This window comes from Leptinotarsa decemlineata, unplaced genomic scaffold (assembly GCF_025532065.1).
Source record: "Leptinotarsa decemlineata unplaced genomic scaffold, Ldec_3_MD MMD2_tig00000008_RagTag_RagTag, whole genome shotgun sequence".
NCBI lineage: Eukaryota > Metazoa > Arthropoda > Insecta > Coleoptera > Chrysomelidae > Leptinotarsa > Leptinotarsa decemlineata.
In genome coordinates, this window is record NW_027412537.1 from 11925397 (window position 1) to 12213754 (window position 288358).

Here is a 288358-nt window from a genome sequence, read left to right on the forward strand (position 1 = left end):
CGCTTAATATTTCTAAGGCCTTGACTATGTATGGCATGAGAGTTCGCTGGCCAAACTTCAATGCTATGGCTTGTCGGATCATTTTTGTGTATGGCTCTCCAGCTCCCTGAAAAAAAACGTTCCCTTCAAATGGCCGTCGATGGATATCTCTCCAATAATTTTACCATCATCGCTGATGTTCCCTAGTAATCCATATTGACTTCAACCCTCTCTTGATTGTTATTGCTTTGCTCACGACAGCACACTTGTCTCGACAACGCAATACCAAGTGTGAGGTTGTAGTTGATCTATTCTTCTAAAGAGAACCTGAAGAGGGAAAAAAAGAACAAGCTGCCAAAGAGGTTGTTGCAGCAGTTGTTAAACCCACTGAAATTGCTGCTTCTCTGGATCCACCAGATATTGACTGGAATACCACTGGAACTGCTGACTGGGCAGCTGAGGTCCCACCAGTTGCTACTGTAGTAGCTGGTGCAACCCTTACGTATACAGCTAGCGACACGGACGACTGGGCAGCAGAAGTTCAAGAACAGTGGACAGCTTCAAATACTACACAGCAACCCGCTGTTGCTACCAACTGGGAAAGTTCCAGTAATTGGCAATAACATATGTTTTCAAATAATGACGTGTGATACATGATTTTGGCAGGAGGTTTCATACTTTGATGGGGATCTAGAGGTGATTTCAGTAAACAGATTCAATTCAGTGCCACGAGAACGTAGGCATCGGTTTTCTCGAAAAAGATAAATGTCTCTGAACCAGATATAATAATGTCAGGATATAATAATGATGTCTCTGTTTAGATAACTTTGATGTGGGACACCAGTATGTCTTGGGACAATCATGTCACTGGAATTGCAAAAGAAGCTTCTCAAAAGCTTGGAACATTGGTCTGAACCAAAAAACTATACACACCTCAGCAACTTTTGATGCTTCATTCTTCTTTGAAATATTGTTCTCATGTATGGAGCTCCGCCCCTAAGCATTCCCTGAAGCTGCTGAAGTCCACCCAGAAAAGAGCCATCCGCCTGATTGGAGACACGAATATCACTTGCAACTTTGATAATCTGTAACAACGAAGAAAAATTAGATACTTTCACGGGAGATGTTCAAGTGACTTGGCACATTTGATTCTACCAAGAGCGGTACATATCAGAAATATGCGACAGACTGTGGCTGCTTATCGTTTCGAGGTTCAACTCAGTACACCTCGAACTTCACTGTTTAAGAACTATTTCATTGGGATAGCTGCGTTTGTGTGAAAAAACTTCCTGAGAACTTCCTTGAGGTTTTTCCTGTAGTAATTGTGTTTTGTCCTCAAAAAAGTGTGAGATTTTCACCAAATAGTTTTACAAAAACGAAACACGTGTTTCGCTATACAATAGCTTCTTCAGGCGTGACTATACACGTGTATGGATACGTGTAAATCTCACAATAAAGTGATTCTTGAACATCTTATAGATTTTCAACAAGTATAAGCCGAATTCATCACATATAAAAAAATTATAAAGTTGATACTTGCCTAAATATCAGTTCGGTATATCCCGAAGATCATGTAGTGATACTCATTTTTGAAAAAACTTGTTTTTTATGAACCAATTGAAAATATAGAGTTCAGAACGTAAAAAAAATGAATGAAGTCGATAAGTATATTCCATTATTTTTTTTTGAGAATTGGCACTAAGAATTAACAAAAAAGAATGAAGCTACGATAAAATCTTGTATTTGATTATCATCTTGTTTGAAAAATTTGGTGATAGATTTTTAACATCAAATAACTGCCTCCTAAAATTAACCCTCAGAAGTCTTCAAGAGCCCTGTACCAACTGATGGAAAACGAGGGTCCACAGATTTTTCATAGAACTTGTCTCTGTGATTAATAATAATAATAATAATAATGAATCGACTTCATTGATCAAAAATAAATTAGATGAACAGGCGGATTATCAGCATAAGCTGTTTTTCAAATCAACCTTACAAAAGTATACAATAAAAAACTATAATAATCAACAAATATAGAATAGAAAATAAACTGACCAATACAATAATAAACACAATAATAAAAGCTTGATTAAAATGAATAATAATAAGGGTTATGCAAAAATCGACATACAGAGCACCAATTACCAGGATTTAAGAACAAGTTTCAAGCGTTTTTTAAATGTTATTATCGTGTAAAGTCTGAAGTCACTGGGCAACTTATTATACAATTTAGCGAAAATATAGGAAAAACTACGAGTAAAAAGTGCCGAGATGTGTTTGGAAATGAGCAAGACAGAGCCATTTCGAGTATAACAGTTGTAAGTCTGGGAAAAACTAACAAGTCTTATTATATAAATAATCAGGATTATTTGTTAATAGTAATTTATGTGTATTTGTGAGGATATGTAGAGTGCGTAGTTTTTCAAGTCTTAACCATCCAGTGTCATCAAACTTACTACTGATGTGATCAAATTTACGTATATCGAAGGAAAATCTCAAACAAGAGTTTTGAATTCTTTGGAGGCGAAGAGAGTCGTATTGAGCTTAAGTTTCAGTTGTGTAGAAAGAATATCTCTATTGGAAAAAATTAGTTTGTCTGAGAATGTTATGAGATGTTTTACAAAGATGACTGCCATGTTTAGAAAATCTCAAATCGGTGTCAATCCACAAACCCAAATTTTTGCATTCAGAAGTGAAAGGCAAGGCAATATCATTTATGTGGATCTTGATGAGGTTGCCGACAAACTATTTCAGGTTTGTATCACTATACAACATATATTATTGTCTTTCTTTTAGGTTTCTTGCTCTTTCGGAAAACATGAGAATATAAAATTTTTGTTTGATTATTTGGACCGTTTGCAATTTTCAAAACACATTTGCCTTGGTTCAAGAATAACTGAATCTTCTTTCAAATATCACTGTGTGAAATACACACTAATGTCATATTTTTCTCAAAATTGACCTAACTTCATAGGTAATGATAATAATTATAATAATACAAATCATGAATAATAATACAACGATAATTAATTGGTGCTCCGGGGCGACTTCATTGATTCCAGTGGCGCATTTGTTTTTTCAGCTGCAGGAAAACCCGGAAAAACCTGCAGCACCACATCATCTGAAGATCTTGATCTGCCAATGTCTTCTCTTACATAAAATAAAATGTAGGGGCTCCAATAAATTCAAGATATTGCCTGAATATTTAGTGACACGACTATCGTCAAACTTAAACCAGTCCGTTTCCTCTTTCACCAATGCGTAATAATGACCAGATTCAATGCCAGAACCACAGTGAACAATGACTGTGAAGATTATAATAGTGGTCTGATATTTAGTGTTTATCTATTTCGAACCTTCAAAAGAGTGGTGCTTCCGTCAGATAACACGTATGGAAAAGGAAGTATTATTTAGTTATTTTGAACTCATTTTTTTCAGACAGGAAAAATTATTGAATACGAATTCACTGAAAACATTGAAATATATTTTCAAGATAGGTACCGATAACTTATCGAGACAAAAACCACGTCAAGATGTGTTGGGAGTATTTCGTGTATAAAATTCGTGTTTTCATGGCACATTCGAGAGAATTCTTGGCCTATTAACACTTTCATGTGCCATTAAAAAACACTCAGTTTACGCACTTACAAAAATAACAATGTTTTTAGTGTTTTTCATTTTCCTTTCTGAATATTTATGTTAGTCTACCAGACAAGCAGGCTGAAGTGGTCAATAACTTCTTGTTTTTCTTTGTGAAGAAATTGAAAAACTATTTCCAGTCATCATCCAAATTTTGTTTACATGAAACACTGACATCCTCACTGGTTAACATCCATGTTAGTAACTTTTACCTTTTTTATTCACTTTTTGTGTGGCGATCCTGTGACTAATATCTGATTACATTCCAAACGAATGTTTGGAATACAAACTGAGTGGAGAAAAGTGCTTTCTTCCTTTCTTTGCATGAAGATGAAGAAGTAGAAAACCAGAACCATTCTTTTCCAAAAATTAATCTCTCCTAAAAATATCCCCCTTTCGATTCAATCAAAAAACTGTTGCGTTACTAACGATATCAACGTATTTCAAATATGATAGAGTGGATTTGCGATACGTGAACATTATTGAAAGGAAATATTGACACTTTCAAATGTTTTTTAAACTCATTATTCCGTTTTTCATCTGTTGTTGTTTTCATATTCCTTCATTCATTGTGCTATTGAATTTTCATCCTTGATAGTCCCCCTGTCTATACGACATAACCTTCTACAGAAGAATTCGATAACGTTTGCGTAGCTGACAAATGACAACAATTTTGTACGCGTAAAATTAATAATAGGTATGCCTACCCCGAAAACCAATATTCTCAACCCTCTTCGGTTTGATTAATGAACGACCCGAACAAACTCCAAAACAGTACTCGAGTACAAACCAACAAAAAACTCAATCCCTTAAGATTTGTCAACTCATCTCTGCCATAATTAATCCCAAAACTCACTACGGCCGATTTGATGCATTCTCAACGCCTGTTGAGAATGCATCAATCTGATGGTAATCTGATTCAAACATGTCTGATGTAACAAATGAACATGAATGAACATTCACGAGAATTTGGAGGGAAATTTTATTCATGGCCACCTGTGTAGGTAGAAGAAAAACATCATAAGAGGGTGTTTTCAGGTTAAAAGGGTCTAGCTGACCAGGCCAGACTTTTGGTCTCTTTCGCCGGGGGTTTAGCAGACTGCTTGGCACCGACATTACCTTTCTAGTAATTGTTGAGGGATGCCCTGTAACAAAGGAGACGAGGATTAGGTGTCAGATATTCAGGGATTTGAATTATTAGGTACAACGGAGGCTGTAAACTAATTAAGAGTTCTTTGGAAGTCCCCGAAATGAGAGGTTCATTGACGATTTTCACAGACAGATTATAAATGAACAAAAGGGTTTGTCAAAGTAGAGTTAACAAACATAACTTCTATAAATAATCATAGAAATTATTTTATTTTTCAAATTCACTCTGTCTGCGAGATATTAATAAACGCAAATAAAGTATCACTCAAAAAAATAAATTGTTTGTGAATAAATGAAATTAATGAAATCACTTTTGTCTAATTTCCACTAGTTATTTTATTTTTACGACCGGTCTCGGGTTTCAAGTAAAAAAAATTAATAATAATAATAATACCAGTTTATTTCAATCAATAAGGGTGTACACAATGATATAAATGGGGGAACTGTACACTGTGACAAAATTATTGTGAAAGACGTCAATGGGTCCATTACATAATATGATATATATATATATATATATAAATCGATTCAATTCGTGAGGTTGCAGTCAATAGCTGGGCTGTTACAAAGAAAACTCTTTGTTATATGTCAAGCTTTCGGTATATTTCACACCTTCGTCAGGACAACTACAATAATAAGATTATATATCTTGTAAAAAATATATAAATATGGAGAACTTACTAACGTGAGAATAAAATATAAAATGGTTCAAAAACAGATAGAAAAACATTAATAAATGACAGTTAATAAAAATTTTGATAGTCTCAGCAAAATTTACACGTACCTACTGAAATATGATAAAGAAAATAAAAAATCTAGTAATTCGAGTATCATTCAGAATTTTCCCACTTGACATTGTCAGCCAAAATTTTTATTAACTGTCATTTATTAATGTTTTTCTATCTGTTTTTGAACCATTTTATATTTTATTCTCACGTTAGTAAGTTCTCCATATTTATATATTTTTTACAAGATATATAATCTTATTATTGTAGTTGTCCTGACGAAGGTGTGAAATATACCGAAAGCTTGACATATAACAAAGAGTTTTCTTTGTAACAGCCCAGCTATTGACTGCAACCTCACGAATTGAATCGATTTATAGTTAATCCAGTCACTAATTATTCTGTTATATATATATATATATATATATATATATATATATATATATATATATATATATATATATATATATATATATATATATATATATATAGCTATATACAGGGTGTTCCATCTCAGACGAGCCACCCCGTATATTTCTTATCCCATAGTGAGTGACACACGTCGAATGATTTTGTTTGGGGGACTTTTTTTGTCACATATTTTAGGCTTAAACGAGCAACCTCCTAATAGGGGGCTCTTCAACCCCTCAAACTTGAACAGGGGAGATGGGTTCGGTGGTACTTTATTTGGAAGGTCTTGAAAGCCTCTTTACAACGGTGTATGAAAAACGTAAATTTGATAAACCGTTTTCGCCAAAAATCAATTTTGCAGCTCGAATGAGCTACCTTGAATAATTTGGTTATTTTTACAACCTACAAGCAAATTTTCATTAAGCCCTTTTCACAAATTCAAAAAATCGTCAAAAAATTACATTCTTGAAAAATTTAATTGTGTTATCATCATGCTTACAATCAAAAAACTCAAATCTGCGTGTTTAAATCCAATGTTCAAATTGTCCTCCATTGACTTCCATACAATAATACTTTCTCTCAAACTAATAAATAAAAAAACAGCAAAACATTTCCTTATCTTTCCTTAGTTTTTTTTATGCTTAGAAGGTGATTATCTGGTTGTAACCTTTCTTCGATGACTTCAGAATTTAATTCAATCTGTTTGAGTTACTACTTTGCTGATTTGTTTAAAATTTAAAGAAAATATGGTGTACACATTGCAAGAACGTGTTGGTTGAGCTGGTTAACTTTCATTACCAAAAACAAAATTGTGCCCGAGCGGCTGCAGGGATATTTAACCAAAACCATCCTGAACGTAGCGTTCGCCATAAGTACGAACTGGAATTGGGTTTAACTCGCAATGGTAAGGAGGAAGTATCCAAATGGTGATGCCTTCAGCACGAGTTATTGTATGCACCACATGCTGGCGATATCTGTCACGATGCTGTTTAATGACACTCATAAGCTCGGCCTTAACCATGTCCTCAGAAAATGGAATTTCTTTTGGTCCTAACCAACTCTGCATGTCTGCTTTTCTGGTGGTCATAGTTGGCAGCTCTTTTACTAATCGGCTGTGATAAGAAGCGTTATCCATTACTATTACCGAATTAGGCTCGACTCGTGAAAGAAGGGATTCAAACCATCCTTCAAACCGTTGGGCGTCCATGTCTTCGTGATAATCCCCCGTTTTTTCGGATAAAAAAATTAGTGCACTATCGTCTAAAAAGCCACTCTCACTATCTATATGGGCGAAAATTAGTCGTTGCCTTCACCTGTTGGTTCGCGTAAACCTGTTGATAAACCGTCCACAAATGCTTGACGATAACTAGTTGCAGTAGTATCTTGCCAAATCTTAGATACTGTGTGACCAGCATTCATCCACGTTTCGTTCAGATACTAAATCTTTTTGTGATCAGAACGCATTTCTCTACAAGAGCGAAGATATCTCCGTCGCCATGAGACTATATCTTCTCTTTCTATTAAGACAGATTTACGGGATCGTTTTATTATTTTCCTTAACTTCTCTTTGCTCATTTTTGAAATGAATTCATTATCCATTACCTTTGTCCTAATGGATTCGAGGGTTGGCGCTTTATTCTCAAAAAAGAAAGAATGAATGGTATAGCGTACAAAATTTTTCTGGTACTCGTCCAATTAAATTTTTTTCTATCACGACTATGTACTTTTGGAGCTTGCACAATCCCAGTCACCTTTTTTTCACGTACAATGCGTTCAATTGTCGACACGGATATTCCCGTGTATTTTTTAAATTTTCGTACAGTCTACAGACCATCTGTTTTTCTTCAAACGACATAAACTTTAACTTTCTTTGTACATTACTTGGACTTGCTACGGCATCCATCTCAATACTATAAAAATAATAAAATTCAATCACATTATTCAGCTACTTGTCAGTTGTTTACTTACCTCAAAAACTATTTTGAAGTTGACGTATTTTGAAAAACATTTTATCGTGAGATTTTCACTAGAACAGATTAACAAATCCGCAACACGTGTTTCGCTGTACAGTAGCTTTTTCAAGCGTGTTCACTAACAAACTGAATTCTACATACATTGTGATTTATATATACTTTTTGAAATATTTCTGTCTACCTAGAAACTAATAGTATTCTAGGAACTAATTAATGACAGTTATATCTGATTTTAACGAACATTTATACCTGAGTTTAATGACTAGGTCAACTAATTATCTCACTATAAAGTGTGAATGTGATGAAAATCTATAATAATGTATCTATCTTATTTTTAAAGTTTATAAATATAACAGTCTATTTAATATATTTAATAAATACAAAACAAAGTCACCTTCTCAAGAAACAGAACACACTACGCCCATGCAGATGAGGACGCTTGATAATGAAGAAACCGAATGAATAGTTATGGCATTATAAGGACGCAAATATAATAGACCTGCGAAGTGTTGATCAGTTTACCGATGTTTCAAAGTATTTAACGAACTGGTTCACCTATTCGCTCGTACATCCTATCGATATGCAGCAGCTATCTTGTTACGCAGGACAAATTTTATGGAATCATCTTATTTTTCAATTATTTACAATGGCGATGCATGTACAATAAAAATGACCTGGGTAAGAATTTAGTTCTAACATTTAACATTGTTGCCGTTAGCTCTCAGTTCGATTTGTATATGAGTTACCTTCAATTGAAAATTGTTATAGTATAGATGGGGAATTGATATACTTTCTATGAATACAGTGGAATTGAGAAAATGGTGTAAAATATTTGAAACAAAATTATTTGTTTCTTTTGATATTTATAGCTTTCATACACTATAGATCCGTTGACAGTTATTTTATTTTATTCACATTCGCTCATGCAATTTCGTCCGTTACAAATCCAGTAAATTGTTTCACAGTAACCTCCAGCTGAATGTTTCTGAAAAGATCTCAGTGCAAACTAGATCAAACCCATAGAGGATGATATATTTGGAAACGTAACGTCCCATTTAACTCCTTTGATAACGAGCACCTAACATCTCAATTCTGCCATTAACACCACATTCTGGATCTTACTTTCTGTCCACAATAGGAAATAAATCGTTCATCAAAAATGTACGCCCAGGAGAGGAAAAAAACGCCATGAATGTGAAAACCTTTGTCGAGAAACGTCGATATGGAGACATAAACTTCAAAGGGTGCAACACAAAAGAACATCAGAAAGGATCGCGGACCAATTTGAAATTCATTTGGGGCAACCAACCCCATGGGTTCGTTCTCATAAACGGCCTTGTAACAAATCTGAAATTACCATAACAGTGATCAATAACCGATCAGACCGTTTCGAACATAAAAAATAGTCCTAGGGGCGTGCGCTCACTATTTCGTAATTCGATTTAAATGTGACTTCTGCTAAATCTTTTATTCATGCTTGCTGATATGGGACACATGCCGAATCAATCCTCATTCAGCAAATTCATCTTTGGCCGTGCTACAAAGTATCAATTACGTTTAATAAAAAAGCAAACATTTTTGAATGGCAATTTGCATGGAGTTCGCATTATACATGGTGGAACAGATGCTGGAGGTATGTTTCAATTTTATTTTTATGTACTTTCATCCCGTCGATTGTGCATAAAATAAATGTGGAGTTGAATCATGATTTCGATCTTTAACGGAAAACGGTGAGTCTTCGGTTGAACTGTCTATGATTCAAACGTACTGAATATTATTATAGTACCGGATATAAAGTAATTTTCGTGCAACTGCCAAAACCGTCAAAAAGTAGCGATCATTTCTTTTTCTTGGACAAAGAAATTAGAATTTGATTTCGGTTTCAATGCAAGAATTTAATTCCGTATCATTACGAAAACTAAGGTATACGGAAATGTTACGACTACCCTAAATGTTACGACTACCCTAAATGTTACGACTACCCTAGCGATCTTCTTTATTCAGAATCTGGAATATTTGAGCTCAGACAGTTTTTTTTAATGAAAATTACTGCTATACAGCATAAAAACAAAAAAGAATTAACTACTTATCACCATAAATATCATAGTATCGTTATACCATTAATGCTCAAATCAGTTAGGTAGAAATCCTACCGGTATTTAGGAACAAAACTCTACAGTTTTCATCCTGAAAATTTATGATACGAATCAAATCCCAAAAAATGTATGACAAAGATTAAATTATGTGTCAAGAATATACTACGAGCAGAGATACATAGACAAATATGAATTTTAATACTCACTTCCACGATTGTGTATTAATTTGCTTGTAGTCTGGAACCCTTATGATTAAAATCTCTATATCCATTGATTATTTAATTTATTTATATTATGTCCAAATGTGTCCAGTTCAAAATTATGTTTTTATCTATACTTATAGTACCTATTCAATACATTAGATGTTTATTTTTAATTCTTCATATTCTGTTCAAATATGTCCAGTTTAAACTTATATTCTTATCTATATCTAGTACTTATTCCAAAAGATTGATTGATTTTATTTAATTATATTCCGTTCAAATGTATGTATTTCAAATTTATATCTTAGTACTTAATTCAATACATGAATATCATTCAATGACAGATTCAGTATTCTCATTCCCCACACACAGGCAGATCATTTTGCCTCGAAAGATGTATTTTATTTGTTCACTGTTCAATTCAAGATGTACATGTATATCAACTGTAAACAATCTTAAGGAAGCGAATAAATATATATTATTATCATTATTATTTTTTCACCGTAGTGTGCGCTGGTCAGGCCCTATCCCCCGAAACCCCGATACATTCGGGAGGGCGCGCCAGCATTATCAACTAATGACCACTCCCCACACCGTGGGGTAAGTGATCATTGGGTTTGAGAATCATGAGCCCTGAGGAAGCGCAGTGAGCCAAGAATGACAGCCTTCTGCATCTGTGCGGCTAAGATTTCTGCCTTAGTGCGGCAAGCCGGTATGATTTCAAGGTTTGAGAGTAGAGATGACATAATTTCACCATTCCCCCATTTTTTTTCACCGCAGTGTGCGCTGGTCAGGCCCTATCCCCGAAGCCCCGATTATAATAATAATAATAATAATAATAATAATAATAATAATAATAATAACAACTTTATTCGTCTTTTCGATCATATACATGATATAAGAAATGTCATAAATAAAAATATGAAAATTATATAAAACAATAATTACGGTCCACAGTATAACATAGATCGGACAATTGAAACAGGTACTTAACTATATACATATATAAAAAATAACACAAACACGCATACACATACATAAATATACATAAAAGTAAATTTATCTTTAACTAGAATGAAAGAAAGGCAGTGAAAGCAATAATCATGATAACAGTGTATCCCGTTCTAAGAATTCTTCTACGCTATAATATCCCTTATTAGTTAATAGCTCCTTTATTTGTTTTTTAAATGGTATAATATGCAAATCTTCAATATCTTGAGGCAACGTATTGAATAATGTTATGCCATTATATGCAAGTGATTCCTTGAATGTCGATGTTTTATGTTTTGGGATAGTTACTAAATGTCTATTTCGTGTTGCATAGTTATGAACTATTGATTCATCTCTCAGATTGGGTACATAATTTTTCATATGGAGCAGAGCTTTATATATAGCTATAGATACACGGTTACGTTAGCATCTTGTTCTTGCAGAAAGGTCTACAGCTATCCCTGGGTGCAATATTAAAGATAGTTCTGATTATTCTTTTTTGAACAATGAAAACACGTTTTGCCCCCACAGAAGATCCCCACATTGATACATTTAAAGCCATATGTGAGTACGCCAATGAATAGTAAACAGTCCTGATACCATCTAAACTAAGCAGGTCTTTGATCTGTCGTATTGCTAATAACGCTTGATTCAATTTTTTGCAGACATAATCGATATGGGGTCCCAAGACAAGGTTTTATCTATAAACATACCAAGGAGTTTGGCTGTTTCCGAGAGTTGGATGCTGTTGAGTTTCACTGTTTTCCTTAACGCGAAGCTTAAATGTACTGTTTTACTTTCGTTCAGTTTTAGTTGATTTCTATCACACCAAAAAATCATGTCATCCATGACTGACTTATTGTATGGTATCGTATTATTATAACAGTATTTCATAAAGACAATTGTAACTAAAACTTCAATTGTGATTATTTTATATATTGGCTCTGGGGAGAGACCTGGATCCATAATTGCTATAGCTATAAAAATTATCATAATAATTTTGAAAAATTGTATTTCATGTGAGTATTAGTTGGGTTAGGTTAGGTCCCTAAGTGAGTGGGTCTATTCGACCTTCCACTGCAAACCGCAAGGGTTTATTGTGACTCAACACTGTTCACAATAGACCAAATAAACAGAGCTTCTCAACGAAGCCAATTAGTTTGTATGGTGAGTGCTCTTTTTGGTCAGATGGTAAGGGTACGGCTCTGCCGAACTCTAAAAACCTAATTCGGTCCCCAGCGATGCAGGCACAAAGTATGTACTCTACTGTTTCATCATTTTCCAAACAAAGGCGACACACACTGTCTTCAGACAGTCCCAGTCTCTGCATATGATGATTCAAATGACAGTGACCTGTAAGAAGGTCTGTTAGACATCGTAGTTCATCCCTACTGTAGGTCCAGAAGTCCATAAATCTTCTTGCCATCCAGGTGTTCAGTGTTTATTTGGCAAAGCCCAAAGCGATACTAATGACAGGGTCTGGTCCGATGAAGCTGCTTGTAGCACCCTCCTTCGCAAAGGGGTCAGCAGCCCCATTGCCTCCAGGCCAGTATGGCCAGGGATCCAGACCAGAGACAATCTGCTGAATCTTCCTATCGAGGAGAGTCGTTTTTGGCAATTTGCCAATTTAGACGTTGCTTGGTAGGAGCCAAGAGCTTCCAACGCCGCTTGACTGTCCGAGAATATTTTTATTGACTTGTGTGTGAGGTTGGTTTCTTCCAATCTCTCAACACACAATTCAGTAGCGTAAATTTCCGCTGGAAATACGGTCGCATAGGTTCCTAGGCAGGTTGATATCTCTGTCCTGGGTCTGCGACTGAAAACACCTTCTCCAGAATCGGAAGGTGTTTTTGATCCATCTGGGAATCAACAACTATCTGCCCTTAATGTTTCCTTCTCCCGGAGAATACCGTCCTCTCTACTGGGGAACAGTACCTACTTTGTAAGGCATAAGCATAAGGCATAAGGCAGAAGTCATTTCCAGAATGCTGTGACTTCCAGTGTCAACCAACAGTGTATTGCACACTGCATTAAATTGATGTGTGCAATTCGCAATGTGCACAAGTCTATATGCAGTCCATCTAGCGTCTCTCTCCAAAATAAATGTTGAGACGAGTTAGATCTGTAGGGATCTCAATAGCCGCTGACGGTGTGGTACTGATGGCACCACTAATGGCCAGGTAAGCCTGTCTCTGTAAGCCAGAGAGCTTCACCTGGGCCGTTTTCTCAAAGCTTCGGCCACCAGACAATTGCACCATAAGTGATCATTGGTCTGACAATTATCACATAAATCCAATGGATTTGTTTAGGACCTGAATCCCAAGTTTTACCACAAATCTTTCGACATGTCCATAGGGACAGTCTGGCTTTGTGTAAAACTTTTTTCAAGTGAGCGTTCCAGGTGAGTGTTTTATCACGGACAATGCCAAGATATTTCAACTCCGTTCCAAATGGAATGACCTCACCATTGAGGGAAAGTGTAAGATTGTCCAATTTTCTTCTCTTGGTGAAGAGGGTTATCACAGTTTTGCTGGGGTTGACAGACATATGCTCCCTCATGCACCAACTGTGAACAACGTCCATCGTGGTTTGGAGGATATTACAAGCTACCCTTTCCGACGTGGACCTTGCCAAGATGACAAGGTCATTTGCATAAACTTACAGATCTACTTTTCTTCTGTTGAGGGCATCATATGCGTGTTGTATATTTTCATGTTGAATTTTAAATGCGTTTTTTCTTATACTTTGAATATTTCACTTCACTTATGTGCATTGAATTTACTGCATTATACATTTTTATTGCACTTTCGGTTATATCTGTATATGTACGAGGTCTGTCAAAAAACAAGGTGAACTTTTAATTTTTCTTGCGAAATATATATTTATTCATCCATTTCTATTTTGTCCCCGTCGAAATACACTTATGCAAGCATTTTTTTTAAATTTTCGAGGCAGTTATGATATTCGGTTTGTATCTCCCGAATTTTCGTGAAATGCCATCTTGTTATGAGTCTCGTCAATCTTGGGAACAGGAAAAAGTCGCAGTGGTCCAAATTTGGTAATTAAGGTGGCTGAGGTATGATTCACATCTTCTCGCCTTTCTGTGAAAAGCTTATACCACTTGTAAACATGTTTATGACTTCGAGTACAATCAACGTATGCCACTGTCAACATTTCAAGTATTTTTGAGCACTTCATTTCATGTTTTACACAAAATTTGATGCAATTCTTTGTTTTTTTTGACACTTGCAACTTTCATACTTGTCACCACCAACCTAACCATCCTAAACAGTTGAAACTGTGAACATATGTTGAAGACGAGTCTACCAACATAAAAAATTCAAAAAATCGTTAATCGAAAATATTTAGTCCGCGAAATATGAAAATTCACCTCGTATGTTTTATTCAAGCTTCGGAACAGATCAAGAACTATTCCATAACAAAGGTTTTTTCGAAAAATTCTTTAATAATGATACACAATCCAAGGTGCAATTGACATATTGACGATTAGTGAAAAATATGAAGTCCTTTCCTGCTTACTACAATATTTTTCCGTTAAGTAATATTCATTTTACCCAGATCTATGCAATATGAATTTGAAAAATGTGATATAATTTAATATTTTTCAACAATAGTTGTTCCGAGATTGGTTCTTTCTACTTTTCCCTTGATTTTTTTCATTCCAGTTATTGCATTGTCCTAACAATGTTTTGTTGATCCTCCTCTGAATTTCACTGCAAGGCAGCTAGATGAATTTGTGATCCAACATTACTGATGATACCTAGTGAGTCGAAACAGCGCCATGGATTGCCATCTTTTTATACAATAAGCTCACCATAAGTGGAAATGATGACAGGTCCTTTTGACCAGAACAAAAATATTGTTATAGATTTAATCCCAGCCATTCCATCATTTTTTACAAAACTGTAAATTATCAGAAGGAAACATCGCTCTGTTTGGTAGAATTTACAGGGATGTACTTGCATATTTGTAATCGTAGTATACTCTCACCAGTAAAAATGAACATTTGCATTCTATATTTTGAAATCTATGATAGGATAAGACAAACTAATGATATTATGAGATATCTGTTATTTTCATTACATGTGAATTATGTCACAGCTTTTTTTCTTTACTCTCCGGTGCTCATTTACATTACTCACTTTCAACTCATCATTTCCCGTTCTGATAATAAATTCAATTCATTACCAATATCACTAGAGATAACAATCTTCCATAAATGGAATGTCTAATGTGCTTCTGTGTATTTTTTTCATTTATTTTTGCAGCAGATGGAAAATTAAAATTTGCATCTTTTGTTCATCCTTTATGGAGATAAAATCGTAACTCCTGGCATTTACTACTTTCTAATGGCCGTGTGGGTTGTGTTATTCATGCTTTGAAGCATTTTATGCATTTTATTTCGTGGTTTTCAGAGGTGAGTTGCAAATTTTGTTGAATAGATTTTGTATACTCGACCATAAAATGTTGAGTGTTACAATAATTGATTTATAATCCCCTGTTGTTAATTCACAAAAAATTAACACCAGACAACCAGAAATTGGTTTCATTTCAGTTCCTCAAATTCCTATTAATATTATAAATGCGAATGTAAGTTTGTTTGTTACGGTTTCACCCGAAAACTACTCAACTGATCATCATGAAATTTTGTACACATGTTCTTGTAGTCATTATAAGTAACATAGGAAGGATACTTTTTATATAAAAAAATTATGTAAGATAAAAAAATCGTTTGTCAAAAAAATCTCAAAATCTAGCTACTTTGTTGGTTAGGTTAGGTTACATTAGGTTAGGTTAGGATATGTTAGGATAGGTTAGGATAGGTTAAGATACGTTAGGATAGGCTAGAGTAGATAGGTTAGAGTAGAGTAGAGTAAAGTAGTTTAGGTTAGGTTAGATTAGGTTGACTTAGGTTAGGTAAGGTTTACAACGGAATATGCTATTAAGAGTGACTTGTGCTTATAGAACTGTTTCAGTTGAAGCACTCTGCGTAATTGCAGGAGTGACGCCGATTGACCTCCAAATCGAAGAGAGGGATGAACAGTATGGCCGAAAATAGGAACAGGGAAATGAACGCAGAACTGAAAAGGAACACACTCGGGAAGTGGCAGGATAGATGGAGTGCAAATACAGCGGTGGCACAAAGGACGAAAGTACTGATATAAGCGTGTGGACGGAATGTAGACACAAAAGGGTGGACTACCACATGATACAGTTCCTAACCGGACACGGTTCTTACAGGACATACACCCACCATATCGGGAAAGCGGAAAACGCCTTATGCATCTATTGCGGAGAGGAAGACGACCCAAACCATAATAATTTCTATTGTAGGAGATGGGAGCACTTCAGGAAAGACGTGGAGGTAAATGAGGAAAACGTAATCATATACATGCTAGGAAGCTGCACAAAGTGGAACAGATTGCACCATATGATAAGTACCATTATGTCACATAATGAGAACGAGGAAAGGAGAAGTCAGCAGTAGTCCTTTGCTGATATAGAAAAAGAACGACGAGACACTTTCACGTGGCTGATGTAATATCCTAAGGGATTCTCCCGGTTACGTGAAGCAGTTCAGGGGGGTTTTAGTCGGTAGGAGTTCGACACTACCATTCGTGATAGACCATAAGCGGCGGTGCCCATGAGCTGGGTTTCCCCCCGACCAAAACGAAGAATTAGGTTAGGTTAGGTATTTATTTTTAAAAATTGATAATCCCAGCCAAGCATTGAAATACTTCTAACATTGATTCATTTCTATTGTACTGGCACTTATTTAATGGCATAAATTCGAGCGAAGCCGCGGGTGAAAGCTAGTATAATATAAAAGACAGGTATGATTTGAAAAAGTCATTTTCAAAATTGCATAGCAGAGCAAAAGAAGAAGAAACGTATTTTAAGTATATGATAACCAATTTGATGTTGAATTCAACATAGACTCACGTGTGAGTATCCCAAATTTCAAAAATATGGTGAACTGCTACTATTACCAAATTTCAAAATTTCCAAAATATAATGAACTGCTACTATTATATTTTTAAGTAAACGAGAAATATCTAATTTCTTTTCGAATATACGTTGAATTTGGGGTGGCAAGTCAAAATTTTTGACGATGTACGAGTATAAACATAACCTAACCTGGATTATATCAGAAAGTACATACAAAATGAGATGAAAATTTTGAATATGGTGTCATCATAAAATGATCAAGAATATTCATATAGTTATTTATTATACAAGGGAAAAAGTATTAGATTTCAGCTCGAGGTTGTGTTGTCTCCCGACGCGAATCGGAGGGAGACAAAAAACCGATAGCTAAAATCTAATATTTTTCTCGTGTAGTTTCCCGAATAGTTCAAGAAACATATCATTCATCCAATGCACATTCAATAATTGTACTTTTGATAAAAAGGAAATGTAACTTTTGTATAAGAAAATATTCTAAAATTGTATTTCTACCTATCCGTGAAAAAAGTACTCACTTTTTTTCCGGGGAAAAAAGTAATTTCATGAAAAGTGACATTTTGTTACCTGTTATCAGAGATAAAATGTCAAACTTTTTTCCCGTCACAGAAAAAAAAGTTATATACTACACGCAAATCAATCAGCACTACTCAATTATATTATACACATTCTTGCATTGGATCATATCTAAAAAAAATAAACTCCATTGCGACTTGAACCTAAGATATATCAATTACGGGGGAACACTAAACGACCTTATAGAGAACAGAATTTCATAACAGATGAATGGGAAAATTCTTTGCCTATTGAATAATGTGAAAATGTTTTAAAAAGAAAGTTTTCAGTATTCTACTTCTCTATCTTGTTAAAAAAAACTGTGGCAATATTCCAAAGAAATGAAGAAAGCAATCTATTTCAACAATTAACTCTATACATAGATGTGTAGATTATGCAATATAGTCACTTTGAGACACACACTGGAAAAAAAGCCCTCCCGGAACAGCTATTTTCATCGAATCAGATATCATTCACAGGATTCCTACACAATATGGTTTATGAAAAAAGTTAAATTTCACTTACATGGAACACTGTCATCCTCACTGCTTGACATCGAATGTTTCACCGTGAGACACCACCAAAACTTGGCTATATTAAAACCTACACAAAAATATTCACATTGTGAAATTTTATTTAGAAAGTTTACAAATTGAAGAATTTTTCTTTTTTCACATGTTGATCAACAAGGACTTTGTTGAAATTGATATTTATATCACTTCAAAGCTTTGACCCTCAATAAATATTAGTTCAAGTTCTATTATTATGAAAAAATTAAATTTCTTATAGTGGAAAAGTGCGTATTTTCATCAATTCACAGGAAATAGTCTTATATTAGGTGTGCTTATTAGTAAATGTTTGAAGCATGAAAATAATATAATATATGTACCATAATACATAAATAGTTTCATAAAGAATCGGAATGAGTGGTAGATTTTAGATTACCAATAACTTTCATATTCAAAAATTCGTTCATTTTATGTTGGTGATAATACGAAAAGCTGTCGCTAGCGTTTTGAATACATTCGAAAAAGACCAGACTTTTTACTGATTGAAAAACATACTCATATTCATCAGCTGAAAGAAAACCATAAGATATGGCATAAATTCATGATGTTTTGTTGTCCTACCAAAAATTTCAAGTATTAATACATTATATATAAAACAATCCAAAACAAACTTTTCTTAGATGGCGTTCATATACACATAATTTACTCATAACTCATGATTTATTGATCTATTTTGGGTTCTTGAAAGGGTGTTATTTTGGATTACTAATAACTTTCATAAACATCATTAATAAATTATTTCGGTGATCATCTCAATACGAACGTAATTGATGTTAACTATTTTGGTCTCTCTACAAACGTCTTACTCAAACCAACTTTTTGCAAATGATCCGATATCTGAAAAATCAACAAGAAGCGAAATGCCTTTCTGAAATATCTGATGATTGGTTTTTAGAGAGTGAATCAACCAAATTTTCTTGATTTTTACAAATGGTTCTTCCTCTTGACTGAAATTTCTATAATGTCCACTGTAAATTTTTCAATGGACTGAAGTGTCCGCAAAGTAAAGATATATTATTGGATAATTTCTGTTACTTTCAGTTCCTTTGTAACCATTCAGCTAAAATCAAGTAACCAAAGAAGCGGAAATTAAAAGCAGCTATCAAGTAGCCCAACTGAATGCAACAAAAGAGCATCGATAAAGACAGCCTCCTTGAAGTGAGCACGAAAAATGTTAAAACTTGAAGAATCAGTATCAGTGTGAATGAAAGATTCATACTAGTGACAAAAATAGTGAATGAGTCTATTCTATGCCATTGAATTCCTTTGAAAAAGAACATTCTGTATCAATGGCAACTCCCGATGGAATGCTACGAGGCAGGTAGAAAAGATATATTTTGTTTTCTCTGAAAAGTGACCACACCTTTTGTATCTCCTCGAATGGTTCTCTCACACATTTTAAGGGTTTCCGGTTTATTGTCAGAGCCATTCTTCTTCGACAACATTGTTACTCGCGATTGTTTAGCTTATAAATACCGGTGTTGAATAGTATTTTTTCGTGGGTGATAGCTTGTGATTCAGCATATATGAACTATTCAGGGTTGTAAATTAGTTGAGATGAGTTTTTGTTAATTTCGTAATCGAATTTCAACGCTGATATTAGGTTGTTTCAAAACTTTTGTCCGTTTCAATATTATGTGTTAGTTGCTGCATCGCTGATGTTCCAATGTTTTGACAGAATCAGAATTAACGAACTTAGGCTTGCGCAGAACAGTGTTTTCAAAAAATTGTTCTTCAGCTCCATCTAGTGCGAGTTAACCCAGATATGCCTGAATTATTTTTTTTTTGTTTTTTTCAACATTACTGCTTCAATGTTAACAATTTACCTTCCTTAGGTCAAGAAAAACACATCGTTTATTTTTTAGTATTTACAATCTGTCTCTTAGGATGTCCTTAAAAAAGGACAATCGGCATATAGGTAGTAGTGTTATATAAGAAACCTAAATACTAGTTCTGAAGTAACTGATTAGCAAACTAATTTTCAGACCTATGATAGCTCACAAAACACTCCATATGCAAAGCCACGTTACATTTTTCACATCTTTTCTGAACTTTTTTGTGGCATACACGACATCGAGTCTGTTTGGGTTGGGATACAAGAAAGTGATCTGGGTTATCTAATCTTGATTCAACGTTCTCCAACGCGAAAGGTCTTCCCCTTTTTTTCGCACATCGATTGGTTTCCAAGAGCGTCAAAGTAATTTGTCGTCTAGTCGATAGATTGTCAAGTGAACCTCCTTGTAGTCTATGGAGTTGCCATGCGTTCTGTTCGCAAATGTCTAGACCATACGCAATTAGACAAAAATACCATTTTTTTCCTCTTACTGACGTTCTCTAGAGGCTTACATTCTGGTCGCAACGATCTACTCCTCCCATGAACTTATTATAAATATATAACGGGTGTGGCTGATCCTTTTCTTATCTTTTTGGGAAAACCGTGATACTTGGTGTAATGGCTCCACCGATAAAGTATTGGAAGCAACATTTACCGCATTGTTATCATGCCATTTGACAATAACTACTTTGTTCTGAGTAGATCTAAAATCATATTATCCTCTATTCTTTTTCTTTATTTCGTTTTTTGATAAAATTGGACACTTTGACATCCTGTTTTCCCGGATAGTTCCTGTAGCTCTTACATTGTCCTTTTGCAGTTGATCCAAGAGTGGGAGCGTTGTAAAAAAATGATCAAAAAATATATGGTAGGGAAAACTTCCAAGCATCTTGAATATGTCGGCATATTCTAGAATAACGGATAGACCTAAACCAAACGATTTGTATCGTTCATGTTTCCCAAAATAGGGAACCATGGATTCATCCACACTGTGAGTTTCAGAATAAGGCGCGAATCTTTGGAAATTTTAATTCAGTCTATCAAAAAATGGCCTAACTTTGTCATTTATATCCAAATTGTCATTATCGCAGCAATGAAGATTTGACATGATAAACTCAAACCTATCTCTAGCTAATGCATTTGCTACTACTTCGTTCCTTGTATCGCCACTTTTTTATCAAAACATACGCCTCCTTGGAAGAGGCACATATCCACTTAGCAACAATACTCAAAAAATGCTTTCATTTCAGAGTGTGTTATATTTCCGGGTTCATTTTTCTTTGCAGCATACATATTGCTATAGGTTACAAACATATTTATGATATCTTCATCAAACATTTGAAAAAATAGTTTCGTTGGAGAAAAATTTGCATTGGTTGCCACTCTATTGCAGATGATTGAAGATTCTTTTTCTTCCTTATATATTTTTTACTAGAGGATGTTTGTTAAAGGCTAAGCAGGATGTTGTCTTCTTCATCCCATAAGTCTGCATCTTCTTCATTTTCCTCATTTTGAACCAATTCAACTTCCGCTCTTAGTTGGGTACCAGGTAAGTTACTTACAGTCATAAATTCCTCATCTCCCGAGTCTTCATCTGTTAAATCATTGCAACAGTTGGTAGGTGGCATGAGGGCAATTTGTATGTCATTTCTATTGGATGTATCGTCTTCCTCCAAGCTTTCTAGTAACTCGTGTAGCGTCAAGCCGCTGAAACCTAAAATTCATTATGGTGACAATCGGTATATCTGGGCTAAAGGAAAATTGATAGCCTAAAAACCTTCTTTATGAAAGATTACTTATACATGTCAAGTTTCACGATTGGTTGAGCGATGTAGAAGTTTATCACTTACGAACCAACCAACAAATATCAATTTTTATGTATATGATTGTAGCTCCATATCTCAATAAATTTTCATTCCACTATGTCGTGGTCTATACTGATCAATAGCGAATTTAGTACCCTATTCAGCCTTTCATCCATATGCTGCGCTTGATAAAACGGAAAAATCCATACCTTGGATTACTGAAGGACTTGAAATTTCTTCGGAAAATCTAAGCTGCCTACATACCATTAGAAAATTCCACAGTGATAATATATTTTTTACGTCATACATTAATAATTTTTGTCGTGTCTACAGACAAACTATTAAACTAGCCAAAGATCACTATTATAATAATAGACTGAATGAAGCAGAAAATAAACAAAAGGAATTGTGGGCAATAGTAAATGACTAGAGAGGAAATAAGAAACAGAACCATCCGGAAATGATTATTATTGTTCAGTAGCCGCAAAATTAACCAACGATATCTCCTATGAATTCCTTTTTTTATATGACACAAATTTGAGTGAGCTGAAGTTAGTATTGAAAGAAATAAAAAAAATCTGCTGGTGTAGACAACTTATCAGCACAGTTGTTCATACAATTGTCTGATGGAGCTCTTCAAGTTTTAGTAATAGCTACAAACTGGTCGTTTACTACCGATGCCTTTCCTTTTAGTTTGAAATCACCAAAAGTGATACCGCTTTACAAAGGAGGTGCCATTGATGACCCCAGCAATTTCTGAAAGATCCAATTTTATCAACGTTATCAAAAATCATTGAAAAACTAGTCAAAGTAGGATTGTGGGTTTCTTGGACAAACATAAAATTATAGCTCTCGTTCAGTTTGGGTTCCGATACAAAAAAACACGAATGACGTCATTTTTCATTTCCTAGAAAACGTCTAAATGACCCTAAATGATAAAGAAGTGGCGGAAGCAGTATTTCTGGACTTTTCAAAGGCATTTGATTGCGTGAAACATGAAATCCTGCTGCAAAAACTCTTTCATTATGGAATCCAGGGAACAAACAGCCTTAGAGTGGTTCAGATCTTACATTACTGGTAGAAGTCAAAAAATAACATTGAGCCAGAAATAGTGCGTGAAGTTCCTCAGGGGTCAGTCCTAGGCCCAGTTTTATTCTTGCTATATATTAAAAATATGGAAAAACTATTTTCTTATTAGTCAGTGGGCTATCCTTGAAGACAGGCAGTAAACAAATCTAAAGAAATAAAATTTAAATGTTCAAGCCCGTCTCGGATATACCTACACAGTAAGTTGAATGGACTGACGCCTATCAGAAAACATCTACTCCACTGGCTAATACCTCGAACGGCGTTGGATTATATATCCGACAGGCGTCAGTGCAGGAATCTTCACAGAAAATTTCCTGCATATACAATTGGCAATACAACTGAAAGAATCGACCTTCAATTTTGGAAAGGGCACACTTGCAGACCGGTTTTGGGCTTCTTGTCAGTGCAAGATAGTGACCATCACCGACCTAAAGTCGATGATTTTGCATAATTTAAAATCTAAATTATTTCAGAGTATTTCATTCCTCGTCTTAAGTTGGAGCGAACATCAAAAAAAGAAAATGTCACTCCATCTTGTGGACAAGATACTAACCAGCTGCATTTCCGAAATTTGCCCGATTCCTCTGAGTAAGGAAGAAAAAATGTCTTATTTGTCGGTTGTATTGCTAATTTCATATGCAGGAAATTTTCTGTGAAGATTCCTGAACTGACGCCTGTCAGATATAATCCAACGCCATTCGTGGTAATAGCCAGGGAAGTAGTTGTTTTCTGATAGGCGTCAGTCCATTCAACCTACAGTGTAGATATATCAGAGACGGGCTTGAATATTTAAAGTTCATTTCTTTAAAAAACTTAATATATCTGGAGCATTTACCTTCTTTTCGGTACTTTGGCGAAATAAAGATCCTGCTACTTTGACTCTGTCTGTCCACTCAGATTTAGAGCAACAACACTATTGTTACGCGGAGTTCCTCAGGGGTCAGTCCTAGACCCAATTTAATTCTTGTTATATGTTAACGATATGGCAAAACTTAATATATCTGGAGAATTTACCTTGTTTGCGGATGACACTACGGTACTTTGGCGCAATAAAGATCCTGGTACTTTGACTCTTGTCTGTCCACTCAGATTTAGAAAAAGTAAAAAAATGGCGTCGAATATGCTATCGCTAAATGTGTCTGAAACATGTCTGATAACATTCAAATGGGACTTAGAACAAGTAATACTAGGTGAACACATGATTGAAAGTAAGACTATAACTAAATTTCTTGGTATATTCATTGTCAGTAATTTAAAATTTGATATGCAAATTACTGCTTTGAGAAGGAAATTATCTTCTGGTTGCTTTGCCATGAGTGTCATATCCCCTGAACTCAGATTTTCAGCAACAATAAATGCATACTCTTCACTTATGGAGAGTCATCTCCGATATGGAATTCCTTTCTGGGGTTCAGGCAGCCAGATTTTGATACAGAGTATATTCGTTATCCAGAAAAGAGGTTTGAGAACAATATTCAAATTGAAGATGCGTGACTCGTGTAAGCCACTTTTATGCAGAAATAAAATGATAACAATATTTGAAATACTCATTCTAGAGAGTGTCTGCTTACTTCACAAACATAAAGATAAGTTTGAAAGCCTTACAGAAAGGTCTACGCGACCTTGCAATAAAGAACTTGCCTTTCCACTGCCCACATTACCTTCAACCAGGCAGTCTCAAGTCTATAGAAGTAGACAAATATATAATCATCAACCAAAACCTATTACATCAATTAATGAACTTACATCAGTAAGGAACCTTGTTTTGGAAAAGTGCCCCAGCAGTTTGGAAGAGTATTTTGCATACAAGTTCTAGTCTTTCGGTATTCCACGATGTATATTACAATTTATGTCAAGTAATTTTAAAATTGTATTGTTTTATTGATAACATATTCTTACATTTTTACGTATCTTTGATATTTTTTGATTGTTAATCTTCACTGTATTTTTGTGAATACTATATAGTCTTTAAAAGAACATTTTATATGAATTGAAGGGGTTATATTTTTAGGAGTGATTAATTTTTGGGAAAGAAAGTTTTTGGCTTTCTACTACTCCATCTAGATACAAAGAAAAAGGATGAGGATGACATAAGCAGATCTAGTTCATTCCGTGACATTAAAAAATCCTAATTTATGAATGAATTGTGTGTATTTTCTATAATGTTATCCAATTTGGTACTGAAGAGCCTTGGGGCAAGTGTCTCAACGCGAAACATTGGTGTATACCAGTGAGGGTGACAATGTTCCATGTAAGTGCAATTTATTACCATTCATTCAAAGTAGAACTCATGCGAATGATATCTTGTTTTTATTCCACAACGAATGTTTGAAATACAAACTGAGTAGAGAAAAGTATCTTCTGTGTTTTCGTGTAATTCAATGTTTATATGAAAGTAGCTGTTTCAGGAGGACTTTCTTTCAGTTTGTGTCTGAAAGTTACTTCTTTGCATGATCTACACATCCATGTATAGAGGTACTCATGTTCCAATTGATTACTTCCTTCCTTTCTTTGGAAGATTCCCTAATCCTTTTTTTTTTGTATCAAGATGGAGTAGTAGAAAGCCAAAAACTTTCTTTCCCAAACATCTTATATATTTTCAACGTTTTATGTATTTATAAACATGACACCCTTTATCGACAAATTTTATTACATTTTTGACAATGAATATATATTATCTATCTATCTATGAAGGATTTGATGACCTGGGTGGATACTGGATCATCGCGCAAACAATGAATGGGATAGTGGAAGAACTGGGCATCAGCATGTAGTTATCGATGGTTTGAAACGTATTGGAAAGGTCGAAAAAGTCGAAAAGCTCGAAAAGTGGTTGCCCCACGATCTGAAAGATCGACAGAAATTATCACATTTCGAGGTCAGTCCTACTTTGCTTTTAACCAATCAAAACAATTCATTTTTGGATCGGATCATCACATGTGAAAAGTTGATCCTCTGAGGTTTTTTCCCATGAATGAACTACTTTGATATTTCGATTTTCAAATTGTGAGATGGTATATAACGGGCGATTTTTTAAGAGGTATACGATTTGATTTTCAAAACAACACAACAAATTTGAAAACATTGATGAAATCTTTATTGGAATCGATAGAACGATCAATATAATTTAATTTTTGAAGATGATTTCATGCAAATGTAGTCCGCGGCTCCGCTTTAGATGGCCCATACGCAAGGTCCAATTTTGACACTCTCTCTAACATATAGACCGGTATTTCACGTATAAATGCTTCAATATTGGCTTCCAGAGCGTCAGTCGTTGCTGATTTATCCCTGTAGACATGAGCCTTAGCATTACCCCACAAAAAATAATCCAAAGGCGTTAAATCACACGATCTAGACGTGAGATAAACTGTTCACCGAAGGCGGCTCTTAATTGGGTCATGGTTTCGCATACCGTGTAGCATGTGGCACCATCTTGTTGAAACCACATATCAGACATGTCCAATTCTTCCATTTTGGGCAACAAAAAGTCGTCAATCATCACACGGTGGCGCTTGCCATTCATAGTAACGCTCCGGTCATTGTCGTCTTTGAAAAAGATGATGCCACCGACCCATAATCCACACCAAACAGTGACTTTTTCGGAATGCATCGGTAGCTCTTGCAATGTTTGTGGCTGGTCTTAACTCCAGATGCGACAATTTTGCTTGTTAACGTATCCATTCAACCAGAAATGAGCCTCGTCGCTGAACACAATTTTTCGATAAAAATGTGGATCTTCCTCCAACTTTGCCAGCGCCTATTCACCAAATCTTAGACGTTGTGGGAGGTCGTGTGGCTTCAATTCTTGCACCAGCTGTATCTTATAAGGTTTTACGCCCAAATCCTTTCGCAAAATTTTCCACGTAGTGGAGGAACAGAGGCTCAATTTCTGCGAACGGTGGCGAATCGGCATTTCACGGTCATCACAATCACTGGCGGATACAGCCGCAAAACATAGAAGAAATCAAAAATATTCTGGAATAGCAAATGGTTGATCTGCCATTGAAATTAAATAATATGTATTTGTATTTTTGAGTTTCCAAAGTTGTTGGTTGTTAATAATGGTAATTTATGAAATAGAAAGCATCCCAATAATATCATTAGAACATTTAAAGTGAAAAGAAGGTGTAATAATAAATTATTCTAGATTAAATCGATTAATTGAAACCTAAACTTAATAAATTTTTACTCCAGCATTTTCAAATTTGTCACATGGTGAAAGGTGAGACTCGTTAGTCCTTAGCTCCCACAAGTTTTTCAACTTCTGAGAGTTGTCCTTCATATGGGAGCAACAGTTGATTAACGGAAAAACAGATTTTAAACATAAATGCATTTTCTGTAGACATTCAACAGCTCCAGTTTATTCAAACTCTAAAATGAATATTTTCTATCACCCCGTACATGAACACCCAAATATCCGTGAAATTGTCATTCAAGGCTGGTTCTTCGAACTTGGATCTCATTGTGCTACTTTATTAAAAGCCTACATACAATATTCTATTAACATCCACCACCTCTGTCTTCGGGTTTAATCTACCATCTCCAACAAAATTCGAGTCTTTGTTGGCCCACCTGGTCTTTCTTGGTTAATTTCATACAAAATTTACTCTCTTGAATGAAATTCCCTGCCATGAATGGGAGTAATATGAGAATGGATGTTATTCAAAAATATGTTATTGCTTTAGATTGTTGATGAAATAGTCCCGACTTTCGTCTATTTTTTTACCGAGTCATGTTCAGATAATTTTTAAAAATAATTGCTTGAAAACTAATCTGATTTACGAAGTGTATATGAGAAAAAGATATTAAGTAAATATACTCAATTCTTGGTACATATCTTAGGTATGCAGATGCACTATGTAGATGATTTGTATTAGCCATATTCAACAATCCGGTGTCTCGTAATGTATGTGACTTTCTCTGATGTCTACAAAATCCAAAAATAAGTCTTAAAAAATAATGTTTTGCCTTTTGAATTATATTTAGAGATTGACTTGTTGAGCAAAGACCATAAAAAGAATTACCATAATTTAACAATGACCACACCAATGTTTCAAAAAAATCGCTTTCACATACGGTGTTGAAGCTTTTCGACTCTCACAAATCGTTTTCAAAATAGAACAGGCTCATTTTAATAGATCATTGATATACTTCTCGAATGTTGAGTTTGTATATAACAAAATACCGAGGATTTCAGCTTTATTAACCAATGCCAGCAGTTCATTGTTGATATTGATGTCCATGTAGAAACATGAGTCATGGTGGTTTTTTGGTCCCAATACAATAATAATAGATTTACTTATCTTTATCTCCAAACCGCTGTAATAGATTTGTGTGTCAGCATATAGACGAGAAGAACATTTTTCAATGGAATCTGTGAGACCTAAAGTATATATGATGAACAATAACGGCCCTAGAATAGATCTCTGGGGTATACCATAGGTGTTTCTTCAACTAGAATATCCAAGGTTGATGGAGCGAACTAGAAGCAATTCTGTCACATGTAAATTTTTGTAATCTTGATATACTTCTCAAAACTACTTCGCCACCTAGTTCATCTGTTTCTCAAAAACCCTTCAGATATTCGATTGTTTTTGATAGGTGAACATTTGGTCGAAAGATTCTAAATTCTCACCATTTCGCACCTTGAATTTTTCATTTTTTTCATGAATTTCTGTTAAATAACAACACTCAAACTGGGCTGCGGAATCGATAAGATTTCGAACTGTTTTGTTTGTCATTTGACTATCATATACGTAGGGATAACCATAGCTGAAACAATAGCTCGCACCAACTTGCTTGGTTTGTGAATCTTTGGCAGACCGTACATTTCTGCAAACTTCTACCCAAAGTCGAGGTGATCAAGGTTTTACAATTCCTGAAACCATTTCAAGTTTATTGTATTAGTTTGAGAATGCCCGTTACCGAGCTTGAAACCACAGAAGCGGTAAAATCTCTAAAAGATTCAAACTGCCTAGATGCCCAAGATTTAAATAGTTCTATTATCAAGAAAACACTCGACATCATACTATACCGGTTAACCATGTTAGTAAATCTTATTTTTGAAACAGGCATATTTCCGGATGCTTTTAAGTTCTCCAAAGTGATCCCAATATTTAAAAAAGGAGATATTTCTTCCTTGGATAATTTCCGTCCTATTTCCATTATCTCAATTTCTGGTAAAATTGTTGAAATAATTTTAAAAAGACGCCTATATTCCTATTTTAAAACAAATAATTTTTTCTCAAACTCCCAATATGGTTTCCGCAAAGAAAGATCCACCTCGCAAGCTGTTTTAGATATAGTTGGATATGTCATTGATGGCCTCGAAGATGGAATGCATACTGCCATTACACTTTTTGATTTATCTAAGGCTTTTGACTGCGTGTCACACACGCTGTTACTTGAAAAATTACAATATTATGTGGTGAGAGGAGTTTCGTTAACACTTATCAAATCGTACCTCACAAAAAGATATCAAGCTGTTTCTTGCAATAATACCATTTCTAGCTTCAAACCTGTAGTACATGGAGTCCCTCAAGTATCTATCCTTGGGCCCTTACTTTTTATCATCTACGTAAATGATTTCTGCAACTTTATGGCGCCAAATAAAACAATTCTCTATGCTGATGATACCACCTTAATCTACAGTGGAAATAGTATTAACAAACTAACAGAAATATCGAAAGACATTGAAAATAAAGCTAATACTTGGTTTCTAACAAATAATTTGAAATTAAATACCAATAAGACACAACGTCTTGAATTCTCCACTGTAGGCCCCTCAAATGATAGCGTGAAATTGCTTGGCATAACACTTGACAATACTTTATCTTGGCATCAACATACAAATCAGCTTAGGAGCAAGTTATCCAGCACTATTTATGTTCTACGACAACTTCAAAATATTACCAGCTTCGATATATTAAAAATTACTTATTATTCGCTTTTTCATTCTCACATTGGTTATGGGATTGTTCTCTGGGGAAACTCACCTGGTTCTCTCAATATCTTTAGGTTACAAAAACGATCCATTCGAATATTGGCAGATGTAGGTTTTCGGGAACCGTGTCAGCCAATTTTCGTATCATGCCTGTACCAAAGTTATTCATTTTTCATGTTTTGCTAGAAATCCACAGAATTGCGAGTACCTTACCTAAACGTTCTAATATTCATCAGTACCGATTTAGCCTAGCTAAATCACAAAAAAATTCTTTGGATTACAACTTATATAACTGTTTACCAGTCAAGCTGAAAGATCTTAGTATGAATAAATTTAAACAATCCATTAAACAACTACTATTGAAGGGCTGCTTTTACTCTGTCTCTGATTACCTGGGGTATTTTAAAAATCGCTCCTAAGTCTCAACATACAAGCAACATACTCATCTGACTACCGTAAATATGCTATATCATGTTGTTCTTTCATGTTTTTAATGTTAATCTTTATGTTGCTCTACTTTTTATCTTAAATTATATTTTATACTCATCCGATCTGAAATTACTTTTGCTGTGGGTAAGCATATGTAACAAATTTGTCATGACTTGCTACAAACATGTGAAGTGTAATGTGGTTAAATAAACTTCTATTCTATTCTATTCATGTTAAACCCAACTACAGAGCAAGAATATAAGTCAAATCACAATACAATACAATTACAATAAGTTATAAGGTAAATACAATACATATACACCTAATACAAATACAATACACCTAATCTTAGAGATAGAACAGTAAAAAATGTCGAGCTGACAACTTGCTGAATTGTATTTGACACGCATGTTATGCAGAGGTGAACATTACATTTACTCGCGTTCAAAGGATTATTATTGCAAACACATCATTGCTCAACACGTTTCAGATTGAGGGAGAGTTGAAGACAGTCCAATATAATTTCAGGTCATCCGCGTATATCAAACAGTTGATGTCAATGATCTCATCTATGTCGTTTATGAAGGCGTTAAAGAGAAGTGGACCTAGGTTGTTTCCTTGTGGAACACCCGAGGTAGCTGAATATTCCACAGACTTGAAGCCATACTTCACTGACGCCTGTCATACAAAAAGTTGGATCAGGGTCAGAGAAAACCCGTAGCTGTACAATTTCGATAGCAGTAATCCCTGATCAAGTCTGTAAAACGCCTTAGAGAAGTCCGTATATATGATTTGTAGGTTCGTCCGAGACGGTAATTTCACTTGTGTTCAGAGGGAAGGATACCTAGACTTCTTTTCGTGGTTCCAATACAGACCAAGGAATCCGGTATAACCCAGGTGTTGCTGACGGTTTTCTGGGGTTAGCTAACCTTAGACTTGGTCTGATAGCCTAAATATTTTCTCACCTGGGTCGTATGGTCCACTCGAGTTCTCCTTAGCTGTACCCTTTTCTTTCGAAGGTATTTTTAGGTAATTGAGTTTCTCAGGAAGACTCTCAGGTTCACAACGTTTTAATTACAATCATAATAATCAGATTTGGCAAGGATCACAGCCTTATTGCTTTCGTCTGCTCCTGGATTCAAAACATCTTTCAACTTTAATCTCTTGATAATTTTCAATTCTTTGGAAAACGTTATCAATTTGTTTTTCATTTCAGTATCAATTTGGATTTTGTAGGTTTCAAAAGCAAACCCTTTTGATTCGTCTGGCAGGTGTTGAATTCTTTTGGAAAGGCCAAACCAAATTTATCTCAATATCTTGTTCAGGAGATCGGGTTTTTCATTATCAAAGGACTGACTCGAAAGATTCTCCACAATGTTGATAAGTTTCTTTGATTTATCATTCGTTCAAGCAACAACCCCCACAAAGGACCGTTCAATTCAAAATCTTCAATTGTCCATCAAGGAGATTTCGAAAATTGTGAATATAGGTCCAAACAGAATCGAAACCGCAGATCAAATCGCATTAGTAGATAGGTCCTTGCATCTCTCGGAATTCAACATTCTAACAACATGTTGACCCTTCACTAAGCACCAGCCTGCTTTTGACAATTTTATAATAGCGTGTTATTCATCGAGAAAAATGCTCATAATGGCGTGGATTCCCGAGTCCGGTTGTGCTTCGACAACAACTGCTCATTCTTATGAGGGTGGCTTATAGGGAGGAAATCGGATTTTTCAAGCCCACTTCCACACGAATAATGCCCTTTTGGTACCGAATACGACACACAATGTTGGATTTTCAAAGAGCTTTATTCCGAGAATAGAAAACCTCTTGTTATTGATATTGTTATTTGTAATGCCCTGGTAATATTGTGCAAAGTTAGGGTTATTTGGAAAGCGAATCAATAAGAACTATGTGGGATTTTGGGATATTGTACCGGCGTTATAATACAGGAAATGATGTGCGTCGTGATGTTTATTTTATAGATCTACTTTTATGTTCTCGACAGAATTCAGGGTATAGAAAGCCATAAAGGTGTTCTATGTGGTTGCTTACTTCTCCTTGAAAAATGGGACTGAGGTCGCAAATGGACAAAAAACTAGCATCGAATGAGAGAAGCAACATGGAGAACTGACTTTAATACCTCAAGCAAAACAAATGAAAAATGTTGCATGTAGTTTCTGAATAATAAATGAGAAAGAGATGTTACTTGTTTCATGATCTATCTGCTAAAAATGTTTGCTTCATTACTATTGCAGTCGACTTCGATATTCAATTTGAACTGATTCGGCGTGAGATATAGGCGCTTCCTATTTTTAACTTTAAATAAAAGAAAATGTGTGAGATACTATCGAAAGTTTTCATTGATAATAATAATAGTAATAATAATAATAGTCTTTATTGTTTCTCAGCTGTAGTTACATACAAATATTTAGATAAATTACACAGCTAGTTGCTCATATAACAATAAGTGAAGTTCAACGCAGTACAAGTGCTACTGAGTTGTTCTTCCACTCAACCTCAAAAAAAATCTACCTAAGCTAAGACAAAAAGGAAGTAATTCATGAAAAAAAATTGGGATTGTTCAAATATCTATTAAGACGTCCATTACTGAGACTTATTCTGGTCTCATAATGATGAAAAATGTATAGGATAGAGCATTCTATACTTAAAATTGGCTTTCGAACAGAAGGAGTTTAAATATTTTCCGTAAAACAGAAAGTTCTGAATTTCTTATTTCTTTCAGTAACAGATTGATCACTTGGCATATATTATAGCTGAAAGATCGCTTGAAAAATTCAGTTTTGAAAGTAAGTGGGATAAGAGTTCCCTTAAATCTGATGTTCAGATTGTGAATATCAGTACGCCGCCTTTTCTGTACAGATAAGGCGACGTTTTGGTTTGTATACTTTTGTTATAAAAATTAGCAGCATTTTATATCCGTCTATTTTCCATTGTGATCCACCCCTGTATCCTGTAACTTATGGGATAATCTTTGATATTTCCCAATTCCGTGAATGAGCCGTAGACACGAGTTTTGTATTTTCTGTACTTTCTGATAAGTTAAACGTGGACCATATAAAGTATCCGAGTAGTTGAAGCGCGATAAAACCAGTGCATCACAGATAATTGTTTTCGTCTGTTTCGTGAGTACATTTCTGTGTCCAAAAATGAGTTTCAACGAAGAATATGCCAGTTGTATTTATTTGTTTATATGTTTCTGAAACCGCAAGTCAGAGTCGATTATAACTCCAAGATTTTTGCATTCATTTGTGGGTTGTACAGGAACATTATCAATCGTGATTGTAATAGATTCACTTGTTTTCTGGAGATTTTTTTTTATCCAAAAAGGATGATATTCGATTTAGTAGCATATAGTAGTAGACAATGATCTCTTGCCAACTCAACAAATGACTCGAGATCATTGTTAATAAGTGTTCATGCCTTTTCTACACCTTGAGAGAGAAAGCTGTAATAGAGTTGAGTGACATCAGCATAAAGGTGAAATTTACAGTGCTCTAGGCTATGCAAAAAGTGTGCCACCCTGGCACACTTTTTGTTTGTATTCTTTCGAAAGGATTATTGATGACATTATAGGTGGAGAATAACATCGTTCAAATGTCCGCCACAGCTTTTTTGGGTTGGGCGCATCCGAAACATCCAGTTTTCCCTGACTCTGGCACATAGATCATGCTGAATTTGTCCGATGCCATGTATTGTATTGGCTTTGAGGAACGCTGTGGTTTATGGCTCATTCGCATACACCTGCGACTTAAGAAATCCCCACAAGAAAAAGTCTAACGGGGTCAAATCGCACGATCTCGGTGGCCAGTTCATATCATCTCCATGTGAGGTAGCCATGCCTTCAAATTGCATGTGTAGAATATACAATGTGGTATGAGCTGTGTGGCATGTAGTGCCGTCCTGTTGAAACCACATGTCATTGCTGTTCAGACAATCCAATTCAGGTCAATAGAAGCAAGTAATCATCAAACTATAGTGCTCCCCATTGACAGTGATAGCCTAGCCAACGTTGTTCTCAAAGAAATATGAACCGATGACGTGGCCAGCCAAAAGTCCACATCAAACAGTGACTTTCTGGCAAGCATTGGACGCTCTTGGATCTCATGTGGATTGGTATCATCCCATATTCAATAATTCCGTTTGTTCATATAGCCATTCATCTAGAAATGTGCCTCATCGCTGAAGATGATTTTTATATGAAAATTGGGGTCAGCTACCAACTGCTCCAGAGCCAATTCAGCGAAAACACCTCCCTGTATATGATCATTTACCATCAGTTCTTGGGTCAATTGAATTTTGTACAGGTGCAAGCCCAATTCTTGTGTTTCGTCGACGTACAGGTGTTGGTTGATCGTTAACTGAACCAGTGGACTCAAATGTATCCACCACATTCGTGGTAGGACCCACTATCGAGGACTATTTCATTAATCACACCAATTTACAGAGCATCTATGAGATGAAAGATCTCGGGATCATTTTCACTGGTGTGTTCAATTTCTCTCGGCACGTTGAATAACTAAGTATCTGAATGACAAAATGGTTTAGACTGAGGTTTTTCGGTGTCACTGATTTTTGAGTTTGAAAGCCGTGGATTTTTGGAATTCCTTTCTGACGTTCCGCTAGCGCGAGTGGCTAGCTTCTTCAGAGGTTTAACCATCATGGCTTGCTATCCGATGACTCTGAATGTTATAGAACGTTATAGAAAAAATGAGCTTCATCTTAAAATCTAGCCTTGAATTCAATCACGATACGTGTTTGTTACTCTTCAACTCCATTGTTCGTTTAAATTCAAATTTATTGCATCCATATACTATTAACAATAAATAGATCGGATTAGTCCAAGTGACAAACATAAATGAAGGTTAAACATCGAGTTAGAATGAAACATGGAGTCAGAAACCGAATTTGAAGGGCAGAATGTCGAATAGACGTTGTCCAGTAAACACTGATCCTTTTTGGGTGCATGGAGTGACACATTTTTCTTTTGTTTCTGGTGTCATACATGTGAATATCGCAATGCCTTCTAAAGCTGTTTAGGTTCTTGAAAATGTGAGTCAACAGTTTTGATATAGAAATGGAGAATTTTATTACTTTTGAAAGTGTCTCTATACGATAGGCAGAAAATACGTCTAATAATATGTTTTTGTTACACAAACAACGTAGTGGTTGTTCAGACGTTTGACCCCACAAAACGATACTAGTAAGTAAGTAAGTAAGTAATTTTATTCAATTTTCATGTCAATCAATTATTCAGTTACATGATTTGTTTTTCGTGCGATTTACAATTCAATTCAATTACGATTTACAATTCAAATGTCTTTTCATATAACCATATATTACACAATCTGTAGCCACCTAAGCTAGGCTTGTGTCGTGGCTACAGACTGATATAAGGTGTGTTATATAAAGTATAATAAAATAAATACAAAAAAAGAAAAAACTAAAATAGGTCGTTTGGTTACATAATACTATCCACCTCACTAGGTTAAAAACCGCAGTTGGAGAATGATGGGTATAGTGAGGAAATAAGAAGAGAGAAAGAGAGAGCAGGTAATTTAGCTTAAACATTTTCAAAGATATCCTGCAATTGATCATAATGATTTCTGATGAAAACTCTCAGTTCCTTCTTCAATTTATGATAATTATTAATATTCTTCAAATTGTATAATTTCGGGCCAAAATATGTCACAAATTTCTGGTTATGACTCAATCTACAGCGTGGTATGGTAATTGCTTGGTTGGAGGTCATTCGCGTATTATATTTATGTGAAATGCTGTTAATGGGGTTCCTACAAATCCATAATAAACATTGATGAGCGTATAATTTTCTGACTTTGAACAAACCACTTTGTTCATAAAGTAACTCTGTAGAATATCTCCTATCCTTTTTCAATGCGATTTTGATCAATGTATTTTGTATAACATCAAGATTATGTAGTGATGTTTTGAATAAGCCACCCCATACTAAGATGCAGTATCTAATCATCGACTCCACCAAGGCACCGTACACCGTCAGTATGACATCTCTACTTAGGATACTTCTTAGTTGGTAAAATTTCCAAATCAGTTTGCGGAGTTTTTTCACTATGTGATCTATGTGATCATTCCAGCGTAGAAATTGGTCGATCATGACACCTAAATATCTGATAGAATTTGTTTTATATATTCGGGAACATCCACAGTTTTGGTTTTCTGTACACGTAAATTTGTGAATCTTAATGAAGTTTTCGTCAGGTTGATCTTTTCTTGTTGAAGTGAAAGTTATAAATTTAGTTTCATCTATGTAAAGACTCAATAGATTATTACTTAGCCAATTATATATCGATTTCATTCCTTTGTTTGCGTTTTCATATGTTTCATTCCAAGTTCGTCCCACAAATACTACCGCAGTATCATCGGCGTAGGATAATAGTTTTCCTTCAAAATTGCTGATATTAAAAATATTGTTTACATAAAGCAAAAATAAAATAGGACCTAATACTGTTCCCTGAGGTACGCCCATGCTGACGGGTAGCGGATTACTATATGAATCATTAATTTTAACTATCTGAATTCTGTTAGATAAGTAATCTTTGAAAATTTCGAGAGGCATTCCTCTAACTCCAATGTCCTGTAACCGCTGAAAGAGGATATCATGATTGACGGTGTCGAATGCCTTGGCTAAGTCTAAAAATACAGTGATGCATTTTGCCTGATCCTGAAAACTATTGAAAACATAATTTGCCAATTCAAAAACTGCTCCTTCAGTCGATAAATTTTCTCTGAATCCATATTGAGATTTGGAGAGGATCCCATTTATGTTACAATAATCAACTAGTCTATTTTTTAAGATATTTTCAAATATTTTAGCAAAGTTATTAATAACTGTTATTGGTCTGTAGTTATTTGTTTTATCTTTATCCCCAGATTTATAAATCGGAGTTGTGATACATACAGTACTATATGTACTGTATGATCAGCATGTTTCTGAACTGGAATATGGTTGTGCCATTTTAAATCCAAAAAACTTTCTATATTCTAATACTATAGAAGTCCAGAAACGATTATTAAGAACAGTCTTCTTCAGAAAACGTATTCAAAAAAAACTTAATTGTGTGATTTTCATTAAATGATTTTACAAAAACGCAACACGTGTTTCGCTTCTTCGGGCGTGTCTTTACTACTGGAAGAATGACACGCCCGAACAAGCCATGGGAATGAGTCAATTGAGGCTGAGCCTATGGCGAGGAGCGCTAACTGCGCAACCTCTGTTGCAGGCAACCAGTGATGCAATTAAACCCAGGTTTGTGTTTTAAAACCCTACAAAATACAAATGAAACAGATCATAGAGTCAGATGCTACAAATGCAATACGCATATTTACAGACGGCTCAAAAACCAAAAAAGGCTCGTCGTGGAGTGTGCTCCAGATCACTAAGCCTAAGGATTAAGTGGGGAATGGGAAAAAATAACCGCGTGGTTCAAACAGAACTGGTGAAAAATAACCAGGAAAGGAATTTCTGGCAAGAACATAACAATCTGCACTGACAGCAGACAAACCTTTATTAGCCTTGAACAGACAACCTCTTACCTCAAGTCTAGTACTAGAGTGCCACCAAGATTTAGCTAAAGCTTCGGTAGATGATAAAATTATCCTGAGGTGGGTTGAAGAACAGATTGAGTAAAGGTAATCACATTACCGACTCTTTAGCCAAGGAAGCGGCTGGACTAAGAATTTTAGGACCCAGTGACACCCACGGCCTGATGACTTCCACAATGGCGGAACTAGCCAAATGTTACACCCATGCTCAATCCCTAAAGAAATGGGATGGAATCAAAGGATGCAATCTTGCTAGGATCCAACAAAGCACCAGGAATTGATGGAATCAAATCAGAAACACTGAAGGAAATCAAAAATTAAATCGCAAGTCCGCTGACACAACTGATAAATAAGTATTAATGGAGGGTCATTTTCCATCAATTTTCAAAGGAGGCATTGCCCAGCCTCTCTTTAAAAAAGGCTGTAAAAAGAACTCAGGTAACTATCGCCCAATTTCTCTTATTAGTAATTCAGCAAAAATACTAGAAAAAGTCATAAAAATAAGAATGATGAAGTATATAAAAAAATACAATTTGATTTCAAATAGACAATTTGGGTTCCGAGATGGTAAATCTACGGAAGATGCAATCCACTTAGTTACAACCAAAATCTATGAAGATTTGGATAAAGGCCATCCATCCCTATGTGTTTTTTTAGATCTTGCAGAAGCCTTCGACACGGTCAATCATACGCAGTTGTTAGAAGTGTTGCAAGATCTAGGATTTAGCGGAAAACCTTTTGAATTGCTGAAAACTTACCTTCTAAATAGAAAACAATGTGTTAGAATAGACGAAACATTGAGCAAAAAATTAAAAATAAGATGTGGAGTACCTCAAGGAACCGTACTCGGTCCAATACTTTTTATAATTCATATAAACTCTATACTTACCTTCAATAGCATAGGTACGGTTTCCAGTTTCGCAGACGATACTGTCGTTATGTATGAGGATGATACTTGGGACGGGTTGAAAGAAAAAGCAGAGAAAGATATGGCAAATTTAATTAAATGTTTTGGACAAAAAGTACTTTCAATAAACTATGAAAAAACCTGTTTCGTTCCATTTTCTTGTTACGTCAGTGGCCTCTCGGACTACGACAAGTTACAAATTAATATAAGCTCGGATGAAACTGTTACGATTAAATGAGCCAATAATGCGAAATATCTGGGCATAATAGTGGATAATATGAATTAGGGTGGATGAACACCTGGTGCAAGTCTGTAAAACTCTACGTTCTCTCCTATATAGGTTCAAATACTTTCAGCAAATACTGGATTTCAAGTATCTCAAAATTCTTTATCAATCATTAGTGGAAACACGACTTACTTACGGTATTTTAGCTTGGGGGGCAGCAACAAAAGCTCACTTGCAGAATCTTGAAGTAATACAAAAAAGATTTTTGAAAATTATATCTTTCAAACCAATTAGGTATTCCTCCGACCTACTATTTGCAGAAACGAAAGTCTTTGATTTGCGTCAGCACTATTACTATAAAATTGTGATGAAACAATTCAAAAACAGATTTAATCTCCCACTCATCAGCCACAACTACCAAACTCGTCTGAAGGAGAATAATTCTCTGAAAACGAAACCAGCCAGAAAGAGAATAGGACAGAGAAATCATACTTTTTTATCAAGTAAATTTTATAACTTTTGCCGACGGAAAACAAAGAAGTCTCAAACATATATTCCTTTAAAAAAAAGACCAACCATTAAATTCTTTCTTTAGAACGTAAGGCTTTTCATTCATTGTTTGAATATTAGAATATTGAATATATTTCATTCTTGTTGATTATTTTTGTTCGTTACCTATGTTATGATATTTATGTTTCAATAATTGTATGTAAGGCTCGTTAGCCTAATTTTATTACATTTACTACAATTTTATTATGTTACAACATTTTAGTGAGTTATACATAATTTTATACATATAATTCTTATATAGAAATGCATCTGAACCCGATTTTAAAGTGTACTAATTATTGTCAATATTTGGAATAAGTAAATCACCCACGCACAGGCACTGCCTTAGTGGATACTTGTTTATTCGAAATATCTCTGAATGAAAGTGCACAATGTGCAGGATGTGTGAAGAAGAAGATGAAACTGTCAGGCATGTCCTTTGCGAGTGTCCGGAGTTATCATCTATAAGAGACAAGACAAGACAAGACTAGAAACGACAAGAAGGACGATGACCTAGGTGGACAACTCCTCGGGAGAATGTACGATGGGTCACATGTGGCCTAAGTGCTGTGGCCCTACACTCACCCTCCCTACTTTACAGATACAGATAGCTTTCACACAACCATAAACTCATCAACCTATTTGAATTTTTTTTTATCGAATAGACATCACAGAAGTATACTAGAATACCAATTTTCACATCTGAGTATTCATTTGTAGGGCTAACTTTTATTAATTTTCAATGTCGATAGAAAATATGCACACCAAATTAATTTGTTTTTTGATAATTTACTCTACGTTTTCCTTGAAATATATATAACAAACGATATTCCTTATCAATTGTGATCATGAATTGATCCTTACTCAAACAGAGATTTGAATTACTTCCTCCATTCAAACAAAGCAAACGCCTGAAAAATCCCCTGAACTTACACGGACAAAAGCGAAATCTCACTCCACTAAACGCAAACAGTTCATAACCAGCCGCTATAATCAAAATCACAAACAGAGAATGAAGCACAACAACAAACAAAATCCCACCCCTGCACTACACATAATCTCTTTACTAACACATCATCAGCAAGCAGCAAGTATGAAGACAACAGACGTACATCACATCCTCCCCATTCAAATAAATCCACTTTCCGCTTGCAGACACTCGTAAAAATCCCCATTATGCCGAAGTATGTAAATACGCGGTGCAAGTGACGCCCTGTATGCACGGTCATTAGCACGAGACACCCCGTAGAGAAGAAACCACATTGCAGTGACATGTTCTATTGCCGGTGTTCAACGTGTTATTTGTTGATTTCGAAATAAGCTGCTTCGTGAGCGAGTTGCATAACTTCGCCTGGATGCTGCACGGAGGTTTTTTGAGGCTGGAAAGATAAACGACTTGGGTGGGTTGGTTCTCGAAATTTTTCAAACAACCTGGTTTGGAGAAACCAGCTGACCATTAATCCACAATAAGGCAGAAAGTTACTTGACAAACACGAATCAAAAAAACTTCTCTACGCAAATACAGAAATAAAACAATAACGGAAAGGTGGTAAGGTTAGGTTAAGTCAAAAGTGAGTGGGTCTATTCGATCCTCCAACGCAATCCGCAAGGGTTTATTGTGGCTCACACATATTCATACTTGACCAAATAAACCTAGCTTCTTAACGAAGACGCTTATTTTATATGGTGGGTTATCTTTCAGGTCAAATAGTATGATGTGTACAAAACGAAATCAAATTAAGTTGAATTGAAGGTAAATTCGTATGATTTCTCCTGATACAGTGTTAAATAAATGTATTCATATACAATACGATACAATGTATACATCTTTATACAATATTAATCTTGCTTTTTCCAAAGTGGGGTAGAATACACCTGGGCGTATGTCGCCTGTTTTGTGCTTTTTCTACACCTCTTGAAGAAGTATCCAACTTCTGTAATAACATTATTATATGCATATAACAACAGTGGTAGAGAATAAAAAACAAAAAATACAAAGAATAATATAAATTTTGAAAATAGAATGTATAATAAAAAAACTGGTAAGCATAATGACGGTGATAAGGCAGAGAAAGGGGTAGCGATCGGCGATGTAAGATTTTATGAGGTGAGTCTTCAAATATTTTGATTTTTTTTTAATATCTTGAATGTCACCGGGTTCTCTTGACTGTGTTGCTTAAGGGTCGGTTTAAATTTACTTCATTTTTAAATCTTTCTCTGGTGTGTTGGAAGAAGGTTGTATAGTTTGGGTAAGAAAAAGAAAACGAATCTTTGTGAATAGATGAACACTTCAATCTAGCAGACCACTATTATAATCTTCATGCAGTCATTGTTCAGCGTGGTTCTAGCGTTGAATCTGGTCATTATTACGCATTGGTCAAAGACGAAACGGACTGGTTTAAGTTTGACGATAGTCGTGTCACTAAGTGTTCTGACGATACCTTGAATTTATTGGAGCCTCTGGAAAGGACATTGGACATTGGCAGATTAGGATCTTCAGATGATGTGGTGCTGAAGGTTTTTCGGGGTTTTTCTGCAGCGGAAAAAGCAAATGCGCCACGGGAATCAATGAAGTCGCCCTGGAGCACAAATTAATTTTTGTTGTTTCATAATTTCATGACTTGTATTACTTTCTTCTTTGATTATAATTAAAATATTTAAATAATAATTAATAATAGTTGAAATAATATATTAAAAAAGTTGACATACATTGTTATTATTAACAATATAGTTTGTTAAATCTATGAAGAAACAAAGAGAGGGTTTGCCTCGTTTCTAAAGATTTGTGTATCAGTTCTGTTAATGCGAGTGTTGCCTTTTCTGTAGATGTTTTCCTTGAATCCCATTTGTCTAGCTGAAATGAGATTATATTTATTCACGAAAGAACTGAGCCTATTTTTCGAAGACTTTAGAAAGATATGTGATGAGGGAAATAATAGGTCTATAGTTATTTATTTGTGTTTTGGCACCTTTTTTATAGATTGGAGTTACGATTGTCGTTTCAAACGCGTCAGGCTAGATACCCAGTGATAAACATTTATTTGTAATAAACACCAATTGTTGAAGTATAAAATGTAAAATTGATTTTAAGTTCTTTCCCTCTGATTTTATGGATTTATAATTTTTTAGCGAGTTGCCAAGAATATCACTAACTGGTGAAAAGCTATCGTTTGCTTCTATTTTGTTCACGAGTTTTCTTCCAATGCTTATACATTTATTGTTGAATTCATTAGCTGTTTGTACTTAATTTCTTAATAGTTCTCCGTGGTCGTTTTCAATTGATAATATTTGTTTTGATTTACTTTCACCCCTGTAAGTTCTTTCACTATTTTCCATAATAAGTCAGTGTTTTGTTTGTGGTTTTCTATCTCCTTTTTGTAATAGTTTTGTTTAGCTTGACGTATTGCATTTGTAACTATATTTTTGTATGGTACAGGATTTTAAAGTATGTGTTAACACACAGATAGATAGACAGATTTATTTATACACTGTTCTACAGGTCACACCCAACTACAAAACAGGAGTACAAGTCAAATCACAATACAATACAATTACCATAAGTTATAAGATGAAAACAATACATATAGAATTAGCTGAAGTAAAAAGACCAAATCTCAGAGATGGAGCAGCAAAAAATGTCAAGCTGACAACTTGCACAATTGCATTTGACACACATGTTATGTAGAGGTGAACGTTTCAGAATATTTGTACGTGGTGTTGGCAGATAAAAAGGATTAACCACTCTAGATGTTGGTCTAGATACATTGAAATTAAGTTTTTGCAGAATGTGTGGGTCAATATTTGAATTATTAATCATTTAAAGAAAAATTGTGGAGTGACAATCACGACGGCAACTGAAAATGCATCATGGGGAAATCCAATTGGTGGATAGATATTGTCTGATCTATAGAAGAGAAGTTTTAGGAAACGACGTTGTACTGATTCAATTTTCTCTATATACAACTGATGAGATGGATTTCAGATTATGGATGCATATTCTAATTCGATGTAGATAGATAGAGTGGCTTCAATGTGTGGTTCGAAGGAAAGTTTTGTGTCTAAGGTATAACACATAGATCGTTGAATTGGAATCTCGTTTATTAAATATTGATATGGAAATGGACGATTTTTTAGTAGTGTGTACGTCATTACATTACATTTACTCGCGTTTATAGATTGAGGGAGAGTTGAAGACAGTCCTCGATGCCATTGATCTCACAATATAATTTCAGGTCATCCGCGTATATCAAACAGTTGATGTGAATGACATCAACTATGTCGTTTATGAGAAGTGGACCTAGATTGCTTCCTTGTGAAACACCCGAGGTAGCTACATATTCCACAGACTTGAAGCCATTTCATATTTCATATTTGTGTGATAACATGACTGTTATCACATAACTATGAAATATTTATTTATCTATCTATCTCTTTTTCTACATGTCACAAAAAGACTGATGAAATGCGAAAGCATAACAACAATTTCATTAACTCCTTCTGGTGCAACTTCTCCCCAATGAAACAACTCTTAATTCCAAATTAGGAAGAAAAAAACTACCGGAACCATCCGGAAGATTTCACATTTACCTGAAGCGACACAATAGCGAAATTATTGGACCATAGTTCATCCCCTTTTCCTCTCAATCGTAACGAATTATGTTTCTGGGTCCCTGCAGGTCCAGCGGCAGAAATCGCTATGAACGGGGTTGATCGAAGGTGGCTTTGAACAAATATCTCACAGCATGACATCGGAGTGACAAGCTGTGCTGTTTTTTGCGCCTGCCCTGACTTTTATTTTCGACAACTACTCGATTGTGACGTTCAGGAATTAATGTATTCTTTTGAAAATAATCAGTGTGTGAATTATTTGTATTTATTTCGGGGGGTTGAATGGACCAAAAATGTCTCAGGCAGGTAGACAGTTTGTTTCAGATAAGTCTTGAATGGAGGGAAGTACAATTATTTTGTGAGAGGAGATTTGGGTTGAACATTTCTTACAATTTTTTATACCTTTTCAGTTTACTACTATTCTGTTCTGGAACGGACATTCTCATCTAACTGACTCTCTTAATTTTTAATTTATTTGATTCTCATTATTCAGGTAATGGAAGGGGTGGTGAGAAGGTACATGTTAACACTAGTATAAATAAGTTATTCCAAATGTTGTTTTTGCCACTGTGGTACAAGGAAACATGAATTTAGTGCTCTTTTGAGAGTGAAATTAATCTTTGGGGTACTGAATATGAATTTTTATTTTATTAGCTAGTTCTCAAAATTCACAAATTCTCCACACATACAATAAAGGATGCGAGATGGATTTGTTGGAGGCACTGTAAATGACGGGTCCAGAGGAAAAAAAATTTATGTCTATTTGTATGTATGTTATAGAAATAGAAAAATAAAATTTACCATCGAAAAGCTAGTGAAATTTGGGAAGTAAAATTTGCTAAAAATAACAACCATGTTCAAAAACTCTTTATTGCATAGAATATCATGAGAAAAATGAGAAAACAAAATAATGTTTATTAGAAGTGAATTTCCAGAAATCCTCCAGACAACAACATATTTTCCGTAGTAGCTTGGTTCATCAGCGTCTATTGTCGGGCCCTCTATGTATTATCCTGCTCATCTAGGTTAGGTTAAGTCTGAAGTGAGTGGGTCTATTCGACCCTTCACCGCAACCCGCAAGGGTTTATTGTGGCTCACATCTATTCACACTCGATCAAATATAGGTACTCAGCTTCTTAACGAAGCTGATCAGTTTGTATGGTCTTTCAGGTCAGATGGTAGAGTACGGATCTGCCGTACTTCTTACCTTCTGATCATCACCAGCTTTGTATCAGAAATTATAAGAAATTTGAAACCAGTATCAGTAATAATGAGAAATAGTGAATAGTGATACCCACCAAATTGATGTCGATTTCTCTTTTCCAATTGAGATCGTCCAGGATACCAGCATTATTGATAAGTATATCAATGCTTCCAAATTTCTCCAAAGTAGATTCGAAAGCACCTGAAAATGAATTATTCATGATCTGGAGCTAGTTGAAGTTTTCAGTACTCACTTTGTATTTCCTCCATTTTCGTCACATCACACTGGATGAAGATCGCTTTTCCTTCCCCGAATTCATTTTCTATTTCTTCCAAGGCTTTTTTTCCATTGGTTTCATTTATATCGGTCAAAGTAACACCCTTCACAAAAGAAATAATCAAATATATTCTGATTGGATTGAAGAATTTCATTAATATGTATATTATCAAATCCTAGGTATGTTTGAAAACTCTTTTGATACATTATACTTCCAAAGAAATTATTTTTCTAATATTGAATGATATTCGTGGTTTGAGTCAAATCTAAATCATCTATATGACGTCTTTTGTGTAGATAACTTGTACTCAAGTTTTTCTCTCAAGCAATTTGACTCCAAAAATACATTCGTGTTTCAACTTAACGGTTCAACTGCCGAATGGTCCCCAGCGGGGCAGGCACAAAGTATATGCTCTGCAGTTTCATCATTTTCCAAACAGAAGCGACACACACTGTCTTCCGACAGTCCGAGTCTCTGCATATGATGATTCAAATTACAGTGACCTGTAAGAAGGTCTGTTAGACATCGTAGTTCATCCCTACTGTAGTCCAACAACTGTTTGGTATCAATCTTCGAAGGGTGAATGAACGCCTTGGAGTGAGCCAATCCTGGAAGATTCTACCAGAAGTCCGTAAATCTTTTTGCCATCCAGGTATTCAATGTTTGTTTGGCAAAGCCTAAAGCGATGCCAATGACAGGTTCTGGTCCTATGAAGCTGCTTGCAGCACCCTCTTTTGCAAACGAGTCAACAGCTTTATTGCCTTCCAGCCCAGTATGGCCAGGAATCCAGATCAAAGACAATCTGTTAAGTCTTCCTATGAAGGAGAATCGTTTTTGGTAATTTGCTACCAATTTAGACGTTGATCGATAGGAGCCAAGAGCAACGCCGCTGGACTGCCCAAGAATATTTTTATTGACTTGTGTGTGACGTTGGATTTATCCAATCTCTCCGTATACAATCCAATAGCGTAAATTTCCGCTTGAAATACAGTCGCATAAGTTCCTAGACAGGCAGATATCTCTGTCCTACGTCTGCGACTGAAAAGACCTACACCAGAACCGGAAGGTGGTTTTGATCCATCTGTGAACCAACAACTATCTGCTCTTAATATTTCCTTCTTCTGGAGAATCCAGTCCTCTCTACTCGGGAATAATACTTTATAAGACAGTCCTTAGTTAACAGTTGGAAGCATAAAGTTAGAGGTCATTTCCAGAATTAAGTGATTTCCAGTGTCAACGAACATTTTGTTGCACTCGGCATTAAATTGATTTGTGTCTATTTGTATGTATTTTCACAAACTACACCTAAACGATTTGATCTCCACAAACTTTATTGAAAAAATATATCACAACATGTTTCGCTGAACATGTGATATATTTTTTCACTAAAGTTTGTGGAGATCAAATCGTTCAGGTGTAGTTTGTGAAATTACTATGAATCTTCATCAAGAAACGGCCGAATCCATCAGAAAAATATTTGTATGTATGTTATAGAAACAGAAAAATAAAGTTAACCATCGAGAAGCTAGTAAAATTTGCTTAAAATAAAAACCATGTTCAGAAACTGTTTATTACATAGACTGTTATGAGAAAAATTGAAATTCTCACAAAATAATGTTTATAAAAAGTGAATTTCCAGAAATCCTCCGGACAACAACATATCCTCCCTAGTAGCTTGGTTTATCAGCGTATGTTGTCAAGTCATCCATGTATTATCCTACTCATCTATCTCTGCTTGTAAGCTAGAGTAGAAATTTCTTGTATCCGCTTTTGTAAAATCAGCTTTAGGTGTTGCAGATATCTGTATTAATCCAACAAGAAACTTCATATGAACATTATCTTCTGACTGAAAGTGTTTCAAAATTCAAGATACTAAAATTAATAATTTTTTTTCATCTAGAAAACACTGTTTGAACAATTTCAGTTTCGAAGATTTCAAGAAGAAAAAATGATACTCCCCCTTCAAAAAGGCAATGTATCTATCCGAACCTGCAGTTTGTCTTTGTTTATAATTGATCCTTCTCTACTTGAGACTCATCAAATATCTCTAAATTATGTTCACTTAACCAAAAGTTGTGACTTTGACGAACTAGGCATTGGAGTTGTACATTGTATAGATGAACAACTGTCAAAACTGTTTACAATTGTAAAACAATACCTGCGAAGATTTTTGCTATGTTTGAATATTGTATTTGGGTTATATTTTTTTCTAACACACCACATCTACGTAGTAAACCAAAATGTTGAATGAATTATTGTAGCGGGCGATTCGACGTGATTGCTTTGTTCGCTCTTTCAATCGACCGATGTGTAGGTCGGTGGTTCAAGCCGCAGAGTGAACGATCGATTTTCACTTGCTATTGTCCAACCCATGTTAGGAATCACACGTTTAAAGGTAAGACTTCGTTAGTCCTTAGCTCGCACACGTTTCGACTTCTGAGGGTTGTTGTTCGTGGGGATGCGACGGCTGATTAACGGAAAAGAAATATTTTTCAAACATATTAAAAAAAATTAACAATTGATAACGACTATCTTGTTGAAGCCACATTTGTCAATATAGTTGTCATTCATTCAGTATGTTTTACCAAATCACAATGGACGACTATAGCATTCAACAACACGTGCATTCGTACACTTCGCCAATTTTACGGTTACCATACATAATCGTCCTACAGAGAGGACTATTTGCAATGTGGTGGATTAATTTGAGTCCACTGTCTAGGAGAGTGTGCAGGCCATTCGTAGACCATAACTTGGAGAATCTTGCGTCGTGATTTGGGTCTTCACCCGTACAATTTTCAACTGAAGATAAACGACCATAGACAACGACATATTTTCGCTGAATGGGATAACAGACAAAAAAAACAATAAAAAAATATCAAAAATGTACAAATATGTTATCAATAAAACAACACAATTTCAAAATAACTTGACATATATCGCAATATACATCGTAGTATATCAAAAGACTAGAATTTGTATGCAAAATACTCCGTAGTAGCACTTTTCCAAAACAAGGTTCTTTACTGATTTTCTAACTTTTTTGAGTTCATTGATTGATGTAATGTGTTTTTTGGTAGATAATTATATATTTGTCTACTTCTATAGAATTGAGACTGCGTGGACAAAGATGATGTGGGCAGTGGAAGGGCAAGTTTTTTATAGCTACGCGTAGACCTTTCTGTATGGCTTTCAAACTTTTCTTCATGTTTGTGAAGTAAACAGACAGTCTCTAAAATGAATATTTCAAATATTGTTAATATTTTGTTTCTGCAGAAAAATGGCCTACACGAGTCACGCATCTTCCATTCGAAAATTATTCTCAAAGCTCTTTTCTGGATATAGAATATACTCTGCAACAAACTCTGACTGCCTGAGCCCCAGAAAGGAATTCCATATCGGAGATGACTCTCCATAAGTGAACAGTATGCCTTTATTGCTGCTGAAAATCCGAGTTCACGAGATATGACATTTATGGCAAAGCAACCAGAAGATACTTTCCTTTTTAAAGCAGTAATTTGCGTAACAAATTTTAAAATACTGTCAATGAATATACCAAGAAATTTAGTTACAGGCTTACTTTCAATCATGTGTTCACCTAGTATTACTTGTTCTAAGTCTCAGTTGAATATTATCAGATTTGTTTTAGAAACATTTAGCGATAGCATATTCGATTCACATCACTTTTTCATTTTTTCGGACAGACCAAGTAAAAGTATCAGGATCTTTATAACGCTAAAGTACCGTAGTGTCATCCGCAAACAAGGTAAATGCTTCATATATATCAAGTTTTGCCATATCGTTAATATATAGCAAAACTAAAATTGGGTCTAGGACTGACCCCTGAAGAACTTCGCGTACAATTTTTCCACTATCAGAAGTATTGTTGCTCAATATTATTTTCCGGCTTCTACCAGTAATATAAGATCTGAACCATTCTGTGGCTGTTCCCAGATTCCATAATGGAAGAGTTTTTGCAGCAAGATTTCATGTTCCACGCAATCAAATGCCTTATTTAGTTTGGTATTAATGAGTTACCAACAAAATGTAAGTACACAGCAAACAATGTTTTCGTAATCAATGAAAATACCAAAATAATTATTGAATTTGACTATATTTCACAACACGGATATAATTTTCAAACAATATATGAATAACCTACACCTCATACATTTCGTATTCGTGGTAGGACCACCCCGAGCTCTTAAAACGCATCGATGATGTGCTTTATAGTTTTTTCGGGTGTTACAGACGGTTCATGGCCACACGGAGGTATTTTTCTTACCGGTTAGACTCTCAGCGGGGTGCTAGGGACATTCTCAGGTGTTTCTTGTAGGAGCAGATTCCTTCTCAGTCGCCACTGTGTCTGTAGTGGATGATAGCCACTTGACCGTACCTTTTTCAAGGTTTTTAAGTCCCATTCATCCGTTCTAAACGCGTCTCAATCACTAAATAGTTAGCATACAGGGGGTGTTACAACAAAAAACTATAGTTTTCTTCGATTTGCATTGAAAGTTAATTTTAGTGACATGCTTAGGCATCAAAACTGATTTTTTAATACAAGACGTTGAAAAATAATGCTTAGGCGTTAGAAATAACTTTTTTCGAAACCTTCTCTGCACAAACACTCGACCAAAAAATTCTAATAAATTCACTACAGAACAAAGTTACTGTTAGTATATTTTTGTGGAAAATATAATTAAAGGCAGACACTCATAAGAAGACGAAAAAATTCACAATTTTGTCAATTCAAGTCAAATACCAGAAAATAACAAAAATATGAGTAGATGAAATTCTATAACATTATTGATTGTTGTGGATATTTATACTGATGTGCGAACAATTTTCCAACATTACTTCAGTTGCTTGTTAATCCGTTTGGCACTTGGTGGTCATGGTAGCATTTTTTTTAATTCATATGTGCAGTACTGCTGTAATAAACGATATTTTGTTTTTGCAATGATACAGTCTTCAAAATAACCTTCGGCTATTGTTGATGATCTCCAACCCCCAGGCCTTTTCAACGTGGTTATATCTGCTCTAGACTCCACTAATAATGTAATAGAACTTCTGAGGAAACAATGCCCAGTAGATTCTTGTTGGTTTGGTAATTTTGTAAATTTTGCAATTTCCAGTATTTTTCCAAATATATGGATATCAATATATGTTTGTATGCCTTTCTATTAGCTTGCTTGAGAAAAATTGCCTGATGGTTTATATTTTTCATATTTTCTGTATGAGTTCAAATATTCCACTATCATAATTGAGCGTAATTTTTTCACTTCGTATCCGGATTTCAGGAATCATCAAACTGTATTTCCCACACATTTTCAGTGGTGAAAACGTTCAGCCTACGGAAGTTGCTTTGAGCTCTTTGCTGCAAGTAATAACAATGTGTTTTCATTAATTTAATTGGACCTATTTCATAAATACCTTTCAGGGAAAGTTGGATTTCAATAAGATTCAGATTTAGACAAATCTTTCATTTTCAGATACCTATGTTAATGTTTGAATTTGAAGTTCAACTGCTCACCATCAAATATCTGTCACTTAACTTGTCTTTTTTAATTGAAATTTACACTGTTCTAGGTTTTTTGTAGGACCTGGTATAAATATACTCGTACATAACAACACTCTTTCTTTTGAGAAAAAATATTGCTCCGAAGGACATCAGATATCCTACCTTGGGTAATAACTTTTCTACTTTTTCTGAATAATATATTTACTGGCTGATTGCTTGCACCAAGTTTGAAGATATTGTTTCTTCTCATGTCACGTTTTTTTGTGGTACCTACAGGAATCTAAAGCAATACTATAGGTTCAGAAGAAGTAAGTTAAGAAAAACAACCCTTTGATATTCTCTGAAACTGTAGCTACAGAAACAAACTGTGAAAATTGGGATAGTAGGTGAAGGCTGAAATGGAGCAATCACTCAGAATAAAAATAATAATCGAACAAATACCTATGATGTCCAAGCAATTAGACGAGCTTTAAGGAAGCTTCCATCTGCCAAACAAAACGAAATCCTTTTTCATTTCCACAATTGTTCCAATAACAAAACGAATGAATCAGTTCATTCATGTGTCTGTAGATGACTGAATGGTGTCACTTATTATTCACTCAAGAAATCATACCGAAAATTCGTAAAAAAGCCATCAATAACCAGCTTCTGCTCTTTATGCAAAAGATAAAAGTCTTTAACGTGACTATGTGAATCAGATCCATTCCATTCCAAGTAATAGGTGGCGGAAAGAGGAGGTCATAGGTGACTTCAGCAAGAGCTTGAGTAGTGTGCAGCAAAAAGGAAGTTTTTGTTACCTGGAAAGAAAAGTAGGTTCTACAAATGGGAACACATAGAAAATAGCAATACCCTCATCAAGTACCAGTAAATATATTAATATCATTTCCCATGAGAATAATTACAGCTAATCTGAAGGTAGCAATGGATTTATAGAGTACCTGAGATTATTTTCTACAGGCGAAAGCACAGGTTTTTCGAGATGGGAATTTATCCTAAGCCGCAAAAAATAAGAAGATGACTATGTTTGGTGATCAATATAAACACTTTTTCTTAAGGACAAATCACAAGCACTACAGGAAAATCCTTAAGGCGCTCTCAAAGCGGTGCATGTGCGAAAGTAGCGATTCACATTGGATTTGAATCGCTGGAGATTAAATCCATTTGGAAAAACGTTCTCAAGAGGTTTATTCAACATAAACGCAGTTCTCCAGATGAAAGAGACCTTGGACAGTGAAGTTCGAGGTGTACTGAGTTGAACCTCGAAACGATGAGCAGTCACAGTCCGTCGGGTATTTCTGATATGTACCGCTCTTGGTGGAATTAAATGTGCCAAGTCACTTAAACACCACAAGTGAAAGTATCCATAGAAGAGAGACAAATCTCCATCTTTTCTTCGATGTTCCAGGCTATCATCGTCGCACGTAATGTTTGCGTCTCCAATCAGGCGGATGGCTCTTCTGTATCTCTGTATCTGTAGAGTAGAGAGGGTGAGTGTAGGCACACATGTGCCTACACACATTAGGCCACATGTGACCCATTGTACATCCTCCCGAGGAGTTGTCCTCCTAGGTCATCGTCCATCCTGTCCTTTCCAGAAAGGTGGACAGGTCACTGGGAGACATCTCCTTTATATCGGCAGGTGTAGGCCAAGACTCGCCGAACACACACTCTCTTATTGACGATAACTCCGGGCACTCGCACAGGATATGCCTGACAGTCTCATCTTCCTGTTCACACATCCTGCATAGAGGTGTGTCCACTAGCCCCATATTATGGAGGTGTTTCCTTAGTTGACAGTGGCCAGTCAGAAATCCTACTGCTAAGGGTAAATTTTTCCTGGTCATCGCCAGATATTTCTTCGGCGCCAGCTTCCCAAGGTCGCCCAGGGTGATCCTGGCAAGACTGCATTCTTTGATTTCATCCCATCTCTTTAGGGATTGAGCATGGGTGTGACATTTGGCTAGTTCCGCAATTATAGTCATCAAGCTGTAGGTGTCACTGAGTCCTAAAATTCTTAGTCCAGCCGCTTCCTTGGCTGAAGAGTCGGCAATGCGATTACCGTCACCCCTGTCGTGACCTTTAACCCACCACAGGATACTGTTATTATCTACCGAGGCTTTGGCTAAATCTTGGGGCACTCTAGTACTAGCCCTGAGGTAACAGGTTATCTGTTCAAGACTCTTTTCTGGATGAAATCTCCAAAGAGCAAACCAGAACCCAAAAATAAGGCATCTGTGATCAACCCTCAGCTGTGCAGGGTAAGACAAAGATAGAATATCGTCTGATGATTGGTGTCAAAGTTTGGATTTGCAACAGATCGTCTTCAGAAGCCTCGTTCATTATTGGCGTTCATTGGTTCTAGTCCTTTGTCAATCCAATAAATGGTGTCTCCGTAAGGAGACATGTTATGGCAATGGGGAATGTTCCTCCTGACGAAAATCAAGTAGTTTTCATAAAAGAGCTTTAAAACCTTATTCTTTAAAAAATTATTTGAATACTTAGAAAAGAGGAATGAAATAATGCATTCAACATTTAAAAGGATTCGTTTCTATGTCACCATTTGGCAACATCCGTTACAGCTAATAAAGGACAATAAATCTGTTACCTGTATTAGACAAACAAAGATGACATATTTCAGAGGCGTGCTGTTCTGTTTACTTATGTTCCGAGTTCTGAGACATTCTGTGACATATGACATTTCGTGCACGTAACCTATCTTCCTCTATATAAAAATAACAAAACAACTGTTGTTTATGTGGCTTGTGGAGGTGGTATTGAACTATAATTTATATTTTGTTTCAATTGTTGATTTATGAAGATAATTTTCATTTTTCAAAGTAGAATATCTAGGTACGTATAAATTATTTCAACTTGGTATAGGTGCTGTTGCCAATATGTGAATAAGAAACAAATCCCTTTGAAAATTAAAACCCAACATTTGAAGCATCAATTTGAATACTTTTCGAAGTGAATTTGAAAAACTCATGAATTAAACTCAAATTTATTTTGTTCAAACTTGCATTTGCTGTAATAACCCAAATTGAGGAACATTCCCCATTTTTTACTTGGGCTTGTTCTTTGAGGACAGCTCAGTCCAACAATGACATGACGGAATATCGATATTAAGTGATGGATCCAGACTTGTCGTGGTGAAAAAAATAGCTTATACGAATTCAGACCCTCGGTGGGAAAAAATATCATTGGAGGATTCGAAAGTGAAACATATTGTGACCTGTTGATGGATGGAATTGAATAGCTTCAGTCGAAATCTACAAGTATCGTCCATAACACATAAACCCCCACTGAAGTGAGCAAATGAAATTGATGGACAAATTGAAATTTTTCTGGTACTACCTTGCAGAACGAACAGAATTGCGCTGGAAATTCCTCCCCTCCCCCAATTTGGGTATGTTTCAAAACATCCTCCCAACATTTCGTAAATATATAAATCATACAAATTTAATGCACACCCCGAGTGAAATTCTCCATCAACTGTTTGTGGAAATGTCCATTCACGTGAAAAGGGTCGGGGTAATAGATTCAGTCTAGCGTACTGATAATAGGATCCTTTCAAATTGATCGGAGATACGAAATAAATCATTTTCCGAATTGGAAAAGGTAAAAAATTTACGAACGCTTCACGGACAGATATCAAAGCAGAACACATTAGTGATTAATTGTGATAAGCAAGCGAGGCGGTTGTATTTTTCGAAGTTGATATATTTCAATCAAATCGAGCCGTCGCAAACAATGATTCGTAGAAAAAAACACTCTCAATCGTCCACCGATGGTCAATAATGGCTTCATTGGCTGCCATTCACTACTCGCTAATGCATTTCGTTTACACCGTTCTCGTCTGTGAGAGCGATGCACCTGCTCTTCGATGGACGGAACTTCACTTTGAAACCATCATTTTTGACGATCTATGAATATGAAATGTATCTGATACAGGTTGGTTAAGTGAGGGCATCGGATGGAATCAATAAGACCACTGATGTTATTGCAGCTCGTAATGAATTGAAGAATTCATACTGTTCCGATGTATAGGCCCTAAATAATAATAATAATAATTGGTATATTGGTATAAATTATAATTAGTGTAATAATAATTGCATCTCAATAGGAGTTTACATCCCAAATCGTCCGTTCCACGGTTGTACTTCCCCCGACAACAGGGAGGCCGTGGACTTTTGAGTTTGGAGTGTCTACATGACAGAATGGTACTAGATACAGCCTGTAAAGTCGTCAGGAGTTCAGATCCCCTTCTCTGCATGGTCCGTGACCATGAGAGAGCAGGAATTGAAGCATTTCTCTTTAGGGCAGCTGCCCGAGCAGCTGATGAACTCGGTATAGTTTTCTACACTGAACGAGGTGACTATAACTCTGTCACCGAGTTGGAACCTGTTCAGCAAAAAGCTCAGATAAAAGCCGCAGAGATCACCTTACTTCTGCGGAAAAACAAGGATAAGCCAATGCATGGGGGTCTTCTTCAATAACATTGGAGACCTTGGCTCATCAAAGCGCCTGACGTTCGCTTTTCTCAGGTCGAGTGGGCTGAAGTCGGAAGCTGAGGGGTTCATCATGGCTTGCCAGGATGGTGTCTTCAGCATCTTAGTCTACCGCAGTCGCGTGATGGGTATAGAGGTTCCTGACACAAGGTGAAGGGCCTGCCGCAAGGCGCCCGAGACCCTAATGCACTTGCTATCAGCATGTCCAGCATATGCGGTCTCGGCCTATATCCATCGATATAACGCGGCCCTAAGAGTGCTATATTATCATCTACGGCACTCTTATGGTATTGACGAGACACCGGTGTTGCTATTACGCTTCGGGATATATTGAATCCGTTGTGGGGAACGAGAAGTGCTGAATTTATTGGAAATATTCATTCCCCACCCTCAGGCTCATACAAGCTGATAAGCCTGATGTAGTCCTTCTCGACCACCAGAGCAAGACGATATTTGTCGTGTAGTTTTCAGCTCCTGGCGAGATGAATATCGTCAGAAAAGAGGAGGAAAAACTGATAAAATATCGAGATTTTCTCTTCGAACTCCGCAGACTCTATCCAGATCACTCTGTCAAGATGGTTGTTCTGATTAATGGAGTCCTTGGTGGAATGATGTCTTCTCTACTCTCGAATCTTAAAATCATACCGGCTTGCCGCACTAAGGCAGAACTCTTAGCCGCACAGATGCAGAAGGCTGTCATTCTTGGCTCACTGCGCTTGCTCAGGGCACATGATTCTCGGACCCAATGATCATTTACCCCACGGTGTGGGGAGTGGTCATTGGTTGTAAATGCTGGAGCGCCCTCCCGAATGTATCGGGACTTCGGGGGATAGGGCCTGACCAGCGCACACTACGGTGAAAAAAAATAATTGGTTTTATTGATAAGTTCCTATATAAGTAATCAGAACATACATAGCTCTTATCAAATGGCAGGATTCATTTTTCGCCCATGTTCACACATGAACAAAACTTGCTCTTCCATCCAACCTTATTCCTATTTACAATTTAATTTCAAAAATAATAATTATGCATAAATACAAATGAAGATTATAATTATTGAGTGAAAATTAATAAATGACAATTGAAAACTGTATTGTATATAAGATATGATATAGATATTAAATTGCCTACTTGACAGGCCTCAAGATATAGTGAAAATATTTCGTCAGTTCGGACTTTCATTTTCTAACATAATATAAACTGATTTGATAACTCTGAAAAAAATCAAAAAGGATAACCGAAAATAACAATTTTATTAAACAAAAAACTGAAATTACAATAGAAGCAACAACCAAACAAATAAAAATTGAAATATTAATATAAGCTGAAAAAATTGAACAATTGAAAATATTATTAACAAAAAAAGAAAAAATTTAAATTAAAAGATTTGAAACCAAGTTATGTCACAACGTTTCGATTGTTAGTATCCACAATCGTCTTCGGGTGATAACTGGACTCACTCCTCCGAGATCTGACTATTTTTAGGTCATTCGAGTGCTTTCACCTATCCCCTCTTCCCTCTTTTCGCTTCATTGATTTTGGCGGGAGATGACCGTTTGGCGGGAATTGGTCGTTTTTCGCTTGATTAGAGGTTTCCATATGTTACGTATCTCTACGCTAGCTTGACTAAATGCGTTGTTGGACAACATATACGCGGCTTCTTTGAATTTTCTCCTAAACCAGTGTTCCTCTTTGTGGATGATTTCAGCTTGAGCCCACTTGATGAGTCCAAACATGCTCTGCTATTCCGGATTTGCTGGTTTCTCCTCACTGTGCGTGTTTCTTGTGCTCAGCAATGCGAACTTTCAATGGCCTCTTAGTTTCACCGATGTATGATTCTCCTCACTCGCAGGGTATCCGGTAAATGCAATTCTTGGAATCGCAGTCCGCATTTGGTGGCCTGGTTTTCGTGAGGCTGCTACGGATAGTATTTCCAGATCCGAAGCAGGCCCTGATGTTATACTTGGACCCAATCCGACTTATCCTTTCGGATAATCCTCTGATGTAGGGAAGTAGAAGTACAGGTTGTGGCGGCTTCTCTTCCTTGTGGAGCTCTTGCTGTCTTCTAGATAAGGCCTGTTCTACCATCACTTTGGACTAACCATTCCGTTGAAGGTCATTTTGATGCCTAGTTCCTTTTTGAGACCTTCCTTTGTATTACAGAGCCCAAAAGCACGGTCCAATAGAGTCTTGATGATTCCTCTCTCAGTCGATTGATGGTGGTTGGACTTCTGGTTCAGATACTGTCCTGTGTGAGTGGGTTTTCCATATACAGATGTTTCCCATTTAGTGTCGGTCCTCTTCACCAAAACATCTGAGAAAGGCAATTCGTTGTGGATTTCCTTTCCCATTGTGAAAGTGATGGAAGGCCTTACGTTGTTGATGTGCTTCAGGAAAGTGTCTAGTTCTAAATTCCCATGGTTCCATATTATGGTGTCGTCTACGTATCTCAACCAGAATCGGGGCTTTTTGTGGGCTTCTTCAATGGCCAAAGTTTCAAACTACTCCATATATAAATTGGCTGTAACAGGTGAAAGTGGCGATCTCATTGGCAGTCCCTCATCTTGCGTAAATAATTCGTCCTTCAGTTGAAAGTAGCAGTTTTGTACACAGCATCCTACTAATTACATGATTGCTTGTATCGATAAGTTTGTTCTATCTTTCAGGTCCTCATCTTCGGATAGCTTCTTCTTTTAATTTTTCAATTTTTTCAGCTTTTATTGATATTTCAATTTTTATTTGTTTGGTTGTTGCTTCTATGTTATTCCTTTGTAATTTCAGTTTTTTCTTTAATAAAATTGTTATTTTCGATTACCTTTTTTGATTTTTTTCCGGGTTATCAAATCAATTTATATTATATTAGACAATGGAAGTCCGAAATGATGAAATACACCACGAAACATTGGAAACCACCTTCAAATAAAGTGAAAATATACAGTAAAATATCTCTCTTAAGTTTCTTTTTCAGCGTACCAGAAGAAATGAGCAGCCAGGGTGTAAAAAATGAAAAAGAGTCTCTGAATAGGAAGGTTTTATGTTTTGGTGTGGTAAGCTGATTTCGGAATCGAAGATTGAGCTTGTGTACGTCCGTCCTGTAACTGATTTTTCTATAAAGATAGCTTGGTTTCTTGTCATTGATTATTTTATGACATATTTTTAAAATGGTGTGATATACGGTCGCGTCTTTCCAGTTATCAGCCTCACATATGAATTCTGTAGCTTTTGTAATATATTCTCCAATTCCACCATTGCAGTTCAATTCCAGAGATCCAAAACAGAAAAACTTTCCACAGAACAACTAAACATTAATAATCAGACAATAATATTTCAAGAAAGTTGCAAATTTCTTGGTACAATTATTGATAGCAATCTCAGATGGAAGAAATGCATCACTATGATCTGCTCTAAATTGAATAAACACTACTTCGCAATAAAAAATCTGATAAGTTGCCTTGATGCGGAGGGTATAATTTGTGTACTATGCATTGGTTTACTCGACTATAAGTTATAACATTGTAGCTTATGGTTTGGCCACCGATAGTACCAGAGTCTATTTGGCACAAAAAAGGATAATTCGCCCGATGTTCCATTTGGATTATGGAGAATCCTACAGAAATATATTCAAAAAGAAAAACTTCTAACTTTCACGAGTATTTATTAATAATAACTTCTGATTCACATCTACATTCACAAAAACAGTCTCATGCAAAATTCAAAATTTCACAACTACCAAACTCGCAAAAAAAACGAATTTAGACTAGAACTAGCCACATGAAACAATTACAAAAAATCACCAAAATATGCAGGTGCGAATTCCTACAATTTATTACCTCATGAATTGAAAAACCAATCGAACCTGTTCAGATTCAAGTCTAAACTGAAATCTTTTCTGCTCCTGAATGCATTCTCTGATATAAAGGAATTCACGATGTGGTGTCAGAGTCCTATTGACGATTTTAATTCTATTGGATAGTCTTATACAAGTATTCTTATATTTTATGGACATTAATCGTTTTTATTTTATTTTAACAAGAAGCAAAATGGAACTATGGTATTTTGACTTGTCAGTCCAATGTTTAATTGGTGTCTGATCAATAAACTTCTATCTATCTATCTATTCTTGTCAGCTTGAAGGAAATTGGGACCATATACTACGTCCGCAAAATTGGCATGTGACAACAGTAAAGATTCGCACAAGGTCATTTTGTTTTTTTTTGTTCAACAGTGTTCTGTTAGAATATATCATTTTGAGAATGCTGTACCCTCGTTTCAGAATTTGCGATACGTATCGTGTGAATCTTAAAGAACTGTCGAGGTATAGTTTTTAAAAATATTCTTAAGAGGTAACTCAACTCCGTTTGCAGTTATAGAAACCTTGTCTAGATTGGGTTTACGTGACAATGTCCTTCCAAAAAGCATAACTACTGACTTAGAGGGATTGACAGCTAAGCAATATTTGGTTGAAAATTTCATCAGAGAACAAAAGTCATCATTAAGTTTTTCCTGTGTTATCTCAAAAGTATCTTCATCGCATTCTATGTAGATTTGAGTATCATCGGCGTAGCAGATGACAGAAGAATATTGAAGACAATCTGGAAATTGTGATGTATATAATACAAATTGTAGTGGGCCCTATATGGACCCTTGAGGAACACCGTTATAGATATTGATGAGATTCGACGTAGAGTTTTTGAAGATGACTCATTGTGATCGGTTCTGTAAGTAATTTCCAATCAACACAGTTGCACTCGGTGCGAATCCAAGGTAATTCAGAAGAGATATAAGAAGTACATGGTTGATGCGGTTGAACGCCTTTGAGTAATCGAGCAGAACTAGAAGGCAAAGTTTATTATCATCTATTGACCTTTGGATGTCATCAACTACTTTTAGTAATGCAGTTGTGCAGCTAAAATTTGTTCGGAAACCAGATTGACTAGGTGGTAGAATATTGAATTCATCTAGATAATTTTTTATTTGTTTACTTGTTATTTTTTCAAAAACCTTTGCACAAAGTATACTGATCTTTCGCTCAAATTATCTGGGAAAGGTACTTTAGCTAAAGGCAGAATATGTGATTGTTTCCAGAAAGTCGGATATTCATTATGTTCTAGACAATAATTGAAAATATGAGTAATATGAGAAATAATGTTAGGGCAACACTGTAATAGCATCGTGATACTCAGTAGGTTGGAACCTACGGATTTAATGCGGACAGAGTTAATGCTTAAAATCGCTTCATGTACTTCATTATTATTAATGACATGGAAATCAAATGTGTGTTAATGTTTTTTTATTTTGGTTAAAAAAAGAAATACATTCCTCATCAAGAATCAAGTTGTTATTGTTGATACCGCAGAAGTATTAATTAATTTTGTTAACATTAGACAAGTGATCTGGAAACGTCATGTTTGATTTCTTACTGTATATGTCAAGGTCCTAGTCCTTTCCAAGCAAAAGGAATATTGACAATTACATCTGGACCTTCGGTTATATTAACGAATCGAAGTTATTCCAAGGAAGGTTTCTCTGATTGAGGGTATGAATAAAATATCATAAAGGGAATCCTAAAGGACAAAGAAAGTAGCCGATCCATATATCCATATATAGCTAATCCATTAATGATAGTTGAAGTCAGCAATTAACAAGAACTTTTTGACATTTTTTTCATCCCCGGCAATCAATTTCTGTCGCAGCACGACACCTCTGAGACTGGATTAATCGCATCTTTGCAAACATTCTTTTTTCCCAATCACGAGTTTCAATTCAAACACGAAAACAACGAATGGCCCACATAAATAATAAACGTTACAGCTTGAATAATAAAAAGTCAGCTTACCGGTGGCCAGTTGTTCGAGATAAGTTCTGTCCATTATGAGCGCTGTCAAAAAACATTCGGACGAATGAAAATCCAGAAATTATGATACCCCATAAATTGTTTTCGTAAAGAGTAGATCGTTGAGCAAATAAAAACTTGAAAACGGAGGTCAAGAAAATAAATAACATCAGAAATTAATTGAAATGTAGCTAATTATTAATTAGAAAGGTGAAACATTTTTGTTATTCACGGAAGACTGAATCATAATACTAATGAAGCTATAGTTGTCATTCAGTTGGTCTTGTAAACATAACATACATCTTTTGAGATTGGTAGCCGTGGTCTGTAGGTTTTCATGCTTGACGTTTCATCTACAAATATCAAAGGCAATTTAACAGTAACAGTGCTCTATAGTATAACAATTTTCAATTGAAGGTAACTCATATACAAATTGAACTGAGAGCTAACGGCAACAATGTTAAACGTTAGAACTAAATTCTTACCGGGGTCATTTTTATTGTCTATGCATCGCCATTGTGAATAATTGAAAAGTAAGATGATTTCATAAAATTTGCCCCCCGTAACAAGATAGCTTCTGCATATCGATAGGATGTACGAGCGAATAGGTGAACTAGTTCGTTAAATTCTTTGAAACATCGGTAAACTGATCAACACTTCGCAGGTATATTATATTTGCGTCCTTAAAATGACATAACTAGTCATTCGGTTGCTTCATTATCAAGAGTCCTTATCTGCATAGGCGTAGTGTGTTCTGTTTCTTGTGAAGGTGACTTTGTTTTGTATTTATTGGATATATTTTATTATATTCATCAAATAGACTGTTATATTTATTAACTTTAAAATATAAGATAAAGTTGGCCGATACTTGTTTTTCAAAATACATTATCATAGATTTTCATCACATTCACACTTTATTGCGAGATAATTAGTTGACCTAGTCATAAACTCAGGTATAAATGTTGGTTAAACTCAGGTATATAACTGTCATCAATTAGTTCCTAGAATATTATTAGTTTCTAGGTAAATAGTAATATTTCAAAAAGTATATATAAATCACAATGTATGTAGAATTCAGTTTGTTAGTGAACACGCTTGAAAAAGCTACTGTGCAGCGAAACACGTGTTGCGGATTTGTTAATCTGTTCTACCATTGACGGACAAAATTCGTGTTTTTATTGTTCTAAAATTCTGGAAACGAAGATATTATTCAAATGCTTGACATGGGTTTTGTCTTCTCCTAAATCCGTTTCTATATGATCTTAACTTTTAATAAATTTTCTAATGAAAATGTCACATATTTCTATCTCCTTCAGTGACATATATTTCCTACACTACGTGATTTTCATATCTAGATATCACGCTGTTTTGAAACATTTCCTAATTTTTTGGTCACTTAGAATAAGCAGTTCTATATTTTGCTTGAAAATATCTATGATCTCTTCGCTGTTAAGAAATTGTTCATATTCAATCTTGTCCCTGCAATTATTGTGCTTCTATTATAAAAATTATCTTCTTGATGTTGAAATGAATTGTGAAGGAAATTAAGGGTAATGCCTTGACAACTTTGTTGTTCCACCCTATAGATGCCATTCAATCCTTTTAATTAAAGTGTCTGCAATTGATTGAATCCTCGTAAAACGACACCATTAGACACCCCTGCAGTGTATATACACACACCCTCACTCTTGAGAATTGTGGGGCGATCTCATCAGACTGGGTTAGGTTCAACAACAGTAAAAATTGAAGTGGAATTTAATATGCAGAACACCCCGAACTGACTCTCTTTTAATTCTCAGAACGAGGTTATGACTACAACAGGTTCGAAAGAAATATAGAGTAATTATTCAGAGAACAAATATTTTCTTTCAACTAGTTTTAATATGAACCATATAAAATTTTATTGCAAGAAGTATGTGAATTGAAAAAGGGAATTTCTCAAGAGCGATACGGGCATTGAGGCCCATTTCTGGTTGAATGGGTTGAATTGAAAATCGAGTATCATTCCTTGAACTAGGCTGAAGCGGACAACAATCAACAGGCAGATGTGGCGATGACAAACCTTCAGTGCAGTTCGGTTAGATACTACTTTGCACTGACGAGTTGCCAAACAGCCCGAAATCGGTCTGCTGGTATAATCCAACACCCTTCGTGGTATTAGCCAGGAGAGTAATTGTTATCTGATAGGCGTCAGTCTATTGACCGACAGTTGAGGAGTTGAGACTGGTCTGGACAAATTGTTCCTTTAGTTTAGTCTTTCTCAAAGTGGGTGATAACGCCCCCTTGTTGACGCTGGAGGCCTATGGGGGGCAGTAAAGGGCACAGAGAAGATTGGGGGGCGTTGAAGCGGTTTAGGGGGCGATGACCAATTTAAAAATGCTCTTTTGCTTTTAACACAAACTTTACCTCCTTTACGCTTAACGCGCGTTTTCTCGTGTAACGCCATCTAGCGGACTGAACAGTAACTATTTCTTATCCGATAGTTGTCAAACTGTAAAATAGATGGCGGTAAGCTTTAATGCGAAGCGAGAAGTTTCTGGTCTCCATTCTCGAAAGTACTAGGCCCGCCCGCTGCCTCATATGAAAGCGCGCGCGCCATCCAGCCAGTAATGTCATTCCACGATATTACGAAAACAAGTAAATTCAGTTAGCGACTAGCTAGGTAAAGTACTTTGAATACTGTGAGTGGTGTCATTAGTAAGTTTTCAATACTGGATTTTTCATTTTGGCATTTTTGAAGACGAAATTATGTCGGAAGGGAAAAAGAAGAAACGGCAGTCTAGCGCGGAATATATAAAATATGGATTTATTGAAGATCGTCTATGTGCCTTTTTTGTCAAAAAACATTTTCGAATAAACCGATGAAACCCTCGAGGCTACAAGATCAATTGAATGAAACACAGAAAAAAATGACAAAAGTGTGACTTATTTTCAAGAACTGGAAAAGGAACACTCAGCTCAAGAAACTATGTCAAAACTTTTTTCAGCAGCTTCTAAGCAAGACGAAGACGGACTCCAAGCTTCCTACAATATCTCCTTGCTGATTGCTCAAACAGGTAAACCTCACACAGTAATAACTCCTGTGCTCCATAAACCAGCGGCAGATATTATCCGAAAAATTCCTTTGAGCAGTAGTTCCGTGCAAAGACGAATTGATGAGATGACTGAAAACATTGAAGAGTCATTGTGCAATCAACTAAGACTTCTAATTCCAATTCAGTTAGATGAGTCCACTTTATCAACCAATGAAGCATTGTTGTTGTCATACGTGAGGTTTATTAAAAAAGAGAAAATATATAAAGAACTACTTTTTGCCAAAAATTTAGAGACGGATACAAAAGGAGAAACCACATCTAATACACTGAAAAAATTTTGTGATGAGAAAGAAATTCCACTGAAGAATGTTATATCAGTTGCTACGGATGGCGCTCCGGCTATGACGTCACAAAGGCTTCATAGCTTACTTATAAAATATAATTTCAGATGTGCTTGCTGTACATTGCGTCATTCATAGGCAACATTTGGTTGCGAAAAATTTGAGTGAGCGTCTCTTTCAATCACTGCAATATATCATCAAAGTGGTCAATAAAATCCGAAACACCTCTTTAAATGACACATTATTTAATCAGCTTTGTGTTGCTAATGATGAAGATTTCAACCAATTGCTATTTCATACAGAAGAGCGTTGGTTATCAAGAGGTAACTGTCTGATTCGATTTTACAATCTATTTGACTCTGTAATAGAGTTCTTGGGAAACAAAGACAAAGAATTGCACGACAACCTCATCACTTCAAAGAATGATATTGTGTACTTGACAGACCTGTATAAATTATTTAATGATGATTTCAATCTCCAACTTCCAGGTGACGACTTGAATATGATTACAACAAAAAATGTCGTTGCTGCTTTTGTAGCCAAATTGCTCCTATACAAGAAAAGTATCGGCAGACGTGAGTTCAACAACGACGACTTGCTTGTTTACTGCCACATTCGCCGAACGATTCCAGGATATTTTAAAATTGGAAATACCGAACTGGGTGTTGGATCCTTTTTCAAATGTCAACACAGCAGGATCACCCCAGCTGGAAGAAGAACTCATAGAACTGATAACAAATGAGGACATAAAAATAAAATTCAAAAATGGATACCACGACTTTTGGCTACAAAAACCAATTCCGCAATTGTACCCTGGATTGTGGTCCATCGTTCAACGATTTTTGATAGTATTCCCACCATCGTATTTGTGTGAACGTGGATTCAGTGCTGTGGCAACGTTGCTAACTAAAAAGAGGAATCGGTTGCAGATTACCGAACGCGGTGACTTACGGCTGTTTTTGAGTAAATTCTAGCCTGATATTAACAATCTTGTTGAAAATCATCAAATTAAATGTTAAATTGAAATGTTTGTTTTAATAACATGAATAAAAATTTTCCTAATATTACAAAATGGTGTTTCACATTACCCTATCAGAAAATTTTATTTTCACATGACACACATTATTTAATTATTAAAATAATGACTGCGATTTTGAAACTTAACATTCAGTAAAGTAAAAAAAATCGGGAGGCGCTAAAAAATAATTAATTCTCGAATTGAGCGGTAGACAAAATAAGTTTGAGAACCTCTGCTTCAGATGATTTAAAAAAAGATAGGGTCGTCAAGTTTTCTATAATAAAAAATGTGAGGTACGTAAATATCTCGACGGTTTTTTTAAACACCAAATTAAAGCACTATAATCCAATGAATAAGCTACATCATTATCAATCAAGAGAATAGCTAAAAGCTGATATGTCATTCCTTGTTGGGTAATAAATAAATTGAAATTGGAAAATGTAAATTAGTGCGTATATTCTAGTCAAGCGATATGTGATGTGATATAATAATAATAATAATAATAAGTGGGATGGCCACTAACACCCTTGGCCTTTGGTGAGTTGCGACACCACTTACCCGAGCAACTGGTGCAAAACCGGACCGGCAGCCCAGGCGCACCCGGGAAGGAGAACTCTATTCTCCCTCCGAAGCCGGCCGTGGGTCCACAGGGCTAACCACCCGGTGGACTCAACACTTGGTTCCCAATAATCAAGGAAGAGGCCCCCACAATCGACCCGCTCGGAGGGGTCAGAGGCAAGGTGGTGGGGCCCATAACGATGATTTGCCTACCGACGACAACCCTGGCAACGACAACGGACGCTTTGAGTGGACGCATGAGCTGAAAGATAGCCTTATGCATTGCTACGAGAGTAGTGAGCCCGCGCGAAGAGGGTACATGGCGAGATTGCATGCTCTGTGGTGTGAAACACATCCGGAGCATGCCGCCTTTTTCGCCCAAAATCTTAAGGACTACGTATCCTATCTTCGGCGGCAGGGCTATATAGCTCCTCCCCAGCCAGCTAATGAAGTGGTAGATGTGACAGTTCTACCACCCGTTGGCACGGCTGGAGAGGAGACTTGCACCATACCACCAATGAAGACGACAATCAGAACACGCAGGGAGCTCCACAGAATTAGGCCCCTGAAGCCACAAGAACTGGCTTGTTTGAATGCGGAGGTTCATAGTGTTCTAACAGAAGAGGCTGACATCTGGCAAATCAACACCGCCGTGTATAACGTCGTCCAATCGCTTTCCGAATCGGAAGGACAAAATCCCGGCCTTGCGGTTCGGAAGATTGGACGGCATGTACACAAGATGGAGGCTAAGATCACGTCGGCGAGACAACACGCGTCTCGTATCCAATGTGTGATGGATTACAGGGCGGCCAACAGGCCTTTTACGCCCGCAGTGCGGCGAATAGCCGCCAATTTACGACGTATCCATCACACTCTAAGCCAAGGCGTGCTGTTGACCACCAAACAGCATTGCCTTGATAGGATACGAATGCTAGTGGCTGCTAAGAAGTCACTAGTGAGGCGAGCGAGAAGTATCGCGGAAAATCTTAGGTTCCGCGAGAAACCTTCTCGCATATTCCAAGAGCCTCCACGTGTTGTGGATAATCCGCCGACTGCTGATCAGGTGGAATCCTTCTGGAAGGATATCTATGAACACCCGCAGCCACTCAACTTGGACACTCCAGCCCTAGCGCAGTTCGAAGCTTTCAACAGAGAGCTTCGACAGCCTGAGCTCAATGAACTGCGCAACCCGATAACCCCGGATGACGTTCGAAGAGCCCTTGTTGGTTCCAAGAACTTTGCTGCTCCAGGCCCAGATGGGCTGAACACTTATTGGTGGAAAAAACTATCAAGTACCCACCGCCATCTGGCCAGAGTTTTCAACTTATGGCTGGACGGAGAGCAGCCGATTCCGGATTGGTTTGTCGAGGGGCGGACCGTTCTTATCCCCAAAAGCGGAGATTTGTCGATTCCTAAGAATTACAGACCGATAACATGCTTGAATTCGTGTTATAAGTTGTTTAGAAGCATCTTATACACACAAATACTCACCACAGTTGACCGAGTGTTCGAACGGATATATGAGCAGAGAGGGTCGAAGAGAGGAGTCGCTGAATGTAAAGAGAACCTGCTCATCGATAGATGTGTAACGCAGGACTCGATACAATATAAGCGTAACCTCTCTATGGCCTGGATCGATTACCGTAAGGCATTTGATACAATTTCGCATGAGCTCATCTTGTATTTGCTCAGATGCCTTGCGGTACCCAATAACATAGTGAGATGCATTGAACAACTGATACCACTTTGGCGAACTCGCTTCACCATAACATCTGGTCGAGCAAGAGTCCAAACAGGGTGGGTCACTTCCAAAAGGGGTGTATTTCAGGGTAATTCCCTCAGTCTTCTCTCTTCTGTATCTCACTATTGCCATTATCCGTTGCGCTCAGAAACACTCGAGGGTATAGCTGTGGCACCCCCGGAAACCGGAGGCACAAGGTCACCCATCTGTTTTATATGGATGATCTTAAACTTTATGCCTCTAGAGAGAAGGATCTCCATCAGTCCTTGAGGGTGGTGGAAGAGTACACGCATGCTATCGGTATAAAATTCGGGATAGACAAATGTGCAATGGTTCATCTCAAAAGAGGACGATGCGGGGACTACGGAAGGATGTGCAGCTCGTAGATGGAAGCATCTTACACCATCTGGATGCCGGAGAGACGTATACTTATTTCGGGGTGGAACAACGCCACTCACAAGAGGTAACTGCAGTGAAAAACTCTCTCCGCGGCAAGTATCAGCACAAACTTCGACAGATCTAGTCATCGAAACTGTCGGGGAAGAACAAAGTAGCTGCAACAAATATGCTTGCCGTTCCAATCTTACTCTACTCGTTTGGAGTAGTGAAGTGGACTCGGGAGGAGCTGTATCAACTCGACGTAAGGACCCGAAAAATGATGCATCTCTATAGGAGTTTGCATCCCAAATCGTCCGTTCCTCGGTTGTACTTCCCCCGACAACAGGTAGGTCATGGACTTTTGAGTTTGGAGTGTCTACATGACAGAATGGTACTGGATACAGCCTGTAAAATCGTCAGGAGTTCGGATCCCCTTCTCTGCATGGTCCGTGACCATGAGAGAGCAGGAATTGGAACATTTCTCATTAGGGCAGCTGCTCGAGCAGCTGATGAACTCGGTATAGTTTTCGACTCTGAACGAGGTGACTACAACTCTGTCACCGAGTTGGAACCCGTTCAGCAAAAAGCTCAGATAAAAGCCGCAGAGATCACCTTACTTCTGCGGAGAAACAGGGATAAGCCAATGCATGGGGTCTTCTTCAATAATATTGAAGACCTTGGCTTATCAAAGCGCCTGACGTTCGCTTTTCTCAGGTCGAGTGGGCTGAAGTCGGAAACTGAGGAGTTCATCATGGCTTGCCAGGCTGGTGTCTTCAACACCTTAGTCTACCGCAGTCGCGTGATGGGTATAGAGGTTCCTGACACAAGGTGCAGGGCCTGCCGCGAGGCGCCCGAGACCCTAATGCACTTGCTATCAGCATGTCCAGCATATGCGGTCTCGGCCTATATCCATCGACATAACGCGGCCCTAAAAGTGCTATATTACCATCTACGGCACTCTTACGGTATTGACGAGACACCGGTGTTGCCCTACGCTCCGGGGGATATTGAATCCGTTGTGGGGAACGAGAAGTGCCGAATTTATTGGAACTATTCGTTCCCCACCTTCAGGCTCATACAAGCTAATAAGCCTGATGTAGTCCTTCTCGACCACCAGACCAAAACAATATTTGTCGTGGAGTTTTCAGCTCCTGGCGAGACGAATATCGTCAGGAAAGAGGAGGAAAAACGGATAAAATATCGAGATTTTCTCTTCGAACTCCGCAGACTCTATCCAGATCACTCTGTCAAGATGGTCGTTATGATTATTGAAGTCCTTGGTGGAATGATGTCTTCTCTGCTCTCGAATCTCAAAATCATACCGGCTTGCCGCACTAAGGCAGAAATCTTAGCCGCACATATGCAGAAGGCTGTCATTCTTGGCTCACTGCGTTTGCTCAGGGCACATGATTCTCGGACCTAATGATCACTTACCCCACGGTGTGGGGAGTGGTCATTGGTTGATTATGCTGGCGCGCCCTCCCGAATGTATCGGGGCTTCGGGGGATAGGGCCTAACCAGCGCACACTACGGTGAAAATAATAATAATAATAATAATAATAATAATAATCGGCTTTTTTCATCGAATAATTACAAATCACACACACAGTGTAACAATCGATGAAAGGCGAAGTTCAGCTTGTGCTGTTCTTCAACTTAACCCAGGTATTTTTGAAAATAAAAAGAAACCTATAAAATAGCAAATAATATTAACAACTAACCATCAAATAATGAGCAAATCCAATAAACATACACATAACCATATACACATAATCTAGAACACATATATATAGATACACAATAAGTACTCATATACATACATGTACACACAAATATACATATACATGACACATATGTATAAACAAAAGAATCACCAAGAAGATAAACAGCGGTATGAGTTTCACATTAGATCAATCTGAATCAGTGAAAATAAGATTTGATTTTTTTCTTAAAATTATACAGAGAGTAATGCTTAAATTCACAAGGTAGAGCATTATAAAGAATGATGGAATTGTAAATGAAACTTCGAGTGAAACAGGCTGAAATGTGTTTAGGGATGATGAATGTATCCCGATTTCACGTTCTTGATTGACGGCACCCAAATGAGCTGTACCTTTTGAAAATATACGATGGTTTTCTCTCGGATAGGAATTTATGCGTAGCAATAAGGATATGAAGTTGCCAGATTTTATCGAGTTTAAGCCAACCTGATTCTTCGAATTTCAGTGAAATATGGTCGAATTTCCTCACCCCATATGACAATCGTACACAGTTATTTTGAATTTTCTGCAGGCGTTTCGCGTCAGATAGAATCAGTGCTAGTCCGTAAATGATGTCACAGTAGGAGACTTTAAATAGAATAAGAGTTTCACAAAGTTTTAGTTTTAGTTCAGGAGTCATAATATCCCGGTTGCGATACAGATGCCGTAATATGGAGTAGGAGCTTTGACATAGACTACTAACATGTTTATTGAATCTAAGGTCTGAGTCTAACCACAGACCAAGATTTTTACATTCATTAACAATAATAAGTTTGTCACATCCAATTCTAACATCTATTTTGTTCACTAATTCAGCCCTTTTACGTTTAGTATACCTATCAGTACCAGATGAGATTTTTTAGAGTTAAATTTTAAGTTGTGCACGATAGAGAAGCTCGACAGATTTTCAAGATCTTCGTTAACCAATGCAACAGCATCATGCCAGTTGTTCTTGGCAAAACAATAATACAATTGTGTATCATCAGCATAATGATGAATACTAGAGTTCTTAATTATACGGTGAAAATCTGAAATATACAGTGAAAAGAGGAGAGGGCCCAGAATAGAGCCTTGAGGGACTCCGAACCTTATAGGTAATGTATCTGATGGCTTCCGATTTACATCCGAAAAAATTTTTTTCATAAGAGGGTATATTGAAATTTCGCGTTTCTCCCGGTATTTCTCACCCCATCCGATATTATTTTGCCAATCCTCATTTTTTGCGATATCAGTCTCATTTCCAGCTGAAATCCCTTCCAAAGAAAACGTTTGTTATTTCCTTCCGAGTTCATTCCCCCGCCATTGAAACTGCCCAATAAGTGTAAAATCCCATCAGAATTAGACAAATCGAACGAAAATTCCAATATAAGCAATTACGGGAATTATCGATCTGGTATTTATTTTCGATTAGACTTCAAAGCACCCTCGAGGTTTCAGAGATTATTCCGCCTTTATTTCCCCGATCTGATAAAGAATTCAAAAGATCAAGGATCCGATTCCCTTGTATAAAAAATGCCACATTGTTGATTTTACATTTCCTGGATCGAGATGGGACTATGAAAAGTGACCCATGTCTGATTTGTACCGTCGATAAAGGCATCAGTCAGAACAATGCGGTTATCTCGAGTTCTGTTTTTGTATTTGAAAGGTAAAACGATATTGGACAAGTTTTGATTTGTTTGTCGTGTAACGGTTTTCCTTGTCGGGATGGTTTCATTCGTCCTCGTGACATTCTCATACGAGATTAACTCGAGTTACCTGTCTTTGGCATGTGATTCACTTCGAATACATTGAAAAATTTCGTGAGAATCTCAATGAGAGATTTGCAAAAAATAAGGATATGATCAGATATTTTTTCAAGTTGCCTTATCATCAAATGTTTTATTGAAACCTTTCAGTATATTTAATTCATCATTGTGGCACTAGTCTTCTCATTATTTTCTTCAGTGTTGTTGTAGCGTTTATAAAAACCTACTGTACTTTTCTTTTAATTTTTATTTCACCGAAAGTAATCCTAATTGATTTCATAGAAAATTTCTGAGGAGTAGGCAATCCAATTTACACCTTTTGTCTCGCTAAGATTTTCACTTCTCATTACACATATGATAATTAGTTTCTGGTACAGATTGATAAGTTTATTTTTCCAATAGGACCGATTCATTCGGATTCCTTCGAGGTAGATTTTCTATTTCCGTTAAACCGAAAGTCAAGAATGAGGTGTTGCCAAAATTATTTGTGTGAATTCCTCAGAATAGACTTGCGCTGTAGGTGATCCTTGATCATGAGAACGGCAAGAAGTGGTGCCATTTTTTGGAAAGGAGAGTGATGAACGAGAATCTCGAGAGGGGATTTGTTTAGTGGTGAGCCGTGTGGTCCATTTTCAAGAATTTGAACGATATCTTTTCGGATATAGTTTCATGTATAGATTTTGAGAGTTCCATAAAAGGTTGCACTTCCTGAGGATTCTACTGGGTCACAACCACTTTTCCAGAACGAGCGACGCCATTTCCTTGAATACGTTATTCGTGATTTTTTTGGTTAACGGAATCCTTCGTTTACGAAGGGTTTTGGTATTGGAGACTTTTTACAATAGTTTTTTTGCTGAAGAGCTTCTACAGAATTCATTTGGAATCATTGAAGAGGGAAAAACAAGAACTTCTATCTCTGATTGCCTTACGGAATAGATTTTCAGTTAATTTACCGAATGGTGGGTCAGTTCGATAAATGTTATTGTCTACGTCCACAAGATAGTCTAAGTCCATTTTAAAAATTAGAAATCTACGTGCTCCAAGTCTGTCCCGTTCCTGGTCGAAGAAAACAACTCGACGAGAAACTGACAGGCAAATATTACTTACACTTGACTCATTTTTCCGAAAATAACTACTTTTTGCATTAGAAATACTGTTTTATTAACATGATACAATTATGGAATTTTGAATCAATCCATTCATAATGTAATCCTGAACTGAGTATACTCTGGTGAGGTAATTTTTAATACCATTCCTAATAATTATTTTTTTATGACATGAATCTTATAAGTGATACTTTTCCTGATATTTTCACCTGGACTATCCTTAGGTAAATGAAAGCGTACTTTTACCCACAATCATTATTGATTTATTACAATTTGTTTTACACATGATTAAATGGCAAATTTGGAGCACATTCAGATTTGGTTTCACAGTCGACCAGATCATGTATCATTCATTTTATTGACTGTGTGGCGCTCAACTTAGATCTTTATAAAACAAAATATTCAATTGCTGAAATTTCAAGATACAGAAAAGTCTCTTTGAACGAAACCCATAGTGCATACCGACGAAGAGCTGCCGTACGCGTTGTGCCTATCAATCAATCAATCAATCAATCAAACATTTATTGAATCAGTTTTCATTTACAATCACATTAGGCAAACATCATCATAAAATACTGGCTGATACAACAGGTCAAACTATTATAGAAAAACAAATACAAAGCATAATATTTATTTTTAAAATTAAAACTGGTGATGTTCCTGTATATCTACGTGACAAATTAAAGTATAACTTTGAATATCATGAATACAATACAAGAAATCGCAATAACTTTCATATACGTCAGACTAGTAATGTCAATTCAAATAATACAGTTTTCATTAAAGGAGTTCAAGCATTCAACGAACTACCGGAGGATATTAAGAATGCTACCTCTCTAAATATATTTAAAATAAAATTAAAAGTGCACCTTTCAGACCTACAAAGTGTTTAGTATAGGAACCTGCTAATACAGTTTTTTTTCTCCTTTTTATTATATTTATTGTGCTGTTTTTATTTATATGTTTCAATGTACATGATTTTAAATTTAAAATTTTAATTGTGACATTTAAATTTTTAAATTAGATTAAGACTAATATTGTAACTGCATTAGCTTGTGCTAAATAAACAATACATATATATAACTTAAATAAAAATAAAATTACTAAGCTACCATCAAATTATGATTATGACTCAAGGAGAAACTCATCCACAAAGTAGTATGCTTTCTGCAATAGAAAAACCTTAAGCTTCCTTTTAAAGACATTGATGTTTGATCTTTCGAGTATATCTATTATAAATTTTGTATTACATGAAAGATAGGGTCACATTGTTTTGAAAACATGAGGCAATCATAATATGTTATTTTAAAATTTTCTTCATGCTTAACTAACTATCCCAGAATATTCTGCAAATGTCGCTGGGTATGACAAACCGAGGACTATTGCATATATACTAGGGACAAAGCTTTGCAAGCCAGAGGATATCCTGTACCTGTCTAAGAGGTAAAACACGATAACTTGATTTTTGCACATGATATCCCGTGGATATATACGAGTGTTTCCCATAAGGAAAACATGAACAGTATCGCACAACGTCTAGAAGTATAGTTATTAGGTTTTTTCCAAATTTTTGACCGTTTAAATGTAACATAGTTTTCTTGCTCCATCTATCTATACTATTATAAATGTGAAAGTTTGTGAGGACATCTGCAGGACCAACATCTTTCAAATATTCGCTACGGCTTCTTTGAGTGGAGCATATCGGAAACGTCCAATTTTTCATGACTCTGGCGCATGAATTAGGCTGAATTTGACCGATGGTATAGGTTAATGTTGGCTTTGAGGACCGCTGTCTTTTGTGGCTAATTCGCAAACACCTGCGACTTGAGAGAACCCCACAAAAAAAAGTCTAACAGGGTCAAATCGATTGCTCTCGGGGGCCAGTTTACAGCATCTCCACGTGAGATGATGCCCTCAAATCGCTCATGCAAAATATCCAATGTGGCATAAGTTGGGTGGCAGGTAGCATCGTGGCTTTCAAAATAAACCGTCTTATACAGGATGCTGATATCGTTTTAGCAATTATTTTCGTAGTGCCTATTCAAAAACATGGGTAAAAAAATAAAACTCCACTTAGATGGCCATGACTTCAAATCTGGATGTATTTTTCAATACTGAACAACTTTTTCAAATAACATTTTCCGAGATTTTTCAGAATAAAAGTACCTTACTCCTGACTCCAAATCAAATATTTGAAGGTTCCTCGTATATTACGTGTGTTTTACTGTATTTTGTTGGTGCATGTTTAGTTTTAGGGGATGCACAGACTTTTATCAAGAATAACATTTTGTTGAAAAACCCTTAATACCCATATGGTGCATACTTTGGGGATGACTCTGTATAATTATAATATAATCACAGATCAGCTAACTATATGTTCCATTTATTATTACGAGGAAATAAATATTTCCAAACAAAATTTCGAAATATTCATCTTTTCCAACTACCTACACCGCCCCCTATGCCCCCTCCCGGGTTGAGTGCCCCTAGACGAAATCTTCCCCACACGGTTACTGTATGCAGAACATCTCATCCCTTCCATCTACCTCCTTCTCTTACGAGTGGACCTCAACCTACTGATTGGCACTTCAGCAAGATTGACATCCGACCTACTGCGGGCAAAAGCAAGCCTTTAGGTGCTTTCACTTTCTAATCTACTATTTCATCAAATCATAACTTTACTTGAATGTAATATAATGCATGGGGCCTCCAAGAACTAACCGGATGTAGGCTGGCTCTTGCCAGCTCTAATTTCTGCCGTACGTGGACCCTGAACGTTAGTCTTCTGTCGAGAGTGAATCCCAGGTATTTCGCTTTGTTGGTCCACGGAATCTCTTGTCCTTTGAAGGTGACGTTTCCTTCCGGGTGTACCATACTCCGTGTGAACAGTATTGCTTGACTCTTGTCAGGGTCTATGCTGATCTTCCAAAGGTTGGCCCATTCCTCTATAATTTGTCCTCCTGCTGTTGCAAGTATCTGGTAACTTGCGCATGGCTAGTTGACTTCGCCAGTAGATCTGTTTCGTTCGCGTAGAGTGCCAACTTGTCAAAGTTGTTCTTAGGCTTGGGAACGTCTGCTGTGTATACCAAGAAGAGGTGTGGCGAAAGGACCGCACCTTGTGGGACCTCTGCTTCCAGTTATCGCATACCTACACCGTAGGTTTCTGTGGTTAATGCCTGCCGAAAAACAACTACACGGTGTTCCAACTGGAGACTTCCGAACTTTGACAATTGATAACGGACATCTTGTTGAAGCTATATGTCTCAAAATAGTTGTGATTCATTCAGTCTGTTTTGCCAAATCACCATGGACGGATATAGCATTCAACTACACCTGGAAATAATAAAATTCTTTTATCAAAATGTGTGTTCGGTTCTGGCAACGTACCGCGCGCTTCGCCCATTTTAAGGTCACCATAATCGTCCTATCGAGAGGACTGTTCGCAATGGTGTGCATAAATTTGAGTTTACTGGTTCAGTAAACGCTCGACCAACACCCGCACGTCAACAAAACGTAAAATCTGCTGAAAACATCGCCGCTGTCTGTGAGAGAGTGCAGAAAAATCCGAGGCAGTCGATTTCGCGTCGTTCACAATAACTCGGCCTTTCGCAGACCACAACTTGGCGAATTTTGCGTCGAAATTTAGGCCTGGACTAGTACAAAATTCAACTGACCCAGGAACTGAAGGTGAACGACCATAGACAACGACTTATGTTAGCTGAATAAGCTCTGGAACAGTTGGCAACTGACCCTAATTTTCATCGAAATATCATCTTCAGCGATGAGGTTGATTTCTGAATTGAGGGGTACGTGAAAAAACAAAATTTTCAAATTTGGAACGATACCAATACACATGAGATCCAAGAGCGTCTAATGCATCCCGAAAAAGTCACTGTTTGGTGTGGAATTTGGGCTGGCGACGTCATCGGTCCATATTTCTTTGAGAATGACGTTGACCAGGCCATCACTGACAACGGCGAGCAATGATTACCAACTTCTTTTGGACTGAATTGAAGGATCTGGTCACCAACGACATGTGGTTTCAAAAGGACGATGCTACCTGCCACCCAGCTTATGCCACATTCATGAGCGATTTGAGGGCATCATTTCACGTGGAGATGCTTTAAACTGGCCCCCGAGATCAATCGATTTGACCCCGTTAGACTTTTTTTGTGAGGTTCTCTCAAGTCGCAGGAGTTTTATTTTTTTACCCATTTTTTGAATAGGCACTACGAAAAAAATTGCTAAAACGATATCAGTATCCTGTATAAGACGGTTAATTTTGAAAGCCTGAAATATTACGAATTACACAACGATGGTGTTAACCACGGTCAATTTTTTTGAAGAGTAAAATAATTTTCAAAGTTCTTGGTGCAAAGTTATTTTTATTTTTCGTTAACACCGAAAATTACTCAAAATTATACAGTACTGTAATAAAAACTTGATATTCAATTATATTAAATCACAAAACATCAAAATAAAATAGGTATTTCTAAAAAAACTCGTTGATTTTCTGAAGATTTTCTTGTCCAAAATAATTCTCCAAAGTAATCTCCAGAAAATCAATGAGTTTGTTCCAAAATACCTATTTTATTTTGATGTTTTGTGATTTGATATTATTGAATATTGGGTTCTTGTTACAATACTGTATAATTTTGAGTAATTGTCGGTGTTAACAAAAAAAAAAAAAATTTGCACCAAAATTATTATTTTACTCTTCAAAAAAAATTGACCGTGGTTAACACCATGGTTGTGTAATTTGTAATAGAGCAGGCTTCTAAAATAAAATGTCGTATACAGGATGCTGTCTACTTATCGTTTCAGCAAATTTTTCTTTTCGTAGTCCCCGTTTAAAAAAAAGGGTAAAAAAGAAAACGTCACTTAGATGGCCGTGACTTCAAATCTGGATGTATTTTTCAATGCTGAACAACTTTTTTAAATAACATTTCTCCAGACTTTTCAAAATAAGAGTAATTTACTCTTGTCTCAAAATCAAATATTTGAAGGATCCTCGTATATTACGTGTGTTTTACTATATTTTGTTGATGCGTGTTTAGTTTCAGGGGATGCACAAACTTTTATCAGGAATAACTTTTTGTCGAGAAACCCTTAATAAAGAAGTTTCCCATATGGTGCATACTTTGGGGGTGACACTGTATGACTTTGACTGTCGTTATTATTAACTAAGCTTTGTATATGTATAGAAGCAATCAATAACTTCAACAAAGCAACAAGACAATGTAACTCCTGAAACACCTTGATCCTAGAAAAGAGATGAACGGTCATAATGATAAATACACGATTCTAATTTCCAGACATGGATGGCCAGAGAGTTTGATTCCAATCGGTTGAATTTACTTGTCTTTGTAGCAAAAAAACCACCCCCGCTATAATATCTGAGAATACGCCCCTGGCTGGCAAAGACTACTCTATCGCAGGTACGGAACAAAGACAAACGAATATTTGGCGACACGTTGTCTACCCAAGCACGGCCGGTATTCCCCAAAATTCTCTGTTTTATTGCCGTTGTGTACCAGGTGCTATTGATTGGACACCTGCACGAGAACAATTGACTGCCGTTGCTAGGTTACCGATGATTGCACGCTAAATCTGAGGATTTGAAAATCTGCATGCGTCGCAAGAGTGCGGCTTTGAAGCTTTCAGTTGGAAGTTTAAGCCCTTTTGTCGCATTATCAATTGGTGAAATTTCGTTTCAAAGAAAACGATTATCCGGTTAAAGCACGAAATGACAAATATAATATGACAGAATCCGCATTATGGTGAGGTTTGGTATAATGTGGATATTGGTTGGTTGTTTGAAGTTTTGAAAAGGAAATTGTACTAATGACATAAAACAAATCTGAAGTGGTTTGAGGATGTCTCATAAAATATAAATCCCCATCATATAAGTAATGAAATATATGTAAGATTACCCACATATATAGACAATTTATTCAAGCTACTGCACAGAAGCGTTTAAAAGTAGGTGTACGTCACATAATAGTATATTATGCAACGATCATGTAATGATGGTTATTAAGACACGAGCATTAACCGGGATACGAAACGAGCCGAAGGCGAGTTTTGTATGGTATATGCGAGTGTATTAATAACCATTACATGAAAGTTGCATACGCCTTTTTGTTCTAAACCCGATAAATAATGAAAAACTATAAATATTATATTTGTATTGAACACATTTACAGTAATTAACTCATATTTAAAAAAAAAACACAAACTTAATGGTATTATCATGGATATATGAAAACTATAAAGATTCTAATTATATTTATATTGAATATAACAACTGTAATATTAATCTGATCTTTTAAAAATATTGGAGTCGATGGTATTCCTTCTATATCGCTGTTTTCAGACATTTTGATAATATAGGTAGGTAATATGACAACTGATTTTGACAAATAAAGCAATTAGTTACTTAGGTTAGAATCTAGGACAAACAAAGGAACAGGATTCTTGATTGAAAAATTATGGGTTTCTATTGGTTGATAATCTGTATCGTTATGAAAAATCTGTATCATAATGGATATCATTATGAAACGGATTATGGTCATATAAGTGTATTGTTAGAGTACGGGTGTAGAAAAAGTTATATACGAGAATAAAAAATCACATTCTTCAATTTTATGTTAGGTTAAAAAAATGCCCCTTTTTTTGTCGTGTGTTTTTGTAGCTCCATATATCAATGATTATTAATTCTCATATGTCGTGGCAATGATGCTGGTCATTTTTTTTAAATCTCAATATTTGTCTCTTTTAAGCATATTACTATGTGACATCGTTGAGTGATTTTAGGCCAATTTTTCTCTACGAATTCAAATTGAACCCAAAGAGCGCAAAAAATCAACCAGGCATTTAACAAAGATATCGTTAAGGCCGGCCACTCACGTACAGTTTTAAGTGACAGTTATAACTGTTATAACTGTACAGCAGTGTTTCTCAAACTTTTTGAATTCACGGCTCCGTTATGTTTTTTGAAGGTTATCGCTGCGCCCCAAACGTAAAGGCCACACTAGATATTTAATTAATAAAAGTAGGTAGGTGGCTGTCTGAACGGATTGCATTTTGCAATTACCGATATTATCATATTATCAGGGGATTTTTATTAATAGATACTGACGTATTACCTTTACTATCAGTTATATATATTGTTAAACGTTGTACCTTGAGACTCAGCCGTGGCCTACGGTGCCCCAGTAAAGGGCACATACTTTGGAAAACACTACTGTACAGTTAAAGCTGACAGATAACACTGTACGTGTGTGGCTATTTTGGTCACAGTTCGACTCCAATTTTTCAACTGTACATTTTAACTGAGGGAAATGGAATTATCCATATTTTTTACAGAAATGACAAACTGAACTGAGTGTATGTGACAGTTTGAACTAGCATTCTCCATACTTCTCAGTTCAGTTTGTGTCATGTTACAGTGACGAATAGAAATCGGGGAGTGTTATCGTCGTCGTTTTCAGTACAGGAACTAATCGCGATTTGAGTATTGAAATTCGGTTCACACAAAACTTTGTGTGAAGGAATGAGTGGATACTTTTTGAAATTGCTCAAATAAAAGTTTTCTGAAACCGCTGAAATACTCGCCCCTGAGTCCAGTTGAAAACAATGTTCTTTCTCGCCAATCATAACTTCGATATAATAAGGTTCATTACTCACCGAACATGACTTGATCGAAAAACATGCATCATCGTTTAATTCTAGAAAATTTTGGAAAATCTCTCGAATTGTTCTTCCTACCGTGTTTATTTGAACATACTGGTGTCAGATGTCCCTTAATTTCACACAAGTTACACGAAAATTCGCGATAACGACACTTGCTCGATGGGTGGTTTGCCCTTCCACAAACTACACATGTGACTCGCACTTCCACTTGCACTTGTTGATGGTCGACTCGTTGCAGGATACGTAGTATGACGTTTCTCTCTGAGTGACACGTGATGAATATCTGGTTCCAATTTGATCACAGGTTCCTCCAACAAGGTATTCTGCTTGGCAGCCATTTTGCATGAAGCTATACAAATAGCTTCATTGAATGTACAGTCTTTCTTCTCTTCGAAAAGTCTATCCTGTACTGCACCATTTTGGAAACCAATAACGAAACGATCTCTTAAGAGCATATCTAGTACATTTGCTTCGAATTCACAACATGAAGCAAGACTTCTCACCCTTGCGGCCCTTTCCTGCGGTGATTTTGTGGCATTGTAGAATTTATAACGATAGGCAAACACTGACTCGCTGCCTTTAAAATCAGGTTTATATATATATATATATATATATATATATATATATATATATATATATATATATATATATATATATATATATATATATATATATTATAATATTAGATATTTCGGAAACGAAATACACTACAATTACTTGAAATTTTTGTTATCGTTTCAAAATGTGGCGTCTTTGGACAAGTACTAATAGTAATAACGCGTGTGGTAACTATGCAGGCTTTTTTCCAGTGTAGTGATTCAAATAGCGATGGTGAACAATGCGAAAAAGATATACCAGTGAAGAAGATCAGGATGCTAACGTATTCTAAAAACACCTTATTGTGTGATTTTCACTAGACGGTTTTACAAAAACGCAACACGTGTTTCGCCATACAATGGCTTCCTCGAGCGTGGATTAAGACACGCCCGAGGAGTGTGTTAAGAGTGAAATATTCTATATAACATAGGGAATATTCATTTATTCATTTATTCAAAACATCCAGCATGCCAAAAAGCCCATTTACAGGTGTATACAATTAGAAATATGATAATTATACATATAGTAAGGTTAATTTTGAATAAAACGAAGAATCACTTTTTTGAATTGTTTGAAAGTTAGAAAAAATATATCTAGAGGAACATTATCAACACTTCTAGATATAGTAGTCATGAGAGAATGAAAATGATGCAGTGTATTGGCAACTGGAATATGAAATGTGCTACAGAATCTAGATGAAATACGCAGTATACTGACTAGCATTTGAGACAATAGAGGTGAGCAATCTATGTCTCCATGTATTATTTTATATGTAAATCACATATCTCGGCTTTGCCTAAATTTTTTTAGAGATATCATTTGTTACTCGTCCAACAATTAGTAATATCTATAACCCCTCTCGAGATAAGCACCATATTATTTGAAATATGCATATTTCAAAAACATTTTTTAACATTTTCTAAACTAGATATACCTATGTGTATAGTTGGTTTGCATTAAAGTTTCACCTTCTAGTACATAGTTGAATGTTACCGATAATATTTTACGTGTGAATGTCATTATTTTACATTCATTTGTGTTTAAGTACAATTTATTATGAATACCTACACCAATTAGTTAAAGAATTTATGTCCTCCTGCAATGTGGAACAGTCTGTTTCATCTTGGATTTCACGATATATTTTCATGCGTCATCTGCAAACAACAATTTATGAGAAGTGATATCATGGGCAATGCCATTTAAAATAGTATGAATAATAATGGTTCAAGATTAGACCCTTGTAGGACACCCGAACTCGCTACAAAGCAGGAGGCTTTTATACCATCACATTCAACGTAACTACGTCGGTCGGATAAATATGATTTCAGGAGCAACTGAATATTAGATGATATGCCAAAATTTCACATTTTTTTAGCAGCGTCAGATGACGTCAGCTTGGCACTTATTATCAAATTGAGTGAAAATACAGAGATTAGTTTCAGTACTACGAGCCTTGATAAAGCCATGTTGAAAAGTTGACAGCGAGGAACGGACAAGGTTATAAATCATGTCTGATAGTATATTTTCCAGTATTTTGGAAAAAACTGATAATTATGTAATTTGCCTGTAATTTTCAACATTTGTTACCTTTCCAGATTTGAATACAGCGCAAACTTTTGAAAATTTCCATATTTTAGGAAAAAGGCGATTTTTCATAATGGAGTTATATATATATATATAATCTCTGGCGGTAACGAAATTCTACTTATTAATGATTTAACTGTCTTTGCTGGAATTCCATCAGGACCACATATAACTTATTTTTTTATTTTTTGGTAGCTTCAATGATTTGTTGAATTGTAATTGTTGTTAAGTTTAAGTACGGATGATTTATCTGACTTGGCAGGTACGTATCATAGTTGGTGTCATTGTCATCTTGACTATATACACCACTGAAGTGTGTTGCAAATGCATTCACAATAGAGTGTGCTGATCCATGTGATTGATTATTATAAGCCATTTGACCCGGAATACGAGACCTTTTTTTAATTAATGTAATTCCAAAAGTCACGTGCATTATTCTTTAGTGTTTCTTCAGATCTACTAATATATAACCTATAATCAGTTGTTTATTCTGGATTTCATAACTGTTCTCACTTGTATATAAGAATCTACATCTCAAGTTTGGTTTCGAGGGAAACAAACTATTACAAGCAACATCAGATTTGACCGAAATTACTTTCTCAACTGTACGTAAAATAGTCATAAACAAACCTTATGAACGCAAGGCGCGATGTGATACGGGATTACCTAAACCTTTAGATGTTAATCTAATAAAATCATTGAAAAAAAACAATATACGACTGTTACAAAAGCAATGAGATTCCCACAACTGATATCATAAGAAATAAATTAAATACTTCGGGCCATAACGTGCTTCTTATAGATATAATCAGAAATTATTATTGAATAACGAAATAAGTTAGCTCCCTAACTATATTATTAAAGGAGCTTTTGGAAGGTAGGTTGCACTATATCATTTTCTTGAACTATACCAAAATATTCACACCAAATTCAGTTTGTTTTATGACAATTTACTTTAAGCAACTCTTGACGTATTTCTGAAATTCCCCACTGAAGAGTTGAAAAGAAAATCATGATATGTTCGCATTGTTCTACGAATTAATGTTGTGACAGTAGTTGTTCACATTTGCTCAAACGCGCTTTCAATCAGCCGATTCATCTCTTCTCAAAACACCATTACTATATATCTATTCATCCCTCATATAGAGTAAACACAATAATCAAATTAGCAAAACGAATTCGAGCCACGCGCTCGTTATAGCCGCCTCATTTACTACCACGTCCCATTGGACAGAAAGCTGATGTTTCTTTCCATCTCATCCCACCCATTATCTGTCAACTTGCCAAAGCGTTTCGAAATATACACTGACATATGCATCACATCAGTGCAGGAGGACCAAAGCGTGGCTCCGCTATTACCATTATGCAATGTTGCCATTGTCGATGCATTACCATCACAATGGGCATTATAGGGTAATTATGAAATCTTGTCCGTGCTAATATTAATATTTCACCCTCTCGTGAGTGTATACTCCGGTGGATTATTGCACTTTTATTGTACGTTTTTTGTTGTTCGGCCATTATGCTCTTGTAGAGATGGATTTGAATACGTTAGTGAGGAGGTTTTGAATAAGTATGAGCGGTTTTATAAGTTTTTGATTTATTGCAAGTGTGGTAACGTTGAGGACAATTTCAATTGTGCCATCGGGGTGTTTGGGACCAATTACGAACAAAATGAATTAGTCACGAGCGTTCATTTGAATTTTCCGATAGGAACAACATTGAAGACGACACTTTTGGTGAAATTTGAATTTGAATTTCCGGCGGCATACCTAGAGCTATGTAAATTGTTGCCCAGCACAATAATAAACATTCTCACCAGTCTAAATAACCTGCATCTGGAAATGAATTAAACTTAATCAACCATATTTCATCATCGGCAACGTGTAATTTTTCGATTTTGTAAGAGCATAATCGACAGAAACAACATTTTTAGGTCTTCATATTGATGAATGTCTGAATTGGCAGAATTATTGCAGAATTTTAGTAAAAAAAAGTAATTCTATTTCATACTAATTTTGGAACCATCAAATAAGTATATACTGGATGTTGATCATCAGATGGACTGATGTAGGTATTCTTTTCACAGAAAAAAGTTATACGCTTAATTTGTATTTTGAATGCTTGTGATTATTGTTAAAATGCTTTCAAATGTTTAAAAATTTTCACTGTTAGTTAAGGTTAGGTCAAAATAAACCCAACTTCTTAACGAAGACGATTGGTTTATCTGGTGATTGATATTTCAGTATGTGATCTGCTGTTTAATTATTTTCCATACAGAGGCGACACACACTGTCTTTCGACAGTCCAAATCTCTGCATATGATGATTCAAATGACAGTGACATGAAAGAAGGCCTGTTAGACATCGTAGTTCATCTCTATATACTGTAGTCTAGCAACTCTTTAGTATCAAGTTTCGAAGGGTGAATACAGGCCTTGGAGTGAGCCAATCCTGGAAGATTCTCCCTAAAGCGATGCCAATGACAGGTTCTGGTCCGATGAAGCTACTTGCAGCACCCTCCTTTGCAAGGGAGTTAGCAGTCTCATTGCCATCCAGGTCAATATGACCAAGAATCCAGACCAGAGACAATTTGTTAAGTCTTCCTATTGGGGAGCATCGTTTTTGGCAATTTGCTACTAATTTAGACGTGTCTTGTTAGGAGCCAAGAGTTTCCAATGCCGTTTGACTGTCCGAGAATATTTTCAATGACTTTTGTATGAGGTTGGATTCTACCAATCTTTCCGCACACGAGTCAATAGCGTAAATTTCCGCTTAAAATGCAGTCGCACAGGTCCCTAGGCAGGTTGATATCTCAGTCTTGGGTCTACGGTTGGAAACACCTGCATCGGAACCTGAAGATGTTTTTGATCCATTAGTGAATCAACAACTATCTGCTCTTAATATTTCCTTCCCGCGAGATCCAGTCCTTCCTACTTGGGAACAGTACTGGTAAGGCAGTTCGTAGTTGGAGGCATAATGTCAGAGGTTATTCCCAGAGTGACTTCCAGTGTCAATCAGCAGTCTCAATGCAGTCCATCTAGCCTCTATCTACTGTACTTTGGCCTATTACTGAGTATTTTGACTTTCAATTTCACTAATCCTTATATGTTTTCAAGAAAGACTCCTCGCATATTTAACTTTTTGCCTCATGTCATTAAAAGTTCTGACACTTCATTTAATTTTGAGCGCAACCTCAGGAAGAATGTTTTTATAGTCTTCATGAATGTATTATTATTATTATTATTATTATTTGTTCTAACGTGGTAAAAAACAAAGAAAGTTTCATTTCCCTTTTTTTCATTGATTAATCAATTGATTACAAAAAAATTAAATTTTTTGAGCAATTTTTTTAATTTTTTTTTTATAAATACAAGTATTCTATTTGAAAAACATACACTTATTTATTTGGATGCTATTTCTTGAGATTTTCAATTAATTAAGTTCAATGATTAAAAAAACATTTGAAAAAATATTTTTTTGTCAGATTGGGCGAATCCTTCTAGAAAATCTTCAGATTATGAGACAGCACGTCTAAAACATACATACATCTTCCCCATACATCTAGGTACATGTTTTTTTACTTGACGTTTCCTATATCATTGTAAAATGACCATTTCAAAGGAATAACAACATTATTATTATTATTATTAATGAAGATGTATAAAATATTCGAAACGTCACCAGATAAGTACCTATACAAATAGAATAGGTTTTCGCGGTTAGAAAATTGAACATCTGAATTTCTGGTTATGGTATAATTTTTTGTTTCAAATTAAATTTTTGTTACATATATTGGTATTTAATATATCGACATGCTGTTTCGAAAATATATTAAAACGTGGAATTCGAATTGCTTCTTTAAGCCACATTAATAAATAATTATTTATTCATAAACAAATATGCATAAATAAATAATAATTTATTCATGGTACTTTTTGAAACTAACGTGATATGTTTTTTTAAATGTTATTCAATTAAAATAACACCGTAATTTTTTTCTTAACCTCACGTAGGCGTTTTGGTAGATTGGTATCCTTGAGGGGGAGCACCAAAACGAAACCCTACCCCCTAATCTTAATCCTAGGTCCGGCTCTGGGATATATCTATGCACAATTATAAGAAACAAAACACTCAATATAAAGAAAACTTGAAAAATCTCCATACAGTAGTAAAAGTAGGAAGATTAATTTGTTGGAATCAATGATAATGAATAATGTGAATTTCGACAACTAGTTTAGGACCCGTTGGTATATTTGGAGTAATCAAGTAGCGTTCTTGGATCAATATCCAGTAATTTTGATATATGGAAGTTGAATAATTGTTGTTTTGGTATCTCATATAAGGTATTGATGATTCAGGTAACATTTTTGTTATCCCAAGTACAGGTTTAATTAACCTACGTAAATGGCATCAACTATATTAATGTATATTTGAGAATTAATCGAAACCGGTCATAAGAAATGAAATAATTAGTAGAAATTTGATAGAAGTTATTTTTTCCTATATTCAATATGAATTTATACAAACTAAACATATCATCAATCGAACAAAAAAAATATACTTGTTGAAATCGAAGCATTTCATAACTGATCATATGTGTGTTTCCTATTGGAGGAAAGGATTGTACTCTATATTATAGATAACACTGCAATACCCAGTAGTAAATTTCCAGCATTCAAACAACAATGTCCAACAAACTATCATATTATTATACATTGAATCCATCCGCAATCCCTCTTTCGACACAAGCTTCCATTGAAACTCGAGAAGAGAGCCTATTTCCTCCCGAATACTTTTCTTAATAACAAAAAAAAACTCCTGTATATCCACACAATTCAGAAACACCTGTACAATGGAATAAGAGACAAAAAAATCAACATAACAATAGGTGGGCGGATCCCATTCAGTTTTTGAAGCATAACGTGGAGAGATAAAGACCTCCGTCGACGCCCTTCGCTCTGATTGGTCGCTGCTTTCAGACGTTCACCGCGCACGCTCAATGCAGTCTTACCTTTACTAGCGCTACAGTCTGCAGCATAGAGTGCCGCGACTTGTAAAGAAATACACGTATTTACTGTAAGTGAATCGTAACCCAATAAAAGACAATTGTGCAAGTGATTGTGATTGTTTGAAGTGAATAGTCGAAAACCGTCTCAAAATTGATCTGAATCTTCAAAGGCAGGCCTCTAATGGCCATTTCATAAGGTAGGTGTCATGTTTGCATTGTAAACAAACCGTAAATCTCAGTATGGGACCTGTCAGTGTCCATTATGGTAATTAGCATATTTGTAGTCGATGTTTATTGACTGGGTAGTCGGGTCGGTGGAATGCATATGCATATTGATATGACTATTATTAATGAGATTGTTCACACCTTGGCTATGGAGAATTCCATGGTGTCTTAGAATTTTTTTCAGACAAAACCTTCTTTGAGTGCCATGGAAGAAAAGTAGAAATGTTCTTTATTCTGCTGAAACGTTTCTGTTTATAAGTTTTGTTTATTATTATTTGAATATACGAATTGAATTATAGCGCCATCATATTCAATTAGTGGACAAGTAACCTAGAATAAAGAAGACTCACCTATACTATAGCTAATTCCAAAATAGTAGGCACTAAGTTCTTAGAAATGACTGACGTTTTCGCCTTAATCTCTTGCAGTGGCGTACAGAAATTACAGATACTAAACAGATGGATGAAAAATGATGATGAAGTAGGTATATAGAATCACAACCAATACAATAATATTTCTGAGAATTTAGTGCCTACTATTGTGGAATTGTACTATAGTATGAAACTAATTCATAAGGCGGCAGACTATAGCATTTGTGTTTCATCTCCTACTACTTAAAATGCGTTTTAGTGTAGATAATTCAGCCTAAGGGTGAATATTTTGTTTACTTCGATTGAAAATGTTTACCATTGAAATATATATCAAATGTGCACATTCTACGGTTCCTTGTCAATTTTTTTAGTTAATAAAATAGGTATACCTACCTACCTACGATGTCACGTCATTTGTAAATGACTAACAACATGGACAACTCGTTTTGTTAGATTCTTTACTTTTTAGTCAACGAGTCTAATAGAACAAGTCAGAATTTCTACAGTACCTATTTGGTGTATCAAAATAAGATTTGGTATAAGTAAACGGTAGAAGACGACAGTTTTCGCATATTTTTCACTTTTCGGTGATTACAAATTTCACATTTCACAGGAAATGATTTCGGTTTCGAACTTTTAAACATAACACCTTGTAGATTTTCACATTTTAAGATTTAGATTGTAACATTTTCATACGTTTTTGCTTCTTCCAAATTCTATATGAAGTCGAAAAATTACCATAGCAAATTTTTAATGACTACTGTCTTTTTACTAATAGTAAAAACTAATTAATGCTCATTATTAATGCAAAAAGCTAACAGAGTGCTCAAAAAAATTTCGTCATTGCGTTTAGATTCACCACATCTTTTATAGGCGGCTTTGTGATACTTTACCGGGTCCACCCTGTATCGCAAACGGGTCACAAACAAAAGATTTTATGAACGTTCGGGTAGTTTCATTACCTGCAGTGGCGTGCCTTTGGTTATTCAATTAAAACACTTATTAAAACTGATAAATATGTTTATTTATTTACATTAAATTATTATTGTTACCTATAGCAATTCAATTTAAAATTGTGAATCAATAATAAACGAGTAAAGGTAGGCTTGTTTGACAAGATATTAGGTACCTTTAAGCGAAAATTGTGTTTGTGTCGTCACGAGATAAATGAGATGAATCTTCGTCAAATGTTATGATTAGGTGAACGCTGTGATTTGTGGCTAATTCGCATACACTTGCGACTTGAGAAAACCCCACAAGAAAATGTCTAACGGAGTCCATGGGCTGTGTGGCACATAGCGCCGTACTGTTGAAGCCACATATCGTTGGTGTTCAGATTATCCAATTCAGGCCAAAATAAGTTGGTGATCATGGACCTATTGTGCTCGTCGATGACAGTGATGGCCTGGCCAACGTCGTTCTCAAAGACATATGGACCAATGTTGCCGCTAGCTGAAAATCCACATCAAAGAGTGAGTTTTTCGGGGTCCATTGGACACTCTTGGATCTCATGTGGATTGGTATCGTTTATCGTCCCAAATTCGACAATTTTGTTTGTTTTCGTAGGTAACCATTTATACAGAAATGGGCCTCATCTCTGAAGATGATTTTTCGATGAAAATTAGGATCAGTTGCCAAAAACTCCAGAGCCCATTTAGCGAACACACGTCGTTGTCTATGGTCGTTTACCTTCCATTCCTGGGTTAGTTAAATTTTGTATGGGTGCAGGCCCAAGTCACGACGTAAAATTCGTCAAGTTGTGGTCTGCGAAAAGCCGAGTTCTTGTGAGAGACGTGAAATGGACTGCCTCGGATTATCTTGCACACTCTCACAGACAGCGGCGATGTTTTCGGCAGATCTTGCGTTTCTTCGATGTGCGGGTGTTGGTCGATCTTTTACTGAACGAGCGGACTCGAATGTATCCACCACATTGAGAATAGTCCTCTCGGTAAGACGATTATGGCGACGGTAAAACAGGCGAAGCGCGCGGTACGTTGCCCGAAGAGAACACCCATATTGATAAAACAATTCCATTACTTGCACGTGTTGTTGAATGCTATATCCGTCCATGGTGATTTGGCAAAACAGACTGAACAAATGACAACTAATTTGACAGACTATCTACGCTATGGACGATAGTTTTTTTTTCAACCATACTTTCATTAAATGATTTAACGTTTGTTCAAAATAATCTTCGAACTGATCGCTGTTCATATCTTCATGCCAATTGCCAGAATGCTTCGATTTAACATCAGTAAACTGCCCCCAGCAAAACTGTCAAGAATTCCAATGTGGTTCTTCAGAAAATAATTTTGTCATCTTCAATTATGAGCGATTTTCGGATCACACATATCACTGGAAGTGACAAAAACAGATAATATAGTTTCGAGCGGATTTGTTTTTAAAAAATACCTCATTTGGAGACCTTGGTTTTATTCTTCTCCGTTCCGAGACCTGAAGAAGAATTTAATTAAATTCAAAACGTCGGCAAGAAAATATTTTTTTTTATTTTTTATGTTACTCAACCAACCTTTTTTTCAGGGATATATAAAACGTTGGGATCGATTGACTGCAATTTTACATTTTATTGGTTTGAGTACTTCTGCTTATTCTTTTCTCAAGTCATATTCATCAAACGGAACTCGGTTCGTTAAAATAAAAAACGAAATATCAAATAGCATAGTGGTTCACCAAGGGGTTCCACAAGGTAGTGTATTGGGGCCGCTTTTATATACATTGTATACCTCCAATTTTCATAATCATCTGACATATTGCAATTACCACATGGTTGCCGATGACATGCAAACTTATTGTGCATTTGAATTGGAAAATATGAGGGAAGTCAAATCAATCGTAATTTAGAAATTCTCTTTAATCTTTCTAATGATCAACTTTTATCTTTGAATTGTAATAAATCTTCTGCTGTATTATTTGGTAGCGATACTTAGAAACATGAAGCTTTGAGTGAAATGCAGATAATAATATTAGGGGCTGATATGCTGACTTTCAGAGACAGCTGTAAAAATTTAGGTGCACTCATAGATTCTAAATTACGTTTTGAAGCACATGTTACGGAAAAACTTCGAAAGACCTACGCGTCGTTGAAGTTGGTATATCAACAGAGAATGTAAGTATTTAAGTTTGGAAGTGAAGAATATGTTGAGCGATACTATGATATTGTCCCATTTCAATCACTGTGACATTGTGTATGGTTCATGTATAGATTGTAGTGACATACTTTGAATCCAAAAAGTTCAAAATTATTGTCTTCGAATGATGTATCACATTAGGAGGAGAGAAAGAATTTCCCATAAGCTAAAAGACGCGGGATGGTTGAGTATATATAACAGACGCAAATTACATGCTCTCACTTTTTACTATAAAATGCTGAAATTAAAAAATCCTGAATATTTATATAGAAAAATTATATATAAGACCGATGTGCATAACGTCAATCTTCGGAAAAAAATATGATCCACATTCCTGCACACAATAAAGCAAATTCATGAAAGTCATTTACCTATCAGAAATCTCTTCACGGCAATGTCCTGGATGTTCCCGATTTCTCTACATCAATTCACACTATCAAAAAAAAGCCAGAAAACATTTGTTTGAGAAGCAATGAAACAAGATTTTTTTTAGAATACCTCCTTAATTATAGGTATTTGAGTTCTATTCATATCCTGGTGTAACTATAGCTAGAATGTTTATTTATAATTTTCGTTGTGGTTTATGTAGAAGAATTGGTTTTAAGACCTAGCATAATCCATTTATTTACCTCGTTATGTGATTTGAAGAATATTTTATGTTATTATTTAAAGAAGGGCCATGTAATACAAACAATATAAACACAATTATGTGTAGTATATTCTTTTTCTCCTAGAGGGACCAGTTCTTGTCACTGGTCCCTTCACGTCGTTGCGTATAAGAGCGCTATTCTGTCGTTTTCATAACGTAGAAATAAAAATATTTATTATTATTATTATTATCACCATTATTATATCTTCGTGGAGAGGGTTTAGATTGATTTGGCCTGCTTGATTCTCCCGAGATATAAATAGGTACGTTAAAAACTAATTTTAGGAAAAAACTTCATACAATTCTCACTATAATCAAAATCATTGACTGTAACACACTGATAAATTAATAATTATATCTTTCTGCCTCACACATATAATCAACTACAAATATTTCAAACAGCCTTAACATAAAATTCAAAATCAAAAATATTGAATGAGACTTTGAAAACAATGTGACAGTTTCAAAATGATCATTCTAATTCGGCTGAGAAACGATAAACAATTGTTTTTCTTTTTATAGTTTGTTAATTCTTAAATTTGTTGCATGTGTTCGGTGAGCTTTCCGTCGGAAAGTAATTCAACAGTAATTCAACAGTAATATACCAATAACCAATTTATTCACGTTATTCACAAATTTACTTTTATTTTTCAAGGTCTTCGGTCGTTACTACACGAATATTCAATTTTTTTCCATGATTTCAACCTCAAAATCTTGAAAAGTAAAATTTTCTCTTAAACCAAAACTGTATATAATATTCCAACTGCTGAGAATCAGTGTTAGTGGAAAGGAAAAAAGCGAATAAAATTGATTTCACAACAAAGTTGATTTCCCACATGCTTTTCATACAAAATTTCCAAGAAATATAACTTTAATCCTTAAAGCTGATTTAAGAAGGATGATAAAAGTGTTTGATGAATGCAATATGTAACTAAAGTTTAAATATATTGTTAAGGTTGAATTTGAATTGAATTTGGAAAGTAAATCATTATATTTATTTATAATAAAATGTAAGTCTTTAGGAAGATCTGACTGATATAAATTGAAAATAGTCAATTCAAACAAATTAAAAAAGTCCAGTACCACTATCCAACAATTATCTGTTTAAAACTCTGTTCACAAACATGAATGAAATTGTTGCTTTCATATTATTAATTTATTGAAAATATTAGCTCGAGTGTTATCAAAAAAAATTCTAATATTCTTACTGTTTTTTACATGCTATGCGTTTAATGAAATTAATCCCAATTTCATTATGCTATATCGACATAAATTAGCAAATATTTTCGGGTAAATAATTATGCTTATAGATTGCTCATCCGTTCCTGAAGACCCGGAGTAATATTGTTAATATCATGAAGGAATAAAGTATTATCCATATATAGAATTAAACTAATCAAACTGATGCAAACCAGCAATAAAAACCACACCAAAGGCAACATTGAAGATGCTCCTGAATGTAATTGGGAAGACAAGAATAGGCCTATCAAGACTGAAAAATTCAACGATCTACAAGAAATAGAGTGAAACAGACATTTCGGATTAAGAGGTCTGTTACAAAAATAGGGTTAATATTCATTTTTCTCAAATAATATTTATTCATTCATCAATGTTCCATTTAAAGCAGTCTCGTCTCCTGAATCGTCACGAAACGCCGTCCTTTCATGGGTCTTTTCAATCTTGGAAACAGAAAAAAGTAGCAGAGGATCAAATCTGGTGAATACGGTGGCTGAGACATGATTACGATGTTGTCATTGGCTAAAAAATTACGAGCAATTGAACGAGTGAGCAGGTGCATTATCGTGATGCAAAATATATGAATACCACACATATTCTTCGCATTGCTTCCCGCAAGCGGCGCATAACTCCAATATATCATTCCTTGTTGACCATACAACCATGTAGCAAAGACTCCTGATACACTACGCCACGGTAATCAAAGCAAAATCTATATATTTGATCAAACTTAACGTGCTTTTTTTGATAGCCTTGGTTCTCCTGGGCTTTTCCATGTTGGAAAGCCCACTGCAACTGTAAGATAGTTTATAGTTTAACAAAATTACTCTGAAGTTCATCCGAATTCGCATTATTTACTGAGCTGTAAGCCTGAAAAGTTGAAAAAACCCGAGGAAATCGTTAATTTTTATCAACAAATGCCCGAAACAACAAATTGACAATAACTGAAAAATATATGCAAGATGACATCTGAAAGATAATTTAAATATCTACAAAAATGACCTGAATGTTTATTGTCGTATCTTTAATAGTTGAAAAATTATATAAGCATTAAACTTTTGCGGCAAGTGTATTTTCAAAATTGTATGAGTATTGGAAAAAAAAGTTTTCAGTATCTTTATGCTCGTGGTTGTTTTTGTAATTTTTATAACTTTCAAGAAAAAAATAAAGCTAAGTTGAGAATTTGTTTATAACAAATTGTTAAGTAAATAAACAATGCAATTGTTGATAATTTTTTTTGTTATTCTGTAGAGAACTGTTAATTATGATTTCAGAAAAGAAAAAAATGTCTTGACTAATAATTTTAACAGTAGATATATAAAAAACTGATTATAAACAATTAAATATTATTATTAAGAATTTTTCATCAGAATTGACAGTTCTCTATGAAGTTGTGAAAATTTTTTCAAATATTGAAATATTCCATTTGTTAATCAAAATTTTATAGACAAATGGAGATAAAAATTATTTGTTTAAGTTTATAAATGTCTTTTATTGACATAAAAACGATAAAATGATGACAAATAAAAAAAAAATGTTTGTGTTTTTTCTTTTTTTGTTTACTTTAAAAAATTATTATAAACAAAGTATTAAAATTTTCAGAACTTTTATCTTTTTTTTTGTATGTATCTAAGAAGGGATCCACGAATCGAAAACATTTCACAGTAATTATTGAAATATTTATTTTACTTTGAACGATAAAGGACGTTTAAGAAAATTTTGTTAATTAACAGTTGTCTAGGTTATTGAAAAAATAACTTTAATGAAAAATTCCAACGGGAATCAGTTCTCTATGGTATTTAGATTATATAATAAATTCTTTAAATTTTTCCATTTACTTTAAGTACCTTAAAAAATTATTTTCAAGTTACGTACTCGCTTAAAGGCCGTGCGCGCAACCTAAAAATGGCGCGCGGACGGCTATTTTCAGCGTTAAATTAAAATTATAAATAATGGAAATACCGTTTCGGGAGCCACAACTTTTTTTAGTAAATTTCCTTTTCTTCAAAGCTCTTTTTTTGAAAATTCAAAAATATTTCTAGTTTACGAACTATAAACAACAAAACCGAGCACTGCTTTTTGGGTCTTTAATTGTTTATCGGAATTGGAATTGGCCGCGGTGGTAGTGCGCCCGACTCACGATCGAAAGGCCGTGTGTTCGATTCCCGCCTCGACCAGATATTTTTCTCGAGAGAATTTATCTGGTTGAAGCTGGAATGATTCTACAACCGTGTTAAGAATCACACGTTAAAAGGTAAGACCTCGTTAGTCCTTAGCTCGCACAAGTTTCTCAACTTCTGAGAGTTGTCGTTCGTATGGGGGCGACAGCTGATTAACGGAAAAATGGATTTCGAACAGATTTTTTTTTATAACTTTTAGAATTTTTTATGAACTAATTAACTTTTTTTTCACAATGATCTAGACAATATTCCGGATCGTATGAGCCTAAAGTCTTACTTTTACTAAAAGTATGTTCATTTAACATGAATCTAAATTTATAGCCCAGACTATGATAGTGATATAACAACGTTTGACGTGGAATTTGAGTCATTCATTCCACCAAAAAATTTTAATAGGTTCTTAAAAAAATCAGTGAGACACAGAACACACACGATTTTCCAAATGGTTCATTAGTATGTGAGAATGACTCTTTCACACAACGCAAATTAGTTCTGTCCGAACCAACACATTAGGTAAAATAAAGTAATTGAACTGTCAGTAACATGCAAAACAAAGCGTGACGTATTATTTATGAATAAAAACAATGGCGTAGTATAATTATATTACACCGTCAATAACCTGTAAGCAATGAAATGAGACGAAAAGCCAATATAATGGGAAAGCATAAACCCGAGGCAAATAAAGTTTTCCGCAGCCAAGCTAACGTTAAAGTTATATTGGCTTTTTGTATTACCAATTCAAATGAATGCCTGTGGTTTTAATAACAAAAATTATAGACGGGGAATTAACTGCGAAAACGGCGTTTTGAATTTTAATGAATGGTGTTTAGGTGCTGTCTTTTATGTGGGTATATTACGCAACTTTTGGCGTCAACGCATTAATGAATACGACAAAATTACTCAACTTTGAATCCTATGGAAAATTCAGGAAAAAGATTCACTGAGAGATAATCAATATGACATGTGGATTTTCATACTTATTGTGAAAAGATCATTTTATAAGTGTTTCTATGCGATTTTTGGTTCAAAAAGTAATGTGCTGGCACATGTAGGGGAGATTGGGTACATTTGTAAAAAAAATTCTTCAATTTCCCACAGCACAGCTGATACAGCTGCAAACAGCGATCAAATACTTGTGGGATAGAAGCATAGTGATTTATATTTGAATTTATATCAAAATCAGTCTCTCGTGTAAAACAGTTTGACAGGAATATGCCATTATAACTACTGGTATGGGGTCGGTACAAACGACCCCAAACCAGTGAAGTTGTGACTGAAAACCTTATAATGGGTGATCAGTTTTTCCTGTCCATATTTGTTGAGTTTTTCTTCTTTAAATTATCTGTGGAACTAATAGGAATCTTAAATTTGAAACATCATTCGAATAAGCTCTAAAATGGGCAACTTCCCTTTTTCACCAGATAGTGACTTTTTCCCTCATCAGAAAGGTTTCAATTTGTCTTCAAAAAATGAAAAGAACTGTTAGTCGGTAACAAGTCCAATAAAAATTAATAATGGGGCTTTAGAATTCTTCGAATTGTACCCTAGTTATAACCTGCAATTGTCCAGTTATAAAAAATAGATTGATTTCACTCAATAAACTAGATGTCTGGAGGCACTAGATCAAATAAATCTGAAATAAATAACCACCGAACTTTACAAGGCTAACGGCACAGTCAACAGGTCAATTCGACTAGGACCAATAAATCCCGACCCGAAATCCTTTGACCAGTTTTCGCATCCTCAGCTGCCCCGTGGTTTCAGATCCCTGAACAATTGCCATCGTAACCCGACAGCGTGTGATGTCGAGTATCCCGCTGGTCCGATAGAGTCCAGTAAGGGTTGTTTGTCTTTTGTTCGGCCTCTGCAACATTCTCGCTGACCGGGAGATTTCTCTCGCTTTGCACCGCCAGACTATTCCAGAGTTAATTTGTCCTAATTTGGTGTCGACTTAATATAGCGATTTAATGGATAATCGTTCAACAACGAAATTTTCATTTCATTATCGTATATGTACAAAGGCTCTGAAGGGGCCACATCATTTTATTTTATAATCGACAGTTCAAACTGTCGACAGTTCAAACTGTCGATTAATCATAATCAACAGTTTGAACTGTAACCGACAGTACAAACTGTCAATTATGTCTAAGCGATCAGCTATAACGACGGTTCAAATTATAGATTATTGACACTTGAAACTGCCGATTATATATAATCGACAGTTTGAACTGTCGATTATATATAATCGACAGTTTGAACTGTCGATTAGCCATATTCGATTGAACAGACGATCGATAAGTCATACTCGATATAGTTCAAACTATCGATTATCTATAATGAACAATGAAAACTATCCAGAATAGACACTTCAAAGTGTCGATTATGTATAATTGACACTTTGAACTGTCAGTTGGCCATAATCGATGGTTGAAACTATTGATTACCTATAATCGACACTACAAACTGTCGATTATGTATGATCGATCAGCTAAACGATGGTTCAAACTGTAGAATAAACTGCCGATTATACATAATCGACAGTTTAAACTGTCGATTAGTTATAATCGATGAAACAAACTGTTGATTAGCTATACTCGATCGAACAGATGGTCGATTAGCCATAATCGACAGTTTAAACTATAGATTATCTATAATGAACAATCCACACTATCGATCATAGACACTTCAAAGTGTCGACTATATATAATTGACAGTTTAAACTGTCAATTGACCATAATCGACGGTTGAAACTATTGATTACGTATAATCGATCAGCTGTAATCGACGGTTCAAACTATAGATTATCGACACTTTAAACTGCTAATTGTTTATAATAGACAGTTTAATCTGTCGATTAGCCATAATCGACGGTTGAAACCATCGATTATCTATAATAGACAGAAAAGACAGTCGATTATAGACACTTTAAAGTATCGATTATGTATAATTGGCAGTTGAAACTGTCGATTAACTGTTCAAACTGTCGAAACTATCGATTATCTATAATTGACAGTGCAGACGGTCGATTATCTATAATGAACAATACAAACTGTCGATCATAGACACTTTAAAGTGTCTATTATGTAAATTCAACAGTTCAAACTGCCGATTTGCCATATTCGACAGTCAAACTATATAATCGCATTTCAAACTATCGACTTTCTATGAATCAACAATGAAAACTGTCGATTATCGATATTTTAAAGTGGTGATTATGAAAAATTGACAGTTCAAATTCTTCATCGCCATAATCCAATGTTCAAACTATTCTCTACTGAAACTGTCGATTATATTATCAAGCCTAGCACTGTCAATTATATACAGAAGGAACTTCCTCCAGCAGTACTGGATGCATTTCTTTTAAAAATTGAACGTATGCTTCACCATTTAATCGAGGAGGTAGAAAATGAGGCCCAATCAAATCATCCCCAATAATTCCGAGCCACACGTTAAGAGAAAACTGTTCTTGATGGTTAGTTTCGACAATAACGTGAGGATTTTCATATGTGGTAATTATGAAAATTAATAATCTTGTCCCTAGAAAAACTACATTCGTCTGTGAATTCTATCGTCTTCAGAAAATCACAATTTCTTCTAATCATTTCCAGCATCCAATTGCAAAATTCAAGACGGTTCGGAAAGTCTCGCGGCAACAGGGTCTGTACTCGTTGCAGATGGTAAGGGTATAAGAGTTGTTCCTTCAAAATTCAAAATACCGTCATATGATCAACATATAGCTGGAAAGCAATCTTTCTAGTACTGGTAGTAGGTTGTTCTTCAATCAAATTAAGTACTACTTCCTCGATGGCGTCCTGCGTTCTTTTGTCGAATGAACCATATTCTCGTAATCGTTGATGAAGTCGAGCAAATGTTCTATATGAAGGATGCTGTCGTTGAGGATACATTTCAGCATATCTTCTAGAAGATATGCTGAACCCTGCGACAGACCGTAAACGTAATATCAGCCATTTCCTCATTTGTGTATGCCATTTTAATAACAAGTGAATTATTAAAGTAACAAATTCAGAACAACACACAATTAGTATTGATTCATACCAATTTAATTGTCACTATCGCTAATAGCGACCTACTAGATAGATTAGTTTCGTATTTTCGCATTTATGACGATGTATCTCTGTAGTTGTTCGTAAAATATTTTTTTGCTGCGAACTGGTTTATTTTGGGCAAAAAACCCAAGAGACATTTTTTGTTTAGAATGAAAAAGGCTATGGGAAATAAATTTTCAAATGGTAAACAAATAATAAGACAAAAAGTTACATTGAAAATAAATTTTAGGGGTTGCGTTTTCCACCCCTTACAACCATGGGGTGAACCAAATAAATTACTGGCTAAGTGTCTCTTTAGTAATACAAAACGTCAGGTTGATTTCAATATTGTAACTTTTTCAGTGCTTGTGAAAAAAATTGTTATACAAATTTTATGTACCCCCTTTAAGGGGCTGTATCTTAACAAGGGATGCTTCAAAGAAGTTTCTTTATATGAAAGATCCTATCTTTTTTTCGATAAGAAATCACCTTCCTGAAAGTTTTTTATTTATTCAGTTACACCCTGTATGGTATGAGTGTTTTAAAGGCCAAGTTGAATTGGATTGAAATTCATCATTCTCAGAACTTTCACATCTCTCCATATAATCAATAATCTGATGTTATTTTTTTTTCTAGGTCTGTGGGCCAGATGTGCGATGGGAGTTTCAGTGCAGCAGAGGGACTCTCAAGAATGGCCTCTATCGGGGGGCCTGCTATGGGAGTCCCGCAAGGACTCCAAAGTAGTCAGACCATCAAGAAACAAGAAGACCACATCAAAAGGCCGATGAACGCCTTCATGGTGTGGTCGCGACTGCAAAGGCGGAAAATCGCTCAAGAAAATCCCAAGATGCACAACTCGGAAATCTCAAAAAGGCTGGGTAAGTTCCGAAAATGTTACAAATATTTTTAAATATGTTTAAAATATGTTGTTTCGTTGACCAGTTATCGGTTCTGTAGTATGAACAACAACCATTCAAAGTAGGAACTTATGCAAGCTAGGGATTAACGAGGTCTTACTTTTTGGAGTGTGATTCATACCACGGGAGTAAATCTTTGGACCATTTCTAGTAAGACAGAGAAAATAATTTATCCGGTCAACTTTGACTAAAAAATAAGAGTGAAGGTACATACATTTACAACAAGATGCAAACGCGTGTAATCGTTCAAAACATAGTCAATAATAAGATTTTCAAATTCTGAATGATTGCGAAGCCTGGAAAAAAATTTATTCGAAGTCAAAGGTCAAAAATCTCAAAAAAAAATGGTAACGGTAAGTTTTATCATCGCCACCGTTTTTGAGATACGACGAGTCAAAAAGTTGTGAAAGTTGTAATCGTCATTATATGCATAAGTATGCTATCTCTCAAGTTGTAATTTAATTAAAAATATTTTTCTGTTTGAAAAACAAGATTCAGTTCAAATGTGCTGAAGTTTTCAAAAAAGGTAATTCGACTCAACAAGAAATTATCACAAAATTTAAAAAAACACCTGCTTCGATAAGTATCGATATGCATGTTTCGTAAAAAACACTAAAAATAAGAAACAGGTGCAATCAGCTTGTCTTCCTCCAACCTCAGTTGCTGCTCATCAACATATTTTCCGGGTATATTACCAAGTTCAAGTGTGGCTTGGTTTTGGTTATCAGCTAGACCCAAAAGACTGGGGTTGGAAGTTGGTCGACAATGCATTAGAACCTATTCAGACTTTACTCCCACATGTGCCGGAAAAACTGCTGAACACAATTTTTTGCAACTGTTAAAAGGGATGCAGAGCTAAATGTGTTTGTAAAAAAGTTGGACTGTTGTGTTCTCTGGCATGTACACATTGTCAAGGCTAGTCATGTTCTAATGCTGAATCACCAATAGTGGATGATTCATTTGATACCAACGAGGAAACATGCGATATATCACTCTTGACGCAGATTATTGGATGAGAGCATTTTTTTGTTGCACTTAACACCCCCTTAGAAAATCTGACGCGCTCGATTACATTTTTTTTCTTTTCACTTTTAACCCTTACGTACAACCACCCGCGTCATGCAAACGATCAGATTGACATACGAACATTATTAAAAATACGTGTTGGACATTGATGCTATTAATATGAAAATGTACATATTATATATTATTTTCTTCTTCTTATCATCTAAGCTTTGCAACCTAATATGTTTCTATGACCCTTGAGTAAATCCCCATTTTGCATCGTGGGCCCCCCTGCTATAATGCAGAAATTCTTTATTCACTCCCAAATATCATTTACATATCCTGATATTTCATTCACCTGCTGTTTTCGGACTAATTCGATCAAATAAACTTTTTGACTTTTCCAATATCGTCGATTCTCGAGACACAATTAAAATTATGACTCACCAAATGTGACATCCGCAAACTTGCACCTTGGAAACATCTGTTACAACACTTATATTATTTCAGAGTTTTTGGTTGTACAAAAGAGCTTTCGGTTGAATTTAAAAAAATAATATACAGTAGTGAGACAGGAGAAGTGCATATGAAAACACTCCAAAGTCCGCATAGCCGTGAAACGGCAGCTGTAGACTGTCACTTGTCGATCAGGGCCGCCGTAGATGATCTGAATATGATATGAATAATGCATGGACCCCCACTTACACAAACAGAGTAACACAATGTGTTATGATATGCCTTTATATTGCCATTTAGGGTGGAAAACCCATTTGAAATTTGACGTTTACAGGATATATAATACGCATTCATATGCAAAGTTCGGTTTTTATATTTTCGAAACCTTGCAGCAAGTTCATATGAATGGTCTATTCATTCTGGGTTCGGACGGGCTTTTGTACGACTTCTTCCTAACTAAATATTTGCTTACGGTCCATCCTTCTTTATTACTAATTCTTTTCAGTTCGGGACATTAATTTCGATGGACAATACTGGAAGCGATACTGTTCAAACAGAACTATTGTGGAATTTTGTTTTCGTCAACGGTGTCTCTCCAGCCAATTAATAGGTGTAGGGTGGGACTTTGTTGTGTTTGGGAATATTCGTTTGTATTGTCGATATCGACAATTCGCTGCAGCTGGTGCTACTTTCTGTGAAAAGAGTGTTCTGAAAGGGGAGAACTAGGAACGTTGTCAAAATCTACCCTGAAGGCGGATTTAATGAGAGAGGAACGGTGAGAAAATCGTCAAAACTATAAAGTACATCGATTGATACCTGAGTTTTTCAAGTGTTCCAGAATTGACGCAAGATTCGATTTGAATAAAAAACACAGTTTTTGGAATTTTTTTGTTATTTTTTTATTGAATGTATAAGTAAATATCAAGTTGTTCCAGAAGATTTTACCGTTTTTATGAGTCTGTAATATACCAGTGATTACTCATTCAATTAAATCGAAATAAGCTTCATTTGAATCTGTTCACAAAAGTCGATTAAATCCGTCAGCGTAAAAAATAGGTTTTCGAGAACGACCATCGACGACTTCATCGAATTCCAAGCTTTTAAACCTTACCAATACGTTTTAAATCATCAAAAACCGGGGTTCATCTTCGAGGCTAAAATCTCCGGAACAATTAACAGTCCAGTCCGTTCATATATTAATATGCTAAAAAGATGCAAAAATTTAAAATTTGGAAAAAATTAATAGCATCAATGTATAGAGTACAAAATTCTCTATTGCTCAGCGATATATACAGTGTCTTAACAACATTTATCGGGTTGTTGGAATTAACATAGGGCACATAAAAATGAATATTTCTAGAAATACCCATATTAATGACAACTTCATTAAAACAACGATAAAAATAAAATGAAAACAACAATAAAAATCAATTGGCGCTCCGGGGCGACTTCATTGATTCCAGTGGCGCATTTGCTTTTTCAGCTGCAGGAAAACCCGGAAAAACCTGCAGCACCACATCATCTGAAGATCTTGATCTAACAATGTCCTCTCTCTTATAAAACAAAATGTAGGGTGTCTCCAGAGGCTCCAATAAATTCAATGCATCGCCAGAACACTTCGTGACACGACTATCGTCAAACTTGAACCAGTCCGTTTCGTCTTTGACCAAGGCGTAATAATGACCAAATTCAACGCCAGAACCACAGTGAATAATGAATGCATGAATTTTATAATAGTGGTCTCTGCTAGGTTGAAATGTTCATCTATTTCGAACCTTCCAAAGAGTTTCTTGCTTCCGTTAGAGGTTGAGTCTTGTTTGAAAATCATCAGTGCTATGACTGACTGGTGCCTCAACTATACTTGTTTCCTTACAACAGTCAGTTAGTTTGGCGCATGTTTGACAATACAGTCGATCATCACCTGTTAAAAATTCTATTTTCAGATGATTTAACAATAAGCTTTGCACGGACTGGTTATTAGTCATATTAGGAAAAGCTAGATGAAGTTCCAGAAATTCACATAAGTTTTCGGTACTTCTTGAACATTTACCACAAAGTAAACAAGTGAGGATTTTTCCAGCAAAAGATTTACAAACACAAGACGAGATGGGCTGTACGGAATCATTCAGTCCAGAGCGGTCAGGAAGAGTATTCAACAAGAACCCCAAGAATTCGGAACAATCCTCTTGTTGTCCTAACGAGTATCTAGTGGACTTCAAAGACTCCAGGAAATCGGTTGGAGGGAAAGATGATACCTTCTTACGAAACTGCAGCTGCATGAACAGTTGTTTGAGTTTGATGAATTAGTAGGAAACATTCCCGTTCTCGTTCATCATTAAAACTTCGTTCTTGAAATTCTTCGTCATGAAGCGCTATTCATGTAGCAAGTGTTTCCTAAATTATCCAATCCAATTTTCAGGAAAACTATCTACTGATTCGTAAGGAAGAACATGTTTCACAGAATCTCCGTAAGAACCATTTCTCAAGCTGCGATCGATCCTTTCAAGTGAAGAAGGGTTTCGTAGAGGGATCGATTCGGCTCTTGCTTCATGAAGCTCTTCCACTGTAAGGGAACCAGAACTACGAGGACTGCAACTCATATTTGGGGGGCAAGAATGACCTGAGTCCACTGACCGCACTGAAAAAGAAGAAGGTGATTCAATCACTTGTGAATTAACCTTGATATGCGACTGATGAATATCCACATGTATTTGTCTGCTGGAAATCATTTAATGTTTCGCCATTTTGTCGCAGGTGAAGATATTGACTTCATATTCTAGGGTTGTGAAGAATTCATCAGGAGCTTGTGATGTGTCACAAGACCCCCCTTTTCATTTAATTTTTTTTCCAGTCGCCGCGCCGTCTTGAAAGTTTCATCTACCAATTTCACTTCAAAATAAAGTATTCATGCATTAATTTCATTATCTCAAATTTCAATTTTTTGAGTTGACCTGATACAGTAGAATGAATCTTTATTGAGAAATGGAGAAGACACATGACATTATAACGGACAAAAGTTTCGAAATAACCTAATATGATATTGTTATTTACGGAATAACACAGCGGGCAAATGTCCTCCACGACTTTGCTGGTACATACGCACTGTTTTATCGAAATTTTCCATGACCATTATGTATACATATGGCTAAATTTCATTGATGCAGCGTTGAATGGCCTCTTGTAATGCACGGCTGGATTTGGGCACGTTAAAATACATCTTTGAAAAACACCATCTAAAGGTATTGAATCAAACGACCTAGGGGGCCAATTCTGATCAACGAAACGAGACCTAGAAATGTCTCATGTAGTATTTGAATTATTTCACGGATTATATGACATGTGGTACTATCTTGTTGAAACCACATATAGGTCACATCAATATTATCCAGTTTAGGTAAAGAAAACTTGTATTATCATCCAGTACCACTGCTTGCCCTTGCCTTGGAGTTAATGTTTGGCTTGGTATGCTAGACACCAAGATTCTGATACATCGGAGGAATTATATTTGGAATTCTTGTCGATGACTCTAGTTGATTCATTGGAAGATTTGCCTTTGAACATTCTGAGAAAATAATACGGAGAGTTTTCTCTCAATATGAAGATGAATAGAAAACAATGGTCCTATTAAATGGCCACCACGTTCATCTGACCTGACCCTTCTGGACTTTTCATTGTGGGCCTTCATTGAAAACAAGGTATTCGGTTCTATTTTTGGCAATATTGACGATTTGAAAGAAACAATAAGGACGCCTTTATGGCTTCAACCCCACAAATGCTTGAAAATTGACATAAAAATACTATTGTGAGAGCGAATATGTGTATAAGGAACGATGGACGATAATTTTGACATATAATGAGATATCGTAGGTGCGACGTAGATGGTTAGGATAAGCTTGACTTTTTTTCTGTCAATTACTTAGTTCCTTATATGTTCTCCTGATATGTGGATTTTATGTATCGTGTTGAGTTGTAGACTCAAAAATTATGGGTCCCTACTTCTTCGAGGGAGCTCTGACCGGAAATTCTATGACCATACAGTGATGAGAAAAGCGTCGGGAAACATATAACAACACATGGCTGAATAAGTTATTACAAAAATCGATAAAAAAACTGGAGGTCCGTATTTAAAAAAATTAAGTTCATGATGAAATATAATGAAAGAAACGTCGCATTGCAAATTTCTTTATGTCATGTTATAACAACTATGAAACAGTGTTCAGTGAAACAGTTCCTCTGCCTTTTTGTATTCATTTGAAAAACAATTTCAATTACTCTAGTTTTTGGCGAATATTTCAAAAACCTGAAAAATATTATTATAGTTTCCCAAAATAGGAATCTCTTGTCCAATTTAATCGACCTTGTAGGACGAGATAGCGATAGTCGTATCAGCTATACGGCCTGTATATGAGAGTCTGTTATCATAGATTATGATACTAATTTGACATAGAATTCTTAAAAGATCATTGATTCAACAAGGATTGGACATAAAGAACATCATATTCAATAATATTTTCTACACCTAGCTTTCTATAGCCGAAGTAGTTTCTTATTAATCTCAGTGATAGGTCACTGATTACAAATTTTCGAAATAAACGTATTTAAAGTGAGCCTCTTTGCATATTATTTTTACTATCGGTGAAAAAGGACCTATAAACCTGCTACATATTGCAAATCTGTAACTTCATCTTCGTTTACCCAACATACTGTCCTGACAAAAACCGTAATTGTCACTTCAGATTGGGATCTGTTCTCTTTTCTTCTCTAATCGGCCAAGTATCTCCATTTTCCACAGAATTTCTCTCGATCAAGATACGAAAGAAAAATGAACTCAACAAACCATGTCAGATCGAAAGAGGATAAAAAAACTCAGTATTGTCATTTTATCGAGATGCCTGTCCGCACAACAGTCACTGTAGTCCGCACTAAGATAAAGCAATCAGAGACAATCTCTTAGAAATGATGTAACTTGAAGTATCTATTCTGCGAACAATATGCCCCAACAAAGCCAACTAAAGAGACATCGCTGCGATCCTTTGTCTCATTCGAACTGTTTGTTTCGTATAAAAGGACGGTTTGAACTGCGAATCTATAGGAAAATATAACTGCTTTAGATGTCATTTTCTATTGAAGCGTGTGCTGAAATTCGTCTTTTGTTGGAAAGAACAATGTCCCGATAGTGGACATAAACTTCTTTTGGCTGAGGTGACAATGGAATTAGGATTGTACTTTTGTTGTGAATCGATGCGGTGAATGGTCAACCAGGTGTTTGCCAAAAAATATCGGGAAAGGTGCAGAAGACTGTTCGATGAATTACCGAATGGTAGGAAATCGATCGATCTTTGAGAATGAAGGCATTGCCTTTATCATTTTCAGTTAGTTATGATTTAAGGTTCTAAAATAATCCAGTCATTTTAGGTTTTTTAAAGCTCAATAAGTGGAAAAATTCCCACTGAGCTGAATTTTGGTATACACATTCATTGTGGCGTTTTAATGAAGATGTGAAAAATCGACATTGATATCGTGCCGTGTCAAAAGGTCACGAAAATCACTTTTTCGCGACCTATGGCTCGGAGGTCAATAAAGGTCATCATAAAAATTATTCCTCATACGATTATCTACAAAAAATGTCTTTTGCATTTTTCTGTAAAGTCAACCGTTTTCGGACTAGAGCGCTGTAGAATGCACTCACATAGGGTATTGTATACCATATACATATAAGGCGTTCTATTGCTTTTTATCAATACCAGTAAAAATTTCAAAGCGATGGCACAAATAAGACGAACCGCAGCCGTTTCTACATCTTGTGAAGGGCACTTCAATGAATCGATGAAAGTTTCTATCAGCCAAAAAAAATTTTTATCTAATCGATTTAACAAAAGAAAATTAATTGAAATGCTCATTGAGAATTTCGAAAAGTTGGTATTTCTACAAGACAATTACGTAATGATGCTGACGTCTTAATAGTTGAAACAGCAATTCAAACATCAATAAATAATACCACAATTATGATTGGCGAAGATATATATCTGTTGGTACTTCTCATAGCACGCACATAAATACTTGATCAACCTACATCCATTTTTTAAGAAACCAGGGAAAAAAAATGTTGAAACAAAAATATACTCGACCTTTTTGGGAAAGGAAAAATTAAAGTCATGAAGATGTTTGAAAAAAGACCCGATTTACACAGTTCTGCAGAAATATTCCAACAAGAAAAATGCGTTCGAGATGCCCTTGTCAATGCTGGAATACATTTTCCACTAGCAATGTACGGTGTTCCAAAATCAGAAAATTCAATTGACAATTACAGATACTGCAGCTTTGCTAAACTAACAAGACAAAGCACAGCTGTGAAATTTCAACTATTGCCACCCACTTCTTCAGCAGCTCAACATCATATTTATCGAGTCTATTATCAAATACAAACCTGGCTGGAAAAAAAATTAATACAGAACAGTGGGGTTGGGAGTTGAAAAATAATATATTACAACCAATAACAAGTTTATTGCCATCAGCACCCGATCTACTAAACACAATCTTTTGTAACTGTACAAAAGTTTGTGGCGGCAAATGTGGATGTAAAAAAATTGGAATTCTAATGCTTGTGTACATTGTCGTGGTCAGTCATGCTTAAACGCAGAGTCCACTAGTGAAGAAAATGATAAAGATGTTGATTTGAATACAGCAATAAGTCCACTCGATGATTTATCAGCAACTTTTGATGAAATTGAATTTGAGGATAAATATAAAAGAAAATTATATAAAATTTTCTTTTTCTCTATTTTTCAATGTACAAATGAAAAATTATTGAGCATAAAATAAAAAAAAACCTTTTATTACAATTCTTGGATTATGCCTAAGGGGGAAGCCATGTAAAAAAAAACACCTTGTATTCTACCTTAAAGGTGGTGCGGAAACGAGTACATCATCATAATAAAGTCGCTTTCTCAGCGCAATAGTCCGAAAACGGTTGTATTTACAGAAAAATGTAAGGGACATTTTTGGGACATAATTTTTATAATGACCTTTATTGCCACAGGTCGCGAGATATTCCCGAAAAACTATTTTCCTGACTATTGACCCTTATAACTTTTTTAGCCGGCACAATATCAATGTTGATTTTTCACATCTTCATTAAAACGCCATAATGAAGTTGTATCCCAAAATTCAGCCCAGTAGGAATTTTTCCGCAGATAAAACCTTAAATGAATGGACTAAAATTTCCATCCTTAACGAACATTCATCGTGCTGGCACTGAAATTGTTTACAATATTCTGTATATTGGTAGGTATACACAAATTTTTGGTAAGCTGAAGAAACTCACAATCGATAGAAAGCACATTAAAAACTGAAATTAACCACAACTTGGGGAAGTTGGAAAAGACATGTATATTTCAAGTGAGCCTTTTGAGATATTTTTTCGCCATCGTTGAAAAATAACCTATAAACCTGTTGCAAGATGGTACAAATTACAAATCTGCAATTTCATCTTCCTTTATCCACCGCATTGTTGTGACAAAAGCTGTTACTCTAAAAGGGGCCTTCCTTTTATTTTTTATGGAAAAAAAATAAATGGAAAGGGGGGTCTTGTGATACATCTTTTTGAAGCTCCTGACAAAGGCTCCACAACACTAGAATATAATGTCAATATCTTCACCTACTACAAAATGGCGGAAAATTCAATAATTGCCTACATACATTGACATTTAACTACATAATATGAGGTAATGAGCTGGAGGTCAGTTCAGAAGATGCTTGAAATAGTATACTTGAACTTCTTGACATATGGACAGCCTGTCGGATATTTCACGTCGATCATTTTCGAACACAGCAACGTCAATATCTCTACAAATATTCATTATTCGCTGCCGTATATCCAATATTGAAGTAGGTTTAGTTTCGTACACCTTTTTCTTCAAATAGCCCCATTAAAAAAGTCCAAAGGTGTCAAATCTGGCGAATGTGCTGGCCATTCTGTAGGACCTAATTCAACGACATGATTTCGCAGAATTCTGTTATTCGATCAGTTAATTGGTGTACCATTTTAATTTTGTATGGATGATACCTATTCCTCTTCAAAAGTCTCCAGTAGAAGGAAACACCTCACAAACATTCGCGACGGAATAAGTAGACTGTTCAGGATTTACTACCGTCTCATCAATTATTTGCACTTGCTGTTCTTCCGGAATGGACGGATGATCTGGGGGCTTTTTGTTATGTACACTACCAGTAGGTACTTGTGAATTTGGATACCTACAAGTTCCATCAAATATTTTCTACAGATAGGACGATTCTGAAAACGTTAATTGGAAATTCTTTCGGTCTCGTGAAAGTTACGCGTAGCACCATAAATAAAAATCGCTTCAATTGTCCTTCCAATGGACGAGAATTGACCATTTTATAGATTGTTGACTTGGTACCTTTCTACTAGTGAGACCGAAAACTAAATGAATATTCTAGAAAATATTCTAACTGAACAATAATGTTCATTGTCGTATTGACATTTTTTGTCGTTTTTATAAACAAAAAATAACTTAACAAACCTTATCGGGTTGTTGGAATTGCCATATGTCAAATAAGAAGGAATATTTCTATAAATATCGATATTCAGTTTGTGTTTGTCTTCAGGAAATTATTAAATGTTCCGCCATTTTGTAGTAGGTGAAGACATTGACTTCATATTCTAGGGTTGTGAAGTATTTGTCAGGAGCTTCAAAATGATGTGTCACAAGACCACCCTTTCCTTTTATGTTTTTTCCAGATGGCGCCTATTCGCCAATTTAGATTCTCGCCTACGTTATGGAATACCTTTTTGGGGAATGGATAACTTAACACTTTTCAACGAATTGCTCATTTTACAAAAAAATGCCATTGGGTTCTTATATAAAAATCAGACCCCGTGAGTCATGCAGGGAAATTTTCACAAGTAACAAAATACTTACGGTCATAGCATTATTGATTCTGGAGTCGGTCTGTCTGGTAAATGAACATAATCAAAATTGCCTCCATTCTCAATCATTACGCTACATTACGCATATACTGAAACTGCCATTATCTACTAAAAATCTCACCAGAGACTCTCTTTTGTACATTGCTGCCATCTTTAGAATTATGCATTGGATTTTGATGTGGGTTTTTTAATAGATAGGGTGATTCGAGAGGAAATTTATATGTATACAACGTGCATAATATAGTAGAGATACACTTATAATTGTAGAGGTTTCTGATGTGATGTTACATACATTGAAAACGCTGGCTGAATCCGACGAGATAGATCAAAAATTGTACTACAGTACTGTACACCTTGTAAATGTCCATCTTTCGGGGATAACCCACAGTGACCAATTTTTATCTCCAAGAAAGAATGCCTCATATAAGAAGTGGTTTTAAGCCAAAAAGCATTAATCCTCATCCAATTCATTGGATTGATTGATTAGACATGAAGTCTGATGAATTAATTTGTTTATTTATTTATTTATTTGTAATACAATACTCTACAGGACATAGCCCAATTACAGAGCAGGAAGTAACAGAGTATTTTTTTTCTATATATAATATGTGTTCATTGTAAAGTATGTTATTTCTGTTATTTTATTATACTTTGTAGTTAGTTATAGTCACTAATTATAAGCATTCATTGTTTCTTGGAACAATAAACCGAATTGAATTGAATATTCCTGAGAATCGACTGACATGCCAACTTGACATCTCTTTTGAAAAGGGTGCCAAATGCAATTACCTATCAACTGTTAACACCTGGTATGTCATATCATACCACAAACTATAAGAGTTTTTATGATGATTATCCTGTATTTTCTAAAGATAATTATCGGGGTTTCACCTGCTAAGTCTTAAGAAGTATGAAACGTGACCGAGTCGTAATGATGAAATTATCAAACCTCCACTAATTGGACCGAGCACCCCGTGTTTGGAAACAGGGTTTCTGAACATATTTACCCTTCAAATAACCAAGCGCTGTCTAAAATATTTGTTTGTCCAAAGGCGCCACACGTTTTGTTTGGTTTCCAGTAGTAAGTTGCGTTTACAAACTTGGACAGTAGAAAAATAGATCATGTAAAAAAAGTGGATGTTGTTGAAGTGATCCTGATGATTTCACTAATTCAATATTGTTTTATTTCGTTTCACCATGTTATAAAATGAGTTTGGATTTCTTTTATGCAAAAACATTGCGCACCAATTGCTATGGAAGATACTAAAGTTTGAATAGGCATAAAATGAAATCGTGTTATTTTGGTCAATGTCCATCAATCCAGTGTAAATGTAGATCTTGATTCGGCAAGAAAAATAAACGTGTTTCGGGAATGATGCAGAATATCATAGCTCGCGCTATCATTTATCATGTCACTAGTTTCAATATCAAGAAATAAAATTAAGGTGTACAAATTGGCCAATCCAGTCGTATAGTCAGTCATAACTCTCTCAGAACAACAACAGAAACTAAAACTGAGACAGAGACTTCAGACAAAGGCTATGAAGTTTAAATTGACTCTTAGATACTGACTAGAAAGATAGTAGAACCGAAAATCACCAACATTTCCTACAACTTTTTTGGTATACTGAGTAAGATTCTTATAGAAGATTCATAAGCATCAATAAGATTAAACAATTAATGATAATGATGAAGAAATGAGAATTGAAACTTTCAATGTTTTTACCACTTTTATTTTTAACTAACGCTACTGCACTTTCGTCCTATAAGGACATTTTCAAACTTATGCAGTGGTTCAGTACATTAGCCCTTATTTACCACCCTTGTAGGTACTAATAGATGTACTTGGCTTGATTGAGTACCTGAATGTACAGTTTACAATGCGGATGTGCCAATTTGAAAACCGGTGATTGAACTAAATCGATTCGATCATTTAACAGGTTGCACCCGCAATGTTTATGCTTGTGAATTTCCAAGGATTCCAAATAATTGAGTTTGTAATCCTTCCTTGCATAGTGGAAAATTTCCGTATCGTTTAGATTCGGAAACTTGTGCTTGCCATAGAATGGTTTGAAAACGTCGAATTTTTCCTAGTCTGAAGGATCTTTCATGTTCAGCATACCGTTTTTGTAAATTTCGACCACATTGTCCCACGTGAACACTATTACACATAATTACAACATTTAGCTTATAAACTCCAGATTTCTCCAACTTGTCCACCTTATCTTTGGCATTGAAAAGAAAATCAGATAACCTGGCGTGTGATCTGAATGCCACTTCCACATTGTTTTCTCTGAAGAAACCTGCAATTATCTCTGTTCTCTTTCTAAAATATGTTGGAGTTACCCATTTCTTGATTTTTGGTTGTTTGACCTGAAGGTATATTAATCTGAAAGTGAATTTACGGTTTTATTTTCTGACTAACTTCTGCATTATGACCTATCTGTGTAATTATATCAATTTCCATAGCTAGCAAAGGCAGTGAAAATGCTCTGTGCAACATTGAATTGTAGGCTGCTAATTTATGACTGTCTGCTTGGAAAGAATCGCTTGGGATGGTAATGTCTGTATAGCTAGGTTTTCTGAAAACACTGAACTCAAATTTATTTTGATTGTGTGTAATGGTCAGGTCTAAGAAATGTATCTGTTTCTCTATCTCTGTCTCGAGTGTAAACTGAATGTTGCTATTGAGATTATTCACGAATGTCATAAATTGGTTCAGCTATCGTGACGTACCTCTGAAACAGGCGAGAATATCGTCTACATATCTGTACCAAAAATGAATATGTTTTTTACCCAGGTTGGAATTTACTATAGTGGTCTCCAAGCTGTTCATAAATATGTGTGCTAAAAGTGGACTAAGGGGTGAGCCCATTGGTGAACCTGAATCCTGAGATAACACAGATAATTGCGGATTTCTTCAGAAAAAAACAATGTGGAAGTAGCATTCAGACCACATGCCAGGTTATCTGATTTCCTTTTCAATGCCAAAGCTAAGGTGGACAAGTTGGAGAAATCTGGAGTTTATAAGCTTTAGTGTTCGGAGTGTAATAGTGTTTATGTGGGACAGTGGTGGCAGGCGAATTTATTTTAAACATCATTTACAATGCACATACGGTTAGTTGGTGTGAGGATGGATGCACCTAAGTAACCTAAGTATTGGTGTTGTGCTTTACATCCACCATAATTGCAAAATTGCAGTCTATTGTATTACTACAGTCTCTTCATAGATGTGAATTATGTTATTTTCCGGTTGATCGTTCTGGTGTTCCCCAGGGATCCATATTGTCTCCAACCTTCGCTGACGACAGCACACTTACCTCGTCATTACATTTGGATTCGTGGACATTGGCTGCGGATGCATATCTTCACCGGCAGCTGGAGGATGAATATCTTAATGATGATCTAGAAATAATTTTGATTTGCAGTGAATGTAACCAACCAGGTTCAATTGAATGTCACAAAAACCCAAGCATCGGTTTTCTCCAAAAAGATAAATATCTCCGAACCGGATATAATAATGTCAGCTCAGACAATTCCGCTATCTGCTTCGATAAGTTTGTTGGGGGTTAAAATGAACACCAATATGTCGTTGCACAATCAAGTTGCTGGAATTGCAAAGGCTGCTTCTCAAAAGCTTGGAACACTGTTTCGAACCAGAACACACCTCAGCAACTTTTGATGCTGTTTAAAGCTCAGATCAAACCTTCTTTGGAGTACTGTTCTCATGTATGGAGCTCCACCCCCAAATATACCCTGAAGCTGTTGGATTCCATCCAGAAAAGAGCCATCTGCCTGATTGGAGACGCTCACATCAATTGCAACCTTGATAGGTCTCAGTCTATCGAAGAAAGGTTTGAGAATTGTCCCTCTTTTATAGATACTTCCACGGCACATTTGATTCCACCAAGAGCGGTACATATCAGAATTACGCGACGGGCTGTGGCTGTTCATCGTTTTGAGGTCCAACAAAGTACACCTCGAATTTCACTGTTTAAGAACTCTTCCATTTGGAGAACGACGTTTATGTGGAATGAACTTTCTGAGAACGTTTTTTCAAATGGATTTAATCTCAAGCGATTCAAATCCAATGTGAATCACTACTTTCGCACAGGCACCGCTCTAAGAGCACCGTAAGGATGTTTCTGTAGTGTTTGTGTTTTGTTATGAAAAAAGGGTAATTATGATGCATTTGGTTTTTTCACATTTAGATTAAGAAGGTTGTAATCAAGCCATATCTGGATATCTCTCAGATATGCATTGTTGCATTTTATAATTACAATCTTTGAGCACTGGCAGATTCCCGAAGGAACTCAAGAGCAGTGTCCTTGTGCCAATTCAGAAAGTCCCTAACACAAATAAATCCTGGGAATTTAGACCAATCAACACTTTGCCTTGTATTGAAAAAATATTGGAACTCGCAGTTTATAATCAACTCATTGAATATCTAGAAAATAATGATATTTTACTAAAATATATCAGTCAGGTTTCAGAAAACACCATTCATGTGAGTCTGCATTACAAGTCACAATATCAAAATAGAAAGAATCAATAGATAAGGGACGTTATATTATAGCCGTATTGGCAAAGTATTGGTATCAGGGAAACTGTTTTGTTATGGCTGACTGATTATTTATCACAACGCAAACAGGTAACCAAAATAAAGGATTCAGTGTCATTATCTCGCGATGTCATTTTCGGGGTACCTAAGGGCAGTGTTTTGGGACCTATAATATTTTTAATCTACCTGAATGATATAGATACCATACATGGTTGTGATTTCATGAACCTTTTTGCAGACGATACTTTGTTATCAATTTCAGGAGATACAGAAACAGTAGCTGATCAAATGAATAATGAACTAAGAAATGTTTTCAAGTACATGAATCTCAATAAACTAAAACTCAACACCTCCAAAACAAAATATATGATCTCATCAACTGGTTTTAAGCTATCACTCATCAACAATCTCAACATAAGATTACATATTGTAGGTGATGTAATAGAGTTCGTAAGTGAATTCAAATACTTAGATTTCGTGGTGGATAATCGTTTATCTTTTCATGTTCATTTTGATTATATATAAATATAGAGAAATTACTAAAAAAATTTATTTTTCCACAAGAATTTCATCTCAGCTTTCGATGTACTCAAAAATTACATAATACAATTGTATAATCAACCCCATTTTGATTATTGTGCTAGTCGTTTATACTCATTGGACCAAAATAAGGTATCGGCTTTACAAAAATTACAGAATCGTGGAATGAGGAGTATTTTACAAGTGAATAGTTATTCTAGTATATCAAACATGTTGAGTACATTGCAGTGGCTGTCTGTTTTCCAGAGACTGTACGAGTTAGCAATGATATTCATTTTCAAACTAACAACTAACTTTCTTTCAACTTATTTTCAAGAATTCTTTATATATGAATCTTAAATCCGTAACCATTTAATAAGAGCGAGTAGCTCCCAAAAATTCCACCTTCCTAATATAACTAATTTGACTATTACGATGAAGTCTTTATTCCATAAAGATTTAAATGATTATTACAAACTCCCACTTTCGTTGAAAGATTCAATAAATGTTAATTCAAAAACAAACTCATGAATTATATAAAATATCATCCTTGATTTTCTTTATCTGTTTGGTAATATACTTATTATGTATATCCTCATGTTAAAACCATTCTGGAATCAGTGAAAAATGGTTTTTATTATTTTTTTCCTCTATATGTATGTATATTAGGATGTCCTATAGAAATCCATGAATATTATTATTAATTTTCTGGTCATCGTTGCGAGTGTATGTAATAAAGTAATTCACTGGAAATAAATAATCATAACAACGGAAGTCTTGTCTTTAGTCTTTTCTCTAACAATGCGTTATACAACGAGTTCATTAACATTTCATGGGGATGAACTTCTCATGAAACTGCATCAAAGTTTGTGATGAATGGAAAAACTCTGGATGGACACTGCTTCACAGTATAACCAACCTCTTGATATGAAAATTTACCAAAAAATTCTAGCAGAAATACATTCTCCCTCAATTTTTGCCCAACCAAAATAATTTCTCTCCAAATGACATTTTCGTCAATCCATAGTATTACTACATATCCTTCGAAATAGCTCAGACCAAGAGTAGGAACAGTGAAGCTGAGATAAGCATATACTTTGATTGATGAGCGTGCGCATTGCCATCGTCTTGCCTAATTTGTTTCTTTGATTAGCATCACAACAATACAATGACTTTTTCCTGAAATTTGCGAAAAAATTAATGAACTTGGAATATTACATTTGATCGGAAAACCCTAAATTTCAGTTCCATTCACAGAGAGTTGTGAAAAATCAACTCGTCACTCATACCCCTTCACAAGAAACAATACTCTGTCGAAATAAACGAGACTCCTCCGTCGGAGGAAAGAGCATTAAATTATCTTTTGAGCGAAAATGAGAAAGCAAACAAAAGACCATCATGGCTTGTAATTAATTCTTATCTCGCTCTAGGAGACGCGCACAAAGGGTGCTATAGTAGCGCTTCACAAAGTTCTAGACACAAAATGACAAAACACAGCACAAAAAGCACTGTAATGTAATACAGCGTCTCTATTGGACGGGACCAATCGGCCGCTGCATTGTTCTGCCAATGGAGAAACAGGTGAACGGGATCGGGAATAATGAGGGCATTCAGTTGTTTCGTATTCTATCGGAAATGAAGGAATTCGCGACGCTTTCGCGGATTCGTTGTTCGATTGTTTCGAAAGTAAGGGTGGCTCAGAATTTTCTTGGGAGGGGTTTGATGAGAGGGAAATATTGAAGTGAGTAGATAAAGCCGACTGGAATTGAGGTCTAGTTACAAATCCCTTAGTGATTCTCCAAGAGGTCATTGCCTCTCCGTGTTCCTTAATTTCAGGAGAGTAGGTCTTCAATTGGAGACGTTCTTCAAAAGAGGCAATGCACGAAGCTTGGAGATTCCAATGCATCGATAGAAAGGAAGGTGTGTGTGCCAGACTGTGAAGAAACATCAACTCTTGGGAAAAGGGGAGGTTATCGCTGACACCACAGTAAGCCCCTCACCTGTATGGGCTACCCAAGATCCTCAAGAAAAATGTTCCGACAAAAAGGATCATCATTTCAAGAGATTCAGCCACCCGTTATTTATCCAGACTTCTACTTCTAAATTCAACTGCTACAGATACTCGTATATGTCGTCTTCTATGAATAAGTCAAATAATTTAATATATAAATATATATATATATATATATATATATATATATATATATATATATATATATATATATATATATATATATATATATATATATATATATATATATATATATATATATATAATTTTTTTTAGATCCCTTTAGGGAAAAAAAGTTGACGGGTGATTATTAAACGAATGTAACTTACAACAAAATTTATTAAATGGTCAAAAATACTGAGTGCGCATATAAGCAAAACTAAAAAAAAATATGGCTCCTCTTTGGCACCCCGAAAAAAAATCATAAGACAAAAAAAATTTGAATCAGTACAAAGTATGGCCTCCACGCTGGTTTATTACGGCCCTACATCTATCGTGCCCATTCAGCGATTAAAAGCTCTCTCAATTGAAACGTTGTGTGAATGTTCCCTATATGCGGAGTAATTCTTCGTTGAAGCATGTCCCACACATGTTTGATGGGATTCAGGTCCGGTGATTGTGCTGGCCATGGCAATACATCAACTCCTTCGTTGGTGAGCCAGTCAGTCACTAGACGCGCGACATGTGGACGAGCATTATCGTGCATTAGGTGGAAGTTTTCACCAACAGCACCAGCAATCGGACGGACGATAGGTAGAAGAATGGTGTCGAGGTACTGTCGAGCTGTGAGGGAGCGATTTGGAAAAACGAGATCGGTTCTGCCGCCGATCATGATTCCGCCCCATAGTATTACTGTACCACCTCTGTATGTGTGGACTTCCTGGACGTGTCTCAAACGTTCATTATTTCCAGGTCGTCTCCACAGTCTTACTCGACGAGAATCTGGATGAAATCCAAATCTGGATTCGTCTGTAAACAAAACTGTGGCCCAATCATTTGCATCCCAGTTTTGATGTTCTTGACACCACTCTAATCTTCTACCGCGATTGCCTCTCGACAAAGGTGGACATCTAAGTGGCCTTCTGTTGTGGAGATCTGCTTCATGCAGTCTATTTCTGACAGTATCACGACCAATGGTTACCTGGTGCGTCTGCTGCAACACGTTAACCAGCTCAAGTGCTGTGATTGTCGGTTGTCTTCTTGCGGTTAAGACCAAAAATCGGTCTTGAACTGCAGTTGTAGCGCGTCCTCGCCCTGGATGTTGTTCGGCTGGACTGCCAGTTTCACGGAAACGCCGCCACAATCGACTGATAACACTTTGGGAGACCCCCAAACGAAGAGCTGCATCATTTTGTCGCATGCCACCTTGAAGAAGCCCTACAGCTCTATTCATCTCAGCCAATGGTGAGTGATGTTAAAGCACAATATTTCCAGTTTAATTGCTGAGCAAGAACTGCATAGAATGATAGAATGTACAAACACGACACTTTCAGGTTATTCATTCTAGCCGAAAACCTACAATTTGTAGAAAAGTTGATAAAAGATCAGTTACCGTTTTTGCAGGCTTTGTTCAACCCATAGAAATCTACAGGGTGGTCGAGTGTACCAATTTAATCGAAATTAAACGACCTCATGCATTTATTTTTATGATATTTAGTATGTTAAAAATATCCCTAGACTTTTCTATATATATATATATATATATATATATATATATATATTTCTATATGTATATATACATCGGAAAAGTCTGGACATGACCAGCTGTCGAAAGCGCTCGCAGATAATTAAACAGAAGTTAAAGAGCTTCAAATCCTTTTTGTAACTTACATTAATAGTAAAATATATATATATATATATATATATATATATATATATATATATATATATATATATATATATGTATATATATATATATATATATATATATATATATATATATATATATATATATATATATATATATATATATATATATATATATACAGTGCTAGTCAAAAGTCCCCTCCCCCCCTCGTATCTTTTGAACGGGTATACTTCTAATAATGAAATTTGGAGGGTGGAAATAAACGGATGTAGGCTTCTTAACTGGTCATAACAGGTGACGCAATAGTCATAAATGACGTCACAAGGCCACTGTGACCAAAAATTTTAAATGGGACCCTATGGCAAGTGACAGCTCGTTTGAAAGGTATTGAAAATACCTATTCAGTCATACCAATTTTGTTTGGGTTTCGGCTGATTTTGATTGATAAATTGAAGAAATACGAAAATTATAGTTTCGCATTTAATTAATAAAGATTTAAGAACCAGTTCTTATAATAAGTGTTCAAAATGTGCTCCATCTACTTCCTGGCAGTAATGCATCCTATTGCTAAACTCTTGTCGTACTCGTCCCAGTGTGTCAGCGGAAATTGCCCTACATTCTTCAACAATTCGTTGTTTCAGAATGGCAATACTGACAGGTGCTGTAGCGTAAACCTTAGATTTCAAGTACCCCCATAGAAAAAAATCTAATGGTGTAAGGTCCGGTGACCGAGCTGGCCATTCGATCGAACCTCGTCGTCCAATCCATCTACCACGATATTCTTCATCTAGGTAACGTCTTACTGCACCGTAATAGTGTGCAGGAGCACCATCTTGTTGAAACGTTATTTCCAAGTTGTCGAATTCATCTGGATTATCTTCTAGAATTTCAAGAATTAACGCCTCAATATCAGTTTGTAACATCTCCAGATACAATTCACCGGTTAAGTTAGCATTGAGAAAAAGAGGCCCAACTATGTGGTTTCCCAAAATACCTGCCCAAACATTTACTTTTTCTAGAAATTGAGTATGTTTTTCACGAAAGATGTGAGGATTTGTGTCACTCCAATACCTCACATTTTGAGTGTTAACATTTCCATTGAGAAAGAAAGTACTTTCGTCACTAAAACAAATTGTCTGTATGTAGCCTGGTTGTTGGTTCATTTTATCGGACATAGTTTCACAGAATTCTAGTCTTCGGTCGGGGTCATCATCTGAAAGTTGGTGCACCATTTTTAATTTGTATGGATGAAATTTGTTTTTAGCCAACACCCTATGTACTGTCCTTTGACTGACTTCACAGATAGACGCAACTTGGGCTGTGGAAGAAGTAGGGTTCACTACCATTTCTCCAAGTATGTCAATTTTTTTGTCATCACTAATTGTTGGTCGACCAGATCGTTTGGCATCTTGAACACTACCTGATGCTTCAAACTTCCGAAGAAGCTCCCTCAAATAAACCCTCGATATAGGGCGATCGGGGTACCTCTCATTAAACAGTCGTTCCGCTGCATGGAAATTGTTTCTACATTCACCAATTATTAAGATAGCTGCTACTTTGTCGGCTACAGTACGTACCATTTTGCCTATGTAAACACTTAAACGTCTCGTTAAACAATAGCTTAGGTAAATTTTCAAGGTATAAACACTTTTGACAAGTAGATAATTCAAACACGTCAACCTTTTTGACAATGAACCAGAGGCGTACTTTAAAATCTTTATTAATTAAATGCGAAACAATAATTTTCGTATTTCTTCAATTTATCAATCAAAATCAGCCGAAACCCAAACAAAATTGGTATGACTGAATAGGTATTTTCAATACCTTTCAAACGAGCTGTCACTTGCCATAGGGTCCCATTTAAAATTTTTGGTCACAGTGGCCTTGTGACGTCATTTATGACTATTGCGTCACCTGTTATGACCAGTTAAGAAGCCTACATCCGTTTATTTCCACCCTCCAAATTTCATTATTAGAAGTATACCCGTTCCAAAGATACGAGGGGGGGAGGGGACTTTTGACTAGCACTGTATATATATATATATATATATATATATATATGTATATGTATATGTATATGTATATATATATATATATATATACATATATATATATATATATATATATATATATATATGTATATATATATATATATATATATATATATATATATATATATATATCTTTATTTAGTTGAGAAACTAATTAATTTTTAATAGTTAATACATTGTCGCATTATAAATAAAATAATATCAACATGAAAGAAACATTCCGATTAAAAATACATATGTATAAATAAAAAGTTACATAAGAAAGTTATGCATAGGAATATACTATACTTTCATTGTTTCATTAAGAAATCCTTTAATCGTCTTTTGAATATATTTATCGAACCACTGTCTTCAATTTCTGATGGGAGGTCATTAAAACAATCTACTTCTCCTCTGTTTCTAGTATTATGCCCATGTATTTCAGCCACATAAGTTAATTTATTCTGTAGATATACATGTGAATATCCAATTTTGATTTTAAAAATAAAAATTAGTGTTTGGTACTCGAAGAGTTTCTTCACTGGTACTGGTATTGAAGGGTTTGCAACATATTTGCTATGGGTGTTATCCTCGAACATTGTAAGAATATTCGCATAGCACGATTGTGCATATTTTGTAGTCTATTTAGTTTAATTTTGATTGAGAAAAAACAGAATGGTAGAACAATAATTCAAATATGGAAGGATTGTGGAGTTGTAGACTAATAATTTAGACTACTGGGTCATATATGGGGAACATCTTCTTAAATAGTTGATTTTGTGAGCTATTGTTTTGATAACTTGATTACAATTTTCCTTGAATTTCAAGTTGCTGTCAATAGTTACACCCAAGTACACGAATTTGTTTGCCTTCTCTATACTACTGTCATTCAATCGTAGAAGTAGGTTTTCATTATTATGATCTCTATGTTTCCCTAATAACATCCATTTTGTTTTATTTACGTTCACCTACAGCAAATTTGCAGAGCAATATCTATACACCCTTTCAAGACTAGCGTTTATAGTATCAACACACTCATGTACATCTTCACTACTGAAGTACAGTAGGGTATCGTCGGCAAATAAGTGAATTCTACATTCTTCTGCTATGGTTACAATGTCATTTGTCAAGTTACTAGAGGCAGTGGAGGTCACAGAATAAGACGAGTTATAGAGCAAGATTCCAGGGCCCAAGATCCCAGAAATGAAATGTATAGAGTAACGTAGTGTTAGTACATACTGTGGGTGTATGCATACCTGCTAGCTTAGGCCGATGGTAATTCACAGGTACCAGGTGCTAATGGTAGGTAAAAATAGTACTTACATTTATTAACGTCCCAGTGCTGATTTTCACGAATGTTTTAAGAAATATTATTATTATCATTTCGGCATTGGTAATTTTTACCAGACGCTTTAAAGTTTTCCAAAGGCTAATGACTGTTATGATACATCCAGTGTCAAAATCGTTACCGTTGGTCCAATTACCAGTTGTATACCTCTAACAAGAAACTGAAAAAAATACAATTTACCTGATGGGTCATCACTCAAATGACATTATAATATATTTCACAGCTGATGTATTCCTTCACATTAGGAATATTTCAAAAACACTTCCTCTCAAACACCGTTATGATATCTAAAAATAATTAACTACAATCGTGGCTTGACAATAGGGTCACTTTCACTTTTTCAATTCAAAAAATGAAATCGGCACTTAATTTTGGGGGATTCTTCGGAACACATTCCAGAAGCTGTTCAGCGGGTTGAGCGGTGGTACACTCGACCAGATATGTGAATTGTGGAGCTGGCAAAAAATCGAAATTAATTACTGGTGTTTCCTATCGTGAAAATTCAATTATTTTTGTGGTTGCTTGTATTCATCCATCCGATTATGTCGTACAAGTATGAAGGATGAAAAACCCATTAAAAATTACATGGTGTACTTATTCAACACTAAATTCACCAAACAAATTATTGTAACTGTAATCATAAAAAGTAAAAGCTTTGAAATAGCTATGCAAAGGAAGAAATGAAATTGTTTTTGTTTGCGCGGATCATGTTAATATAAATACATCACATTCATTTCAAAGTGATAATAAAATTAAAGCATATACGCCTAATGAGGAATACGGCGGTCAAAACTTTATATATTACATTCTTATACATTCAAATCAATTGCTTCACTTTTATTCCTCGTCGCTGTGAAATAGCTATGCAAAGAAAGAAATGAAATTGTTTTTGTTTGCGCGGATCATGTTGATATAAATACATCACATTCATTTCAATTAAAGCATATACGCCTAATGAGGAATACGGTGTTCAAAACTTTATCTATTACATTCTTATACATTCAAATCAATTGCTTCTTTTTTATTCCTCATCGCTGCTGGACTTTACAAATGCACAATCGATCATGTTGTCAAAAAACATACTGTCTCTTTGATAATTCTAACTTCGCTGTAGGTTGAATTTGACAGATGTCACTTTTCAGCCACTAAAACGATATGAAGCAACATCTCCATAGTATACAGATACACTAAATATATTTTTCACTTTTGTAAACAGTCTTGAAATTAATATCCTGGATACTGTTGGGATCACTGGGTATTATATATTTTTATGTAACGTGATTGGGCGATGTTTGAAAGTCAACTATGAAGTAAAGTGAAGAAACGTTTGCAACGAAAATGACATGGCGCAGTCAGTAGGATTTGATTCATCTTCTCTTGCATATCTTCATTTACTCGCTGTAATTAGATTCCTTTGGTACAGTCTTCCATTATTGTATCTTATGACCAAGTCAATTGGCGCCAATTTTATCTGGGAAAGAGATCATGTTGTGTACCAACACAACAGATTTCAAACATATTTTTTTAAACGATATAAATAGAAAATTGTTTCAAATTATGAAATGAGCCATGAAGGGGTAGATGTTGGAATCTCTGTGTGTTTAGTTTATTGTTTGATGTTATGTAATTGGTTGATGTTTGAAAGTTATTTAAAAAATAAAGTATCAGAAAGAAACGTTCACACTTTAGGAATATTAATTCACAATCAAGATCTTTCATCTCTATAATCCCTTGGTCAATGAATAATTCGTTCATTCACCCTCTTTCTTATTTTCAGGAGCGGAATGGAAACTCCTGACAGAAGACGAGAAAAGGCCTTTCATCGACGAAGCTAAACGATTACGTGCGATGCATATGAAAGAACATCCAGATTACAAATACCGTCCGCGACGTAAGCCGAAAACCCTCAGGAAAGAGGGCTATCCCTATTCAATACCCTATCCGTCCGTACCTATGGATGCTCTGAGGGCAGGTCAGTATAAGTTTTTAATTTTGGATAACTTGAATATATGAACCATTACTACGTCAAAGAAGATCTCATTCCCAGCAGAATGTTGGAGTTCCTCAAGGGTCAGCGTATGGTCTGTTGTTTCTGTCGTACATTTTGTCGGCAATACGTCTTGCTCCCACAGTGGGAGAAAATCTCCACGTTGTTGGTTATCTTTGCACGTCATTCCTCTTGTTCATACTACTAGGTCGTTTTTCAACTTTAGAAGTATCCATTACTTGTTAGTGTTATTGTGTTCTCGACATTGGTGTTGTGTCCATTCGCCAATACGTGTTGGAAGAGAAGAAACGAGGTGCCTTTTCCCTTGACTGATAATTTGTGTTTATTCTTGCGTATGTTGATTAGCCTGTTGGTGTGGCCGATGTAAGTCTTGCCAGTCTTGACATGATACTTCGTAAAGTCCTTGGGACTCCAGTGGTATCTGATCCTTTGCATTACGGAACATAGACCTTGTTGTACGTTCTGGTTCGAATGATGTTGCTATGTTGTGTTGGCGGAAAATTCTGCTGATTTTGCATGTGGTTCCTTTAATATATGATAGAAGGTTATTATGGCCACTGTTTCTTGGATTTTCTATTATAACTATGTGTCTTTGGAAGCTGTTTCTATAATTTTCTCAGAGTAGTCATTCATCCGTATTGTTCATCGATAGTGTTTACCTCTCGATGGTGTTCAACGAACATTGACAACTAACTACTCAGAGAAAATTATTATAAAGACTTCCAGGACGGTACATAAACAGCAGAGAACCCAAAATTTCACACTTTACCTAAAATTCTTGAACCCGAATGATTGATTTGAACATTTCATTGGAAAGAGAGGAGAGTGATTTCGTTTGAATATAATGTACTGTTGTACCAAGCCATATATTGAACGAAACAATCTGGAAAATATTTTGTATTTTTCTGAAGATGATTCATGTATTTTGATAAACAATTGATATAGATATTGTACACTATTCAATCTATTATGTCGTTCCAAAAAACAATTTTCGGGTTGATTCGTGCGAAAAACATATAACTTTCATTTATTCATGAACTCCGTCCTAAAATATCAGGGATAACGCTTTTGTTTCATGGAATAACATGTTTCTATTATATCCAAAAAAACGTTCAAATGTGAAAAATCCAAACAAAGGTCCCTTTGAATATGGGATTCATACAAAAATATTCGATTCATAATGGACGATGGAAAATGCTAAAGTTTTATAAACGTCAAATTCAGAATTAAATTTTTCCATTTCGAAACAAAAGTATTACACAAATGTTTTCATGTTTCACTTTGAATTCATCCATAATCGACGAATGCGTTGTAAAAATTGTTTTTGTAATTTTTTCTGTCTGACAAATTCTGTAGAAAAAATTTAAAATACAATTGGTGTGAGTTTTTAACAACTGTTCCATTTTTTAACATATAGGTAACGATTCATAGAGAAAAAAATCTAACTAGCAGTAATTGAAAAAAATTATACAAAACCAAGTAACTCATTTGAGGTTTGAGTTTTCTGTTAATCAAGCTACTTTTGATCATGAGGAAAAGAAGAGTTCAATCGTTGCATTCATTATCAGGACTAGTACCACTGATAGGGGTAGATCGAAACAGCACTGTCTTTGGCTAAAAAAATTAAATCTTATAAAACACTTATAAACCACAAATGATTATGACTCCAACAGAATATCAACCACTATCATTCTCACAGTTAGCACAATTTTTCTGGATAAAAAACAACTATGCATTTCAGTAGGATTGTACACCAGCAGATTTTACTCAGTCAGTCCTAGAGCATATTAGAAACGGAGCTTAGCAGCTTTCTGGAGCATAAAAGAAGCCTTCAAGAAAGGTTGAGCTACTTGCTGTACATCTTAGTCAGTTCTGGAGCATCTTAGAAGTCCGAAAGGAAGTTTCATCAACTTGCCAAAGACTTTACTATTTTTTGGAGCACAAACGAACCTTAGTCACTTCTGAAGTATAAAAGAAGTCTGTAAGAATGAACAAGTTGCAAAAGGCATAAATCAGTTTTGGAGCAAGAAAAAAGACTTCAAAAAATGTAGAACAAGTATTCCTAAGTCAGTTCTGGAGCATAAAAGAAGCCTTTAAAAAAGGTTGAATGACTTGCAGTTGAGCTTAGTCAGTTCTGGAGTATATAAGAAGCCTGTAAGGAAGAACAACTTGCAGATGACATTGATCTGTTTTGGAGCATGAAAGAAGCCTGTTAAAAAGGGTTACCTACTTGCTAAGTCAGTTCTGGGGCCAAAAAAAAGGTTGAATAACTTGAACCTTTTAACGTGTTAGGAATCACACGTTTCTGGAGTATGAAAGAAACCAGGAAGAAAATACAATTTGTATAACACATCAATCAGTTTTGGAGCAAAAAAGAATCCTGTAAAAGGTTGAACCATTTGCAGTAGTCCTTAGTCAGTTCTGGAGCAGGAAAGAAGTATTCGGCAGCTGATTAACGGCAGCTGATTAACGGAAAAACAGATTTTAAAACAGATTTTAAAACAGACAGATTCAAGAAAGGTTGCTGATGACTTGCTGCTGAGCTTAGTATGAGAAGCCTGTAACCGAGTTGAATTACTTGCAGAAAAAAGACCTTAGTCCCTTCTAAAGAACGAAAGGAAGCCTGTGAGAAAGAACAACTTGCAGAAGAAATTATTCAGTGTTGGAGCATGAAGAAAGCCTGCAAAAAAGGTTGAACGACTTGCTAAATCGGTTCTGTAGCATAAAAGGAGCTCGAAATGAAGGTCGAATACTTTGAGGAAGACTTCAGTCAATTTTGAAGCATATAGGAAGTCTTTAAGGAAGGTTGAATAATTTACAGAAACCTTGGTCATTTCTGGAGATTAAAAAGAGCCTGTGAGAAAAAACAATTTGTAGAACACGTCAATTAGTTTTAGAGCATAAAAGAAGCCTGTAAAATAATTGAACAACAATTTGCAGTGAACCTTAGTCAGATCTGAAGCATATAAGAAGCCAGTAAGAGAGATTGAATAACTGAAGGCCTCAGACAGTTCAGAAGCGAAAGCAAATTCTTGTGAGGAAGAGCGACTTGCAGAAGTCTGGAGCATATGAGCGTAGAAAACCCTAGTTAGTTCAGGAGAACGATTTATTAGCTTCTCTGCTTTATTGTTATTGAGGCTAAGATGGATGGGTCTGACTATTTTTGGGCTATCATTTGGCTGGTATTAGTCTTTCTTGAGACGTTATTAAAGAAGTTTATTTGCTTGATAGTCGAAATTTTCCAAAGTTGGACTGTCTTCAATCGAAAATCCTAGCAAAATTATTGGTCTTTTCCAGGGGATGATTATGACGCTTCTAACGTGGTCTTCACCAAATAAAAGAATAAACATGAGAACGATTCTATGACATCAGATCTTATTTTGGCGTTATGTATCAGTTGCTTTTGTCTTTTGAAAATGTTTGAATATGTGTGCCTTCTTCAATCAAATGATTCCATAATATCTTCAATAAAAATTGTTTAGATATTCTGTAATTTCAACAGGATATTACAAATTCTAAGAAATATCTGTAATTATTGTTTTACTATTAGCTGCCAGAGTATCTCTTTCTTCGAAAAGTTTGTGGAAGTCAATAAAATCGTTAAAAGTATGAAGAGCAAGAAAAAAATACTACTCAGCAGGCCCGTTGATGAAAACAAGCATTCTCAATTCCCGATGAAAAAACAATAACAGCATGTGGCACTCTTCACTAATTACCACCTAGGATATTCATGATTAATCGTGCTGGCAAATATGACTTGATACTTTCAACAATATTAATAGTGGTAATAAATTATTCAAGTCAATTCTAATGACTGAATCCGTCATGTGAGGTGTTTTCGTTAAGAGTACCTGCATGGTGAACAGGAAAGGACGAGTAATGTTCAGATAGAGAGAAGCATGACTGAGCATATAAAGAAAATTTTACAACTGCACCCCCTTTATTACCAGGTGATGTAATTGAAGAAATCCACCACTTTATTATACCCAGATAAACTATATTCAGAACATTATTATTCAAAATGAGTTATTTTAATCTCATAACCCGAATAGATTTCATAATTTTTCAAAGGCGAAAACCCACCGAAAAAAGACCATGGTTATAATTTTGCATTACAATCCCAGAAAAACTCGATCCAAAAACACATTCATTCCTGTTTCTCAACATATTTACAATTTTCACAATCTTGCCATGAAATTATAAAACAAGAACAAAACTTAATTGGCGCTCCGGGGCGACTTCATTGATTTCAGTGGCGCATTTGCTTTTTCAGCTGCAGGAAAACCCGGAAAAACCTGCAGCACCACATCATCTGAAAATCTTGATCTGCCAATATCCTCTCTCTCATAAAACAAAATATAGGGTGTCTCCAGAGGCTCCACTAAATTCACTGCATCGCCAGAACACTCAGTGACACGACTATCGTCAAACTTAAACCAGTACGTTTTGCCTTTGACCAAGGCGTAATAATGACCAGACTCAACGCCAGAACCACATTGAACAATGACTGCATGAAGATCATAATAGTGGTCTGCTAGATTGAAGTGTTCATCTATTTTGAACCTTCGTAAGAGTTTGGTGCTACCGTCAGAAGTTGAATCATGTTTGAATATCATCAGTGTTATTATTAGATTGACTGGTACCTCAGTAAGATGATTTAGATTTTCAGATGATTTAACAATAAGCTTTACGCGGACTGGTTATTAGTCATATTAGGAAACGCTAGTTGAAGTTCCAGAGTGGTCAGGAGTATTGATTCTGCTATTGTTCTGCTCACGAAGAGTATTCAACAAGAACCCCAAGAATTCGGAGCAATCCTCTTGTTGTCCTAACGACTATCTAGTAGATTTCAAAGACTCCAGTCGGTTGGAGGGAAAGATGACACATTCTTCCGAAACTGCAGCTGCATGAACATGTGTTTGAGTTTGGTGAATAAGTAGGAAACATTTTCGTTCTCGTTCATCATTAAAACCTCGTTCTTGAAATTCTTTGTCATGAACAACACTTGTAAAATGCTATTCATGTAGCAAGTATTTTCTAAATTATCCTGTCAGTTTTTCAAGTTTGGAAAAATCAATTCAAGTAGAGGAAACTAACTGAATGGTGTTAGTGGGGAAATATTTTGGACTGTTCGGATGCTCTTGGATCACATGACACCAAAATACACTTTCAACACAAACTTCGCGGTTGAAGTCTTGAACCGTGAAGAAAGGAGAGTGAACATATATACATTCCAAAAACATGCTCGGCAGAAACACCTGGTTTATAATAATAATAAAAACTAAAGAGAAAGTAGAAGAGATAAAGGAAAATCATCAACATACAGTAATTTTTAGAATAAATCGAGTAGTTATTGATTCTTTCGCGTTAGTGTCGAAATATTAGTCCACTAAACTATGAGTCTACTTTAAACTGTAAAATGTCGGTGAATACTGATGACTCTATGCACTTTTGCCAACGTAACACAAGTTGAACTGATTTGTTGACCAACATCAAACTACTACATAAATAGTGATCCACAAACTTGAAATTAACGAAATAATAAATATCATGTATTCTTCAGAAGATATTTTAATAGAGAAGTCATATTTCTTAGTGTCTTTGGGTTAATAATATTCCACAGTCTGAAAAATAAATGTAGCTGAATCAAAAAAAAGTGTAATCTGTTTAAAATCTGTTTTTTCCGTTAATCAGCTGTTGCCCCCATACGAACGACAACTCTCAGAAGTTGAGAAATTTGTACGAGCTAAGGACTAACGAGGTCTTACCTTTTAACGTGTGATTCCTTACATAGGGCAAACTGAAAAGTTCACGCCAAAAAGTTATCACGTTTTATAAACCACTTTAAGATCCAATTAGTCATTATGAATTTTGCCTTCGAATTGATTTGCCATTCTCTCATTGAATGCAATGTAATGAAGTAGCTCAATGGAGTGAACTAAAAAGTTTGCCCTTTCTACACGTTTATGAAGATATGCATTACAATTTTCATATTTTTCACAATCTAGAGGGTGAAAATACCCAAACGAAGTCGATAGAAAACTCGGATTTCTCGACATCAAACTCTTTACAAACTTTTTGACCAGCTGTCAATTTGAATTGATTTATTCAAAACACCATACCTACTACTAAAAACATAGTTTCCTACAAACATAACAAACATAAATTGACTGTAATGAAGATTAGAAAATTTCTGAGGCAGTAGAAGTAGTTGTTTCGAGTCAATTTTTATGTGCCTTACTTCAAATATTAGATTAGTTTCTGATGTTAGAGAATTTTCGCGGACCTCATGACGGAGGAGCCTAAAAAATAATAAGTGGCGTACAAACAAATTTGTTGAATATTATAAATAATCCTCACTACCTTTCTGAAGTATTTCGCAATGAAACTGTCACTCGGCATTATTGTTTTTACTGGTCCGATACGAATTCAAGAATCTAACAAGATGTTCACACATCCTGGATTTCTGAAACACAGAAACAATTAAACCGAATGAAGAGGAGCATAAAAATAGTCTAGCAAAATGGCAAATGTATCACGTCATTTCATTCATCCGTACTAGGAATCGCACGTTAACAGGCGAAACCTCCTTAATCCTCACCTCGCACATCTTTCGACTTCTGAAAGTTATCGTTCGTTGGGAGCGACAGCTGGTTAACGGAAAAAATAGATTTTTTCTACAGATCCACTAGAAAAAAAGCTCCCATGGAATAAAACCGGAGACTGAAACCAACAATCTAGTGTCTGCTTTGTTGCAGTGATAAAATTATTGTGTGAATATATCGGTCCGAGAATTTGTTTTATTTCTACATGCAAATTCGTGAACCTGGCGTGACTGTTTTCGATGGGCCACCCCTGTATATTGAGTAGAAAATCTCGTAATGATTATTCTCAGGGTTCAGGTCAATTCAGGGGCCCTCTAATATCGTAAACGGTTTTGCCAATCTTTTCAAACAATCGTATACCGCTTCTTCCCCTTTTCAACCAAACTCTGATATTGATAATAATCACTTTCTTGGTATATCAAGCTTCATTGAAAACGAAGTATACGAGGCACTAAGGTCGCTCAAGCCTAAAAAGACCACTGGTCCAGATGACATTTCAGCTTTCATCCTGAAAGATTGTGCACTTGTCCTTGCTCGCGTCCTCTATCTATACTAATTAATATCTGTTTAAGATGCGCTACAATTCCAAGGATCTGGAAATCATCAAAAGTCTGTCCCATTTTCAAGAAAGGAGATAGACGAGATATTTCAAATTATCGGCCTGTCTCTATTATTTGCGAAAGTTTTTGAGATTCTGCTGGAGCGAGTTATATATCGGAATGTTAGTTGCAATATAAGTATAAACCAACACGGTTTTATGAAAAATCGTTCAACGGTCACCAATCTTCTGACTGTAACCCAACATATTGCTGAATCTATTGACAGTAGGGCCCAAACTGATGTTATTTGCACCGACTTTTCTAAGGCCTTCGACAGGCTTGACCATGGCTTTCTACTGAACAAACTAATAGCCTTTGGATTATCTCCATCCTTAATCGCACTCTTTCAGTCCTATCTACGGGATCGAAAACAATATGTTCAGCTCAATGGTTTCAAATCTAGCGAATATAGTGCTTCTTCCGGTGTTCCACAAGGTTCAAATCTGTGACCGTTGCTCTTCAATATGTTCATTAACGATATTGCAGATGTTATAGATGTGTATTTCCTTTTATATGCCGATGATCTAAAACTATACTGCCTCGTTGAAACATAGATGATTGTGTGAACCTCTCAGCAAACGTAGGACGGGTTGTAGAATGGTGTTATCGAAATAACTTGTCACTGAACCCGGATAAATGTCAGGTCATGTCCCTACAGTTTGAAAACGAATATCTTGATCTTTGATTATCCAATAGAAAACGTTTTCCTGGTGAGACCAGAAACATTTACTGATCTTGGCGTCACATTTGACACTGCACTATCATTTAATAGGCATATCGATAATGTTGTAACCTCCTGTCGTTTGTGCAGATTAATTGCACGTAACAGTAGTGATTTCAAAGAAACTTCGACCTTAAAAACTTTCTATGCTTTCATAAGATCAAAGTTAGAATACGCGTCAGTTGTGTGGAGCCCCTTTTATCAATATCACATTGATAGAATAGAAGCAATTCAAAGACGATTTTTAAAACTGCTAAGCCTAAAAACCGATGGCATTTATCCTCCAATAGGAACAACCCACTCTAAATTGCTACAAAAGCATAACTTTTGCAGTCTCGAAAAAAGGCGTGAATATTATAGTGTTGCACTAACCTATAAAATTATCAAAAGCATAGTTGACTGCCCAATATTACTGGAAAAGTTTAATATTTTCATTCCTAGAATCTGTTCCAGACACCCGAGTACTTTCTATATAAAAACATCTCGCACAAATGTTCTGGACAATTCTCCGATCCATACCATGTGTAAAGTGACAAATTCTGTTAGCGATAATTTAGATATATTCAGTTGCAAATTGTCAAATATAAAATCCTTCTTCCTAAAATAATTGTTTTGTCACCTATAATAAATATAAAATGTGTAGTCTTTATAGTCACTTGTTTGTATTGTTTGTAATGTTTGTAGACTTCACAGTCACTTGTTTGTGATGTATTTATTATACTCTGTTATTTCCTGCTCTGTATTTGGGCTATGTCCTGTAGAGTATTGTATTACAAATAAATAAATAAATTCAGCCAAGAAGTTTATTCCGTTCAAGTTGCGAGTTATTACAATTCGGGTGGATGATAAAGAATGTACTACATCCAAATAACAATGGAAGCTCAAAACTGGGAGTGTCTTTTGATTGACTTATTAAAATTCAAAGTGTCTGCAGTAGCCGATTGAAATAGATACCCGATATTGAAACAGTTGAATCCACTGAATTTACATTACTAGTTATGAAAGTGTGCCAAGATCGTGATATCTGGTCTTTTGAAATTTAATATGGTACTTACAGCTAATGCGATCGAATCAATCATTTGCTTTGTTATCGACCATCACATCGAAAAAGTTTGAGAACCGTGTTTGAATTGGAGTTAATTTGTTGGCTTTTACTAGAAAGCTGATCATTATCATCACTATTTCTTCACTGAGATATGTTCTCAGAAGCATTTGATCGATTGTGTAACCGATATTCACTCTTTTTCGGGCTCTACAATTTGAATAGCCACACAATAGTTCTTAAATTATTAACAAACTCGGGAGACAAGCTCAGTTTCACAGGAGACTGAGTCTACATGGTCGTATGAATAAAGAGACTAGAAAAGCAGAAAACTAAAAAACAGGAACTTGTGAGGCGAAATTACAACTTTATATTTATTTTGTATATTATGACAATATCTAGGAGCAAAATCCAATGATTGATATGAGATTTCATAAGCATAAAAATGAAGGAATGTAGGCTTTCAATGTTTTGGATGGTTTCCGAGTTTTGCCGTGGTCTTCTTTGGTTATGATTTCCAAACGTTTCAACTGCAACTGCAGCGCTACTGAAGATGACTGCCGCAGTTACAATCGAAACGTTTGGGAATCATAACCAAAGAAGACCACCGCACGGCAAAACCCGCAAACCATCCAAAACACAAGCACAAAAATGTTTTTGTTCAAAATCTTGTGAAAAAACATGTTCTTTGCGACCAATCTTTTCAAATCCTTACTTTCCTAAGAAGTAGTTCATTAAAATAATTGAAAGTATAAGTGATACATGAATGAAAAATCAGTATTTGAAGATCCACTTCAGTGTTTCCTCTATTTGAATTACAACACCGTTTTGGTTGATGCCTTTTGTTAGTTTCAATTCTTATGATATGTTGAACTTGATGTTCCACAAGGTTACATTTTAGGAGTGTTTTTTTTGAATTCTTTCTGAAGACGTCAGTACTAACATAAATACTTAGGCTGGGTTAGGTTAGGTTAGGCTCATCTAAGTTAGGTTAGGTTAGGTCTGAAGTGAGTGGGTCTGTTCGACCCTCCACCGCAACCCGCAAGTGTTTATTGTGGCTCACACCTATTCACAATCGACCAAATAAACCCAGCTTCTTAACGAAGCCAATTAGTTTGTATGGTGAGTGGTCTTTCAGGTCAGATGGTGAGAGAATGGCTCTGCCGAACTCTAAAAACCTGATTCGGTACCCAGCGGGGCAGGCACAAAGTATATGCTCTGCTGTTTCATCGTTAACGAGGTAGTCGAATAATCAAGGTACAAGAATCCCACCTTGATACCCGCGACAACCTTCCCATATGGAGGTTTTTGCACGTCAGCTACACCTGACGATGCCTTAGATTCAACCGTGCAGGGATTTTTTCGTCTTTGGTTTTGGTGAATCATCAGCTGAGCGCAAACATTTGCTAACCTACTCATAGGGGTTTGTTCCTCCACCTGAGACAGATTCTGCGTACGCCGCTCAAGAATTTGGTGCAAAGCGGTTTCATAAGGTACCCCGCTCTCTAGGAGACGACTCAGTCGTTTCCTGGCTGCACCACCAAACCTTTTTTTAAGGTTCAGTTATTGGATCAGGAGTGGAAGAGTTGAGAAACTCTCGCTCCTGATCTAGACTCACAGGGAGGTCAGTTGGAGTCATAAGCTCGACATCCATCTCCTTTGTAGATTCGCTCCTGATCTAAATTTACAGGGAGGTCAGTTGGAGTCGTAAGCACGAAATCAGAAAGAATTATAAGTTTACTCTGTCCATAAAAGTCCCACGAGTAGCTAGGGAAAGAAGGTCAATCACGGTAGAGGGTGCTCGGTATCTCAAAGGTTCCGTAGAGACAGCTGATAGGCTCAGTGTCATTCATCCCCTCGGCACGGGTACACACACCTTAGGATTGAGCCATCGTTTGGATGCCATTCAGTTAGGAAATAACAGAACCACAAGTGATTCTGTCATTCCCGTATCCAGCGGGGATACGTGGAAGCAGGCATCTAATGGCCGGTTTGCTCAACCCCCACATCCCAAGCCAATGCACTCGCCAAAAACAGCATGCACAGTGGTTCAGGCAGTGAAAGATGAACAAGGACGGCCAATCCGCCAAGATAAATACTTTAAACACAACAAGACTGTATTCATTTCGTTTTTTAAACATTTTTTTAATATGTTATTCATTTACTGGAGAAACTGGTATAAACTCACAATTCAAAATAATTTTGGAGAATCAGTGTTGAGACTATGCTGCATCTAGAAGAAACTAGATAAAAAATGCCTATTTGACATACAACATGTCATGGTCAACTCCATCTTAGCGTATAAAATAACTTTATGGGGAAGCAGTGACGATATCAATATGTTTAATCTATTATATTTTTATTGAAAAATTTGAATTTCTAACGAAAACTCTGTTATTTACCAAAACTACCATGAGTGCAAGTAGTATGACAGAACCACGAGTCAACTCAGGGAGTTGATATAAGATTGTGTATAGTTGGAATGAAAAAATGAACTTCAAATCATAGGAAGTCTTCTGTGACTTGTCGAAAGCTTTCGATTGTGTGAACCACGAAATTCTGCTACGCAAACTACAACACTATCATTTCAGAAATCAAAGCCGTAACTGGATGAAATCATATGAGTCAACGAACCCAAGTTGTGAGAACTGACACGCTGTCAGATATTGTCTCTGTTAGACACGGAGTACCCCAAGGCTCGGTACTGGGGCCAGTATTGTTTTTGTTGTATTTTAATGATCTAGCTTATATTGATTCTGAGGGAACGTTCACAATTTTTGCAGATGATACAACCATCCTGTGGCATGACACTAATGAAAATGATCTTCAAAACAAAAGAACACAAGATATTCTTAAAGTGAGAGTGGTGCAACTCCAATCTGCTATCCTTCAATATAGAAAAAACCAATCTTATATCATTCAATTGCAACTTGTCAGGCATTCCGATGGGTAATGATATTATATCAAACAAAAAACTGAATAAATTTCTTGGAATCAATCTGGACAGCAACCTCAATTTCAATAACCATATTAATTTACTGAGCAAAAAATAGCTTCGGGATGTTATGTTTTACGAACGGTGTCGAATGAATTGGGTATTGTAACTGCAAAAATTGTGTACCACGCTGTGGTTGAATCGCATCTAAGATATGGCATATCATTCTGGGGCACCTGCAACCAACAACACTTCAATACAGTCTTTATTCTCCAAAAGCGTGCCATCCGATATCTGTGCAAAGTTGGGCCTAGAGAGTCTTGTAAACCCTTGTTCAAGGAGCAAAAATTACTAACACTTTCTTCTTTATTCATACTCGAAACTGTGTGCCTAGTACATAAGAACAAATCATCTTACAATGTTATTGGTTTTACTCGCCAAAGCGACAAATTAAGACTGCCTATTCCATCATCAAATTTGATTAAAAACTCATTAATCTATTATGCAGCTAAAATATACAACCATCTACCGACCAGTCTTAAAGATACCCAATCACCTTATCAGTTCAGGAAGTCTGTAAAGCAAGTTCTCATTGACCAGGTGTTTTATAGTGTTCAAGAGTACTTTGATAAAGATATGGATGGAATTCTGAAATAAAATTATTCCCTGTTCAAGCACTGCTTATGTTGATTTTAATAGCTCCTGCAATTTTGAAAACAGTGTCTGTTTATCTTATTTATTTATATATTTTATCTATTGACTTCCTCATTTACCTGTTATTGTCTGACTATTCGTTCATTTAGGATGTATATAAATATGTATGTGTGTGGTATTTATGTGCGTTTATATATGCATATTCATTTATTTATCTATAATTGTTTTAGCTGTGCACTAAAAATCGTAACCATATTTCAGTATGACACATACATTAAACCAATGTATATGTATAATGTATAGTTATTATAGTGAAACTCATTTATACATGATTAGCTTTGTCAACGAGTTTATACTTTGGACAATAAAGCATATTTGATTTGATTTGAAGTCGATAGATTTCGCTCAATATACTCCTACCAATGGGTAAGACCACCCATACAAAAAGTTTCAGAACACAACATTGGAGACCGTTCTGGAATGTTTCATAATGACCTTGGTTGTTTCGGGATGTTTCCACATCATTCCAGAATGTTTCGTTATGTTCTGGAATGCTCTCCATCATTTCTGAATGTTCAGGACTATTTAATACATTTCTAGTCTCATTTCTCCAAAAGCACTCCCTTCAGCTAGAACCGGAAACCTAATTCATGGATAGGGGATAGAGGGCTACCACATCATATAACTTCTTTGATCATTCCTCAATAATCTGGGATGTTCCAGGAATCTTCTGAACGTTCCACAAAATTTACAAATCATTCCAGGATCTGTTGGAATGTTGTGGAATACTCCCGATTGTTCTGAACTATTTTAAAATTTCTCACATACGAAAATTCCAGCTACCTCATATCTTCTGAAGCACGCCTTTCAGGTAAAAATGAGAACCATTTTCATGGATGGGAATAGATGACTACCACAACAAATATCTCTTTTGATCATTCCACAATGATCTGGGATGTTTTAGATGATCCTCAACGATCCAGATCATAACTGTCACATTCCAGAATATTTCAGGTTGTTTTGAAATAGGTATCATGGAATGCTTTCGAATTTTCGAATACCAGATTGTCCTAGATATTTCGGCAAAGCGAAGTATCCTGCCCGTTTCTCTTCAAGCTCACGCCCTTAAGGTAAACATGGGATCCACCTTCATGGACATGGACATACTGTTGTGTGACAGTATGACAAGGAAATATGGGCGTATACATAATATATGAATATACTTGCTTTCTGCATCAAGATTAATCTTCCCAAGAGAATTTTGCTACCAAAACTCCGAACTTTTCCCACAAACAATACCTCGGCTGATGAAGATGTTCCGATGCCAAACGAATTAAATTTTTCCTTCTCACCAATGCAACAAGCGGGTCGGTGGTTGACCCCTGTATCTTGTTCCAAACCATCTCGAAATGATTATTGATGTGCCGCTTTATAGAAACACGATCTCCTCGCAGCAGGAAAGGTGTGAGGAATTTCGTTTCTCGGCACTCTGACACTTGGTGGGGGGCAGGCTGTCACTAATGCGTTCCCTGCCGAATTAAATTTGCTTTGACAGTGTATACGGGGCTGAGGTTTATGGGTCGCATAAACTGGGATTATTAAATAAACTCATTTGAGTTATTGGAAGACTCGGAGTGTAGTAATGGCGAATATTTTATTTGGGTGAGAGGCATTGGAGTTTGTTTAATCAATTGAGAAAGAATCGAGGAATAAAGAAAATCAAATCAGTAGGACTACGGCGTAGTCTTACGAGGTTTCACTAAAAATTAAAGTACAGAAACAGCACTTTCATGAATTTAATGAATATGCGGTTAATACTCGTACAGTCGTCGGTAAATTTCGTATTTTTGGAATGTTCATAGACATCCCCCGAGCCGTCAATTGTGTAAATCATGAGTGGTTGTTATGGAATAGAGCTGAATAAGTCAGTGTTAGAAAAACTCAGTCAGTTAGTAACCATTGAGCAGGTGTTCCCTAGGGTTTACTATTGGGTCCTTTATTGGTTCTGATGTATCATAAGAACCTGCTAGAATATTTTCAAATCAACAATTCAAACCGTAATTAATGCAGATGACACTAACTTCATAAGAACTTGATGTAACGACGCTAAAAAACACAAGACGTGTGTGAACAAATGATCACATGGGCAAAAAAGTATCACTTGACACTCGACTCATCTAAAACAGCATCTATGAAGTTCTCAATTGGTAACTCGCCTGAATATTCTGTTATCCACGAAAACAAGGATCTGCAAGTTGAATCTTGTCCTTCCTCTAAGAAGTTAAGTTTCACATTGGACTACAAACTCGCATGGACCCATCTCATTGAGACACTGTGTAGTGGATTGACAAAAAACTGCTATGATTTGAGGTTCATGGCTAATGTTTTCTGAGTTTGTATTATGCGACCATAAACTGTCACTGAAGTATTGGGTCTTCCGCCAACAGAAAACTTTTTATAAAAAATTTCAATAAGAATCATTGCTGGTATCGGGCAGTGAAGAGATGAATGTAGAGATGCATCCAAAAATATTCCAGCAACACCATTATCCAACTCGTTCTAGAGATAAAATAATACCCAATATTCATAGAACAACTCTTTATCAAAAAATTTCTTAATCTTGGACATATAAGCTAAATGATACAATTGAACAATCACCAAATTGAAATAGGTCCTTATTAAAAAAGGGCTACACACATGAATCTTCAATATTTTTTTTCAAAATGATCTTCTTCATGACAATTGTCACAACTATGTGTGTGACAACATTTACTCTTTTCGATTTTCATATCCTGATATTCATTATACTATCAACTTACTATCACCTTCTATGAAGACCTGTACTTCTACCTATTCTGCAACACTTTTGGGACTTGAGGGTAGATCAAATCAATTAATTTTTAAATGCCTGCCTCACAAATATCCTTGATTCTACAAGGATATTTGGGGCTCCGCATTTAGTTCTGGTATACTTGCTTCAAAACTGGTTGTCATTTTGAGAGCTCCCATGATCCTTTGATACTCATTTTGGCTACTTTCAGGAATGTTATGAAATGTATCGATGACTATCTATCGAACGTTGGAAGACTCACAGTTTCAACCATTGATGGTCTTGTCATTGGTAAGGTTCTCCTTGTCAATATAGGTAACTCTTTCCAAAAGTTACCGGTTGACTAGCCTTGTGAGCATTCGCGAGTTGGTCTTTTCATTTGTTCATTTAACTTCTTTGTCCATTCCTTCAATGTTCCACTTTCGGCTTCCGAAATTCTGCAGGTTAGCTTTTTGGTTGTTGAAGGCCCAGTTAGAGGAATGAACCTTCACAAGATATGTGCCAGCAGTAGACCTACATATGTGAAGTTTATTCCGAGGAAGGGCTTTGAACCTTATGAAGCTTCGAAAGTTGCTGAGTTGTGTACTAATTTCTAGATGGAAAAATTGTTTGAAGTTCAATGAGAGGATGACTCTATCATTTCAGTAACGTGTTTGAACGTGACATGTGTGTATCCACTTTGGGACCCAATAAATAATCAACGCAGCTAGTGAAATTGCGTAACATAATGATGTCCGGTTCCGCCACAATCAGAGAAAACTGATACCTGTGTTTTCGTAGTATTACTACTTGGTTTAATCACCCATCCAATTTTTTCCATATCTTAAAATGAAACATTTTGGTTGTCGCCGAAAACGTGCATTGGCAGTTGGTGTTCCGTCATTCAAATGAAAAAAGTGTGGTTTTTGTCATCAGTTGAGCCAAATATTGGGTTTGTGTTTTTGTTCAATAGACCGTTGATGGATAAAAAAAAAGAATTAAAGACAAGGTGGATCCCTGGGGAAACACGGCGTTGATGGGTAAGATATTCTGGAGAGAATTATCGATGGATAGACACAAGCAAAAACGATCTGACAAGTCATAACATAACAATTTGGTTACTAAACTCTTTGTAATGAGAGTTTATGAAATCTCTGTGTTTTAAGTTGTTTGGATAGCACCTCTGGTAGTGGGAAATGGAAAAAACACCAGCGTGGTCCAAACATTACTGGCTGGTATCTCAATCGCCACATAAGAAATAACCAGAAAAGGAATTTCTGGCAAAACATAACAATCTGGACTGACAGCAGACAAGCCCTATTAGCCTTGAGCAGACAACGTGTTACCTCAGGGCTAGTACTAGGGTGTCACCAAGATTTAGCCAAAGCCTCGGTAAATAAAAACAATATCCTGAGGTGGGTTAAAGGGCACGACAGGAGTAAAGGTAATCGCATTGCCGACTCTTTAGCCAAGGAAGCGGCTGGACTAAGAATTTTAGGACCCAGTGGCACCTACGGCCTGATGACTTCGACAATTGCGGAACTAGCCAAATGTTACACCCATGATCAATCCCTGAAGAGATGGGATGGAATCAAAGGATGCAATCTTGCCAGGCTCACCCTGGGCGACCCTGGAAAACTGGCGCCGAAGAAATATCTTGCGATGACCAGGAAAAATCTACGCTTAACAGTAAGATTTCTGACTCGCCACTGTCAACTGATTAAACACCTCCATGATATGGGGCTAGTGGACACACCTTCATGCAGGATATGTGAACAGGAAGATGAGTCTGTTAGGCATGTCTTATGCGAGTGACCGGAGTTATCTTCAATAAGAGAGAGTATTCGGCAAGTCTTGGCCTATACCTGCCGATATAAAGCAGATGTCTCCCAGTGACCTGTCCACCTTCCTGGAAAGGACAGGATGGACGATGACCTAGGAGGACAACTCCTCGGTAGGATGTACAATGGGTCACATGTGGCCTTAGTACTGTGAGCTTTCACTCACCCTCTCTTCTCTACAGATACAGATAGCACCTCTGGTGTGTATAACCATAGACATTTCCTCTTACAAAGAGACAATGCCATGTTCCAAAAAAAACAGAACAAAAATAAAAAAAAGAACTTATGGTTCTTGGTTACTATTTCTTAACAGGTTAGTTAATTTCTGAAGGGCTCGGTAACAGACGCTCAAGAGGCACGCGCAAAAGATTGCACGGCAGCTCAGTCGTCGGGTATAGGGTGGGTTGAACTCAAATACTCTCTATACCGGATAGAGAAAAAAAAATTGAAAATATATATAGGGCGCCACCAACTTCAAAAAAAATGAGCGAGTCTAAGCTCTGTTTCCCAGAGCCAACATAATAAGTTAAATAACTGCAAAGAGCCCTTGGATCTTTTCATATTATTTGTATCTCTTAATTTTAGGAAATAAGTATAAACCAATTTCATAGAACAAAAATGAACAAGATTATATTACTAGTCCCCAAAACACTTTTCTTCAGGATCTTATTTAGACATAAATAACTCAAATTTTATCAATTATTGTTACCTCTACGTGATCACGTTGAGTGTACACTTTTGATATTGTAAATATATACTAAATATTTGCCTTCCAGCGGAAAGAGAAAAGTAATAAAATCATGCAGCTTATCTGAATAATTTGATGACGAAGATGGTTCCACTGTCCAACTGCACACGAAATAATAGTCACAGCCCTCCAACTCGGAATCGTCGTTACGGAACTCGAACGTTCAAATAATTCGCAAGTGGGTTGCAATTTCTCCAGGCGGTCTCAGATATGGAACGGCCTGTTATGGAGTATTGTAGAAATAATCGCTTGGGATCCCAATTGAAAACCAATAATCGGACGATCACTGAATGGTCACGGTAAAACCTAGGGTCATGGGTACCAGGACCAGGACGAAGACTAAGACTAAGAATAGAAATAAAACCCTCTTTGGTTGGTTGAGGGTAGTATAGATTGATGACGTTGTTATCGGCTTACGTAAATCCTTCGTAACGAAAAGCAAAAACTATTCGCTGAGGTCACAACAAAGTGACGAAACGATAGGCAATTAGTCGCTTGAAAGCAGAAGTGCAGTAATCCACAATTTTGTGAGAATTTTAAATTTGGAACACGACAGAAAAATTCCTACACATCAGCACTGCTACTTCGCAAAATCCGACTAGTTTTTTTTTCCTTCAAACCGAGAACTAATAAATAAATTGTACTTCGGCAACCCGTGATTCTTTATGAATATGGCAAACTGTCCACCAAGAATATGCAACCCATTTAATATCCGAGCTAAATGAACTGTGGCTACGATTCCGAAGCCAACGATACGGACAATTATGGGCAAATAACCGCGTTGAATGAATACCTAAAAAAAAGTAAAACTGAAACCGAATAAAATAAAATTAAATGTATTTTGAACCGTTACAACAATGATATCGATAGAAACCTCAAACGTAGCTTCTAGTGAATAACGAATATTTACCCTGAACAGTTTCACTTTGCGAACAGGTTGCACATTTCCTATTAATTATTGAAAATGTTGGCGGATGTCTTCTTCTATAAGAAAATACGAACCAGAAGCGAATGAATTGTAGCATTAATCATGACACAATCGGACCAGGCAGGTGATAAACTGCACATATTGATAAACATTGGACCCGTCCCTGTCGTATAAATATCTAAATAATACGGAACGCAGCGAGCTCGTTTTTCTCATGAATCACACCGTGGTCATGCGGATCCGCTTCTTTTTGTGTCGATTTAACATCGTTACCGATAGAGTTACAGATGATTTAGTGTCGGTGATCTGTAAGGATTTGAATTTTAATGTTTTCCGACGTGTTTGTCTGATTATGATTATAAGTTGCGGTTCAAAACGTTGTCGACGTTTATATTCCGTGTCAGGAACGTACAGAATGAAGCGCGCCGTAAGAATTAAGACGATCAAGATAGCTGGTCGATTTATTGGCCGTATTACGTCTTGTTGATGCAGAGAGATGAAAGGGATATGTGGCAAGAGAGATCGTAATGCTATTATAGTGTGATATATCAGCTTTTGATCGGTTCACAAAGCGTTCATCTTCTTGGAAGAGACATCTTGTACACTCTGTTGCAGACCAAGTATCTTCACCTACTTCTCACAGAAGGCTTATTTTTCATTATAAGCCCGTTAAAAGATCGATTGAAGCACGAAGTGAGTAGAATGATATCCACTCGAAATGGGTACTGTAGCGTTTTTTTGATACTTTTTTGGATAAATGATACCCAAATATAACTATAACACTAATTTATTTTACCACTTCACTAATCATTAAACGTTAAAACACAGAACACAAAATTCCAACTCCAAAGTGAGCTAGAATTCTGTCACTCACTTTTTTGCGTTCCGTGCGTTGACAATTGACAACTTGACACTTTCAAGTTCAGTTTACAAACTCTGGTACAGTACAGACGTAAATATCTCCCCTACCCATTCTTAACTTTCGAACGGAATGACACAAGAAATAATTTCTTTTAATTTGGTATTTCAATTTTCTATACAATGAATTTCACGTTTTTGAATATCGATGATCGGTTGGGGAGTTATTGATGCATGAATTTGGGAATAGGAATTTCCTAACTCTATCGCCCTATGTCAGGTTTTTTGAAATGAATGTTCATTGGAAAAAGGAATAAATAAGTAAGTTTCTCGCGATAGATAGGGGAGGGGTGGGCATAGTGGCCACCCTGAGGAACATCTATTTTTTTCCACCTCTAAACTTTTTTGAAACATTTTATAAATCCCTTCAACATTTAGTATGGTTACTTAGGCCCAATCGAAAAATAAAAACAACTAGATTTTTAAACTTATTTGTACAAAATTTTGACTTTACCAAAAATTGTCAAAGTGGCCACTTTAGGCCACTAGGTAGGGCAAAGTGGCCACTGCCTAAATTGATTTAGATAGTATGGAAAAAATAAAACGCATTTAGTTTCAGAACTCAAAACGATTGTATTAGGGTTTTAAACAAAAATAGGCACTACTGAAAGTATGTGAAACTATGAAATCACTGGTATTTACATAAATCACAAATAAACTCATCATCCTCCTCTTCGGCTCCTGTGCAGGCTTCGTGAGCCCATTTGAGGCACCCAGAACATCTAATCCAGCCTTCTAATTTTGAGTAAAAATCACCACAGAATAAACAATCAACGTCGCTGACGTTGCCATCAGCATCATCATTATAGAGATCGTCATTCTTTTTCTTAAACAATGCGCGTTTTCCTTTATTTTCAATTTTAACCACCCTTTTCTTAGGAGCCTGCTGTTTCTTTTCGATTTCCCTTTCTCTTTTTGCTTCTAGTCTACGTTGTTTCGCATTCTCTTTATCTTCTTTTTCTTTCTTAATTGCCATGACAGTGGCTTTACATGGACTGGATGTTAGAACTGTTGATGTTCCTTTCTTCCGCTATGAGGTGGGAATACGTGATCTTTCTGAATGCCTTCCAAAATGTCAAAAAACTTTGATACATTACTTTTGTTAAACGCTTGAGCTCGTGCAGCTGAAGTCGCCTCAGTCTTCCGTAATGGAATCATAGGGTGGCGTTTTCTAAATCCCTCTACCCAATCTGTTCCAGCAGCTTGTTTTTCTTGACTAAAGTTATGAGGTATGCAATTTTTAACAGCGAGTTTGTAGACAAGAGCCTGTAGATCAGCGACTGTTACACCAAAGAAACGGACTCCCATGTCCAAAAGATGGTTAACTATTTCATTTTCCTGCTCCTCAGTAAATATGGGCCGAAAGTGACCAAGAACCTTTTTTGTGTTTACTGCATGAACATTTTTGTCGAGTGCACGCCGTTTTAAAGTACCTATTTCAAGGTACCTAGAACTTTCTAGCTGCGGTTTGCCAAGGCAACCCATTTTTCTTCACTGCATCAATGGCCTTTTGCATAGCTTCAGAGTTCCAGGACTGCTGAGCGGGTTTCCTTCTATACTTGGACACCATACTGTTCGTCTTCTGCAAAGAAACACGGAATTAGAATAACTGAAGTTTGCCGTAATCTTGCTCTTGATATTATAGGCCTACTTAGTTTTGTTTGTGATGAATGCAGTTTCAAAAATCAAGTTTTATGCAACATACATTGCGGGCAAAGTGGACACATTCGCGGGCAAAGTGGCCACGGCTGTGGCAAAGTGGCCACGGCTGTGGCAAAGTGGCCACGGCTGTAGCCACTTTGCCCTCTATCACGCCATTTTCTAAATACAATATTTCACGTACAACCCGTTGTAGTATCTACTGTTGAGACATATGAATTCAAAGCTAGAAACATGTTGTTTTGCACGATTGATGTACAATTTACTTCACCTAGGCCTACAATAAACTAAAGCGAAACATGTGATGCACTTACCTAACATCAGAGGGTCGAAAAAGTGGAAAATTTGCGATATCTCGATGAGCTTACGTCTGAGTGCCACCAAACTACAACACAATAACAACGGCTGCCGGGCGAGTAGTTGAAACTATTGCCGCGAGGCTGCAGCACTATACAGGGAAGAAAACTTCAAGAGGCAACTTTGGCCGCAGTGGCCACTATGCCCACCCTTCCCCTAAGTGGTAAATTCAAGGGCATAAAACGATAGCATCTTATTTTGGTGTCGTTATTATTATAGCGTAACATGTGTAGCGGTTTTGTGAACTGTCCAGTGAATATCTTACAACTGATTGCTGCTTGAATAAGAAATTGACAAGTCAGACAATTCCCAAACAGCATGAAAAATTGTTACTACCAGTTCAATAACAATAAATTGATGTCGAAAAAAATTCAAATGTCAAACTGATCGTCCATTCTTATATAATCGATCCATACGACCTCACACCGATAAATACACATAGCAATCAATACCCTTCAAAAATTCAACTGAAAAAAATATTATTCACTCACATCTGTTAAAATCCTGCGTTGAATGGGAGGTACTGGCATTCGACAAGAATAAAGTCATCATTTTTAACCTGCGCGTAATCATACATTTCAAATAGGAAATTATACGTACACATCTGTCACTTACAAGCATTTCTGTCTTCACTATAGCGGTCCGCCGATATAAATCACCGTGTAGTCTCCAATCTAAGCTGTCAAATCTCGGGTTTAAATGAACTGTGATTGACAGCTAAATGCGTCGTCTCATACGTGAGAATGTGTGCGCGTTTACAAGAACAAAAAAGTTAAAAGAGGTTGTGTTTAACTTAGGATGGCTACTTTACGAGTCTCGGTGCAAGATAACCATTTTAATTACTGAAACTGACATTGGAGAACCTACTAATTGGAAAATAATTGATAGGGAAGAGAGAATGTCATAGAAAAATACCCAAGTGCAATAAAGATTACCGGAGATCAGCAGAGTTGCATAAATCATTATTGAACAGGTTGAAAGTCAGTTCAGGCTACAAAGAATGAATATGAATTGAATCATTAGTGGAAGGTACACCATTTTCAAACGAAATTATGGAATAAATCACTCTCTCAGATAATTTCAGTAGGGCGAAGAGTGCTTCAAGGTTCAATTATGAAGCCGATCCTCTGCATAATTTACACTAACGATTTTCTCTAAAATATCAGTCCGTCTGTAGGTGACACAACTTTTCTAGTGGAATCATATGTGAATCCTTATGTGAGGCACAGGTTCTGAAGCAAAAAAAATATTTCACCAACATAAAACAAGCCATCAGAACTCTATATAGACTTGGATATAGAGATAGTTGCAGAGGTGCGCTGAACTTATAAGAAATACTAACGTGTATAAAGTATGTTTACGCTGATCCAGGAAAGTTCTAAACATGCACTCAATCATTCTTATGATAGCAGAAATGAAAATCACAGCAAGGATGTGATTATTGACGAGCGAAAGTATATAATAAACTACCTGGTCTTGTGGAAAAAAATTGAGTGGAATTTCTATCTAGCTCATGAAGAATTCCTGTGAACGAAACTCTGTGGGAACTGTGTGGAAATCGGGCGAAAAACAGAAATCTTTGCGCTTGTAGTGAATTAATTGTTACAGTTTAGACAACAGTTGCTCGTAAGAATGATGTCTCAACAACCACCGAAATACTCAAGAAGACTTAAGAATCATCCTGCTTACAAACTGAAGATATTACATGAAATGAATCAAGATGACCCTGACAGAAGAATGCACTTTTGTGAGTTATGTCTGAATCTTTGATTGCAAATCAAACTGCATAAAAAGTATTTGTTTTGGTGAAGAATGCACTATTTTTCTTAAACGAAAATGTCAGAGGCCAAAATTTGCGATATTGGACATACATAAAAACGCTTTTTTTCGAAAAATTCACTCAAATTTCTGAGAAAATAATTGTCTGGGTTCCATTGTTGGTTCCATTGAGGAAAGTTTCTCGTTCACCGACATCTTCAAGAAATTATGGCCAAAAATCAAAATAAATTCGGAAATCCAGGTATTTTCCAACAAGATGGTGGCGCCCCTACATTGTTTTAGGCATATAAGGGATTGGTTGTATCAGACATATCCGGGCATGTCGATTTAATAGGCGTTGTCCGTTGAAATGGCCCGCACGTACACTGGATTTCACTTCTCTCGTTTTTTTTTTTATGTTGAACGGTTTTATTAAAAAAAAAGCTAAGAAATAATTCTGGAAGTCCTAGGTAGCAGTCATTACAACACTCCCCCAGCAATCTACAGTATTGATTAGATAAAAAAAAAAATGAAATCGTCGGGCGTATCAGCGTAATCTGAGTAAATATGTGAATACTACGACCAACGATTTTATTAGTTTTTATCTGATCAATACCGTAGATTATTGAGGAGAGTGGTGTGGTGACTGCTACCTAGGATCTTTCGAATTAATTTTTAGCTTTCAGTACATAGTCTACTTCATTATTCTTTTCTTTTCCAATGAAACCGTTTAACATAAAAAAATTACTCATTTCATTTCTACAATTTTAAAATTATAGAGTTATAGAATAGACTCTACACGCTATATTCACGTTCCTTTCGAAGCGTTTTGACAATTTTCAGGTTTTCTTCTGTATAAATTTGTTTGGATTCTGTTTTTCCGTTAATCAGCTGTTGCCCCCATACGAACGACAACTCTCAGAAGTTGAGAAACTTGTGCGAGCTAAGGACTAACGAGGTCTTACCTTTTAACGTGTGATTCCTAATTATAATTAGTAGCTTCTGAGTTTCTGAGCACTGTATGTGAGAAAACAAATCAAAAACATATACCTATGTATAATCTAACAAGGTACGTTTATGAATATATCATAACAAAATAGACCTGTTGTAGAACAGGGTAGAAGTAAGAAAAATATCAAAAACAGGCACATTATAGTTTAAAAAAAATATTTTTCCGTTATCCAGCTGTCGCACCCCTACCAACGACAACCCTAAAAGAGATAAAAATAATAATAACAAATGAAAGTATCATCAAGAGAGTAATTGACATCAAAAGATATTTACTTGAATTGTACATACATTCATTGATTAATGCAATATTAATAATGCAATATTAATAATGCAATATTAAAATAAAACGCATCTTATTCGAAAAGTTGAAATGAACAATATACAGCGGTAAGTTGAAATTATAATTATGCTCTTATTATATTTAAAATACATATTACAAAGGTGCATTTCTCGATAATTATTTGTATTAATTTCATTTTTCACAGTAGTTCTGTTTGCCAACACATAATTTTTAAGGAAAGTTCAAACTTTTATAAAGATTTCAGAGTTGAAATATTTTGTGGTAATGAAATTCTCCCGCTGATTGGAAAAGGGTGGACTAACCAGGTACAAGAACAGTCGGTCGTCCTACACCTAGTCCCATTATAAGTACATTGAAGCTAGGAAGATAACTTGGACTGTTGCCGCATCGTCTTTGATGATTTCTGCCGCAGTAGCAGACGAAACGTCAGGTATGAAATCCTGCAGACCCCGCTGATAACCCCGGAAACATTGGACAATTTGTTAGACACCGGCACTGAAAGCTACACACGCTCAATACTTTCGTCCTTTTTCACACTTGATCAGGTTTTTAATTACTTCGAAAATAATATTCAGAAGAGCTTACTACTTTAAACAAAAACCGACTTTCAATATTCTGAATCAAACAAAATAACTATCAATTTGCTCTTCTTCAACAAATTTTTCAAAAAAGTTGTTGTTCTTCTTAATACTGCCTTGAAAGTCATGTTTTTGATATCCCCCGTATGCATATAGGAACACCTGGTCATCGGTGGTATAAACAGCGGTCAGAAATTAGAATCCGGCTAGGAGGGCTCTCCACTCGAGTCACTTAAAATTCCTAGCTGTCAAGATGTGATTGAGCCACATGCTTGAATAAATGAGAGAGTTAAAATCTTTGGAGAGTAAATAATAAAAATGGAAAACACCTTTCAGATGACATAATGAATAATGAGGTGTTCGTCAAGTTGAAGTGAATAATTCATGAATTATTACAATTACTCATTGTGATGAAATTATATACAAAAAGGCTTAAGTCATTGGTGATAATAGATGCAGAAGATTTAAAAAAATTGTTTCTTAGACATATTTTTAATATCCTAGATAGATTTCTTCGTACAAAATGCAGTGCTAAGATTTTGATACAGACGTTTCATTTTTCAGAAATATCAATGAAGCTTTTCAAAACGAATTTAGTGATATATCGCAATCTTTTATTTGGAAACAAAAACCATTTTCAAATAATGGATTGTTATTTATCATTGAATTTGTTTTGAAGTGGAGTACAGTTTCAATTTATCGGTTTATATGAAAAACAAATCTGATGATGGTTTCTGGAGAAAAGTACGTCGGATTCAAATTCTGAGCACTGCAGAAAGTGCAGTGCTCATGCCACTGTATGCCACTGTCAACATTTCAAGTGTTTTTCGAGCACTCAATTCCATTTTTCACAAAAAATTTGATGCAAATTCTTTCATCCATTTTTTTCGATAGTCAAAAATTGCCAGACAATCACTTTTTTTCCTTTTCACATTTACTTGTAATGGAATAGTTATGTATTTAATACATATTTAGGAAATTGTAAACAATTCAGCGAAAGTTATAAAAATATACAATAAAATGTTCATTAAAATACAAGTATATGTGTTCCATAGGTTATCAAACAATAAATATTCATATTTATATTATAAAATGATTTGTCAGTTAAAAACAATTTGAGTCTTCTTCTTAAGAGTAGTACGAAGTCAGAAGACTTTATTTTATTTGGTAGAATGTTAAACATTTTTGGGCCTAATACATTAGGAGCACATGAGGAAATATTCAGCCTCGTCTTTTTTATTCTGATATTACTTTTATGTCAGCGGCGGCTCGTCAGAGGAGGCAAGGGAGGCTTTGCCTCCCCATAAAATTTGAGCCTATTCATCGCAATAAATTAAAGATTATTGACAAATAATTATGATTATTTTTTCTAAAAATGTTTGGTTATCATTACTTTACCATTAATGTTTAATATAAATACATAATATGCCCAAAAAACACTATCACTCACTACGTAGTACGTACCACACTGTATCCTGCATCAACAAAACTCAAACGCACCGCCCATGAACGAATAACCATCAACCCGAAATAATAAATGCCATACGTTGCAAGGGAGCCAAGCCTCCTACCGCTTTAAAAAACACAGGCTCCACAAGACCGATCCAACCAGCGACATTTGTAATTTTAGTTGCAGAAATTATAGCGTTAGAGGAGGCTAGCCTCCAGTTGGTCTCCGTTAGTGTACGACTGCGTTTGTTTTTTATTTAATTATTCGGACGGGATGCCGTGATGGACCGGGACTGAAAAATATTTCGGTAAATCGTTTTAGTGTTTCTTGATTATACTTGTTATTTGTGTATAAAACAGGCAGTATTGTTTTATAACAGTGCTTTTTGGTAATGTTTTTAATGTGTTTTAAAAGTGTTTTCTTTCAATTTCAAGGTGTTTTTAGGTTTTCACTTTTTGGTGAGTTTTTTTTTTCATTTATTATGGATAAGTTGGACGAAATTAAAAAATCTGACGATAGTCGATTGGTTGCTGACAAATAATTTTAAGTCTTTATCTCATGATAATAAATTTTACATTATTAAAACTCTGGGAAAACCTCAACCAAATTTGATTTCAATTAAAACGTCAGATAATCGACAAAATCGAGGATTTAATATTAGTTGGTACGATAAATGCGATTGGTTAACCGGCTCTATTAAACGAGAAAAACTTTTTTGTTTTGGCCTGTGTTTTATTTTCCGTTCAAACCGAATACCAAACGTGGTCTAAAACAGAATACCCCGATTTAAAAAATTCACCTCGTTCTACAGAAAGACATTTTAAAACTAAGGAGCATATATTTTCGTCTTGTAAATTAAAATTGTTCAGCAAACAAAATATAGCAACAGTTTCAGATACAGCTCAAAAAGAAGCCATAATTTTTTTAATAATCAGGTTAGGTGAAATCGGTCGAATTTAAAAAGACTTATCGATATTACGATTTATTTGGGTTCCCAAGAATCAGCTTTTCGTGGACACTATGAAACCGAAGATTCGAATAATCTCGGCAATTACACGGAACTTTTAATGTTATGGGGCAAATATGATTCACAATTTGGCACTTTTTTAAACGGTAGCATTTTTTCGGGCACCTCAAAAACCATCCAAAATGAGCTTATAGACAGTGTGGCATATATTATCAAGGAAAATATAAGCAAGGAGATTGAAAGTGTTTCTTTTTTACATGGGAAATTGATGAAACTACCTATATTACCTGTACATCACAACTTTCAATCGTTTTTAGATATGTCAAAGATGGTAATGTGGTAGAACGTTTTATGGGTTTTCATGATGTTCCATCTGGGCGCACAGCTGACGATTTGTTTAATTTTTTAATTCGTACATGTGACACCTATAATTTCAGGCAAAAGTTAATTGCGCAAACCTATTATGGGGCTGCGGTCATGACCGGCCATTTAAATGGTTTACAAACTAAAATAAAGTCCATAGATCCTCATGCACTTTTTACGCATTGTCATGCCCATGCCCTAACTTTAGTATTAAGCAAAGCGTGCAACAACATAAAAAATTCCGCGCCTCCGGCGGGCTTTTCTGTGTGTATATATTCTTTATGACTTTAGCTTCCCCTGTTCTCCAATGCATGAGCCGTCACTGGAATATGTTAATAGAAAACGGGATACGTGGCGATAATCGCTGAAGTAAACCTGTTGGGAAATATAAGGTCTTTATATGCAATTTTACGAACAATAACACTGCAAAATTCGGTAGTTAATATGTAAATAATGATAGAACGTCAATGATCTTTCGAAAAACACTGGTAGGCGTAAAAGGTTCAAGTAATAATATGCCAGAACAACAACCCGCGTACAGCTCAAATTAGCTTGGAACAAGAATCTCTTCTGGCACATTCCTGCTCTGCCAACGATATCTCAAATCGATATTATGCTTCGAAGATATCTCGACTTGGAACAAGGTAAATCTTGAAATATTGGCCCTCTTGGCGTGCCATGTCCATACTTGTCATCCTCGCTTATTAAAGTTGTTATTTAACGAACATCTTGCCTAAATTTCTTATGATTTTATATTAATTTATAGCTGTTATTCATGTGCATGCAGAACAGAACGGAAGAATAAATAATGGTTCTGCATTTGTACATTCAGTTTCACATTCCCGTTGATATGATTTATGCGAGCTAAAATGAAGGAACAGATGGCTATTTTTATTGAACGTGTAGGTTTAATAAAAATATAATATGTTATTATTTGCTTCGAGAATAAGATGGATTCTCCACTTTCCCATAATATGAGAAATTTTTCGTTTTGAGAATCCCTTAATCATGCTTCGAAAGATGATGGTCCAGTCAACTTAGACATAATTAGGTAAGTATCTCGAAATTTGAGATACCTAGCCATGAACTCGTATAAACTTGATTTTTGACATCCGCAAAGTTGTCTCAAATCCTACATATGGTAAGGTATACGCGAGTATTAAAATCTAAGGTCAATAATAACAAAAATCGATTTTTTGCACACTTTTTGCAAGTATTATAATAATAATGTGTTTATTTTCAATGAAAAATAAAATGGTACATGGCATTCTCCTTATACTACTCAAAAATCCCAAGGGGGACAAAATGGTTTAGACTTTCACGGCTGAGGTTTTCAGTGTCATTGCTTTTCGAGTTTGAAAGCCGTGGATTTTTGGAATTTCTTCCTGACGTTTCGTTGGCGCGAGTGGTTAAACCTCCGAAGAAGCTAGCCACTCGCGCCAGCGAAACGTCAGGAAGAAATTCCAAAAATCCACTGCTTTCAAACTCGAAAAACAATGACACTCCCAAGGGTGAGTTCACCCGAGGGTGCTCTACCACTCAACCCTTGCTATTTTAAATCTAATATATAAAAATGGATAAATCTAAAGCAAATGGAACTTCAAACGTTCAAGCCAGTCTCTATATACCTACACAGTAGGTTTAATGGACTGACGCCTATCAGAAAACAACTACTCCCCTGGCTAATACCACGAAGGGCGTTGGATTATATCAGACAGCGTCAGTGCAGGAATCTTCACAGAAAATGTCCTGCATATGCAATTGGCAATACAACTGAAAGAGTCGACCTTCAATTATGGAACGGGCACACTTGCAGACCGATTTCGGGCTTATTAGCCACTCATCAGTGCAAGATAGTGACCATCATCGACCTAAAGTCAATGATATTCCACAATTGAAAATCGGAATTCTTTCAGAGTATTTCATTCCTCTTCCGAAGTTGGAGCGAACATCAAAATGTCACTCCATCTAGTGGACGAGTAACTAACCAACTGCACATCCGTAATTTGCCCGATTCCTCTAAATAAGGAATAAAAACTTTCTTATTAGTCAATGGGCTATGCTTGAAGACTGGCAATAAACAAATCTAAAGCAAATGGAACTTAAAACGTTCAAGCCAGTCTCTATATACCTACACAGTAGGTTTAATGGACTGACGCCTATCAGAAAACAACTACTCCCCTGGCTAATACCACGAAGGGCGTTGGATTATATCAGACAGGCGTCAGTGCAGGAATCTTCACAGAAAATGTCCTGCATATGCAATTGGCAATACAACTGAAAGAGTCGACCTTCAATTATGGAACGGGCACACTTGCAGACCGGTTTCGGGCTTATTAGCCACTCATCAGTACAAGATAGTGACCATCATCGACCTAAAGTCAATGATATTCCACAATTGAAAATCGGAATTCTTTCAGAGTATTTCATTCCTCTTCCGAAGTTGGAGCGAACATCAAAAATGTCACTCCATCTAGTGGACGAGGAACTAACCAACTGCACATCCGTAATTTGCCCGATTCCTCTAAATAAGGAATAAAAACTTTCTTATTAGACATGGGCTATGACTGAAGACTTGGCTGGTTGGTAAGTGATAAACTTCTACATCGCTCAACCGATCGTGATGAAACTTGACATGTAAAAGTATTTTTTCATAGAGGAGGTTTATAGGCTGTCAATTTTTCTGTAACTCGCCACCAGATGGCGCAGTAGAACAATTATTTTGAAAGCACTGTTCTATAACGCTGCGCACGTCTAAGTTCGTTGATTCTTATTCTGTCATAACATTGGAACATCAGCGATACAGCAACATAGTACTAGTATTATAATATAACTTGTAACTTAACTAAGCCTAAAACATAAATCTACATCACACAGTTTTTGCCATTTGTTGTTTCCTATGGGTTGTTCGCTATTTGCATTCATTATCAGTATTATAGAAAATTTAGTCCCCTACAACTTTTGTTTTCAAGATTATTTTTGAAAATGTTCTTATAGGACGACACTGCAGTAACGTTAGTTACAAATAGAAAGTTTCAATTTTCATTGTTCAGGATGATTTCCTACCACGTAGTCTGTATCTGTAGAGTAGGGAGGGTCAGTATAGGCTCACAGCACTTAGGCCACATGTGAACCATTATACATCCTCCCAAGGAGTTGTCCTCCTAGGTCACCGTCCATCCTATCCTTTCCAGAAAGGTGGACAGGTCCCTGGGAGACATCTCTTTCATATCGGCAGGTGTAGGCCAAAACTCGCCGAACAAACACTCTCTTATTGGCGGTAACTCCGGACATTCACATAGGACATGCCTGACAGTATCATATTCCTGTTCACACATCCTGCATAGAGGTGTGTACACTAGCCCCATATTGTGGAGGTGTTTCCTTAGTTGACAGTAGCCAGTCAGAAATCCTACTGTTAAGCGTAGATTTTTCCTGGTCATCGCCAGATGTTTCTTCGGCGCCAGCTTCCCAGGGTCGCCAAGGATGATCCTGGCAAGATTGCATTCTTTGATTTCATTCCATCTTTAGGGATTGAGCATGGGTGTGACGTTTGACTAGTTCCGCAATTGTCGACCACGTAGTAACGGCTACATCCATGAATCTATTGATAGAATCAAGTACAGCTAGACAAGCCAAAGAAGAAAAATTATCCCGAAATACATTAATATCAGAACCAGGACAAAAACACTAGCAGCAGAAAAGGCGATAAAGAAAGCACGAGTGATCTGGAGAAGAGTGCAAAGCACTGTTCTCAAAAAGGGTTTCCTGCAACATTATTTGAAGGTATTGGGTTCAATATATAAGTTTGAAAATGTCCTTATATGACGAAACTGCAGTAACGTTAGTTACAAATAAAAGTGGTAAAAACATAGAAAGTTTCATTTCTTTTTTCTTCGTTATGTTTTCCTACCACGTAGTAACGGCTACATTCATCAATTTATTAAAATTATTTTTATGTGTGGAACCGTTTTCAAGATAAAAGGCGTAGAGCTCGCGGTTAGATCTTCATTTGAGGTCAACCGGTAATCCAGGTCGAAAACACGCCATATTAAGTACATTATTTATTGATAAATACACAATTATTAAAAATTTTCCAATTGCTATTACATTTTTTGTCAATAATTGAATATTTATCTATAGATAGAGTGGTTGCAAGAGTGGTTGTGGCTCGCGATGCAAGAAATTGGGGTTGCAATGCTCTTGTGGCCAGTGTAATGGGCAAACTTGTCTCAATGTCTCAATCAGAGCGATGTCAATGAAGAAAGAACCTTTGACCCCGACATCATGGAAGACCTGGAGACAACTGTCGTTTGAAACGATAAAGAAGATGACTTCGAAATACGACAGTGGTTAGAAGACGACGATGACGAAGAAGATAATGATTAAAATCATAAGTTGTAGTTCTTATTATTTCTATTCAACTTTTTCAACTTTCACAATCACAACTGTATGGAATATTTTCTAATGAAAACATTGATTAAGAATTTGTTCCTTTTTTTTAATATTTATGAATGTTATTAATATAAATTACATTGCAATTCATATTCAAGTATTTTCCTTAACAGTCCTATAACTACACGGACAGGTAAATGTTATTGAATAAATTGATACTTGATCAATTAATAGACACCTAAGTAAAATGAGTATCAAATATAATGTAGGTAATAGTCAATGAGGAATGAAAATTTTTAATAATTATGATTTATCAATAATTAATAAAATTTATATAACGTGGGTATGATCGGGACTACCGGTTGACCTCGAAAACGAATGAACATATAAAAACATTTTTGAAACAAAAGTTGTAGAGAATTTGATTATCTACAATGTTTATAATGAATACAAATGGCGAGAAACCCATAGTAAATAGTCGCGTATACTTTACCACATGTAGGTTTCGAGACAACTTTTGAGATGTCAGAATACAAGTCTATACGAGTTTATATCTTGGTATCTTAGATTCCGAGGTGAACTTACTAAGATGACTGGACTATGAAAATTTTTAAAGTTGTGCAGCTTCTACTGTATACCACCACCATACAATTCAAATTCATATTTTGAGAGTTATTGCAAAATTTTTGTTCAAATATGTTACGAATGATTATCAAGATCAATATAATAATTATAAAAGGAAACTGAATGAAATATACAAAAACCAAACTTTAATCTGTAAAACAACAAACATTCTGACATCAAATGAAAATAAAATTGTTAGTGAAAAATGAAAATTGATCTAAAAGAAACCAAAATATGTTGATATACATGGGTAGAAGAATTATGAAAAATCATATGTACTCTCGTGTTCATTATCAATTTTGATTCTTGTCAAGACTAGACCATTTGTTAGATCATTTTTTCCATTTCATGCTGAATATTTCATTACAAATACAAAGGTATTTGATAACACAAACAGAGAAATTCAATCATAATACCAAACATAAACGCCTCAATTTCATCAAGGCCGTAATCGAACAGTTACGTAACTTATTATGGAAGCAATTACCAATTCGAGTATCACCTAGGAACAATCAATCAATTGTTGATATTAATTACCATCTTCACTTTGAAATAATCGACTGGTATACCAACAGGTCTTTGTTACATAAGGAATTGTGGAAATGAATGGAAATAATTAAAGGCTGTAGCATCGATAGTGATGAACCAAGTCATTTGTTAAAACTTGATTGAGTTATTATGGTGTTGTCGAAATCAAGGTTACGTGTCGTAGTGTAATTGAGTCATGGAGCTTTAATAAACTGACGACTTCTAACGCAAATGTCCAAAAAATATATTTACTGTTCAATTTCGAATGTTATTTATTATGCATAATCTAAAGTTGAGATTTGAACATCTTTTGAAAGTCACCTTAACATTAAACCTTTTTTTTAAGGCTTTTTTTCATGACATGAGTTAGCAATTTCTGCTTTGATTATTCATGTGCAGATGTTGATTTCTGCCATTTGTTGGACTAGGTTAGTATCTCTCGTACTGAGTAACCTTTCAATGAAACAATTTATTATTAGTATGACTTATTTTTTATATTTTTAATGAATCAGAATTAGATTCAGTGTGACAGAAGTATGTGCACAACTATCAATTTCCAATTGGAAAAATACTAGTCTACTTAAAGACAACACAAAACAGCACTGAGACTTCAATTTCCAAGTGATTCACTACGGTAAACAAAACCAATGCGGTTGTTTCCTTTCTTCATGATGTATGTCTCGTCGGTTTGTCAGGCCGCTTGAATTTATTTTCACGGGCGATTGTTTTCATTTCGCGATAAATCCAGAGACATGTTCCAATTTGATTGTGTTAAGAACGAATACAATGTGTTCGAGATGCTTAAACTAACTGATGCATTTATTCGATTTTTTGTGGAATTATGACTGTTTTGAAACGCTATTTGTGTATTTTCATTTCTGAAAGTGTGTGCTGATCCTTCTGACGGATTGTGTATATATGGAATTCTGAGAAAAAAATTTTTAGGAGCTTCAATTGTTGCGTCTGTCGTTTTTGTTATTTTTTGTGTGTCTCTTGCGTCAGATGGTGTTTTATTGATCATTTCATTGAGTTTTTGGCAAAGTTTTTGGCTTTCTACTACTCAATCTTCATATAAAAAAATGTGGAAACCTTCCAAAAAAAGAAAGGAAGCATTCAATTTCGAGAGAAGTAATTAAATACATAGATTGTAGATCATGCAAAGAAGTAACTTTCAGACACAAACTGGAAGAAGAAGCCCTCCTGAAACAACTACTTCCACATAAAAATTGAATTAAACGAAAGGAAAATTCTTTCGAAACGAATACTTTTGTATGACCAGTAAATTATACAAAAAAAATGGTTATCAAGAGTATTAAAAGATGATGTTTACAAAATAGCTTGTTCAAAATATTTTTAACACGATTTTTTTGACCAAATCGCAATAACCAAAACATGATCATTCAATTTTCAAGGAAGTTTTATTATGAACAATATAGATATAGACAATTAGATATAGACAATTAAATTCTGTCACAAATGTATTATATACATTAATTACAGTATTACATACTATTATTCATGAATGTTAATATGAAAAGTACAATCAGAAAAACTGATGATATTAATACCTTGCGATGTTGAATAGGCTTGTAATATATTTGAAAGTATCTAAGTTTACAATTTTATGGGCATTAACATTTAATTCTTTCAGTGACGAGGACGACGCTGTAACGCTGAAGCTAGCTGGAGATTATTCTTTCAGCAATAGCCTTTCTAAATGAAATATATTGATCGATGTAACCCTCAGCTACTGTTGTAGACTTCCATCCTCCGTGCTTCTCAATATCTGTTATATTCTGCTAGCAAAGAAGCAGAAGACCTTCTGAAACAGTGACCTGTATATTCCTTTGGTTCCGCGAGGGAAACTCAGCAATGGTAGAGGGCATTTAACCAAACGTGTTTATACCAACTGGGTTGGCACTGCATTTATAACTTGAGTATTTCAGAAAAAAACGTTGGCAGAAGGGTGTAATGCAACATATTGATTTCCAACAATGCCAAAAGAACGACTTCCGTTTTTCTCTCTCTCTCTAAGTTAATGGACTTTTCTTCCCACTCGGGCGCATTTGTCCAGGCTCCTCCTATCAAATTGACATCAATTTGACAGAACATCAGTTTAAAGGGTAGGGAAGCAAGGCTCCAGCCTGAAAGGAATCAAGATGACGTGCAGGAATTTGACAGAAACTTCGTCGGGGGGAGGGGCGCAGCGGTCTTGCTCGAAGTAATGCTGCCACCCCTTTTTTGTCACACTTTTTATAATAAAAAACAATGTACTTTTTTATTATCCCTCCTGTTCAGGAGACCGTTAAATTTTTTAACATATATATTTATTGGGTCGCCCCCTCTTCGGGAGACCTTCGGATTTTTGAATTCACATACATGGCCCCTTTACGTGGTTATCCGAACCAGCCCCGGCCTGAATACTGGCGTGAATAAAGGGACCCTTAAACTTCACTTCCTGAAAACTTTCACACATTTCAGTATTTATTACAATGGATTATCACAACACAAAACTGAGCTCCACGATAGTACATGACATCCGCGTATCTTCTTTATGAACGGACGTTATCAGCACGTCCGTCCACTACCATGGCTACCACGAGACTCGACTTCTGTTTTTGTATTTGGAATTTGAACAATCAATGATTTATCTATTAATTTAATGCCTTCTATTAATAAATGGCACAGCTCTTCACGCCGACAGGCTCCATATGTTCCGAAAATAGTAGCAACTTTTATCATAAAATATTTCTCATCTGGCGCCTCATTTATAAACCTCTGGGCTCGTTCGAACGTAAGAGATTTTGATTTTTTGGGCCTATAACTTTCATTTTTCGGCTTTAAGAATACTATTCTTTCGAAATATTTGCTTGTATTAACACCATTTTTAACGAGCTCACTCACTAAACACCAGCAAGACCTTTAAATGTGACTTTAAATAAAACGCGAAAACTGTAAACAATACTGTTTGTTGGTAACCACAGTAAATGCGATAACATGAAGATAGTTAATTGACGAGTGATGTCAAAATGTGTTTTTGTTGAATTATTAAATGTATCTATTTTATTATGAAAACAGGACAGTTGTATGATATTTGTGTTCAAAATAAGTTTTATTTTGTTTGTGAAATTGCTCAACTCGTTACGCTCGTTTCGCAAACTTCTTCACTCACAATATAAAACCCTACTTTCAACACTCATATCATAAATAGCTATTCTCTATATTTTTTATATCAAGATGGTGTAATAGAAAGCCAAAAATTTTCTTTCTCACTAAAAATTTAGTCCAGTTCCCAGAGGATTTCACCTTACAAAAGGTGGGGTAGAAGATTTTATTTTATTTTTTTCATTTCAAAAGGTATAAAGAGTAAAATATAAAAAATGTGACTAAATCTGGGCTCGGCACAACTTTTGGTAGCCGAAAAACCTCGAAATTTCCGGACCTTCTTCGGTTTTTTCGCAATATTTCGAAAAGAAGTGGTTCTAGCAAAAATAATTCCAATAAAATGTTGTAGAGCATTGAATTCCCTACAAATTTTATATATAATTTTTTCTTCTACGGCCAAAGAAGGACCATTTTTCTCAAAATGGTAAAAAAGCCAAATAGCGCCTTCTTTTGTGTGTGTTATTACTTCCCATACATTCTTTGCTTGTATTTTCGAATTACATTTTGGTCCGATAAGGTTCTCCAGACCCTCCGTCACCAACCCCCTCACCCCCCAAATTGATAACTGACGAGGAATGAGGTGGCATATCGAAACCCTCGCAATCCAATGCAATGTGAGAAAAAGCACTTCAACCTATTCGCCGAGCTTTCGCATTGTTTTAAAGCTTCATCAGGGCCTGAAGTAAATACAGTGAAACAAAACTATGGTGAAATAAAAAGAGTTTTCTTTCCACAAAATGATGTTTAGCAGAAAATTCGAAATATGCGTTATTGTTATGAAAATGAAGTAGAATGATCTAGAACTTTTCTGTGAGCGCCCCCATTACAAAATTAATCACCAACTGAAGGAATAAAGGAGACAAGAGAGTGAGAAAACATGTGTATGAAAAAAACTACATTTAACCTTTCACTTCACTTCCTTCTTAGGCGTTTCGGCGGTCCTGGTTCCTCACAAAGAGGTGCCATGATGGATGGGTCCTCGTAGACCTCATCCATGGTTGATGAGGTGAATGTATCTTTCTCTTCCTCACCATCTGTGTTCATGTCGGAGGAGTATAGTGGGACATTGTCGCAGTCGGTGCCTCTGCATTTCTTGCAGATGCTTGAGGAGCATTTCAACCCGGCTTTGACGCACGAACAGGTTTGCGTCCCCTCCCACTCTACACATCGTCCTACAAACCTCTTAAATGGGGTCTGAGGAACGTTATTGATCATTCTACGTCATTTTCATAACAATAACGATTATTTCGAATGGATTTACTACCACCTCATTTTCATTGTTTAATTTAATTTTTTAGTCAATCTAATAATAACGCTGATGATTTTCAAACAAGACTCAACCTCTAACGGAAGCAAGACACTCTTTGTAAGGTTCGAAATAGATGAACATTTCAACCTAGCAGACCACTATTATAATATTCATGCAGTCATTGTTCACTGTGGTTCTGGCGTTGAATTTGGTCATTATTACGCCTTGGTCAAAGAAGAAACGGACTGGTTTAAGTTTGACGATAGTCGTGTCACGAAGTGTTCTGGCGATGCATTGAATTTATTGGAGCCTCTGGAGACACCCTACATTTTGTTTTATAAGAGAGAGGACATTGTTAGATCAAGATCTTCAGATGATGTGGTGCTGCAGGTTTTTCCGGGTTTTCCTGCAGCTGAAAAAGCAAATGCGCCACTGGAATCAATGAAGTCGCCCCGGAGCGCCAATTAATTTTTATTGTTGTTTTTATTTTATTTTTATCGTTGTTTTAATAAAATTTTCATTTTTTAGTCACATTTTTTATATTTTACGTACTCTTTATACCCATTAAAACGACATGATAAAATAAACCCCTTTTTGGGTCTCTGGGAACTGGACTACAATGGGATGAGGTGGTAGTAAATTCATTCAAAAAATGCGTTATTGTTATGATATGAATATGATATGAAGATTACTAATGAATTTACTACCACCTCATTTCAACAAATACCTACTCATTCCTCATGATTTATCAAACTGGGGGGTGGAGGGGGGGGGGTCTGGAGAACCTTATCGGACCAAAATATAATTCGAAAATACAACCAAAGAATGCATGGGTCGCAATAACACACACAAAAGAAGGCGTTTTGGCTTTTTTACCATTTTGAGAAAAATGGTCCATTTTTGAGATGCTGTAGCTCGCTCCCTATTGGTCGTATAAGAAAAAATCTATGAAATTTGTAGGGAATTTAATGCTCTACAACTTTGTATAGAAACCTTTTTTCGCTAGAACCACACCTTTTTGCGATATTGCGAAAAAACCGAAAAATGTCCGAAAATTTCGAGGTTTTTCGGCTACCAAAGGTCACATTTTTTATATTTCACTCTCTATACCCATTCAAACGAAATAAAAAAAAATGAAATCTTCTACCCCACCTTTTGTAAGGTGAACCCCTTTTTTGATCTCTGGGAACTGGACTAATTCGGTTGTTGGGAATTATCGCGAGACTGTCATTCATAAATCTTGGAAAAATTTAAATTTTAAGGGTTGAATTTAATTTCAACTACTAATGCCTCACTCAAAGTTACGAATAATATGCGATTATTGATAATGTTTACAACATAATTCAGTCGACGCAGTCACAATAATACTCCAGTGAATGAAACATTCTCGTTGAAATAGCATCCTATCGCGTGCGGCACGTTTATTTATGAACAGGAACGCACGCGAGGCCATTTTCCACACTGAAATATTGTTTGAAAAGATCTCTCAGATACATACAACTTCAGTATAATCCTGAATGATATTTGTAACAGCAAGACATATCATGAGCGTTTAAAAACGTCGACTTTTGCTCTCCGATCGTCAGTTATAAATTCGATCGTTTTTTTTACGAAGGTGAGCGTGATTAATTAGATCTATGTATATGAGCCAGGTGATGTAATTACATCTGAAATTTGCCTACAATGAAACATCGAGTGAGTTCATGATCATGCGGGATCAGGAAATTAAGTTGAATGTTTCAATGATTACTAAGCGACAAATATTAATTCATTTCTTGATTGTTGAATACATTATCGTCTAACGAGCTTATAGTTGAACTTGGTTCGTTAACAAAAATTACTGATTAATAATGATTACTAGATTATTGCTGTGCACAGGGTGGTTTCTTAGGTGAGGCTTCCAATTAGTCTAAATTCATTAATCATTAAAAAAAATAGTCATTCAAGACGTTTCAAAGTTTCTTTCAATTGCTGCTCAATTATACGGGATGTTTCCTTATGACGGACGGTGGAAAAATGCATATAAACATATGTTCAGAAAGCCACGCTTCCAAAATATAACATGCTTAACTTTTTTGAAGAATTCTTCTCTTTTATTGATTTCGTAAATATCCGTTCTGAAAACAGTGAATGTAACTTGACAAATGGCATCGTATACAATTATTTGTTGTTTTTTTAATGCATAGCATATTGTTAATCACCTTCAAACAAACATATCAAATTAATTTCACTAGTTCGGACTTCCATTGTCTAATATATAAAATGATTTGAAATCACTAAAACAACTAAAAAAGAAGAATTAAAAATAAATAGCTGTGAATAACAATTATATTAAGCAAAAAACCCTGAAATTAAATAATAGTAAAATAAAATACAAGTAAAAATAAAACAATTGAACAAAAAATTTAAAATAAAGAAATACAAAATGAAAATAAAGATAAAAATAAAGAAGTTAAGAGATTTCAAGTCAAGTTAGTTCACGACGTTTCGATTGTTAGTATCTACAACCGTCTTCGGGTGATGACTGGACTGATTCCTCCGAGAGATGACTATTTATGGGTCGTTCGAGTACTTTCACTTATCCCCGCTTTCTATTTTTTCGCTTCACTGGTTCAGTGGGAGATGACCGTTTGGCGGGAGTTGGCTATTTTTCGCTTGATGATAGGATTCCATATGTTGCGTATTCCAACACTGGCTTGGCTGAATACGTTCTTGGACAACATGTATGCAGCTTCCTTAAATTTTCTCCTAAACCAATATTTCTCTCTGTGTAAGATTTCAGTTTGGGATCAACATGGGTCCAAACATGGTCTGCTATTCCTGATTTGCTGGTTTCCCCTCGCTGTGTGTGTTTTTTGTGCTCAGCAATGCGAACAGGGATCTCAAATCATTTTATATATTAGACAATGGAAGTCCGAACTAGTGAAATTCATCATGAAACATTGTCAATTACCTTCAAACAAACATAGCATATTAGATGTTTTATCCGCGAGTTACAACAAAGAATCAGGGGTTGAGAAGGTTTTATTTTTAGATGTTTTACCAACACAAAATGGAATTGAAGCTGGTATATATCCAGGGAAAAGGAAGGTTTCGGCTTTCTACTTTTCCATCTTCATACAAACAAAATGTGGGAATTTAAAAAAAAATCAGTTGATTTCAAAAATGAACTCTTTACAAAGATGTGTAGATTATGCAAGGAAATTACTTTCAGGCGCAAACTGTATATGGCTTTCCAGCTTCCTGGAAGAACGTTCTTATTGGAAAAAATCAAGAATCCAATATGTTGCTTCGCTGACGACAGCACACTTGTCTCGTCATTTAACTTGAATTACGGCAGCAGGAGACTGCATGTCTTAATGAGGATCTAAAAGTGACAGATAATTCCGGTTTTTGCTTCGATAAGTTTTTTGGGGGTTAAAATGGACGACACCAATATGTCTTAGCACAATCACGTCGCTGGAATTGCAAAGGCTGCGTCTCGAAAGCTTGTGTGTACAGAAAACTGTACACATCCCAGCAAAGTTGATGCTTCATGAAGCTCAGATCAGACCTTTTTTGGTATATTGTTCTCATGTGTAGACCTCCACCCCTAAGCATAGCCTGAAGCTGCTGGATTCCATCCCGAAAAGAGCCATCCACCTGATTGGAGACGCGAACATCACTTGCAACCTTGATAGTCTGGAACATCGAGGATACGTTGGATGTATATACTTTCACAGGAGGTGTTCAAGTGACTTGGCACATTTGATTCCACCAAGAGCGGTATATATCAGAAATACGCGACGGAATGTGGCTGGTCATCGTTTTGAGGATCAACTCAGTACACCTCGAACTGCACTGTTTAAGAAGTATTTTATCTGGAGAACTGCGTTTATGTGGAATGAATTTCCTGAGAACATTTTTCCAAATGGATTTTATCTCCAGCGATTTAAATCCTTAAGAAACCTTCTCGAAATAATTACTTTCATATGAACACGAAGGAAAGAAATACTTCCGAAACAACTACTTTCATATGAACATGGAATTATATAAAAAACAGTTTTGTCTATTCAGTTTGTACTCCAAACATTCGTTATGCATTTAAATCAGATATCATTCATAGGATTGCTACACAGTATAGTATATGAAAGCATATGAAATTTCACTTAAATGGAACACTACATTATTAGATGAATCACTCAATTCATTCAGTGTGACCTCTTTTCTTTCTTAGAACAATAATGTTTCATTTCTCTACTGCTGCTACAATTCACCTAACCCACCCCAAAATGCAGTATTCTGCATTTTGAGGTGGGTTAGAGCGATTGTGAAGTGCTCTTGAAACAATGAGATTCTGATCCGGCGAGTTTGGTGACCAATCAAGTTTGGTAATTTGCTCTTGTTCCAGTACCTCTTAAACCATTCTTACTCGATGTGGCCAAGCATTATCGTCCATGGATATAAAAGTATCACGTTTAAACCTTTTTCGATATATTTTTTCATTTTTTTTATTTTCTCATCATCAACTTTTGCACATTGTATGCCATTTCTTGAATACACACTTTCTATAAAATGATTTCAAGCAGTTTGAGGAACTGTTAGGAATCACACGTTAAAAGGTAAGACCTCGTTAGTCCTTAGCTCGCACAAGTTTCTCAACTTCGGAGAGTTGTCGTTCGTATGGGGGCGACAGCTAATTAACGAAAAAACAGATTTTAAACAGAAACTTGCATTCGTTTCATCATTTCATAACTCATCTGTTCCATCTTCATTGGTTGTTTTGAAATGGCATAATCAACTTTCCCCGTTGGAAATTCTTGAAAATTGAGAAAAAACACAGTTTTCAAAATTGAGTATAGTTTATTCATATACTCGACTAATCAACATTTTACATAAACTACTCAAAATGAATATAGAGACATGTCCTTGAAATTCAATACGTAAAAAAATATGTATTATTTTGTCAAACATTTATATTTATGAAATAGTTTACAGGTGCCTTCAATAAATTTAACTTACATGGTTTTGGTAATAATTAAAAAGAAATACAAATGAGTGTCAAAAAAAAAATATTTCAGAAAAAAATTAAGAAAAATGTACATACATAGTGAGTACGTCCACCCCTGGTTCTAAGAAGTTCGGCACAACGACGAGGCATGCTTTCCACCAAATTTCTAATTATTTGTTGTGGTAACTGCTCGTAAATCGTCAAAAGAGTATCTGCAACTTGGTTCAGATTTGGAAGGGTTGATGATCCTTCAAACGTCTTTCCAGTTCATCCCAAAGCTGCTCAATAGTATTTAAATCCAGACTATTAGCTGGCCATCTCATGATAATAATATTGTGCTACTGTAGGAAATTTCTCACGACCCTGGCTACGTGTGGGACGTGTGAAACGACATGAGGTTCCAATATCTCCTCTATGTAACGGCCGCCGTTAAAGTCCCTTCCCGAAATATCACAAGGTCCGTGTGTCTATTATCGATCCACCTCCAAATGGAACAATTTCTTGCACACAGTCATCCAAATAGCGTTCACCGGGACGTCTCTATATCCGAAAACGTCCGTCCTTGTTGAATAACATGATTTTTTTTTTTCATCTATAAACATTACATTGGCCCACCGCTCTAAATTCCAGTTACGATGCTCTTGACAAAAGTTTCTACGATTTCCTCGATGAGCTGGAGTTAATCTAGGGGCTCTAGCAGGTTGTCTTGCATGAAGTTGTACTTCGTGAAGTCGGTTTCGTTTCGAATCGTTTGGTTCTAAATTCGCGTTCCCGTAGCTTATACAAGGCGATTTTGCAGTTTTCTAGCAGAATCGGTGCGACCCCTAATTGCCCAAAGTTGTAACAAACGATATTCTATGCGGGTTGTTGTCCTTTGTCAATTGGGATAAGGAGCTCTTTTTACTATGCCGCAAATTTGGTAGCGATTCCAGGCTCTGGAAACCGCAGAATGACTCACATTAAGCTTTTGGGCTATCCGACGCCTTGAATACCCTACTTTGATCAATGGCACTGCTCTAGCAACTTTAAATTCGTTGAGGTACACTCTACGTATCCTCCTTCTACCCAATACATCAACATTCATTTCTCTTTTCATCATGATCTCCTACCACATAGTAACGGCTACACCCATCAATTTATTCATTGTTTAAATTTTAAAATTTAATACCTATCACGAACTAAAATAAAGTGAAACTAAATACAGAATTTTTCATATTAATGATTTTGTAGCTAAAAGTACAAAAAGAAGTAAAAAAAGTAAACAACAACCGAATGGAACATGATGAGAATTAGTACGGAGTACACACCATTTTTTTTACTTATTGGATTTTAAGGATGTGTCTCCATATTCATTTTGTGTAGTTTATATTTGAGATATAAGCCAGTCTTTAATTGAATATTTGTTATGAACGCCGTTTCCTCAAACTTCCTCTCAAACCAGTAGTTTTCCTATCATTTCGAAACAATATTAGTGAAAATAAACGTTTGAACTAACTAGATTGGTTCCTACCATTGAGTATAACTCAAGATTATCGTGTAATCTATTCATGACATTCCTTTTATTCGATTATATTTCCCGTTGTTGATGCGTAAAATCTTTGTCGGAAGATGTAAGCAAACAGGACAATAAAATTTTATTTCAACAAAGTCATTAAGTTAGTCGCAAGCCTTTGTACTAATTGGACAATGGCATTAACACTTGTACGACAAATTTTTGTCGACATTTCAGCACCAATTAAAAGTTTATATCCTGGAACTCCGAGAAGTTTTAATTAAATTCGATATAGACTCACCGGTGTGAAGGAAACTCTGTCTGTTATATCGATATTTCCCTCGAGAATTCTTTAGAAATCCGCACAAAAAACATCAATTATTTCTCCAACAGATTAATTTGTTTGAAGGATAACTCAATACTTTTTCATTGAAGAGGAATGCTTTGAATAGGCAACATAATTACAATAGTCTGTATTTTGTGCGCTGTTGCATTAAATTCATTATTTGTTAATGGTATAATCATATGCAGTTTCTATAATAGCATTTCATGTGTCATTTTTATTAATATATTATATTATCTAGTTACCATGTATACAGTCGCTGAAAAATACTAATTGACGTCCACACAATGAACAAATCGAACGATAAGATAACGGAACTCTACAGCCATTTATAATTGCAAGAACAAACAAGGTTATACTGAGTGTTCGTGAAGGCTCACGAATGGTAACTCAAAACTTCTAATAATAAAACTTCAGGTGTGTATATTGATCTTAACCTGAGATTTGACATGCATATGAGTTATCTATTGAAAAATGCTTATTGAAAGCTGAAAATGCTGTATATGCACTAGAATATTCCTAACGGAAATATTGAACTCCGATTGTGTGGCTCTTTAATTCTGTCTGATCCTGCATATAACTTTATAATATTCAGACCTTCATTAAAATCCAGGGACAGGAATAGCCTTCAAAATGCATGTATGAGATACAGTTATAGTAAGACAAAATGAGCCCTATATTCCGAATTTCTTCATGGTTAAACCTGAACAAAAGATACCTACTGCATATTACTCTCTACAAACTGTTCTAATGCTACCATCTGAACCATACACAGTTCCAATTGAAGAAGCTTATTTTCCACACAATGACAATATTGAGTACTGTCTCTAATGATGATCCCAATAGGTTATTTATTGAAATCTTCCTGCTTCGATCGGTGAAGCATTTATAATAACGACACCTATTGCTGCCCCTCTACAAGTTACCAATTCTGTTGTTTTGAAACCTATTGGATCATTCCGAGTTGTTTCTGTCGGAGGTCTGGATTCTCTTCAACCATCTCACACACAAGATTTATTGAGTCACAGTGCCGGATTCTCTGGGGATGAACCTCTATATTCTCTGACCTGTTAGTCTGGTTGAAATCAAGACTCAAATATGTCCTATTTTACATGGAACATCGCTTTGTGCACTTGAAAAGAATTTAGCCAATTGCTCTAGGCAAATTTTACCATCGTCATGTTGTGAAATTGTAGTGTTTCAATATCATAAAAAATCTAATTTGCTTCGTTCAACCCAATTGGGCGTTGGTACACCTGGAAGCTGTGAGGATGTTGCTCATGCTGTGAGAAGATCACATATCAACATCCCAACCCGTTTTCAAACATTCTCCTGAAAGTGGATTCAGAAATGCATTAAAAACTGTACCCATAAGAATATTATTGGAAACAATAACAGATTCGCATCCTAATCTCTCTCCATTTCTTGATCAAATGTTAAGAATTCAAAAGTTATCTCAATCATGGTGACATTCAATTTCACGTGAGAGTGGAGTACAAGGAGATCCATTAGGACCAGCGCCATTCTTTTCCATTCTTTTTGGCAGTCAGAAAACTCACAAAATCTATGAAATAGGCTGGTATCTGGATGATGGTGATTGCTTGCAAAAATATTGTTTGATGGTACAGCACATTACAGTACAGTACAGTACAGTACATTACTCGGGACAGCATTATCAGATGGAGCATTAATATGATTAAATATCGATTTTATTACATGTCTAGTATGAACAATCGAATTAGCTTCAGATAATGTATTACTAAAATATATAAGTGATATAACTTGATCTCCTAATCAAAGAATTATAACATCTTCAACGTCAGTTACACTCTCACCCAATTCAGTTTCTAGCTCACATTGAATTCTGACCATCGGAATGGTCAGATGGATCTTCAAATTTTTGTAAACGAGAATGCAATTCTAGTACTTCTGAAAATAATAGTTCCAAAGAATCGCCAGCCTTCAGCTGACCTCTTCTCACATTTAATTCACCGATTTTCATATCGAATAAATTACACAACTTGTATCGATCGGTTGAATCTCATCTTAATTGAACTTATTGCTACACATAGAAAACTAGATGTAGTATTGATGTAAGTTCCCGCTAATTTTATCATATAACTGTTTGGAATGGAGCCCCCGTCACTGTTCATAGTCCCAATCCCACACTTTGCCAGACTTTCGAAAGCATCGAAAAATCTAGTGTCATGTACCGATCTTATTATTTATATGTGCTTTCTTTAAAGCGTGTTGAGTTACAATTGATTTCTCTGGTCTTCGAAATCCGATATGTGCTAAGTGTTCTGTGAAACTATATATATTTATTATCGCAGTCCTCATAGCTTGTTTCAAATATTTTCGATTTTTAATTTTCCAATCGTGGTCTAATTCGTTAATGTATCATATATCAAGTTCCATTTTTCTTAAATAAATTATCTACTCTATTTGAAAGATACTAATTGCTTTAAGCTATGTCCCTGGAAACATTTTTTTCAATATTGTATCTGTCTTTATTCAAAGCAAACGTACCAAGCGTGTGGCAAGAAAGTTTAGTCCTACCATGTTGTGTAGTGGACAATATTGGGAGCTATCAGAAATATATTCTTCCTTTAGACATCAAATTGTAGATCTTAGTTACTTCTGATCACGAATTCACCCAAGAATGGTGATTACTCGATGTTTTCAATTTCATATGTAAACTTCATGTTCAGGGATCTGAAACAAAGTCCTCTGCCTTGTTTAGTGCTGTAGTATTGAAGGATTTGACTGTCCCACGGGCATCGGATTAGTTATAATAAACTATCGGAAATTGATATTGTGTTTAGTTTATTCGCTCTTGTTATTATGTTCTTAGTTTTTGTAGTTGGTTATAAGTAATTTATCACAAAATATTCTATAATAACCTTAAATTTCGTTTTTATATGAGCGCACGCCTATGGTGAAAGAACAAAATTGGCTCCACACTTCGTTTCGAGATCAGTGCAAACTTTGTGAATTTATGAATGAAAGTAGTGGAAGTGGACTTTCTGGTTGATTTTTACTATGGTGTACGTAATGAAGATTCCATAACAGAAATCCATGAGTTGGAAAGTAGCTGATTATCCTTGAATGTTTCAGCTGTCCTGATTCTAGTGAAAAATCTAATAATTGATAAAAACTTCTTCATTCGTCAGAGTGAATAAGGTCGTTTTTTCCAAAGCGAAACTTCAATAGAACCGTATGTCTGTTTCAGGTATGGCGGCAAGCGGTATGGGTCAGTCAATGGGACCGTACTACAGCCCTTCAGCAGCCTACGGTTCCTTGAGTGCAGCTTCTATGGCAGCCGCAGCTGCGGCAGCTCAGCAATCTGCAGCAGCCATGTCCGCTGGGCTCGGAGCACCGGCGCAGGTAGGGTTTAACTCAGTAATTTTGTTGTTTCATGCTGTGATATTGTGCATAACTTTGAAATGCATCCTTACCAACAGGGACTTTGATACTGTATGTCATAAAACCCTTTTACGAAAGCTGAATGATTATAGTATCCGTGGGAATACATACAATGTTTTGTCCAGTTATTTATCAGATCGTAAACAAAGTGTTGAAATTGATGGTGTCCTAAGTGTTCCCAGAACTGAGATCTATGGTGTTCCTCAAAGTACTGTGCTTCTTTTCACTATCTATATGAATAGTCTGTTTTCTTTAAATACCACTGGTCAAACTATCAGTTTCGCTAATGATACTGCCATTTTGTACACTTCTCCAACTTGACAAAATATGAAACAAACATTTGAAGATGATTTTCCTAATAATAATAATAATAATAATGATCGGCTTTATTCATCGAATAATTACAAATTAAACACAGTGTAACAATCGATGAAAGGCAAAGTTCAGCTTATGCTGTTTTTCAATTTAACCTTAACCTAATGAAATGGTTCCAGTTCAGTAAATTAACTGTTAATCACAAAAAACTTGGTACTTACATGTTATATTAGCGGATTACCGAAATTAGGCCCTATTAAAGTAGGCTTGAACAAACAAATTCCTTCAGCAAAATCTGTGAAATACCTTGGTGTCACGATAGATCGACCTATGAATTTTCATATGCAACAACTTCTCAAAAAATTAAGAGGGTTTCTGCAGTGATTTAGATATCTCAAAAAATTTATGAACATTAGACAATTAAAAATGATTTATTTCTCGCTACTACAATCACATATAACATACGGAATTTTAGGATAGGGGGGATATGGTTGGTGATTGTTTTAGAGAAAACGTAAATGTGGTTCAAAAATGGATTCCAAATCTAATATTTGCCAAGAAACGTGGCTATAGCAGTGATCTCTTATATGAAGAAGTTCAAATCATGGACATCAGACAACTTTTCTGCATGAAAATATTATTACTCATTAAAAATAAAAAAATGATATTACAAGTTTATGAACATGCTCATAATACAAGAAAGAATGATTCTATATTTTCACCCCGATGAAACAAAACGATTGGACAACGAAGTGTGAATTACCTAGCACCAAAAATATATAAGCAAATACCTCATGAGATTCAGAATATTGAATAATTTAGAAAATTCAAAAATTCTTTAACTTCGTGGATTCCAAGACGGGACGTAATATTTTTAGCAATATGATGAATTCTTAGTGAGTATTTTGCAAAAAAGGGTACCCCTTGATTGTCATTTACCTCCTGATTGTGTCATTTACCGAAGTATAAAATTTACTCTACATGTATAGTATAGTCGAAGTGACCTTTATTGTGAATACTTGAAGCTATCGGCATCTCAAAGGCCAAAAAAACCAATACAGAGAAATAATGCCGCTGCGAACTAGTTCACGTGGACTGAATAATTGGCGGTTCGTATTGGATAATTTTTACTGACCGAGTTTTATGATTGGCTGAAGAGTCATAAAATTAAATTTGTTATGTCATGTTACGGTGACGAATAGAATGTGGGGATGAGTATCGCCGTTGTGTCGTCAATGTTCAGTTCAGGAACTGATCGCGATTTGAGTGTTGAAATTTGATATTGGTGCAGTTATAATTACTTGGGAATTTTGTTATCTGTTTGAAATGTGGCGTCCTTGGACAAGTACTAATAGTAATAACGAGTGTGATAACAACGCAAACTTTTTCCGATGCCGAACAATGCGAAAAAGAGATGTCAGTGAATAAGATTCGGATGCATTTTAATATTGAAACACAGAGAGTATGTTTCAATGTATATTAGAATCTGCATCTCAAGTTTGGTTTCGAGGGAAACAAACTATTACAAGCAACATCAGATTTGACCTAAATTCCTGTCTCAACTGTACGTAAAATAGTCGAAAACAAACCTTATGAACGCAAGACGCGATGTGATACAGGATTACCAAAACCTTCAGATGTTCATCTAATAAAATCATTGAAACTAGGATTCAGATGTAAAATAATAAACAAACGTCAAGCAGTTATGGAAAGCAGAAGAACAGTGGAATTGCGTAACAAATACTTAGAACAAATAATTAAATATAGACAAGAACAACGGCAAATTTCCTTTTTGGACGAAACTTGGTATGACACTCACGACACAGTTACGAAAGGGTGGACTGATGGTTCGAGAATGTGTACGCCTAACACGCTTGCGAATAAAGGACCGCCACTAATTTTTGTGCATTGCGGAGTAAGTAAAGAATGGATTCCGAATTTGAATTTTTTGAAATTATGGGGAAGAAAATTCGAGAACTGCAATAATAATTATCATAAGAACATTGAAGCTAATTTTTGAGGAATGGTTTGAAAACCGATCAATCCGAAATTTGGATGCGAATAGTGTAATAGTTGCTAACAGCGCCTCCTATCATTAGCGACAGCTCATCAAAGTACCGAATAACAATTCGAGAACAGATGAAATACAAAGTTTTTTGATGGATAACAATTTGTATTTTGAAGATATATAATCAGAAATGATTATTATTACCAAAATTAGTTAGCTCCCTAACTATATTATAAGGTAGGTTGCATTATATCGTTTACTTGCAGTTTGAACTGCTTCTGTGATTTTTCTGTTTATTTGTTTTTAACATGTGTTATTTTGTTTTGTAAGATTTTATTTTTTTATGCGAATAAACTTATTATTATATTATTACTATAAAACACTGTGATGGTTTCAGCTAACATCACAAAAAATCACTGGATTTTTATGTTGCATCTAACTCCAAATGACACATAGATATTTTACTTGCGAAGGCAATGAATTTTTAACTCAATCCACCAAATTGGTGATCACAATATCGACTAGCAGTAGCCTTCTACAGATTATGGAGTCAACGTAGATGGAAAATTTGCTAGTCTTTTGCTAGGCTCAATTACAAACTTTCTTTATACAGTTATCCAGAATTTTACATTGAGATTGTAGGTGGTTCAAACTTATTCGATTTGTTTTGTAGAAATTCATATTGATTATAGGATAAAGAAAAATAGCTTTTGTCTGATTACTACTATGATTTCGTTATGACCGGTTTCGGTTCGTTACACCGTTTTCAAGTAACAAAATAGTGTAACAAACCGAAACCGGTGGTAACAAATTAAAATCGTAGTAGAAATCAGACAAAAGCTATTTTTCTTCATCGTATATTCAAAATCGTAGGTATTCAAACTTTATTCAGTGTCACATATCGCAAGGTTAAGTATCAGTGGTTAACGTATGTAGACTTGGAAAGTGATAGTTCTATCACCATGTCAAACAATTTACAGATTTTTCGGGTACTATAGACCCAGAGATGAATGTCAAGAAATGAAACCAGTTTCCAGTTTATACTGAATATGTGTAGATTCGTGACGTTTTGTTTTATTGACTAACAATGAGGCTCCTGAAGGCGGACCATTACAAAGTCAAGCTTCAACTTCGATTGCAGAACGAGATTCGTCCTCTATCTTTCTCTGCAGCTATCACTGCAAGGCAGTAATCAGAAATTTAAAAGTCTATGAATAAATGAAAAAGCATTTTTTCAACGAGGTGAATTCAGAAAAGCAGACAACGCTCCGAGCGATGAAAAAACCTAAAAGTGTCCTCAACAAAGAACCGGTGTAATACATAAGGCCATTGTGAGACCGAAAAGCAGCACCTTGCAGGACAATCCTCAGCGATATATCACTCTCAACAAAGGGTTCTAACGATTCAAACAAACCCCCTGCGTTACGCGTTTCCATTTCACATTTCCTTGCCGGTATTGTAATAAGACGTACGTTTTCATTATGAATATATTGTGTCGGGACAGTAGTGAGTTAAAGTTCTAGTGCTTCATCACATTTTGTTTGAAATTTACAGGGATGCTAGATAGTAGTCTACGATAAGCTTAAGGAGGTTCCAAATGTATAAATACACACATCGGAAAAGTCTAGGGATATTTTTATAACATACTAAATATCATAAAAATAAATGCATGAGGTCGTTTAATTTCGATTAAATTGGTAGACTCGACCACCCTGTAGATTTCTATGGGTTGAACAAAGCCTGCAAAAACGGTAACTAATCTTTTATCAAGTTTTTTACAAACTGTAGGTTTTCGGCTGAAATGAATAATCTGAAAGTGTCGAGTTTGTACATTCTATGCAGTTCTTGCTCAGCAATTAAACTGGAAATATTGTGCTTTAACATGGAACGCCATCACCTACCATTGGCTGAGATGAATAGAGCTGTAGGGCTTCTTGAAGGTGGCATGCGACAAAATGATGTAGCTCTTCGTTTGGGGTCTCCCAAAGTGTTATCAGTCGATTGTGGCGGCGTTTTAGTGAAACTGGCAGTCCAGCCGAACAACATCCAGGGCGAGGACGCGCTACAACTGCAGTTCAAGACCGATTTTTGGTCTTAACCGCAAGAAGACAACCGACAATCACAGCACCTGAGTTGGTTAACGTGTTACATCAGACGCACCCGGTAACCATTGGCCGTGATACTGTCAGAAATCGACTGCATGAAGCAGATCTGCACAACAGAAGGCCACTTAGATGTCCACCTTTGTCGAGAGGCAATCGTAGAAGATTAGAGTGGTGTCAAGAACATCAAAACTGGGATGCAAATGATTGGGCCACAGTTTTGTTTACAGACGAATCCAGATTTGAATTTCATCCGAATTCTCGTCGAGTAAGACTGTGGAGACGACCTGGAAATAATGAACGTTTGAGACACGTCCAGGAAGTCCACACATACAGAGGTAGTACAGTAATGCTATGGGGCGGAATCATGATCGGCGGCAGAACCGATCTCGTTTTTCCAAATCGCTCCCTCACAGCTCGACAGTACCTCGACACCATTCTTCCACTTATCGTCCGTCCGTTTGCTGGTGCTGTTGGTGAAAACTTCCACCTAATGCACGATAATGCTCGTCCACATGTCGCGCGTCTAGTGACTGACTGGCTCACCAACGAAGGAGTTGATGTATTGTAATGGCCAGCACAATCACCGGACCTGAATCCCATCGAGCATGTGTGGGACATGCTTCAACGAAGAATTACTCCGCATATGGGGAACATTCACACAACGTTTCAATTGAGAGAGCTTTTAATCGCTGAATGGGCAAATGTACCTCAACAAGGCATTGACGATCTCATTTTGTCGATGCACGATAGATGTAGGGCCGTAATAAACCAGCGTGGAGGCCATACTTTGTACTGATTCCAATTTTTTTTGTATTATGATTTTTTTTTCGGGGTGCCAAAGAAGAGCCATATTTTTTTTAGTTTTGCTTATATGCGCACTCAGTAGTTTTGACCATTTAATAAATTTTGTTGTAAGTTACATTCGTTTAATAATCACCCGTCAATTTTTTTTCCCTAAAGCGATCTAAAAAAAATCATTGCCATTTTTAAAAATATCCTTAGACTTTTCCGATGTGTGTATATTTGTAAATAAATATCTAGATAATTCTCCAGTAACTATATTTTTTTCTTTATGTATACATGTATTCTAATCTCTTCTTCTTCATCGACAACAATCTACTAGGATACCTCAAAATAACTAATATACAGGGTATTCCATATTCGATGGTCTATTAGATGTATCTAGAGACCAAAAAAAGATGAGAGTTTAAAATTTTGGTAACCGATGTAAATGATTGTGATCTATCGTTTGAAAATATCTTCGTCACCGCAGTGTTGCCACATCTACATGTAACAGACATCAACTTGGAACTTAAGATATGGTGGAACTGAAATCTTATTCTATACAGAGTGTCTGAAAAATACGTCTCAATTTTTATCTTTGATAAACGACCATAACTGATTTTTTTCAAATGCAACACCCTGTATGTTATTAAATTTTTCAATTCAGCCAACCAATGTGAACAACTTTGATCAGCTATGTCCTATAACTATCTCTGACCGTTTATGAGATATGAACTATTTGTTTAAAAAATTGCTCCTATGCAAGCATAAAATTTCCAATAAAATCCAATGCCGCTGGACTGTCTGATAATATTTTTATTGATTTGTTTACGAGATTGGATTCTACCAATCTCTTCGCACACAATTCTATTCCGCTTGAAATACACGAAGGGAAACAAATTTTAAATTCATATTGACCATAGAGCCCAAATGCAACCTTTGACAACAGGTCATTTAAGAGATCGTTTGGCCAGATGGCAGCATATATATGTTCAATTTATTATTTTTAACTCATTTTTACTGTGAGTATGATTGATTTTGATTTGTAATGTTTTTCAATGGGGAAAATCCTAACAACTCAATAAATTATAAGCCCTGAAGAAGCTTCCCATTAGAAGCGAAAGCTTGGCAAGGTAGAGCAGAGTTTTAATTTTTGATTTTTTGACTGAGAGATCCCATTAATCCATTTTGCTGTACATTTCTCCAGTCGCTAAGATTATCAAAATCAAAAATGAAACAATTAGTGGACACAACACTCCAAAAGGAGGTGCAAACCGCGGACACGTGTTTCTGACTATTTGCCTCATCAGCGCGGTGCAGCCAAGTGTAAAAATGGGCAACACTTCATTGCCGAAAGCAGGAAACAACACATACGCACGGAGTCAACAGCAGGAGCCAACTGTACATTTGTGGTTCCAGTTAGAAGACCTAGAATTCCCAGGCTACATCTAACATGACCACGTAGGCAGCTATAGCTACCTGCGTGATATCCGGGTCCAGGATATAAATACAGAGAAAGATTTTATCGAGTGTGTATGATATAAATCAAAAATGAAACAATTAGTGAATTTGCGATTTTCACGATGGATAAAAATATCGAACAAAAAATGTATTTTAAATGTTGTACCGAAGCGCAGAAAATGTGCATTTGAAAGATGTGGTAGAAAATTCGCCTTGCTCTGGTTGGGCATCAACATCCTCAACTGAGAAGGTCGCTAAAATAAAGGAAATGTTGACTGAAAATAGTCGTTTATATTTGAGAGAGATAGCTGCTGAAATTTCTACGTCTCACCAATCAGTTTGTACAATTTTAACGATTTTTTAGACACTAGGCGCCTAAATGTTGCTGCAGATATGTTAGAACGAGTCAGTTCCAACCCTCATCCATAAAACCCATTGTAACTGGTGATGAGACACGGGTGAACGAATTAATGGTTAAAAACTCAGCAAACTTCATCGAACAGCCACTGTACTCACCTGACATGGCTCCGGCCGATTTCCACTTCTTCCAAAACTCAAATTACTACTTTGAGACACCTATTTTCAGGCGATAGATGACACAAAAGGACAGTCAGCGAGTATTGAAGTCGATTCTAAAAAAATACCCTATTTTTTATGATTGAGTTATTCTTTGACGTAAGTGTATTATTGTGAAAGGATTCGTTTTCTTTTTCAATTTCTAATCAAATTATATCATCCTGACTCTTTTTTATTCATGTAACAACTTGATATTGTTTTAGAAAAAATGAGTTATGTAATGAGTGACTTTTTGCTGGTATCTTTTTGGCAACACTGTTTTTGACAGATCACGCGTGAATCGTGTCTTGTGTCAAACTTGTTCAGTTTGGTCTATAATTTAACCATGAATTGACTTACGAATGAACAACGCTTGCAAATTATTGATTTTTTCTTATCAAAATTCATGCTCGTTGTAAAAAGTGCATTGTGCACTTCCTCCAATTTATGGGCACTTTCGTCGGCCTACTAAGAAAGCTATTTTGAAGCTTGTGACTAAATTTCGAACCCAGTTTACAATATTGGACATTGAACCACCAATTCGCATAAGTAGAGTGAGGACCGAAGAAAATATTACGGCTGTATCCGCCAGTATTCGTGATGACCGTGAAATGTCGATTCGCCACCGTTCGCAGCAAATGGGCCTCTGTTACTTCACTACGTGGGAAATTTTGTGAAAGGATTTGGATGTAAAACTTTATAAGATACAGCTGGTGCAAGAATTGAAGCCATACGACCTCCCACAACGTCTAACATTTGGTGAATGGGCGCTGGCGAAGCTTGAGGAAGATCCACATTTTTATCGAAAAATTGTGTTGAGCGACGAGGCTCATTTCTGGTTGAATGGATACGTTAACAAGCAAAATTGCCGCATCTGGAGTGAAGACCAGCCACGAGCATTGCAAAAGCTACCGATGCATCCCGAAAAAGTCACTGTTTGGTGTGGATTATGGGTCCGTGGCATCATCGGGCCGTACTTCTTCAAAGACGACAATGGCCGTGGTTACTGTGAATGGCGAGCGATAAGGTATGACGATTGACGACTTTTTGTTGCCCAAAATGGAAGAATAGGACATGCTCGACGTGTGGTTTCACCATGACGGTGCCACATGCCACACGGCACGCGAAACAATGGCCCAATTAAGAGCCGCTTTCGGTGAACAGTTTATCTCACGTTTGGGCCCCGTCAATTAGCCACCTAGATCGTGTGATTTGACGCCTTTGGATTATTTCTTGTGGGGTCATGTTAAGACTCATGTCTACAGGGATAAACCAGCAACGACTGATGCCCTGGAAGCCAATATTGAAGCATTTATACGTGAAATACTTGTCGATATATTAGAGAGAGTGTGCCAAAATTGGACCTTGCTCATGGGCCATCTAAAGCGGAGCCGCGGACAACATTTACATGAAATCATCTTCAAACATTAAATTATATTGATCATTCTATCGATTCCAATAAAGATTTCATCAATTTTTTCAAATTCTTTGTGTTGTTTTGAGAATCAAATCCTATACCTCTTAAAAAATCACCCGTTTTAATATTATTTTTATTCATCAGCAAAATTCATCTCAATGTTGTAGGGACCTTTCTTAAAACTAGTCTGTTGGAGCTAATACGAAAAGTTTATTCTTCAACATATCATTTCATCTCATGCAACACCCATATGTAAACATGGGTAAATTATCCAAATAATATGTGGTAATCATGGATCATCACTAAAACAAGCAGAAACTCAGGTAGTAGCAATTATCACCGTTAAAGACAACAACAAGTTTCTGTGGCGTCTAATTTAATTTTCACCTGTATGGAAATACAGTTTAAATAGAAGGACAAAGGTATAAATGGTTTACTTGCTTTTGTCTATGTTTGTTTTACAATTTGCCTCTCAATAAAGAATTCCAAATGGAAACGAGATTTTGACAGCAGAGCTCTTCAGAAGTGATTTATACAGGGCGAAACAGTGGGTTTGAAGATTTTCACTGTACCTGAATTAAATGAATTGCAAAGTTCTTGGAAAAAATCATCATCCATTTAAATTATTAAATAATAAAACGACAAGTAAATATAAATTCTGGTCACTGACACAAACATTGTTTTTCTCTTCTATCTTCAAATACAAATATTTCCTGAGAGAAATATAGTAATTTTGCAAAATTATGTTCTGGACGAAAATGAAGTTATAAACGAAATGAAAAACTTCTAGTGTATACCTACTTTGGCTTGTGATGCACTGTTTGGAACCTTTGGTGTAGTAGTGAATATTACTGGAGTTTTTTCCCAACACCAAACCGTTATTTCAACACCTCGACACGTGTTTCGATCACCAAGTGATCATCTTCAAGAGGAACATTGTGAAATTAATTTGAAACACTTAAGACACAGGTACCTAAAAGAGGTAACTATGGTATGTATACATAATGATGACATTGTACGTATATTTAGTTTGATATTCCTCTTGAAGATGATCACTTGGTGATCGAAACATGTGTCGAGGTGTTAAAATAACGATTTGGTGTTGGGATTGAACTCTAGTAATATTCACTACTTGGGCTTGTTGTGCAAGAAAATTTGAGGCCGACAGTGCATTGGTTCAGTCTGGATCCACTGATGAGGCCTATGTCAGGTCCAGAGTTGTCTTCCCATATATATCAAAATCTGAAACCTGATTACTCCTTATCAGAAGTAGAGGAATAACCAAGGTCTAGAATTCAATGTCAAAAGAAAGAATACCAGTACTTCATACGCCTGATAGCTCCCACCATCGTTCAAACAAATAATGTCGAGACAACATCTTTTTGTCTGTAGCCGTTTTACCTTCTTCTTGAGTAAAGAAAGATACGATATCAGGGACTAAGCTGATCAATTTTAATCTTTCAAATATAGTGGATAAGTTGATCAGGAAAGTAAATTCAAGAAGGATCCTCGACTTCTCAAATGAACTTTGATTCAAATTTCATTGTTCTTTCATATGAATCAAGGTATACTTACGATGCTGAACATGAAATCAGCTTTCAAAACTGCTTGCTCACTCAAATGTTGGGTAACTCTGAAGACCAAGATGTTGGAATATGAAAAGTCGGGGACATATGAAATGTAAGAACTGTAACAAAAGTATATTGGACAGACTGATCAAGCTATTGATACTCGTTTCAAAGGAAATTCAGTTCAAATCCGATTTCGTTGATCAAAAAAGTAAAAAGTGAAGTAAAGTGAACTTTATTCACTACATAATAATAATAATGGTTATTATTGATGGTTCCATATAATTACAACCAATCAAATGTCGGGATTCAATATCTGCGTATGATAAATCATACGCTATTACATAATGAACAGTAATAGTACACATATAAATGTAGGGAAGAAAAATATAATATTATATATTTGTAAACCTTGAATGTGTAGTAGTACATATGGAACGATTATGGGCATTGCAATTTTATATTCTTCTATTGAAAAGAAGCAATGTTCAGTCAATGTTTTTTTAAATTTTTTTCTTATAAAGATACATGCTGAGCTTTGTCAGGCCTTCACTAAGTTTATTGCACAAATTTACGTTGGGAGAGTTGGAGGAAGATAGTTTCAGTCTGAACCTATTTGGCCTCACCTGTCGTGTTATTTCGGGTGGTATAGCTGTGGAAGCCTGAGTTCAACTTTAGATTTCCTCTGTTTCTGTTCAATTCAATGAGAATTTGATGTAAATATATGCTAGGAAGTGGAATTATTCGGTTTTTGATGGAAAGTGGTCTACAAGGTTGGTGGTAGTGCGTACCTTCGATCATTCTCAATGCCCACTTTTGCAACTTGAATACTCTTGATGCCTGACTAGAATGTCCCCATAAAATGGTACCATAGCTCATATGCGAATGGAAGAGAGAGTGACATAGCACATCTTTGACCACATATTTTCAGTTTACGCAGCTAAAAGAGTTGGCCACTCAATTTATTACATAGATGGTGGCTATTCCACTTCAATTCATCATAATGAGTTATCCCCAGAAGTTTAACAGTGCATCCATTCGAATTGTTTTCATACGTTTTCATACGTTTATTTGTCATCAAATCACACTTCCTCTCTAGATGCAGTAGTCGCCATTTGTTCATTGCCTACAAATCGACTATAGTGCGATTTTATTAATGAAATGTTACCAGCAAATGCAATGAACATGTCCGGAAACAAGTAATGGAATAAATCATTGACATGAATGGTGAACAGTGGCCCAAGAGCAGATCCCTGTGGCATGCCATGATCAGTGTGAGTGTGTAGCGAAGTGATTCCGTAGACCGATAGTGTACTAGAATAAATAAACACAATCTAAAATTGTTGAGATCGGCAAATGACACTAGTCTTTAAGATGCTTTCGAAAGTGTGACATGAGAACTATGAACAGTGACAAAGGTCCTATTCCTACTCTGTTGTGAATTAGCGAAAATTTTCTAGAAAACGTTTCCCGACAACCCTAAAAACATATAATTATATGTCTATTGACAATGTTCCTAGTCTTGTCATAAAGGACTGTATCGACGTTCTCTCTATACCTGTAATAGGCATATTCAACTTAATTTTATCAACTTGTGCCTTCCCTGAGCAGTGGAAAACGGCTCGAATTTGTCCGATATTAAAAAAAAGCGACTCTAGCGATATCAAAAACTACAGAGCAATTTCAATTTTATGTAACTAATTATAATTAGTCTGAATAGGCATTTTAATAGGCGAATTTCAAGTAAGGAATTAGCTGTTTCATCTCGTAAGGACGCCACATCGAAAAGGCTGTATATGCCTGGTGTTTGAGGGCAGTGCACGTTTTGGATTTATTCTACGGCTGAGGTTCTAGTTGTTCCGTTCACACTTAAAGTGAAAAATGACCAGCAGATCAGAGTTCAGTGATTTGCACTTTTCACGTATTCCGAAAACTGGACTAGCTCTAAATTTAATGTCCCTCGAACAATGGGATGACAAATTGATGATTACCTAGACTGTTATCCCCTCGACTAGCAAGAACAGTCGTGTTTGCTGTTACTAACGGAGTGTGAGAAACGCCAAGTGAGTTTTTAAGGCCCAAACTGCATCGTCACCTTCGAGTCGGTCGGGCCATTAGCAGTGATGTCCAGGTGACTAGTACCGGCCACAATACGGGTGGTAATTTATAAAAAAAATATTCCGCTCACCGTGTTTTGTGTAATTGTTCGCGGTGATATGAACGTATTTGACTAATGACATAACTGTCAGGAATGACGAGAGTGATATGTTTTTTTTGCAATCGTTGGTTACGACGAATAATGTAAGTGACTTGAGTTATTTTGAACATAAAAAAACGTCATTTGGATACCGATGTTAGTACAGGCAATGAAGACGGCCAGAAATGAAGGCATGTTATTATATGAAATGATAAAACAGCATTTAACGTCATTCTACTTCATCGTGTGCTTCATCATTACAAGGCTAAATAAGCTGAGCTTTCATCAATGTCCCAATAAAAATTGGATTGGAGGGCATGCTATTTTGTGAAATCACAAACTGTCTCGAGCGACATTCCACTTCATTATTTTGAGGCTAGCTAAGCTGAGATTTCAATAATGTTATTTTAAATTTTTCCATTTCATTTCATGGAACTACAAACTGCCTTGAACGACATATTCTACTTTATCATTTCAAGACTGATTGAGCTGAGCTTTCTTCAATGTCACAAAAATTGGATTGTAGGGCATGATATTTTATGAAAAGCTTTCATCAATGTCTCCAAAAAATTAAATTGAAGGCATGCTATTTCATGAAATCTCAAACTGTTTCAAGCGACATTCGATTTCATCATATGCTTCATCATTTTGAGGCAAGCTAAACTGGGATTTCATCAATGTTACTGGAGGACATGACATTTCATGCAATCACAAACTGTCTTGAACGATATTCTACTTCATCATATGCCTCATCATCTCAAGACTGAATAGGCATCAGTGTTACAATAAAAATTGGACTCTAGGGCATGCTATTTGATGAAATCACAAATTGCCTCGAGCTACATTCTATTTCATAATATGCTTCATTATTTTGAGGCTAGTTAAGCTGAGATTTCAATAATGTTATTATTTAATTCTGACTGGAGGACATGCCATTTCATGGAATCACAAACTGCTTCGAACGATATTCTATTTCATCATTTGCTTCACCATTTCAAGGCTGATTGAGCTGAGCTTTCATCAACTTCACAATAAAAATTGGATTGTAGGGCATGTTATTTTATGAAGTCACAAACGGCCTCAGGCGACATTCCACCTCATAATATGCTTCATCACCAGAAAACATCCCATTTCATGGAATCACAAACTGCCTTGAAAGATATTCTATTTCATCATTTGCTTCACCATTTCAAGGCTGATTGAGCTGAGCTTTCATCAACTTCACAATAAAAATTGGATTGGAGGGCATGTTATTTTATGAAGTCACAAACGGCCTCAGGCGACATTCCACCTCATAATATGCTTCATCACCAGAAAACATCCCATTTCATGAAATCACAAACTGCCTTGAACGATATTCTATTTCATCATTTGCTTCACCATTTCAAGGCTGATTGAGCTGAGCTTTCATCAACTTCACAATAAAAATTGTATTGTAGGGCATGATATTTTATGAAAAGCTTTCATCAATGTCTCCAAAAAATTGAATTGAAGGCATGCTATTTCATGAAATCTCAAACTGTCTCAAGCGACATTCTATTTCATCATATGCTTCATCATTTTGAGGCAAGCTAAACTGGGATTTCATCAATGTTACTGGAGGACATGACATTTTATGGAATCACAAACTGCCTTGAACGATATTCTACTTCACCATATGCCTCATCATCTCAAGACTGAATAGGCATCAGTGTTACAATAAAAATTGGACTCTAGGGCATGCTATTTGATGAAATCACAAATTGCCTCGAGCTACATTCTATTTCATCATATGCTTCATTATTTTGAGGCTAGCTAAGCTGAGATTTCAATAATGTTATTATTTAATTCTGATTGGAGGACATGCCATTTCATGGAATCACAAACTGCCTTGAACGATATTCTACTTCATCATATGCCTCATCATCTCAAGACTGAATAGGCATCAGTGTTACAATAAAAATTGGACTCTAGGGCATGCTATTTGATGAAATCACAAATTGCCTCGAGCTACATTCTATTTCATAATATGCTTCATTATTTTGAGGCTAGCTAAGCTGAGATTTCAATAATGTTATTATTTAATTCTGACTGGAGGACATGCCATTTCATGGAATCACAAACTGCCTTGAACGATATTCTATTTCATCATTTGCTTCACCATTTCAAGGCTGATTGAGCTGAGCTTTCATCAACTTCACAATAAAAATTGGATTGTAGGGCATGTTATTTTATGAAGTCACAAACGGCCTCAGGCGACATTCCACCTCATAATATGCTTCATCACCAGAAAACATCCCATTTCATGGAATCACAAACTGCCTTGAAAGATATTCTATTTCATCATTTGCTTCACCATTTCAAGGCTGATTGAGCTGAGCTTTCATCAACTTCACAATAAAAATTGGATTGGAGGGCATGTTATTTTATGAAGTCACAAACGGCCTCAGGCGACATTCCACCTCATAATATGCTTCATCACCAGAAAACATCCCATTTCATGGAATCACAAACTGCCTTGAACGATATTCTATTTCATCATTTGCTTCACCATTTCAAGGCTGATTGAGCTGAGCTTTCATCAACTTCACAATAAAAATTGGATTGGAGGGCATGTTATTTTATGAAGTCACAAACGGCCTCAGGCGACATTCCACCTCATAATATGCTTCATCACCAGAAAACATCCCATTTCATGGAATCACAAACTGCCTTGAACGATATTCTATTTCATCATTTGCTTCACCATTTCAAGGCTGATTGAGCTGAGCTTTCATCAACTTCACAATAAAAATTGTATTGTAGAGCATGATATTTTATGAAAAGCTTTCATCAATGTCTCCAAAAAATTGAATTGAAGGCATGCTATTTCATGAAATCTCAAACTGTCTCAAGCGACATTCTATTTCATCATATGCTTCATCATTTTGAGGCAAGCTAAACTGGGATTTCATCAATGTTACTGGAGGACATGACATTTTATGGAATCACAAACTGCCTTGAACGATATTCTACTTCACCATATGCCTCATCATCTCAAGACTGAATAGGCATCAGTGTTACAATAAAAATTGGACTCTAGGGCATGCTATTTGATGAAATCACAAATTGCCTCGAGCTACATTCTATTTCATCATATGCTTCATTATTTTGAGGCTAGCTAAGCTGAGATTTCAATAATGTTATTATTTAATTCTGATTGGAGGACATGCCATTTCATGGAATCACAAACTGCCTTGAACGATATTCTACTTCATCATTTGCTTCACCATTTCAAGGCTGATTGAGCTGAGCTTTCATCAACTTCACAATAAAAATTGGATTGTAGGGCATAATATTTTATGAAGTCACAAACGACCTCAAGCGACATTCCACCTCATAATATGCTACATCACTAGATGACATGCCATTACATGGAATCACAAACTGCCTTGAACTATATTCTACTTCATCATATGCTTCATCGTTTCAAGGCTAAATAAGCTGAGCTTTTATCTGTCACAATAAAAATTGGATTGGGGGGCAAACTATTTCATGAAATCACAAATTGCCTCAAGTGACATTCTACTTCACCATATGTGACAATATAAGTGTATATTTGCAGGACTGGACAAATCAAAAAAATTGAGACAACTTGAGAAATCTTACCAACAGAACACTTTTATGTTAGCTCACAGCATCGTTTTCAGATTGCAGTAGTATTCAGTGGTCACTGAACACCGACTGACCACCGATACCACAAGGCATTATACATGATATACATGATTCATTGATTCGTTGAGAATAATATTTAATTACTAGTTGTTTCAACATCATATCGCTATATCGAGATTTTTTTTGAAATGTTACTTTCATTTCATAATTAATGTCACTCTTCAATAATTATTATCATATGAGTCTAATATTGATTCAATTATTGATAATAATAATCTATTTATTTCACTCGTTAAAAATTACCAAAGAAGAAACATTTCTGTATACGCTTACGTGAAATTACATGTACATGAATAAGTTAAAAATACAAGCCTGACATAATGAACAAATAACAAAGATTACATGGAAAAAGGTAAAACTGTCTTTAAAATTAATCCAGTAATTTTAATCAATTAAAAATGTTTCGATTTGAAAATACTCATATTAGGGGCTGTTTTATATCCTCATTTGATTTGTTGAATGTAAGGAATCATAGGTTCACAGGTAAGACCTCGTTAATCCTTAGCTCACACAAGTTTCGACTTCGGAGGGTTGTCGTTCGTAGGGGGGCGGCAGCTGGTTAACGGAAAATTCATAGACATAGTGCAACAACCGTAAAAAGTTCTAGTTCTTTGGAAGCCCTCCTACATGACTCTCTCTATCCAATTCAATTGATCATTCGAACTACTGACTTCTGCAAAATAAAGACCTCGTATCCCAGTTTAAAATTAGCACATTCTTCACTTTTGTTTGATGGTGATTGACAATGTTTCATGATGAATTTCACTAGTTCGGACTTCCATTGTCTAATATATAAAATGATTTGGAATCCCTGAAACAACTAAAAAAAAATTAAAAATGAATAGCTGAAAATAACAATTATATTAAGCAATTCTTCACTTTGCTCTATCTTGTTTCAAGTCTAAAGAAATGTTATGTTCAAGCCAGTCTCGGATATACCTACACAGTAGGTTGAATGGACTGACGCGTATCAGAAAACAACTACTCCACTGACTAATACCACGAACGGCGTTGGATTATATCCGATAGGCGTATTCGTGGTATTAGTGAAGTAATTGTTTTCTGATAGGCGTCAGTCCATTCAACCTACTGTGTAGGTATATACGAGACTGGCTTGAACATTTAAAGTTAATTTCTTTAGATTTGTTTACTGCCAGTCTTCAAGCATAGCCCACTGACTAATAAGAAAGTGTTTCTTCCTTATTCAATCCACTAGATGGATTGACATTTTTGATGTTCGCTCCAACTCAATATGATATACTCTGAAAGAATTTCGATTTTCAATTATGGAATATCATTGACTTCAGGTCGATGATGGACATTATCTTGCACTGACGAGTGACCAAGGAGCCCGAAACCGATTTTCTAAATTGAAGATCGACTCTTTGAGTTGTATTGCCAATTGCATATGCAGGATATTTTCTGTGAAGATTTCTGCACTGACACCTGTCGGATATAATCCAAAGCCGTTCGTGGTATTAGTTGTGGAGTAGTTGTTTTCTGATAGGCGCCAGTCCATTCAAGCTACTGTGTAGGTACATCCGAGAATGGCTTGAACATTTATTCATTTCTTTAGATTTGTTTACTGCATGTCTTCAAGCAAAGCCCATTGACTAATAAGAACATTGTTTGAAGTGTTTGAAAAGTCGTCTTAGCAATATTTTAATACCATCTCTGGCATAAAGAAATGATTTTAGATTTTATTCATTTTAAGCGAAATATGACAATTTATTCAATATAATTCAAGCAAAACATTGTAAGTATGAGATAAAAGTAAAAGAGCAAAAAGGGGGAACTCACTATGTGCCTCGAATAACCAAATATATATAACTATGATATGAAACAATTTATCCAAGCGTTGTTATTTAAATGAGATGTCACAGGGGCGTAGCATTATTTCTCAGCCATTATTTTGTTTATTTTGTCCATTTTACTCCGACGAAGTGGATCGTAATTGGTTGTGAATGAGAAGAGAAATGAAAAAATGGATATCATATTAAAGAATATGTCATCAAATCATCATTCTGTTGGTATCTGTCAAAAACAATTCCAAACGCTGTTAATCGTGACAAATTTAATAGAGATGTCTAATTTTAAATATTTCTTATAGTGTAATTTATGGAAGGTTAACCATAGACCCATAGATGTTAAAAAAACTGGATGTCAATGAGTTGATAATGTACTTAATTTTGACCTTGGATTCAAAAGTGTATTAAAAAATCGTACATAACATAACAAAACTCGTTTCTCATCAAAAACTGGCATCAGAAAATATTTTGGAGTGAAAAATTTCAAATCCGAAGTTAAAATTTTGAAAATAACTAAGTAATTGCAAAATTTCATAAATTTATGTTACTAGAAGTACAGTATCACATTTTTTGTATGTGTATCTAGAATGTTGAGTTGCAGCTCTTATGAACATCCAAAATCCCCTTTTTGGCTAGTCAGTAGTGTTTTCATCTATGAAAGTGTTCTGTTCTGTAATCGCTCATTCAGACAATCGAAAAAAGAGTCTAACATTATTCTTTTCAGAAAATACTTTTTTAATAATCTCTCAACCAAGTTTTCAGAACATGTACTATTCGACCTCAATTATTATTGTTTTATCGTCCTTTTTTTATCATTTTCACCTTCCACAATCCGAAAAAATATAAAAGAATTCAATTGTCAAGAAAAACTTGATTTCATCCAAGAAAACTGACATTCGTTGAATCATGTATTGTGTATTGGCATTTTCTTGCAACTTCCCTGTTTGTAAAAATACATTTTCAATCCAAAGATTCTAGTGATACCTTTCATTTATCATAAAATCAATATACGGAACAAACGAAATTCTCTCAAATCAAGAAATTATTTGACTGAAGTTACTAGTAATCGTATTTTTTAAATAGAGACAATTGTAACGTTACGCATCCCCCTCAAAATAAGTTCACCTCCGCCTCTGTCTGGGACAATTTATCCCGTCGTTGTTATTCAAATGAGGTGTAGCTCCAAGTCGAGGGAGTCACCCGGTAAGGTGTGATTGGAAGTGGATGCTGTCACCGGGATATGCGGACAAAGATTATTAAATCAGGATTAGCGGCCTGTTTGTGACTGCTCTGCCTCTGGGACCTCTCTCTTTTTACAAGAAAAACAACCATTGATTTGTGTTGGCCATCGAGATACGAATGTGGGGTGTTCGATTATAAAATCCACCGGTTTATATTCTCCGTTGGTCATATCTGGTGATCAATTAGAAGGTTTATTGATGTTGATGGCCACTGTATTTCCCAAATTTGGTGAACGCGACGTTTTTAGGAGACAGCGATAAGTCTTTTAAAATGAAGGATGTTTGTAGTTGCTTGCTCTGAATTTCTAATTTCTGATTGAAAAAGGATTCAAAAAGAAGGAAGATGTTACGTTCAATGGTATCTTCAGAAAATTGTAAGGATAGAAAATAACTGTATTTTCTAATAATTTAGAAATCTAGGACACTTCAAAAGATTTTTCAAAAAATTTTCTTTCATTTCGTTCGTTTTCATGATGACATGTTCGTGCTATGGCGAGATGGTGAAGAGACACGGAACAAATTTCTATTAATCTGAACTCTCTTCGGCCCAACAATCCAATTCACAATGAACCAAGAAGTCCCAGGGACTTTAGCCTTCTTGAATGTTCTTGTGAAGGTGGTACATTTGGCCACAGAATATCCAGGAAACCAGGTACCTGTACAGACAGGTACCTGCAACAAGAAGGGGGGTTATTAAAACGTTGTTTGAGAGATCACGTTCGATTTGTGAACTTGAGAATCTTCCTGACGAACTCATTCACCTAAAAATGCCTTCAAATGAAATGGATATAGCGGAGGGGAATTGGAGCGAGCCATATGACACAGGAGAAAGAACGTCAAAGTAACCCAAAGTTGGATTGGGAGAATTAGATAGACACGACGTGATACCAATATGTAGGCCAACAAAAACTATCAGATCTAAGGTCTTCCTCAGAAATGTCTCATATCCTATTTATTTTATTTAATAAGTCTATCAAAGAAGACTCTTTCCCAAATAATGGAAAACTACACTTCCCATCTTCAAAAGTGGTAAATAGTTATTGTTTTGAAAACTAGCGCCCTATACGAAACTCGGCTTGATTTCCAAACTTTTTGAATCAATCATTCGTGACTATATATACTTTGATATTGGATCCTCAATCAATAATGAACAGCATGGATTTGTAAAACATCGCTCGATTGAAACAAATTTATTTTTCTATATTGAATATCTCTTGAAGAGCATTGATATAGGCTGCCAGGTTGATACCATCTATACCGATTTCAGCACAGTATTCGACAAGATAGATCATGCAACTTTACTCGACAAGCTGGTGGAAATTGGTATACAGAGTGATCTGCTAAGATGGTTTCAGTCGTATATTACAAATAGGTCTCGGGCAGTCACTCTAGGAAAATTTTGTTATAGATTTATTAATATTACTTCCGGAGTCTCTCAAGGCTCCCATCTGGGGCCTCTCCTCTCCAACATTTATATTAACGATATATCTAGTTGTTTCTCCTACTGCGATTTTTTAATGTATGCTGACGACTCGAAAGTATTCCATACTGTGTCATGTTCCAACGATTCTCTCCTCATTCACAACAACATTAATACTCTAGTAAACATCTGCGAGAAAAACTCTTTATTCCTTTATCATGAAAAATGCCACTCTATTACACTTACAAGAAACAAAAATATTTACCAGCACCAATATCAAATAAACAGGCAGCAACTGATGAAAACATCTGAAGTCAAGGACTGAGGAGTATTATATTTGACTCTCATGTTAATTATATTGCAAAAAAGCCAACAAAGCTCTTGGATTTCTGATCAGGACTTGTCACGATTTCCGTAATACTAACTCTGTTCGTACACTTCAAATGGCTTGTAAATGTCCAGCTCAATTCTGCTTCGGTTATTTAGAACCCCCTATATATATATGTATATATTGAAAGACTGGAATCTATACAAAGCAAATTCTTCACCTAAGTATATCAATAGAAAATTCTTTCATAGTCTCAAAGATTCATTACAAATCAAAATACAACTAACTCAATTCGATATTTTTGGCAGATAGACGCCAAATAGCTGATATTAAGTTCCTATATAAAATAATAAATAATTGTTTTGACAGTTTATTGACATCTTTTCTAATTCCACCGCAACCTTCACCATGTCTCTCAAATGTTCATACAATCACCATTTTCATATCTAACTATTGTAATTTGCACTGCACTTGATTATTAACTGTTCATAATATTGTTATAAATAATGTTGCATATTATTTATAACAATCAAATCATCAATTGTTATTTTCACCTCATCATTTGCGAATACTCTTTTTGGGTGTGTCCTGTTTTGTATTCCACTGAAAATAAATAAAATGAATGAAATAAATGAAATTAAACAAATAAAATAAAATAAAATAAAACAAATAAATAAGATAAATAAAATTAATAAATCTTCCGAGGGATACCGGATTCCTTGTAGGTATACCGGAAATCATTGGTACTCGTTTTTCTGAACACAAGAGAAATTGTCGACAAACCTCAAACAAACCGACAAATCAGCTATAGCCGAACATGCTCCAAACAAAGAAGATACAGTAATACTCGATAACACCAAAAATGGCTATCCCCTAGAGTATATAGACAGCCAATAGAAATTCAAAAACACAGGGGTAATTTCAATAGAAAAGAAGAGGCAATGAACATCAATAAAATCTGGCCATCTGTCCTTACACACCCAGTAATAAGAATAGAAAAGCAGAGTCAAATACCAGCGTCGTAGTAAATGCGTTGGAAACTACGGAAACAAAAACTCGAGCACCACTGCGACCGTTACCACATCTATTTGTAATGTCTACCGCAGTAGTAGATGAAACGTCAGGCATACAAACCTGCAAACCACGGTCAAAAAACCCGAAAATTAGCTTTCACACAGTTATCTCCGGCCGTGAAATTTTACATTCTGGTTATTTGGTCTGCTATGTGAATTTTATTGTCAAGGAAAGAATTTCTTTGGTCGTGTCGCAAATAATAGAGTAGATGGTCCAGTTTATTGCATTTTTTGTTATTTCATAAGGTACCTGTGAAGCAGAAAATGGTTCACATATAGATTGGCTGCTTGAGTTGTGCAGCAGAAAAAAAACGCAAAATAAACTGGGTCATAAGAAGATTTTCAACACTTGAATAGTAGAAAATAGTTCCAAAGCAATTATCGAAGCCAGTGCATCGAAAATATTTTCAAATTAATTTTATTGTTAACTGCGTAATTCTCAGAAGTATTTAAGAGACTCATGCGAGAATAATGAAGGCGAAGTGTCCAGTAATTTATGAGAAAAACTATTCCTTCGCCGAGGAATGATTGCACTGATAATTGGTAATTCTACAAATCTTTGCGATAAGTTAGAATTATTGGACTCGCCCCAACATGAACCCGACATCTGATATAATGAAAATATTGACCTTAGCAATTACAACGAATATTGAAAAATCACAATCCCAGTGATATAACAGACCAATAATAAAATAATCATATTCATTATCAATACCTTACAATTTATCAACGATATCATTTGTTCCAGGTGGTATCCTCAATGGATGCTATGAAATACTCCATGGAAGCGGACAAATACCGATCTCCCTACATGCCCTCCTCATCCCTCGCCATCTCGATGTACTCGGACCCCAAATACATGGACGCCCCTTCGAAGAGCTACCTCGAACGCGGCTATTTAGACTCCACGTCAGCCCTAACAAAGGCCTACTTCGAATCTTCAAAAATGTATATGGACGCCAACAAATACAACCCCGACTCCTCACGGTCCTACCCCAGCCTGGACATCGGCAAAATGTATGCAGACCATCAGCAGCAGCAGCAGCAGAACCACCAAGCTTCTTTAAGCTCTCCCAGGTCTTCGGACTCTCCCGACAACAAACCAAACCAAGACAGGCTCGAAGGCACTTCTTCTTCGAGTTCGACGACGACCTCTTCTGCTGGGGCCTCTCCTGGAGCTCTGCAGGGGTACTACCCTCCTAGCGCCATGCAGCAGGGTGCTGGTGGGTTGCTGCCCATGTCACAGTACCCCGGTCAGTACCCGACACAATCTCCTGGTCCCGAGTTTAGGAGACCATTGACTGTTTTGTTTTGACCAGATAGGATGTGAACGTGATATTAGTGAATAAATTTGGTATTTGTTGGCGATTTGGCAGGATACGCGGATACCTTTAAGGCTCTGTGGGTCCGCAATAATTAAATCGAGTTCGGTTAGGATAGTAGGGATGTCCCAAGGTTCATGTTCGAGAGCTCCATAGTTTTATTCTGTGATTTTTATTTTCGTCAAATGTGTGTAAGTGTGCGGTCTCTGGTCGATGCGTTATTTTGAATGAATGATGTTTAATGGCGATATTTACTTTACCATTCATTATTTTACCTGATTTTGATGATCTAGCAATTTTGCTCTACTGGCAGTGTCGGAAACATGGTACTGCTTTTAATATTTTTGATTCAGCGGAAACTTTTTATCTGCTTTAAAAAAATTCAGAACGTGTTCAGAAACTAATTTCATGCATTGTTTTCAAAATACAGAGTGTTGAACTTTTCTCAAAAGTTCCTCATTCGTATTGATATCAACACATCTTGATACATTTTGACAATATCAGCCAACATTATTGACCGAGAAATGAATATTACTGACGTTTCTTGTAACGTTGGGTGAAATATTCCAAAATAAAACTTCCTTTATCTTCTGATTTGTTCTCGTAGCTTTCTCTGTTTTCCAGGAAAAGTATAAATGAAAATCGTATAGAAACAACTAGAATTCCATGCATGGAGAAAGTAACAACTAATTGTTCACGATGGTATGCCATTTGTCAAGTTACATTTATTGTTGTAACAACGGATATGTACAATATTATTACAAAAAAAATTTTTTTGTATTTGCATTAGAATTTTTGGGATGAAGAAGTTATTGAAATAATATTTGCAAAAAAAGGAATCGATGCATTGCCAAACGGAGGCATCTCATTCAATATTGTATTGCAAAATAGTATTCATTAATTAATCTGCATGATGATGAATAATGATATACTGGGTTTACGTTGATACTGAAATACCCAGTAGGACGCGTTAGTTTTTTTTTTCAAGATGTATGGAAATCGTTGAGGGATTGCTAATTGTCATTTCATAAACTACACCTTGCGATTTGTAGTTTATGGAATTACTATAAATTTTCATCAATCAGAAAAAAATGTTGATTATCAAACTGTTGATTTTACAACAGCCATCGAATTGAATAAAAACATTTTAATTTCGTGAAACGATTTTGACTGATCGTTGATGTACATAAATGCTCCCCAGTTATTTATATAACCTGGATTACCGTTGAAAAACAATAGAAATAGATGTTCCAATATGGTGAAAAATTTGACAATTATAACTGGTAAGACATTCTTGATGTCATTAGTTTTAGCTACTGTTCGGGCGAGATCCAACATTGCGCTTGCAGTTGCTTCTTCTGGAATAGCAGCCACATTGTTAGAAGGATGTCGTACAGCTCATTCAGCATTAAAATTGCCGTTAAATCTTCAAACTATTGAAGAACCAACATGTAATATTTAAAAAAACTCCGCAATGGCCAAATTTTTGTCAGCATCGAAAATCATCATATGGGACGAATGCACAATGGCGCACAAACGTGCATTAGAAGCATTTAACCGAACATTTAAAGATCTACGCAATGTCTCGAGATGTTTTGGAGGTGCAATGATTTTACTGTCTGGCTATTTCCGCCAAACACTGCCAGTAATTCAAAGATCAACGGCTGCCGACGAAATACACGCTTCCATCAAATCATCGAATCTATGGCGCTATGGCGCTGTGAAGAAACCTCAGCTGACAACAAACATGAGAGTTGCATTGCTGAATGATACATCTGCTGAAGATTTCTCTTAGCAATTGCTGACTATCGGTAATGGTCGAGTACCGGTCGACGAATCCAGCGAATTGATTTCATTTCCTCAGAATTTCTGTAACTTTGTCTCATCGGAAGACGAACTTATCAGCAAAGTATTCCCAAATATAATTACTAACTACAAAAATAATGAATGGTTGAGTGAGCGAGCAATTTTAGCGGCTAAGAATAAAGATGTAGATGACCTAAACTACATAATTTTGAATGATATCATTGGAACAATGCATCCATTCAAATCAATTGACTGTGTAACAAATGAAGATGAAGCCACCAACTAGCCAATTGAATTTTTAAACTCCTTAGATGTGCCTGGCTTACGCACAATTTACGCCTGAAGGTTGGCTCCGTAGTAATCATGCTTCGAAACATAAACCCACTAAAAGATATACGTTTGGTGCTGAATAAATTGACGAACAACGTGATTTACGCCACGATACTCAAAGGAAAATTCGAAGGTGAGGAAGTTCTCATTTCGAGGATCCCGATGATCCCAACCGATAAGCCGTTTGAGACTTAAATTTCCAATTCGTCTTGCATTTGCTACAACTATTAACAAATCACAAGGCCAGTCCTTGAAAGTTCGTGGTCTGAATCTGGAAAATCAATGTTTTTCACATGGTCAATTATATACGGCATGTTCACGGGTCGCAAGACCATCTGCGCGTTGTTAATACTTGCGCCTGGATAACAGAACAAAAAATGTCGTGTATCACAAGGTGCTTAGCTGAAGAGTGCAACTTAATAAAGAATAATTTAAATACTTGATTAATAAAAAAATTGAATCAGCTAGTATCAAAATAATTGTGAAAACACGTTGATTGATTTACTACGTCCCTATGTTTTATGGCTGCTTCATCAACTAATCTTTTACACCGTTGAAAATTTTTATAGTAATTCAACAAAAAAAGCATTAAAAGTTTTAACGCATAATATTTTTTCAATAATGAAATCACGTTCTGTGAATTCACTTCACGATTTATTTCAACTCTATTTGAAAAAATTACAAAACATTCTTGAATTTTCAGTAAACTTCTACTGGACGTATGTATTTTTATATTACAACACACACTATGTATTTTTGTAAAGTCAGTTCAACTTTTTTTCAGAAAAATACATAATATTTTTTTAATAGAACTGTCCGATATTTGATGAACATCCATTTTGAAATTAATTAATACAGTTTTTTTGCGGTTTTTATAAAACTCTTTATAGTGAAAATCATACAATAAACTGTATTAATTAGTTTTAAAGATTTGTTTGTGAACCTCTGGTAAAATTACAATAAGTTTAAGATTATTCAATGATGACTGTAAAATTATGACTCAGTTCAGTAGAATTCCAAATATGTTTCAAATAATTACTTGAATTGTATTGGTAACACACTGATTTTTAGTTGAACTGATCATTTATTTTGTAATACATTCGTACTTTCACAAAAATGTTCAACGGTGTACTTTCGTTTTTGAAAAGTTGGTACAATGTAAATCCCATGGGAGCTCTCATTCAGCAATTGATTTTACAAGTAACATCATCCTATCATGATTATATAGTACAGTATTTGTTTTGAATTGTGGCACAAACCGGCATTTCTTATTGAATCTGAAACTTCCACAGAGCTCACAGATGAAAGAATTTTCCTTATGAAAAAATTAATCTTCTCATTAATTCTTTCAGATTATACTGGTATGTCCTTGATCGTGTGGGTAGATATTGCCATAAAACAAGAAATACTCAGACATGTATAAATTGTAAATAATTTTATGAAGTTGTACATAAAAATTTCTTCGTGTGCTTTTAGGTAATAAAATAGTTATTGAATAATGGTGAAACACAAGTCAATTTGTGTTTTGTTACATTTTTGTTGTAGAAAGTTTATTTGACTATTTATAACTGTATTGTTTCTTTCGTTCCTATGTATGACGTATAGTTCGTACTTTAAAAGTATCTACAGTGTATATCTTGTTATCAATAACTCAATAAATATTAGAGTAATTACTGTAAACGGTATGTTATGTAAAAGTTCGAGAAACAGTGGATAATAAATCGTGTTTGTTTCAACCCTGCGTATCATTTTCAACAACACCCAACAAAAATACTTTTTACACTACGTCACAGTTTGAAATGAAAACAAAAAAGTGTGTTTTCAATTCTGAAAAAGGCATCAAAATATCAGAAAGAAAAACAAGAATATCCGGGATGAGTCATATTGATTCTCATCCTTCTTTTTTTTCCAACAGACCGTAATGGCATTACAGGTTAGCTTCCCAAATTTCCGCTACCGCAGTTGTCGGTTGATTGGTCAAACCACCAACACTGACATAAAAACATGGCAAGTTGACTTAGTTGTGACACCAACAGGTGGTTTTACTTATGTCTCACTTGCGTTTACGCAGTTATTATCACCAAGTACTTTTCTTGGTTATTTACCAATCAAGGACCGCCTGCTCGGTACTGACTGATGTCCAACAGGCTGAAACAGCTGTCTACCGGTGGTTCTTGAATTGAAATCAATATGAGAATGACCAGAATAGAATGTATGTAATGTGTATGTATATATGTATGTCACTCATTGTAATGAGCCCTCAAATAGAATGGTTTTGTCTAAAAAAAATGTATGTGTATAAATATTGATCTTGATATAATATCTAATGCTAATCAGTCTTCAGGAAATAAATCGCAAGACTTTCAACAATGGAACTTCAGTTTCATAAATCGCATTTTCCGAAGAAATATGCATACAGCTCCTTTAAATGTACATGTTTGTGCCTAATCTTCATGTGTGACAAAAATATATATTGTTCACAAGGAATTACCACTTATTTAGTCCCAGATAGATGGGGAAGTATTCAATCCCGAGTTCCAATGCGAACCGAGCCGCATTTACTCGGAGCATGAGCCGTAGGGTCTCGAGTACGGCCGAGCTTTCGAGCTTTTTCGAACCATGAAAGGATATAATGACCCCTTTTCAACACTTGTTTAGGTATCCTCAAGCATCAAAGTTTAATAAAAGTGTCTATCTCCCTTTTCAACACCTCAAGGGTTGATTTTGGCCAAATTCCGACAATTCATATCGCTACCAAAGATTGTAAAGTGGTTGCCTACCTGGTGGAGAAAAAAATTAATCTGCAGAATGGTCAAAGCAGTATCTAAAAATGAAATTAATGTTTCAATTTATTCACGACACCATACTCTTCCAAAAATTTTTTGTAAAATCACATTCCGTCGATTTCTTCAGAATTGGACTCTGTTGTGATGGTTTAGCATGGTTTCAGAAAGTTATAGTGTCGTGGAGGATCCAGTTTTCATCACACGTGTTGATCCGATCCAAAATAGGATCGTTTTGTTTGCGCAAGAACAAAGAACAGACCTATCGCTCGTTCAATTGTGGGGCTTCCACATTTTGAGCTTTTTGATCATCCCTATACGTTTCAAAGCATCAAAAACCGCATGGGAGCTGACGCCCAGTTTTTCCGCCATCCCACGCACGATTTGTGATGGGTCAGTCTCCACCAGGGTCTTCAAATCTTCGTCCTGGATTACTGTAGGTCGACCACTTCGGGGCTCACTATCGAGGCTAATATCCCCGGAACGAAATTTCGCAAACCAAGGTCAAACAATGCGTTCATAAACACTATTACTGCCAGTGACGGCTCGTGCATTGGAGAACATGTGAGGCTAAAGTCATAAAGACTATATAGACACAGAAAAGCCCGACGGAGGCACGAACATTTTTTGGGGTACCGCACCTATTCAAAGCAAAATACGTAATACTTGCATAAATGTAAACAAAAATTATATATTGCCAAAAATTATACGTTTGAAACTGACCATTGAAAAAACAGGAACAAGAAAAAAGGGTTGTCTTTGAGTTATTTAATATAAATGAACTCTTCTCTCGGTCAATAAATAATAATACTTTTCTCTTCTAATATAACAGTTTTCTTAAAAATTGCTACAAATATATTATAAGCACAATCACTTAGTTATGCTTATCTTTGACATATCTAAAAACGATTGAAAGTTATGATGTACAGGTAATATAGGTAGTTTCATCAATTTCCCATGCAAAAAAGAAACACTTTCAATCTCCTTGCTTATATTTTTCTTAATAATATATGCCGCACTGTCTATAACCTCATTTTGGATGGTTTTTGAGGTGCCCGGAAAAACGCTACCGTTTAAAAAAGTTCCAAATTGTGAATCATATTTGCCCCATAGCATTAAAAGTTCCTTGTAATTGCCAAGATTTATCGAATTTTCGGTTTCATCGTGTCCGCGAAAAGCTAATTCTTGGGAACCCAAATAAATCGTAATATCGATGAGTCTTTTTGAATTCGACCTGATTATTAAAAGAAATTATGCCCTCTTTTTGAGCTGTATCTAAAGCTGTTGCTATATTTTGTTTGCTAAACAATTTGAATTTACAAGACGAAAATATGCTCCTCAGATTTAAAATGTTGTAGAACGAGGTAAATTTTTTAAATTGGAGTATCCTATTTTAGACCACGTTTGGTATTCGGTTTGTACGGAAAATAAAACACAGGGCCGACAAAAAAGTTTTTCTCGTTTAATGGAGCCGGTTAACCAATCGCATTTATCGTACCACCTAATATTAAATCTTCGATTTTGTCGATTATCTGACGCTTTAATTGAATTCAAATTTGGTTGACGCCTTCCCAGAGTTTTAATAATGTAAAATTTATTATCATAAGATAAAGACTTGAAATTATTTGTCAGCAACCAATCGACTATATGGTCAGATTTTTTAATTTCGTCCAACTTATCCGTAATAAATGGAAAAAAAAACTTACCGAAAAGTGAAAACACCTTGAAATTGAAAGGAAATCCTTTAAAAACACATTGAAAATAATACCCAAAAGCACTGCCATAATACAGTACTGCCTGTTTTATACACAAATAACAAATATTATCAAGAAACACAATTTACCGTAATGTTTTTCAGTCTCGGTCCGTCATGGTATCCCGATCGAATAATTGAAAGAAAAACAAACGCAGCCGTAGACTAACTGAGATCAAGTAGAGGATAGCCTCCTCCAACGTAATAATTTCTGCAACTAAAATTACAAATCGGGACGTATGTCGCTGGTTGGATCGGTCTCGCGAAGCTTGTGTTTTTTAAAACGGTCGGAGGCTTGGCTCCCTGGCAACGTATGGCATTTATTATTTCGGGTTGATGGTTTATTCGTTCTTGGGCGGTGCGTTTGAGGTTTGTTGATACAGGATACAGTGTGGTACGTACTACGTAGTGAGTGATAGTGTTTTTTCGGGCATATTATGTATTTATTTCAAAAATTATTGGTAAAGTAATGATACCCAAGCATTTAAAAAAAAATAATAATAATTATTTGTCAGTATCTTTTGATTTATTGCAATGAATAGCCTCAAATTTCATGAGGGGGGCTAAGCCTCCCTTGCCTCCTCTGACGAGCCGCCGCTTATCACTGCCTAATTCCTGGTTAATTTTTTGGGATGTTTCGGCAGAGCTCTGGTTCAATTTGAATTCGTAGAGAAAATTGGCTGAAAATCGCGTAACGACATCCTATACTAATAAACTAAAAAGAGGCAAAGTATTGAAATTTTGAAAAAATCGAACAGCATCAATGTATACACTACAAAATTATCTATCGATCAGTACATATATATGACATAGTAGAATAAATATTTATTGAGATATGGAGCTACAAACACACATGCCATTAAAACGGACAAAACTTTCGAACGTTTTTTCAGTATTAATTTATTTTTATGTCAGATTTTTGACCACCCTGTAGACGACAGAATAACGTGTCCTGCCTGAGAAACTAATGTATTCAAACACTCTTCGTTTTCGCGTCGATTCGCCTCGCTGTCGGATCTAATGATTTATAGACCATTTAATAGTTATTCCCTTTGTCAGCGGCATGAATGTGTCAGTTTTGTGTAATTCAAAAATAAACACCACTCTTTGTTAACGAACTCTATCGGCACAGTAATTACAATCGGCGTTTTAAAAGTTCGACAATATTAGGCTTTCGTAATGAAGTACCTAAGTTCCAGCAAACAATTTTCATTCTTTGTTCGATGCTGATTGCGTGAAAGCAATTTCCTTTCAGGAGTACGGAGGAGCTATCTTTAATTGAAGCGACATAAAAATTCACTCAGTCGTTGTTGATATTGGCGACACGTCTGAGTTTGAATAAAGGGTCCGGAAAAGCGGTGCTCAATGGCAATAATAAGTTTTTCACTTGGGAGAATATATAAACATATGTATTCAGAGCATTTTAGATTTTGGAATGAGTTGTTTCTTCGTAAACATGCTACGTAGGACCCTTCCGGGATATTTACTAATTACAAAATTATTTTATAATTATGCTGAACAGGGAATATTATATGACACTGGATCTGATATTGATCTCATCAGTGAAAGAGTTGTGAAAATATTGAACTTACCATATTCCAATACTAATATTAATATAAGAAGTTTAGTTGGCATAACGAAATGTTATCATAAAACGACATTCGATTTGAAAATTAGAGGCGAAGACATTCAAATTAATCCTATCATTGTGTAAAATTTGTCATTCGACATAAATTGATGGATGTAGCCGTTACTACGTGGTAGGAGATCATGATGAAAAGAGAAATGAAAATTTCTATTTTTTTTACCACTTTTATTTGTAACTAACGTTACTGCAGTTTCGTCCTATATGGACATTCTCAAACTTGAACAATAAACTAACAATGATTCATTACATTCGCTAATATATATCATTCAGGTACTTGATTGAGTACCTGAATTTACAGTTCACAATGCGCATGTGCCAATTTGAAAACCGGAGAGTAAATTGAATGGATTTGGTCATTTGACAGCTTGCACCCGCAATGTTTATGCTTGTGAATTTCCAAGGATTCTAAATAATTGAGTTTGCAACCCTTCCTTGCATAGTGCAGAATTTCCGTATCGCACAGCATTTAAAATTCACTGACTTTAGTAGAAAACATAAGGAACCAAACCACGCCACATAATTCAATTTTAGTTTCATTCGATGTAAAGAGTATATTCAGAAGATCATCCTCGTTTCCTTCAGGTTTGGAGTCCAGCTCCCCTACCCTTTCGACTGATTATTGGTCTCAAGAAGGATCAATGCGTTCATACTGATGGTATGACGGCATGTAGTCCTTAGACATCAGTGCCGCCCTTCACGGGATACCCCTACCTGGCTGGGGTGGGATGGATGAGAAAGTTGTTCATCCTTTAACGGGGGACATGAGGGCCTCATTCGACAGAGTGTCGGGGCCTTCTATATCGGAAGGGGTCGTCTACAGCATAATCTGTGGCTTCCCTAACTAAAGAAAAAGTATGTTCTCCAACATACCGTACAACGAGTGTAAGCCCCTCATTTTAGACATATTAGATAAAGCCAAAGTAGACCATATCACTTCCTTTGAAGTTTCAACAGCTTTCGATGTGTGCCTGAATCAGAGCTACCTACAGTTCAACAACAAATTCTATAAACAGGATTCAGGTTTACCAATGGACTCACCCCTTAGTCCACTTTTAGCAGACATATTTATGAACAATTCGGAGACCACGATAGTGAACTCCGACCTGGGTAAAAAACATTTTCATTTTTGGTACAGATATGTAGACAATATTCTTGCCTGTTTCAGAGGAACTGCACGACAGCTGAACCAATTTGTGACATTCATGAACAATCTCAATAGCAACATTCATTTCACACTCGAAACAAAGATAGAGAAACAAATAAATTTCTTAGACCTGGCCATTATACACAATCAGAATAAATTCGAGTTCAATGTTTTCAGAAAACCTAGCTATACAAACATCACCGTCCCAAGCGATTCTTTTCATCCAAACAGTCATAAATTAGCAGCCTACAATTCATTACTGCACAGAGCATTCTCACTGCCTTTGTCAGTAGACAATCTAGCTAGGGAAATTGATAGAATTACACAGATAGGTCATAATAATGGTTTCAACGCAGATACTATCCAGAAGTTAGTCAGAAAACAAAGCCGGAAATTCACTTGCAGATTAATATATCCTCAGGTCAAACAACCAGAAATCAATAAATGGGTGACGCTAACATATTTTGGAAAAAGAACAGAAAGAATCGCAGGTTTCTTCAGAAAAAACAATGTGGAAGTAGCATTCAGACCACATGCCAGATTATCTCATTTCCTTTTCAATGCCAAAGATAAGGTCGACAAGTTGGAAAAATCTGGAGTTTATAAGCTTAAGTGTCCGGAGTGTAATAGTGTTTATCTGGGACAATGCGGACGAAATTTCCAAAAACGGTATGCTGAACATGAAAGGTCCTTCAGACTAGAAAAAAATGATTCGACGTTTTCAAATCATTCCTTGGCATGCAACCACAAGTTTTCGAATCTAAGCGATACGGAAATTCTGCACTATGCAAGGAAGGGTTGCAAACTCAATTATTTAGAATCCTTGGAAATTCACAAGCATAAACATTGCGGGTGCAACCTGTTAAATGACCAAACCGATTTAATTTACTCTCCGGTTTTTAAACTGGCACATGCGCATTGTGAACTGTAAATTCAGGTACTCAATCAAGTACCTGAATGGTATATATTAGCGAATATAATGAATCATTGTTAATTTATTGTTCAAGTTTGAGAATGTCCATATAGGACGAAACTGCAGTAACGTTAGTTACAAATGAAAGTGGTAAAAAGCATAGAAATTTTCATTTCTCTTTTCGTCATTCGACATATTATTGGGCAAAATTACATTGAGAAAACTAAGATTATTCAAGAGAACTTTTCATTTTAACAAGGCAAAATTTTCCTAGGAGAATTTGAAAAAATTATTTCCTCAAATAATGAATCCATCATTTTGTTCTTGTAACTATGAAATAGATTTTACTTTGAGAGAAAACTCGAAAATTATAAAATTGAAACCATATAGATTTTCTTTGAAGAAACAAGTTTGGATCAAGGATAAAATCAAAGACATGCTAAATCATGGTATCATAAAAGAATCCACTTCACCGTATGCCTCACCTTGCGTTATCAAAACAAAGAACGATGCAAATTATAGATTGTGTATCGATTTTCGGCAAATCAATATTGAAACTGTCTTAGATCCTTTTCCATTTCCAATGATAAATGATTTAATTGAAAAATTTGATGGTTGTAAATATTTCACTAAATTCACAAAATTTCAGAGAGTCATTCAGGATGTTCTTGGTGATTTATTGGACGGAAATGTAGTGGCATATATCGATGATATTGTTTGTGGAGGTTATATTTTGGAAGAATGTGAAAATATTACTTTGAAAATTTTGAAAATATTTCATGAAAGTAACTGAAAAAAAAACTTCAAGAAATGTGTTTTTTATAGACAACAAGTGAGTTTTCTAGGTGGAGAAATCGATGGAAATACGAAAAAGATGAATGAAATCACTGAAAATGTGAAAAATTTGAAAAGACCTTATGATATCAAGTCACTACAATGTTTTACTAGCCTTACCAATCATTTTAGAAGCTTTATATCAAATTATAGCAAAATTACACGTCCTCTGGAAGAACTAATATGTAAAAACAAAAAATTCATCTGGACTCAAGAATGTGAAAATTCATTTGAGTAACAGAAAGAGATCATAACATCAGAACCCATTTTGAAAATCCCAGATCCTCGTTTGAAATATGAATTATCGACAGATGCTCCATATTATGGATCCCTCAAACGAAGTCGACAAATCGAAGTATTTAACGTAAAGTGTCTTAATAAACACTGAATTTCTCTAAAATACCTGTGAGAAGTAATTCCTATGGCAATTGAACTAAGATACACTGAATCACACAAAACTACATAAAAGTAACTCTTCAAAACTGCTCATCACCCCAAAGAGTATTAGGCAACATGAAAGATAAGCCTAAGCTGAAAGTATGTAACTCACGAAATACATTCAATCAGAATGGATAATCAAAGATTTTCGATTTTGATTTTTTTGTATATGAGTTGTTGGTCAGACTTAAAAGAAATATTGATAGTTCTTTCAAAGAACACACGTGGTGGATTTGATTTCATGGGACATATATTGGGTGGACTGAAAAGTTCGAAAGCTAACTCACATATGATGCTACTATTGTACAATTCCATAATAGTAGGCAATACATTTCCAAAAATATTATTGCATTGAAACGAAAACATTGTTATCAAGGTGGTGATTCTATGAATTTTGTCATTCTCATCTGTTTAGTATAATTTCCATACGCCACTGCTGAAATGTCAGTCATTTCTGAGAATTTAGTGCCGACTATTTTGGAATTATAGTATAGTATTAAATCCATATGATTTTTAGTCAACTATAACTTTCAAAAGACACGTACAAATTTCACAGCTTTCGGACTATCAGTTTGTGGGAGAGAATATTTCGAGTCAAACAATTTTTTTTACTAGGACTGTAATAATACCTAACGAACTTGTATCGTAGGTTATTTCATTTCATAGTGTCTTGTTGATATTTTATGAATGAATTAAATCGCCAATTTCATTCGGCAGTTTGAAATAATAGTAACAATTTTAGTTGAGCAAAATATATGATGAATTATAATTAGGTTATTTTATAGTTCTCTAATTTTTTTATGTACTAAAGTTGATAGTAACATATATTTTGAAAGTAAAAATACCTAAAGATTGATAATAGGTATCAATAGATATAAGATGATATAAAATGAAAACTACCAATTTTAGTTAGGCAAATTATATGAAAAATTATTATTAGAAGTTCATTTCATAGTTGCACACAATACATCTTCACGGAAGTTAGTAGAAAATTTTATTTCTCTTCAAAATCCTAAATAATCGCATTTTTACAGACTGATCAACAAATTTTTTTCAATAAAATCGACATTTTATCTTAAATTCAACCCAACCTCTAAGTCCACCCCAAATTGGCCCAACCCAAGCCACCCCACCCTCGTCAACCCCAAAACCCACCCCAAGCCACCTAAGGAGTGAAAAATTCTAAATCCGGAAAAACGCATTTTCGTTTGGAATACGATTCAGATTTTAAATCGCAAAAATTCGACATTTCACCTAGAAAGTATCTCGAGAACGGAGAACTTGCCCAGAGAACGGTTATTGCTATCGATTGTACGCCTCTTGAATAGCCTAATGTTAAAGTCCAATCGAAATGCCCGGGTGCTATCAACCTAACCTAACCTAACCTAACCCAGAACCTATACTAACATAACCTAACCTAGAACCTAACCCAGAACCTTACCTAGATCCAAACTCGGAACCTAACCCAAAACCTGAACCAGAACCTAACCCAGAACCTGAACCAGAACGTAACTCAGAACCTAAATGCGATTCCGCTATGTTACGTCAGTTAATAAATTCGTGGGCTGTTGAAAAAAATTAGGTTAATGTTCAAATATCACGGGCTACGTACATTCGATAAGAGATTTTTTCTATATTTTCAATGTTGGTATTGTGGAAAAGCAATTATTGTCTTTTGCATCAAGTTAATACACCTGTTCACTCGTCATTTCTTGTTCGTGATTTTTTGGTCGTAAACAACACCTTTTCATGCCTCAGCCACCGTTCTCACCAGATTTGGCACTCTGCGACTTTTCCCTGTCCCCAAGATTGAAGAGACCCATAGAAAGATGGCGTTTTGCGACTATAGACTAGATAAAAACCGAATTGGTATCGTAATTTGGTATCTATTGCTTGATCACAATATATTCTTGATGTTCTAGGGTTGATTGAAGAGTAGTTGAGGGACAGAGGCACTGCAGCTATCTGGGTCCAAAAACTTGGGATTTACTACCTAAAATCATAAAAACTAGTCAAAACTACGTTAAGTTTAAGAAACAAATAAAAAATTGGATAAATAGTTATGACAGAGATATATTCCAAAAAATTATTTTAATGTAAAAACTGCAAAAATTCGAACCTGTTATAATTTATTAGTTTTAACAAATTGTTTGTCCTATTCAAAAGACAATTATTTATATCTATAATAAGACTCTAGATGTGACTTTTTACCAACTGTGATATTTATCTCATGTGATACCTTGCATAAAACTGTTAACCATATATTGGTGATATTTAGATAATTTGTAATGTGATATATGTATATTGTGTTCACTGAGATTTCAAACCGATCGTGTTATTCACTTGGTTTTTACCGACTCAACTGTGATATTCTATCTCATGTAATATCTTGCATGAAACTGATAACCAATCAATATGATATTTTAAATATTGTATTATGTGCTACATGAATGTTTTTTGTTTTATAGCAGTTGTATGTGGTTTTTATTAGAATCCTATTTTTCGTAAATATGACAAAAATAGTGTGCACAGCTTGTACATTCTGTACAGATTTTTGTACAATTTCTTATTACCAGTTTTTGTAAGGAGCTGGTCATAAATCAAAACTAAAACATCATTGCTTTCAAAATCAATAAATAGGTATTTTTCACAATAATATTAGTATTTTTCGTTCGTTATTATTTCAAGCTTATTCAAAAAAAAATATTTTTAACCATTAGTTCGATGTTCTTTAAAACCGTTTTTTTTAGTTTTTTAAATTATATTAATTTTTCACTTTTTAGTCCAATTTATTGTCAAAAATATTTTTTTTAAGTTCTAGTCACTAGTATTATAAATCTTTAACAGACGGCGCACGAATGTAAAATTCCTCTCAAACAACATAATAAAGTTTGAGGTCTCAAATTCTATAGTAATACTGAGATGCAGTAAGTCTCCAACAGAGGGCGAGACAGTTGTTAAATTTGTTTCGAAGTGAAGAAAAAATTTGCAGTAATAGTTTCAAAAAACAATTCAGTCTTGATGTTTTAATATGAAGTTTCATTCAAAATATTAATGGACTAAATATATTTTTTCAGTGAATAATTTTATTTTTCAAATCAATCTTTTGATTTGATATGTGTGTCAAGCACCTTAATTCTAATTTTTCGATTTTTGAAATATTTGAGTAACAGAATTTTTTAGGTGTACAATTTACGATAAAGTTTTAATTGTTGAAATCCATATTCTGGTTTGCTTTCAAATATGTTTTTTACTTTGATTTTCTTTTGAACAACCTATTGAGGAGGTTACGAATAGCGGCATCTACCCGCGAATAGCTCAAGCAATAATTGATAGTTACGTACAGCGCCATCTGCCCGCAAATAGATCAAGCAATAATTGATAGTTTCGTACAGCGCCATCTGCCCGCGAATAGATCAAGCAATAATGTCAATGCAGATCCCGAGCTTGAGAGTTACAAACAAACATACATACATACAGGTGAAGCTAATATAAAGCGTGTAAAAAAATGGTAAGACGCAACACACTGCGGTATCAGTTGCCAAAATGTTGTATTCACCGGCCGCAAATGAGTGAAGGGTAAGTTGATATATTGGACACTCTGAACGGGTTGAAATTAAAAAAAATATTAATTTCCATCATCAATCCCTACCCCCCAAAATGCAATTAATCTTTCCGAAATCACCAAATTGAACCAGAATGACACAGCTCTTCATGAACACAATCGGACACCACCAGAAGCATTTCTCATCAAGAGAAACCATTCGCGCCCATATGGTAAGCCAGTAGCGGCAACTGGGTCAGACAATACGGCCCACACTGGGCTCGTTTCAAAACGAATTCAATCCTAGAATCGCCGCCATTCAATGACTTCACACTCGGCCTATTGTCTGGTGTAATTGTAGCCTCTGGAGTAGTTGCCGGAGCCCCAGGTGGCAAAAAGCCACTTTGCGAGACACCGAGGACCGATCTGAATTAGTTGCGGCATGGGTATAATTATTGGACCCGTCGGGGGGTGATTGTCACCACACACTTCGGTGGATGGTGGTATTAGTTGTTGTGGTGTTTCAGAACAAGTGCGTAGAAAATAAAATCATCCCACCTTCAAGTACAGACCTATTCCTGAAATAATAATAATAATAAAAATGACCTTTTTTAACCATACTACATGTATGGTTAACATAAAATGAAATAAAATAAAAAAATACTTTATTAAAAAGCTCCAGTATGGTGAGAAGCAGCACGATCAGTCAAGAATGGTCTTCCTCGGGAACCTGCGACACAAAACAAAAAAAAATACTGAGGCTAAAGATTACAAATTCGAAAGTCACAAAAAAATAATAATGTGATTATCCCTAGAAAGTTGAGAAGGAATGAAAAAACTCTTGAATCAATAGTAATTATATGTACCTATATATCGCTGCATTGCTCATCTTTTAGTTTCTCTGTAGGTGAAATAAAATAAATGAAATCTTTGAGGTGATTACGTAGAACTTAAATTGTTTTAGTCCAATAGTGATTATTGATTTCCAAACAGAAACATTTTCATTTTCCTTCTATTTAATACATCAGTGAAGTATTATTGGTAGACATTAGATGCAACATGATAAATTTGATTCTGAAGAAGTTTAATTTCAAATTTTGCTAGAAATAATTCATGTCATATTGACTCAATTCTAAAACATTACATTTGAAAGTAAAATGAATATAATACGACATTAAGTAATGAAACGTGAAATGAAATCTCAATAAAATGAAAACGAGCAATGAATTGAAAAATAAAACAAAGAATATTTCAAACCAAGTTCCTTCACGATTTTTCGATTTATAGTGTCCACAATTGTCTTTGGGTGATGACTGGACTGTTACTACGAGAGCTGACTATTTATAGGTCATTCGAACCTATCCCCTCTTCCCTCTCATCACTTCACCGGTTTAGCGGGTCGTTTTTCCGCTTTATCAAAGGTTTCCATATGTTGCGTATCTTCACGCTAGCTTAGCTGAATGTTTCGTTGGACAACAAATATGCAGCTTCTTTGAACTTCCTCTTGAACCAGTGTTCCTCCCTGTGGACGATCCCAGTTTGTATTCACTTGATGTGGGCCCAAACTAACGATCAAAACGTCGTGAAATAACTTGGTTCGAAATCTTTCTCAATATTCTATAATTTCAATTTTTTGCTTATTTTTATTTCATTGTAACTTCGTTTCACGTTTTATTGTTTAATATAACTGATATTTTTACCCATTCATCTTAATTTTATTTGTTTTTTCAGAGATTTCGAATCATATTAATATTAAATCATATCATATTAAACAATGGGAGTCCGAACTAGTAAATTCTTAAAATCAATCTGATTGTGGGACTCTTATCACCAGCATTGTATAATTATAAAAGCAATAACTTCATCAACCTCAAGAAACATTACATGTTAATATTGATGCCAATGTGACAATATTACAAAGAAGCAATATAGAAGTGAATTGATAACTGAAAAATTATATTAGTGTAGACACTTACTTGATATTTGTACTCCCAAAATGACTTACTTCGAAAAACGATGTCAATATGTTCGAAACTTTCATTATTGATTCATAAACTGTTATATTATAAAAATAAATCAAAAAATCATTCGAACTATAACTACCAGACCGTCAGCGGCTATGGAGATCCTTCTAGATCTATCGCCTCTTTACATTTTTCTGGAGAGAGAGGCTAGATGGACTACCTACAGACTTGTGCCCATTACCAATTACATAACTCAATTTAACAGACTGTTGATTGACACTGGAAGTCACAGCATTCTGGAAATGACCTCTGACTTCATGCCTCCAACTGTCAACTACGAACTGCCTTATAAAGTACTGTTCCCGAGTAGAGAGGACTGGATCCTCCAGGAGAAGGAAATATGAAGAGCAGATAGTTGTTGGTTCACAGATGAATCAAAAACACCTTCCGGTTCTGGTGCAGGTGTCTTCAGTCGCAGACCTAGGACAAAGATATCAACCTGCCTAGGAACCTATGCGACTGTATTTCAAGCGGAAATTTACGCTATTGAATTGTGTGCGGAGAGAAGAATCCAACCTCATACACAAGTCAATGAAAATATTCTCGGGCAGTCAAGAGGCGTTGGAAGCTCTTGGCTCCTACCGAGCAACGTCTAAATTGGTAGTGAATTGCCAAAAACGACTCTCCTCGATAGGAAGACTTAACAGATTGTCCCTGGTCTGGATTTCTGGCCATACTGGCCTGGAAAGCAATGAGGCTCCTGATTCTCTTACAAAGGAGGGTGATGCAAGCAGCTTCATCGGATCAGAACATGTCATTGGCATCGCTTCAGGCTATGCCAAACAAAGATTGAACACCTGGATGCCAAGAAGATTTATAGACTTCTGGCAAAATCTTCCAGAATTGGCTCACTCCAAGGCGTTTATTCACACTTCGAATCTTGATACCAAACAGTTGTTGGACTATAGTAAGAATGGACTACGATGTCTACAGGCCACTGACATTTGAATCATCATATGCAGAGATTCATACTGTCGGAAGACAGTCAATTTGGTTTGTTTTTTTGAATTTGGTTTGTTTTTTGAATTTGGTTTGTTTTTTTTAATTTGGTTTGTTTTTTCAATAAAGTTATGGGTCTTTGATGCTCGATGATTTGGACGAGCACGGGTCCTTTGACAGTGGTGATGCTAGAATAGAGGGAAGATGCCTAGCTGAAAGGCTTTCGAGCCAGGGCAGCATAGGGCAAAGGCATTATTCATGTCGGAAGACAGTGTGTGTTACCTCTGTTTGGAAAATGATGATACAGCAGAGCCAATATTTTGTGCCTGCCCCGCTGGGGACCGAATCAGGTTTTTAGGGTTCGTCAGAGCCAAACTTTTACTATCTGAACTAAAACACCACTCATTAATCATGAATTAATCATCCACAGTGCTCTATACAATTTGCTGATGACACATCTTTTACTGTCAGTGGTTCGGAATGTGAAACATTGTCAGTAAGAGCAAATGATGCTGTATCCAACATGCAAAATTATTGTTCTAAAAATGGCTTGATTCTAAATAATCTTAAAACCAACACCATTCTCTTTACAATTCAGGAAACTGATTGTAGTGTATTGGTTAGGTCTGAGATTAAAAGTATTGATCAGGTAAACTATAAAAAATTTTTAGGAGTTTTTATTGATTCCCAACTCAATTGGAATCATCATGTTGATTTCATACTGAAGAAATTAGCGACACACTGTTTCGTTATATGGAATCTGCGTAATTTTGTGTCTATTGAAATTCTTAAAAGTTATTATTATGCATATGTTTACTCTGCCCTCAATTACTGTATTATTTGTTTTGGCAACTGCAATAGAATCAGTGACTTATTAATTTTCCAGAAAAAGATTATTAGAACAATTTGTTTTAAAAAACCACTCGATACCTGTAAACCACTTTTTGCAAAGTTGAATATATTAACTGTTACTTGCATGTATATTCTTAATTGCGTAATCTACGTTAAATCAAATTGCTCCAAGTTTCAGAACAGAGATGATACATGTCTTCTTTCGGGCTTCACCCTGAGAAAAAACTATAACATTTTAATTCCTAGTCATAAGTTAGCCAAGGTCACTAATGGACCTCATATCATGTCAATAAAACTATACAACAAGCTCCCAATATCCATTAAAAAAATAACTAGTGTAAAGCTCTTTAAACAAAAAGTTCGGAAACTATTATGTGAAAAGGTATTTTATTCACTTGATGAATTTTTTCAGTCTGATTTGGAATTTTAAATTTTAATTTTTGTATCCCTTTTATGGTCTAAATGTTATATAGTATATCTTATAATTATGTTGTTTTATGATTGTGACCTCATTGTAATTGTACTGAGTAATGTGACTTTTTCCATGCCTTCCCTAGGTCTACGGAAATAAAGACTTTTTGATTTTGATTTTGATTTTGATTTGAACAGATTAGATTAGATTAATATGGGGCTTCTGTGCTAAACAGCCACTACACTGCGACCTTGGCAATTCTATTGAGTGTACCCTCATGTATGCTAGAGTTCCTTGTCTAGGCCCGCCCTTGTATCTAGACTCCATAGACCAGACCTTAAGTTCCCCATATATTGAGAGGGTTGTGGTTTTTCCTCCCCTAATGTTGCAAACCTCATCCTTGACAGATCTTCGCAATAGCATAGTATGTGTGCGGAGGTTTCCTCATCCTCTTGGCAAAGCCTGAATGGGGCTGTGTCTGCCAGTCCGATGTTGTTCATGTGTTTATTGAGTCTACAGTGTCCCGTCAATAGCCCGACCAGAACTCTAGTTGATCGCCTATTCAGACTCAGTAGGTACTCCGTGAATTTTGGCGATGGCTCTTTAATGAACTCTTTGGCCACTCACCATACAAACTAATCAGCTTCGTTAAGAAGCTGGGTTCATTTCGTCGAGTATGAATAGGTGTGAGCCACAATAAATCCTTGCGGGTTACGCTGGAGAGTAGAATAGACCCACTCACTTTGGACCTAATCTAACCATCACAACATTTTCATCGAAAATAAGTGTAAGCAACATTCATTTCTGTGAGTGCCAAATTCACGAACGATTCAAAAATTATGGCAGATTTTTTCTGCGCCAAGAAGAGGCAAGAATATTTTCTTGCCTCTATAAGATCAGTCTTGTTTACAGTATTACTGCACAATTGTAAATTTTTTGTTGCGAAACGTTCACAAGTATTTTCCAAAATACCCAATCTAACCATCTCCCAGTTTGATTTTGTACTTGTTATTGTTTTCTAATTTCATTTTATTCGTTTTGATCAAATGTACACACGATTTGCATCTAACTCATATCATTTTTCACAGGTGATATTTCCTAACAGATACACGACCTCTTTTCATCAATAACACATTTTTTCTCCAATAATGCACTCCGAAAAACCCCGATGTCAATCCATACCGCTCCATGTATCTTTTGTCAGCGAGAGTTCATTACAAATGGACCTTTTATTCAACGGTCAATCTCATCCGAAAACGATCTGGCTACAAGAAAATGGATTTGGTCTTTTATAAGGGGATTTATGCCCTATTTCGTGCATTCTGTCTAATAGTCCAGGACTCGGACATTTTTGATATTGACAGTTGAATTTTCAAAATTAAAGGTGTTATTCATTCGTATAAGGTGTTCAATTTTGTGAATAAAATACGAAAGGACAATAATTTTCCGTATGAGGAAATTAGGACGAAAAGTTATCGAATATTATGCAATACAATTAAAAACTATCCCATCTTGTATTAGTCATTACAATAATAATAACAATAATGACATTTATTCGTGGTATGAAAATCAATAAATAAAACAATATCCACAGAAGTATTATACATTCTTGTTTGAGGAATTACAATACAGACAAACATGAATAAATAGAAATAAAACAAAGTGAAAAATAACTGTACATCAAATGAAATTATACAATCATACATTCCAAAATCTGCATGGATGTTATAGCTAATGAATAATGATGCTATTTATAGGCTATTATCAATCATAGTAATCTGTGAAATGGGATTGATAAATATAAGAATGTATCAATATATTTGGACAGTGGTTCAACCTTCGATCAATTTATGAATATCCACTCTTTCATTTTTCTTCACAAACTATTTTAATTGTTTTTTTGAAGCGTTTCAGAGAAGGAAATAATTGAATAGTTTAGGAGCTAGATACCGATAGATATAGATACAGCTCAACAGTACCTCGACACCTATCGTTCTTCCGTTTGCTTGTACTGTTGATCAAAACCTCCACCTCACGCATTATAATGCTTGTCAACATGTCGCCCATCTAGTGCTGGCCTTGGCATGTATAGCCAAGGCCAGCATAATCCCCCGACCTGAATCCTGTCGAACATATTTCATACATGCAATGTATAACCCCCACGTTTTTCCGTTTGAGTCATACAGTGTACTCGTTCCATTATTTTCAATCAGGAGAATTTTTGGTGGATTTTTCAGTTTTACTTATGAACACTCTCGTTAATATTGACATCCAACGAATTTTGTTGTATATTACATACATATCGAATATCATTTATCCAAAACGATTGAAAAAGAAATTAAGGCTAGTTCTGAAAATATCTCTAGACGTTTCCGATGTATGTTTCTGATCTATTTTGTGGCCTTCAAAAGTAACTGGCCTATAAGCTTCGCCAAACTTTCCAAATTCGAACTAGTGTTCCGCTACGAAGTTAATGTGATCCGAGCTCCTTTTATTCGCTGACAATCAGTTATTCTTTTGAAAAAGCGTCCTGTAGCCTTTTCATCGGAGGACTTTGTGATTTCGTTCGAGATCATTCACGGATAAGGGCTCGATATTCGATCAGGGGTCAAGTTTCTATGGATTACGGCTTAGGCGTATTTTCTGCATTGGTAATTCTGTGTGCTACTTACTAGTTTATGCATTTTCTTCTCTACCATATCGAATGCGTGAGTGGTTGAAATTGAAGATGGTTAAGACACAACATTATAAGTTTCATTCTCTGCAAGATTTTAACACTTGCCTGATAGGAATTGTTGTCCTATAGGGTGGATGTGATTTGACGATAAGTTAGGGTGCCACAACGCAATGTAATAGATATTGAATTCAGTACTGACAGCTTCAGTACTTTTCCAGCTAGAAACAAAGTTGTTGGAAGAGAAAGTTGAATGCAAATGACAGTTTATGGTCGCATATAAAAGCTTATTAAAATCACCAATACAAATCAGCCACGAACCTAAAAAAACAGCAGTTTTTTCTCAATCTATTACACAGTATCTCAATGTGAGGCGTCTATGTGAGTTTGTAGTCCAATATGAGACCTAACATTCAGGTAGAAGGACAAGATTCAACTTACAGTTCCTTGTTCAAACGTCTTACTAACTGAGAACTTCATTAATGCTGTTTCGAAGGCATTGAGTATCAAGTAATATTTTGTTGCACATCTGTTTACTAGTTACATAAAGTTATTCACTTATGACATTGATCTCATCTGCATAGGAGTCTCTTCGAATTGTTGAAGATCCGTGGAAATATTCCATCAACTCATTAGCGTATATCAAAAATAATAATGGACCCAATACTGGACCCTGTGGGACACTCTGCTCATTATTTACTAGCTGACTGAGAGTATTTCAAACTCTGATACGTTGACCTCTGTTTCACAAATAGGATTTCATCAGTTCTTGTGCAACTCCTCTTATCCCATACCTTTCTAATTTCTACAACAGCAACTCATGATTTACACTGTTGAAGGCTCTGGAATGTATCATTGAATGCTCATTGAATTCAAGAATATTATTTCTGTACTTTTATATTCAGTTTGACAGTTAGTATATTATTTGAATTTTTTTACATTTAATTCAATAATTTTGGGAATAAATGGTAGTTTTCATAGAGATTTTTATCCCCTGTTTTATGAATTGGCGTTACTTCTACCAGTTCCAAAAATCCAGAAAAACTTCAGTCAGTCACCGATTCAAAAACGAAGAGAAACTCCTTCTTCTTTCGTAGTGTTTTATATTATTATATCAATGAATTAATGAAGACATTGCTTCAACTCTTTAGTGTCATTCTATTACCACTCATATAAACGAGGCACTAAGGTCGCTCAAGCCTAAAAAGACCAGATAACATTCCAGCTTTCATCCTAAAAGATTGTGCACTTGTGCTTGCTCGTCTTCTATCTATACTAATTCATATCTGCTTAAGATCGGCTACAATACCAAGGATCTGGAAATCATCAAAAGTCTGTCCCATTTCAAGAAAGGAGATAGACGAGATTTTTCAAATTATCGGCCTATCTCTATTATTTGCAACTTTGCAAAGGTTTTTGAGATTCTGCTGGAGCGAGTTATATATCGGCATGTTAGTTGCAATATAAGTATAAACCAACACGGTTTTATGAAAAATCGTTCAACGGTCACCAATCTTCTGACTGTAACCCAACATATTACTGAAACTATTGACAATAGGGCCCAAACTGATGTTATTTACACAGACTTTTCTAAGGCCTTCGGCAGGCTTGACCATGGCATTCTACTGAACAAACTAGTAGCCTTTGGATTATCTCCATCCTTAATCGCACTCTTTCAGTCCTATCTACGGGATCGAAAACAATATGTTCAGCTCAATGGTTTCAAATCTACCGAATATAGTGCTTCTTCCGGTGTTCCTCAAGGTGCAAATCTGGGACCGTTGCACCATGAGGACCATCAATGATATTGCAGATGTTATAGATGTATATTTCCTTCTGTATGCCGATGATCTAAAACTATACTGCCTCGTTGAGAACATAGATAATTGTGTGAACCTATCAGCAAACGTAGGACGGGTTGTAGAATGGTGTTATCGAAATAACTTGTCGCTGAACCCGGATAAATGTAAGGTCATGTCCTACAGTTTGAAAACGAATATCTTGATCTTTGGTTATTCAATAGAAAACGTTGCCCAGGTGAGACCAGGAACATTTACTGATCTTGGCGTCACATTTGACACTGCACTATCATTTAATAGGCATATCGATAATGTTGTAACCTCCTCCTGTCGTTTGTACGGATTAATTGCATGTAACAGAAGTGATTTCAAAGAAAATTCGACCTTAAAAAGTGTATTCTATGCTTTCATAAGATCAAAGTTAGAATACGCATCAGTTGTGAGGAGCCCCTTTTATCAATATCACATTGATAGAATAGAAGCAATTCAACGACGATTTTTAAAACTGCTAAGCGTAAAAACCGATGGCATTTATCTTCCAATAGGAACAACCCACTCTGAATTGCTACAAAAGCATAACTTTTGCAGTCTCGAAAAAAGGCGTGAATATTATAGTGTTGTACTAACCTATAAAATTTTCGAAAGCATAGTTGACTGCCCAACATTACTGGAAAAGTTTAATATTTGCATTCCTACAATCTGTTCCAAACACCCGAGTACTTTCTATATAAAAAACATCTCTTACAAATGTTCTGGAGAATTCTCCGATCCATACCATGTGTAAAGTGACAAATTCTGTTAGCGATCATTTAGATATATTCAGTTGCAAATTGTCAAATATAAAATCCCACTTCCTAAAATAATTGTTTTGTCACCTATAATAAATATAAAATGTGTAGTCTTTATGGTCTCTTGTTTGTATTGTTTGTAGACTTTACAGTCACTTGTTTGTAATGTATTTATTATACTCTGTTATTTCCTGCTCTGTAATTGGGCTATGTCCTGTAGAGTATTGTATTACAAATAAATAAATAATTAAATAAATAAATAAATTATGTTCCATCCAACTCGATCCGAATTATATTTTATTACATATTGTTGTTTGTACAATATCTGTCATTTTATCATGATCATCTTTTATTTGACGTGATAATCCTTTATACAACAAAACCCTAATTAGGTGATGTTTTCCAAACTATGACCTGTCATGAATATAAAAATTATATAACGTATTCAGTTGCTTATTTACTTACTCACATACTTCCTTCTTTCAATTTCTTTTGTGCAACTCCTTTGTTCATTTCTTCATCTACATTTTTTGACACTTCTTTTCGAATCTTGAATATATCACCCCGTATTTCATTTCTCTTCGGAAATTATGGTTGATTTTCTTTTTCTTTGAACTTACTTTTACGTTCTTTTCTCGCCTCCCTTCTTGTTATTTCTTTTTCTCTCTTGCTTTACTCTTATATATTCTTTTGAATCATCGCTTTTCAGTCCTTTTGTCTATTTTATATCTTTTTTTCTATAATTTTTATTACTTGCTGTTCTATTTTACTGATATCACTTGCTTCATTTTCCGTTACTGAGTGATTTTTTTTTAGGAAATGAAAGAGTTCTTACACAGTGGAGTTCGAAGTGTACTGGCTTCAACCACAAAGCGATGAGCAGTCACAGTAGGTCGCGTATTTCTGATATGTACCGCTCTTGTTGGAATCAAATATGCCAAGTCACTTGAAAAGCTCCCGTGAAACTATCTATGAAAGAGAAACACATCTCCAATCTTTTTTCGATGTTCCAGTCTATCAGGGTTGCAAGTGAAGATCGTGCCAATCAAGCGGATAACTCTTTTCTGGATAGGATCCAGGAGCTTCAGAGTATGCTTAGAAGCGGAGCTCCATATACGTGAACAAAGTTCCAAAGAAAGTCTGATCTGAGCTTTACAAAATTTGCTGAGGTTTGTTCAGTTTTCGTGGTTCGGAACAGTGTTCCAAACTTTTGAGAAGCAGCTTTTGCAATTCCAGCGACATGATTATGCCAAGACATATTGGTGTCTATTTTAACCTCCAACAAACTTATCGAAGCAGAAAACGGAATTGTCTGTCCTGACATTATTATATCCGGTTCGGAGACATTTATCTTTTTGGAGAGAACCGATATGCAACCACCTGCCGCCGCTGATTTCCTGGAATCCAGATGGAATGACGAGACAAGTTTGCTGTCGTCAGCAAAGCAATATATTGATGGATTTTTTTTCCAAAAAGTTGCTGATACACAATATAACGAGGGTTGGAGAAAATATGGATATCTGGGAAACACCAGCATTGATGGTAAAAGTATTCGAGAGATGTACATCGACAGCCACTTGCAGGAAAAATGATCCGACAAGCAATAGCATGAGGGTTTGGCCAGCAAACCCTCATGCCACACATGGTTAAAGGCCTTAGAAATATCCAGCGCAACAATGAATCCAATGTACCTTCGTTTGGCGACATTCTAATTTGTTGCTTGATGAAATCGTTTCAGTTTTCTTTCTTCGGTAGTATATTCCGAACATTTCACTTTGAGGGTTCTTCGCTAATAAATGGTACGGGTAATCAGCACTAATTGAACACTATGCTTCAATTATTTTCATTTGTATTTTGTTACTTTCGCTTTCAACAAAGTCATTTTATCTTGATCTCGTAACTGTCATGACTCATATTCCAGTTTTTGGTCAATACCTGGTAAGGAGTCTATGTTATTGTACAAGTTGACAGCACTTGACCCTTGGCAATATTGTATTGGTATTGTATTGGTGACCCCCCCTTTTGTTTGTTGATATTTGACCAAGGCAGTCGATCATTAAAACAATTAGAAAATGAACAAATATATAATCCCATAGAAAGCAAAAACTCAGAGTTCAAGATGATATCTCACAGAAATTGAATAAACATATAGGCGTGTCTCAGGGTAGTGTTTTGGGACCGCTGCTTTTTATCTTATACTTAAATGATATAAACTTGTTCATTAATGTTGATTTTATAAATTTATTTGCAGATGATACACTATTGGCATGCTATTATACAAGCTTAGATAAAGCTATTGATAAAATGAATGCCGCATTCAAGGATGTAAATGAGTACCTCATGACAAATAAATTCAAATTGGATAAAATGAAAACTAAAGGAATGATTATTACAACAAAATATAAATGGAACAACCTTGATTTGAATGAAATAAATCTACAAATCGATAATGAAAACATTGAAATTGTATTATGTATCAAATATCTTGGATTCCAGTTAGATAATTTATTACTTTTTGGCAATCATATTGATTATATATGTGAAAAAATATCTAAAAAACTATACTTCTTTGCAAGAATTTCTGGTAATTTATCCGCTCAGTCTAAAATTACTGTATACAATGCTATTATCCAACCACATTTTGATTACTGTGCTTCTATTATTTTCTTGTTTAATCTAAATCAAACATCTCAATTACAAAAACTACAAAATGGCGTTATGCGAATTGTTCTAAAAGTGAATAGATTCACTGAAATCGGAATTATGTTACAAATTTCCGGTGGCTACCAGTTTATTTACGGTTGTATTACTTAACATGACATTTATATATAAAATTGTGAATAACTTATTACCTTCATATTTTTCTGAATTTGTTAGTTTAAATTCAGAAGTGCACAAATATACCACAAGAAATCATACTAATTTGCATTCATGCAGAACAAATAGAAGAAGTGCCATAAATTCTTTATTTTTCAAAGAGTTTGATGCATACAATAAATTACCAAATCAAATCAAATCTAGTCCATCATTAAGTATTTTTAAAAAACAGTTATTGGAATCCATCCACAATGCTTGGTAAGATAATATTAATAAATATAGTATTTGTATGTTGTTTTCTACACCTATATTGCAATGTATTTTTAATAGCATATGTAGTTATTTTTCAAACGAAAATTTTTTATTTTCAATTTTGAACTTCATCTACATTTTATGTTTCTTTAAATAATTATTTTCAATTTCTATGTTAGTAATATGTTTAATATAATATTGTGTATTAGGATAACCTATTTCAATAAATATATTCTTCTTCTTCTTCATCCCAAAGACTTTCGCTTTCTTGTTCGTTGAAGAAGCTCATACCGTTCTTGTCACACGTTGCCATGGAGACAATATCATATTTACAATTCCGTGTTCATAACCCAAATCAAGAATAACTTCTGTTCATATATAGTAAAACTCTTTAAAAAATCACTGCGGTATGTTTTTTTATTAATTCGTGAAATACAATCTGGGCAACTTCAGGCTAGTTGAAGTTTGTATCTTGGAATTTTTGACTGCCTGTAGAAACGTTGACAGAATTCAATTCTAACTTTACAAAAATCATTAAAAGCGGTGTAAACGCCTCATGGGGAGTCAATATCATCTTAAGCGACATCATATACTCATTATTTCCATAACAGTGGAGATGAAAGTGGAAATAACTTCGGAGTTCTTATACAACGAAGAAAAGAATATTACCCCTCTTTCGCTCTCAATGGGAGTTTAATTCCTTTGATTTCCAGGCACAAGTAAGTCGCATACAAAGAGGTGAATGGAAAGCTTCTCGAGTCCTATGTCGAAGAACATAATCAAAGAAAATAAAATAGCTGATCTCATGTGAAACATATTATTTGCGTTCAGCAATGTATTATGCCATGCCTTTCCAAAGATTTCAAAGAGCGTTTGTTGGAATTCACTGTGACTTAAACTGCTGTTTTGATCGTTGTAGCCTTTTTTGAAAGTCACTTGGATGGATTCTATAGTAATTCTTGAAAAGCATATATTTTTTTCGTGGATTTTCGTGGAAGATCAAACAGGTTTTCCTCTTGAAAATGATCACTTGGTGATAGAAACACGTGTCGAGGAGTTGAAATAACGATTTGGTGTTGGGAGAAAACTTCAGTAATATTGAAACAATATCTAAGTAAGCAACAGCAAGACTTGATAAAATCCAAAGAGTTTTCATACATTTTTGGTTCGACATACATTTTTTGACCACATGGTTTACAGATGCAGTAAATTTACATTAATTGTCTGAATTTATTGTCAATTTTCATCTTCATTAATTTAAATGTTAATGTCATTGCTTTCCATAGTTTTCATATCCTAATTTTAATAAAACATTATTACCTTTCTAAAATTAATAAAGGAAATTAAGATTGGAATTAATTGCTATACAAGGATAGCTCATTTTAATTTTTTTCCTAAAACAACGATAAAAATAAAATAAATACAACAATAAAAATTAATTGGCGCTTCGGGGCGACTTCATTGATTCCAGTGGCGCATTTGCTTTTTCAGCTGCAGGAAAACCTGGAAAAACCTGCAGCACCACATCATCTGAAGATCTTGATCTAACAATGTCCTCTCTCTCATAAAACAAAATGTAGGGTGTCTCCAGAGGCTCCAATAAATTCAATGCATCGCCAGAACACTTCGTGACACGACTATCGTCAAACTTAAACCAGTCCGTTTCTTCTTTGACCAAGGCGTAATAATGACCACATTCAACGCCAGAACCACAGTGAACAATGACTGCATGAATATTATAACAGTGGTCTGCTAGGTTGAAATGTTCATCTATTTCGAACCTTCCAAAGAGTTTCTTGCTTCCGTTAGAGGTTGAGTCTTGTTTGAAAATCATCAGTGTTATTATTAGATTGACTGGTGCCTCAGCTATACTTGTTTCCTTATAACAGTCAGTTTGTTTGGCGCATGTTTGACAATACAGTTGATCATCACCTGTTAAAAATTCCTTTTTCAGATGATTTAACAATAAGCTTTGCACGGACTGGTAATTAGTCGTATTAGGAAAAGCTAGATGAAGTTCCAGAAATTCACATAAGTTTCCAGTACTTCTTGAACATTTACCACATAGTAAACAAGTGAGGATTTTTTCAGCAAAAGATTTACAAACACAAGACGAGATGGGTTGTACGGAATCATTCAGTCCAGAGCGGCTGGGAGTATTGATTTTGCTATTGTTTTGCTCACGAAGAGTATTCAACAAGAACCCCAAGAATTCGGAACAATCCTCTTGTTGTCCTAACGAGTATCTAGTGGACTTCAAAGACTCCAGGAAATCGGTTGGAGGGAAAGATGATACCTTCTTACGAAACTGCAGCTGCATGAACAGTTGTTTGAGTTTGATGAATAAGCAGGAAACATTCTCGTTCTCGTTCATCATTGAAACTTCGTTCTTGAAATTCTTCGTCATGAACAACACTTGTAAAATGCTATTCATGTAAAAAGAATTGTTCAAAACATTAGCGAATTAATGTATCTTACGAGACTCAAGAAATTTAAAGAAATCATCTGTACATACTTTTTATAAAAATGGGCCTAAAATACTACCGAGGGCAGGGCCATCGCCATGGGGGGATGAGGGGAGCCTTCCCTCCCTGCTTTTTCGACTTGGGAAAAAGTTGGGAAATTTTGGGCCGTAAAGATAGAAGAAAATAATAGTAAAAAAATGAAAAAAAAAATAAAAAAATAAAAATGAGAGGAAAGAAAGGGAGAGGTGATAAGAAAAAGGAAAGAACCAGGAGACGGTTGGGATTTCCCAACATGCATAACTTGGAGATCCCGTACTTTGAAATTCTGAGTTGTTTGAAAACTTCAAAAAATTCAATTTCTCCCAAGTAAGAGAACAGTTGAACAGTTCACAAATTTTGAAGTGACAATTTTACAAGATTCCCAACTTTTCGCTGTTTTTTCGACTTGGAAAAGTTGGGAAATTTCGGGCCGTGAAGATAGAAAAAATAATAGTAGACAACAATAAGCACAATATTATTTAAGTGTTGTTTCCTTTCATTTGTATTGAATATTACATACATGGTGGATATGGTGGAAGAACAAGGACCTTGGTCCAAAGTAGAATAATTTCCATTATTATTTTTATAATTACCAAAATTTATTTTTGTTTTTGCATACCCTAATGGGCATGAGCATTCAGCCAATCTTTGGATAGCTAAGTAAGAAAATTAATATATTATAGTAGTAACTGATCCCTTGGCTTTCATTTTTTCAAAAGTTGGGAAATTTTGCTGGTGGGGTAGGGAAAATTTGGATTTCCTTCCCCCCCTGGTTTTTCTTTTTGCTACGGCCCTACCTGAGGGGCTTCTCGTGATACAATTATTCTTGTACACACTAGTCCGTTCATGATCTTCCATTCTGAAAAAGTAAATATTAATTTCAATTTCTGAATTGAAAAGAATTCATATTATCCCCTACCTTGATGGGATTTTACGCAGCACTGCTTGCAATCGTAAGTCCCGAATGCGGCCCTGTAAACTTCCAATCAAGAATCGAATTTCGATAACCCTCTGAAGTGAAAATTTGCCCACCAATTCCAAATTATAACCTGATCGTTATTATTTCTCAATAAATTTATCAGTAGTCTCCAATCTGACATTTTCATCGCAACCTCGACGCCTCACAAATATTTGATGTAATTAAAGAATCGAGATCTTTGTCGAATCAAACCACCCCACACAAATCGCTAAATCAGTGTTGTTTAGACACTCGAACATAATATAGGGGGCGATAATTCGATAATACTGACAGCGAAAATAACGCCGAGGGAATAGAGTTTCGAGCTCAAAAGATTAGAGAAAGAACGTGGAGTCGTTCAACAAGTAGGGTCGAAACTTTCTTCCCTGACACTTCATTCAATTAAAATGAATGAGTGGTGGCTAGCTTGTATTTTGGGTAATGAGAGGGCGGTGTGGACGTCTGTTATTATTTTTTGATGAGGAGACAGAGGAGTGTTGGACGTTTTTGCCAATAACGAAAAGAATGTGTAAACTGAATAAGACATCTCCAGAATTTATCTAAATATTTTCAAAAGCTATTACGAAAACATTTCAACAAACATTGCTTGAGAGGTTGCCCGTTACGAAATCAAGGATAATTTAAGATCCACAAAAACAGTTCAACGATATACAGTGTGTTAAAGCCAAATGAAATAAATTCATTATTTCGGTTATTGTACATATTTGAGAAAAATCTCGAAACACGACAAATTAAATTTATAATTTGACATTCTTCAACGTTAAAAACAGGTACAAGTATAGGTTGGTGATATATCGTTTGAAACGCTCTATGAAATAGAGCAGATTTGCTGGTTTCCCCTCGCTGTGTGTGCTCGGCAATGCGAACATTCAATGGCCTCTTAGTTTCACCAATATAGGATTTACCGGATACCCTGTGAGTGCGGAAAATCCTATATTGGTGAAACTAAGAAGCCATTGAATGTTCGCATTGCCGAGCACAAGAAGCACACACAGCGAGGGGAAACCAGCAAATCAGGAATAGCAGACCATGTTTGGACCCATCAACACAACATCGAGTGGTCCCAAGCTGAGATCTTACACAGAGAGGAACATTGGTTTAGGAGAAAATTCAAGGAAGCCACATACATGTTGTCCAACAACGTATTCAGCCAAGCCAGCGTAGAAATACGCAACATATGGAAACCCATCATCAAGCGAAAAATGCCCAACTCCCGCCAAAACGGTCATCTCCCACGGAACCAGTGAAGCGGAAAATGGAAAGCGGGGATAAGTGAAAGGACTCGAACGATCTATAAATAGTCATCTCTCGGAGGAATCAGTCCAGTCATCACCCAAAGACGATTGTAGATAATGACAATCGAAACGTCGTGAACTAACGTGACTTGGAATCTCTCCACTTTTTTTTTTCTCTTTTTTCATTTCTTTATTTTTATTTATTCAATTGTTCTATTTTTACTTGTATTTTATTTCACTTTTATTCCATTTCAGGTTTATTTTGGTTAATATAATTGTTATTTTCAGCTATTCATTTTCAATTCTTCTTTTTTAGTTGTTTCAGGGATTTCAAATCATTTTATATAGTAGACAATGGAAGTCCGAACTAGTGAAATTCATCAGTGAAATAAAAGTTAGAATATCCAAATCAGTAAACAGCTCCCTACATGAGTCATCATATTTTTGAAACACATTGTTCTCACTTTTTTTTGTAGCTATTAGTAATTCATTTATTCTTGTACAGTTACCAAAATTGATCAGACAATAACTGAATGAAGATTGAATATAAGCATAGTGATAGCTCTTCAATATATTCAATGGAACAAAATTACGGAGATTACGAATTACAAAACAATGTTTCGACATTTTACTCAAAATATAATTAATGTGTTTGTTCCAAGAGAATCGAGCATCAATGTTCAAACCTAAAAATTTTACAGATGAGGTTTGTTGTATTGACTTGCCATTTATTTTGACCAGAACATTCTCATGTAGTGAAAAGACGATTATATTAGTTTATGAGCTGTTCAGAAAATGAGGCCATTTTGAGAACAATATTTTCACATATTAGCAACTGCTTGATTGGCCTGACTCGACAATCCCTCATAATCTGAAGACTTCAGAGTGAACGAAGAATCGTCGGCAAATTGCACTGTACAATGTTGATGATTACTGTTGTTGAGGTCATGTACGAATAAAAGAAAGAGAATAGGTCCTAGGATGCTACCTTGGGGAACACCGGTGGGAACGACACAGGTTCTAGAGTGGAAGGTCTCAGCCTCCAGTTCAACTCTCACATATAAATTTGCTAAACTTGGAATGACATCATTTTAAAGTAGTGCCAAATAATTATCGCCGTTCAAGTTGCCTTCAATGAAAAAGGGACCATTGTTATGGTTTTCTACAATCCCTGCCCAAACATCAACCTTTTGAGGGTAATGTGTGTTTTCTTCTCTCATCCAGTGAGGATTTGCCGTTGACCAGTAGCGGCAATTTTGCCGATTAGCATGACCGTTGAGAGATAAAGTACACTCATCAGAAAACATAACATCTTTCAATTGGATGATATTGTTATCCAACATTTCCATCATTTGCTCACAAAAATAAGTTCTTCTATCAAAATGGTCTTCCATGAGCTCCTGAGTAGGTGTCATAATATAGGGATGCATTTTATTTTCTTTTAATATGTTTAGTATCGATATATGGTTAACATTGAATGTAGTGGATGCCTGTCTACTCGATGTATGTGATTTTTTCTCAAACTCAAGCATCACATCTAATTTGAGTTCATCAGTCATGCCTCACATGACCAAGCTAGCGAAACTGCTTCTCTATGTTGCTTATTGTTCCTTGAGATATGGGTAGTAAATTAGGAAATTTCTCATGAAATAGGCGAGCTACTTTTTGTTGTGTTCGGCGTTTATCTCCGTAACCAATCATTTGTAAAACTGTTATTTTGTGCGCTTCCTTCAATCTAACCTTTTGTCAGACTTGAAGTTAACGAACTTAAATTAAAATACTGACAACTGATGTAGCATACAAAACAAGTTGACAAGGCGTTTTAAACTAGCTTTGCCACGGAAATTATTTACAGTTTTTTAGTTACCGTATATAAAGAACATTGCTATGGTTTTTGCGTACTTTCTTATTGTCAATACCTCAACATGGAGTAAGTTTTAAGTATATTGCAATAAGTTTTGAGTGTATTTTATCGAATATCGGTAACCAGATGATTTTAATTTAATTTATCTCAATTGTTTCAGTAAATTCAAAATCAATAACATTTTTGATTAGAGAATGAAGAGACCTTTCAAACGATATATCACAAGCCTATAGTTCCTATTAAAAAAATTGTACCTGTCATTCGACAGGGGTTGAAGGTAGGGGTAGCATTTTTCCGCTAATGTGGAATTATAATTTAAATTTGACGTATTTTGGGATTCTGTTAAATCCGAAATATTGAATTCATTCCATTTGGCTTTTGCACACTGTATGGTAAACAAAATTTATATCAATCCTGGCACTGACAGGAAACAAAGATGAAGGCGTTTGACCACATTTCTGTTATTGATACTCACAATCATTTTGGTTGATTCATTGAAAAACTGTGGACAGCTTCTTCCGCATTATTTATTTTTGAACGGATACCTTGCTATGCTCAACAAAATAGTGACATGTTTGAAAGTACCAAACTACCGAAATAACTGTAATATATGGGCAGGTTTTTTTGAAAAGGGAGAGTAGCAGGTGTCTCTTAGAAGACAAGTGGTCTTTTTTATGATATTTGGGCTCTGAAAGTTTGGTGCATCTATTACGGCAATGTCCTGGACCATAGGTAAAAAGTAACGGTTCCTTTATATATGGCTTGCGTTGAAGTGGCAGAGAAAATACTGGTCAGTTATACTCTGAGGAATAAATATCTGCAAATTGAATATAATGAAGGATTGGCAACTGTACAAAGGCCTGATTCATCTTTGGAAAAGTGCGAGATCGCTAACACAACTGGAAATATACAGTTCATTAACAGAAGCATCCTGCACCACTTGAAGGCTCTCACAACCTCTCTCTACTATATCAGCATTAACTCATTGCTCAGTTCAATTCAAACTAATCATCGGAACTGTCTTAAATGACAAATTTTCAACAGCAACATATTGAATCATATTTTCAATGTCCATACTTTCACATCCGTTTCGTCTTTGACCAAGGCGTAATAATGACCATATTCAACGCCAGAACCACTGTGAACAATGACTGCATGAATATTATAATAGTGGTCTGCTAGGTTGAAATGTTCATCTATTTTGAACCTTCGAAAGAGTTTCTTGCTTCCGTTAGAGGTCTGAAGATCATCACTGTGATCATCATATATTCATGATCATATATATGATCATATATCGTATCATATATCATAATCATATGATAAAATATAATCAGTGATCATCATATATTAGATTGACTGGTGCCTCAGCTATAATTGTTTCCTCATAACAGTCAGTTAGTTTGGCGCATGTTTGGCCATACAGTCGATTATCACCTGTTAAAAATTTCATTTTCAGATGATTTAACAATAACCTTTGAACGGACTAGTTATTAGTCATATTAGGAACCGCTAGATGAAATTACAGAAATTCACATAAGTTTTCGCTACCTCTTAAACATTTACTACAAAGTAAACAAGTGAGGATTTTTTCAGCAAAAGATTTACAAACACAAGACGAAATGAACTGTACGGAATCATTCAATCCAGAGCGGTCAGGAGTATTGATTTTGCTATTGTTTTGCTCATACGAAGAATATTCAACAAGAACTCCAAGAATTCGGAACAATCCTCTTGTCCCAACGAGTATCTAGTTAACTTCAAAGACTCCAGGAATCGGTTGGAGAGAAAGATGATACATTCGTACGAAACTGTAACTGCATGAACAGGTGTTAGAGTTTGATGAATAAGTAGGAAACAGTCCCGTTCTCATCATTTAAACCTCTTTCTTGAAATTCTTCGTCACTTGTAAAATACTATTCACGTAGCAAGTGTTTCCTAAATTATCCAATCCAATTTTCTTCTCTAGATTTTCAGGACGACTCTCTACTGATTCGTAAGGAAGAACATTTTTCACAGAATTTCCATAAGAACCATTTGTCAAGCTGCGATCGATCCTTCCAAGTGAAGAAGGGTTTCGTAGAGGGATCGATTCGGCTCGTGCTTCATGAAGCTCTTCCACTGAAAGGGAACCAGAATTACGAGGACTGTAACTCATATTTGGGGGTCAAGAATGACCTAAGTCCATTGACCGCACTGAAAAAGAAGAGGGTGGATCAAACACTTGTGAATTAACCTTGATAGGAGACTGATTAAAATTAGGAGACTGATTGAAATTAGGGCAATGCATGATCTCATTAAAATTATGTGAACGAGGAATAGTTCCAAGGACCGAAGCAGCATTGCCACGTTGAATAGCAATACTAATTCTTTATATCAAAAAAAAGGTAGAACGGTGATCTTTCGTTGCTTGGCCTATTCTCCTTCCGAGTTCATGAACGAATAACAGAGACCCCGGGCCAAAAACACCAAAAGTTTCAACCGCTACTGGACGGAACAGATAGTCGTTACCAAGATTTTGGTATTTTTTTTCTTTTCAATTTCTGTCCAGACAATGCTGCAGTTCCAGCAGACTTCGAACTTCCAGCTAGATGGGAAGCCGCGACCGTGTCAACGCAAGTGAAGTCCCATACCACAGGTTTACCGTATTTCCATGATATGAGAGACAAGCCATCTGTTTGTTTACAGGAACATCAGCTGAAAACGTAGCTCTTTTCAATATGTCGTTCACTTGGTGTACGCCCTGCACTTCTCCTACAACTCAAACCATATGTACCTTTCTCATCAACTATACTACCGCAAACACAAGCATGAGGCACACAAATAGATGAACCCATCCTGAGTCCTACTACTATTCTGAAAGATTCATCGTCTGATCCAAGAGATGCAGCAGGTAAAGCATTCAGCCAAGCACCCGATTCCTTGATCATTGCTGCTTTCAGACGAGACTTATCGTATAAACTTGTAAATTTCAGAAATTTATCAGTTATAATGTTCAGAAGAGGTCGGTCCCATTCACTTTGCATTTTATTTTTATCTATGATTAGTAATAGCCTGTAAATAGCATCATTATTCATTAGCTATAACATCTATGCAGATATTGAAATGTATGTATGTATACTCGTATCTATCTATACTATTTGAAATAATATAATTTAATTAGGTACTGATTATTTATTTTACACGTAGTTTCATTCTTATTTATTCATGTTTGTCTATGTTGTAATTCCACAAAAAAGTTTGTATACATTTCTGTGTTATATTGTTATATTTATTCATTTATGTACCCAAATCTGATATTTTTATATCGATTTTTTTTACCACGAATAAACGTCATTATTATATATTATAATTATATTGATGGATATGTAGCCGTTACTATGTGGTAGGAAATCATAATGAAGAAAAGAGAATTCAAACTTTCTATGTTTTTTACCACTTTTATTTGTAACTTACGTTACTGCAGTAACCTTAGTTACAAATAAAAGTGGCTTTATTATCATTATATTATATATTCTGATCAACATCCGAGACCACGGCTTATTCAAGAGCGTGATCTTTGCCTTCTTAAAGACAAGTGAATTGAATTCGGAAATCGATTTTTCGTGACACAAGATCTAGCTGCCAAAATGCCTGTGATGACTGTGCATAAGATTTCAAGGATGTTTTACATTCTGAATGACTTTGGGAATCCTTGGAGAAGTGATTTTTTCTCTGGTCGTCATCCATCAAGATCATATCGGATGCCATGCAATTTTTTTGGAAAATTTGGGCATGAAACGTGTGGCAGCGAAGAACGTTTCAAAGCTGCTGAATTTTCACCAGAAAAAAAGTCGCATGAGTATTGCTCAGGAATTGTTGAAAATCAACACCGTAATCATGCCTCAGCCACCGTATTCACCAGATTTGGCCCCCTGTGACTTCTTCCTATTCGATGATTGAATAGACTCATGAAAGGATGGCGTTTGGTGATGATTGAGGGGATGTAAACTGAATTGCTGAGACAGCTGAAGGACATACCAAAAAATGGATATCAAAACTACCTCGAGGATTGGAAAGAGCTCTGGCACAAATGTATTGTATTTGAGGCGGACCACTTTGAATAGGAAACAATAGAAAGCGATGAATAAACATTTTTTTTTAGAAAAATGAAGATATAACTAATTTTTTTAAAGAGACCTCGTATATTTCGAGATCTTCGACTTCTATGCACTTTTTACCAAAGTTTAACCACAGTTCACCTCAATTTGAGCTCGAATCTCAACTATTCCCTTTTCGAGCCATTTGTAATCACCCTGTAAATTAATTCATTCTGAAAAAATAAAGAAGTAATTATAGCTACAGCCGTCAGGATCTTCGTCGGAAGATAAAAGTACTCGAAAGGCTCCTCCAATTATGTTATTATGCTCTCATCTTTTGTATAAATCCAATTCACGGATTTTTCATACTCATTAAACGCTTGAACTCGTGACTGTTATTCATTCAAGAACAAAAATAAGTGAACAGAAGCGAGTATAAATAAAGCTAATTTGATTATTCCTGCAGACACTTCAACTTTGAAAATAGTTATTGTGTCCAATGACGAGTTGATGATGTATAATTATGGTATTACTGGGTGTCAGGAGTAAGTCGTAATTAATGCTTTCGCAAAAAGTGGCGACAGTATTGGATTTGCCCAAGAAGCAAGACCGACTTGTATTGATTCATAAGAGTTCTCTATGAATTGAAAGGGGGTATATTTTTAGAGAGATTAGTTTTGAAGGAAAACGGCTTTTTGGTTATCCACTACACCAGTTCTATACAAAATCTTGTAGGAAACTTCTTGAATTCACAATAAAGTATTTACGAAGACATGTATACCTTGCATCTACATAGATATAAACTAGAAGAAGAAGTAATTTCATAAACTACACCTTGCGATTCGATCTACAATGTTGGTGAAGATCAAAACGTTTACGGTGTAGTTTGTGAAATTACTCCGGATCTTCATCAAGTAACAGCCGAATCAATCAGAAACAACTTCTTAATACGCATTGAATTACATGTTGGGACTGGTGATAGGTGAATTATTTATCAGACGGACACAGCGTTTACAAATAATAAAATTTATTATTAACACCAACAAAACGACAAACAGAAAATAATAGAGTAACCTCGTGACGAAGAAAATCAGAATTAGTATTAGTTCCCGGCCGAGTTTCTGAATAGACTGATGCATCGGCTAAAAAACGTGTTCCCAGTAACTCTTGAGAAATCACCACTGGTCGGGGTGATAAATAGTCGAGAAGGGTCAACCACTTGTGCCCGAATTCTTTGTCTCACTCCATAAGAGTGTTAACGATAAGTACCTACTCGAAACATCCCAAATGATTTCGTTCTAAATATTCATCTGTTTTTCGGCAATAAACAGATTTTATCCATAGAAAGGCTACATAATATAATATGTGATAGAGTTCCGATATTAAAATTCACTTATATGAAACTATACTATTATCCTTAAAAGCAAACTTGGAAATCTGACAGGGGTAGAACTGTATGTTTTTAGGAGAGATCAGTTTTTGTGAAGACAAGAAAATGAATTAATTTATTAGTAATTTTACACAAATAAAGTTTTCAAAACTAGATGCCATTGTGGTGAATACCATTAAAACTATTACTATCGTCTATCAAGTTCTGCATTCTGCTTTTGTTTATCTACAATTGCCGGAAGATCACTTGGATTCTGAAACGAAAGAAGAAATCAGCACATCATCCTTAGCCACTATTTCAAATATCTAGAAAGGTACAAATATGAAAAGAGCTACCACTTAATCAGAAAAATATATCTTTTTTTCAATAAAAAACTGTTGAAATGGGTTTACTCCTTTAACCAACCCAATTGTTGTCCGCATACGAACGACAACCCTCAAAATTTTAAACTTGTGTGAGGTCTTATTGTTTATCATACGATTCCTAGCAAAGTTAAAAAGTGCTTAAACATTTCTTGGTCAGAAATAAATAACCAATTAAAAAACCTCAAATCCCTTTGAAGTGAACAGAAGTCTTTACAGAAAAATTGTCTTTCAAAATAATCATTTTGGAACCGTTAGAGGAATTCAAAGTGTATTGTGAGTATTATTAGAGGATCAATGGAAAATATAAAATGTAACTCATGACCATACAAACATACTTAAAGGTATATGATTCGCTATTTAAATAACAACATTCACCGTTTTCACGTTTTTGGAAATTCTTATTTCTCCTCTAGTGAGTTTGGTAATATTTCTACCTATTTCTTGCATTCCTAAAGGAACTATATTGAATATTTTCAAGCTGAGTAGGGTATATTCAATTTGTTCCCAATGAATAACATAAAAATATTTCTGAAGTAATTACAGAAAGCAAAGACGTTTCGGAATTCAACGATCAATTACATGTTGAAATCATAAGTTGGCTGTCATATGTAAGTGCTTTTTATACCTACTGGTGCCTATTTTGGTATTTTTTGTATTATACATTATTGTCAAAACTATAAGTACCTCTCTCGTTCAATACAAAATGAATTCGGTCTGAGAAAAAATCAAATTTTATTTAGAGAAAATGCACTTATTTGAAACAAGATGAAAGATATGTTCAAAACAAGAGATTGGCGAATTTGAATCAACATGGAGGATTTTTCAGTTCAAATTGATATACACTTGCAGATCTCATCAAATGTAATAATGCATGTGTGAAAATTACGAATCATCGATATAATTTTCGCAAAATGAGAGCAAAATTGAGAGTTGCTGTCAAAGTTTACCACTTTCTCTTCAGTACTACGTATACAATGCAGAACTTACTAATATAGCGGAGTTCCTTCCTCAAGTAACCCAAACACCTCAATTTTATTCAATTATAATACTTACCCATGAAAACATCTTTCAACTGTGTTAGACTCCAGTCTCAATCTGTTCCTTATGGTAGATACAAAATAATCGGAAAAGAATTGCACTGCCTACAGACACATAAAACACTTCCTACTTATAAACACAACATCACTTTCCAACACATACTGGTGCGTACGCGATGCTTACATGGGAATTTCCTGCTCCCCTCTCACAAAACATGGTCATAGGAAGACCAGAGATACCACATCATTTCATGTATGATACTAACATTGTTGAATAGGGAGAATGTTTTGATCAGTTATATATTATTAATAATAGTAAAGGATTCAATCTATTACGAAATTCAAAATAATAGCCTGTTAAACTTATGGAAACTTGAAATTTCTGACGGGATCTTCTGATATTTGATTTAATTTGGAGTTGATGAGTTTCTGAACAATTCAGATTCATTTTACATCCACTTTCACCAATCGACTTTTGAATTGTGACTTTTCACTGAACCTAAATATTTTTTCTGATAATATTTTAAAAACCTATGAATGATTGAATTGAAGCATGGGATCTGAATTTTTTTTATAAAACTGACAACACAACTACATTATTAGTTTCTCATAATACTAAATTTAAATTCTTATCAATAATATCTATGTTCAAATAAAACAGTTTTTTTCAAACTGAAATGAATGAAATAGTTCTTCAAAAGAAACCCTGTTCATTCTATACGAAATTCCTGCAACTTTAGTCGATCATAATATAGTTTTGTATAGATAGATAGATAGATAGATAATATATTACCTTTTTGTGCCATTTGTACAATGTATAGGTTCGTCACATAGAATAAGAAATATTGTACAGTAAATAAAAATTGTATCACGCAAATATCACAAGAAACAAAATACATTTTTACATCATATTAAAAGATTAAACTCATCAATGTTCATGTATGGTTTCATGTAAATTCACAAAACTCTTATTATAAACGAATTGAGTTATTTGAAGGGATACAGTTTTTAATTCAAACAAATCGTGTGTTTAGATCAAGTTGATATGGCTCTCCATTTGAAACAGTTTATTTTTCTCTTCAAATAGGTGGTAGATTTTCAGATGATATTATATTTTCTTGTTTCAAAATAGTTCATCTTCTCAATAATATAATTAAACGAATGATGTAGTTGAAAGGCCAAGAAATTTGATTTCTTCGTTAAAAAAAGAGTGATTCTCTTGTGGAACATGGCGCTGTTGGCATGAAGTAATAATTTCTCCAATAGAGATAAAAATTTCAAAGCAACCTATGATCTTCTTTGAAAGAAATACTTTTTACTGAGTACAAGAGTAACAGGCGCAAGTCTTCAGCGTATGATGTGTGGTAGAGGACGCTCGAAAGAGTCCTCGATGGTTACTTCCGACGGGAACTTTCCTTAATACATGAGTTCTAGGGGTAGGCGAAGTGCCCTCTTGCGCCTGGAGACTAGTGAGCCTTCACCTCCATTGGCGTTGACCTCTTAGGCACAGTGCTCTGTCCCTTACTGGAACACGAAAAACTCGTGCCGATCCATGATTCCCGCCTACTTTCTGCTGAAGCAAGCGTTCGACGTGTCGGGGTTTGCGGTCCTCCCAATGGAAACTAGTATCAGAGTCTAGCCTTAGAGGGTACTAAGGCAACCGTTCGAGGTGTCGGACCCAGGTGGACGAAGCTACTAGTATCCGAGCCTAAATTTTCGACCTGTCATTTCAAGGGACGATGTGTCCACTCGTCTTCGCAGGTCAGCAGAGGCAGTTATGCCATCAGAGTACTCTCTGTGGAAATATGAGTGTAGTTGGTCTGGTCAGCGCCGAGTCGAACGTAGCCGAAGTACCTGCCCTTTTCTGTCTGCGGATTTGAGTGTAAGGAGGCTTTCCTGGGTTTGGCTGCGGAGGATAAGCTCAGTGGGATCAGGTTAGTGTTGCTCGACAATAGACAACGACTAATCTGTTCATGAGCAGATTTGGGAGGGTAGAGAAGAGTCTCCAGACTTGTATTCGATAACCGGATAATGTATTTGTCACTTTCGACACAACTGGACGGTAAGTAGAGGATTTCTTGACTCGTCTCAATAATAGATCCCCAAATATAAAGTTCATGTATGAAACTGACAATAACGAAGGTCTACCATTCCCAAGTGGTCTATTGTAAGAAATGACAATAATGGTCTAGAATTTACTGTATATAGGAAGAAGTATTAGCACTTTGAGATAAATCCCTGACAGATCCCAGCATTGTCCACAACAAGTAATGGCTGGACTTCTACATTTTTTGTCAGTAGACTGGTTATTTTCCCCTCAGGCTGGAGAAGATATATCACGAAAAAATTATCAAGGATATAATTGAAAGTAACGACTGACCTTCAAACATACTGAGTTAGTAAAGAAAAGAAAATTAAAAGTGTCTTTGTGAATTCCCGACTTCTCGGAAAAACAATGATTCATAATTCATAGTTATTTTATATAAGCCTTTTGAAAATGTTTTTCAAAACTCCTCGTACTCTCAACAACCCCAATTCGGCGGAAAATAAAAATATCTAATATTTACTAAATCAGCTTCAAGGATGCAGTCATCTACACAATAATCATTTACTAAACACCACATTGCATTTTCTATGGCAGTACCAATATATTTCATAATTCAGATGATTCAATTGAATACTATATATGATGGAATCGGCCGATACTTGATGAAAATCCATAACTAACGTATACCAAAAACACTTTATTGTGAGATTTTCACTAAATTGTTTTACAAAAACGCAACACGTGTTTCTCCATACAATGGCTTCATCTGGCGTGTCTTTCAACTAATTCTACACATTCAATACTAAATATATATATATATAGTTTATGGAGTACCTGAAATCAAAGTACCTGTAAACGAAGTACCTGGATTTTAAGTAGCTGATATTTTACCTGAGTTTCTAACGAATTAAATTACCTGCACTTATGTACCATTTTCACATTTGAAAAAAATTATTCAGTAACGGAGAGTTATTGAGTTCTAATTGATCATTCAGTAAATTACCCGAATTCCTGAATCTATTGATTTCTAAACATTCTAGAAGATTAAGTTTCAAACTCTTTTCTTCTAAATGTAACACCTCGTACTCATGATTGAACTCATGTCCTTCTGCTAAAAGATGGTTTGCAAATGTGGAATTGGTCTTTCTATTTACAAAACTACTCCTATGTTCTTTAAGTCGTTGGAAAAATGTTCTTCCTGTTTACGAGTTACGAGATTCTGAAGAAGGATCCGACAACTATGTACCAGAAAAAGGTTAAGGAAACTCTCAAAACAATAGAATTGGTTATGAATGGAAAGGATAAATGTAGAGCATTGATCATGAATCCACAACCACCAAAACTGTATTCTCTTATTAAATTACATAAAACCAATTTCCCGATTAGACCAGTGGTATCGTTCGTAACGGCACCTACCGTTAAAATCTCAGAAATCCTGATTAAATTGATTCAAACCTATACCAATTTCAAGCCTAAATTTAGTATAAATAATTCTTATCAATTAGTGGATAATATTAAAGACGTAATCCTCCCAGATAACTCAAAATTAATATCGTTCTATGTCCAAAATTTATTTCCCAGTATCCCGCCAACTGAAACAATTGGACTAGTGGAGTGTCTCTTAGACAAAAATCACGTGAATCCACTGATAAAACAGGAGATTGTTGATTTACTCACCATTTGTGTGTCTCAAAATCATTTCCAGTTTGACGGAGAATTCTTTTCATGCAATGAAGGACTAATAATGGGGAATCCTTTGAGTCCCTTACTGGAGGAAATTTTCATGGATAACATAGAGTATGAAATCCATAATAATCAGTTAGCCAACAATTTTTTGTACTGGTACAGATACGTAGATGATATCTTAGTATGTTTTACTGGTACAGATAGGCAATTAGGCAAGTTCATTGAATATGCCAATTCCATCCACCCGTCAATAAAATTTACCACTGAGAGGGAGGTAAATAATTCAATAAATTACCTGGACTTAACCATTACAAAAAATAACAATAAACATGAGTTTGCAATTTTCCACAAACCATCGTACACGGACATTATCATACATAATTCCTCCACACACCCGTACCAGCATAAAGTTGCTGCATTCAATAGTATGCTTCACAGATTATTGAATATTCCACTGTCTGATAGGGATTTCCAGAAAGAACTGAATTTTATCAAACAAATCGCGATTAATAACGGTTATAAGGTAGATATTGTAAACTCCATTCTTTCCAAAAAACGACAAAAGCAAGCCATGGATCTGGTCTACCCATATTCAAGATGCGATAACGTTAGTTATAAGACATTGACATATGTGGATGAACCAAACAGGAATATTGCCCGTTTTTTGAAGAAAGAAGGCGTAAACGTAGCTTATAGAACGAATAATAACCTAAGTAAATTTATTAAAAACAATAAGGACAAAACTTTGGTGTCGGATAGATCAGGAGTATATAAGCTGACTTGTGGCTCTTGTCCAAAACTGTATATTGGCCAAACAGGAAGAACATTTTTCCAACGACTTAAAGAACATAGGAGTAGTTTTGTAAATAGAAAGACCAATTCCACATTTGCAAACCATCTTTTAGCAGAAGGACATGAGTTCAATCATGAGTACGAGGTGTTACATTTAGAAGAAAAGAGTTTGAAACTTAATCTTCTAGAATGTTTAGAAATCAATAGATTCAGGAATTCGTGTAATTTACTGAATGATCAATTAGAACTCAATAACTCTCCGTTACTGAATATATTTTTTCAAATGTGAAAATGGTACATAAGTGCAGGTAATTTAATTCGTTAGAAAGTCAGGTAAAATATCAGCTACTCAAAATCCAGGTACTTCGTTTACAGGTACTTTGATTTCAGGTACTCCATAAACATATATATATATATATATATATATATATATATATATATATATATATATATATATATATATATATATATTTAGTATGGAATGTGTAGAATTAGTTGAAAGACACGCCAGATGAAGCCATTGTATGGCGAAACACGTGTTGCGTTTTTGTAAAACAATTTAGTGAAAATCTCACAATAAAGTGTTTTTGGAATACGTTCAATTGAATACTTTAAATTATCACTAACTTCTTTGTTTCTTTTTAGTCAAAAGCGCCATGAATCCACAGATGTCAAATTTCATTGCAGGTATTTTGCAGCTAACGCTGTCACGATAAGTCGATTTCCAATTTCAGTCGCTATTTTTATCATTTCCCGATGATGCTCATCAAATTAGTAAAACGCTAGGTTAGATATGGCAGATCATAAGAGTACAGAGGCAGCAGACCATGTCTGGCATAAACATCGTTTACTCTATCTTTAGTTTTATTATTTGACTGATGGCTTTCATTTGTTGCTTTCCTGGTATCTTGAAAGGAGTTATTTACAAATAGACATCAATGAATCGAACCCAAAAATATTTCTCACTTGAAGATATTCTGTTATTAGTATGTTTGACAAAGGTCAGTTTATCGTCAAACGAAACCCCTAACTTATTTTGCTTCTTTACAAACTAACCCTTTGCTTTTGATTCATTCATGTACAGTTTGATATTAGAGCACCCCGTTTCAACAATTCTCGGTTGAGATTGGAGAAATTCATGATCTTGTCAAAGTTGTAAGTTCAAATACACCTGTAAATAATAAAGAACCACATTCTATTCATGAATATTATTACATTGATCAATTCATTAATGTAAATACTGTAACAGAGGTCTAACTCTCAAACTCCCAGCATCAAAAAATATGGAGAGGAGGAGAAACCGTCATACGAAGCATCATTAACCATGTATTAGACGTATGAAAGAAACATATTAATGAGCACAATAAAACTGAATCGTCAATGCGATTGGGAGCTTTGGAAATGTACCCATTCATAACATCAATTTTACTACCAACACTAGGGATCGGCAGAAATTCAAACCACGAATATTAAAGATAACTCCACAAGATGATCCGTTGCAAAACCACCTTCGCCAAATGAAACTTCTGTCTTCCACTTCAGCTTTAACTGCGAGGCAACTAGAGAACCAGATGGTTAGCGCGGAGTACCTTGGAGAGCTTATTTCCCTTTTGATATTCAAGGATACGGTCTCCAGTCGATTCCATAGAAGGCATCTTCGTAAGGAAAGATGTCATTGCCTTTATTTCCACAGGCTTCCACTCTAAGGACAGTAGAGTCCAACAAAGCATTTGTAGCACCATTGGTGAGACCTATGGTATGTCCAAAAGTGCTGTCTGGTGTCAGATCACGAATGGACTCTGGTTTTATCTCGAATCCAACTTATTCAATGGAATTGGAAGTATAAACAGTTGACCTCTCAGTCATACAACCCTGATGGTGAGGTGAAATGGAAGGTTTCACTTGTGGGCATTATCTATACATAAACTGGCATTTCGAGGGCCTCAGTTCAATCACACGGAACTAAAATGGGTCTTTAATGTTCCTCATAATCCCCTATAATTATTGGTTAACGTATGATGTATGTTCCGCTTCAGAATCGAATGTTATTGGACAAACTCGAGATAATCGAGCAACCACATAAGTTTCGATCACACTCAGAGACCGGTTTCCACCTCGAATAATCCCACCTCAGAAATTTGGAACTGATACGGCATTCGCTACGATTGTTGCATATTGATCGCGAGGTACTTCAACAAGTTATTAAATCAGAATACATCGTTAAAACTTTTCAGACTTGCGTTGATTGTATCGGCAGCAATGCTTTACCTGACTGCTTTTGTTGGGCCCTGCTTTGTCGCAGCCAAACAATGTATTGTGCGCCGCACAATTATAATTATGTTTCGGTTTACTCGTAGAGTCGTAATTAAAAATGGGAGCATTGAGAATAATAATTGAATTACATTTTGCATGGAGGAGTTTACTCTGTTACGGCAAAGCCGGATGGAGGAAGTTCCGTTGTTTTGGTGGAGGGTGGGAGAGAGTATTTTTGTTTGGTATCTATACAGGGTTTCAGAAAAAACTATTCATATTATATAAATGCATTAATTCGAACTGGTTACTTCAAGAATTATGAAATTAAGATGACTGTTGACAAAAAGATGTCATATATATAGTCACGCCCATGGCAAATATGTGATGATCGATCGGAAGAACCACTACTGGCAGCAATGTAACGTGCGTGATGGCACATCGGCTTGCTCAGCATCATGCTGCTCCTAAAAAAAGAGAACTGCTAAGTCAAGTACTGAAAATAATGCATGAGATTGCATAAAATCAGATTGATTATCAAAGGATGAGAGCCGCTAAGAGCTTACTCGAGAGTATTACCTACAGGAGAGCTTCTAGGCAGAATATTGAAAGATTAATCCAGTTTTCCCCATATGTAAAGCATATTCAAGTGCAGGCCTGTTTCGATGTTTTGAGGAACATCAAGATCCAACGGTTCTTGAAGCTAGGGAGAGTCACCCAATGAAAGTTTGAGCATCTACAAGCAGATGGATTATCAGAAACACCAAGGTCTCACTACATTCGCAGAAGGTATCAAATGAAGAAAAAACAGGATCGCTAATGTTTGAGAAAAGCTATAGATCACCAATTCTGGAAAGGAGACCAGGCGTCTCAATGACAATTGAACAACAAGAAGTGTGAGTTTTGAGATTTGTGTAGTTTAAACGGATCCTGCTAGTGCAGAGCCTCAAACCCCGAAGAAAGAAGATATTCTGCACAGGATTCGTTCCATGTTCAAAGGGGCGAAAGATAAGAAAAACCATTAGAAAAATAATTATCAAGCTAGCTCAACGAAGGAGCTCTATCTGATTGGCAGCAGTTTTTCACACTTGGTTCAGGAAATTCATTGATACCGTGGAAACAGTGAAAAAGCATCAAACCAGTATGTGGTATATGAAAATAATATTTGCTGCGAGTGTTAAAGTTATGAATCCTGTCGACCTTTATTCAGAAAGCATAAAATCTTGACCTTGCCTTCCATGCTTAGATTGGAAATGTTATGTCTGATGCAAAAAAACACAGGACGGAAATTTTGATTTCACCACGACGAAATACCAGAAATAAGCTCAATATAGGTTTACCGATTCCAATATCATCAAAAATTGAGAGGTCTTTCATATATAATAAAAAAAAATGTTTAACCTTTTGCCAATTGTGATCAAAGGCATAACATGTACCACTAAATTTAGAAAGTCTGTAAAAAAGCTTCTGATTTCAAAGGCCATTTATTCTTTAGACGAATTCTATTCAGACAGAAATTTAAAGTATGTAAACAATTCATTAGAATTATTGTGTTTCAGTACCTACTGGTATTTAAACTATGTGACTTTTTTAACTTTTTGTTTGATGTTTACATTTAGCCACAAACTGTAAAGTTGAAAATTTTTACGAAGTTGATACTTACTGTTATTTTCTATGCATTCACTTTCATATTTTTATGCTTTATAGTTTTTATATTCTCATACATGTGTTGCATGAGAATATTCGTTATCATTATTATTTATTTCAATATGTAGCGTATATATTATTACTTTCTGACTACTTTTTCACCCCAAAATGCTGAAATGACCGAATGTTCAAATATTACTTTTAATTTGTATAACTTATATTCTTTAAAATAATAACTCTTTGACAATAATATTTTACCTTCGATAATATCTTTTAAGTTGTATATATTATATTTCTTAGAATAGTAACACTTTGTCAATGAGATTTCATCTTCGACAATGAAATACATTTTGATTTGATTTTGATTTGAGAAAATTTTCGACATTATTGCTTGATTTATTCGTGGGCAGATGGCACTGTACGTAACTATCGACATTATTGCTTGATCTATTCGCGGGCAGATGGCGCTCTACGTAACCTCCTTGATAGATTGTTCAAAAGAGAATAAAAATATTAAATATAGTTTAAAAACTAAAGAACACGCTTTTATAGCATATGAAACTAAAAAATAAAAAATAATCAAAATAAAAAGTTAAAATTAAATATAGTTTGAAGAAACTAAAAACATACTTTTAAAGAACATCAAAGTAAAAAGTTGAAAATAATTTTTTTTACAATAAGCTTAAAATAATAACGATCGAAAAATACTAGTATTATTGTGAAAAAATCGTGCGCGCTTTGTGCCATATTTTTTGTATATCAGCGAATATGTAGCCAAATATTAACACTTTCTCTGGAGAGTTCCTCATTTCACTTTCTCTATGGAAGTTATAACAACCCCGTTTGACGACATCCATATATTCGAAATCATAGTGGCAGAAATAATACGTCCTAAGAGTAGTAACTAATAAATCAGGGAAAAGAGCTATTAGCGGGTACTTAGGGCCGCGACTGTGAGGGCAGTGAATTCAACTTGCCAACTAGCTCGGAATTAAGCAATATGTTTGCTGTTATTAGGGGTGGAAGGGGAGAGAGGGAACGCAGCGAAGCGTGACATGGGGGGCAACGCCGCGACGTTGGAGGATGTAATCACATTTGCATCGCGACGTCTCGGTACTCCAGTTAATATGACGGGAAATTTCGTTTAATGATTGCTGACTGCGCTCTGATGATTCATGAGAAGTTTATGATTGTGTAGGGCAAATTGTATACTGAGTTGTTGGAAAGTGGATGCCAAAAATGAAGAAGAATTGAATCGAATACAGATTACTTTAATAGTAACAGGTGTTCCGTTTCATACACCTGCGACTTAAGAAATCCCCAAAAAAAAAAGTATGGGGTCACATCGCATGATTTCAGTGGCCAGTTCACGTCACCTCCACGTGAGACAGAATCCTGTTGAAACCAGATGTCGTTGGGTAAAAGATCATCAAATTCAAGCCAAAATAAGTTGTTAATCATCGACCTATAGTGCTCTCCGTTTACAGTGATGGCTTGGCCAACGTCGTTTCAAAAAAGTATGGACCGATGACTCCGCCAGCCCAAAATCCACACCAAGTAGTGATTTTTTCGAGATGCATTGGACGCTCTTGGATCTCAAGTGGATTAGTATCGTCCCAAATTAGATAATGTTGCTTTTCACGTAAAAAAAAAGCGAACCTGGAAGAACAGGTTATTTTTATTGCGATGAAAATGAACTGAACTTCGCCTTTTATTTTCCTGTAATAAAAAATTTCATTGTATAAAAACTGTTAACTACCTAATACTGGAATTAATAAAGATGAATTATCATGTAATGTAGCAGTACTGACAAAAATGTTATTCGTAGTATTATTAAAAGTGATTCTGGATACATGATACCAAGGCGTTCAGAAAGCCGAAATGAATATTGCAATGTTCACAGATTTTATTGAAGCTACTGCATATAAAATTCAATAGTGATCGTACCATAACATTTGTGCGTGATGCTTCGCAATAGTATTTCAGATTGTGTCGATCTTCACTTCTTGGTACTAAGAAATTAATCTCGGGTAAAAGAACCGTACTAACAATATTGTTGTTTAGTAATTTATGCAGGAATTTTATACCAAGAATAACTCTCCTATTTTCCAAATATGTCATATCAAATCGTGTCAACAAAATGTTATAATCGATGCCTCTCGTGGGGTATTGTTCATCAACTTTTAGACATAAGTATTTTAGGAACTTCCTTTGCACGCTCTCAATTGATGTTTTTGGTAGTCGTAAACTGGATACCATGACACACAGCCATAATCTAACTTAGATCTGCCATACGCAAAATATAGTAATTTTAAGGTGGCAATACTTTTGAAGTTTCTGCCATTTCTTAAATGAATTCAAGCATCCTATTTGCATCAGCAGTCATATTCCTTACATGTGAAGTAAATGTTAATTTACTGTCGTATGTTATGCCAATATCTTTTATCTCAAGTACGCGGTTGATTGTAGTATTGTTGATTGAATAATCGTACATTAAAGTTCGCCTTTTCGTTGTTATCGATATTATTTTACATTTGGATACGTTCAGTTGTAGACGATTATTATTACACCAAAGTTTGATTAAATCTAATTCATGTTGTACACGTTTACAGTCAGTAATGTCGTTGATTTTATTGTAAAGTTTTAGGTCGTCCGCAAATAGTAAGCTAGGAATATTCAAAGAGGTTGCCAAGTCATTAATAAAAATTAAAAGTAAAAGAGGTCCAAGATTAGAACCTTGTGGTACTCCAGATGTAACTACGTACTGAGCCGATTTGAAAGGTTCATATTCGACGAATTGTTTTCTGTTAACTAGATAACTAAACCAGTGGACTCAAATTTATCCACCACGAATAATCCTCTCGGTAAGATGATTTTGGCGACCGTAAAATGGGCGAAGCGCACGATACGTTGTCCGAACAGAACACTTATTTTGATAAAACAATTTTTATTATTTTCACGTGTTGTTGCACACTTTATCCGTCCATGGCAATTTGGCAAAACTGTCTAGATAAATGACAACTAATTTGACAGATGTAGCTTAAACAAGATGACGTTATCAATTGTCAAAGTTCGGAAATGCCTGTCGGAAAACTGTTTATAAATATGGATTAAAATGGGACAAAAAACACTATTAACTGATTGGTCAAAGAAAACAAACATTGACTTCAAGGAACCATGTTGCAACTGACATCTTAACATAAAAATTCCAGCATGCGTCTACGGTCATGACTTTTTAATTATTTCTGTATGGTTTAGTTGACTATTTGTATAGTAGAACGTTGCTATCAGATTGTTTTGTCCATTCTTATGAGTCTACTATAATATCTCAGTGAATACTCATACAATTAGATCGAAATAATCTTCATTTGAATTAATGCACTTTTGCCAATGTAACATAAGTCTATTAATTTCGTCCGCAAAAATTTGTGTGCTCGGAATTTGATCAAGTCTACTGGTGAGAAAACTATGAAAGTGCTTGAAAATATAGAAGTCGGTTGGCAAGAGGTCTGGAGAGTATCGTGGGTGAGGCAGAACGCTGACCACCATATAGTAAGTGGTTTGTAGGTTTTTTCCTTTGGGAAGTGCCTGAGTGACTCATCGGTGTCCAACGACTGTCCTGAACATATCCTGTTGTCCTAGAAGATCCACTTTTCATCACACGTGTTGATCCGATAAAAAAAATATCGTTTTGGTTGCGCAAAATCAAAGAAGAACACGTGGGGCACCTCCAAGGTGTCCCGAACCAGACCTTCTTGACAACTACGAGCATCGAAATCAATTAAATAAATCACAAACAACGAAAAAACTAACAATCTTGAATAACCAACACCAAATACCACCAAAGTCCATAATAGAGAAGTTGATCAGAAACATTACTAAAAAAATTAAGAGTACTGGAAAAGTACACTGGGAACACATGAAGATAACCTTCATGAAGGAAATGAAGCCTCATAAGAGCAGGATTTGGTTCCTGATTGTTACAGGGCTTAACTCTGGATACAGTTCATCAAGAGGATACCCGAACAGAATTACGCAGATTTCTCAGCTGCAAGAAATGCAACAAAGGTGCAAAAAAAACTTGGTCCCTTTCATGCGAATATAAGACACTTTATTACAGGAATTGATTTGTAAATTTGACAACTTAGGATTTGTACCTTTCTTACTATTTGTTGACGACTACTGCTATGAGCATTCTGGTGGCTTCATAACCTAAAAGTCCTTCAAAGGAACATCTGAAAATGATCTTTGGAAACTGGTACAGGTAATGAGAATTATTGTCCTTATCCTTCATAATATGGAACTATGGGAATTCAGAACTAGACACCTCACTGAAGCACATCAACAACGTAAAACCTTCCATCAATTTCACAATGGAAAAGGAAGTCCACAACGAATTGCCATTCGAAGACGTATTGGTAAAGAGAACTGAGACTAAATGGGAAACTTCTGTATATCGAAAACAGACTCACACAGGACAGTATCTGAACCAGGAATCCAACCATCATCAATCGACTAAGAGAGGAATCATCAAAACTCTACTAGACCGTGATTTCGCGTTCTGTAATACAAAGGAAGGTCTCGACCTTCAACGGAATGGTTACTCCAAAGCGATGGTAGAAAACACCTTGGCTAAAAGACAGCAGTAGCCTCGCAAGGAAGAGAAGCCGCTACAACCAGTACTTGTACTTCCCTACATCAGAAGATTATCGGAAAGGATAAGAAGGATTGGGTCCAAGTATAACATCAGGACCTGCTTCAGATCTGGGAGCACTATCCGTAGCAGCCTCACGAAAACCAGGCAACCAAACGCGGACTACGATTCCAAGAATTGCATTTACCGGATACCCTGCGAGTGCGGAGGATCATATATCGGTGAAAATTAGAGGCAATTGAAATTTCGCATTGCCGAGTACAAGAAAAACATAGAGCGGGAAGAAACCAGCAAATCAGAGCATGTTTGGACTCATCAAGTGGCTCAAGCTGAAACCATCCACAAAGAGGAACACTGGTTTAGGAGAAAATTCACAGAAGTCGCGTATATGTTGTCCAATAACGCATTTAGCCAAGCTGGCGTAGAGATACGTAACATATGGAAACCTCTAATCAAGCGGAACACGACCAACTTCCGCCAAACGGTCAGTTTCCGCTAAAACCGTTGAAGCGGAGAGAGGGAAGAGGGGATAGGTGAAAGCACTCGAATGACATATAAATAGTCAGATCTCTGAGGAATGAGTCCAGTTATCACCCGAAGACGATTGTGGATACTAACAATCGAAACGTCCTGAAGTAACTTGGTTTGGAATCTTTTAATTTCAAATTTTCATTTCTTGTTATTAAGTTTTAACCTTGCATTTCGTGTTGATAGTTTAATTTTAATTTTTTTAATGTTGCTTGTATTTTATTTCACTGTAATTTCAGTTTTTTTGCTTAGTATAATTGTTATTTTTCAGCTAACCTTCTTAATTTTTATACAGATTCTTTCATTTTATATCATATTAGACAATTGAAGTTCGAACTAATGAAATGCACCGTGAAACATTGTCAATAACTTTCAAACAAAGAATTATTGGATTAGGTGATCTGAAAGGATAAAATGGACAAGATATAGATACGGTTATCAAGTATTACAATGAAAAATGTGTTGCTTGAACATAGAATAAATCTCAACAGAAGTTACAATTGCTTAATTTGAAGTAATTTTTTATAGAACCACCCCTACTCGTTCTTTTTTATATGGAAAACTTCTCAAACCAATGGATCCAATAAAATGAATCCCTCTCCACCACCTTTGAAAAACCAGTAGCCTATTGACCAGCAAACATTATACATAATATGATTCAACCCATTAGAAATTCATGAGCACCGAAAATCGAAGGATATCGCTACTTTACAAGTAATCAACAATCCAAGCACCACTACCAATAAAACCAACTGAAATTCGAAAGGAAACACAATCGGATACCAAAATGACGAGGCAAACTCAACAATAACTACGTGTGAGTCTGATGACTAGGCATATACAACAATAACATCTGCCAAGAAAGTTGAGGTCAACTTTCGTTCGTGCGTCTCATCACAGATCACGAGGTGGTATTGAAGTAATATTCTATTTGAAGAAGAAGAATCGGTTTCATACTGTGGCAAAATAATCCCAAGAACAATGTAGTCATTAATGACAGATGACCGTTTTTTTTTTTCAGAATGAAACTATGTGTCAATTACGGAGTCTGGGCATTGTATGTTTCTTTGTAAATACAATCAGACTTATTGAAAGAACAAAAAAGTTGAACTAGATCACCACACACCAGAAATGCAAGGCGCTTTTCGATTCGCGTTTCATCAAATATTGGCGACTTCAAAGAAACGAACTATACTAAGGAGAGCGTGTCTTTTGTAACAAAACGAAATAATCAAATTATCTAAAAGAAGAATTCGTTGAAGGCAGTCTCAAATTACCTACACTTTAGGTTAATGGACTGACACTTGTCAGAAAACAACTATTCCCCTAGCTAATACCACGAATGGCATTGGATTATATCCGACAGGTGTCAGTGCAAGATTATGATGATGCTCTGAAAGAATTTGATTCTCAATTATCGGAAATCATGGACTTTGGAGTAACCATTCCGTTGAAGGTCATTTTTGATGATGCCTAGTTCCTTTTCCAGACTTTCAGACATGTCCAGCTACACGTAATGAAAAAACAAGTCGTATTTTCTATATTTTGATGAGTTTTAATTATTTTTTACTATACGCAACAATTTTTTTGGCTGCGGCTCACTCGAAATTAATAGATTCCAGATTTTTCAGTGTTCATTGTCTCTTCCATAGGATAGGGAGAATATCCTACACATATATCAATGTTGCTTATTACCGTATTTTTCTTCACCTAAAGGGAACGTAATAAGTTTATGACCCAGCCGTGTGGCTTCGACAGACTTATAGCGACTTCCCTATCGGCTTCGAGACACTTCGATTACCATATATGAACACGACCAACACGCATATCTAGGAAGTCTAGTTGACAGTGCGGTACGAAGTGATCGAATAAGGCGATAACCATTTGAATATTACTTTGAAGTTTCAGTTGAAGGGTTTGGTTATATTGTTAGTGTAGCAGTGAAATAAAGTTAATCTAGTCGATTATCGGCAAACACACGGGGAAAATTATTATTTTGGGTAGTTTTCCTTGTTAAGTTTGGATGATTTCATGACAATGTTAAGTAAACCTCAGAGCAGGCAGAAATTCAAAAAAGTGTTTTTGCAAATACACCAAGAAAATACAAAAAAAATACTAAGAGAAAAAATATCCTACAATACTTTGGTGAACCGCTTCTCCTTGTTTGAATATTGAATTGAATTATGGGGCAACCTTAACTTGAGCTGTTTGTACGAATAATTTGTCTCAAAGACACTTCTCCTGTATCAACAATTTATTTCAAATAAATATACCGGAAAGTTGATAGATTCCAAACGATTCTGATAATGATCGAACCAGCAAATCCGGACGGCTTTTGGCATAAATTGATTAGGCGAAATAAATGGCACGTAAAATAAATGGCTTATTTATTCCAATCCCCAAACTAAAATAGTAAACCGGACGTCCTGTATCGTTAACGGATTGCAGAAAAGCCTGAGCCAAAATGCTCCATTCGCAATATAGTATGAGAGCCAACACGCTCTTTTTAGGTAAAGTTTTGGTTTGTACTGCGCTGACAAATTTGTGACATGCTAGAAAGCGCACATTGAATGGTGAGACCTCATCAATACTTAGCTCGCACAAGTTTAGGATTCTAAGGGTTGTCGTTAGTGAGATCGCGACAGCTGGTTGAGGAAAAAATTGATCGGAAACAGTTGAGTTATTTGCACGAAATTCGGTACCCGGGGTTTTTTTGACGTGAGAAATCATAATTTCGTATTAATTTTCATGTAACATCTAGAGGACGCTGTGTACGCTGTCATTATTTATTTCAAATTGCCCTAACTTTTTTGACAGTAAACTAATTCCCACACCTTTTTTAAGTAAAAAAGGTGCACTTCCTCAACAACGCTGGAGGTGATCGTTTTCGAGATATTTACAATTTTCTATATCGACGTATATTATTTAGCTCGCAAATGTCGCTGCACAAGAAGTCACACATTGGGCATACCTTTCCTGGTAGATGCGTCTGGCCTCGCTTGAATTTCCGTCAGCCAAGCCGTATGCAAAAACCATATCAGCCATTTCAGCATTGGTAAAGTCGGGCATGGTACCAAAAAATCACTTTATAAACTCCGAACTGTGAATTTGTCAATTAATAGTTAAAAATGTGACAGCGAACTTCTATTTTTATAAACAAACTTTCATAGCCTACTCGATTTAATTAACTTAGTTTGCAAGCGGAAAATGACAAAAATTATTGAAATCGAATTTGGCTATAATGTAATATGCATCGGAATTAGGTTTTTTCATGAAAAGTACCAAAAGTTTACTGTCAGAAAAGTTAAGGCAATTTGAACTAAATAAGGACAGCGTACGCAGCGCCCTCTAGATGTTACATGAAAATTAATACGAAATATTGTTTTCCCAGACCAAAAAATTTTCAAAAAGCCAACAAAAAAATCAATTTCAACACCCTCTATCTACGAAACGAAGCATTTTCGGACACAAGTTCATATAGACTATTTTTTTCAAATTGTCTCAGGAATACGTCACTTGAATATTTTAACGTACTTATGTTACACCCTGTACATATCCATATCACAAGTACATATACACACATAACCGAATAGTTGTTGTAATTTCAGCTTTTTTGGTTAATATAATTGTAATTTTTCAGTTAATCTTTTTAATTTTTGTAGATTATTTCAGGGATTTCGAATCAATATAAATCATATCAGGCAATGGAAGTCCGAACTGCTGAAATGAAAACTAATTAATACAGTTTACTGTATTACTGTATTAATGAGTATCAACTTCAATTCATAAACCAGACCAGTGCAAGTTACTAGTATCGATCTAACTGTTAATACCAAGAGTTGTGACGGAAAAAAAAAGGTCAACTAACGTTTGCATATTCTATAAGCTTCATACTTTTGATCGGTATGGAATTTGTCTATTAACCAAACCAGTGAAATGTTTAAAATAAACTAATTCTAAATTGTTGAAATATCATATTCTGGACAGAAATTTTTTAGTCAACCCATTTGCAACATATTTATTGACATATTTAATTTGATATTAAATACTTTTCATCCATTAACCAGCTCGGTGAATGTCGTTTTATACTGGTATCCTATAATATACTACTGATATTGCTGAATACACCGATTATTTCGAAAGTGACTGGTGTATGTGTCGACAAGTGAAACTGTCGCTGGTCCCCTGACTATGCCATGGAATGGCGAACGGCGTTTCGATCTATTGTTGCCTTCTTATATTTTATCGAGGTTCGACAATGCGACGCGTACAATCCTCATTTCCATTCGAATGGCTCTTTTCTGCTATGTAAATTCTTTTTTTCAAATATACACTGTAAATATTTCCACCTTTTATAATGGTGGACATGCTTTGTAGTTCGAGAATTGTAGCCTTTCGCCCGGAATGCTAATGCTAATGCGACTGTCGAAAAACTTATTTTCGGTCTTTCTCTGGTGAATTTATGGCCGGTTTACTTTACTTCCAGAGTGCCGAACTGGAATCGATACCATTCAGTTTTGGTGGGTTCGGATCAGGTTTCCTTATTCACGACATCAACGAAAATACAGAAAATATTTTTTCGTACAAATAAATAAATTGCGTCTATTTTTGAATGGAAAGCCATCAGAAACGCCAAAAAGTTTATAGATACTCATAGTAACATTCATCTACAGTGGGAGTATTTGTAAATACTTGATAGCTGACACATTGAAGGGAAATTTCAGAATGAGGGTTCGACAAATGATAGAATTGAAAATATTTATCTATTATTGACAAACCTAAGATTGAAAAAACTTTTGAGGAAATCCTTCGTGACCTTGAAAATGATGGCCATTCATTATTGGAGAAAAATAACCCTTCATACTGTAACGAATCTGAAGCCGTCTCAGCCTGCGAATAAACACACGACATCACCGCGAAAGAATGCAGTCTGACTCGCCAGGAACATACTAGGCGAGTACAGAGACGACTAGAGAAATCTAGAACGACCGTTACCGATATATAAGGCCTGCTTCCCGTCCGAAGATGGCAGTCTGAATTGAGAAAGCGAATCGAGCGGTTAAACAAGAAATTCAAATAGTGAAGATGAATTAAGCGTTAGTTGCTAAGTGTTAAAAAAATAAATTAGGTGTGATAGCGAAATATTGTTATAGTCTATTTCAAAAGAGTGTAGAGTAATAAATCATGAAGTGTCATAAAATTTGCCTGAATTTCGTTGTCGTCCATTGGCGTAGGCAAATCTTAGGATTATTAAACTTAATAATTAAAGTAAATTAAAAATTACAGACATAGATAATAATAAAAGGCCATTTTTGGGAAGTAATTTGGTCTAAAACTAAGTACCTACATGTATTTAGGTGAGTAAAATTTCTTAAAAAAAGATTAAGATTAATTTTAGTGGTTCTTGTAAACTTATTTAATATGCAATTTGGGTTCATATACTTGAGCATGATTTCTCAAAAAAGGGTTAACACTTAGTTCCGAGGTGCCATGTCATTATAATAATCCCTTTTTGACCCTGCCCACCAATCATGCAATACCTATTAAACCCAGGTAATTAAGAAAAAGGGTTTAAATATATTGTAATGGTGTCTTAAACATTCGAGTTATAATAGTAATTGTTACTACACCAATTAAACGTACAGTGATATTGTGATATAGAAATAGTGAAAAAGTTATAAAATGGGGACATTTACTCCAAAGAAAAAAAGTGTAAAAAATTCTCCGCTATCTGCGAAAAAGTTATAATTTTAAATGTATATGATTGCATAAAACACGATCACCCTAGTTTGTCTGTGCAAGAAAGTGTTGAGCGATGTGCCCGAATGACTGGAATTGGACAGTCCACGATTTTTAAATTATTGCGAGAAAGAAAGATATCAGGCCAGGTAAGTCCATGCAAGAGAAAATCAGGAAGACCAATAAAAATCTTAGATGAAGACACCAAATGTGACATTCGAAGAAAAGTTCATTCGTTTTATTTTAAAAAGGAAATACCCACTCTTGAAAAAATATTTATCGAGATAAGCCAAGATAACGATATTCCTTTGATATCCAGAAAACTTTTATGGAAAACTTTAAAAAGTATGAATTTTGCCTGGGAAAAGCACAATCGAAAGGCACTATTACTGGAAAGTGATGAAATTGTTTGCTGGAGACGAAAATATTTGACAACTATAAAGCAGTATCGCAGAGAGCAAAATAAAATTTTTTATCTTGATGAGACGTGGATAAACGAAGGTTATATAGTCAAAAAAATGTGGCAAGTTCTCGCCAAGCTTTCATAGAAGGCCTTTCGACGGGTATTAAAGTGCCTTCGGGAAAAGGGAAGAGGCTTATAATTGCTCACATTGGAAGCGAAGACGGATTTTTAAAAGAAGGTTTGTTAAGCTTTGAGTCGTGCCGGACGGGAGATTATCATGAGGACATGAATTCGGATGTCTTCGAAGACTACTTCGGGGAAATGTTAAAATTTCTTTCAGCTGATTCGGTCGTGGTTATGGATAATGCAAGCTACCATTCAAGGCGCTTAGAGAAGGTACCAACTTCAGCTTGGAGAAAGCAAGAAATTATTAACTGGCTGTCAAATAAAGGTATTCAGTTTGAGACGAATTCAGTAAAGAAGGAACTACTAGCCATAGTAAAACAACATAAATCTCGCTTCATGAAATATGCCGTAGAAGATGTAGCAGAAAAGTATAAAGTAACTGTGCTGCGCCTACCGCCATATCATTGCGAATTAAATCCTATAGAACTTATATGGGCACAAGTTAAAGGATATGTTGCAAGGCACAATACCACATTTAAAATGAAAGATGTCAAGGTATTGTTTGATCAAGCCATTATGGAAATCACATCAGAAAACTGGCAAAAAGCAATCCAGCATGTTTTAAAAGAGGAAGATAAAATGTGGGAACTGGACAACTTGGTCGATCAGGTGGTTGACCCTATAATTATAACACCAGGGGATGATGACAGTTCTTCGGATGAAGAGTATACTGATGTAGAATAATTTAATTGAATTGTAAATATACTGTAGCGGGATAAGCAATCTGGACAGAGACCAGTGTATCAGTGACAGTGACACTTTTGCTTAGGTTAGGGTTTAGAATTAAGGGTAGTCTGAATAATTATTTTCTCGGAAGGTTCTCGAAAATTGTACCTAGTAATCTCTAGAACATTCAATTAGGGTATAAATAGAGTGTTGTTAAACGTTAAGGGAAGTTCACAGTTTTAGTATTGTTCAAGTGTCAAATTGTAATAACGTATCCAGTAAAGTTCTTGTCGTTTTTGTGAATAAATTGATTTAAAGTCCCCACAAGTGTTTCAATACGTAAAGTTCGTTCGTGTGTGTTTGTGAGTATTTCCCGATTTCGGTTCGTATATATTTTATTGTTACATTTTATATTTTTTTAATAACACTGTTCTGCTGTATTAAATTTTTATTTCCTTTAATATAATTTTTATGAATGCATATTCTTTTGGCAATTATCCCACTAGCGCGCCTCTGGCTCAGTATTTATCCGTCGATAACAATGGACAAATCCCTTAAAACAGGGTGATACCTACCTGCTCTTTATGAAACGACATAATTTTGCAATGCGGACTAGGGAAGTGACAGAATTTATTGACGGATCACCCTGTAGCGCTTTTGAATACTTAATGAGATTTTATTACTCTACACTCTTTTGAAATAGACTATAGAAATAAATTTGTTCAAGACAGTAAATTCTTTAATTTGTTACAATACTTTTAACATATTCAAAAAACACACTTCAATATGAGATTTCTCTCCAGGCGTCAATTCTTTTTGAAAAAAATTTGTGTCGTGCTTTCATAGTAGTACGGATCACATCACAACAAATCAGATGTCTACAAGCTGAAATGTGACTCGTGCTCAAATATTTACTTTACATTGGAAGAACATCCAGAAATTTCAAAACCAAAAACAGAAATTGTAAATTAAAAAAAACCAATTCAATTCATGCATGACATCTGTTGGTTGGAAAACAATCATGCTTTTGTAGCTCTATAAAAATACATTCCAATGTGCCATGGTATATAGTGGTAGGGGAGAGTGTTGTACCTTTGGACAAATTTCATATCGATTGACTCAAAATGTTCAAGAGTTGCTTTATAGCGACCATTGAAGCACACAGTAGATAGATACAACCTTTTTTTATATAAATCACAAAGTATACATCTATGGATTCGTTTCAGTTACCTTTGAAAAAAAAATGATTTTTTTTGACAGGGCGTCGAAAGGTACAACAATGTGTTGTACCTTTATCCACATTACGTTGTACGTTGTATGGACGGAGAACACATTGCCTTCAATTAGAATAGACAACACAAACTAACGGAATCTTTTTTTACGTTAATGGGCTCATTTAACAATTTGTTTTATTTCATAATTTGAAAGTTTATATTTCAAATAGTACCTCATCTGCAAAAAATTTGAATTTTCACTCTTTATCATCCCCTTCAAATTAATTGTTGAATGTGGCTTTCACCGAAACGGGGCGTGGTCAAGCTTGACGTCACATCAGTCGACTCGGCGACAAGGGACTGTTTAAAAAAATCTGTTTAAAATCTGTTTAAAATCTGTTTTTTCGTTAATGAGCTGTCGCCCCCATACGAACGACAACTCTCAGAAGTTGAGAAACTTGTGCGAGCTAAGGACTAACGAGGTCTTACCTTTTAACGTGTGATTCCTAACACGTTTGCAGAATCATTCCAGCTTCAACCAGATAAATTCTCTCGAGAAAAATATCTGGTCGAGACGGGAATCGAACACACGACCTTCCGATCGTGAGTCGGGCGCACTACCACCGCGGCCAATTCCACTGCTGGCGGATAAGCGAAATACGTGGGCTAAAGCCGTAGAAAGCAAGTTGTGTGTTGTTTACTGCAGTGTGTCAACTGCGTGAATATGAATAATGATAAAAAATGACGTTACAAGTATTGCATCGTTCCTAAATGTAAAAATTCTTCGGTAACTGCACCAGACAAAATTTTTATTTCACTTTTACGAAAGTTATGGCAGCGGGCAGCGCGCTATGCGGAGGACCGACTTTATATCTGCCAAGGGGACGCATTTGTAGGTTGAAACAGACTTAGAAAATTACATGTATATCAAAACTATGAAAAATAATATTGAAACCAGGCGTAATTCCGCATATATTTGATTGCCAGATTGATAGACCGACGGCCTATACATGTAAAGCTCCACCGTTTGTTCACAAAAAGGAAAAACAAACTTTGTTGAATACTTGTAACAAAGATATCTCTGAGAATCAAATCATATCTGATTAAGCAGGTACACAGGAAAACACTTTTGATGTTGAAATTCAAGTTAATAAAAACGTTTTTCGAAGATCAAAAGCTAAACAGACCGTAAATATTATATACCACCGAAAAAGAAATCGTTCTAAATAACTAGAAAGTACGTAAAGTATTGGAAAAAATTACTACTAAGTTCCCCCGAGGACAGTGAGAGTTTGAGTACATCAGACATGACTTCTGTTGATACATCATCAGATTCTACTTTGTCTGGAATTCAAAAAACAATATTGAGCGAAGATCTATTTACGTCATAAAAAAATCCGAAATTATGTCTTGGAATCCCAAGGTACTCTTTATTTATTATAGAACTTTTGTCTCAAAAATGCCAGTTATCCAGAATTGATATATACATTACTTTGAAGGAAATTAAAAATTTAATTAACGATAGCAGCGATTCATAATCTCCATCTACAGGCCCGGTTCCCACCGCTCGAAGGTCGTTTGCTTGGTGTGACGTCAAGATGTACCGCGGGCGATCTCACATTTTCAATTGCTCTTCCTCAGTTGTTAATTGACAAATAAACCGGAAAATTTTGTTGGATACTTGGGAGATGATTTACTTTTATAATATATAATTTTCAATAAAAAACTAAAATAGACTGAATGAACCCATTATAAGATAACAAACATGATTACTCTACATTGTATGCATCAAGTTTAACATTGAACGACATCATTTTTTGTTGACGTTCTGATGTTCCAACCAAAACTGGTTAAGGCAGTCTCGTGTGTCAACTTCGGAGACACTGAGTACACAAATTTATTATTTCCAATAACTGTTTTTAAATATTTGACTGAGTATTCGTCATCTGAAACCTCAACTATCTTGGCAACGTATTGTGCAATATTATTTTTACTGGCCAATTTTACAAGAACAAAATCACCTTCTTTCAACTAGTATTTCTTCACTTTCCTGTTGCTCTCATTAATAATTTTTATTTTTGTTTGCCAGAAAAGTTTCTAAATCCTCGTCACTTGAATCCTTTGTTATATTTTTAATCTCTCCATCAGATTCTTCTGAAATATCGCAGAGAACCTTCCTTTTGACTGACTTTGGTTTTTTCACCTTCCTTTGCAAAAGTTCTTCTTTCTCCGGGGTATCCATCAAAATTCTTCTACAAACGGGCTGTTGAAGTCAGCCTTGTTTTTATTGGACTGCAGTGGAAGTGGGGGTGTTAAGTTTGACATTGATGGATTTGCGGATAGTTGAAAAACTAAATGAGCAAGATACCTAACGTATTAGGATTCTGTTCTAATTCTGGATTTGGGCGATTGGTTACACAGGACGACCTGGTCGCCAAATATATTTTGATTACCAGGCCATATCCCTATTTTCTCAAATCCCTTGACAATGTTTGCAGGAATGAATGCTTTTGTGAATGCCTTGCCTACGAGTTCAGCTACGTCATACAAGCTTATAGGACGTCCAGGATGAGTCATCATCCACTCATTAGGTATGGTGTTGTTGAAGATTTGGTATGGCCCAAAAACAGTCTTGTCCAGAGGTTGAGTTCTGTGCGACGTTAATAGCACAAAATTATTTTCCTTCGCTAAATAAATTAATCACGGGAACCCCAATGTGGGACTCGTGATTGTCGAGTATTAGTAACACGTTTTCTTACTCGCTCGACTTAACGTGGGCTATAAAATGCTGCAAGTGCTGTAAAAAAAGCTGCTCATTTGACCATCCTGATGGATTTGCACTTTCAATTGAAACCGGTAGTGCACCATGTGGTCTTTGAAAAACACACGAGGGAATATCAACATGGTCGGCACATGGTTACCGATGACATTAACCGCAGCAATCATAGTTTCCCCAGATGTCATACTACTCAGTTGCTTTACACCTTTTGAGGCTATTATCTTAGGCGGTGCATGGACTGAAGAATTCCCGGTTTCATCTAAATTATAGATATTGGCAGGGGAAAACTTATAGCGTGACATTACTGTTTTAAGTTTGTTGAAGAAAGCTTGGATATTTTCTTTGTTAAAACTGGTTGTCCTCTATACAATGATGCTTTTCATTTTGCCAAATTTTAATTTTTTGTATCTTCTTTGCTTATTACTATAGGGTAAAACCGGGATAGATGACCCAGCAGGATAGATTCCTCGCATCCTAAAGAGCTAACTTCCCGAACTCACGACTAAGAATTAATTCTATAGTAGGAGCCGCAGTCACCCCATACCTCATTTACCCAAGGACAGTTCTGCGATGAAGAAGCGTTTGGCTCCTGCGTGTATTTATCTCCGCGACGACATTCAGAAACACGTCAAAGATTCAATGATTAGTATTTTGCGTTGTATAACTATATAATTAGTAATAAATTCCGTTATATTTTTTATCACGTCAATGAACTGGTTCATTGAGTCTACATCAACGTGCAAATGGATTATTTTTTTTTAAATTTACTTAAAAAAAATACTTGGGTATCTATCCCTATCAGAAAGGATGTTTGCCATAATTTTTTGAGGTATAGGTGCCCTTTGGAACATTTATACTTCCATACACTGTCATTTATGATTACAGCAGAAATTATGAAAGAAAGGAAGGTGTGCGAGCTCGAGTATGTTGGTGGACCACAAAAAACCTACAGTTAACTTTCGATGAAATGGACAAGAAAACCATGGGGATAAACGAAAATATTCCGACAATTTGGGATTCCATCGATGACATTGCAAAGACGATATGGTCCTAGAAATACAACGAAGTTGACCCTTAGTATGTATCAAAGATTCTATACTATACAGGACATTACAAACTTTCAATTAACTAATTGTTGAATATTACTGGAGTTTCATCCCAACACTAAACCGTTATTTTCAACACCTCGACACGTGTTTCGATGAACATCTTCAAGAGGAAGACTAAACTGTAGTTTAGTCTTCCTCTTGAAGATGATCACTTGGTGATCGAAACATGTGTCGAGGTGTTTGGTATAAAACTTCAGTAATATTCATAACTACACCAAAGGTTCCAAACAATGTATCACAAGTAACTAATTGCTTTCTCTAATTTCCAATATATCCATTAACGTAAGCAGCTTTTAGGAAAAAAGGCTAGTAAAGCACATTCTTAAGCTTGGTGATGCAGAATTTCCCGCAGACAGACAAGACATAAGCTTGTTAGCTTATCAATTTGCTGTAAAGCTGGAGCTAAAACATAATTTCGACCACGAAAACGAAATGGCTGAAGATGCATGGTTCAGAAGTTTTATTGAAAGAAATCCGGAGCTGTCTATTGGATAAGTTGAAGGTTTATCCGTGGCTAGAGCTGAAGGTCTTAGTAGAGAAGAAGTCAATAACTTCTATGATCTTTTGATCGAAGTTCTGACACAAAATGCAAATGGATAAAATAATGAAGATATCTTTCTTGCGTTATTTCAATATAAAAAAAGAATGATTGTGTGATGTACATGTTGAAATTAAATGTGAATGGTTCATAATAGCAAATAAGAATGTATACTTTTGTTGAAAAAATGCTTGTAAAATTCAATCTAAAAGAAATATAGTTCAAAAAACCTTAAAAACACGCTTTTAAAGATCAACAACATTTTTTGTTCATTATTGTTTTAAGCTTATTTAAAAAAATCATTTTTAACTTTTTAGTTCGATGTTCTTTGAAAGCGTGTTTTTTAGTTTTTTAAACTAAATTCATTTTTCACTTTTTAGTCCGATTTATTGTCAAAAATATTTTTTTTTAAAGTTCTACTAGTCACTAGTATTATAAATCTTCAACAGACGGCGCACGAATGTAAAATTCCTCTCAAACAACATAATAAAGTTTGAGGTCTTAAGTTCTATAGTAATACTGAAATGCAGTTAGTCTCCAACAGAGGGCGGACAGTTGTAAAATTTGTTTCGGAGTAAAGAGAAAATTTGCAGTAATAATTTCAAAAAACAATTCAGTCTTGATGTTTTGACTTGAAGTTTCATTCAAAATATTAATGGACTAAAAATATTTTTTCAGTGAATAATTTTATTTTTCAAATCAATCTTTTGATTTTATATGTATGTCAAGCACCTGAATTCTAATTTTTCGATTTTTTGAAATATTTGAGTAACTGAATTTTTTAGGTGTACAATTTACGATAAAGTTTTCATTTTTGAAATCCATGTGCTGGTTTGCTTTCAAGTAATCGAATTAGATTTCAAAATTTATCTTCCGTTTCGTTCAAAACTTTTTTCTGTACTAAATCACGGGTAATTGTGAATATTTAAATATTTCATCTGTAGTACAAAATTTTGCTAACACTTATAATTCCTAAAAATGTTTTTTATTTTGATTTTCTTTTGAACAAACTATCAAGGAGGTTACGTATAACGGCATCTGCCCGCGAATAGCTCAAGCAATAATTGATAGTTACGTACAGCGCCATCTACCCACGAATACATAAAAAAATATCAATAAGGTTGCGTACAGCGCCATTTTCCCGCCGATAATTCTGTCAATGCAGATCCCGACCTTGAGAGTTACAAACAAACATACATACAAACAAACATACATACATACATACAGGTGAAGCTAATATAAGGCGTGTAAAAATATGATTACCTATGCATGTTACTATGCATGTTTGTTGAACAAACGCTTTAAAAATTCAATTATGGCCATTATATAATGGGATATTAGAATTATTTTCAAATTATAACAATAAAAAGATTTAAAAACATACAAAATATTTTCATAATTACGACTCATGTTTTTTAGAAACAATTGCTGTTTCAGGAGTGAAACTACCTAACATTTGGTTTGGGGTTTTGTTTACCTACACGGTATAAATGGCATCTATCCTGCACTGCAGGAATCTATCCTTCTCACTATTTTCATGGTGGGGCAACTATCCATACAGATAGGCATCTATCCTCAAAAAAATGTTCCACGAAAAGCTAATTTTTCTAAAATCTGTATTCGATAGGTTAAAAAATAATAATAATAATTCAACATAAAGCATTGAGCTAGCTACATTACTGAAATTATTCGTATAAAATTGATATTTTTCAAATTAGGTGATTATTTCAAAAAGTGGGGCATCTATCCCGGTTTTACCCTACGTATTCAAATTGTACCAGAGCCGAAACATTCCGAAAAATTAATCAGGCATTTGACAATGATAGTGTTAATGAAAATACTGTTGGTTCCACGTTGATTCGTGAAATTTCGTTCCGGAGATTTCAGCGTCGAAGATTAGCCACGAAGTGGTTGGCCTACAGTAATCTATGACGAGGATTTGAGGAGCCTGGTGGAGGCTGACACCCTAGGCTCCTTGGTGTCAGCTTCCATGCGGTATTGGAAAGGTCAAAGAGCTTGACTTGAACACACAGAAATCGTCACGTTTCGAGGTCTGTTCTTCTTGGCTTTTGCGCAACCCAAACGTCGCTCCAAGCGACTTTTTTTTCTTCCTTTATCTGAAAATTGCGCTCGGAGGACAGATATTTTCGTCAATTTGGACGAGTTACAGAGAAGGAAGCATTGCTGAGAGAATTGTGCAGAGTTAAATAAAGACATGTCGCGGCCCAAATGGCTCGTGAGTTGGGGGTTAACTCAGATGGTAGGATTTATATAAAAATAAAAATCATAGGCAACAAATACTGAAGGTTATTAAAATAAAGGTATAACATAGGTCTCAATAATGTTACGCTGTTTCAAAAATATGGTTCAATAATCCAATAATATAAGTCAAAAGATACACTTTCCGAAGGTACATTTTCAGGGGTGATTGATGTGTAATTTTCAGGGGTGATTGATGTGTAATTTTCAGAAGGTGGCAACCGAGTGATTGATGGCCACACACTCTTGTTCCCGATTTTAGGTCGAAATCTAATATTGCCAATCAGCATTATTGCATTATCGCTAATTGCCGAATAACATAACTAGTTGAATGAACTTTTACTAGATCGACCCCTACAGTGCGGCTTTAAATTTGGAAAATTGAATAATTTCGGGAATTCGTATTTTTGATAATTTGGCTTTTGGCACTGTTTTGAAAAATTTTAAATAACCAGACAAAAATGTTTTGTATTATTGTAAAGTCGGAAACTTATCAAACCACTCTCGTATATTATACGAAATAAAACGACCGAACTCCCACACAACTAAGTGGAAGACAAATCTTCACATTCCGATTATTTTTGTTCCGCCTATGCCGTAAATAATCCGAAGGCGGTCCTGCTGCAGAAACACACACGCCCGCAGTATGGCGGCAACCAGCAAACAACGCCGTCCTCGAAGGACGTCTTTGCTTCACAGATGTTAATGAAGACAGTTGAAACCAACCGCTGAAAGAACCGATGATAGCGAATGCGTTATTATTTTGTTTATTAGGAAATTCAACTGGTCCAGTCAGTGATTTTTTCCCGGATAATTTTGCCAAATATCACTGATGTTCATGAAAATTTTGGGATTCAGGATCTACCTATTTATCCTTTAGAGTTGAGCTATACCAGCTGGATGCCACCTTTTCTCGAGAGTGGAAAATTTTTCATTATATTTCATAAACTACAGCTCACGATTTGATCTCCACAAACTTCATTTGGAAAATATCACGACATGTTTTACTAACACAGTAGCTTTAACAACAAGTTGCTTCTTACGCTAATATTTGTATACAGTATTATATACAGTATATACAGTATTATATACAGTATATACCGTATGTACAGTATATACAGTATTATAATATGGGGAGGAGCCTTCGTTAACAACTTACGTCCTCTACATATCATACAAAATTCCATCATACAAAATCATATTCAGAAAAAAAAACAATATTCCACAAATTTACTATATGAAGAAACAAAAATCCTACCAATAGGTCTTTTGTATGTTCATCAAAGTATAATTCGAGTTTACACAACTAAATACTCACTTCGAAGCAGATCTGTCCAACCAACCAGACAAACTAGTTATGAAGAATTAGCAATACATACATTTAGAAAAGCTATAACCCAGAAAACGTTTCTATTTTTCGGTCCAAAATTTTACAATGACACATTTACATTAAAAAAAATGGCAAACTGAGAAATTTCAAAACTGAAATAAAGAACTATATCCTGAAAAACAAGACAACTTTCTATAAAATACAACGCTAGTGAATACACCCACCTTTTGCTGTCCTCTACAAATCGTCGAATGTCTTTCAGAATTGTGGTAGAAATACGTATACACATTAAATATACAGGTGTTTTGAAGTTATGCTTTACATAAGAGTTAATGACCTTCCTTATTTTTTTTTATTTATTATCTTGTAAATTTTTGCCCGCTAAAATTTTTAAAATTTTCAAGATAATTTTATGTACAATACTAATAGTTTTTTAGAGAAGCCCTGGATAAAACACACACACAGGCAATTATGCCTTGGTATGTTTTAATCAAAGAGCAAATCTAACCCCATTATGTAAAAAAATTGTGATATTTTTTTTGTACATGCAATACTTAAATAAACTTGAACTTGAAAGGACTATAGGTAACCATAACTGAGACTACCTCCAACAAATTACCTAAACCTCTACCTAGGGTATCTCTTCAATCATGATCACTTGAAGTATATTACCTCACTTCTACATCAATAATATGATTCTTTCTAGTTTTTTTAATTTTTATTTTGTTTCATTTTTTTTTCAAGGAAACTAGTTCAATAATCGTGATCTATTCAAATCCAGTTGGACATTCATTAGAATGTTAGAATTTTCAAGTTTATTAATTTCCATTGCTTCTAAATGATTCAGTTTGAAACCTTTGTTTTCTATGTGCAAAATTAACGATATGATTTTCTTCTTGAATATGATTTGAATATATTGAATTAAGAGAGTCATAGTTACGACCGCACCGGGGGGCCTGGGGGGCCGGTTAGGCCCCCCAGACGTACCCTGGCGTTGGATGCGATCGGGCGTGGAGGGGTGGATTTTCGGGAAATCCTTGCGGGTACCGCCCCTCACCCCACACCAACAGGATTTCGCAGGGCTTCCTCCCGCTCACCGAACCCGGAATTGCTTCCTTACATCTACTTAGTGTGGCTAACCAAGAGACAGGACCATCGGCAGCGTTCGACCGAACGTTCGTACAAGTTAACTACGCTCTTCTTTCGCCAGAGAGTGCTCGCGTCGCACACCTGCCCCCGCCAGCCATGCCAAATCAATTGGGACTATGGTCCCGGAAGTGACCGGCCGGGGTCCTAAGCTCGGATACTAGTAGCTCCGTCCATCCGGATTCCGACACCTCAAGCGTCTGCCTTGGTGCCCTCCAAGGCTAGACTCGGATACTAGATCCCGGAAGGACCGCAAGCCCCGACACCTCGAACGCTTGGATCCGTACAGAAGCAGGCGAGGATCACGGAACAGCATAAGCCGTCCAGTGCCTCATAATGGGGCTGCAATGCACCCATGAATGGATTACCGCAGCCCTGTATCCCTTTACCCGCTAGCGGAGCCGCTGCCCCTAAGAGGCCAACGCCAGTTGGAGATGAGGCTCACTAGCCTCCAGCCGCGAGCGGGCACTCACCTCCCCCCTAGAACTCATGTTAGGAAAGCTCCCTTTCCAACGTTTGATGAGTAACCGTCGAGGACTCTCGCGAGCATCCTCTACCACACATCATATGTCGAAGATGTCGCGCCCATTCCCCGTATAGGTGCGGGATAGGGCGGTTCATCTACGACTTTTGGGTGTACGCCGTGTGGTCTGCACCGCATACCCTTACGTTACCCCGAGGGGCACTCATGTTAGGAAAGCTACCTTTCCAGCGTTGGATGAGTAACCGCCGAGGGCTCTTGCGAGACACCTCTACCACACATCTAGCTTGAAATCGGCCAACGCCTGTTGCCCGCAGATGCGGGATAGGGTAGTTGACCGATAACTTTACTGGGTGAGTGCCGTGTGGTCTGCACCGGGGGACTGTCAAACACCCATAAGAGAGAGACAGTGACCCCCCGCCACTCACCCCGCCACTTAGGACACATATATATATATATATATATATATATATATATATATATATATATATATATATATATATATATATATATATATATATATATATATATATATAAATCGGTTTGATTTGTTTGATTTGTGAGGTTGCAGTCAATAGCTGGGCTGTTACAAAGAAAACTCTATGTTATATGTCAAGCTTTCGGTATATTTCACACCTACGTCAGGACAACTACAATAATAAGATTATATATCTTGTAAAAAATATATAAATATGGAGAACTTATTTACGTAAGAATAAAATTTAAAAAGATATAGAACCATTTTATATTTTATTCTCACGTTAGTAAGTTCTCCATATTTATATATTTTTTACAACATATATAATATTATTATTGTAGTTGTCCTGACGAAGGTGTGAAATATACCGAAAGCTTGACATATAACAAAGAGTTTTTTTTGTAACAGCCCAGCTATTGACTGCAACCTCACAAATCAAACCGATTTATAGTTAATCCAGTCATATATATATATATATATATATATATATATATATATATATATATATATATATATAGACAATATAAGCAATTTTAATATCTCTTTTCCTCAAAAATGAATCCACTTTTTCCGTTGTTTGTTCAAAATACGATAAATATGATAAACAAAATACTTTCTTGGAAAGTATTTTGTTCATCATTTCGGCTTTAAACCCATTCTATATTGTAATTTGCTTGATGATATTAAGTTCTTTATTGAAATTATGTATTATATTATACTATTACTATTATAAGCTGCTACTTTGTGTTGAAAAATCATGTTTGTTGTTCATTCTACTAATAGTTCTCTTTTTTAGAATCTTTATATTTTCAATACAGTAATAGCTTGAATTCACTTAATGAAATACATAAATGATTACGTCAGGAGCATAAATAAGTTTATATGTATTATTAATGTTACAGTTTTCATGAATGTATCAATTTGGAAAATGAATTCTCTTCATAAAATTCATATTTCACTTTCAGTTGAATGCATAATCATGATTCATATTCCTCATATATGAGACAATTCAATTCATTAAGTACCCCAATGGTATTTTTATGAAAGCTTTCATTATATTGATGAACAAGAGTTTACTGTAACCATAAAATTGTTCATTGAATAAATAGGCATAAATGAATTTGAGCTTTCAATTAACTTTTTGATGTATAATATGTATCTTTTTGGTTGAGTGAATAACGGTTTGGTGTTGGAATGAAACTCCAGAAATAATAATATTTATAAAGATGGAGAATGAAAGCCAAAGAGCTTTCCTCCCAAAAAATAATGAATAATTCATTGAGAATAGTGATGAATCGAAAAAGCAAATTTAAATATACAGTCCATATAAAATAACTTGATTGAAGAAAACTTGCAGAGAATTTTCTCGAGACTGAACGTATGAAAACATGTCGGACCAATCCACGCCCTTGATAGTATCATCATTCGTATGTTTTCCTACATCCGTCAACAACTTGACGTAAAGAAAGGAAAGCGAGCCACTCCCAATAATTAAAATCGGAAAAATAATTAACTCAAAAGCAATTAGTTAGGATGGTCTATGGTGCTTGAAGAGCGAGTAGCAAAATGCAGGTTGTCGCTCATAATTATCATTGAAAAGCGCACGGGACGGGGCCAATGCAAAGCTCACTTTGATATAAAGCTAATTGCTACTCGAGGCATTTAATGGCAGACGCCGGAAACGTAGAGTGGCCGTATCGCGCCGCATACTTCCTGTGACGCTCTTCTCCTGGCCTTCTTGATGCGTTTAATGCCTCGTTGACTGGGTAAAGCGATTCCTTGGATTAATTCGTGGCTGGGTTGGTTCGGGAGCAGGTTTTGGGCCGGGGGTTGGTCCAGCTGAACACTCGATGTTCAGAAATATAATTGTTTTAATATAATGATCGCGGTTACACGAGCATACAGTGTTTTCCAATTGAAAAGAGCCACCCTTTGTCAGCCGTCCAAGTCAAGTCAAGTCAAAGACAAGTCAAAATATGCTTTATTGTCTGAAGATTTATATCTTATTGACAACGCTTGGTTGAAATAAATAAATAAAAAAAACAACCAAACAAAATTACACATATTAGCTATGGCTATATTTCATCATTTCGGACTTCCATCGTCTAATATAATATGAATTGATTTGAAATCCCTGAAAAAAAAAACTGAAAAGATCAACAGAAAATAACAATTTTATTAAACAAAAAAACTGAAAAGTACAAAGAAATAACATACAAGGCAACAAACAAAAAAATTAAAAATTGAAATATTAATAAAAGTTGAAAATTGAAGAATATTATAAACAAAAAATGAAAAATTAAAATTAAAAGATTCCGAACCAAGTTACGTCACGACGTTTCGATTGTAAGTATCCACAATCGTCTTCGGGTGATAACTGGACTTATTCCTCCGAGATCCAACTATTTATAGGTCATTCGAGTGCTTTCACTTATCCCCTTTTCCCTCTCTCCGCTTCATTGGTTTTAGCGGAAGATGACCGTTTGGCGGGAGTTGGTCGTTTTTCGCTTGATTAGAGGTTTCCATATGTTACGTATCTCTACGTTAGCTTGACTAAATGCGTTGTTGTACAACATATACGCGGCTTCTTTGAATTTTCTCCCAAACCAGTGTTCCTCTTTGTGGATGAATTCAGCTTGAGCCCACTTGATAATATGTTGATGAGTCCAAACATGCTCTGCTATTCCAACTATGCTGGTTTCTCCTCGCTGTGTGTGTTTATTGTGCTCAGCAATGCGAACTTTCAATGAACTCTTAGTTTCACCGATGTATGATTCTCCGCACTCGCAAGGTATCCGGTAAATGCGATTCTTGGAATCGCAGTCCGCGTTTGGTGGCCTGGTTTTCGTGAGGCTGCTACGGATAGTGTTCCCGGATCTGAAGCAGGTCCTGCAGTTATACTTGAACCCAATCCTTCATATCCTTTCCGATAATCCTCTAATGTAGGGAAGTACAAGTACTGGTAGTGGCGGCTTCTCTTCATTGTGGAGCTCTTGCTATCTTCTAGCTAAAGCCTGTTCTACCATCACTCTGGAGTAACCATTCCGTTGAAGGTCATGATGCCTAGTTCCTTTTCGAGACCTTCCTTTGTATTACAGAGCCTGAAAGCACGGTCTAGTAGAGTCTTGATGATTCCTCTCTTAGTTGATTGATGGTGGTTGGATTTCTAGTAACACATACTGTCCTGTGTGAGTGGATTTTCGATATACAGATGTTTCCCATTTAGTGTCAGTTCTCTTCAGTAGCTATCGCTATTCAGTCATATAAAACTATCAACTGGAATCAATGAAGTCGCCCCGGAGCGCCAATTGATTTTTATTGTTGTATTTATTTTATTTTTAATGTCATAAACAGAATCTACTATAAAATAATATGCAATTTCAAGCAGATACTGAATATATGTATATATAACAAAGTAGGACATGAAAAGATAACAGAAACAGTTTGTATTTACTTAGCACAATACAACACTTCAGAAAAATAGCCAGTAATAATGTATTTTAAAAATTTCCAATATTGATTACATGAACTGTATTGAGAGTCAGATACAAGTCAATCAATCAGTCATGCTTTATTGTCCACGAAATCCTTATTGACAAAGCTAGTGAAACTTTATGAAGTCAACAATGTTGAAGTTTTTTAAAAAAAATATTAAAATTATGATATACAGTGAACAATCATTATAGGGTTAAAAAATATACATATACGAATACACATAAATAAAACAATATATAAACCATTACAGATAATAAATAAATAAACCATAACAGATATGTAAGTATCTGAAATACTAAGAGTTAAAATACATCATCGTAATTTTTGGGAAAGAAAGTTCTTATACTCCATCTGATACATCTGATAGAAAGCCAAAAACTTTCTTTCCCAAAAATTAATCACTCCTAAAAATATAACCCTTTCAATTCAAATCATCGTAATATTTCTTTAAGTCATAGTAGGCTTTTTGCAGCCAGATTTTTTTTAAATTTGCTATTGCCCTATGGCATCAAAGAAAATTTTCTAATTGCTGATTTTGGGATTGGCAAGGGTAAATTCCGACTGCCTCTCGTGTGGTAACGTCAGTATTTACTGCTGAATTGGAGTAATAATTTTTGTGAATTAGGCAAACAGTTTCTAAAAGGAATAAACAAGGTACAGTGACTGACTGATGAAAAGTGGTTTACAGTGGTCTTGTGATTTGCCCCTAAAAATGTTGTGTGAGTTTTGTTAACTATAGCGTGATTTTCTATGAGTAAGTCGTAAAAATTTTGTTTGAAACAAACTATGTTTGTTTTATTTGTGTTGAAACATAAGGAGTTTGAATCGCACCCTATAGAGATCCATAGTTATGATGTCTCTGAGATTATCTTCTTTTGTCCCACGCCAAAGGATCGTGGTGTCATCCACAAAAAGTGTGAACTTTCCTTCAATATCAATGGTTACCAGATCATTCAGATAAGGCAGAAAAAGGATGTGGCCCAGAACCGAACCTAATGAATCTTTCTCAATATGCGATGTATTTCCTTGGAGTTTTACTAACTGCTTTCTGTCTGTTAGATAACTGTAAAGCCAGTTATATGACAATCCTGACAATAGCACTGAAGTTTAAATAATAGTGTGTTATGGTTTACGCAGTCGAACGCTTTTGAGAAATCAATGAATACTGCCCCAATAGATTCTTCATTATACACAAACTGACAAACAAACAAACATACATACATACAGGTAAAGCTATTAATAAATAAATAAAAATTAAAAAAAGCGTGTTAATGTTAAAATTAATATCACATGTTTCGCTAACACAGTAGCTTTTTCGTTGTATTTGCGTATACTGAAGGTTAATTCTCACTCTAATATTTATACACCCCTCGTAGTATTAATTGTACTTACGTGGGGTGTATAAATATCAGAGTGAAGAATGAACTTAGATCAAATCGTAAGGTTTAGTTTATGAAATATGGATCTTCATCAAGTAACGAACAAATCAATGAGAAATTTCAGTAGAAATATTCACAGTGACAAAATGTGCGATAGCTTTACTGGTACCGAATTATTTTTTCAAATTAGTTTTTATTCTTGGTCTCGATTTCATTCAAATTCAAACAAAACGTGGGTACATTTGAATGGTAGGGAAACTCCGGAATTTCATCGAGAAAAAGTCGGTCTCGGGGGTATCGGTTGTTCGAATAGCAGCCAGCAGGACTGACAATCGCAGCTTCGCACACATCCCCAAACAACCCCCGCCCCATTCGAAAACTCATTGTTGGCGCTGTTTTAATTTACAACACAATAAAAACACATGGGAAAACAGTAGACGCCATTTTAGTGATTAACTAGGGATCCTAGCAGGCACTGAGTTTTGTTCATATAGCTTTTTGTTTGATTGTGGCCTTTGTTTCGTATCGGATTGTTTTTTGTTCGTGTCATCGTAGCTCGTGAGGTGAAATTTTAATTGGGATTTTTTCAGGAATTCCACTTGTTCATCAGTATATCACGGGTTTCTGTTCGACTGGCACGAATTTAGCAGGGTTTATTTACGTATTCATTCATTTGTAAGAGTTTTTAAGGTCAATTGAGGAAAAAATGGAAAATAAAAGACGTGTGATGGAATTGGCCGATACTTAAAAATAATTTTGATAATAGGGTGATAAAAACACCATATGATCTTGACAATTCACACAATACCTTCACAAACTCAATAATGTGTGTTTTAACGAGTTTCTTTATTCAAAATTTTGCATGGAAATCAAAAATACAACAATATCATTTTCAATTATTCCACTTGTTTCACTGGCTTACTTCGTTTGCTGTTGCTGTGGTAACTGAACTAACTAACTGGTTTCTACTCTTGCAAAACCGCAAATAATCGAGGTGGAATTTCTGAAGTTTTTCACCATGCACCACATAATTTTATTCGAAAGGTCTTTGGATTCTTTACGCAACCCCCAAAATGAAATGAGTATATCAATCCAGAATTTGATATTGAAATCAATAAAGAGGTCATTATTCCGATAATTTCTACAAAGTTTTTAGGCATCTATATGGATTGCAACCTGAGATGAACAGAACACGTTAGTCAACTGAGCAAAAAAATCTACAAGTTCCTTTATGCAATTCGAACTATCAAGCAGAACCTAGACGTATCAACTGCCAAGACGGTCTATTTTGCCAACTTTCACTCCTCAATGCAATACAGCAGGGGTCTCCAAACTTTGGAACCTTCGGGCCATAATGATTTTATCAGTTTGTTCCAAGGGCCAATTTCTGCCCTTAACTATATTTCTAGACTAGGATAGTCGCAAAGTGCGTGACCTAAGCAAACTTACGCTTTTTTGCATTTCAATTATTATTGTGTATTGTGACATTTAACGACATCTAGTGGCGAGTAGTGGTACTATGTACTATCTTTTTCAGCTACCCGCTAGGTGGCATTAGGCGTAATTGAATATTAGGAATTACCGCGTTGGTTCGAGAAAGTTCTGGTTCTAACTAGTGAATTTCGATCACCTCGAGATGGCAGTAATAATTGCATATAAAAAGGCTAGCGGCGCAACTGCGAGTTAATCTGCGTAGGAAAGGCGAAGGAAGCGAAACTGTCTATTGTGAAATAAAGTAACACCCGTCAATAAAAGTATTTTGATTTGACTTATTGTTTTTATGTTTGATTTGTTATTATGGAAAAGAAGCGAAAAATTGACAGTGAATGCAGAACGTTCCATGAAAAATGGAACTTTCAGTATTTTGTGATTGAGTCCAGTAGTAAGGCGCTATGTTTAATTTGTAATGAAACCATAGCTGTTCTCAAAGACTATAACATTAAACGACACTATGAATCGAAACATCTTCAAAGTTACTCCAAGTATACAGGAAATTTGCGGAAGGAAAAATTTGAAGCTTTGAATCGCGGACTAAAATCGCAGCAATCTTTGTTTACCAAAACGAATACTGAACAAGAGTCTGCAACTCGCGCCAGCTTTCGTGTGGCTCTTGAAATCGGAAAACGTGGCAAACCATTCACCGATGGAGAAATGATAAAAGAATGCTTGATTGCAGTAGCCGAAGAAATATGCCCCGAAAAGGTAAATTTATTTAAAAGTGTCAGTTTGTCAGCAAACACCGTGGCTCGGAGGGTGCAAGACATCGCAGAAAATATATCATCTCAACTGTCTGACAAAAATGGACATCATGAGTGGCTTTCTCTAGCATTGGATGAGTCAACGGATGTGTCAGATACTGCTCAGGTCTTGATTTTTATTCGCGGAGTAGATAAAAGCTATGAAGCGTATGAAGAACTTTTTGATATTGATAGTATTCACGGCACGACAACTGGGGCAGATATTTTTAAGGGAGTTGAAAATGCCATTAATGAAAAGAACCTTCGATGGAAAAATTTGAAATCTATAACAACTAATGGAGGCAAAAATATGTATGGTAAAAATAAAGGAGTGGTTGCACTTGTGTCAAAGGCTGTAGAAAATGATGGTGATTTAAAACCATTAGTCTCACATTGTATCATTCATCAACAGTCTTGTGCGGGAAATGTTTGGATATGTCTGAAGTTCTAAAACCAGTCATATCAGTTGTTAACTTCATCAGATCCACTGGGCTGAATAACCCACAGTTCCGCGAGTTTATTCAACAGATTGGAGAAAATGATTTACCGTATCATACTGCCGTACGCTGGCTTAGTTGCGGAAAAGTCCTTAAGCGCTTTTTTAAACTTCGAGCAGATATTAAAATTTTTATAAATGAGAAGCAGCGCCCTTTTGCCGATTTAGAAAATAGTGAATGGATGTGGAAGTTAGCCTTCTATGTCGATTTGACAAATCATATGAACGAACTGAATTTGAGATTACACCAATATCAAATCCTTCAGGCAGAAAATAATACTATTTCAATCGCAATTACGTAAAAAATATTTCACACATTTTGAAACATGTGAAATATTCAGCCACACTACAGAGACTGAATTTTCCGTCAGTTTTGCAATCGAAACTTTGAGTGCTTTGAATATAAATTTTGATACTCGTTTTTCAAATTTTGATGTCATTGTGAATGAAATTAAGCTTTTTCAAAATCCTTTTGATTCTGACATTGAAACCCTGACTCAGGAAGTCCAAATGGAAATTATTGATTTACGGTGCAGTGATATGCTTAAGAACAAATATCAAAATTCATCTTTGTTGGAATTTTATAAGAGTCTTCCACAGGAACAATTTGATAATTTGCATAAATTTACTCGTGGGTTGTTTTCTGTTTTTGGTAGTACTTACTTTTGTGAGAAAACGTTTTCCAAGATGAAGTACACAAAGAATGTTTACAGCTCTCAATTAACCGATGAGCATCTTAAATCTCTTTTGATAATTGGTACAAGTAAAATTGATCCACAACTACAAAGTATTGTCGGTGGAAAATCACATTTACATAAATATCATTAGTGTTTTTGTTTTACTGTGATTCATTTCAATTATTTGTTAGTTATTAATATGCTTAAACTTAGATACTTAGGTTAAGTTTTCTTTGTCATCCTTTCTGTCGTTAAGTTTTACCTTGCAAGTAAATAAAACCGAGTAATTATTATTCTGTGTTTTCTTCTTCAACTTATCACAGCAATAGTAACAACAACTAGGTAATCATTGGCTGTCGCGAGCCAGATTGATGACAGTAAATCATTGGCTGTCGCGGGCCGGATTGATGACACTGGCGGGCCGGATTTGGCCCGCGGGCCGTAGTTTGGAGACCCCTGCAATACGGCATCGAATTCTGGGGTAATTCAAAAGATGCAAAAAATATTTTCATTGTTCAAAAAAAGACAATACGAATTTTATGTAACCTTACACAAAGAGACTCCTGCAGAAACCATTTCCAGAAATTAAATATCCCAACATTCTATAATACGTATATTCTCAAAATAGTTCTCACAATTCACAAGAGGAGAACCGAATTGACGAGACCTGCGAACGTACATTTCTACCCAACAAGAAATCAAGATTTTTTACTACCCGCATACAGGTACGACAGATCAAGAAAAGGGCTACTTTACACAGGCATTAAGGTGTACAATAAAATTCCTGACAAATTCAAATCACTTTCCAAAAAAAAATCAAACGTGAAGTTAAAAAATACCTGAAACAGTACACCTATTACAGCCTGGATGGATTTTTTCAATCAATAAAACATTGAAAATGTGTTACGTATGCGAAATCTGTTGAATTTTGATAGCACTCTGATATTATTCACATTCATTACATTATATAATTATCATCGGGACCAACCCTATACTACAAATACATTTTAGTTTTTATTTTTGCCACTGTTATATATCTTGTACCCTTTAGGTTAAAAAAATTATATCAATTGGTAATAATTCGCTCAAGCCGTTTTAGGCCGAAATACCGCAACAAATGCAAACAATGTATTTATGATAAATGTATATGTATTCATGTAGGTAGTATTTCACGAAAATAAATGTTCTGTTCTGTTCTGAAACCTCTCCACAAATATCTGCAGATCATAAACAGAAGTGTTTTTCAGATACAGACTGGAAGAAAGGATACATTACACAATTACTTTCGATTATGAACACTTAATTATACAGAAATCACTGGTTCTTATCAACAAAATCTCTTTCTCAGCAGTTCTTCGACATTGATGATTTTTTTCGAATACTATTTGAAATCAGAAATTGTTTCAAATCGGGGACAAAATTATTTTCATTTTTTAAATATGAAAAATCCAGTTTCATGCAATTACTTTCTTTTCTCTCAGTCATAGGAATTTAATTTAATGAAATGTATTTTTGTTTTTTGAAAGATTGAATGATGAGAAAAAATATTTTTCTATTTGTATGCTTCAAGCATATACATTTATACACACATAACCCTACTTTAATATTTTGATGGAGAAGTATAAAGCCAAACAGTTTTTCCTAATAAATAATTCCTTCCAAAAAAGGACCACCCACTCTGTTCAACAAATATAACCAAATGCTATTGAATTATAACCAAACTCATTTTTCTTGAACGCTGACTGAATATCAGTTATGCTCCTTTCGAAACCTATCAAATTTATAAACGATATCCTAGAGTAGATTTTGAATATTTTTTTTTCGAAGTCTATAGAATCAAAACTTTGTATCTTGAACTCTGCTTGGGCTTTTTAAGGATTTTTCTGGGTATTCTCTGCTTTCACAATCTGAAAAAAATTAAAATTGTAATGGAAAACTTTATATAGGTGTAAAAGATGAGAATTCTTGGAAAGATTGATATAATAATAATAATAATACTAATAATATCTTTATTCGTCTTGAGAAACACAAGGTTTATAGACATGTCAAAACAAATGGCTTATTTTAAATCAGGCTATATACATCTTAAGATTCCACAATCAATGGTGGTCATGAATTGAGAGATAAAAAATACGAAGACATACTCATTAAAACAAATTACATTACATAATGGAATTTGAAAATTAGACGGTAATCATAAGGTTGAGAAAATTATATCGAGATCATCAAGAATATCAAGATCGTTAAGAAGTTCAGTACAAACATTTAATTTAAATTACAATACACATACATATTAATCAACTAGGAACATACCTATTATTTAGGTGTCCACATTGAAGGCATCTCTATTCAATTGGACACTTTCATAAAATTCATTGATACCATACAGAGGATTTTCAGTTAAAAAAACTTCAGAAAGTACTTAAATCTATTGAATGACAAATTGCGAAGGTCTACTGGCATAGTATTGTATAGCTTAATGCCAATATTGTCAGTCCTTTTCAGTTTATTTGCTTGCATGGCGAGGTCTGATTTATTTCTAGTATCATGATGGTGTATGTCTGTACGATAGGTATAATTATTTATATTTTATCGAATATGTATTTATATGTTCAACCCATGATAAATGTGTGTCAATATAAACCTCTAAAAATTTAATTGCAATTTTATCAGCTTGGTTTGAGTTTCTTGTTTCAAAAGTTAGTACTTCTATTTTTTGTTCATTCAAAATCAGTTCATTTGATCCAAACCAAGATCGTGCTTTGTCTAGGATATTATTTAGGGTATGTTGAGGAGTTTTAAATTCGTCCACTGCTCTGCTCAAGGTTGCCTCATCGGCATACATGGTTGTCTTAATACCTGATGAATTCAAGAAATATACTGAGAAATAAACTGATTTCCTCCACAAAAAATGACAGTTATTCTATTCAGATTTCAGTTGAGCTTAGTTTTAAAAAACCTTCTTTATGCAGTCAAAATTTTTTATGCTCTTCAAAGTATTCAAAATTGTATTCAATGATGAAGTGGAAAAAGCTCTAAAATTTCATACAATTCCAGTTTCCATGCATACACTCCATTATTTTCTAAATTCCTAGAAATTTCCCATTACTAATGAAAACTAGAGATGTTTGGATCGATCTTGAAAAAATATCAGTTTGAAGATAGCTGTGCCATCTATTGACCAGTAGTCGAGTACCTCAACACCGCTCGACAGATTACTGCCCTGAGAGTTTTTGGAAACGAAATTTTCACTAAAGATATCTGTATGAAGTAAGTTGCATGTTTTCAATTAAAACAAAATCATTATTACAGTGACAAAGAATACAAACATCAATTCAAACAACATCATTATTACAGTGACAAAGAATACAAACATTGTTTATGATACAAAGCCCATAGAAGCATAATATAGATAATATATCTTCATACTTTATACTATGATAAAAGCTCAGAGGTGGCATTTTCGTGTCACGTAAAATTTTCAGTATTTACCCTGACCACCAGAGGGCGATGGCAGTAGGATGTCAGTATTTAATATATTTATTAAGAGAATTGGGTAGGTAGCAGTCGCTACCAGATCATATTGAAGTCGAAATATATGCCAAAATTGAATACAATCAAAAAGCCGACTGGTCGTCAGCGACTGCTACCCATTTCTGTTGGTAATCACATTAAATACTGACATCATTATCCTGACATCGTACTGCCATTGCTCTCTGGTGGTCAGGGTATGTACTACATATTTTACGTGACAGGAAAATGCCATTTCTGAGCTTCTATGGGCTTTATAATTTTTTGACAGTGGTTAATTGACTCATGAAGTTAGAAGTAGTTCCAGAAAATCAATCAAAATTTTGTGACTGGTGACAAGTTGAATTATCGATACATATTTAAATCATTGAAAGCAAGTCGAACTTCTCATATTTTTCAATGATGATGGCAATACTTTTTTTGATCTACTCTGATGACAAAAAAAATGTGATTGTTTTTAAAGTGAATATTTCAAACGGAAACTTTTCCAACCAATTATTTTTAACAGTATAATCAATATAATATCTCATTTCTCTTTATACAAGGGTACGAAATGGAGGATACTGAATTATGTAATGAAAAATAGAAAACTGTTAATTCAGATATTATTTTCTTCGAATAACAGTCCTACAGAATTGTGCGATGTGTAGTTTCTAAAGTAATTCATAGATGGCGACGTAAGTCATATTCATTAGGTTTCAAAGCTGAGACTACTACTAGGTTGTTAAAAAACTACCTGTAGAATTTCAAAACGTGTTTAAACATAAAATATCCAAAATTATAATGGATTGAAATGATTGAAGAAAAATAATAATCGTCCAAAATTACATGATATGATATGATTATAATTATAGCCTGGTACATACCAAAATCTAACTGATGAATATATAGTGGAGCGAAATGCGTCTTAAATAAAATTTATTGTGAAAATTCTTTGATTATCATCGTGGATGAATGAGCTTTCATTTAGTTTATTCCTGTATAATATATCAATAATCTTCAAAAATACTGGCAATAGGGTTGGTCATCTAGAGATTATATTCTATTCGAAATCGTATCTTTCACTATTTTGATTGAAATTATGGCAGATGATTGGTTGTCTGATTACACTACGAATTATCATCAAGTATCGGCCACCATGTTAGGAATCACACGTTAAAAGGTAAGACCTCGTTAGTCCTTAGCTCGCACAAGTTGCTCAACTTCTGAAAGTTGTCGTTCGTATGGGGGCGACAGCTGATTAAAGAAAAACAGATTTTAAACAGATTTTTTTTAAACTGAATTCCATCTCATATATATTTCATCAAAATTCTGTATACTCAACTAAATTCACCTGTCTAGAATTTCATCGAACCCTGTTTTATCATTAAAATAGTTATAAATGAAGACATATCAAAAAACTTTTTCAATTATGAACAAATTTTGAAAGAATTTTGTGTAGTGACGTATCAATATTTGCAGAATCCAGTGGAGTAGTCAGAATTTTGATGATACTTTGACAAAACGTAATTTTGACAAAAACCAATTTGAAACTACTCGAATCCAGATTTTGAAAACGCTCATAATTTTTTTACGACTCTTGACGTATTGAAAAAAAATAAATGTTGGTCCTGAACACCAAGACTCATTTTAGGTTGCAACAGGTGGTAGCATCGTCTGAACTTTGAACCGATACCGATTCTATGTGTGAAGGATACATTTTTTAAAGAGTTATGTGTACCTGGTTTTGCCTAAGAACAGACAGTGATGATTCAAATAAATTTTTTTGAGAATCATCCATCGGGATGAATTCCAACTTTGAAGGTACACATAAATATCAATTTGAAAGCGGATTATAAAAAATCATATTTTGAATTTGTTGATTTTGACTAATTATAGACTGATCAGAATTTTTTACAACAGTTTTTTTGTATTACAGTTCTGTCAGGTAAAAATAACTTGAAACAAAACAAAATGAAAAACAACCCCAGGGTAATACCCTATATTTTGTGACTATTCTATTGGAGCAACTATTGGAGCAACTATTAGAAAGTGTAGAAAATTTCAGAAATTTGACATTCTCATTTCCTTTTATAGAGATCAATTAAATTCCATATTAATAATTTATTATTTTATACATTCATTCATTTGAAGGTTGAGATGCAAAACCCTATTGAAACTCTCAAGTAAACTGTATTGCTTGTTTCATTGGAATGGAATTGGAAGTGTCTCCTATATTCCAGTGTATCTTAAAAGTTGTTCTATAGTGACAAAAGTTGAAAGGACGTACAGTATTTCTGGAAACTTCTGTAGATAGCCTCCGAATCAGAGCTTTGAATTTGGTAAATCTTTTCAGCACTTATAATTGAATTTCTATAAAAAAAAAATTGTTCGACCTGCGCCCTTGTCTACACGCCAGTCATTCCAACTGGGAACACATACTACTTTCTTGCTATAAAAAAAGAAAAGAGTAAGGAAACTGTAGAAACTGTAAATAAGTGACCAAAATGAATATTACTGGAGTTTTTTCCCAACACCAAATCGTTATTTTTAACACCTCGACACGTGTTTCGATCACCAAGTGATCATCTTCAAAGAGGAAGTAGTTTTAATCTTCCTCTTTGAAGATGATCACTTGATGATCGAAACACGTGTCGAGGTGTTGAAAATAACGATTTGGTGTTGGGAAAAAACCACAGTAATATTCATTACTACACCAAAGGTTCCAAACAGTGCATTATAAGTAAGTGACCGGAAGCTGTAGGTAGAATTAATAATAATGCCCACTCGATGAATTTTTTCTCCTTTTTCCATGTGAAATAATACGTTTCAATCCAATATCCGCAATTGAGTACATTGATACAAAGTATGAAACAGCCTCTATTGAATATTTTCTCGATATTCCCAGTCAAAAGGAGTCAATCCTTCAGAGGATAATATGAAGTAATTGTATATGAATCGATACAATAAATATAGATATGGCCGTAAAAGTCACATTTTTCCTACGATAGCGCTTTCCAGTTTCAATTTTTCCAATAAACGTGAATGGGTTTTCCTTTGAAAGACCAAACTTGGCGATGAGAATCTTGATAAAGCTTTCTATAAGTGAGAATGGCGCTCGAATAATATCGTAAACTTCACAAATCCCATTTGGAATTGTGACTTTTATGTTCGTTGAAAGCGGATTTCGGCTTTTGGCTTCTTTTTGTTGAACGGAGAAAAGTCTTTCTAATACCGACACGTATTCTCTTCGGGATTTCAATTATCCAAGTATGCAGGAGAGAATTTTCCAACTCCTGACTCCGTCAGAATTCATATTTCTTAGCGATTCTGCAGGCTTCGCAAAATATCAAAGGTGTGGTTATAGAAAATAACGAAACTGTAAGACAGACGGTGCGAACTTCAGGGTCAAACGTCAAACCAAGTCAACTGATATCACCCTCCACAATCAAACCGGCTGGACGACACTAGCTTGATCAGCTGAATCACAGCATTTATTCGCATTTGTCGCACGTGGGAAAATGGACAATTAAGCAACGCGTGAACAAGAAATGTTTATTGAAACTGGATAATATCGCAACAAAGACTTATTCTCTCTCAGAACAAGTCTATCGATATGCCACTTAGTCATCGAAGATTGCGTTTCTGCGAAACAAACACTTATTGAAGAACATTATCTTGAGGTTCTTGCCACTCTCCACAAGTCGTGGATGCTTCATCACGACAATGCTCAAGTCCACATTGTAGTGAATGTTAAATCAAGTATAGGATCTCTGGGTTGGGTCATCCACCCTACTCATCAGATCTAGCCCCGTGTGACTTTTTTATTTTCTCGAAAGTGAAGGACGCACTGAAATAAAAAAGGCCTCATATAGTAAAAACTGTGAAGAAAAATCGATGGAGATTATGAACATACTTTAAAAAAATGAATAAATACTTTTTTTGAACAGTGAAAAATTTGACTTTGAAAGTGTAGGTATAGTGGAAGAAAGTATACTGAATGAGATGAAGTGAAAGTTTTAAAAGAAATAAATTAAAAGAGTTACACAAAATTTTGTTATTTTGTAGCCAAACCTCGTTATTTGATACAATTATTCTGTTTATATACATACAAACAAAAGTTTGAGGAGAGGAGAATTTATCATTGAAATATATATATATATATATATATATATATATATATATATATATATATATATATATATATATATATATATATATATATATATATATATATATTTCAATAATGAAAAAAAAAAAGATTTGAAGCTTTATATCTTCTATTAATTATCTGCGAGCGCAGATACGTCAAACTGACACTCCTCAGTTTGAGAAGTGCCAGATGATGACAGTACTACCAACTGTCGAAAGCGCTCGCAGATAATTAATAGAAGATATAAAGCTTCAAATCCTTTTTGTAGAATTTATTATTGAAATACTCAAAATAAAGGAAAATTAGTTGCATCAATCAAATATATATATATATATATATATATATATATATATATATATATATATATATATATATATATATATATATATATATATATATATATATATATATATAAATTGTGATAATTATAATTTTTATTATTTTCATGTACTTGTATTTTATATTTTGTTGACCAGTACGGTTTTTCTACCTTACTATTTATCATATCGATAGATATCTGAAGCTGATTGTTGTGTTGTTTTGTTCTTTTATTTTGTAAACGACTTTGTCGTTTCAGACAATAAAGTATATTGTCGGTATATTGTCAATTTCAGAAGTATCATCAAAATTCTGACTACTTCACTAGAACAACAGTACTTGTTTTTCTTTCAACAACAAAATGATCAAATTTTGTCAAAATACAAAAATTTTAGGACTATACATTTATGAAAGTCTCTGTTGGAATACTCACATTGAGATGTTAAAAAAGAGAATCGGACCAATTTTAGGAATATTATTTAGGGTTAGAAATTTCATTCGAATAAAATATCTTAAATGTCTATATTTCTGTTTGGTATATTAAAATCTACAATATTTAATTTCAATTTGGGAAACAGCTAATTTATCAATAATGAATCCCCTCAGGAGACTGCAAAATAAAATAATGAAGTGTATATTCAAATTACCATATCTTGAACCTACGGCAAATTTATATATACCACGTGATTTTTTAGATATTCTGTCCATTTTTCAATTGAAAATTTGTTGTTTCATTCATTCTGTTAGAAAAAGTCCCAAACATTCGAATTTGAATTTCAATGAAATAAATACCATCCATGATTAAAATACAAAACTACCAAAAAACTACTAGTCAAATCATATCGTTCAAAATTTGGGGAGAAATCAATATTTCATTTTGGGGTAAAAATCTATAATAATTTCCTAGAGAAACTAAAAACAGAACAAAACCATATTCAAATCGAAATTGAAAAAGTTTCTACTCTCTTCCTCTTATTAAAATTTTGATCTTTGTATAACATTTATCTTTGTATAACATATATATATATATATATATATATATATATATATATATATATATATATATATATATATATATATATATACATATATATATATATATATATATATATATATATATATATATATATATATATATATATATATATATATATATATATATATATATCCGCGGTTTGCCTCTATTTTTTGAGTGTTGTGTCCACGAACTATTTCATTCTTGATTTGTATCATACACACTCGATAAAATCTCTATCTGTATTTATATCCTGGACCCGGATGTCACGCAGGTAGCTATAGCTGCCTACGTGGTCATGTAAGATGTAGCCTAGGAATTCTAGGTCTTCTAACTGGAACCACAAATGTGCGGTTGGCTTCTGTTGTTGACTCCGTGCGTATGTGTTGTTTCCTGCTTTCGGCAAACAAGTGTTGCCCATCTTTACACTTGGCTGCACCGCGCAGATGAGGCCAATAGCCAGAAACACGTGTCCGCGGTTTGCCTCTATTTTTTGAGTGTTGTGTCTACGAATTATTTCATTCTTGATTTGTATCATACAC

At 35.5% G+C, this 288358-nt stretch overlaps 1 protein-coding gene across 1 annotated transcript; it reads left to right on the top strand.

Annotated features, from left to right (window-relative positions):
• Positions 1–88164: 88164 nt before the first annotated feature.
• Sox21b (SRY-box transcription factor sox21b) lies at positions 88165–201276 on the top strand. Its single transcript, XM_074171075.1, has 5 exons — positions 88165–88383; positions 100679–100920; positions 125424–125618; positions 173917–174071; positions 196831–201276. The coding sequence occupies exons 2-5, from the start codon at positions 100692–100694 to the stop codon at positions 197395–197397; spliced, it is 1146 nt and encodes a 381-aa protein (XP_074027176.1). The 5' UTR covers positions 88165–88383; positions 100679–100691; the 3' UTR covers positions 197398–201276.
• Positions 201277–288358: the final 87082 nt, after the last annotated feature.

Coding starts and splice junctions, on each gene's coding strand:
- Sox21b (XM_074171075.1), top strand. CDS start 100,692: ATGTGCGATGGGAGTTTCAGTGCAGCAGAGGGACTCTCAAGAATGGCC. Junction 100,921..125,423: donor GGAAATCTCAAAAAGGCTGG/GTAAGTTCCGAA, acceptor TCTTATTTTCAG/GAGCGGAATGGAAACTCCTG. Junction 174,072..196,830: donor GGCTCGGAGCACCGGCGCAG/GTAGGGTTTAAC, acceptor CATTTGTTCCAG/GTGGTATCCTCAATGGATGC.